At 36.6% G+C, this 254404-nt stretch overlaps 7 protein-coding genes, 1 long non-coding RNA gene and 1 pseudogene across 14 annotated transcripts; 4 read left to right on the top strand and 5 right to left on the bottom strand.

Annotated features, from left to right (window-relative positions):
• Positions 1-14648: 14648 nt before the first annotated feature.
• LOC121430161 (leucine-rich repeat-containing G-protein coupled receptor 5-like) lies at positions 14649-17169 on the bottom strand. The gene is made up of 2 exons (XM_041627442.1): positions 15613-17169; positions 14649-14660 (listed from the first exon to the last, which is right to left on the bottom strand). Exons 1-2 carry the CDS (start codon positions 16537-16539, stop codon positions 14649-14651), a joined length of 939 nt encoding a protein of 312 aa, XP_041483376.1. The 5' UTR covers positions 16540-17169.
• A 23305-nt stretch (positions 17170-40474) lies between these two features.
• On the top strand, positions 40475-50186 carry LOC121430151 (iduronate 2-sulfatase-like). The gene is made up of 6 exons (XM_041627432.1): positions 40475-40657; positions 42901-43078; positions 45776-45864; positions 47294-47770; positions 48424-48550; positions 49107-50186. The coding sequence occupies exons 1-6, from the start codon at positions 40475-40477 to the stop codon at positions 50042-50044; spliced, it is 1992 nt and encodes a 663-aa protein (XP_041483366.1). The 3' UTR covers positions 50045-50186.
• A 16162-nt stretch (positions 50187-66348) lies between these two features.
• LOC121410664 (iduronate 2-sulfatase-like) lies at positions 66349-104372 on the bottom strand. Of its 4 annotated transcripts, XM_041602907.1 has the most exons (8): positions 104270-104372; positions 97950-98063; positions 87216-87349; positions 83288-83465; positions 81583-81671; positions 76838-77278; positions 75572-75698; positions 66349-69115 (listed from the first exon to the last, which is right to left on the bottom strand). In XM_041602907.1, the coding sequence occupies exons 1-8, from the start codon at positions 104322-104324 to the stop codon at positions 68427-68429; spliced, it is 1827 nt and encodes a 608-aa protein (XP_041458841.1). In that variant the 5' UTR covers positions 104325-104372; the 3' UTR covers positions 66349-68426. The 4 variants fall into 4 exon arrangements, with proteins under 4 accessions (XP_041458841.1, XP_041458849.1, XP_041458833.1 ...); XM_041602915.1 differs by lacking the exon at positions 97950-98063; XM_041602899.1 differs by lacking the exon at positions 104270-104372 and having other exon boundaries at positions 97950-98713.
• Positions 66535-67795, top strand: LOC121410703 (annotated as a pseudogene).
• LOC121410686 (zinc finger protein 330 homolog) lies at positions 101958-144888 on the top strand. 2 transcript variants are annotated; one of them, XM_041602945.1, is made up of 11 exons: positions 101958-102243; positions 130470-130606; positions 132182-132201; positions 132961-133031; positions 133999-134078; positions 137567-137693; positions 139455-139559; positions 140256-140302; positions 141536-141653; positions 142640-142765; positions 144272-144888. In XM_041602945.1, exons 2-11 carry the CDS (start codon positions 130487-130489, stop codon positions 144430-144432), a joined length of 975 nt encoding a protein of 324 aa, XP_041458879.1. In that variant the 5' UTR covers positions 101958-102243; positions 130470-130486; the 3' UTR covers positions 144433-144888. The 2 variants fall into 2 exon arrangements, with proteins under 2 accessions (XP_041458879.1, XP_041458871.1); XM_041602937.1 differs by having other exon boundaries at positions 101958-102248.
• On the bottom strand, positions 115201-119640 carry LOC121410655 (uncharacterized protein K02A2.6-like). The gene has a single exon (XM_041602887.1). It carries the CDS (start codon positions 118353-118355, stop codon positions 116190-116192), a length of 2166 nt encoding a protein of 721 aa, XP_041458821.1. The 5' UTR covers positions 118356-119640; the 3' UTR covers positions 115201-116189.
• LOC121410711 lies at positions 144775-146514 on the bottom strand. Its single transcript, XR_005969368.1, has 2 exons — positions 145722-146514; positions 144775-145141 (listed from the first exon to the last, which is right to left on the bottom strand). It is a non-coding gene; the product is annotated as an uncharacterized LOC121410711 (long non-coding RNA).
• A 1047-nt stretch (positions 146515-147561) lies between these two features.
• LOC121410641 lies at positions 147562-168978 on the bottom strand. Its single transcript, XM_041602862.1, has 14 exons — positions 168484-168978; positions 162706-162826; positions 161929-162099; positions 161257-161391; positions 160456-160614; positions 159833-160030; positions 157896-157961; positions 155718-156104; positions 155027-155241; positions 152003-152432; positions 151244-151507; positions 150676-150878; positions 148706-148837; positions 147562-148385 (listed from the first exon to the last, which is right to left on the bottom strand). The coding sequence occupies exons 1-14, from the start codon at positions 168916-168918 to the stop codon at positions 148245-148247; spliced, it is 3057 nt and encodes a 1018-aa protein (XP_041458796.1). The 5' UTR covers positions 168919-168978; the 3' UTR covers positions 147562-148244.
• A 23303-nt stretch (positions 168979-192281) lies between these two features.
• LOC121410620 (major facilitator superfamily domain-containing protein 6-like) lies at positions 192282-220730 on the top strand. 3 transcript variants are annotated; one of them, XR_005969363.1, is made up of 9 exons: positions 193825-194509; positions 205017-205246; positions 208374-209198; positions 210520-210755; positions 212044-212257; positions 213548-213760; positions 216702-216896; positions 219512-219759; positions 220340-220427. XR_005969363.1 is itself a non-coding variant. In XM_041602848.1 (8 exons), the coding sequence occupies exons 2-8, from the start codon at positions 205183-205185 to the stop codon at positions 220468-220470; spliced, it is 1878 nt and encodes a 625-aa protein (XP_041458782.1). In that variant the 5' UTR covers positions 192282-192457; positions 205017-205182; the 3' UTR covers positions 220471-220730. The 3 variants fall into 3 exon arrangements, 2 of the variants coding, with proteins under 2 accessions (XP_041458782.1, XP_041458774.1); XM_041602848.1 differs by lacking the exons at positions 193825-194509; positions 219512-219759 and adding an exon at positions 192282-192457 and having other exon boundaries at positions 220340-220730; XM_041602840.1 differs by lacking the exon at positions 219512-219759 and having other exon boundaries at positions 193826-194509; positions 220340-220730.
• The last annotated feature ends 33674 nt before the right edge of the window (positions 220731-254404 follow it).

Here is a 254404-nt window from a genome sequence, read left to right as displayed (position 1 = left end):
AAAGTGAAATATATTCAAGTTTATAGTTGAAAAATATGAGCACATAATGTTATTTCGTTATCCGAGTGGGACAATTTCTTTCACGGGATGTAAATTTCCCCCTGTAACATACGTTACCATTATCATTAAATCCCAAATGCTTTTAAATCGGTCACTACAGTCAAGAATTGAGAACATAATAAACCAGGAAGGCAGTAACCATCGGCTGCAATATTTGCAAACATTTATGCCAGATTATACCATGGCCAATGACCTACCTGAGATACGAAACATAAGCGTGTCATATTTTGGTAAACACACTTAAGTTTAGGTTTATGAATTTTCTTTCTATTTGACATCTGAATCTACGACAGAAACTATTTTCATCATTTAGGAGTACCAACGTGCCAGACAATTATTGAGTAACATCAAGGACGCAAGTGATACTGTGTACTTAGAATTATATTCAATGGTTTCTATGTAACGTAAGTTACATTAAGTAACGTAAGTTACATGGGTAATATTATTGTATGTGATTTTGTTTTGGTATATATTCATACATTAACTTGTCATGAATTGTAAGTGAACGCATATGAATTGAATTGTATATAACACCCCATGTTCCAATGAATTGCATATAAAATTATCAAACACTACACTTCGAATATCTATAAAACTGTAAAACTTTCTGACTTGTCAGTGATATACTCTACACAAAAACAATAATCCATAACCTGTGAGATGATAAGACAATTTGAGGCACTGTACATTATACCAATAAAATCACGAGAGTTGGGAAAATGCTATTTTATTCAAGGGATGCTTTTTTATTCAAGGGATAAATATGCCATGTTTTGCATTTGATTTCAATTGAGAAATTGGTAACGTAGATTTCACGTTGATTTTATCAGCATGAAAGTATACGTATCAATCTTGTAATTTGTTATCTTTAATGTTCTGAATCCATTAGTACCAGTCGCTTTGATAGGCTGTTTAAACGATTGAATAAAACGACAATAAACTTAATGCAGGAACACTCTAGAGAACAGCGATTGCAATATTGTACAAAGAAGTCAAAATTCAAAACCCTTGCATGGAACAACAAGAAATGACAACAAATGAGATACTCGGTTATATGTGCTCTCAAACATGAACAATAACGCCCTATGCACAATATGATATCTATCATGAACTTGCTGAAGAAGAACTATGCAGGAAAAGGTACACAATAAACAAATTTTGTCACTTTTTAATCAATAACACCTCAGTTGGATGTCAATAGCCTAAGAAATAACATCACATTTCTAAGTTTCACAAAATCTAGTAGGATGGAGGAAATCCTTGCGTGTATATCGAAGTCTTTATTTACATACAAGTAGGCCTAAAACGTTTCTAACATGTATCTTAACCCATATTACATATTGGTGGCAAATATGTCGGGAAAAAATATCAGTCCTTAACGCCACATGAATCTGTCTCCTGGATTAATGTTTTGATTTTGTTATGAATTAAGTGAAAATCGAATTGCTACATTGCAAGTTATACAATGTATTAATAACAATGATAGGGAATGATAACTTCAGTCTTTTAATGCAATAGAATCTAAAACACCAACTATTCGGCGAACTCGTTTCCTGTGCATTTTTACTCTTGCGTTTGTGAATTCCTTGACTTCGCTTCTTTCTTTGTTAATGGCGCTGTCACACCTTGGCGTTTTAGACAGCGTATGCCCGACGTATGAGGAATTTGGCGAATATGCTGGCGTACGTCGAATACGTTACGGGTAAGTTTTGCATACGTTAAGAGTACGCTAAAACACGCTGGTATACGTCGTCATACGGCGAGGTCGTCGAAAAATTGTGTGCTTTTTCGACGTATGCCAGCGTATGACTCATACGTCCCGCATACGCGGGCCATAAGTTGTAGGCAAGTTACGCGATCGTTGATACACATTGACACACGGTTACTCGTAAGTTACTCATAAGTCGATGTACGTCGAGATAATGTCCAGCGTACCCTAAAACCTACTTCTAACCTATGAGTAACGTGCTTTGAACGTATGTGTAACTTAACTCCAACGTATATTGACGTATGAAGACGTGCTCCGGACGACCACAAAACTTACTGAACGTGTTTATAACTTACAGCTACCGTATAATGGCGTATTGACAACGTTTATAGGAATTGGTATATAAAGGTGGGGTTCACAGGAGGAACTCATGTCTTTTTGATGTCCCAGATTGGACGGTGTCGTTAGAAAGGACGGGATCATGCGGTAACCTGTAAGATACGATAGTCTTTATGATAATAATAATAATAATAAAAAAGAAAAGAAAAAAAAAGAAGGAGAGGAACGATTTTTTTAAAGACACGTCGAAAAAAAGAAAAGAAATAATAGTTGGCCTAACGAGTTGGCGATAATAGTCAAATATGACTGGTCGCCATTAATTTTCAACAAACAACAACATCAAGGCGTTTTCTCGAAGGAATTCGCACATGAGCTGCTTCTCTTGGACATCAAGACAAAACTGTGTCTTTTTATAGGCCACGACACGTGTTCGCCAGCGATACGCTGCCGCGCGCTATGCGTAAGTTAGGCTATCGTAGGGCATAAGTTGTGTACGCCAGCAATACGCTAAGCATTCGTTGGAATACGTTACTTATAAGTTAACGAAGCGTTCGATATAAGTTACTAATACGTTATGCATACGTCCAACTCGTTATGAATACGCTAAGTATACGCCCAGAGTTTAAAAAAATTCAAAGTTCAGCGTATGCCGACCGTTTTAGAGAAATTTTGATACGTCGGGCATACGCTGTCTAAAATGCCAAGGTGTGACACCACCATTACCAAAACATGAAACTTACGTTACCACATCATTACAGATGCCCGATCCAATAATGTTTAAAGAAAAACTTGATAATCTCAATAATTTTCTTTTTATAATGTACATTTTCTCTTTATACTTGAAGTATGATAATATTTAATAATAATAATAACATTTGTAGGGCGCTTTATACTGGTGTTTCAAAGCGCACAGGTTGGCAGATTATAATAATATACAGTCAATCGATCAAAAAAAAAAATATGAGAAAAGGTGAGCTTTAAGTGACGATTTGAAAATTTCTACGGAGGGAGCATTTTGGATATGAATTGGGAGTTTATTCCAGAGGGTGGGAGCAATTACAGAAAATGCACGATCACCATAGCGGGTCTTAGTGCGAGGGCCATGAACTAAATTATTGGAATATGATGAACGTAAGGATCTGACAGAAGAGGAAGAACGAAGGGAAATAAGGTCTTGGAGATATTTGGGTGACTGGATAATAATGAGTAGAATTTTGAACGTTATGCGAGAGAGAACCGGAAGCCAATGAAGTGATCGGAGAATAGGGGTGATGTGTTCGTGTTTCTTGCTCAAGGTTACCATTCTTGCTGCAGTGTTGAGGATTCGCTGGAGGGGAGAGATGGAAGAAATTGGGAGGCCGGCAAAGAGGGAGTTACAGTAGTCTAGATGGGATGAGACAAAGGCATGAATGAGTTTTTCAGTAGAGGCTTGGTCGAGTAGTCGCCTGACCTTACCAATCCTAAATAAACCCCGATGCTGATTTGCAGATGTTCCTGATATTATGTGGCTGGAGGGTAAGGTGCTTGTCTAAAGTGACACCAAGGTCTTTGACAGAGTCAGACATCTTAAGTATGCCAGGTTCAACAACAAAACTTACAAATCAAATTATTGAACAGACAATAATGTTTATTTACCTTCCACTGAACCCCCTAACAATTAATATAAAATAACACAATTTAACATGGTTTGACACAGAAACTCTTCTACATCTTAGCTACAACAATAAAATTGCTTCAAAGTGACATATTTTTCTGTTGATTATCTATTTTTAATATGGCTACATTTTGAAACTTACGTTATCAAAATGTGAAACTTACGTTACCTGATAATTGAGTGATTTATTTGGAAATAATATACCTGCAGATCAAAGTAATGATTATGTTTTACATTGGGAGCTATATACCAAATAAACCCACAACAATTACATAATAAACGTGATTATATAACAAAAACAATGTATATTTTCCACTTGAATTACTCGCCCAACTTTTTTAACACGTCTTGTTTGCAGGTTCAATTGTATTTTGTACAGTCAATACTCCTGGGAAGCTGCTGCTAAGCTTTCTATGACCACTCGCGGATGGCGCATACCTCAACTATGTTTATTTTTATTGAATTAATGATTAATACAGATATTTCCGATTGTGTGGTAACGTATGTTACATCACGTATGTTACAGTTGTGGATTAAATTTGTTAAGGTGGCAAAATAATAATGAATCCTAAGACCCCCATGGGAAGGAAGATTCTACTCCGTTAGTCTCAACTCATGAGCAATGATTCAGAGCTCTGTACCTTCATACTTTTTACAAAAATGGTAACGTATGTTAGACCTCTTAAAACTACCTATTTCTAATCTCTCTTCTTCATGTTACAAGTCGCACTACGTTTGAATTGGAATGATAAAGCATTGTTTAGCATATATATATACCCCATGTGGTTAGAAAAACAATGTAGTGTGTAGTTCTTACTGTAATATCATAGCCGAATATGGAGTATAAAAGTGGTAACGTAGGCTTCAGTAGATCCGGAGACACATTTTCAAGCGGTGTATTTTTTTAAACAACGGTTAGTTTAAAAAAAATTGGTATATTTCATGGAACATTTAGCTGCCTTTATAAAGCTATGATTAAGTTTCTTCTCTGCTTATATATTCAAATAAAGTTGAAAAAACATGAAAAATTATTACTGGCGACATGCACTTTTTAGCCTGATGTACCCCAAATTCAACCCTCCCCCAACGCTTTATTGCTTAAATTTTGCCTTTGAAATTAAATTAACTTTTGTTTACAGGTCATGTCCCTTGGCATCACATTAAAACAAAAGAGTATTCAGAAAAAGCTTTGTTTCTCAAAAAAATGTGCAAGAACACTAGAGACATGATTTTTGACCAATCGTGCCGAAATATATGCTCTGCTATAGCATTGAGGCTTGAGCACTTTGCACAATCATCGGTATCGACACATCCAAGGATATGAGAAAGAAATTAATGCAAGTGCCTACAGCGAGCGGAAATTTCTTAATATTCTGACATATAAGCTTGATATTCTAAGCATTTTCAATGATTAAGATGGGTATCTAAAAACAACAAATGCAAGCAGTGAAAATTTTGATATTTCGATCTGGAAGAAATTGGCCGTTTTTAATGGACGTTTTTGATAAAGAACAAGATATATATATCCAATAAACGATTATTGCAAATTGAAGCGGGAAATCTGTTGAGGTTTAGAACTGAAAACGGGACATTCTCTTTACCTATTTAATCATGAAAAGTATGGGTTTTTTCTAAAGAGCCAAAAATTGTTATATTCCAATATGAAAAGCGGACATCTTGAGCACGATTTCGACAAAAGAGCGAGTTGTTTATCTCAATCTCGCTTTCCGATTCCTGTGTTGCATTACAATCTTATATTATTTTTGCACAATCCGGAATTATTGGGGGGGATACATACCCCACCCAATATTTTCATTGGTGGGGCGTCTGGGGAAAAGTCCCGGTAGCTTATTTTACATAAAATATAGCAAGCTTATAGCACATTGTTGTATGCAGTCTATCTTTCATCCCGCTCTTTAATTTCAATCATCGGCAGCCCGGTCATGTTATTATTTTTTTTCTTGTCACTTTTCTTTATTTTCCAATTTGACTTATTACATTCTACCTTCGTTTCCCTCTATTGTTTGCCATTTTGTCATTTTTTAATTTATTTCTCATCTTGCTATTGGATTGCGTAGGCCTATTTCAGAATGATATGTTCTTTTTCAAATGTTCCTTTTTTCGTAAATTTTCCCGCTTTCCTTCCTTTTCTCGTCGTTTTCTTTTAACCGTTCCTTTTTTTCCTTATCCCTTTCCTTCCCATTTCTTTCTCCCTCCTCTTTTTCTTTTCCCCGTTTTCTTTTATTTTCCGAAGAAATCCGCCAGGGGGCAGCCGCGTGCCCACCCCGCCTGTTACGGCACTGCCGCTTACATGAAGACTAAAGCCATAAAGTCAGAAGTGTTAACATTAAATCCAAAAGTTACTTTACTGCCTGCAAAGAGGTTTAAAATACAAATCGCGAGCCGATTTTTTTGATAAACTGTCATGAAAAAGGAATTTTATGTAGTTTGTCAGAAAATCAGCATGCCATATAGAGGTTTATTACACACCAATCAAAATGCAAGTGCACAGCGCTAGCTGATATATTTTGACAATCAAACCCGAAAAGGGATTTTGTGAGAACTTTTTGGAATACAAGAAAAGAATAGGTAGTGAAATGAAATGATTATAATAATAATCAAATAATGCGAGTGCAGCGCGGGCTGTAAATGATAATATATCAATAAAATGGACATTTTCACATAGCACTTTTTGAAAATAAACTTGCAAAGCAAACAAAATAATGAAAGCTCGATCTCCGAGCTGAAATGCGTTTAGCACATTAATTTCAAAACTTGATATTTTCAAGCTTTATCAGCCTACCTATTAAACAAGATATGTATCTCATCGAACATGCAGTGTGTGCGCGAAGGCGGAAGCGCGAGCGGAACTTTTATGTTGTGACATGAAAGATTTAAAAAATGTTTTTTTAAGTGTTCCCCTCACCCGTCTTCCTCTTTTCTTTTTGCTCTTCTCATGTTTCCTCTCTTTTTCTTGTTTTATTCCTTTCTCTGCGAGGGGGGGGGGCAGTCAAATCTATTGCTGTACACGTATGTGCCCCCCCCCCCAAAAAAAAAAACGCGTTTAAAGGGTCGTTTTTAAGTTTTGGAAGCGGTCCGCGCGTGGACTCGTTAAGGGTATCAAAAACACCGATTTTCAAGAAAAAAGGTGGTTTTGAAAGACTGGTCAATCGCGATGTCAAACGTATAGGGTATCTTTTTTCCCCAAGTTTTTTTTTTTAGATAAGCCAAACATGTTGAGGGTATTTTTTCAACAATCTTTTTTCCCCCGAGGTCATATTTTGGCGACAACTTGTTTAGGGGCCAAAATATGTAAATAAAGCTTGCGGAAAACTTGTTTAGGGGACCATTTTGCACACAGAGAAAAACTCGTTGAGGGGGTGTTTGAAAATTCCTTGGTCACGCGTGTACAGCCATATACGTATTTGACTGCCCCCGTGCTTTCTCTCCCCTTTTTTTCTGCTCTGACAATAGGGGGGGGGCATGTCCCTGGATCCGCCTATGCCCATGGCCTGAAACTGAAAGAAGATACGGTATTCATTTGGTATGCGTTAACGCCTGCACGTTTATATTTACTGTGATGTATAAGTTCGATTTGCGCCAAAATAAAGCGCTGCTGCATTGAATGAATCAAGACGCCGATGCTCTCATAATAGTTAAATGTCGAGTCCACCCCCAGGAAAATGTTGATTTCAATAGAAAGAGAAAAATCAACCTAGCATAATGCTGAAAATCCCCCCTAAATCGGATGTAAAAGAAGAAAGTTGATTTGTTTTAAAGTTTCGCTTATTTTTCACATAAGAGTTGTATGCACAGCTCAGTGACATGGAAATGAGACAGTCGATGATCTCCTTCACTCACTTCGTTTGTTTTTATTGTTTGAGTTATTTAATATTTCATTTTGACAGATTTGGCAATATTGAGACTCTTTGGAGTGCCCAAGGCGCATAAAGAGCTAAGAGTTAAATAGCAAAGTTTTAGAAGATTTTTGAAAGTTTCGACAGAGGTACACTTTTTTATGTCTTCCGGAAGGCTATTCCACATGTTCAGGGAGGAATAAAATCTTTGTTTCATTGATTTTGACAATGAGGAAAAAATTGTAATATTTCATCGTGAGTGGATGACGTCATCAGTCTCCTCATTTGCATATCAACAAGGATGTGGATAACTGTTTTGTGAAAATAAGCGAGAATTTAAAATGTCATAACTTTCTTATTCTACATCCGATTTAGATGAAATTTTCAGTGTTATGCTCATTAGATTTTTCCCTTATTCATTTCAACTTTTGTTGGGGTGGATTTGTCCTTTAACATAATTATTTGCAAATCCATTTTCAATGAAATTAACTTGTTAATTGACACTTGTTTATCAATCAATTCCAATGCGATTGAAAATTTGTTTTGCAATGGATTTTAATGCAAGTATGCAACCCTATGTCATCGACACCTGCATGGCCATTCACGCCTTACTTTGGCGCAAATCAAAAGCTTCATCACTATAAAAGAATAACTACCATGACTACTGACTGAGTACTGATATCAAAGCGTGAAGACAAACCACATAGGTATCAAATTATTTGGGAGATTCTCTTACTCGCCATCCTTACATTTTGAATTTGAATGTTAGGTGTCATTATTTTTCTAGTCACACAGTCTAAGATTAAAAGAAAATATTCGCGTAGTTGCACATTTCGTGAGAAAAGCGTGTAGAAAATGACTGAGAAGGTTACACTTGGACATTATGTAATGAAAGTATAAAAGTAGTTCATCAACAACTTCAAATCTAGGCTTATTTTGGAAAAAATGGCCCATCGAGAGATGAATTTCTATACATTGTAGTTGTTAAGTATAGGTTTTCCCGTCCAATTTCGCACTTAGTGCATGCAAAAGTAAAGATAGGTCATTCAATTTCGCACATAGTGCATGAAAAAGTATAAATAGGTCATTTAATTTATTAGATAGGGCAGCCAAAATCACCAGTCGGCATTCAAATTCGCTATAGTGCAACCAAAATGGCCATTTGGCATTCATAATCGCTTTAGAGCAACTAAATCCGCCACTCGGCATACGAATTTGTACATAGTGCAACCAAGTTCGCCCGTGAATCCCCCTTGAGCTATGTTAGAGCATTCATTTTCGCCATTGTGCATCCAATTATACAATTTGTGCATGCAATTTAGCACACGTAATTTTTTTCTATTTGTTTTATAACTTTCTCATGTTTATATTTTCTTCCATTTTATGGGCTTACTATGTCCATATTAAGTCACCGAAAAAAAATAAATATTGGATGGCTAAAGGCATATGAATCAACAGAGGGAAAATTTCCTGACATTTCCCTGTGTTAATTCATAGTCTTTTTTATCTTTGTAATGTTTTTGTTCTTAATGTATATTTTCTTGTCATTTGCACCATCTCTTCGATATATATGCATTGACTAGAGACAAAGTCATAGCATGTATACACTATCATGATTTTCTTCTTTCATATTTACGTTTAAAGTTCTTTTTATCTTACATCTGTTTTCACATGGCTTTAATCATTTAAAACAATAATCTTTTCATCAAAACTTAAGACATTGACTACGGTTTTCTTCCCTTCTATAATTCTTTATGAGCCTTTTATATTCTTTTAATAACATAACTAAATGTATATACTTAATATGATATCGTAATTGCAGATGGTATATAAATTCATAAATAAGCAGGCCACTGCTTCTATGTAATTTACATGATTTTTTACAAGCATCTGTAAAGAATAATTTAAATTGTCCAGTGCAGTTTTATGAATGGTCACTGGTGGCACACATACTGTAGGTTTGGAACAACAAGCGAAGAATGTTTGAATATGTATTACAAGACATGTAAATACAGTGCTAAATTGAATGCACTGGTTATGAACATGGATACCCAATAGCGAAATTGAACGCTCTGTCTTCAGTCACGTGACCCCCGGTGTTAACTTGAGTGCGAATCTGAATGATGTTTTTACAATTTTGATTGCTCTATAGCCAAACTGAATGCCCATTATGAATTTTTGGCGGCCCTATGGCGATTTTGAATGACTAGTTTGAATTTTTGGTTGCTTTTTAGCGAAAATGAATGAACTATTTATACTCTTGCATCATGCACTAAGTGCGAAATTTTGCGGGAAAACCTATATTAGTTTTATTCTTGTGAATTCAGGATCGAATCTCGAGATGACGAAAATTTTTAACTTTAATTTATCGTTAATTAATCTTCAGAATACCGATTTATAACAATCGCAGTCACATCTCTAAGAAAATTGACAAAAAAAAGGTTCAACCTCGGGCGACAACAGCTTTCCTGTGTTATGCGACGGCCTCAGGCCCGTTGCATAAAACTTTTTACCTGAGAAAACTCTGGTAAAAAACTGAAAACTAAGGTTAGTCTTTTGCATGCACTTGACTTTAACACAGGGCAAAAACTCCGGTAAAAACAACCTGGGTTTTCTCAGGTAAAAATTTTTATGCAACGGGCCCTAACTGGTTGTCCAATTTCCACTTGGTCAACTGATTACGGTACATTAATGCACTACGGCAAAGGAAGAAAGAAAAATAGTCATAAAGAAATGCCACCGCGCTGTAAAAGGCTGCGGGGCTAAAGCCAGGGTAATAATATCCAATGAAGCGCATAGGGACGCATTTGGCAGTGATATGCGCTATATAAGAATGTTGGTATTATTATTATTATTATTAAAGACCTTCCGGTGTTACACCTCTAGAGTGGATATTAGGCAAAATGAGTGTTGCCATGCTTGCCAACTAATAATATGGGTCGTGTTGTCCAGTGGTAGGGCATTGGGTTCAGTGGCGTAACTACAGGGGGGCATGGGGGGCACGTGCCCCCCCAATCGGCTGACCAAAAAAAAACGGGGAAAAGGAGAAAAAGAGGGAGAAAGGAAGAGGAACGTAGTGGGAAAGAAGAAATTATTATTCATTATAATGGTATATTACATTATAATCATGTTATGTTATATTACATAGGAAACATTTTTATCATAACTTTATGAAACATAATTTGCTCAGGGCCTATGTTGTCATTATTCCGGGTGCTCGCATTGTCAGTTTAAAGAGATATATAAACCTGTTGTACGAAAAACTCCCGTTTCAAGTCAATATATACCAAATATATTATTGTTTTATGTAGTGACATACGCTTCTTTTTTCATGACTACTTAAAATGATTGCCCCATGTTAAGGTCTTAATATGAAACATTTCCTGTCCGTAATTACGTTCGCATCAGTGGAGTGGTGAGATAATTCCTAAAATCAGTCCTTAAAATGTCCCTTTTTCTGATCTGAATATCTAATATTTTCAGCTCGCGCTTCGCGCTCGCATCATTTGGTTAGGGAAATAGTATGGTCTTAGTGAATTCCTACTAGTAAGCCTTAGAATGCCCGCTTCAGGTCTGAATTATCTAAATTTTCAGCTCGCGCTTCGCACTCGCAATATTTGATTAGTGAGATGCGTATAGTAATCATGATTAAAATGACTTCAAAAAGTGCTTCATGTCTTCAGATGTAATTCTAACAAAATCAGCAAGCGCTTGGCACTTTTGGTGAGATATGTATACTATTAAGGGATTCCTAAAATATAGTCCTTAAGAGCTCCCTGTTTGGGGTCAATATATACAAAAATTTCGGCTGGCATTGTTTCAGTAGCGAGACAAGTACGTATCATGATTACAAAATCGATTATAATGTCCCTTTTTAGATCTGAATATCAAAAATTTTCAGCTCGCGCTTCGCGCTCGCATTATTTGATTGCTGAGATGCGTATTTTCATTCGTGATTACAATGACTATAAGTGCTTCCTTAAAATGTCTCCTTTAGGTCAGTATACCTGACAACTGAGCGCGCTTCGCGCGCTCACTAAGTGACTCAAAATTTTTGCTGGTGCCCCCAATGCCGTGACCCACGGTACGCCACTGATTGGGTTCATAATCGCAATGCTGTGAGTTCGAATCCCCATTCGATCTGCCATTGTCTCCATGCACTTTGATAAAAAAAAAACGCTAAATACCGCCCTTTCACGCGGTACCAAAATCGTGAATGATAATTCCAGTGAAAAATAATTCTATTGACGAATTTTGAAAACGTGTGAAACCAAACTAGAACATGATTAGAATCACGAACGCTAATTATAATCAAGAATTCATTTTTCTTCGGAGGTGAATTCCAGTTAACTTTCACTCAAATTACGGTACGAATTTTAAGTCTAAAGGTATCACAGGCCTAATTAATTTCCCATAGACTCATGTGTTAGAGTGGCACTTTGAAAAAAATTATAAAAAATAAGGAGGAAATTCGAGGGTTGATTGTTTACTACCAGTGGATAGGATATATGTCTGACATTCCATATATGACCAGAAAAGGGTACCTCGTCCGGCTCATCTTAAAGATAAATTGACATAATTATGAAGACTACACATGACAGAATCAAATTCATCACTTGAGAGAGTAAAATGGCCCTAATTTTTCTGCCAGTAAAAAAATATTTCCAAAGTGGTGATATATCTTTCCAATTTGGAAAAAGGAAGTTCAGTAGGTAGTACCCTCCCCAGAATCAATGTTAGATTGTCAGTCATATTCATTCATTTTTGTCAATCAGCAATATCAAATTTAAAGATTGAGAAAAATAAAAATATATAAATCGGCATTTATGAAGACTACACCTGACATGATCAAACCAGCTATTCGAGGAGCAGTTTAAAATTGAGCTTTTTATCAAAACCACACCATGCCAGCAGGGGGAATTCTCAGGGGAAATTTCAAAGTTAAAAAACACTGCAGACAACGAATGTGTTATGACTATTGAATTAGCTTGTTATTTTTCTGATTAATATACATTACAAATGATCGCATGCATATGCATCATATTTTGAATATCCATGAGTAGTGATCTTTTGGAGTGAATGATTTTACAAGCAGGACTATTTCATGAAATATCATTGAACTAATAAGACAAGTTGGACATTTTATTTACCCTTTGTCATATCATTGTACATGTATGTATTCACAAACTGTATATTTATGCTCATATTTTGTAATAAATACCTCCATACATGATCTCACATGAAGATGATTGCCAGTTCAGAATTTTATTTCCTGTCCATCCCGTTTTGATGAAACAGAACAGAAAGCCCCAGAAAAAATATGATTCACTGCTATGTTGAAACTTATTCAATGTTACAGAATTTGTCATAGGTTGCACAAAGTAGCCCCCGAAAAATTATTATTTCATGCCTGGTACATGTAGGTTTAAAGTAAACATTTTCTCAGCTTCATTATCATGTGTATAAAGACCACTCATAATATCTTTATGAATATCAGTGATAAAGAAAGATAAAGCAGTATGTACAGATCACACTTAATGTAAAATCAACAAACTGATATAGTACATTTTATACTGTATATGTTGACTCCTTGAACCCAGTTATCCAAGTACAATGCCTGTGGTAAAATTGCAGAAATCACTAAATACAAATTTCATATTTCACTAATATGTGTGTAAAATACAGTGAGTGAATGCCAACATCGATATAAACAATACATAACATGACTTACTGCTAACATTACATGCTTTTGAAGATGAAGTATTAGTAGTACCACATTGAACTGTGTCTATCCATTCTTTGGCTAATATTGTAGTACTCGTATTAGAACTATCATCGACATTCTTCTCTTCCATTTTCTCTACAAGTAGATCTATAGTAAATTTTGTTTGCCCACCTTCATTCCAACTCCAACAGGTGTAAATACCAACCATCTCCTCAGTAACATCACTGATAAGTGCATTATGTGGAAGTATAGAAAATGCTTGTGGTAGGGTGTCTCTTACAGTGTTACGTTGTTCCCCTTGAACAGACCAGTAAATGTCATTTGATGTTATTATAGGGCAAGGTAACTCGACCATTTTGTCACCAACAAATGAAAGAAGAGTTTGGTAGGGCCGAGAGCACAGGGGTGGTCTGCAGGTGAGGTTGTTCTTGGCAGCAAGGTCGACCACTGAATAGTTGGCATAAGCTAAAGGTTTGTCACATTTTATGGGGGTGTGTGTGTGTTTTAGAGCCAAAATAGATTTGATGAGGTCACAATCACATGACCAAGGATTATTTTCTAATTCAATTTGGATGCTTTTCAAAGGGAAGGTCAGTAAGCCGAAATCAAACTGTGTAAGTTGGTTGCCTTGGAGGCGAAGATCAGTCAAGTATGTCTGATGCCGTAATGAGCCAAATTCGAAGAACAGAATATGGTTGTAACTTAAATCTAGAAACCAGAATTGATGATGCTTGTCAAATGAATCATTTAAGATCTTTTTTAGTTTATTTTGAGACAGATAGAGACTGTATGCCTTGATGCTTCTTGGCAGACAATGTTTTGGGATGGTAGTCATGGCATTGTTGGACAAATCAAGAATATTCACTGTGTTTATTAACACATTTTGGCAACTGTCTCCAAGGTTAATAGAAGAGAGATTTAAAAACCATAGATCTGAGAATTGCAAAATGATTTGTATACTTGTGTTTCTCACAAAGTGCGCACGAAAAGCCAAATTTTCATTAAGTTCCAAGTAGCGTAAATTTTTAATATCTTGGAAGATGCTCAAGGATGTGTCTGAAAATGGTACAGAAGGAAAAGATATGCCCTCTATATCCTGATTTGCTGGAAACAGGTGATTTGAAATGCGTGTTACAGGATTTTCACCTAAATATATAAATTTTAATTCCAGAATGTTTGAGAAAAGACCAGAACGAAGGTGCGTTATACGATTCCTTTCCAGCTTCAATGACGCAATTTTTCTTAAACCAAAAAATGCCGTAGGATATATATCAGCTATGTCATTATCATTTAATTCAAGAAATATCAGTGACGATGCTGATGTGAAAGTGAAATTGGGTATTGAGACATAACGATTCTTATTCAGGTAAAGTCCCACCAAATTGGGAGAAATTCTAATGTGTTTGAAATCAGTCAAACCGTTGTTGCATGCAAATATATTGGTTCCCGATAGCTCACTTGAATTTGAACCCCCAAATGCATTATTGTTGACGTTTATATGAAGGGCTGAAATAGAAATAATCTCAGTGATTCTGTTGCCCCCTGCATTGACATAAATGAGTGTTCTGTCACCAAAGAGGTGATTCAAGTTTAAATGATATAAAAGGTTGTGACTGATATCAAGACTTTGGAGGGAGTGCAAGTTGGGTGTATTAATCTCCATTAATAAATTAAATGATAAGTCCAAGGATCTGAGATCGGTTAGAGTCAAGAAGTCCTGGGAGTTGATGGCTCTGAGCTCGTTATGGCTTATATTCAGCTCATTAAGTGAATAAATCGAACGAAAGAATCTAAGATCTGAGATTTCATTTTTCTCTGATAATTGGAGATATATAAGTTCAGGAAAAGCTGTTAAGTTCGATAATACTGATATTCTGTTATCGAGAATGAGCCCAAGAAGTTGAGGAAGGCGAATCAAGGTTTTGTCATCCAAACATGTAATATAGTTTGAAGACAGTTCCAGCCATTCTAGGTTTGGCAAATTTACAAACTTTTTCATGTTCTGAATTCGATTAGAAACCAAATTAATGTATTGTAAATGATGATGACCATCAGTGCCAAAGTCAACATTCTTTATTTTATTGAAAGCAGCATACAGAACTTCAAGGTTAGGAAATGATATGTAAATATCTTGCAGGTCATTCATATCAACATTAAGAATTTCTAACTTTGTATAATTCCCTCCTTCAAATAATTCAAATCTCGACAGGCTGTTTTTTGGAAGAATAAGACTTCGTGGTGTACTGAAGAAAGATTTTGATAATTGAACAATCTCATTGCCCTTTAAATTGATTGTTTTTATGTTCGGAATGTTAGTAAAGGCAGGTCTTTTCACAACTTTTATATTGTTTTCTTCCAAATATATATGCTTGATGTACATCATATTACAGAAGGAAGAGACATCTACAATGTTATTGCGGCGGAGTTTAATTATTTCTAGAAAAGGAACACTAAAAAACACATCGTCACGGATGTGTCTTATATAGTTGTATTCAAGCATAAGTATCTTCAGGTTTTTCATCGTTTGTAATCTATCCACGTATTCAATATTGTTGTTGTTAATGTTCAGGTGTGATATGGCATTCGGATATGCCAACATCGTTGTGTGAAGGTCATTGATAGCATTTCCCTTCAAATTCAAAATGGATAATTTGAACATAATTTTTGGTAGGTTTGTGAGTTTATTGTATGCCAGTTCAACTTCTGTAAGGTGTGATGTATTCTGAAGTGTTTGATTATTCCACTCTGCCAATGAGTTCCGCATGACAGATATTTGTAGAATGATGGGTAATGAACCAAGGTATGGAATGCTCTGAAGGAAGTTAGAGTGAAGTTCTATGAGCATAAGTTCTCCTGCATCATCCAAGACTCGCTTCTCGATGTAGTGTAGCTGGTTATTGGACAGAAGAAGTTCCCTCAACCTGTATTGACATGGGAATGACTCTCTGTATAGAGCGGCGATAAAGTTTCTGCGCAAGTTAAGTACACCAACATGACACGGGAGATCCTTTGGAACATCTTCTAGATAACGATCTGTACATGTCATTCTAAAATTCACACCCTGCTGCTCACAATGACATGGATCCTGACATTGTGAATTACAACCCCTTCCATAAAGAGTAAGTAGGAATATGAAGATATACATTGTTGTTCTGAACTTTTGAGAGAAGTGATATCCAGGTGGAAAAATAAACATGTCAATGATGTCAAGATTGGCAATGACAGAAATCGTCTATTTTCTACTGTGGAACACTGATATCAACAAATGATAATCAACAAATGATAATCAAACAGTCTTCATTTTCTTTAAGTAATGTATCACTCTCTTTTCCCATGAAGAGCACTGCTTTTGAGCAAGAAATGACTACAAGTCAGAATTAAATTTATCGTCAAGAGAGTACCAGTTACAGAATCCTGAGACTAATAATAATGAAAAATGATACATGTGACTTTTAAAGTGCCGAGAGCTCGAAGTGTACAAAGAATACCAGGTGAACAGAAAGGTTGAAAGAACATTTAGATTCAATTTTCATGTAGAACAAGCAAAAGTTAGACAAAACAGAGCTTTGTGGGAAATCAACCACTTAGCCTTGCACACCAAACAAGAAAAATAATAAAATCTGAAAAAAAAGATCATTTTAAAAAAGAAGAAGCGATATTAAGGTTGTAATTAGCTCTGGGAGAGAGTAATAATGCTTCCAGCATTTTCATAGTATTAAATTTGTAATTGCAGAAGGTGAATGCATGTACTTCCGCAAAAATGCAGCGTAAAAACTAATTATAATAATTGACACTTATATAGCGCTTTTTCAATCTACGACTGCTTAGTTTGTTTGCACGACAAATATTCCTCAGGATATGATGCAAAAATTACATTAGTCCAGGATAGGCCCAATAGAAACTTGACCAAACCTTGTTTTTTGTTATATATATACAATATTTTTTGATGGTTTCTTGTCAATTCGAGGGTGCTGATTCCGAATCTGGATGATGCCACTCGTGTAACCTTGAGCATTTTCCGCAAATTGGCAAAATCCAATATGGCCGCCAAAATATGCAAATTACCCATGAAAATCCTAAAATTGTCCGCACATTGGCTATGACATGCATGAAATCGTGTGGCAGGGGTGAAATACTCTCTGAGAAAAATAATTTTTGACAAAATATTTATTTTCCTGATATTCAAAATGGCCGCCATAGGCCATTGTATACACTATTATGTACAATATGAATAGGGAAAACTAATTTTCACAAAAATTAGCACTAAACCGCAAAAAAATCGCGATGTATGAACGAAGTAATATATGCAAATCATCATTACTAACGAGATATATCACTTATTATCTCATATATGGGGATATTGCTGTATTTTGATATCTAAAATAGCCGCCACTCACTGGCCCAAAGAGATGTAAAATGGCAATGGCCGGGGCCAAAAAATGACAAGAGTGAGCACTAAAATGCATGTTATTAAGATAAACAAGTGGAATGCTGACTTAAATCATCATTGCCATTAATATGCCATTTATGTGATAAATGCTGTATTTTGACATTCAAAATGGCCGCCACCCATAGGCCCTATATTTATCATGTACAATGCGAATGGACGAACTAATTTTCACAAGAGTAAGAATCATAAAATGCATATAACTGTGATATACAAGTAAAAATATTGTTTAAAAAAAATTATTTCTAACTAAATACATCACATATTGGTCGTGGAGGTAATAAATGCTGTACTTTGAAATCCAAAATGGCTGCCATAGGTCCTAAAAGTATTGTGTACATTGTAACATGGGACATATTTTGACAGAATTTGGCTTTTCTTGACTCTAAATATTATATATAATTGTGAATTGTGAAAGGGTGACATATTGTCTAAAACTATGTTTTCTACCGAGATATATTATATCATGTGTAATTAAGTTGATAAACGCTGCATTTTTAAATTGAAAATAGCCACCATAGGCCCTTATCGTAGAATATACAATTTGAGTGGAGATAAACAATGTTCACAAAATTAGCATATGGCAGCCATTTTGAATGCTGAAATACAGTTTTTATCACCTGAATTACTAAAGATATGATATATTCTGTAAATCATGTTTTCAGACAATATTCCACTCATACATCACCATTTGGCCAAGCAAAGCCAAATTACGTTGATATAATTTGTTCCCATTCACATTGTGCATAATACCATAAGGGCCTGTAGCGGCCATTTTGACTCTCCAATAACAGTATTTATCACCTAACTGGCAGAATAAATGATATATCTTTATAGAAATTTTGCTTTCAGACAATATTTTTACTCATACATCACCATTTATGGTGCTCACTCCTGTATATATTGGTTTCCCACTTCATTATACATAATACTGTTAATGTCTATGGCGGCCATTTTGAAAGTCAAAATACAGTATTTAACACAAACTTGAAACCTGAATGATGTATTTCGTTAGAAAATATGTTTTAGACAGTATCCCATTAATTTATCACATTTATATGCATTTCAGTGCTCTCTCTTGTTATTTCTTTGCTACTCTTTCTCATTGTGCATAATTCTTTTAGGGCCTTTGGCAGCCATTTTGAATATCAAAATAAAACATTCATCACATACATGGCATATTTATAATATATTTCGTTAACAATTATGTTTTTAGTCAGTATTCCACTCGTTTAATCTTAATAATATGCATTTTATTGATCACTCTTGTGACTTTTTTGTCCCCCATTGCCATTGTACGCAATATTGTTTGGGCCAGTGGCGGCCATTTTAGATATCAAAAAACAGAAATGTTCCCAAATATGACATAATAAATAATATATCTCGTAAGTAATGATGATTTGCATATATTACTTCGTTCATATACATCGCGATTTTTTGCACTTTAGTGCTAATTTTTGTGAAAATTAGTTTTCCCTATTCATATTGTACATAATAGAGTATACAAGGGCCTTTGGCGGCCATTTTTGAATATCAGAGAAATAAATGTTTTGTCAAAAGTTATTTTTTTCAGAGAGTATTTCACTCCTGCCACACAAATTTATGCATTTCATAGCCAATGTGTGGACAATTTTAGGATTTCCATGGGTAATTTGCATATTTTGGCGGCCATATTGGATTTTGTCAATTTGCAGAAAATGCTCAAGGTTACACGAGTGGCATCATTCAGATTCGGAATCAGCACCCTCGAATTGACAATAAACCATCAAAAAATATTGTATATATAAAAAAACAAGGTTATGCCTCTTCGATCCTGGACTACATTGGCGGATAATTAATTGAAGTAAATTTCTTTTGCTCGCATCATGTGCCTGGAGGCGATTCTGATTATATTAGAGCGTGGTCGGTTAATCACGGACGGACATTTGGTAGATTTTCATATTTTGAAGGCTCGTAACAAATTAGGGATAAGATGAGCTAGGTTCCTCTCAGGGCCGTAGCTAGAGGGGGGGGGGGGTGTGACACCCCCCAACATTCATGGCAGTCGGCAAAATCATGCACCAGTCGGCAAAATGGAGGATAGGGGAGAAAAGGAAAGAGGAAAAGAAAGGAAGAGAAAAAAGAAAGAAGGAGAGAGGGGAGTGAAAGAAAGAAAGAAAGAAAGAAAGAAAGAAAAAGGAAAGAAAAATAGGGGTACTAACTTCGAAGAAGGTTACGACTTATAGAGTAAAGACAACCAGTTGGCAAATCCAAGTCCCGGGCCAAGTCCATGTAGCCAGGATTAGAGCCCTACTAGTCAGCCAAACTATACAAAGGACAAAATCAGATGGAGCTATAATAACACACAAAGTAAGCCCCCGGTCCTCGCCCAATATAAACAAGCTTTTAAGTTTGCAAATTATACCACAATTATTGACGATTTAACGAACCCATTAGTTTTGTAAAATTAGAGGCAAGACTAGGTAAAGAATTATGGGATGGGATGAATTTTCAAGGTTTCATTTGAATAATCAAAGCCAAAGTACAGTTGGCAAATTATAAAGGGGGCCTATTAAAGTGACAGAACACTTTGCAAACTACCAGTCAGCAAAGTGATGTACAAATACTGCCCCGTTTCAGATCTGGAAAAGAACCGAAAACAAGACTTAAAAATCTAGTAACTCTGCAGTTGGAAATTCATGAAGACAAGTCTACAACTTGTAGACTTGTCTACTTCTCCCCCCCCAAAAAAAAATAAATAAAAAAAGAGGGAGAAGAAAGAAACGTAGTGGGAAAGAAGAAATTATTGTACATTATAATGTTATATTATGTTATGTTATATTACATTATTTTTTTCATAATTTGACCCTAACCTTATAACTTCATGAATTACTAAAATCAGTCCTTAAAATGTCTCTTTTTCTAATATAAATATAAAAAAATTTCAGCTCACGCTTCGCGCTCGCATCATTTGATTAGTGGAAAACGTATAGTCTTAGTAGATTCCCTCAAACAAGCCTAAGAATGCCCCTCTTCAGATCTGAATTTCTTATAACTCCAGCTCGCACTTTGCGCTAGTGAGATGCGTATGATAATCATGATTAGTAATAATAATGATAAACAGTACTTGTATAGCGCATATCACAATTATGAATAATGTCTCTATATGCACTTCCAAAGGACTTGGATACTATTTTGATACTATGACTATGACTACAAAAACTCTTCATGTGTTTGGATGTGATTCTAACAAAATCAGCAATCGCTTAGCACTCGCATTCATTAGATAGGTGAGATATGTATACTCTTTAATGGATTCTAAAAAAAAAGAAATAGTTCTTAAAATGTCCCTGTTTAGGGTCAATATATACATAATTTTCAGCTCTCACTTGGCCCTCGCATCATTTTGTTATCGAAATAGATAAGGTCTTCGTAAATTCCTACAAAAAAGACTTAAAATGCTTCTCTTCAGGTCTGAATTACCTAAATTTTCAGCTCGCACTTCGCGCTCGCAATATTTGGTTAGTCAGATGCGTATTTTAATCATGATTACAATGACTACAAAAAGTGTTTTATGTTTTCTGACAAAATCTGCAAGCGCTCGGTACTCAAATTAGATGAGTATGGTGAGATTAGTATTCTTTTATTTGATTCCAAAAAACAGTCTTTAAACTTTCTCTGTTTGGGGTCAATAAATACAAAAGTTTCATCTCGCACTTCGCACTTGCATTGTTTGTTTAGCGAGATCGACAGATAAGTATTTTTATTTTTTAAGAATTGCTATTATGTCCCTATTTAGGTCTGAATATCAAAAATTTTCAGCTCGCGCCTCGCGCTCGCATCATTTGCTCAGTGAGGTACATTACATATCCGTTTAATGGCACAGTCCTTAAAATGTCTCTATAAGGTCAACAAGCCTATACGTGGTAATTGAGCACGCTTTGCGCGCTCACCGAGTGACTCAAAAATTTTGCCAGTGCCCCCCCCCCCCATGCCGTGGCCCACGGTAGCCACATTAGGGTAAATCATTATACTGCGAGTTAGCAACTACAGCACACTAGCCTTTCCATTTTGATCCAAAATGTTAATTTTTACAGTGCAAATATCTTTGTATATCTTTGTATAATTTACCTTAAAGTATTCACCAAATGCCACTAATTCAATTCTAAAAATTAAAAATCTTTTTACATGTGATTATTGTAGGGGGGCACATCCCCCATCAGACTTTCCCCTGTGCTCACGTTGGCGCTGTCACACCAAATTCAGTTGGCAAATTTTAGCTGGTACACCCCCCAACAAAATGCTTCTGGCTACGGCCCTGGTTCCTCTGTCTGTTTGTGTTTTATAGTGAAAGGTCGGACAAAGTATACTGCATCATCGGCGGATCAAGGGGGATGGCGCAGGGGGCGCCCCCCCAATATTTAAAGAAAAGTAAAAGAAAGAAAAGGCGCCGCTTGAAAATAATAATAAATTAAAGAAAAGAAAGGGCACTGCTTTAAAAAAAATATACTCTGATATAACATTAGCAACAGTAAAGGAAAGACTATCCCCCAGCGAAGCACAATCAACTAAATCGGCGCCAGTCAAGAAAAATCGGCACGGCCAGAGTTCTTAACCGGCCCCAATCAAGGATAATCAGCTCCACCTATATCTGAATCGGGGCTGGTCAAGAATAATCAGCGCCATCTGGTTATAGATCGGCACTGCCTGAGTCTTAACCGGCGCCGGACAAGAATAATCAGCTCCACCTAAATCTAAATCGACGCCAGACAAGAATAATCGGCGCCGGTAAAGAAAAATCGGCGCTGCCTAAGTTCTTAACCGGCGCCGATCAAGAATAATCAGCGCCATCTGGTTATAAATTGGCGCTGCCCGAGTCTTACGTGACGTCGGTAAAAATAATCAGCACTACTTATTTAAATCGGCGCCGGTCAAGAATGATCAGCGTCCCCTGATTCCAATAAATAGGAGCCGGTAGAATAATGAAGAAGGGTCCATTGCTAACCAAATCTAGATCGGCGCCCGTCAAGAATGATCAGCGACACCTGGTTATACATTTTATTGTTGAATGGTCATAACGAATAACAAAGCTTATCGCATGCCCTTACAGAAGAGTGGACTGGGGCGGGACAGTTGCCAACAGATGTCATGAAATCTTTAATAAATTTGTTATTTTAAAAATCCCAGAATCATACAAAAGTGTAGAGCAAATCCTTTAATTTTGATGTTATTTTCCAATGCTTCAGTAAGAAAAGGTCAGTCACCTTTCTTCTTAACACCCGGGGGGGGGGGGCACTCAATATGTAATGCATAGTGGGTATGTGCCGCGGAGGGGACCCCCATTTGCACACTCAAATTTCCGTTCCAAGCCATAGCATTTTTTTCTTATTGAGAAAAGGAATAAAGAAAGCCGCTCCAAGGTATGGCATTTTCTTCTTATCGAGAAAAAAAAACAAGAAAGAAATCCGCTCCAAAGCTTCGCATTTTTCGTTACGCCGTTCCGATCGCATTGATCTGCTTTATAATGAGCTGCAATTTTGGTGAAAAGCGGCCGTAGAGCGCTTTTCGACCATCGCCTCAGCGCGAGCGCACCCGGCGGAGGCCGCGCTAGCTGCTTCATGCACTATTGCCCGTTCCATAGGGATGCATATAAGCACTCACACGCTGGATATCTGTTCCAAGGAACCCCGTTTTCACAAACATTTATAGTTCCGAAGCCCGTTCCGAGGACCCTCCTTTTTACAGTAAGCCCGCTCCAAGGCCCCCGTTTTTTGCCTCGCCCGCGGCACACCCCTACCACTTTTTTGGTCGAGTGCCCCCCCCGGCTTAACACATTCCACATTGTGCCACCTCCGTGTGTCTAAAAAAAAACGTAACACTTTTGAAATAGTTGCCAAATTGAGCATATATTATTTCATGAAAAAATGTCAATATGTATGGAAAGCTCAGTAAAGGACCAACCTTTCATATGAAATGAAAAAATTGAAGAAAAAAAATCATGCTTCGATGAACAGGGTTCACTTAAGTTAGAGGTATGGAAATGGGCCTGCGCAGGATTTTTCCTTCCAATTTTGGACAGGTATAGCATGCAAAATAAATTTGATATGAGATATTCATGATCGATGGATTAAGAGTACTTTGAAAGCCGTGATATTCAGTCAAGAAGAAAAGATAGCCATGTGGACTATGAACTGATTACTTTTGTCAGATCTTTCATTTTAAGATGAACAAAGCAGTTGTAAATAAGAAAAAAAAATAAAAATAAAAGAAACATGAACATCTTAAAAAAAAAAATTTAACTTGTTTTTGTCATGTCTGCCCTAATGTGTGTGTGTGTGTATGTATGTGCGCGCGCGCGCGTGTATGCCCGTGAGCAAGGCATTTAATCTACAATGCTCTTTTATCCTGTTTTCAAATAAATGTAAATGCTATATGCATTATTGATAACTAGGTGTGAACTTGTTTTTTTTTTTTTAAAGTGTATGTGGGTGTACGTGCGTGTGTGTGTGGTTTGTGTGCGTGTGATAATTGGTTTGAGCAATTGCTTGATGGAATTAATGTTTCAGTGATTTATCGATTGATTTCATTGATCAAAATGAGTGACTGGTTAATAATTTGATTATTAATGGAAAAAAAATGGTCCACCAAACTTCCAGAAGAAAAGTGATAAAAAAGGAAGGAGTAGGTGAGAGGATAGGAAGAAGGTTGTATGTGTGTGTGTGTGTGTGTGGGAGGGGGGGACAGTGGGTTGCGTAATGTTAATTATGATTTGGAATATTTCAATTTAGCCAATTCCCATTCATCCTTAATCCCGTTCACATCTACCAGATCAATGATACAATAAGATGGGAGTGGAAGTGTGTTGTGCGTGTATGTGTGTGTGTGGGGGGTGGGCGGTGGTGTTACGGGATTGATAAATAACAGAGAAAAAGGAATGGTATTCAAGGTATTAAAAATATCCTGTTGATCCATCGATCATGAATATCTCATATCGACCTTATTTTGTAAGCTACAAGTAACTTACCTGTCCAAAATTGGAAGGAAAAATCCTGCGCAGGCACATTTTCATACCTCTAACTTAAGTGAAAACTGTTCATCGAAGCATGATTTTTTTTCAAATTTTTCATATCATATGAAAGGTTGGTCCTTCAGCTTTCTATACATATCGACATTTCTTCATGAAATTACATATGCTCAATTTGGCAACCATTTCAAAAGTGTTACTTTTTTTGAGACACACGGTATAGTGTTTTATGAAGATGATTCGATATTTTAGTCCAAAACTTTGCTAAAACCCGGTGCTTATACCGGGAGTGTATAATTACGCAACCAGCCGTATATTCGTTTGACATAAAACCACTAAATTTAATTTTCAATGTATGAATGCAGTATAAAGAATCTTCGTGGAAGCAGTAGATTTGTGACAATGTGACGCAAGGAAGGTGTCAAATTAAAGTTGATGAGATGCCCGGGGGGGGGCACTTCCATTCACGAGTGGATACAATGCGCGACCATGGGGTCTCGAAAAGCACCCTAAACACGTAATTTCCATATTCTGAAAATGCACCCCTTAACAAGTATTTGCGTGTGAAACCCTACCCTTAACAAGTATTGGAAACAAAACGATACTCTTGGCAAATATTCCCTGAAATGAACCCCTAAACAAGTACAGGAATGTTTTATTGTTACGGGTCCTTCGGCCGTCGGCTTTACCTTATTTGGTTTAGTACGACCCCACCTTCTACACCTCGCGCAAATCGGACTCTAGACACGAAGTGTTGGAGCAAAAAGGACATCCTTTATAAAACATTTTGATTTTGTTTTATCATCCCCGCAAATTCGACCCTAAACACGTAATTTTCCTAGCGAAATAGATACCTTTTTTTCATTATTTTTGTGTTTTTGACACCCTTATCACGTTACGTACGTAACGTGCCCTATCGTGAAAAGGACATCCTTTTTACGTGTTTTTTTGGTCGCGCATGGTATCCACTCGTCAATGTAAGTTGCCCCTGTAAGTTGCCCCTGTAAAACCCTTGCTACGGGGATCGGTGTCCACAATTTTAAAAATTTCATGTCAATATAGGCCTAATTGCTATTATCTCCACTGCTCGGATTGGATTTAATTTGCTGGCTCCACTCTTTTTGCCGCGTGTGGGATAAAGCGAAGCCGCCGATTATGTCTTTTGGCATTGTGTGGTTTTTAAGGTCTAATGTGTTATCTAACCTTCGTCGGCTTCAGCTCGATCTGGTTCAGGTTTTCATATAACAAAAGAGATGATTTTGTATTGAAAAAAATAGTATAGATGGCTTGATGGTGTGGAAGAAAAAGTTCTTTTTGGGCGAGAATATGCAGTGCGTATCAAAATAAGTTTACACTTTGAAAAGGCCCTGGTAATTAAAAAATATACAAAATGTGGGTATTTTTCACATATAATCTTGGGTTTGGGTCTCATCCATCCAAAGATAGTAAAAGTTTTGACAGAATGTTACACTTGAGTGAGCACTGTCCATTGTTTTAAAGCTCGCAGAAATCTGTTTGCGCAGCGAGGGGAAAGGGCGAAATCAAACTCACCCTGCGAAACATTTCTCATACATTTCCCTTAGTCAATTGAAATAAAAATGGATACATTCAAGCATTTTTAAAACAATTTTAGCACCCAAATTGAAATGTCAACACTTGGTAAACACAACCTTTACCCTTATTGTGCCGGCTGGATCTGAGGACATAACTGAATCTGAACAAAAGTTTAAATCAGACATCTCCAGCATTTTTTCACCACGTTTTCCTCATTAAAAGTGGGTTTACATTTTATTTTTCATTTAATACTTGTTTCTCCACACTTTTCCAAAGCTTGACAATGATTAACGAAATGAAAATCAAGCCTAAGCCATTTCATTTAAATCACAGCAGGCTCAGTTTAAAGCAAATATCGTCACGATGGCCTTGGTGTGTGGGGGAGTGCTGGGCGCAATGCTCTCTTCAAAATGTTTTGGGCAAGAAAACATGTTTAAAAATGTAAAAGATATCTTTATATAAATTTTGCTAGCTAATATCCTTGTGTTCTTCATTATTAAGGTCTACTTTCATTCGCATAACTAGTTCTGCGCAAATCATTTTTCACTAACTTTTCAAAAGTAAGTCGTGCTCACTCAAGCGGAAATATTTTTCGACATTTATATCGTTATTTGCTTAAATGGATCTGCACCAATGTTAAAATGTGGAAAATCTTCAGGATATCACAAATGTGTAATTTTACAGGATTTTTTCCAAGTGTAAACTTTATACGCATGCACTGTATAGTGAGTATTCAAGAAAAGTTTTCACTCAAATAATGTAATCCTGTAAAATTAAATATTTCGTAGTATCATGAAGCCTTTTCCACATTTAAAAAGTGATACAGATCTCAGTAAGCAAATGAAAATTATAACTGTCAAAAAATCTTTCAATTCATGTACTTTTCATGAAGCCAGATTTATCATGATAGGAAATAAAACTACAGTGAATTACGGTTTCGTTTTTTTTTCTGGGACGCACTGTACGGGTATGTTACCAGAATATTATTTAGTTTATCAGGGATAGTGCATTGTACGAAAGACCATTAGTGCCACGAAGAAAAAAAACACTACTTCTACTAATCTGTATATACAGATTACGGTATTTCTGCTAATCTGTATATACAGATTACGGTGTTTTTGCTAATCTGTATTTACAGATTACGGTATTTCTGCTTCTGCTATAGGCGCGAATTTAAACTCTCCAGTCGGCAACTCATGGCGCCCAGGCGACCACGCCCAACTACAAAGTTCTCAAGTACCATGGCCAGCAAATGTTGGCAAGATTTCGATGTTAATTCATTGACCCAGGCGGCCAGGCCTGCATTGACCCTAAATTACATAGGCGGATCCAGATCCCGAGGGGCCCAAGACCCCCCCCCCCCCCTATTGCGGAGCAAGCAAAAAGGGGAAATAAAAAAAGGAGGAAAAGAATAGAGAAAAAGAATAGGAGGAAGATGAGTGAATAAAATAAGATGAGAGGAAGACTTGGAAAGACTTTATCAAGTGCGATTTATATCCACCTTAAGCATGTTAAGTGTTTGAAATATAAAGCTGAAATTGACCCCCTTTTTCAGATCGAAATATCAAATATTTTATGCTCGCGCTTCGCACTCGCTTTTAATTTCATAATAAAAAATGTATTTAGAATGCCTAGATATAGGTCCAAATCTGAAACGCGCGCATGTTTATTATCCAGTTTCAGATCACAATATCAACATTTTTCTGCTCACCCTTTGTGCTCGAATTATCATGGGCGGAAATCCCAGGGGGGACGTGTCCCCCCTACTCAAAATAGTAGGGGGACACAATATCAAATGTCCCCCTACTATTTTTTGTCATTTATGATGATAAAAAATACATCATTCTAAATCGAAATAAAACATGTATTTTGGGACGAGATGACCGAATTTTTTTTTGCTCGTCAAATTTTCCTGCCCCTTGTCCCCATAGGCGGATCCAGGGGGCCAACCCCCCCCCCCCCCTTATCGGCGGAGCAAAACAAAGAAAAAAGGGAAAGAAAGAAGGAAAAGGGGAAAAGAGAGGAGAAAAAGAAGAGGACGACGAAAAATCTTTCGTGCCACTAAATAAAATTTTCGCTCGTGCTTCGCGCCCGCATTGCCTGTTAGGTGATTTACATATCTTGTTCCATATGGAGCTAAAATATCAAGTTTGGAAGTCAATATACAGAACATATTTCACCTCGGAAATCGAACTTTCGTTATTTTGTGTGATTTACAAATTGATTAATAAAAGTGCACTGTAAAAACGCGCTCGCAAATTTTGATTTATCAGGTATACCTATTATTTTCGTGTATTCCATAAAGTTTTCAAAATACACCTATTCAGGTCTAATTGTCTGCACGCTGGCATTTGATTGGCGAGTTATATAGGTTTCAATATTCATTATACAACAAACTACTTAAAATCCCCTTTTCATGACAGTTTATCAAAAATTTTAGCTCACGATTTGCGCTCGCGTTAATGGTTGAAAATATATTAATTGATGCATCCTATTCACAATTACAAAAGTGAAATGTCCAGTTTTTATGCCATAATATCATCAGATTTCGCGCCCCCATTAGACATTGATAAATATGATATCAATTTAATAATCAAATTGTCCCTTTTGGTTCATCTCGCGCTTAGCAAGAGGAATAGAAAGATAGTCATCATTTTCATGCAATGTCGTAAAGATGATGTCCCGGTCCTATGTCAAAACTCAAAGTAATAATAATGGAAATTTTTGCTCTTTTTTTTAAGTGCGATCAATATCCACCTCACAATTTTCCTAAAAAGTACTTCAAATATAATGCTGTAATTGACTCTTTTCAGATTTGAATATTGAATATTTTAAGAGTGCGCTTCGCGATCGCTTTGATTTTCATCAGGATGTATTTAGAATGCCCAGATTCTACATCTAAGTTTGAAACGCGCCCGCATGTTCATTCAGATGCGCAACTTGTTCTCTATTCAAATCAATATCCAGTTTCAGATCACAATATCGATTTTTTTCTGCTCGCGCTTTGTGCTCGCATTAGTATTGTAGGAAGACTCCCAATTACTCATCCTTTTCATGATTTACAAAACATGAACAGAGTGGCCCATTTTTAGTTCTTAATCTTGATTTTTTTTTCTGCTCGCGCTTCGCGCTCGCATTATTTGATTTAAATGCTAACTGCGCGCAGTCTTTAAGAGGTATCTTTTCCATCAGTTTATTTCTGGGGTGGTATTCTGAGGTCATTTTATCTTTAAAATATTTTATTTTATCTCTTAAAATGAAATTGGTATTCTGAGATGAGATTTTATCTCTCAGATAAAATTTTAGATTTTATCTTGCGTATCTACAGATGATACGCAACAGAACAATGCCTGCGTACACCTACCCATCGCGTATCTGGCCGTTGCAACGCAGATGATGTGCTTGCGCCCATGTTACTTTGAAGAAAAAATAAAATAAACTTAAAAGAGGGTAGAGGCTATTTTATCTCTGCGACGTTTATTTCACCAATATTTCTAGGTGAATTAACACCAAATGGTGACATAAAAATGAAGAAAAATTATATTTTTATTGAGAATAACACCTTAACGTTGTTCCTGTACAATCAGAGAGTATTTCATAAAACTTTTCTTGACTAATATTGTCTTTGAAATGATGCTTGAAAAGATGCGATAAAGACTTTGTTAAAATGAAATCTCGGTAAAGACGCGTAAGCGTATAGTGCAAGCGTATTTGAAGTCAATAAATTGACGCAATCTCACCCCTTTGCCACACCTCCTGGCGGAATGGATTTTAATTGGTTGAGTGATATGAGAGAGCTATAAAAGCGTGTTTCTAATTGGATATTGATTAAAAAATAGGTGTGTCTTACAGAGATAAAATGAAGATAAAATGGTTCTCAGAATACCAATTCGGAGAGATTTTAAGGGTATTTTATCTTACTGATTTTAACAGAGATAAAATATTTGCGTTTGTAGTATTTATTAAGTTGCATACACATTTTTTTTTCAGGATAAACATTGCCCAGAATTTTCACATTTTAGGAAAAAATACATAAAATTTCCAAAAAATTAGCTCGCGCTTCGAGCTCGCATCATAAGGATTATGATATTATGTATTAATTTATGAGTATAAAGCTAAGAAGTGACTAATGAGGACTACCCCTTCAAAGAAACAAACACAAATCATCTTCGAGCTGCCGATCGGGGAAAAGATGGCTGAAACAAATTTCCGCCCCCTATTGGGGAAAGGCTGGATCCGCCCCTGTGTCCCCCTACCTTTTGAGAGAGATTTCCGCCCCTGCGAATTATTAATGTCGGAAGATTCCCCCCTTCTCATCCCTTTCATGATTTACAAAACATGAATAAAATGTCCCGTTCTAGGTGCAAATCTCGCGTTAATTGATTGTTGAAATGTGTAATATCTTCAGGGCTAAATGCAAGCAGTCCTTGAAAGGCACTTTTCGATTGGTTCAAAACGTATACAAACATTTTTGCTCGTATTATTAATGTAGGAAGATCCCCTCTTACTCTTATTTACAAAACATGAACAGAGTGTCCCGTTCTAGGTCTAAAACTACAATTTTTCCGATCGCGCTTCGCACTCGCATCAATCGTTTAGTTATATAGCTATCCTGTTCATGATTACAAAAATTGATTAAAGTTTTCCATTCTTTATGTAGAAATGTCAATTTTTTTTCAGCTCGCGCTCGCATTATTTGATTGTTGAAATATGTAACGTCTTCATGGCTAACTGCAAGCAGTCTTTAACAGGAAGGCTATACCTTTCCAATCAATTCAAAACGTGTATCAAAAATTTATGCTCGCGCCAATTATTGTCTCGCTCTGCTATGTAGGCGAGACAAAAATTATGTTCTGTCCTAGCGGCTTTTGTAACATGTTTTAGTAGGGGCACGTAGGCAATTCGTCAATATTTTAATGAGTAATTCGTGAGCTTCACGAGCTGAGCATTCCATAACTCTATTCCTAACAAAAGTCGCTCTTGTTTGAGTAAAAACTCGGTCTAGTAGTATAATAGTCACTAGTTACTAGTAAACGTTTTCAATGTTCGAGGTGGGTAGACCGTTCATACCACAACCATCATACCATGACAACGCATATCATATTCTGAAATAGGATGTGCAGTATATCACAATGTGAACTTAATTGTGTATGGATATATTAATGTATATAATTTACAGAAATGTTGAAGTTTCCTTGCAATATGTAAGGGAATAAATGAAACTTTAATTGTAATGGTGATAGTTTCGGATGCGTTTTTTTTTTGACGAATCGTCAAATACTCGAATAACTGAAATAACTCTATGGTTTACATCGTTCCTATATTTTGCGTAAAAGACAGCTAGATATGATACGACACCTTTCGTTTCCAATCTACAGTGGGAAGTCACGTTGTAATTTTTTAAACGAATTCCACTGAAACTATTACGTGGATTTACTCAGGCCTAAACTGCATTGCTATCATTTACATTTATTGTTACATCTTGAAATAGTTGATGAATACAAGATACATGGGAACTTTCGAATTCATGTTTCACTTGTATTGTATGAAAGAGAGAGATAAGAACTTATCGTCCAAAATGAGGCGAACTTAACAGTACTGTTTTCACATTTATATAGACATTACCAATAAAGTATATTTTTACAGCATATTTATCTTTAGTATCTTATATTTGTTTTATTTACACCGTTTACACGCGTTCTGTTTCTTTTGAAAATCTATTTGGAGTATATACAATTTGAGCAAGATAATAAGATACATAACCCTTTGATATGATTGTTGCAAGAGCGGAAGAGCCAATGTTTGTTGAATAGGATTGACAAGACAACTCACTGTTTTGAATGGATTTCAAGCGAATAACAAAAGATTATATAATATATCCAAACACTGGGGCGTGGCTATCCAATATTGAACAAGATGCACTTACCATGCCTACATGTGTCTCAGTTTCGTTTTATGATCGAAAAAACGCATGCGCCCTTGCTAGAAAGGGTGTGGCTACACATGCGTGAACAAACCTCCATCTATCATGTCTATTCAACTAACGTGTTCAATACTACAGGCATGTGTTAATTTCCATATGCCTTACTGATAACATTGGTTTGTTAAATATGTTAATGTTGTGTATCTCCAGATATCTTGCACATGCGTTGTCTGATCAGAGAAGGCGGGCTTTTTCATGCTTGATTAACGCACACCTATTTTTGCTTTTAACTCACCCCAAAACGCCCAACGGATCAGGTGTTTAAATACTGATCGATGTGGGCTTTGTACTCTGCTTTAATACATCTCATTATTTCTAAATCAACACGATATTCATGTGTATTAACTCCACATGTTCAGCCCCGTATCTGGTCAGAGAAGGTGTGACAACTCAGACATGCATGGATGAAATGCATCTTCATTGATCACCTTCTCAACTATTTTTAATCGATGTAATCCAATTTCTTTGACAAGCAATAAATGAAGGTGTTTATTATCTCTATTATTGATCTTGATACCAGCTATGTTAAACAATTTGTAATTCAATTGTATAACGATCAATGAATTCTTGTGGTTTATTACATTGTTCATGCATGGTATGACATTAACACCAGTCGCGTGCTTGAGAATCAACGCATATATGTAGTTAATTTCGTGTTCATCCATGGTATGTCATTGATAACCTCAACTATTTTAAACGATGTAATCCAATTTCTTTGACAAGCAATAGATAAAGGTTCATTATCTCTGTTATTGGTGTTGATACCAGCTATGTTAAACGATTTGTAATTCAATTGTATAACGATCAATGAATTCTTGTGGTTTATTACATTGTTCATGCATGGTATGACATTAACACCAGTCGCGTGCTTGCATGCCTCATGTACGTACACTGTTTGATTATAGGGGGCGTGGCTATCCAGTATTGAACATGAAGATACACCTACCATGCCTACGTGTGTCTCAGATTCGCTTTATGATTGAAAACACGCTTGCGACCTTGCCAGAGAAGGTGTGGCTATACATGCATGAACAAACGTCCATCCATTATGTTCGCTATTATACGCATGGGTTAATTTCAATCTACCCTACCAATAACATTGACTTGTTAAATATGTTAATTTTAACTTGTGTGTCTCCCGACACCCTCGCACATGCGTTGTTTGATCAGAGAAAGCAGGCTATTTTATGCATGATTAATGCACACATATTTTTGCTTTTAAATCACTAAAACACCCAACGGGTCAGGTATTTAAATACTGATTGATGTAGGCATTACACCCGGCTTTAATACATTTCATCACATGTTTTTTTCCAAAAACAGCCCGACATTTATGTTGATTATTAACTCGCGCATGTTCAACCCTGCCCGTGTCTGATCAGAGAAGGCGTGGCAACTCCGTCATGCATGGCTATCAAAATATCGGTCAGAACAGGAATAAAGTGACTGTTTATAGGCCTACACCTACACTGTAAGGGCATCAATCTGCTACTTAAAATTGATTGATACAATCTGATTTTTTTTAATCGTTCGCTAGACTTGTACCTAACTTTTATTTCTGGGTATACTCTTAATTCATTTTCAACTGACCGTTTATTTATATATTTTTTTAAAGTGTAATGATTTCAAATTTTATATGTACTTGGGTGGTTGAGCTCTGCTCTAATGCTTCCAATGATATGTTCTTGCTGACCAAGATGGGTCTTGTTCTTTTTGTACATGTAATTTATATTGATATTGACTGCACATTTGCACCACAGACATACATGAACACCCGTTCAATCACTAGCAAACGCACCTACACCACAAGCACCCTTGCAGTTGACCCCTTTCTTAGTTTATGGTACTTTACATTTTATCAATTTTGATGAAGTCCCTCTCTTTTATTCTTGATAATTACATAGACAATTCACATGACAGCAAATACTATACACCTCAAGAATTTAATAATATGTTTGATAGTAATTCCGATTATATACATGCAAATTTAAGAAGTCTCAATAGAAACTTCGAATATTTTGAAAATCTCTTACACACATTAAATAATTTCAAATTTTCTGTTATAGGTATTAGCGAGACATACTTGCATGATAATTTCCCAAATTTGTTTAATTTACCAAATTATAAGTTGATAAGGGCAGACCGCAAAGGAAAAAGAGGCGGAGGCGTGGCCTTCTATATTATTGATAAACTAAAATTTAAGATCCGTTCCGATGTGAAACTCTTGCATGCAGAGTCTTTGTTCATTGAAATTGAAAACACAGGATTTAAAAATATCATCATAGGTTTGATTTATAGACCACCAGGCTCTAATCTTGATTTGTTTTATGAGGAGCTAGAGCAATATTTATATGCAATAGGTAATGAAAATAAACATACTTTTATTTTTGGTGATTTTTATATCAATTTCCTACCCTCGGTCGACAGTAATCATTCAATCAATTTTATGAAACTAATGTTTTCATTCGGCTTCCATTCATTCATCAATAAATCCACTAGAATCAACCCAAATTCATCTACTCAAATTGACAATATTTTTTCCAACGTACATAGCAAAATGAATAATAAAATGATAGGAGGAATTCTATGCTCTGAAGTTTCAGACCACCTACCAATATTTTTAACTTGTGAAATGAAATTACCGTGCCCCAAATCAATTAACCAACGCTCATATCGAAAAGAATCTAAACGTAATATTGAATTAATGAAGCAAGACTTATTACTTGAGGGGTGGGAGGATGTCTATAATGAAACTGACGCAAACACATCGTAAAATCTCTTAAATAATAAATTACAACATTATTATGAAAAGAATATTCCCATAGGAAAAGTAAAAAATAATCGAAAAACACCCAAACAACCATGGATAACAAAAGGTCTATTAAAATCAATACAGACACGTAATTGCCTTTACAAGTCACATTTACGCAATCCTACTGAAGCCAATTTAAAAAATTACAAAGTATATCGCAACAAGTTAACAAAATTAATTCGTTTATCACGTAAAATGTATTATACTAATAGAATAAAAGATGCCAGTTCAAACACTTGTACTACCTGGAAAATCATCAAAGAACTAATGGGAACAAGTGCAGATCCCCCACCTACTGATGACATGACTTTAAATGGTTCCAAAGTTGACTCTTCCCTTCATGCAAACTCATTCAATTCATTTTTCATAAATTTCGGACCCGTACTTGCAAGCAAGATCAATAGCCAAAATGCGCATTTCACAGATTACCTCCCCGAACCTAATCCACATTCATTTTTCCTGAACCCTGCGAACCCCACAGAAATTCTCAACATTACACGGTCTCTTAATAGCTCCAAATCTCATGGGCATGATAAAATTAGTATGTCTCTTTTAAAGGAAATAATTCACCCGCTTGCAAACCCTCTTAGTCATGTTTTTAATAAATCTCTATCACAAGGTATATTTCCTGACTTATTCAAAATCGCCAAAGTCAATCCAATTTTCAAAAAAGACAATCCTCATGAAATAAGCAATTATCGTCCTATATCTCTTCTCCCTAGTATATCCAAAATCCTCGAGAAAATAGTTTATAATAGACTTTATGAATTTATCAACAAACACGATTTATTAATTTCTAATCAATATGGCTTTAGAAAAAATTATTCCACAAACTTGGCTTTAATCCAAATTTACGATAAAATAACAATCGCCATAGCCAACAAAGAGCATGTCATTGGTATATTTTGTGACCTCAGTAAGGCGTTCGATACACTGAATCATACTATTTTACTTTCAAAACTTAATTATTATGGTATTCGCGGTCAGTCACTCCTTTGGTTTAAAAATTATTTGATAAACCGAAAACAATATGTCACTTTTAATGGCAACGATTCTAGTTTACTTCCAGTTCAATGTGATGTCTCTCAAGGTTCAATTCTAGGCCCCCTTTTATTTTTATTATATGTCAATGATATTATTAATACATCTTCCATTTTATCATTTGTATTATTTGCTGACGACACAAATATATTTTTTTCTCATAAAAATATAACTTCCTTAAACAACATCTTAAATATTGAATTAATTAAAGTCTCACAGTGGTTTAAAGCTAATGAACTATCCTTGAACTCGAAAAAGACCCACTTCATCTATTTTAAACATTCTCATATTACAGATTCTCCAATTCACTTACAGATTGACGGCACACCATTAGAGCGGAAGACTCAATCTAGATTCTTAGGCGTCATCATAGATCAAGCTTTGTCTTGGAATGAACATCTGCACCATATCATTATATGTATCTCGAGAAATATTGGAATAATTTCCAAGTTGAAATTTATTTTACCACACAAAACTTTATTTCTATTGTATAATTCGTTAATACTCCCGTATATTGTAACGTTGTTTGGGCTAATTGTGGTTCCACAAAACTTACTTCTATTTCTAAATTACAAAAAAGAGCAATTCGCATTTGTAGAGGATCACATTATTTGGCTCACACCGATCCTTTATTTTTAAAACTGAAAACATTAAAAATTGCCGACGTATATACTATTCAAATAACTATAATTATTTTTAAATATATTAACAATCTGCTCCCTTCGTCCTTTGATAACATGTTCAAATTTAATAGTTCTGTCCATACTTACCCAACGCGCATATCCGGAAACTTTCATCTCTCTAACCCCAGACTGTTAATTGCCTCTAAATCAATACGACAGCATGGTCCTGACATTTGGAATGGTCTTCCAAACAATATTAAAACGTGTTCAACCATATACTCATTAAAAGCCACTCTAAAGAAAACTATCATTCAATCTTATCAACCCCACCCTCCAAATTAAAACATTCACTCAAATATTCACATTCGCTTTTTAATATTCTGATTTTACTCAACTGCTATACACAGCACCAGCACCTGCACTGCAATGCACCCACTTGGTCAGTAAATATCAATCTTAGTCACGAATCTTTTATGAGGCCGCCATCAATTCAAGCCTAACCGCTCACGATGGCGGTCTCCTGCGTTCATTTATTACATTATATGTATATGTTTACATTTATAAAAGATTAATTTATACTCACATCCTTATATTGTATTTATTATGTAATATGACCACATTGTTTATATTATGAATTATTTTGTATTTTGTAATTATAAATAATTTTGTATTGTGTTTTTGAACGCAGAAATAAATGCAAACAAACAAAACAAACAAAAAACTTACAGATCTAAGTAGGCAGAGCACTCCCAATTAGTAAATGCTGAGTGCTGACTACTGAGTCTACATCAACTCTTTAATAAAAAGCATGTATATCTTTTCAAGAATATATTACCCAAAATAAAACATTAATTTTCTTTCATGCAGAATATGCAATTTAGTTGTTGCACAACCAGTATTCATACGCGGCGATACAGGGGCGTCATCCCCGTAAGATTTTTCAAGCCCTGAAACAAAAAGTAGAAAAGAGAAGTTAAACGAGATTGAAAGCATCAAATGGTTAAAATAGAAATCGCTCGCGCTTCGCGCTCGCATTGATTCTTTTTTAAAAGTGATATTACATTTATTCATGAACACATCATTATAAAACCATTATTCAATTGCCTCTTCTTTATGTGCCTATGAAATAAGATAATTTAACATGCATTTAAGACACTTATTGCCTGGGGGGGGGGGCCGGCCAATTTTCCGAAAAGTAAACAGGGGCGCCAAAATCAGGTCGAATTTGGGCCCCCTCCCTACGAAATCCTGGATCCGCGCCTGGTAATCTGTATATACAGATTAGCAGAAATATCGTAATCTGTGTATACAGATTATAATCTGTATAATTACAGAAATACCGTAATCTGTATATACAGATTAGCAGAAATATCGTAATCTGTATATACAGATTAGCAGAAATACTGTAATCTGTATATACAGATTAGCAGAAATACCGTAATCTGTATATACAGATTAGCAGAAATACCGTAATCTGTATATACAGATAAGCAGAAACATGGGTGACGATCACGGGGGGATGGGGGGATATATCCCCCCAATATTTCAAGTGGGGGGGGGGGTGGCCTGTATTATCATCCCCCCAATAATTTAGGGTAGAAAAATTATAATAATGATGATGAAAAAATGAAAAGTTTGATCATGATGATTATAGTGATGATTACAGTATGCCATCAATCACTTTGTTTCCCTCGCAATTTGTGTATATTGTTATTAAATAAAAACATTCTTTTTCAGGACTATCAAACAGATGGGTGGAGGTTCAAGATGAAAAAGAATGAAATGTAAATGATATTTTTTAACACATGGCATAAAATGACCCCAACGAAAAACAACTTTTGTTGATAGGGTGTTCCATCCCACCAGTGGTGAATAAATTAATTTGAATAAATCAATTCAAAAGGGTGGAAAAATAAACAGGAGTAAAAGGGTGGCAAGATAAATCGGCTAAGGAATGACCATATAGCTAAATAGGTCTATGGAATGACGGTAAGCCCAATGGCGCACGAGAAGCCACACAGTTTGTAATTTGTGCTAGTCTTAATTGGTCCGAATCTGCATTTTGTCATCATGCATTAAGAAAAAAGATATTGCCAGTCGGGTTAGATTTAAGAGAGAAGTTGTATACACAGAGGCGTCGCCGGGGGGGGGCGATCGCCCCACCAATGAAAATATTGGGGGGACATATCGTTTTGCCCCCTTCCCAATAATTCCGCATGAGCAACTAAAAAATAAAATAAGATTGTAATGCTACACTGAAACCAGCAAGCGAGATTGAGATACCAACTCGATTTTGATTTAAAATGTCTTCTTTTCAGATTGGAATATAAAAATTTTCAGCTCGCACTTCGCGATCGCATCATTTCTGATTAAATAGGTGAAAAGAATGTCCCGTTTTCAGTTGTAAACCTCAAAAGAACTCCCGCTTCGATTTGCAATAATCTTTTGTTGGATATATATCTTGTTCTTTATTAAAAGCGTCCATTAAACTGTCTTTTTTCTGCTCGATATATCAAAATTTTCAGCTGCCGCTTTGCGCTCGCATCTATTGTTCTTCTAGATACCCATCTTAATCATTGGTACCAAAAATGTTTAGAATATCAAGCTTTCACGTCAGAATATAAATGGCGCTCTCTAGTGAGATACATGTATCTATCCTCCTCATGAGTTACTATATACAAACAAACCTAAACAGGTACATTTTTCATGTCATACTAAAAAATTTCAGCTCGCGCTTCGCACTCGCATTGTTGGTGAGGGTGAGATATGTGTTTCTTATGAGTCACATATATATATATATATATATATATATATATATATATATATATATATATATGCATATATATATTTATTATATAGGCCTATGTGTGTAGGGGTGTGTAGGTGAGCTTGTTCGTTTTGTGTGATCGAGCGCCTTTGGAACGTTGATGCATGATTTTGCCCCCCCCCCATCTGAAAAATGGATCGACGCCCCTGTGTATACATCATGCTCAATAAACAGATCACTATGTACATGGTCCAGACAATTTTTGTCATTTTTTTCTTTCATATGAGTTTAGAGTAGGCTTACTTGTAACACAAATTGAATTTTCAAAAAAATTATATAAGTACAGTACACTACAACAATGAGGGAATTTCCAAGAACACCATGCATATCAATCACTCCCAAATGTCCTAACTTGTGATTTTAGTGGGGGTAATGTTGAAAGATCCCCATCCACAAGAACATTTGTGTCAATCATCCCCCAACCAAGAATACCGATCGACACCCATGAGCAGAAATACCGTAATCTGTATATACAGATTAGTAGAAATAGTGGGTTTTTTGTTCGTGGCACTAATGGTCTTTCGTAGGGCATTGCGACATTGTAAATCAAAGTGGGTAGAATTAATGACTACATGCTTTGATAACATGTGAGGCAGATTGATGAGAAGTTGGTTAAAGAGGAGTAAAGCTGATATACGGTTGAATGAATGTAGTCACGAGGAAAATTGTAATCTGACCGATATCAAAAGAAATAATTATTGAATGCTTCAGCAACAGATGCTGTACCCAAGATTTTAGTTTGATTGTTAGCACAAGAAAGATGGTCGTAACTCGTAACTAGACAAAATAATGAAAAGCTCGAATCTTATTATTAGCCCTTTCCCCTTTGTTAATTTCATTCATGCCGCAATACATATTTTCGATTATTGATCTCGTAGGCCTAACTTCGAGAAGACCCAACGTGTTATTTATCGTCATAGATGATCTACAGCCATCACTTGGATGCTATGGGGGTCCGATCATATCACCAAATATCGATCAACTAGCAGCTCAGTCAGCCGTCTTTACTAACGCTATGGTACAGGTAAGTATATTTTTTTCTTTGACGCACTGTATCGCGGTAAAGTAAGCGACCATTATCATAACAGGGATTCATAAGTTATCGCCAACTGCCGTCGCGGTTCCTACTACTAATCATAATGATTAAAATCATTATAAACCATAGATGCACACTTGCACAGACACAGGGCCCTATAAGGCACTAGGTAGGCCTATGCTATTCTAATTAAATTGAAGCAAAAACGAGAACAATAATGGAAGAAGACCAGGGGCGGATCCAGCTTTCGCCAATAGGGGGGGGGGAATATATTCATCAACTTTTTTCTCGATTGGCCGCTATAATTTGATTTTTTTTTTAAGGGGGTAGTCCTAACTAAAGACTGAAGTTTTAAGTATATGTTAGTTTTTATTGTTATAAACAAGATAAGGTATCTGTTATGTTTCTGTTTGTGGTAACTCCCGTAGGACCTCGGCAGGACAGCATTTTGCTGGTAAACACCAAGCTGGTATATAACCAATTACCTAGGAAACATTTTACGTCTAGGTTAATCAGTCATAGTGGCTGACTTTATACATGTTATAGACGACAGATTTTATTCTTGGACCTTCTTATCAAAGTGGAGACAATGGCAGAATAGGGATTCGAACTCACAACATTGCGATTATCTCATGTGGTCTTAATATATCATGCGAGCTAAAATTCTTTGATATTTTATGTATTAGAAATGAAGATTCTGAGCAGTTTTTATAATCATGAACAAAGATAAGTATCCAACTAAACAATGCTAGCCTAAATTTTATTATAATACCGTGAAAAAGAACTCAATTAGCTAGGACTGTTGTTAGTGATTAATGAAGAGGATACAAGTATCACCGATAAATAATGAGAGTGCGAAGCGCGAGCTCAAAGTGTGATATTCCGACCTGAAAACTGGACAGTCTAAGCGAGTTTTTATTTAAATAAAGAACAAGCTGTGTGTCTCAAACAATTAAATGCGAGCCTGGAGCACGAGCTTAATTTTTTGAATTACTGACATGATAAAAGAGCATTTTGACAAATTTTGGAAAGAATTTCCAAAGAGGATAGGTATCTCACAAATCAAACAATTCGAGCGCGCAGCGCGAGCTGAAAATTTTAATATAAAAATTTGTGTAAATCAAACAAAATAATGAAAGCTTGATGTGCGAGCTAAAATATTGTGTGCAAATTGATTTCAGAACTGGATAAATGAAGTGTCATTTAATCCTCATGAAATCTATTTTCCAATTCTTCCCCTCACCTTTCTCTTGTTTCCTTTCGGGGTCGGGCCGGCCGCTACGAGGCTGTAAATTACACATCATGGGTATAATACCTCTTTTTTTACTTTTCATTCTGTTTTTCGTAGTTTCTATCAAGATAAAGAGTACACTTTTTTCTGCTGGTTGTCAAAAAAATAGGGGGGGGGGGGGGGGGGGCCGGCTCGGCTCCCTCCTGGATCCGCGCCTGAAGACGGAAATGACGAGGAATTATCTAATTTTTTTTTTTACATTTCATAATTTTATCTCTGCTTGAGACGTCATTTATTTTGGTTTACCCTATATCTATGATAAATCAAATAAAAGGCTACTCGCCGTAGTTTCCGATGATGATGGGCGTTATCCTTTGTTCATGTGCGATGGGGGGGGGGGCTATTATTGTTGCGCCCCCAAACACAAAAGATAACCCTCCGCTCTGACTTCCATGGAGATGTTGATATGGTGATGATGATTGTGGTGATGATGGTGGTAATGATGATGGTGATGGTGATGATGGTGGTGATGATCATGATGATCGATGGTGATGATGATGGTGGTGATGATGGTGATGATGGTGATGATGATGGTGATGATGATAGTGGTGGTGATGATGGTGATGATGATGGTGGTGATGATGGTGGTGATGATAGTGGTGATGATGATGGTGATTATGATGGTGATAGTGATGGCGGTGGTGGTGATGATGATGGTGATGTCGATGCTGGTTGTGACGATGGTGGTGGTGATGATGATGATGGTGATGGTGAAGATGATGTTGATGATAGTGATTATGATAGTGAAGAGCTTCCTAATTCGATGGATAGGATAACCATTATAGAATGGTATGACCAATCTTACGCTGGGACGGGTGAATAGTGGCAAAAGCATTTTGCCGAAAAGTAGCTATAGGTAGGGAGTTTCTGACAGTGCTATTTCTATAGAGACTCACACGAAGAAGTAATCAAGGATTTTTTAAAATATTTTGTTATGAAGCAAGCGGTGTGTGCCCCCAGCCGGACATCTTTTCTGACAGGACGACGTCCCGACACAACTCGCCTGTATGACTTCGGTTCTTACTGGAGAACGCACGCCGGAAACTACACAACCATACCGCAGCACTTCAAAGACAACGGCTACATCACACTTTCAGTTGGAAAAGTTTTCCATCCAGGTACAGCCACCCAGAAAAGAAATACATTAATATATCAGTGTGAGACGGGTGTGTGGGTGTGGGGGGGGGGGGGGGGGGGGGGGGTGAGTGGGTAAGGGTGTCGTGCAAAGAGAGGGAAGATGGGCCAGTACACGGGGAAGGCAAATTTAGAGTCAGCCCGGGAGTCAGTCATAAAGTAAAAATTTCACATTCATACTCCGCACTGTCAAGGTATACTGCCATCATTGTGAATGGATCACGGAATGGGGGGGGGGGGGGGGGCACTTCCATTGACGAGTGAATACCATGTGCGACCATGGCGTCTCGAAAAACTCAAACAAGTATTTTCCATATTCTGAAAATGCACAAGTATTGACGTGTGAAACCCTAACCTTAAAGGACAAGTCCACCCCAACAAAAATTTGATTTAAATAAAAAGAGAAAAATTCAACAAGCATAACACTGAAAATTTCATCAAAATCGGATGTAAAATAAGAAAGTTATGACATTTTAAAGTTTCGCTTCATTTCACAAAACAGTGATATGCACATCTCGGTCGGTATGCAAATGAGGGAACTAATGACATCACTCACTCACTATTTCTTTTGTATTTTATTATATGAAATATTTGGATTTTCTCGTCATTGTCATGTGAAATTAAGTTTCATTTATCCCTGAACACTTGGAATTCCATTATTTTAATATTTTGTACACCAGGCAAGGTGGTCCTCATCATCAAATTCGTAAAAATTGAAATATTGTATAATTCAAACAATAAAAAACAAAAGAAATAGTGAGTGAGTGACGTCATCAACTCTCTCATTTGGATGTAACAGGCTCGTTCATATAACTATTTTGTTAAAAATAAGCGAAACTTTGAAATGTCATAACTTATTTTACATCCGATTTTGATGAAATTTTCAGCAATGTGCTTGTCTGATTTTTCTCTATTGATTCAAATCAACATTTTTCTGAGGCGGACTTGACCTTTTACAAGTATTGGAAAGAAAACGATACCTTTGGCAAGTATTCCATTAATTGAACTCCAACGATTAAGTGAAATGATATTTTATTCATGTCACGGACTTCGGTCGTTGGTTTTAACATCACCTACATCATGGGGTATATAGTACGGCCCAACTAAGGTCTTTGGGCCCAACCGGGCCCAACCTTTAAAACCTCGCGCAAATAGGACTCTTAACACGTAGTGTTGACGGGGCAAACAGTACATCCCTTATGCAACATTTTAGTGTGTTTTATACCCTCGCAAATTTGAAAGCATCTTTCCTAGCGTAATAACTTTTTTCATTATTTTAGTGTTTTTGATACCCTTATTACGTTATGTACGAAACATGCCCTATCATAAAAAAGACATCCTTTTTACGCGTTTTGGGGGTCGCGCATGGTATCCACTAGTCAATGTAATTCCCCCCCCCCCCCGCCGGGGGCGAATATTTTTTCTGTACATGGGAACGCTATGGCGCATGAATTATTCATAAGTTGAGCTAAAAAAGTGAAGTGCGCAGGCGCATGGACTATACCGATAGTTCTGTGGCTTCATCAATTTGCACACCACTCTCTCTGTTTCTTTATGAAGCATGAATTGACTCGCGTAATGTCCTCGCCACCCCCCTCCCCATCCATCCAAATCTCGGTGTTTCTTTCTCTATTATGGCAAAGTTCTCTTTCTCTTTGCCCCCCCCCCCTCCTCTAGCGCATAAAATCTCTCTCCACCCCCTCCATCTCAATCTCTGTTCCTTTCTTTAGTTTCTCTTTCTCCCCCACTCTTTATTACACTTTCTGTTTATTTATGAAACATGAATGAACGGACTCGCATAATGTCCTCGTCACCCTCCATCCAAATCTGTTTCTTTCTCTGTGATGGCCAAGTTCTTTGCCCCCCCCCCCCATCTAGCATAGAATCTCTCTCCCCCTACCCAGTCTCTCTTGCAACCTCTCTGTTTCTTTATGAAACTTAAATGAATGGACTCGCATATTGTCTTTGCCACCCCCCTCCGTCTCAATCTCCGTTCCTTTGTTTAGTTTCTCATCTTCACCCCCTCACTCTCTCTTGCTCTCTCTCTGTTTATTTATGAACATGAATGAACGGACTCGTATAATGCCCTCACTACCCCCCCCCCTCTCCATCTCAATCTCTGTTCTTTTCTCTCTAGTTTCACTCTCTCTCCCCCTCTCACTCTTATTTCTCTCCCTCTCCCTCTCGCAATCTCTCCCCTTCTATCCCATCAGATTCTCGCCTTTTTCCCTCCATCCAACCTCGCTCCCCGCTTAAATTTGTCGATCTAAATATCCGCACAGCTGAAGTTTTCCTCAACTCTCAAGAAAACTACGGATTTCTAATGTAAATTCCTTTTTCTGAATATTATTTAACTCGCTATATAGATGGGGTTACTTCAGAGAAAACCAAAAATCCCTGATAGTAAAGTACATGACCTATGGAAAAGTTGTCCTTGCCCCTTGTCGTAATTTACTTACCCAGTTGCCAATTTGAAGTATACATACTGTTAGTGATCTCATTTTCAAAGCAGCTATGGCTTTCTTATTGCTTGTCCGATTTTTTGGCTTTCACTATTCTGTTAATTCATTTTTCTCCTTCCCAACACATCATTTATGGCCAAGGCAGCATTCCCCTTCAATACTCTGTACCCCAATGTCTAACTGATATCCATATACTCATCCATTTTGATCATGATATAGGTGCACCTAGTGGAATGACTGACGACTATCCATATAGCTGGACCCTTCCAGCATACCAACCTTCCACACAAAGCTACTCGGATGCAAAGGTATATTTTACAAACTTTTAGATCGACCTTATCTAGTAATCACTATGTAGGCCCTTGAATACTTTATCCAGTGTCAGTCAGTGTTTGCTGTTAAAATAATTATTATGACATGGAGAGACATTAGGCAGATAAAAATTGCCCATTTCGTTCATCCATGAAATCATTATACTGCCTTTAAAGGTTTGTAAAAAAAAATGAAAAAGGAAATGTTAAACTCAGTCATAAAAACAAGTGGTCCCACAACCCATTCTGCCTCCCCCCCCCTCCAAAGAAAAAAAAGGAAGAAAGAAAAATGTAAGAGTTTACGAAATTTAGGTCGCCGGGTAGTTTCTCGAAAGTCAGAGGAATTCGTAAATTTTAAATGGTAGAAAGTCATGTGAAATAATTCATTCCAGATTTTGTCAATGTTGTGCCGCCCTGAATGTTCGGCACTGAGTTTTCATAGTGAGCATGCTAGACAGCCATAATCATAATTAAAAGTGATAATAAAAGCATATCCGGGGGCGGATCCAGGATTTCAAAAAAAGGGGGATTGTATACAAGAATATTAGCTCCCCGCCCCTCCAAAAAAGGTCTTCACTATCAAATCGAGTTGATTGGTTCCAAGTAAAATTTGACAAGCAAAAAAAAGGTCTTCACTACCAAATCGATGTCATTTTGTTCCATGAACAGTTCGACAAGCAAAAATGAAAAAGTTGTCCGTGCATGACCTGTTCCACTAAAAATATTGTTGATGTCTCTCAAAGGGGTGGGGGCCAATGTCGGTTGTGCCCACTCTCTCCCTGCATCCGCCCCCGGGGGGGGGGCCACTTCCATTCACGAGTGGATACCATTCACGAGGGCCACTTCCATTCACGAGTGGATACCATGCGCGACCATGGGGTCTCAAAAAGCACCCTAAACACGTAATTTCCATATTCTGAAAATGCACCCCTTAAAAAGTATTGGCGTATGAAACCCTACCCTTAACAAGTATTGGAAACAATACTCTTGGCAAATATTCCCTAAAATGAACCCCTAATCAAGTACAGGAATGTTTTATTGTTACGGGTCCATCGGTCGTCGGCTTTACCTTATTTGGTTAAGTACGACCCCACCTTGTACACCTCGCGCAAATCGGACTCTAAACACGAAGTGTTGGGGCAAAAAGGACATCCTTTATAAAACATTTTAATTTATTTTTTATCATCCCCGCAAATTCGACCCTAAACACGTAATTTTCCTCGCGAAATAGATACCCTTTTCCCACTATTTTTGTGCTTTTGACACCCTTAACACGTTACGTACGTAACGTGCCCTATCGTGAAAAAGACATCCTTTTTACGTGTTTTTTTGGTCGCGCATGGTATCCACTCGTCAATGTAAGTGGCCCCCCCCGGGCATCCGCCACTGAGTGTATCAATCTATTTTTCATTTTTGTGCAAACTAGGTGTGTCCCGGTCTAGACGGCAACCTATACGACAATGCGATGTGCCCGGTTGATGTGGATAAGATGCCAGAGAAGACTCTACCAGACCTACAGACACTTGAAATCACTGAAAATCTCATCAAGATACTCTCTCCAAAACCTAAACGTATCAAAAGGCAGGATGCTGCCCTTTATTCTAAGCTTGAAGCGGCTTTGCATCCACATGGATCGACATCAAGACGAAGCAAGAGAGCCCCGGTGGTGAAACTACCCTTCTTTCTGGCCGTCGGATTCAGGAAGCCGCACTTACCGTGGAAGTATCCCAAGGATTTCCAAAATTTGTATCCGCTCGAATCGGTAATGATCGCTCCCGACCCGAACATTCCCGAAAACCTACCGACCGTGGCATGGGAAACTTTCAAACAACTCAGAGAAAGAGATGACATTAAAGCATTAAATCTTAGCTTTCCATTCGGGACCATTCCTTTGGAATACCATGTAAGTTTGTTCGGCTCTTTCTCTTTCTTTGTAATTCATATTTCTCTTCCTAGTTCCTACTATTACTTTTTGTCGCCTTTATCTTGTTTTTCAGTAGGGAATGAGAAGCAAGGCAATCACCAGTCATTGATTTAGACGATCGACGTGATGGTACTGATGACTATTTGTCTCGTTGATTACCAACCTGCATGTCAGAAAACAAAACCTAAAAAAGATCACAGATTTTTTTTTTTTATATGAGTGCTCTCATTCCCATTAACCCATCTCCTTGAGAGATTTTTTTTTAATGTTACTTTATTGAAATATTTAAAATCATAGCTTGATTATAAGCCAAGGACATGAACTGACAAATTACATGCTGTGAAACGGAGGCTAAACCACATGGGAAGAAATGAAGGTTGAACAAGATTGTAAAAACAACAATAGTAATTACAAAAGATTTGTCATGGTTTTAAACAGTCAGTAAATGTAACGGAACGTGAGGCCCCGGCGTGAGGCTCTGACAGTGACAACAGAAGTGGAGGGACCGTGGACCATGCTGACGGAGGTCTCTTGTCTGTTCACCAATGTCCGCCTCTCACTCCTCAGGTTGTTCCTAGACCGACATATGTAACATGTATATTTTTTTTAATATATAATTTCACCTTTCATAGGCCTCGATGCGGCAGAATTATTACGCAGCTACAAGTTTTACCGACTATCTAGTTGGGAGGCTCCTACAGGCGCTCGAAGACTGGGGACATGAGAAAAATACAATTATCTCTATCGTAGGGGATCATGGTAAATACGAAATTATTATTATTTTTAATATAAATTGTGTTCTGAAAGAAAGAATGGGATTCATGGATAAGTTAGTATGGCAAATGCAATGGAGAAGGAGATGTAGGTTTGAGTAGTAAATTGGATATTGATCATATAGATATTTTCTTCATCAAAGTGTTCAACACAATAACAAATCTTGGGTGCTTTCAGGAAGCGCTACTATTATGGTGACCATAGGTAGCACTTTCTGAAAACTCGGTTGGTATGATAAAACATAGAAATTGAATCTAAATATGTCATCACTTTGAAATGGAAACCTTATTTCCCCCCTGACCATTTAGAAGTAACCCGTCCATTTTCTTGTCAAATTTTCCTTTCGATTCAGCAAAGCCCTGCCCTATTTACACCCCTGTCTCATAATGAACTTCCATAATGCTCCTGCCATCCAAACCACTATATCACATTATCCATGCTCATTTATTCTTTAAGAGACTAAATCGTTTCTGTTTCTTACTTTTACGTAGTAATTAGAAAGAGTCAACGATGCTCATGTTTACTCTCTATTTTGTTGCAGGTTACCAGCTAGGAGATCACGGGGAATGGTGCAAGACCTCTAATTACCATCTAGCCACAAGGGCACCACTAATACTTCATGTGCCAGGGGTAACAGATAGGGATTCTTTTGCTTCAAGGAAGTTTCCCCTCATCGACCCACTGTCACCTTCTTTCCAAAGTAATCTTTATGGAAACAGAATAAAAGAAGCCACTTTGGGAACTGGTAAAAGCTCTTCCATAGAACATCACCAGACTATTACCAAAATTGATTCTCGTTTCGATGGCAACAATTTGAAAGTTCCAAAGAACATTGAGAACCAGACAAGAAATGAAGAGTTCAAATCGGCGAAATCTTTCCGACTTGATACAGGAAGGCGGAAATTACTATCGCAGAACAAAATTGATGAGTTAGTAGAGTTCGTTGATTTGTTTCCTACTTTTGCCAACCTGGCAGGCCTTCCAGTGCCGCCTCTTTGCCCTCCAAACCCTTTCAACGTGACATTCTGTTCTGAAGGATACAGCTTCGCACCACTTCTCCAAAAAGTGGCATACCTGAATAACAGAGATATTGATCATGAGCGCCACGAACGCTGTCAAGACGTTACCTCTATGAATTTCTCTAGATGGAAAAACGCAACTTTCAGTCAATACCCTCGGCCTAGTATTTACCCTACTAAGAAGACCGACTTGCCACCTCTGGACTTAATCAAGATTATGGGATACTCGATGAGGACAGAGAGATACCACTACACGGAATGGATCGGTTTTGATCATATCACCTTTCAAGGGAACTGGTCCGATGTGAAAGCAAGAGAATTGTACCTGAACGATGGAGATCCACGTCAAGATAATAACGTTGCTAATGAGAAATGTTATCATGATTTGATTGAAAACTTGAGTCTTCAGTTGAGGAGAGGATGGAGAGATAGTCTTCCAGTTTTTAGGACCGGAAGCTGACATGATTTAAATGCAGTTTGTGGCTCTTAAGATCACTGTATGTTATCTGGTTATTGTGAGTTGAAAACTAATACATCTAGCTCTTTCTTCTAATCAACAGTGCTCTAACTGTATGGGATATTTTGATGAACTTAAGTTTATTTTCATTACTAATGTTACAACCATTCAGGAAAATATGTGGGACCCAAATGGGATTTATCTGGGCAACGATCTGGCCCCACATGTGCCACTCATATGGGAATGTACGGGCCCAATTATGATCCATATGGGTCAAGTGAGATTACGTAGGTAAACTCTGGGCATGCCATCTTAAATCCTACATGGCCAATCTGGACCCCCCCCCCGGCGACACAGAACTGTGTTTCTATATGGGTCCCATTTGATCCATATGGGTTAATAATTATGGGGACTTCGTGGTCAATCTGAAGGACGTGGGTTCGATTCAAAGCCATGGCGTGTTTTCTTAATTCAGCAAGAAATTGACCCACATTAAGCTGCACTTAACCCAGGTGAGGTAAATGGGTACCGGCAGGAAGTAATTCCTCAAAAAGCTTTGCGCGCCGGAATCGGTAGACTAGCTTAGCCGGGGTAATATAGGAGCACCTAGCAAGGTGGATATACGTGCGCTATGGGTATATCATGCATGTTATGAAAGATATCTCGTGATATTTTTGTCTTCTTCTTCCTGTTCTTTCTATGATTACACCAATGACGATGTGAGCCAATACATTAAGGAACTCGTCATATGGCCAAATTCAGTAAAACGAAGGAAAATTAAATGTGATGTATTTCACTTTGTCCCTTTCTCCATTTTGTATGGGTGGCATTTTTTTTTTTTTTTTTTTTTTGGGGGGGGGGGTCCAGTGCCATGACAGTTGGAATAGAGGAAGTGTCACACATCCTCTATTCCAAAGTGGTGACTTTGTGGTATAAAGGATGTTATATAGGCCTACATGCAGATTATCCAAGACGGATCTATCATCATATTGACATTTCATTCTAATCGCTATATTTTGGCGATGGATATATCATTTTGCCTTCGCCTCCTCTGCCAGGCCTGGAATCTCACCAGCTGGTGCGTTTAATATGAAAGGATTCTTTTCTTGTGTTCATTGAAAACAAATGTGTTATGCACTGGTATACTGGAGGGACGGGGTGGGGCCATGAACACCCCCCCCCCCAATAAAAAAAGCAAGAAAAAAGAGAGAAATAAAGAAGAAAGGGAAAAAACACTTTTTTATATCGTGCCAAAATCTATCAAAAAATAAATGTTTGTAAAAATGGGGGGGGGGGGGTCATTAAAAATGAAAAAAAAGTCATTGTGTTTGTGAATGTTGTATTCCAGTGACTAGTGGAGTTGGGGTGTCAAAATACGCTTAAAATCTGATTTACCCTGAAAAATGGTGCTGATGATTATTATTTTTCAAAACATATATCGTGATGGTGTGTTTTAATTTTTGAATGGTTCATGACCAGCATTATGCAAAAGAAAATGTGATAAACTTTGGCTCCTTAAAACCCTTGTGGGCCCCCTAAAAAGTGCTTGAGGAGCCCGGCTGGCTCCCTAAGAAAAAAACAAAGGTAAGGCCCTGCATTTTTTTTTTTAATTATGACATGTCTTCATTGTCATGTTGCGAAGACAACATATTATGAAATATCTTGTCTTAAAACAGAATCGTGTTTTTTCTTTGTAATTCCTTTATTCTTATGATTGAATATTGATAACTGTTTCTTTGTATGATTTGGCGTGTTTACGTCTGATATTAGGGTAATAATATCTAGAGTTTCTCTGACAAGCTTATGACATCAATCGGTCGCAAAAGGAGTGACGGGATTTAACCAAAAGCACTATACCCAATGATCTTGGTGTCTTGTAGATAAAAAAATAACGTCATTTATAGGTCCGCCTTCTTGAAGGACTAGTCCACCCCAACAAAAACTTGATTTGAATAAAAAGAGAAAAATTCAACAAACATAACATTGAAAATTTCATCAAAATTGGATGTAAAATAAGAAAGTTATGGCATTTTAAAGTTTCGCTTATTTTCAACAAAATAGTCATATGAACGAGCCAGTTACATGCAAATGAGAGAGTTGATGACATCACTTTCTCACTATTTCTTATGTATTTTACTATATGAAATCTGAAATATTGTTATTTTCTCGTCCTTGTCATGTAAAATGAAGTTTAATTCCTCCCTGAACACGTGGAATTGCATTATTTTTATCATTTTGTGCTTCAGGCAAGAGGTCCTAATCGTCAAATTCGTAAAAATTGAAATATTGTATAATTCAAACAATAAAAAACAAAAGAACTAGTGAGTGAGTGACATCATCGACTCTCTTATTTGGATGTAACTGACTCGGGGGGGGGGGGGGGCACTTCCATCGACGAGTGGATACCATGCGCGACCATGGAGTCTCGAAAAGCACCCAAAACACGTATTTCCCATATTCTGAAAATGCACCCCATCACAAGTATCGGTGTGTGATGAAACCCTACCCTAAACATGTATTGGAAACAAAACGAAACTTTTGGCAATTCCCCTGAATTGAACCCCTAAACAAGTACCTACAGCAATACTTCAATTATGTCGCGGACGTCGGTCGTCGGCCCCTATACATCGTTGGGTTTAGTACAGCCCGTATAGCCCCACCTCGCGCAAATCGTACTCTGTATAAACACATAGTGTTGACTATTGGGGTAAAAAGTAAAACCTGTATAAAACAATTCGGTCTTAATTTTTATACCGTCGCAAATTTGACCCTAAACACGTAGCTTCTTAGCGAAAATAGATATCCCTTTTTCATTATTTTAGTGTTTTTTACACCCTTGATACGTTACGTACGTAACGTGCCCTATCTTGAAAAAGCCTTTTTTTTGATCCTGCATGGTATCCACTTGTCAATGTAAGTGGCCACCTGGGCACTCACTCCCCGTATTTCATAAACATTCTTTTTCTTCAAAGCTTACTCTTTTTTGTCTCTTTCTCCGTTTTCTCCTTAAAGGGGAATGAAACCTTTGGAACAAATAGGCTTGTGTAGAAACAGAAAAATCAAAGAATAAGAATAAAGAAAGTTTGAGAAAAATCGGACAAATAGTGAGAAAGTTATGAGCAATTGAATATTGCAATCACTAATGCTATGGAGATCTTCACATTGGCAATGCGACAAGGATGAGTGATGTCACTGATGAACAACTTTCCCTTTGGTGGACTATAAAATACCCGCAAAATGTCTCTTTTTGCTTTTTCTTATGATGATACAAACTCTTTGTCCATGATGTATCCTTAAAAAATATGTATTACATGCCCTCATGTAGACAGAACACATGATTTATGGATAGATGTGATAAAAGAGGCAATTCTAGTGAAATATATACTAAAGTAATGGGGAGAGTTGTTCACAAGTGACATCACGCATCTTTGTCGCATTGCCAATTTGCTATCTCCATAGCATTAGTGATCGCAATATTCAAATGCTCATAACTTTCTCATTATTTGTCCGATTTTTCTCAAACTTTCGTTGATCTGTTTCTTTGATTTTTCTGTTTTCACACAAGCTATCTTGTTCCAATGGTTTCATTCTCCTTTAATATCTTGTATACGCGAAGCCTGCGGCGGGTGGAATCTATAGGGAGCAAATCCCCCGGCAGCTCCAGAATCCTGAAATTCCCAGAGGGCAATGTAAAAAAAATATTTATATGTAATTAACATCCTAATTAAAATCTCACTAGAATAATTTTTGATGAAAGACATAAGACCAGGCAACATGAGGGGAAAGTTTTTTTTATGTAGATATATAAATGGGAAATGGAGAGATTTAGAAAAAATAAAAATAAGGAAATGTGAGCTAGCAGAGGTATATAGTGAGGTTAAAAAGTTACGTGCATTTTTCAGAACTTGGCATTATCATTATCACACATGTGATATCATGTAGCAAGTGTAAACACAAGTGATGCAGAAGTAAAGAAATTAAAGCAAATTAAAAAAAAACCCATCTTCGACCCCTATAGAGGATGCGCCCGTTTCGTAAAGGACTTGTAACTGTTGTAACTTTGCCATTTTGACACCTACCGAGGTAAAAGGGCTAAGCAGCCGATCAGAATCAAGGTTTCCAAGGTAAACGGGCCCCTGAACAACATGTGGTGTTACCCAAGGATCATTCGAACCAAGTGTGAACATCAGTTATATCTGATGCAGAAATAAAGAAATGAGACCTAGTTGGATGAAACTTTATAAAAAATGGACATGACTTTCAGATTATTTGACCTCTGACCCCTATACGACCACTGACCCCATCGCGTTCTCATGCGGTTTCACATGTGGTATTACCCAAGGATTATAATGTATCAAGTATGAACATAGTTCATGCAGAAAAAGACAAGAGAGCGAGTAGAACAAAAACTTAAAGAGGAATGAAACCTTTGGAACAAATAGGCTTGTGTAGAAACAGAAAAATCAAAGAATAAGAATAAAGAAAGTTTGAGAAAAATTGGACAAATAGTGAGAAAGTTATGAGCATTTGAATATTTCAATCACTAATGCTATGGAGATCCTCCCACTGGCAATGCGACAAGGATGTGTGATGTCACTAAGGAACAATTTTTCCTTTGGTGGACTATAAAATACCCTCAAAATGTCTCTTTTTGCTTTTTCTGATGATGATACAAACTCTTTATCCATGATGTATTCTTAAAAAATATGTATTATATGCCCTCATGTAGAAAGAACACATGATTTATGGATAGATGTGATAAGAGACAAATCAAGTGAAATATATACTAAAGTAATGGGGAGAGTTGTTCACAAGTGACATCACACATCTTTGTCGCATTGCCAATTTGCTATCTCAATAGCATTAGTGATCGCAATATTCAAATGCTCATAAGTTTCTCATTATTTGTTAGATTTTCTCAAACTTTTGTTGATCTGTTTCTTTGATTTTTCTGTTTTCACACAAGCTATCTGTTTCTCATGGTTTCATTCTCCTTTAAACATTTTGGAACATGCATGTAAAAGAAACAGACCAACGCCAACGGGAAAAATGATTACTAAGTCTCTTCCGAACTTGGTTCAGGCGAGACAAAAATTACCAATTATCAGTTTGCGTTTTAGAAAAAAAATAAAAAATGAAGTAAGAAAATATCCAAAATGAAAATAATATCAATTGAAAGGCAATAATAAGGCAAAAGCGATTTTGTGTCTCGCCCACTTATGGAAAAAACCAGAAATATTGTGATTTGCAAGGGCACGCAACAGAGTTGTATCGAAACTTCATTGTGAGATGGCTAGGATGGAATAACACTTGTCATAAGAGCCTTGCACGTAAACTTTAACATTGACCCGAAAATGACATTTGACTTAACCATGTGACCTCCGTCTGCAGCATCACATGCAGGTCCCCCAAGTCCTTCGGCTTATTATAATCACTCGGGTTTTGGATTTTTGGCGATTTTTTTTTATTTGCTTAACATAACAAACAAGCAAATCAGCCATGTGGCTCAACTATCCTAGAATAGATCCAGACTTCTACTGTTTTTATACGAGGACTCCGAGTCGGAACTTGCCATATCTGCCACGTCGATATTACATCGTCATTCCCATGTGCGGACATGCATGCAATTGCCCCAAGGCGGGACCCAGCCACGGTCGGACAAGGCATGCACCGGTAACGTGAGTCGAGCCGAGTTAGATCCCACGTTACAGTGCCAGTCAGTCCGCCGATATTTTATATCTGATTTTTCCTTCAAGGCATGATGGAAGATTGGCAGGTGATCGCCGATTGTGGTAAAATCGGGAGCCGATTTTAAAATCGGTTAATTAGAACAGGTACAATTACAATTTTAAAATTAATTTAAAATCGATTTCCAAAATCAATGGCCATTGGGTCCCTGTACAGATCGAGCTAGAACTTCGGTCTCTGTATTGGTGAGTGGAGCTAACGGAGTTCAGCGGAACAACGAACATTACAGAGACCGAAGCTTTTGGTCTAATTACGTATATATGCATTAAACCATGGATGGCTGGCTATGCATACCGCTGAAGACTGACTGGCACTGTAACGTGGGATCTAACTCGGCTCGACTCACGTTACCTTGCTCCATGCTACCGATGCACGCCGTGTCCGACCGTGGCCGGGTCCTGCCTTGGGGCAATTGCATGCAGGCATGCATGTCCGCACATGGGGATGACGATGTAATATCGATGTGGCAGATATGGCAAGTTCCGACTCGGAGTCCTCGTATAAAAACAGCAGAAGTCTGGATGTATTCTAGGATAATTGAGCCACATGGCTGATTTGCTTGTTTGTTTTGTTAAGCAGTAGGCGAGTGCATTTAATTTGAGGCACTTGCCGGCTTAAAACGAAAATAGAATTTCAATTTCATTTCATTTTCCCAGCGTGTTTGTCCCATTGAAGACAACTTTAGAAAAAAAATTGCATCCAAGTAAAAAAAAAAATCGCCAAAAATCCAAAACCCGAGTGTTTTCGAACGCGAACGCGACCCGAGTGATTATAATAAGCCAGTCCTTCTACCATCCAAGTATGGTTGAAAAGTGAATTATGGTTGTGGAATTAAGTGTAAAAAAAGAGCCTTGCATGTAAACTTTAACGTTGACCTGGAAATGACTTTTGACCTTATCATGTGACTTCCGACTGCAGCATAACATGCAGGTCTCTCAGGTCCATCTACCATCCAAGTTTGGTTGAAAAGCGACTTACGGTTGCGGAGTTAGGTGTCATAAGAGTCTTGCATGTAAACTTTATCGTTGACCAGGAAATGACCTTTGACCTCATCATGTGACCTCCGACTGCAGCATAACATGCAGGTCCCTCAGGTCCATCTACCATCCAAGTTTGGTTGAAAAGTGACTTACGGTTGCGGATCAAGTTAGGTGTCATATAGAGTCTTGCATGTAAACTTTAACGTTGACCTGAAAATGACCTTTGACCTTACCATGTGACCTCCAACTGCAGCATAACATGCAGGTCCATCAAGTCCATCTACCATCCAAGTTTGCTTGAAAAGCGACTCTCAGTTGTGGAGTGATGTGTCATTAGATTTGTGACGGAAGGACGACCGCCTTCACCTCTGGTGGGCGAGACAAAAAGGTTCAATTATTATCAACAACCAACATCAACACCACAAACGTAACTAATACAGTGCGTATAAAAAACGGGACTGTTTTGAAAAGTCTATAGAAAAAATTGTTTCAAAATATTATATCTATATATCTGCGATCTTATCCTTGAAATGCCATTTAGGAAATTGAAATTTGTTCATGCTTGAGCGAACACGGGACGTTTTAGTCGGGATTTCAAAATGGCAGAAATGAAAAATTTGATGATTAGACTTTTGGCTAACCAGCAGACTTTCTCTTTTCATTATCTTTGCCATAATTTTCGAATAATGCTGTCAAATTTCATTTATAAATTTATGTATACCTGAATTATTTTGGTTTTTTCATTCAAACTTCTTTTACCTTTGTATTTTCCTTCATAAGTAAGAAAAGGACTTTTTGTCAACCCAAGCAAAAAGATTTGCATTATTAACTGGGAAAACTTATTCAAATTGTATTTTATTATGTGAATCAAATATGTTATGGTACCTATAACAGACATGAATCCTATTTTCAAGGGGTTATTAAATTCTTCACCAAGTTTAATTATGTGCTTGACAGGACAAACAGGAAAGGATTCATGTCTTTCAATAGCAATGGTGTATTGAGTCAATTTGAAGGAGCAAGATTTGGCAGATCGGGTAAAATGTATCAAAAAGTTGTGAAGCGACTTTTTCATTAAAATATACAATTTTGTGATTTTGACATATTTCACTTTCTACGTTTTCTGTTATTTTTCTTTCCACCTTCTTTTTCTTGGTCATGATTTTTTTTAATGGGGGTGGGGGAGCAACCTAAGCCCCCAGCCATCAGTATGCCACTGTTCAAAGGCACCATAACCTTTGTAGCGCATAATGAATGGATTTGAAGAAAAAACATGCTCTCCCTAACTTCGGTTTAAAAAAATTGTTCTTGCCTAATGAAGGAATATTCAAACCTAAAAGAGAGAACATATTAGCAAGGAACAACAACAGAAATATTCAAGCAAATGAGTAGATCTAGAAATGAATTTTGACCGCAAAATTCGAAAACAATGGCAAAGATAATGAAAAGGTGAAGAGGAAGTCTGCTCATTAGCAAGAAGTCCGACCATCATATCATTTGATGCCATTTTGGCACAAGCCTCCTTTTTAACCCCAGACAAAAACATTCCATGTTTGCTCAAGCATGGACGAAACTAATGTTTTTAAATAACATTTGAAGGATAAGAACCAAGAGCACCTATTGACATCAAAATATAAAGATCATAATTTGAAACAAAAATTTTATAGAATTCAAATCTGTCCCGTTTTTTTTTTAGACGCACTGTAGAGATGTCAACCATCATCATCACTATCACCGCCACCAACCACCATTATGCATTACTGCCATCACCATTATCATCATTGTCATCACAATCAGTATCACACCATCGTCATCCATCACCACCACCATCATCACTGTCACCATCACATTCCCAATGATCATCCCCTTCATCAATGACCTCAAATCAACAACCACTAACTCTTGCTTTAATTCTGCTTTCATCATTTTTGCATCTCCCTCGTTTAAAATTTCTTCCCAGAAAGGTCACTTCTCATCATTTTCTTACATGTTTCATACACATCTCCCTGAATTTCACAACCCATGTACAAATCTGATTCATCTAACAGCTATAAATAAGACATGGCTATACACCAGTGAGTACATATATATATATATATATATACTGTATATACATGATTAAAAAATGAAACAAAGCAAAATGGATTAGCAAGCTATATAACGTTTTATTTCAAATATAAAATGTAAACATTATTATTGCAAAGTGTGATAAGATCTGTAACTCACAGGTCTTCATGGTACATTATTTTGACGACTGTTATTTACAGAATATATTCCAGTCAAGATTAATCAAAATAAAAAATGATTATTCTAGTATTGCAAAATTATGTTAAAATCTGTGACTCAAAATTTATTTCTATTATTCATATTATTGTAGACAATAGAATAAGCATCTGTTCAGTTACAATTTATCATAGCTCATGGTAGTTTAGAAGGATTCAGTAATATTACATACACATTCGTTAAGAGATTATTCCAATCAATTATCAAATTTAAGTGCAAAAAATATTTACTATATTTTTCTTGGTTCCTTTTTAAGCATTTACAAAAATCATTTCTTCTCAACCTGTTCAGCTAATCAGCTTCATCATATTTCTTTTCTTCCCCAGAGTCAATCATTAGTGATTGTTTATCACCAAATTACAAACAGTACATTGACAGGGGCTAGTTTTCACATCATACCTTCCACAACATTTAATAAGCTTTAACATTGCAATGAATGGGGATTTTCTGGGCTTTTTGTATTCCAGGGCAGTTCCCAAGCTCCAATAACATTCTTTCCGTGTCAGGATTGCCGTATAGCATACCAATAATTTCAGTAATAATACAATATAATATCACTAATGATGATGATGATGATATAATAAAGATGATAATAATCCAGCACCTGGTACATTCATCTTGAAGTCACTCTATGAAAGTACAAAAGCCCTGAATCCCTTTATATGATTACTTATTCAGGAAAACAATTGGTTCTTAAATTTCAACATTTTCATATTTTTAATATAACAGGATTCTTTTGTAATGGGCAGTAAATATACTTTGATAACAGAGGCATCACAAACCAAGATACAGTCAACGCACTCAAGTGAATTCAAACAACGAATAACCAAAATATTACATCTATTGTAATTAAACCATTCAATTCAAAAATCATAAAAAACAAGCGTTTTCATAATGTCAGTTATGCACAATTTTAGGCAATAATGTAACTTGTTCTTGGATGCTGAATGAGATTTTCATATTGATTCCAATCAGCTAACATTGGTATTTAACCTTCATAAATGTTAATAATCATTAAGATAAATGCTTTAAACAAGGGAAATTTCAAACATCTCAAACACAGAACAGGCCACCGGTTATTGGAATGTCATGGGTAATCTATCTATTTACAAGCAGTTTTCTATCAAAAATAGCACCCAGTTCATGATTAAAAAAGAATTCTAACAATAACAAAGGGAAGGAAACAAGAGAAGTGTCACTTCCTGTAAAGTAGCAGAACTGACCACTGAGTATCACTGATGTATAATCTATGCTCAATGGAACTCTTACCATCACTAGTATACCCAACAGTGGCAGAGCCCCCCCCCCCTCCCCCGAGATAAGTTTGACAACTTTTTTTTACATTGTCAGAAAATTTCTGCCCCATCAGATGAGATTTTCAAAGTTTGTTCATAATTACAAACTTTTGGCACCAAAATAATGACAAAGTACCTCAAACATGTTTGAGGTAGACATGAGATACAATATAGGAAATGATTTAAAACAATGTTTACCTTATAATTCAATTCAATGAAAATAATAATAGCTGGCTCTTTTTTATTGATTGATTGGATAATATGTCCATTAATTGCATCCAAGATAAAATCATACATTTAACTTGATAAAACAATATTAAAAAATATTATTAAGAGGCAAGGGATAATAAAGCAAAATACAGTTTCAGAGATAACAATAACAACAAATGAAAGCACAACATACATGTACTGGATGTGGGGACCAGCAAAGGCCAATGGCCTATCAAGGCTAGTTCCTAAAACATCATACAAAGAAATGAAGTGTACACCAATACAAAAAAGGTCAAACAGGCAACTGAAAATCTATTGAATGAATTATTGATTAATAAGACATGATTTGTATTGTCTATTAAAAAGAGACAATGACTGGCAAGATTTCCGCTCTGATTTCAAATTATTCCAATTCATAGATCCTCTGTGATTAATAATTGAACAAGAAAAATATCAGTACTTTGGCAAGTAGAGATCATTAAAATGTCTTGTTGCATATCTATTGGCTGCAATTTGAAAAATAAATGAAATCATTAAACCATTCAGGCCAAGCACTGTTAAAATACTGATACATAAATATGGCAACGCAGTAAACATTCAGGCCAAATATTGAGGTTAAAAAAAAATTGTAAGGGAAAGGCATGGTGACTTTGTTATTATTATAATAGCACGTTTCTGCAACAAGTATAACCCAATAAGTATTTTGGACAATTTCCCTTTTATATAGCACTTTTGCCTGAGGATACAAAGTGGTACTAAACTTACCTCGGTTTTAGCTAGAGCTACCATCACCGGAGCTCAGTGCATTCAAGGAATTAATCCTATCAGGTACCTCACCTGGATCATGTGCGGCACATTCAAAATCTCAACCCTCTGTTTGAATCCAGGGGGGGGTGGGCAGTACACATTGCTGTACACATGAATGACCAAATTATTTTCAAACATCTCCTAAACAAGTTTTTTTTCTGTGTGAAAAATAACCCCCTAAACAAGTTTTTCGCGGGCTTTATTTGGACAATTTGGCCCCAAAAGTTGTCGCCTGAATATTATGATCTCAGGGAAAAGGCTTGGGTAAAAACATATCCTAAACACGTTTGGCTGGTCTTTAAAAAAAAGCTTTGGAAAAAATATACCATAAATACAAATGACCCTGCGATTGACCACTGACCAGTCTTTCAAAACCACCCTTTTCTTGAATATCGTTGTTTTGATACCCTTAACAAGTGCACGTGCGACCCGTGTCCTTAACATACTGAAAAAACACCCCTTTAAACACTTTTTTTTGGTCACACAATAAATATGCTAAAGTAAAAATAAAGGCACAGTTAATATCAACGGTCAATTACAAGCATCAACATTCTGAAAACAATGAAAAATTTTGTAAGTTCCGGAATGTTGAACTTTATATCAAATCCTGTCAGTAAGTAATTGATCAGTAATTTCCTTTCTGTCTTCATCATAAAACAAGGCAACTTAAAAAAAAGACTTTTCTGTCCATATATTGGTCTGGATTTCCATGTGACCTCGCATTGTCTTGACTAGGAATACATTTTATAGACCATTTACAAACAAGCTTGTGATAACTCAGGTTAAAAACTCAACCAAATGAATTAAACATACATCAAAGTCAATTCAATCGGTTGCCCAAGTATGGAATGGGCTGAAAATTTCAGGATATGAACGTCATCAGTAACTTTCCAATAATCATATAATAAAAATGTTCAAACAGTTATTTTTCATAGAAAATATTAACATTACCAAGAGAGGGCGCTTGATTTAGAATTAGAAAATATACAACATATTGTTTGAAATATGAAATATTATGATTTTCTCGTCATTGTCATGTGAAATGAAGTTTCATTCCTCCCTGAACACGTGGAATTCCATTATTTTAACATTTTGTGCTTCTGGCAAGGAGGTCCTAATCATCAAATTCGTAAAAATTGAAATATTTTGTAATTCAAACAATAAAAAACAAAAGAAATAGTGAGTGAGTGACATCATCGACTCATTTGGATGTAACTGGCTCGTTAATATAACTATTTTGTTAAAAGTAAGCGAAACTTTGAAATGTCATAACTTTCTTATTTTACATCCGATTTTGATGAAATCTTCAGCATTGTGCTTGTCTGATTTTTCTCTAATGATTCAAATCAACATTTTTCTGAAGTGGGCTTGACCTTTAACTTCTATTCTGCCGAGGCTTATAGGCACGTTCGGAAGACATTTGATTTGCAACTACCCCATCCTTCAGATGGCCTGCCAGGATTTACCGATGAGGCTTTTCACCCTGAAAGTGAATGAGGCCAAAGATGCTTTAACGACCGGTGAGGTAATGGAGTGTAGCTTGCTGGAGAAGAATCGGGGTGGACTTGTCAGAGCATCATGTGATGTCATCAAAGTTTGCGAGGCAACAGAGCGCTGCATCCAGCGGCTGCTTGTGACCACATCGGGAAAGCTACCACAAGGCAATGGCTTAAACCAAGCTGTTTGTTCTGCAGTACTTAGTGATGTTGGTCATCTCTGTTTATTTGCCACCTTATCTAGCATATCGTCGCACGCACCATGAACCGTCCTCTCTGTGCACTTTGATGCGAAATTTATTTTGGCAGAAAACCCATTTACGGAAAAGCTTTTTTTAAATCAGGCAATAAGTGTAACTACAAGGAAAGCAAATTATTAACCGGTGTCTTTGTTGAAAAGTTCAGGTTCCAAAGTTTCATCCAGTATCTTTATATTTTCTTGAAGTGAATTATTTATGCTAAAGTGGGCATTGTAACAGAGAGGACGGATCGTGGTGAAATCGCAAGGCGCGATAGCACACTGTATCTATTCAATATGCATGTAACTGACACTTTTTTCACCAATAAATAAGAACTGTGTATTTTACAAATTTGAGGAAATGTGAAGAATCTTAGTTTGGTTGTTAAGTGTATGCAATCAGTATTTATATAAGACGATCTTCAAATGTATGTATCTTTCACAATGACTTCTGCATGGGTGTGATAAGATAGCAGAAATTTCTTGCACTGTAATTCTGTAGTCAACCAGGTTGAATTTTTTTTGAAGGAATAAACTAAATGAAGGAATTCTTGCCTAAAGGTATTTTAGGACTTTATAGCCTTATTTATTGAATAACTTGAGAAAACTATCTTATTTCATTACATACACATATTTTTACGGAGCCCCTCAGGTGATATGTCAATTTTTTCCATAAATCGTTCCCTCCACATACTAACTCGTTCCCTCGACTTGAATGCGCAGCAGTCATTTTTTTTCAGCTCAGCTTGAGTATGAGTACGTACATGTGAAAATCTGCATGGATGAATTGGGGGTAGATGCACAGGGTGTATCCAGAGATGCTTCTTCGCTAGTATTTGCACCCAATTACCCCCATTGGACTTGTCAAAATTACCTGCATATCTTCCCGCGATGTTCCCCCCACCTTTGATAAAGGTGCATGAAGTTTATGCTCGTCTCAAACGCCTCAATGCTTCAAAGGCAACGCACCCTAATGACATCCCTATTAGACTGATTAAGGAATTTGCATTGGAACTTTCTTCACCCCTCACCAAAATCTACAACGATTGTCTACGTTCTGGTTATTTTCCCTTGATTTGGAAGAATGCTTCAGATTGTCCCGTCCCGAAAGTTCCCAATGTGAGAGATTTCTCTCAACTAAGGCCGATCTCAGTAACGCTAGCTTTCGCAAGGATCTTTGAAAATTTCCTGGCTGAATGGCTTACTTCAGACCTTGGACATCGCATGGATTGTTCACAGTTTGGCAACTTGAAAGGTAGTTTCATCAATCATTACCTTGTGAGCTTTTTAGATGTCATCCAGCGCAATCTTGATAAGCAAGGACACTATGCAAATCTATGTGCTGTTGATTTTAAGAAGGCCTTCGATCTCATTAATCACACATTAGCTATCCAGAAGCTGATTGGTTCTGATGTGGATACCTCTATTCTTCCAACCATCTGCAGCTTCCTGACTCATCGCTCTCAAGCAGTGCGTTATCAAAGACTTCAAGTGCTCTGAACCTCACGTGCGGAGTCCCCCAAGGGACAAAGTTGGGTCCTGTCATTTTTTCTTGCCATGATCAACGATGCCGCCTTAACCACTAATAATCGTTGGAAATACGTGGATGACCTGAGTCTTCTTGAAGTTGTTCGGAAGAACCAAATAGGTGTCATGCAGAGCCATATTGATGCCCTGAGCGATTGGTGTGTTGAAAACGATATGAAATTGAAACCTGAGAAATGTAAAGCTATGCAGTTCAGCTTCATGAAATCTCCTCCTCCTAAAGAGCCTCTTCATATCAATGATTGCCGTTTGGATGGGTGGAATCCTTGGTGTAACTTGGAATCACGATCCAGTCAAATCTTAAGTTTGATTGTCTGGTTGAGCTCATGATCTCTCGTACAGCGCGGCGTTTCTATATTCTTAATGTTCTTAAGAAGCATGGAGCAAGTGTAGATGATTTGGTGACCATCTTCAAAGTCTACATTCGCCCACTTTTAGAATTTGGATCACCAGTTTGGAGTTCGAGTCTTACTGCGGCCCAGTTGGAAGAACTAGAACGTGTTCAAAAGCGAGCTCTACGTTGCATTGCATTTCCGAATGTTCTACCTTATTTCGATCAGCTAACGTTGTATGGACTAAAAACTCTCAAAGAACGTAGAGATGACCTCTTGCTTTGTTTTGGACTTGGGTTACTAAAATCTGAGCGTCATCGAGATATGCTCCCCCCTACCAGAAGATCCCAGTCGGGCTCGAATGTCCAGCTCCGGAACTCTGAACGCTTGGACATACCATTTTGCAGAACTCGAAGATACAAACAATCCGCGATACCACATATTGTATCTATACTGAATTCATAATGATTTTGTTGTATTTTTTAATATTATCACAAACCTTGCTCAATCCTTTTTTTTCACTTTCCTTTTTGTTTTCCCTTTTCTGATCTTTTTTCCACTTTTTTCTCCTTTCTTATCCCATTCTTTCTTCACCTTCCTCTTTTACTTTATCTCAAGCGTGTAAATGAGCTTACTGTGATTTTGATTTTGTACAATATTGAAAGCTTGTTACTGCCATATTTTACGTGTTAATATTTGAAATTGTAATGTTTTCTGAACCGGTTTTTATTCCCCGGCGATTCGCACAATTTTTATTTTTTAGATCAAATGAATGTAACAGTTAACTCTAATGTATGTATATACCAAATTTTAATTCGTGCCAATGCCCATCTTTCTTGCCATTTTCTCATCAACCACACGTTTCACCTTTTTTTCTCTTCATTGACGCATTCTTGGCATTTTTTTATCACTTACTGATTTTTTTACAAGGTTAAAACCAGCTTTGCGTCTATTTTTTCCTACTATCTTTCCCCCATCTGTTGGTCTTCTTTTCCATTTTTTGCCTTCATCTGCCCCTCCTTTACCTTTTTTCATTTCTGTTTTTTTTCCACCCACTCTATTCCCTTGTCACTCTTTTTTCATCATTCGTCCTATCTCATCCTTTATTTTTCTTTCTCTTCCTTTTCTCATTTGTTTTTTATATTTATGATTCCCGTAATATTGGTTCCCTCTCACGATCTCTCTCCCTTTCTCTTTTCCCCCTTTATTTTTGTCCCCGTATTACATGGTTATACATGTAATATATCATTTTATGCCCTAGTTGCGTTCTGTTCGAATTACACTTTCACACTTCTTGACATTTGTACATGCTTCATTGATCAATATGTTACTTTTTAAAGTTTCTTTTTTTTTCTTCTTTTGGTATATATCTTTTATGATTGTGTAATATGATTATCGGTTGGTTGTAATTTTTTGCTTTTATTTCATCTTTATAATATTGTACTTTGCCTTTGTTTATACTGTGCACTAGATTTGTCAGTCTTAGGACTGTTTTGCCAGTTTTCTTATTGAATAAATACCATACTACATGTTTTGGGGAAATGTTTTTCAGCACTTAATCTGATGGGGAAGATGTCAGAATTCCAGCATTATGCCCCGAGTTAGGCAGTGAGGAGTGGAATGCAGTTGGGCAAATATTAGTAAAGGGTTACCTGGAACACAAAGTGTTTCCTATGAAGCTAGCACCTGCTTTTTTGTAGCTTTGTTGTTCGGAGAAGAGCAAGTCACACAAGATGTTTTGTTTAAGCTCCTTCATGCTGTACGTATGCGATGCAGACAGATCAGCTGTACAATAAGCACTTGATGGCAGCTTGACAGAAGATGAGAAAGAGGCTATGGTAGATTTGCTGTCCAGATAAGGGGCCAACATTCCACAAGAGGAAGAAGCTGCAGGCACAATCCACCAATTGGCACACAAGTGCATGATCCAAAATGGAAATTATGCATTGCAGTGCATGAGGGATGTTGTTCGATTTGGACTTCAGTCAAAGTTTGAAAATCCTCCTGCAGCTCTTGATTTGTACAAGGAGCTGGCTCCTACAGCAAAGGGAATCAATTTATTCAGTGCAGTTACAACAACAAGGGAGGAAAGCCAGTCACTAAGATACCTTACCCACTATGTCCGAGCTCTGGATCGCAAAACACTTGAGAAGCTTCTGCACTTTATCACTGGTTCACAAGTCACGAGCGTATTGAAAATAACCATTCAATTAACAGCAATAGAGGGCTTGGCCAGAAGGCCAGTAGCTCACATCTGTGGGCCTACACTGGAAGTTCCCTCCACTTACCCAAGCTATAGTGAATTCGACAAGAATGGGATAGTGTTAAGCTGTGGGTCTCTAAAATGGACTTTGGCTGAATGATGCTGTTCTTTTTGGTGTTTTTGATGTATTTGCCTAACCAAGAATCTTAATAATTGAACTTCTTAGGATTTTTAAATATATCCACCATAACAAATCAGTGATAATAATGATTCAATGAACAGTAGAAGCTTGATAATTACAGCAATATTCTTGTGCCCAGGTATTTTTGTTTGTCAGAAGAGATAATTGTTAAGCATGTGCACTCATGTACTACAGAAAAATAAGACAGAAGTAGCTCACTTTTTATGGTACAGAAAAAAGACGCACTTGGCAATTTGAAACTGCGCTTACCATAAATTGAAAGTTACTTGATTTTGGGTATTCAGATATTTAGATTATATGTATGATGGCTTCACTGCTCATTCACGAAAGCGCAATTACCTGGAAAATATTTGTGCCCAGGTATTTTTGTTTGTCAGAAGAGATAATTGTTAAGCATGTGCACTCATGTACTACACGAGAGAATTTCTTGAATGCTCAAGAGTCCGATCAGGGCAGCCGTGCTAAAGCCAGGGTAATAGTATGCACTATAAATGAAGTGCTTAAAAACATTTGTATTCAACGCTTTACATATGTTGCATATTATTATTGCCAAACCCTGGTAGGTGTTTCATAAAGCTGTTTGTAAGATACGAATGACTTTACGCACGACTGGTAACCCTTTCTCATGCCAAGTGATATCCCTATGTAATTGAGTTAAGACCCAAGATCATGTTCCAGTAGTGTGTAAAGTTGTGCGTAACTTTACAAATAGCTTTATGAAACAACCACTTGAACTGAACCAATACTGTGATATTACACTGAGCATGCTCAGTTCAGTGCTATATAGGGAGCAAGCTTCAGTTTATGATTTAGCCCACGCACCAATGCAAATAAGCATGCTGGGGCTAAAAGATGTTAAATGCTCTGTGGGTGAAATTAACACTCAGGATTTGTTGGCCCATCATTGCTGGCCCCTGGGTCAAATACATGTACAACCCCTGGCAAAGTTAGCCCACCTTTGAGAATTAAGGCCTGTATGGTTGTCTATTGTACTCTTTTTAATTCTTTCCAAACATGCTTTCATCATAGAAGATGAGGTTAAGTGGTCAAACAGGTAAGGAATCCCTCCATCCACGTTTGAGCCTCATGTGTAAATCTTGGACTAAGTCAGAAAAGTCTGAATTGTCTGCAACATTGTCGTTTTCAAGTGGATCTGTTGCCAACACATAAAGCTCCCTGGCGTGAACATCCTCCCAATCCCCCTGAAAAGTTGAATGGTTAAATCCGATCCACTCTGTGAAATGATAGTCCACAGTGCGCATGGAATAACCCATTATGGTGATGTTGACTAGATGGGGTAGGTCAGACTGGTATGTTGGCACATCCCCTGGTCTTGGGTATTGACTGAAGGTAGCATTCTTCCATCGGGTGTAAGAACTCCCTTTCCTAGACAAATCTCCCACTATGAGGGGTGCAAAGCTTACCCCTTCTGTGCAAAAATCAACCTTGAATGGATTTGGAGGGCAAGTATTTGGCACTGGAAGTCCGGCTAATTCTGCAAGAGAGGGGAACATATCTACCAACTCAACAAATTCTTTCACAACTTTACCCCCTTTCAGACCATGAGAATACCTTGTTTCGCGTAACGTTTTGTTATCGAGTAGATTTCTCAGAGGAAACTTCTTCGTCATTTGTTTATCTCCAACTCCTGGTACATGAACCATAAGCGGGACCCGTGTGGCCAATTCAAAGTTTGAGAACTTACACCATTCTGAATGCTCACCCAGCTGCCATCCTGATAGAAGAAAAGCAAAATAGTTATATGTTAATTTCTTTCAACATTTCAACATTTTGTGCAATCGCTACATGGCTTCATAACTTTTGAGGCCAAATTTTGGATGGTCTAATACCACTTGGTCTACTTATTAGTTCGTCCAACGACACATAGTCTAAACTCATTTCGTCTACAACCACTTTGTCTAATATCCAATTCGTCTAATACCCACTTGGTCTAATATCACTCTGTCTGATTTCCATTTGGGCTAATAACCAGTTGGCCTAATTCCCACTTGGTCTTATATCTACTTTGTCTAATGAGCAGATGTTATCAAACCATTTAGACTAATTTCTAGTTGGTCTAACACCACTTGGTCTAATTGTCACATGGACTAATAATCGTTTGGTATAATTTCCACTACATGTAGGTATAATTTCCATATAGCCTTATTTCCACTTGGTCTAATATCCAGTTAGTCTAATGACTACTTGGTCTAATAGCCAAATGACCACTTGGTCTAGTATTTGTTTTCTAATGACCACTTGGTCAAATAGCCAAATGGTCTAATGACCACTTGGTCTAATCGCCAATTGGTCTAATGACCACTTGGTCTTATCGCCAATTGGTCTAATGCCAAGATGGGCTAATCGTCACTTGGTCTAATTTTCATGGGTCTAATGTCCATTTATTTGAATATAACATCATTCATTAGTATTTATTTCATCTAGAATTAACAAATATGGTACGTAATGGATAAATACCATGTATTACTTAATTCATGTCGCCAGGATCCGGAGGGGTAGAGCCCGGGGGGGGGGGGCCACTTCCATTCACGAGTGGATACCATGCGCGACCATGAGGTCTCGAAAAGCACCCTAAACACGTAATTTCCATATTCTGAAAATGCACCCCTTAACAAGTATTGGCGTGTGAAACCCTACCCTTAACAAGTATTGGAAAGAAAATCGTTCTTGGCAAATATTCCTTGAAATGAACCCCTAAACAAGTACAGGAATGTTTTATTGTTACGTGTCCTTCGGTCGTCGGCTTTACCTTATTTGGTTTAGTAGGACCCCATCTTGGACCTCGTGAAAATCAGACTCTAAGAAGTGTTTGGGCAAAAAGGACATCCTTTATAAAACATTTTAATTTTGTTTTATCATCCCCGCAAATTTGACCCTAAACACATAATTTTCCTCGTGAAATAGATACCCTTTTTTCATTATTTTTGTGTTTTTGACGCTCTTATCATGTTACGTACGTAACGTGCCCTATCGTGAAAAAGACATCCTTTTTACGTGTTTTTTTGGTCGCGCATGGTATCCACTCGTCAATGTAAGTGGCCCCCCCCCCCCCCGGGGGTAGAGCTTTACAACCAAAAGTAAATAGGGTGTGAAAAATATAAGTGCTTTTTACATGCACTAATAAAAATATAATACAGACATAAGAACAACATTGTTAGGCCATGTATGGATCTTCATTCTTGTCATAGTATTTTACATAATGGATACAGAAGAAATGTGTAGATGTGAAATTATTGCATTAAGTTAGGACTGGGGTAGGTTGAGCCAACCAACATGGGGCAAGTTGAGCCATCGATATGCAGGCAGGAAGGAGCAAATTTACATGACTGTTCTTTTCCTTTCAGAGGATGTTGCTATTTATAGAGAATTAGCAAGTGAAAAGATTTTAAATAAAAAAAAAAAGACATGCTGATTCTTACCCATGCATTTTGTACATAGTTTTTTGTGGCTTAACTTACCATAATGATTGGGCAAGTCGAGCCATTTGACATCTCTTTTTTTCAAAGGTAGAAAAAAGGAGGTAGAAAGTTATATATTAGGTGAAAAATATGTCCCAAGAATAAAATTTTAAGGCAAGATACTTGTGTCTACAAAATCATTAATCATATCAATTCTATCATGCAAAATGCAAAAAGTGTCTCAACTTACCCCGCCTTCCCCTACTAATAATCATTACATCACAGCATGCACATTACAGAATAATAAGTTGGGGACCTTGTAACTTATAATGGTCGAATGTCGGGGTTTCATCTGAGTAACATTTTTATGAAGAAAGGAACAAAAATACAATATAATTCTGTGGATATGTATCTGGTTTACATGATTATGCCTGTATTAAATCACTGTTATGCACCATTATGGATGATACTTGAACTTGGTGGAAAATATTCAGTTATACAGATTTGGGATTCCAAAAGTCACAAAGCCATTAGATCATGTAATTTTGTTATGAATATTTTGTTTAGTTATTTCAATAATCTGAGGGCAAATAAAAGACCAATTAGAAATAGTTTGATAACACTATACAGGTTTATTGGGTTAGTTGCGACATCAAGGCGACCAACTTGGTAGCAGCAATGACTCATTCTGACGTGTAATAACATAGTATATATATCTACGCTTGCAGAACTTTATCATTCATCACTACAGTTGTCAGTCATCTTATATCTTCTCATCCTGTCTTTTGTTCTACTTCTTCTCCTCTTCCTTAAAATGGATTGGCAGGGTTCCCAGCCCATCACGGAAATCAAGGAAATCAGGGATTTTTTAAACATTTTTTCCAGTCAAGGAAAAATCAGGGAATTACCTTAAATCACAGGAAAATGCCTCAATGAGGGCAAAATTAGAGAATTTTGATCGGCATAAAAGTTGAAAGCACGATAGCCAGTCAGACTCTGATATATTTTGTTGTATATTAAAACAACATTCATTGAATGACATGTTATGGTAATTTTTTTGTAGTGTAGCCTCTTTTACTACAGTACAAGTAGGCCTACAGGTAAAAAATTGAAAATAGAAAACATGAGAAATTGGAATGGGTTAAAATAATAATCTGGGAATTTTAAAACTTGGCAGAGAAAAATCAGGGATTTTTGCTTTCTTGAAAAACTGGGCACCCTGATTGGGTTAAGCCAGCCATTAACTATCTACAGTTGATCGTATAGGCCTAAATAAAATAAAAATCTTACTTTTTCACCTCTGTGATCATTTATCAGCATTATTTAACAGAAAAATAGCAAATTTCAAAATTTTGTTTTTCACCAAAACCTTAAAAAATCCCCTTAAATAGGCAAAATACCCCCAAATTGTGTTAAATCCTCAAATATATTTTTTCATGCCCCAAAGGCTTTTGAAAATCCCCAAATTTTCAAAATTTGGGGATGGAAATACGTCACTCTAACTGACTCCAATATCGAGGGGAGCGCGTGTGAAGATTCGAAGTCAGCACGTGGAAAGTAAATTAACGAATTTCACTAGAAAATTGAAAACAAGTCAACAAACTTTACAAATTAGACCAAGTGGCAGGTAGAAGAAAATGAATATTAGACTACTGTATCTGGAAATTAGACGAGGTGGAAATTAGCCGAAATGGAAATTAAACCAACTGCACATTAGACCAAATGAATAATGGACCAAGTGAGGATTAGATCAACTGGTATTAGACCAATCGACTATTAGACGAACTGGTATAAGACCAAATGCAATTAGACCGAGTGACAATAAAATACATTAGACAAAATGGCAATTACACCAAAGGAAAATTAGACCAAGTCACAATAAGCCCAACTGGGCATTTCGACCAATTGGCTATTAGACCAAGTGATCATTAGACCAATTGGCTATAAGACCATGTGGTCATTAAACCAAAAGAGAATTGGACTAAGTAGGTTGAGCCTGAATGGTGTTAGACCATCTGCTAATTAGACCATGTGATATTAGAGCAACTGTCAGAAAACCATTTCTGACACCCATGAATGAGGGTTTAGAAGTTAGTAGGAATAGGAGTGGGCTACAAATGGGTGAATTTTTTTGTCTTACTGTGGTAACAATTTTTCTGTCTCCTTTTACCTTATCTTATCATGAAATGACTAAATTTTTTTTGTCGCACGTCCAAGAAAAAAAAAGAGTGCCAGGTCAAAATCCAGAATGGCTGCCAAAACACCTCCCAAATCACAGTTTTGGCCACAACTTCTTTACTTGGTGGTCTTTTCTCTTGTTTTGGTGTATATTCATATGTTTTAGGGGGCAGGCAATTTGTTTCTCATAAAAATAGTTCTCCTAAACCATTTGTACAGTTTAAACGTAAATTTATTTAAATTTCACAATCTTTAGTTCCTTTTTCAGCCTTTTTAATAAAGAAGAGTTAATCATCTTTAAGTTCTTGGATATTAGATGATACCAGTTGAACAGTAGCAAGCAGCTTCATATTACTTTGATTCCTCTAAATTTGGATTTATGGATATTTGTGATATATATGCCTATCTTGGTGCATTGACCACCATGACATATAACACGGCCTGTAACGCAAAAACAGGATGTAAATTCAATGCCCCGTCGCCCCTCGTCGCACCAAAGTGTCATAGAAATGAACGCCTGAGATTTAAAATTAGACTGTGAATTTGATTTCTTTTCAGCTGATGTTCATGATATAATCCGATGTAACACAAATTGCACTTTAACCTCAGATGTATCCTGTATGCATATCACATTTTAGATATATCGTCATCATTTGGAGGAATTTTTACCTGGTTGAGAGGTCTAACCCTACTTTGTAAGGTTAGTTAACTACCATCAAAACACTAATCATCGGCCAGTCAAAATCAAGGATTTAATGCAAGTGAAGTTACCACTGTATGGCAAAGTTACCTTTGTGGTATTTTTTATTGAACAGGACACAGATTTGCTAGGCCTACAGTGTAAATGCCATAATGTGGGGTTGACTATCATCCATATAATATTAATTATACTTATCTGTCTCCACCCCGTGAATTGGCATATTTGACGAAACATGTCTTCAAATTCTGAGACGAAACATATCTTCAATTCCTGAGGCAACTTATTCTAAACCTAAGAGCTCATTTCTATGACACTATAGTTTTCATACAGACCTTGTCATGGTGGTCAATGCATGGACATACATACATACATGCAGTGCAGTATGTATAATACATTGTTTACCCACTGTAGCCCCTATGAATAAATGATCTTTTTTTAATTTACCAAGATATATTGCGCAAATATCCATAAAACCAAAAGTAAAGGAATAAAAGCAATATAGCCACATGAAGCTGCTTGTTATTGTTGAATTCACATCATCTAATATCCAAGAACCACAAGACGAAAAACCTACTTTTTGACTGCAAAAAGGCTATCAAAATTGATAAATTTAGGTAACATCACCTTTTAACTGAACAAATAATGGTTTAAAGGTATTAATTTTAGGAAAAATAAAATGCCTGCCCCCAAAACATATGGATATACACCAAAACCAGAGAAAAAGACCACCAAATAAATAATGGGTGCCCAAGAAGTTGTTGGGCTCTGTTGGAGGGCCCACTTTGTTTTCCATTCATTTGACAAGGCTTCAAGAAATTCTAAACATTACTCTGTTCTGTTCACTAACATTTATATGCAAATGATATTCAGATTTTTGTATCGATTTTACCCAATCAAACTAGTGCCACATAAGCCCTGTGTAATCTTGAATAATGCATAATGGATATTGACACTTAGTTGAAGTCAAACTTGTTACTTTTGAGCCAAAAATGTTAGTTTTTAGCTTTGGGCTCGAAGTTTCAACATACGATTCTATTTCTATCTCAGACAATGACAATATCAAAACCATGTCGCATCTTGGAGTTATTTTTTATTCTCACATGTCCAACCAGATTACAAGCATTGCAGAACAGTTCATTATCAATTGCGCAATATTGGCTTCATAAGAAAATATCTCACTTGCTCAGCAATAGAGAAACTGGTACATTTACTTATTTCTTCCAAGATTCAATTTTGGTTTTAGTCTCCTTTACACTTTACCAGATTCTCAACTCAGGAAATTACAAAGGTAACAAAATTCAACTGCACCTATTGTAACTCTATCTAGCAAGCGCAGCCACATCACCCATATTATGAAATCTCTTCACTGGTTGCCCCTGAAGGAACGCATAGTCTTTAAATTCCTTCTTTTGATTTTTCACATAGTCAATGGAACTTCCCCCAGTTTCAATAAGTCTTTGATGCAAAATAACCAACAAAAAAATCGGATTTTGGCCTGGCACATTTTTTTCTGACACCTGAGACAAAAATATTGTCATTTTACGACGAGACACAGAAGAAGGAAAAAAAAACTGTTGCCATATTAAAATGACAAAAAGTATTTTTGACCCATGTATAGCCCACTCCTAGTAAAAATTACAGAAGTGTATGTCAGACCTGAACTTGGTCCAAAATTTCAAATACAAATTCAATGCGAAACGCATTTTTGAAAATAAAAATCGATCCCCATTTGTCCTTTTATTGAATAAAGGAATTGATTTAAAGTTGTTTATGATTGAAAAAGTGTCATTGATATCCATTGTAAAAAATAACAAAACAAAAATATGAAGTCAAACAATGGAATTACATAATAAAAAATACACTTGTAAATGTAATCTAAGTGAATATTACATACCATGATCTCCAACAAATACGATTATTGTATTATTTGCAAAGCCATTTTCTTCTAAGCCATGAAGTAACCTTCCTATCTGGAAATCTGTGTAGGTGGCAGCTGCGTAGTAACTCTGTCGCAGTAGGTACTATAGAATGAAAAGCGTACAAAACAGAATAAAATAAATATAAATGACAAAATTTGAATACAAATCCAACTTTGCATGCAAGCAGAAATTCGGAATGAAAATGAGAATTTGAAATATCTGGACAAAGAATATGACAATTCACACGCTTTCTCATAAATGAAATCTCTGCCTGAATGCACCAGAATGCATCTCATACTGGCAATTTGATAATTATATTGTGCAGTTAGTACATTGTATGCAGGGGCGTCTATCCATTTTTCAGATTGGGGGGGCAAAATCTCCAAAGGCGCTCGATAGTACAAAACACCCCCCCACACACACACATACATATGACTCATGAGACACACATATCTCACCAACAAATTAATGCGAGCGCGAGCTGTGATTTATTTTTAGTATACAGACAGGAAAAGCGTGCCTGTTTAGGACTGTTTGTAGTAACTCATCAGGAGGATACATATCTCACTACACAGATAGTACGAGTGCCGAGAGTGAGCTGAAATTTCTTTATATTCTGACCTGAAAACTTGATATTCTAAGCATTTTTGGTATCAATGATTAAGATTTGTATCCAAAAGAAGAATAGCTGCGAGCGCGAAGCGCGAGCTGAAAATTTTGATATTTCGATCTGAAAAAATGACAGTTTAATGTACGTTTTTGATAAAGAACAAGATAAATATCCAAGAAAAGATGATTGCAAATCGAAGCAGGAGTTTGTTTGAGGCTTAGAACTGAAAACGGGACATTTACATTCACCTATTTAATCATGAAAAGTATGGGTTTTTGCTACAGAAATGATGCGAGCGCGAAGCGCGAGCTGAAAATTTTTATATTCCATTCTGAAAAGCTGACATTTTGAGCACAATTTTAAGTACAAAACGAGTTGTGTATCTCAATCTCGCTTGCTGAACATTACAATCTTGTTTTTTTATGCATATCCGGAATTATTGGGGGGGCAAAATGATATGTTTGCCCCCCAATATTTTCATTGGTGGGGTGATCGCCCCCACTACCCCCAGGATCGACGCCTCTGATTGTATGTCAATCAGTGTCCTACTGTAAATCTATAAAAAGACAATGGGAATACCTAAAGTCAGCATGAAAATGGAGTATTGTCTGTCCTTTACTTTAATACTTACATGATAAGGTCTAGGTATAGGACCGTAGGGAAAACTGATATTGAGGGCAGCAATGTCTTCCCGTTCCATCAGGCTTAAGTAAGGCTCAAATGCCACGGGTGGTAGCTTAGGAGGTAGGTCAGGGTTAGAGGCAATCTCTACCTCTTCCAGAGGGTACAAAGCCTGGTACTCCTGAGGATACTTGAAAGGTATGTGAGGTTTATGGTACCCAACACCTAAAAAGAATGGCTGGGAAGGGTCCTTAGAGATACGGAAACCACTCTCTTTCATGGTAGACTTGCGAGACGGTGGTGAAGCTCGTGACCTTGAGGCAAACTGTTTGAGAAGGTCAATGGCGTAGTCGGTGCTTTGCATATCAGGAAGGCTCTTCAAGGGCATTTCAGTGACATTGACAGGGCATATGATGTTCTCATGTAGTGTGCCATCCAAGTTCTTGCACACCTGTAGAGAAATAGTCATGTTAACTATTTTAAGGAACTCAACACTACGGCAGTTAATCATAAATGGAAAAGGCAATTAAGTGGGGCAGCAACATCTCAAATATTTGTTGAATAAACACAATTGCCTTTTTTTCTTTTAAATCATACAATATGTAACAAAGAAATAAGACTTCTCCCAAACTTTAAAATGAGGTTCTGTAACCGCAGGATACCAATAAATGATTGGGGATAATAACTAATTAATAAAACATTTATGATTTCCCTTCTTTGCAAAGTGTATTAGAACTTTAGGGTTGACAATGTCAATGATGCTGCCTGCTAGAATAAAGCGCAAGCTACCCTTAGTCAAAATTGTCTAAAATCCAAGGTTGTCAGAATCTAATGTAAAAGAAGTTTTTTCAAGCTCATTAATTCATATAATTACTTTAGTATATTAATTCCATATTGTATATCATCATCATCATAACTATTTGTCATCACTGTCATTATCATCATATCATTGAGAATGATTTGATGATGAAAATAAGTCATTATCATAATTTTCATTGTGCAATAACAAAACCATTAGTTTCATGCAAATATGTAAAATATTCAAGATATATATGGGTTCATAGGGTTGGGCATCTAGATGAGAATGGAATAATTTTGAATAAATATATCTCATAACTTTGATGAAATGGAATTATGCTTAATGTAAACTAATGTCACCTAATGGATAATAGCACCTATCAACAAAGAGGGTATTCATGTGTTTAGAAGAAAAACAAGTGGAACGCCTCTGACAGTCTCCACTGCATTACATAAATATAGCAGGGCAGGTCCAAGCTATTTGACTTGTGACGTACAGGACATTTAGAGACTTTAAAGTTGTGTAACATAAGAAATGAATGCACAACAGAGAATCTTTTATGGATTTTGGAAGGTCATTCGTGCCCTCTTTATTCATAAAAAAATTAGTGATCTACAATTCCATTAACGATGTAATATTTTAATCAATATGCACTGTGAGGTACGGGACCAGACATAAGCTGATTTTTTTGAAAAAAAGTTTGTGATTAAAACTCTGTGAAATGGAATTAGCTGGAAATCTCTAATTATCATGTTTTCATCTTGTATCTTATCAAGTTTCAATAGTCATGAATGAAATTATAGAACTGATTGGTGTTATTATGTAATAGGTCAAAATATAAACAACCGCGCTGTGACGTACGGGACATGTGACGTACATGTACGGGACATTTGTCCATGTGTAAGACGAATGGGGAAAGTGAAATTTCATCAAAATTTGTAATTAAATTGATGCAAACCAAAGTAAGTTAAGTTTTACATGGATTATCATGATTGATATATATTTCTTTAATAGCATACACTGAAACAAAACAAAGCAAACACTTTACGACCTTATAAATATTATGAAAGAGGTCTTGCAAATAATCCCATGTGTTAAACGAATGGGGAAAGTGGAATTTCATCAAAATTTATAATTCACTAGATGTAAACCAAAGTAAGTTTTACATGGATTATCATGATTTATATATATTTCTATTATAGTATATGATTAAACGAAACACAAAAATACTTTATGACCTTATTATTATGAAAGATTCAATTAATGAATTAACTAATTGATAATAATTAATGTTATTTATTACAAATAGTAACTTTATTATCAGCCTTTTACCAATATTCAACCACTGATATAATATCATTTATTTCAATTTACATTATCTTTGCTCCTTATTAAAAAATAACCCTAATTAGAATTACATAGAAATCCTATGTATAATGTATGGTGTGTCCCGTACGTCACACATTTGTCCCGTACGTCACAAAGATTCATTAGCTGATATAATTAAACAGGAAATTAATTCAGTAAATTCACTTTAATTTTTGGATGTATTGTAATATAAATTAGAACTCTCCAAAGTGTGAAGAAAACTGTTCAACTTTTTCTTAATTAGAACCTAAAAAAACATATGCTAAATTGTGACGTACGGGACACTGCCTGTTGGACACCACATAATTAACTTAATAATTAATTTTCAAAATTATTATTTTTTCTCAAATGTTTGTATGAACTTAGTACTACAAGTTCCCACAGAAATATTTTCAAATATATAATTTGCATTATCTGCAGATAAAAAATGTGATGTCCCGTACGTCACGCTAATTAATGATTTCTTGGAATCGTGACCTTGGCATTCATTAACTTAATGTTTCCAGAAGAAAAAAAATATAGGGCAAAAAACTTCAGAGTATAAGCTTCAAAAGGACATACAATGTGTTAGATTTAAGCAAAGATTTAATTTTGGCTTCAGAGTGGACAATAGCTTGGACCTGCCCAGCAGCAGTGCTGACTTTGAAAACAGCTATTGAATTATTATTCAAAAAAGAAAACATTCATAATAAAATTAAATACTATGTCCATTGACCCAAAATGACCTTGGACCATGATCATGTGATCAAGATGTGTGCAAAACAATCATTTATACTTGATTACCCTTATGTGTACATGTCTAAGTTTCATTAACTAGATCCTTAAACTTTCCTTGCACAGGATGTTCAGTGATACTTGATTACTCTTTAATATGTCCTAGTTTTATGAACTGGCTCCATAAAAATTAAAGTTACGAAGGAAATTCGACAAATACCCTCAACTTGGCCAAGTTCATTGACCCTAAATGACCTTGGTCATGTGACTTGAAACTCAGGCAGGGTATTAGTAAACAAGATCTTGGAAGACTTCAATGCCTTCAGAACAAATGTGCACATTTAATCTGTCAAAACCAAGATGGTGTCATGCTACTCCTCTTTTAAATGAACTACATTGGCTACCTGTTTCTGATAGAATATACTATCGAATACTTGTTCAAACCTATAAATCTCTGTCAACCACACTACCTTCTTACAATTCTTCATTATTTCAGCAACAAAGATCTACATACTCTCTTCGTTCTGCAGCTGCTCCTTCCTATGTCATTCCAAAATCCAGAAAACAGGCAAGTTTCAACTCCTTTCAATCTCTTGCCTGCTGTCTTTGGAACAAACTCCTTCGATCTCTTCAAAAACTCTCTTCTCTTGACCTCTTCAAAAAACATCTTAAATCACACTTATATAATGGTACCATAAACCTTAACTTATTTTATGCTATCAAGGGCGCTTTGTAACCTCTGGGAAAAGAGCTACATAAATCCAATTATTATGATTATCATTATGTTTCATGAACTAGGTCCATATACTTACGAAGTTATAACATTTCAAAAACTTAACCCTAAGGTTAAGATTTTGATGTTGATTCCCCCATTATGGTCTAAGTTCATTGACCCTAAATGACCTTTGACCTTGGTCATGTGACCTTAAACTCAGGCAGGATTTTCAGTTTAATTAACTAGGTCCATTTACTTTCTTAGTTATGCTGTCATTAAAAAACTTAACCTCCAGTTAAGATTTGATATTGACGATGCCGCCGCCGTCGGCAAAGCGGCGCCTATAGTCTCACTCTGCTATGCAGGTGAGACAAAAATTTTAAATCTAATCATCAGTGTTTTTATCATCATCATTGTTATCATCAGTGACCACTTATCATTGTTATCATTACCATGATTATCACCAGCATGATTAGTATCATCACTATTAGCATCATCATCACCACCATCCCTGGTCAGTCAAGTGACAATGTATAATACATAATTTATTTAAAGGTCAAGTCCACCTCAGAAAAATGCTAATTTGTATCAATAGAGAAAAATCAGACAAGCACAATGCTGAAAATTTCATCAAAATCGGATGTAAACTAAGATAGTTATGACATTTCAAAGTTTCGCTTATTTTTAACAAAATAGTTATATGATCCAGCCAGTTACATCCAAATGAGAGAGTCGATGATGTCACTCACTCACTATTTCTTTTTTTTATTGTTTGAATTATACAATATTTCAATTTTTACGAATTTGACGATTAGGACCTCCTTGCCTGAAGCACAAAATGTTAAAATAATGGAATTCCATGTGTTTAGGGAGGAATGAAAGTTCATTTCACATGACAATAATGATAAAATAAAAATATTTCATATTTCATATAATACAATACAAAAGAAATAGTGAGTGATGTCATCACTTCCTCATTTGCATACCGACCGAGATGTGCATATAACTGTTTTGTGAAATGAAGCAAAACTTTAAAATGCTATAACTTTCTTATTTTACATCCGATTTTGATGAAATTTTCAGTGTTATGCTTGTTGAATTTTTCTCTTTTTATTCAAAACAAGTTTTTGTTGGGGTGGACTTGTCCTTAAAACAGTACCTTTGCTCTCTTATATTTTTGTGTTGGAGGATGCCATGGTTCTACTGACCAGCTGTATGGGTAATCATCAGTTCCATTTGAAGCTTTACCTGTATAAATTCATAAAAAGAATATGTTGATCTAAATGCCAGCTTAAAAATTCTATTTCATATATTTTATACTTATGTAATGTGTCACTATACAATGAAAAATCTGGTACTAATGTACTCTTTTTTTTTTAATATTTCAATTCTTAACTGAACTCATAGCCATCTAAAATGATAACTTTTTTAAATTCAAGCTCAAGTTTGTCTTTATTTATCTATATCAGAAGTTTGTTTTGTTCACATCTTCAAGCCAATAAACTTTAAAAATAACATATTAAACATATAAAGCCATGATTACATAAATATTATATACAGTGAATGTGAAATACCATACAGACATGTAAAGGCTACAAACAATGCAAAGCTTATTTTTATACATTAATCCAACAATCTCAAATTTTAAAGGAGAACATATTTTGTGGTTTGGATATTGGCTGAATATATTTTCAACACGGGGGGCCCCTTACATCATTTAGAAAATAATACTGAAAAAGAGTGAAAGTTTTACATTATAATTTACACTCAACTATGCCCAGTTTTATTTCAATATATTTCCTTGCATGCTTAAAGATAAATTCCAGTTTTGGTAACGATCTCTAAATGAATTTTTACAGAATCTGATATCATGACCACCCAAGTGTCTGTTTGTATGAATATAAAATATGTGCCAAAGGATTCTGGAAGAAATTGTGTAATTGCTGAGAAATATTTATAAGCGCGGATTCGGTCACTTCCGTCGGGTCTTCATTCCAGCAATAATAATACACTGTCCCACGTGTGCCTATCTGTGTTAGTTAATTTCAGTGTGAACATTTTTCAGCCTAGATTTCAAGATTTCACAAAGTTCAGTTTATGTAACTGTACCAGATCTAGATCCTCGATGATATACTGACAATTAAGCCTGGTTTTAAAGACTTTAGTGTTTACTGCAACTACTGGCATTTCTCTTTAAAAGTAATTCAAAGAAAAGGTCAGAAAACATTTAAATTGGTATCCCTGTATGTCCCTTATCCATGCAAATAGGCAAATATTCATTCATTTGAACTGAAATATTGTTTATTTCTATTAATTTTTTTATTTATCATAAAAAAATTAGGTAACAATAAAAGCTTTTTCATGCTACCAAATGGAATAACAGCTGGGGCCAGTGCAGAGAGAGTTGTATTTAAAAGCAACCCATAGGCTAGGAAAAAAGTCAGGTTTACCTGGTAAATGAGACCACAGTCTATCTCTGCCAAAATCATGGAGAGCAATAGATTAAAAAAAAAAAACGTTTATATCGAATGTTTACTATTTTGCTTCCCTTTGCTTTTACATTAAAGAAAAGTTCTTCAAAATACTTCAGTGATCATTCCCAGACAATGTGGGTGTTGTAATACTATGGATGTGTAAAATTAGGGATTTGTGCCCCAATTGGCTAACCATAGTTAAACCAAAACTTTAAATCAGAGTTTGATTTAAACCTGAGTTCAGAATACTGGCCATAAACTCAAGCACAAGTCCATATGATTCTGATTCTAAGGTGAGAATCATGTTGTGTTTGAATGCTATTCTTTGTGCAACAGGCACAAGATCAGATACAGTACAATGGTTTCAAATGTTCTGCAAGGGTTGTATACCATTATGAAAGACTTTCCCAATGGAAGCAGTAAAGTATCCATGTTCTTTGAAGTGTTGTGGTAAAGTAGTGTAGTTTCCTGCTGCATCCCTCCAATAAGAGTAGAAATCATAGAGCTTGGTTGTATCAGGTCTCCTACTGGTTAGGAAGGATGTTCGGCTTGGTCCACACACTGCTTGCTGTAAGACAACAATCATACGATAAAATTACAGCCCTTCTCCCTTGTTCCATGACATTTGCTCTGGTGACAATTGCTCCCCTGTAAGTTCAACACACTAAAGGAATGACCAACTTCAACCCTGGATGTAACACTATAAAACCTATCGTAACCTATCCTAAACCTATTACCAAACCTAACATAAACCCTATTGCAACCCTAACCCTATATCTTTGATGAAATAAAACCTGGAGCAATTGTCACTGTTGTGTCACCGTTTCCGTAAGAAGGTGTCCAATAGATCTACACCCCTATCTCGGCTACAGCATGAATTTTTACAGAGCTCAAAGCAAGTACAAGGATTTTTGTTCAGCAAGTAGTACCCATAATTCACAGGTAGGAGGTGGATAGTGGCAGTCTAAGTGTCTTGTCATGGGTTCCAAATCTTTCATGGTTCAAAGTCTGGATTTGTTATTTAGGCATCTCATAATGTAGACTTTTTTTAAGTGAGCTTAATATAAAAAAAAAATTAAGTGTCAGGAGACAGATTATGTATTAATTAATGATGATTAGGACTAAAACCAGTAACGGAATTCATCAAATTCTCTGCATAAAGTAACTGAAAAATGACACTTGCAACTTGAAAAATGACAGCTTTTGCATTTGATATGTGACCATACCATAACTTGATGAGTCAATCAAAACTTCACGTGGAAGTAAATCATTCAATGTAGATTTCTGCCAAATAATTTAGGGTAAAACAGGATTTGCCTCTAAAGAGTTATTTCGGGGGGAGGGGGGGGGGTGATTCCATTACAACCAACTTTGAACTATATGCTTCTTTTCCTCTTATAATTGATGCCTCAGGCATGGGTTAACAAAGTTCAGCAACGGTTGACCGAAGACACTGTGGTTGACTTTGAAATATTGCGCTATGTATGTACAGTGTTTGACATTTGCACAGTATAGAATGAACACCAGTTGTAGCACATACTATAGCTGCGTAATGTAATTCATCGTCAATCTTCATGTTAAAGGACAATGAAACCATTGGAACAAGATAGCTTGTGTGAAAACAGAAAAATCAAAGAAACAGATCACCAAAAGTTAGAGAAAAATCAGACAAATAATGAGAAAGTTATGAGCATTTGAATATTGCGATCACTAATGCTATGGAGATAGCAAATTGGCAATGCGACAAAGATGTGTGATGTCACTTTTGAACAACTCTCCCCATTACTTTAGTATATATATTTCACTTGAATTGCCTCTTTTATCACATCTATCCATAGATCATGTGTTCTTTCTACATGAGGGCATGTATTACATATTTTTTAAGAATACATCACGGATAAAGAGTTTGTATCATCATTAGAAAAAGCAAAAAGAGACATTTTGAGGGTATTTTATAGTCCACCAAAGGGAAAGTTGTTCATCAGTGACATCACACATCCTTGTTGCATTGCCAATGGGAGGATCTCCATAGCATTAGTGATTGCAATATTCAAATGCTCATAACTTTCTCATTATTTGTCCGATTTTTCTCAAACTTTCTTTATTCTTCTTCTTTGATTTTTCTGTTTCTACACAAGTCTGTTTGTTCTTCATTCCCCTTTAAGTACTTGCTTGATCAACCATGACCTCAATCATGACCTCGATCATGACCTCAATCATAATTGAAAAAATAATCAAATTCTAATTACTTTTAATTCTAGCCTTTATAATTCAAGCATTTGGTACTGCTTAAACAGAGCAAGCCTTGACTTAGACCGTAAGCTTCCACTCTCCGTACAGTAAGCCTACGTCGCAAAATTAAATATCAATTTTCAAAAGTAAAATAACTTCTTCATCAAAATATAGGTCTTGGTACACAATTCTGTTTGATTTCTTACCCTTCATATGGGAAACATGTATTTTCTGCTGTAGTCATCTACATGTAGTTACCAACTATACTGTGCTATATATGTGTATATTTTTATATCTACAACTCACTTCTAGTTTCTTCATTCATCTGATCTACTGTACGTACATCGCTTGTACAGTACTATTTTATGGGAATTCTGACGCGTTTCATTGAGGCCTTCAGGGAGAGGTCAATTTCTTCAAGCACTACTACCTGGGTAATGCAAAAGATCATTATTCAGATTAAATTATGAACATTGTACCCATGCATATATACTCTGAATGTGGTTGGATTTTTGTTATGTAATGAACAAGTGGAATGCCTCTGGCAGTCTCACCTGCATCACGCGATTCAACATAGCAGCAGTGCTGACTTTGAAAACTACTTTAACTCGCACAAGATGTTCAGTGATACTTGGTTACTCTGATTTCCATGTTTCATGAACTAGACCAAAACACAATACGGAGATAGGATTGGTAATTCAACAAATACCCCCAATGTGGCCAAAGTTCATTGACCTCACATGACCTTTGACCTTGATCATGTGACCTGAAACTTGCACAGGATATGCGGTGATACTTGATTACTCTTATGTCCAAGTTTCAAAAGTAAGATCAATAAACTTGCGAAGTTATTATGGTAATTCAACAGATATCCCCATTATGGCCAAAGTTCATTGACCTTTGACCTTGGTCATGTGACCTAAAATGCGCACAGGATGTTCAGTGATACTTGATTACTCTTATGTCCAAGTTTTATGAACTAGACCAGCATACTTTTAAAGTTATGATGGTAATTCAACAAATACCCCCAATTCGGCCAAAATGACCTCTGACCTTAATAATGTGACCTGAAACTTGCACAGGATGTTCAGTGATACTTGATTATTATTATGTCCAAGTTTCATGAATCAGATCCAAAAACTTTTAAAGTTTTGATTGTAATTCAACAGATACCCCCAAATCGGCCAAAGTTCATTGACCCTAAATGACCTTTGACCTTGGTCATGTGACGTGAAACTCATGCACGATGTTTGGTGATACTTGTTTAACCTTATGTCCAAGTTTAATGAACTAGGTCCATATATTTTCTAAGTTATGATGACATTTAAAAAACTTGTTCCTCAGGTTAAGATTTTGATGTTGATTCCCCCAACATGGTCTAAGTTCTTTGACCCTAAATGAATTTTGACCTTGGTCATGTGACATAAAACTCTGATAGGATGTTCAGTAATACTTGATTAACCTTATGGATAAGTTTCATGAACTAGGTCCATATACGTTCTAAGTTATGATGTCATTTCAAAAACTTAACCTCAGGTTAAGATTTTGATGTTGATTCCCCCAACATGGTCTAAGTTCTTTGACCCTAAATGAATTTTGACCTTGGTCATGTGACATAAAACTCTGATAGGATGTTCAGTAATACTTGATTACCCTTATGGCCAAGTTTCATGAACTAGGTCCATATACTTTCTAAGTTATGATGTCATTTCAAAAACTTAACCTCAGGTTAAGATTTGATGTTGACGCCGTCGTCGTCGAAAAAGCGGCGCCTAGTCTCACTCTGCTATGCAGGTGAGACAAAAATGAGGAATCCATGAGCAGAATTGCTTGTCAAACAACCAAGCAATGTTGAGAATTCGATGTTAGATAACACTGCAATAAACAACAATATTAATATCAAAGCAAGTAAAATCATCTTGGCATAATTACTACACACAACCTATGGGTACTAGGTCCCTCACACTGTGTGCATGTTTGCTAGTTGTCTGTGAAGGAGAAAGTAAAGAAAACCAACAAAAATGTTTGAAATTCCTCAGATGGATTTCAGCTTTCTACTATTCTAGCCTTGATTAAAATGTCTTACCTGAGCCATTGCATGTTGGAATACAGCAGATTGTGATGCAAGGCCATCAATATTAGGAGAAAGAATAGGACCACCATAGCTATTGAGAGAGGGTCGGAGATCATCAACCACAATGAACAGGACATTGGGTCTGCCTGTAAGGTGAAGAAAACATGAAGAATGCCTTATTCAAATTTCCAACAAATAGAGATAAATAGGACTACATACACAAGCTGCAGAATGCAAATTCCATATTCAAGAATTCATCTTTACATGTATTTCGATATTTTGTATTTCAAAAGAAAAGGGCACAAGTTCCATATGTTCCTTGACCTTGAGAATTTGACAAATTAGAAAGTGACATTGGTTTAATTTAATCAGAATAGGATCAGAATAGGATGTGACAATGGCAATCCCCCCTAATTCAAGGAGGGATCAAAGTCATCAAACCTTGCTTGTTTATTCTTACAAGGGGAAAAAATCTATATATTTCACACAGCCCACTTCCCCAATTTGAAGGCTCAGATGAAGAGCCGTTAAAGGGACAAGTCTACCCAAACAGAAACTTGATTTGAATAAAAAGAGAAAAATCCAACATGCATTACACTGCAAATTTAATCAAAATTGGATTTAGAATAAGAAAGTTAAGAATATTTTAGAATTTTACTTAATTTCACAAAACAGTTTTATGCACATCCTGGTCAGAATGCAAATGAGGAGGCTGATGACATCATCCACTCACTATTTTTTTGTATTTATTATATGAAATATTCTCATTTTTACCTCATGGTCAAGTGAAACAACTATTAATTCCTCTCAGAACATGTGGAATAAGCACTGTTTAATACTACAGTATAAGGCTCAGTCAAGTTGGTCCTTATTGTCAAATCTGTAAAAAATGAAATATTGTAGAATTCAAACAATAAAAAACAAAAGATAGTGAGGGACATCATCGACTGTCTCATAATTTGCTTGTCACCGAGTTGAGTAAATCACTGTTTGTTTAAAATACGTGAAAGTTTAAAACGTTATAACTTTCTTATTTTACATAATCCAATTTGGTGAAATTTTCAGCACTGTGCTAGTTTTTTTTTTCTATTATTCAAATCATCATTTTGCTGGGATGGGCTTGACCTTTAATATTAAACATTAGATGCTACCTCTGCTGTGCTGACTTTGAAAACTACTATAAAATAACTATTTACAAAAAACACCATTCATATATACAATACTACATTCATGGACATTAAATGACATTTGACATTGATCATGTGACCTTAGACTTGTCAGTGATACTCGATTACCCCTAAGGCTTAACCCCTATATCCACATTTTATGAATTATATCCACTTTTTATAAACTATGAAAGTTATGACAGCAATATTATAATTAACTCCAAAATACCCAAAGTTTAATAACCGTTAACAACCTTTGACTTTGGTCAAGTGACCTGAAACTCAAATGAGACGTCAATGATACTTGATTACTCTTATGTCCAAGTTTCATAAATCAGATCCATAAACTTTCAAAGTTATGATGGTAATTCAACAGATACCCCCAACTTGGCCAAAGTTCATAGACCTTAAAAAAAGGTCAACTTCAGTGACACTTAATTATTCTTATGTCCAAATTTCACGAATCAGATCCATAAACTTTCAAAGTTATGATGGTAATTCAACAGATATCCCCAACATGGCCTAAGTTCATTGACCCTACATGACCTTTGACCTTGGTCATGTGACCTTAAACTCATTCAAGATGTTCAGTAATACTTGATTAATCTTATGGCCAAGTTTCATGAACTAGGTCTAAGTTATGTTGTCATTTCCAAAACTTGACCGTCGACAAAGATTTGGTGTTGACGCCGCCGTTGGAAAAGTGGCGCCTATAGTCTCACGCCCCTTGCTGATAAGCTCACTCGGCATGTGCATGCAGAATTAGAACGAATGAAAAGAAAATTGTAAACATTGCTTCTTTCCGATTACAAAGAGGTGTTAAAAAATATATTACATTACAGTGTTGTAGTCAAGGCTCAAAATCCTCAAGGCCAAGGCCAATGCGCTAGCTAGCAACTCAAAGCCAAGGCCGAGCGTCAAGGAACTACAACACTGTTACATTAACATATTCTAAAAATATTAGAAGCAAAACAAAAAAAATCAAAGTATTTTGATAAATATTTCAAGCGCATTTTCAGCATGTAAACTAGCGCTTTTATAATAGATATTGTTAGTGAACAAAAAAATTGTATGTTCAAGGGTGGCTAAATGTTGAAGGCCACGCTTTATGAGCGATTCAATTATTCCATAGAGATTTAACACAGCGTGGCCTTCAACATTTAGCCACAGAAATAATAGCGCGCAGAATCTCATTTCAAGGAGAAAAAAAGACTTCTGACGTCATTAAAGAGGAGAAGTTCTCCGGTCACCTTTAATACTGGATGTTTCACTGGCGAACTTCACCGGGGAAACAGTTTCTCCGGTGAAGTTCTCTAGAGGTGGATACATGTAAGTCCGCCGGCAAAGTTCTCTTGTGTACCTTTCATACTGGGCACTTTCCCCTTCGCTGGCGAAGTTCACCGCGGAAAAGCCCACTATGAAAGGGGTATCACTCTGCTTCACAAGTGAGACAAAAATGATATCTTCATTTAAGAGAAGATATGAGTTCATGACATAATTTTTTTTCTTGAAGTCAAGTTTTTTTTTATTAGTAGAGGTGCTGGTCTAAATTTGAATTGTCCCAGAAAACAAAGATATCCTCATAAACCAAGACAAATCCTGTCTTGATAAATTGAGACTTTCCTTGTTTATGGTTATGGGGACAGTTTTTCTTTTCCACTTTAAGTTACCCTGTGGGACATAAGCAGCAATTTCAGGGATTGCGAAAATAGATTCAGTAACCCCAATACCTTCCACTAGTCCACCATCTAATTTTCACAACTTGCCGTCTTCCATAATCTTGTAATGAAACCTGATACATTGATAGGCTAGGCAATGGTACTAGATTTGTGCTGTACATAGGTTATGTGCCAAAAAAGCCAACAGGGGAGTTGGCCTCATATTTTCTTGCTATATTTTGAGTGAACAATGTACATGTAGTTAAACTTAGCAACATCTTCACAATTTCTGGCAGCCAAGTTGAATATCTAGTATGGATGTGGCATGTTTCCAAGGCTACTCTCAGAGGCTCAAACAGTCCTAGGTCAGCATAAAGACTTTAAAACGCCTATTTTAGCCACTATCCCACACATGGATAGACCATACGCTTCGCCGTTTCGGTTATAGGTTGTTCCACTGAACTCTGTTGGCTCCACTCACCAATTACAGAGACCAAAGTTGTAACTTGATCTGTGGCCCTACAGGGCAGGGTGACCAGACTTCACAAAATGAAATACGGGACAATCGACCAAGCACACTGCACGAGCGAATCGACCATCCCAGGTCTTAGTATTAATCAACAAAGAAGGCTACACAATATGTGTTTATAGACTTGTGAAAAACAAAAGTCAAGAACAGGGAGGGAGGGTGAATGAAAGCATGAAGGAAAGACAGAAATGAAAGAAAAAATATGATTTGAGAGGAAAGGAAAAACATGAAGGGGAAAATATAAAGTTAGAATAATTAAACGGATGAAAGAATTAAAAATAAAAGATAAAAAACGTTTCCGTCATTCTTTGAAATGAATACAGAAGGAAAGAAAGGAAGGGAAGATGAAAGACAGAACAAAAGAGAGAAAGGAAAAAAGGGAAAGAAAAAGGAAGAAAAAAAAGAATGAATTAAGGAAATAAAAATGTTTCCTTAATTCTTTGAAAGAAAGTAAGAAGGAAAACAGGAGAGAATGAAAAAGAAACAAAATAATGGAAGAAGAGAAAAAACAAACAGAAAAAGGAGATGAAGGGAGGTCAAAGAAAAGTTTCAGACTAGACCAATTCTGGGAAAAGAGGCCTATACAGTGCGTATCAAAAAAAAGTTTACACTTTGAAAAATCCTGTAATATCCTGAAGTTTTTTTCCACTTTTTAACATTGGTACAGATCCATTCGAGCAAATGACAATATAACCGTCGAAAAATATTTCCGCTTGAATGAGCACCACTTACTTTTTAAAAAGTTCGTGAAAAATGATTTTCGCAGAACTTTGAAATACTTATGCGAATTAAAGTAGACCTTAATCATGAAGAACACGTAGACTTTAGTTAGTAAAATTGATTTGAAGATATCTTTTACCTTTTTTGACTTGTTTCCTTGCCCAAAACACTTCAAAGACTACATTTGGCCCCACCCCATTTCCCCACACACTGAGGCCACCTTGACGATATTTGCTTTACACCGAGCTGTGATTTACATGGACCGGCTTAAGCTTGATTTTTATTGTTTAGTCATTGCTAAGCTTGGGAAAAGTGTGGAGAAACAATTATTAAATGAAAAATGAAATGTACACCCAATGTCAATGATAAAAACTTAGTGAAAAAATGCTGGAGAGGTCTGATATAAACTTTGTTCACATTTAGTTATGTCCTCAGATCCAGCTGGCACAAAAAGGGTAAACATTGTGCTTACTAAGTGTTGAAATTTCAATTTGGGTGGTAAATTGTTACAAAATGCTTGAATGTATCCGTTTTATTTCAATTGACTAAAAGTGCATGGGAAGTGTATGAGAAATGTTTCGTATGGTGAGTTTGATTACGCCCATTCCCCCTTGACACAGCGTAAAACAGGCATTTCTGCGAGCTTTACAAAAATGGACAGTGCTCACTCAAGTGTAATATTCTGACAAAACTTTTACTTTCAATGGATAGATGAGACCCAAACCCAAGATTACATGTGAAAAAATTGACCCTCATGTTGTATATAATTTTTAATTCCCAGGGCTTTTTCAAAGTGTACACTTTTTTTGATACGCACTGTATAAATTTTAAGAAGCATTTTGGGGTAAAAGTTGGAAACTGGACTATTTCACACAATTGAAATATGCTGAATCTGATAAGATCGGTTCCCAAGCTAATTTCTCATGTTTTGACCACCTAATTTGCATAAACAAAATGGCTGCCAAATTGACAATTCAGAATATTAATTTAACAATGTTCTTTAATTATATTTGCTTTCACAGACATACATGTAAATACTGCAAAATCCTGCATACATACATGTACGTGTACCTTTCTGGAAAATTTATTTTTGCTTGTGGCTAATTAATTATGCAAATTTATGCATATTTTGGATCATTATTCTACAATTTGATAATTTAAGCTCAAATGTGAATATTTTTGGTACAAATAGCATTTGCATCATTACAAATAATTGTACGACCCTAAGAATATAATATCACAATGAATAATGATGTATTTCATTGTTTTTTTTATTTCTCATGTATTTCGTACCTTTTTTGTACATGTTTGTTAAGGGATCTGTCAAGGTATTGATTATCACTGGAAGAAAATAATCAGCTTCAATGATTTAATTATGTAATCACTTTTTTACATTTTTTATTTGTATATATCCATGGGCATAAACAGATGCACCCACTCCCACACCCACATCTGCATAAGGTAAATTTATGCAGGGAGTGCCTTCCCGTTTAAAAGCACACTGGTGGAGATCCAACGAATTTCAAGAACCGATTAGTATTCAAGCAAGTGTCACTATTAATTGCTTATTTTTTTAATTATAAAATGGTATCTTGAATTATGATATAAATCAATTTCATAATTCATCATCTAAAATGGTAAATTTACCATTTCAGATGATGAATTATTAAATTTGGATCATAACAGTACTGTAATTCTCAACTCCTAATAGTCAATCAGTTGCATTTAATATCCTTTGGAGTAGTTATGTTCCCCTACTGACAGAATCTGATCACACATACATGTATATGTATTTAATGTGTTTTTCTTTAGCAAAATGAAGTGAAATCAGTCTGCTGAAATGAGATGTCCTGTGTGTTTCTCCATTATGCTTGTCAAATAGTCCCAATTAAAAAAATAATCTCAGAACTGAATCCGCATATAAACCATCTATTATCTCATTTTACCTATCAATTAGACCGTTTTCCATGTTTTAAAAGCCAGACTGTGATGTCCTTAAGTTCCACAACTAATAAGTCTCTGCATATCCTTTCAATAACAGATTTTGATCATTGGACTTCATTAACAGATTACTTGTGCATCTCCATAATATATCTTTTCCAATGCAGTACTGCACCTGTCCTATCAAGGTTTGTCGCTTCATCCAACTTAGAGGCATCCAGCTTCCCCCAGCTTGATATACACCTTTATCTTTGTGGTGTTGAATGATCAATGTCAGCTCGATTTGTTGTTCCATATTTCATTCATAGGGCAGCCTCATATTATAAAAGTCATCTCTTATTGTTGAAATCAAATCAATTTAGTACAAGTATTCTGTGGAGGCAGTTCGTATCGAAGTCATCGTGTTTGTGTTCTTGAGATATGTCTGATTCTCATGTCACAGATCCACAGAGAAACATAAACTTTTGTCTTGAGAGAGAATCTGCTGTCTGACCAGATCTTGTTTCAGGTGTTAAAATGCTCGGAGTGCACCTTTTTAATACCGCAGTGAATCGTGTAATGTCCCTGGCTTTGGACATTCATCAAACTTCTAATATTCACACATCTCCATATCTTCATAAGATAGACTATTTATAATTGATAAGGAAGATATCTTTCAGAGGATGGTGGGTACCTGACATGTTTTGCGTTCCTGTAGGTGATTATTAATCCACTTCTTTTGATCGGTATTAAACTAGACAGCATGCAATAGCTTACAAAGCTCTGATAGGCATGCGAGTCTGATATATCACCATGAAAGTCTAGGTCGAGAATTTTCTTCTATTGTAGAGCCAGGATATCTCTTTCGATGAGGAAAACAGTTGCCTAAGTTATGTTTGACTTGTCAACCGGTTTTGATACCACTGAACATGTGATTCTTTTTGGAAGACTGACAGTCTGTTTTGGAACTGATGATTCTGCACTCCAATGGCTTTCCTCTTACCTTGCCAACAGAGCTGTATGAAGCTGTATTCATCACTGGTGTGCAGTATCCTGTGACTACCCTTTGCTATGGAGTTCTTTGAGAGTCTGTCCTTGGTCCCTTACGCTTCAAACTGTACATCACTCCTCTTGGCTCTATAATGTGGCTTCATGCTCTTGGTATATGCTTCTATGCTGATGTCATCCAGCTGTACACCTCAATTTTGATCCAAAAGTTAAAGATACAGAGGTTCGTGCAGCTGCTGTTGTTGGTGCTGCCATTGAGGATTCGATTTTGGATGAAGGTCAACTTCCTGGAGCTTAACGATAAAAAGCGAAGTATCTTGTTCTGTCATCTCCATATGTATACGCGTAATTATTATGACTACAACTCCAGTCTTAATAGTTGAGGAAGCTATATATCTCCAGTATGCAAGGCTAGAACTCTTGGCGTAGTCTTTGATAGAACAATGAGCATGAAAAATGCACATCAGATGTCTGCCAATCTGCATATTACCAGCTCCACAATATTGCTGAGATCAGACCTTGTCTTACATGAGGTGGTGCAGAAAATATCATCCATGACCGGATAACGTCTAGAGTGGACTTTTGCAACTGTCTACATGCTGGTTTACCCCGTGGTTTACCTTCATCAGGCATCCCTAGCACTTTTTAACCATAGGACGCAGTGTAAAAATTTGTTCTGCATTGGGCAGTGACTGGGCTGGAAGCCTCCTCATTTCGCCCATGTTTTTACCATGGAGCTAATCTGTGTTTAGCCCCATGTTTTTATCATTTCCTCTTCTGTATTCAGTATTGTTTGTCAAAGAATCTTCCAAGGCAAGGATTGGATAGACGCTGTGGTTTTCAGTTATCACTTTGACGGTTGACTTGGGGAAAATGTATCGTTGCCAAATAAATTAATAAATCGGTAATGACCAAAAAATTAGTAAGTGATCCAGTAATACAGACCCTTTGCATTAATAACAAATTGTTCTTTGGTTAACTGCCATGATTGTAATTCTGACGGAGCTGAATCAAATGATATAATTTTGCTATACAAGGATGTTAACAATGTACTGATACTTATATCAGATTGATAAACTACACTGCTTAAGTCGTACATTTATTTGATTATTAGATCTGTTATAAAACATCATATTTCTTTTTCAAGAAATTTAATTTCAGCATGATTACAGGTTTTCCAACTCCTAAACTGTTCTTTTCGTACGGTTCATTGAATTTGGTAATTGGCATGATTATAGGATAGGCATCAAAGTGTTTTTATATTGGGCATATCTACTATACCTTGTAAGTATATTACTTTCTATATACAGGTATGTGTGGGAGCATACATGTGTGTGTATTTGTTCCTGAGTACAATTAACATTTGTGGCAAAAGAAAATTATCAAATGATTCAATCATTGAAGCTTAATATTTGTCTGCCATTGATATTAGTTTTTTAAAGATCTCATGTCAAAGCAAATGGCAAAAAATACAGAAACATAAAGAAATATCAAAGAAGGATAAAATACATATAAAAATTGACTTAAATATTATATTTAAGGGCCAAACAATTATCATAATGATACAAATGCTATTTGCACCCCAAATAATAAACTTTTTAGGTGTAATTATCAAAATATAGCATAATATATCAAAATATGCATAAATTTGCATAATTAATGAGCCAAAAAGAGAAATAACAAATTTTCCCGAATGGTACAAATTTTCCCGAATGGTATGCAGGATTTTGCAGTATCCATGTCGATGAAAGCGACTATTATAAAAGAACATTGTAGAAATAGGTTTTAAATGGTCAATTTGGCAGCCATTTTGTTTATGCAAATTAGGTGGTCAAGACATGGAAAATTCTCCAAAAGTTACATTGGTTGCCAATCCAAAAGTGTATAGAATTTAAAATACTTCTTCTCACTTGGAAAGTGTTTAATGGTTTGGCACCAAAATATCTACAAGACCTTGTCACGCCTTATGCACCAGCTAGAAGCCTGAGATCATCACACCAGCAACTTCTTAAGACTCCCAAGACACGTGTAGCATATGGTGCATGAGCTTTCTCTGCCTCAGCACTTTCTCTCTGGAATAATTTGCCATTAAATTTAAGAATTATACAATCACTGGAGACCTTTAAATCCAAACTGAAATCTTATCTTTTCTAACAGTATTAGTTATTGGCACTTTGACACTCATCCAAACTTTCTCATTCTTTCTTTTCTTGTGCGCCTCGGAATAGAATATTTCTAGATAGATGGCGCTATATAAATGCCTATTATTATTATTATTATTAAAATTGGCTTGGGAACCGGTCTTATCAGATTCAGCACATTCAAATTAGGTGAAATAGACCGGTTCCCAACTTTTACCCCCAAATGCTCCTTGAATTCAAATTCTCCCAATATTGGTCTTGTCTATTTAAGGAAAGAAAGAATGATGGAAATGAAAAAAAATTAAAATGAAATTGAAATAAGAGAAAGAAGGAAATACAGGATGTCTGGTCACCTGCTACAGGGACTCAATGGCTATATGCTCGGATAAACTCACCAATCAAAATCATTTAAAAAATAAACTATGACATTCCAATGCCATCTTGCCCCCCCCCCCCATCAGGGTTTGGCTGCCGGACAAATGTAGTGACGTATTTGTATCTGAGACTGGGCATCTGTATCTGTGTGTCTCATGCATTTATTAAAATACTCTCTCTATTTATACCTTCGGCCTTCCTCGGCCCACATTAAAATTGCTGCTACAGTACAGTAAACATTATTTAAAACATCTTAAAGCTAACCAATGAAATTAAAGAAAATAGAAGAACCCGACTGAAATGTAGTAATCCAATTCATATTATATAAATCAATGAGGAATAAGATGAAGGTGATAAAAGATGTTATTATGTAATATAATGGCATCAGAAACTAAGGAGTCAGGTCACTCAGGTGAGGAATGAAATAAGTGGAACACTTGAATAGAGAAGGAATGAAGATGAAAAAAGAGAACCAGAGGAAAAGAAACGAATCTGGAGAAACTAGAACTAGGATGAATAAAAAGTGAATATAATCAAACTCAAATAACCTAAGTTCAGACTGCAAGGGCAGTGCAGAGATGCCAAGTTCAAAGACCAGCTATGCGTGAGATTTTCTGAGAATATGAGTGAGATCACAGACATTGTGTACAATGTATATGGAGATAGGCTGTGATAGTTGCGTGAGACAGAGATTTGAGGGGATGAACAAGAGTCCATAATGCGTGAGACTTGGTAGCTCTGGCAGTGCTGAAAAGAAATGCAAATGAACTCAAGTTTAGACGGAACAAAAATATACAACAGCTGAAGAAAACACAAGTTAAAGAAAATGAACAAAGCAGGAAAATGACAAAAACACCCATCCTACATTATCTAGATTTCTTGTGTGCCATGCCGCAGGATTGCTCAGGGGCCGATTGCACGAAAGGGTCTTTCCAAGGACCGTCTTTCATGTCGCCCATCTTTTATCATACGCTATAAGCGGGGTGTTTCTGAAATTCATGATAAAGAATAAGATTCGTTAGCTGGCTTTTAGATGAAATTTTATACAATTTCATGATATATCACATCATTTTTTAAACAAATATTTTGTTTATTTTGACGGACGAATGAAATATGTTTGCAGATGATTTATTTAAAATGCGTTTCACATGGCGCATCATAAAAGATGGGCGACACGAAAGACGGTCCTTGCAAAGACCCTTTCGTGCAATCGGCCCCAGATAACTTGCCTTGAAACTGACGTGAGCTGTGTCCCGCGGATGTGTGAGTGTGAGACTTCGCCAGGCCTTTGATCTTGGATCGAGACTGAGACTCAGTGGATGCCTTGGAATTTGATGCCGAAACTAGCGATAGAGAGAGCATGATGAAAAGGCAAAACTTCAGCCACATTCTGTCTCTGAGCTTCAAAACCGCGTAACAAGTAGTAGTATCATTCATTGCTACAGTATCCTTGGTTTAATTAACTAGGCCTCAGAGTATTAAGATGTAGGGCCTATCCCTGAAGTTCTGAACTCAAGTACAAAGTGCGGTCAACAGTTACACCGCCCATCTGACTAGACCATGTAAATAAAAAGTATGGTATGCCAAATAGGGATATCAGCAAAGAATAATTGATACGGTATATCAGCTACCAGACGATAAACCAGAAATTTTTACCATACTTTTTGAAAATCAACTTGTAAATCAAACAAAATACTGAAAGTTTTTTAACAGAATTGTCTGCATTTATTGGAATAATATACAAAACAAAATGACAATGCTTGATACATAATCATAATATAGCATAAAGTACATAACCAAGTGACAATCATATATGTAGTGACTGCAGAGAATGACATACGTAAATACAATGAGTAAAATGCAGAGGTAAACTATATAAGCAAATATATGCTTGAAGCATAGAAGCATAGCGATTTCCAAGCTGAAATATGTTTTGAAAATTGACTTCAAAATATGATGATTTAAGCTCCATATTGAGCAAGATATGTAAACCACCCAACCACCTAAAAGGCAAATAGCAGCGCGAAGCGCGAGCGAAATTTTCTTATTATGACATCGATACATTTTTTTCCAAGTCGTTCCCTCATCTTATTTTATTCACTCGTCTTCCTCCTAATATATTTCCCCTTCTTTTTTTCTCCTCTCTTTTTCCTTCTTTTTCTTTCCCTGCCTCTCTTTTTTTTTTTAATTTGGCTCCGGCCGCCACTGTATGGGTTCGGGCCCCTCCGCCCCCTGGGTCCGCCTATGATAGCCATCCCCCAGTGATAAATTGATATTTCTGACAAGTTAGCTATTTACAAACTGTGAAATTACTCAAGATAGTCTAGCTTGGATAATCAAAGTATATTGGCATGCATGCATCTTTTACTTTAATCCGATTTGGATGGATAACAATATGTTGAACAAAAATAGTAGCAATGGCGGAATCAGGGAGGGGGCGCATTCAACCCTAGACAGCTGAGCTGTATGCTTCGAGGAGTTTTAGAACATTTTTTTAATTTTCATTTTTTTAAACTTTTCCATCTCCTCAATTGATGAGTGGAGCCAACGGAGTTCAGCGGAACAACCAAACTTACAGCGACCGAAGCTTTTAGTCTAATCTAGCCCGTACCCTCCCCCCCTTATGAGAGACACAAAAAATCTTTTAATGGAATATCCCGAATAGGCCAGTGATGACGTGTTTTTTTTGCTTGTCAATATTTTCCCGGGACTTATGGCCCCCCGGGGGGGGGGGGCACTCGACCAAAAAAGTGGTGGGGTGTGCCGCGGGCGAGACAAAAAAAGGGGGCCTTGGAGCGGGCTTATCGTAAGAAGGAGGGTCCTCGGAACGGTCTTCGGAACGACAAATGTTTGTGAAAACGGGGGTCCTTGGAACGGATCGCCAGCGTGTGAGCGCGTATGCATCCCTACGGAACGGTCATGCGTGCATGATGCAGCTAGCGCGGCCTCCGCCGGGGAGCTCTGCGGCCGCGCTTTTCACCAAAATTGCAGCTCGATCATTCAACGCGATCGGAGCGGCGTAACGAAAAATATGCGACGCTTTGGAGCGGATTTCTCTCTTCTTTTTTCTCGATAAGAAGAAAATGCTATGCCTTGGAGCGGCTTTCATTGTTCTTTTTCTCAAAAAGGCAAAAATGTTATGCCTTGGAACGGAAATTTGAGTGTAAAAATGGGGGTCCCCTCCGCGGCACATACCCACTATGCATTATATACTGAGTGCCCCCCCCCCCGGGCTTATGGCCTAGATTTGGTAATGAAGACATGGTCCTGGGAAGCGGGGTGCAAGGCGTATTATTTTCCAGGAGCATCCCCAGGAATTAAGGACGATGTGACAATGTGGAGTACTGATGTAACATGCAAAATGACTGAATTCTGAATTTCTTTACAGAACCCCTTTTTCGGTATTTCTCGGGACGAAAATTACCTTCATATTGGAGTGAAACCTTTTTTTCCTTTTTGCCTTTTTTGTTGCTTGTCGAATTGACATCATGCAGGCCCCCAGTCAAAAAATCAGGGATGGTTGGATATCTTTGGAAAGATTTAGCCCCCCCCCGGGGGGGGGGCACTCAGTATATAATAGAGGGTATGTGCCGCGGAGGGGACCCCCATTTTCACACCCAAATTTCCGTTCCAATGCATAGTTTTTCTCTTTTTGAAAAAATAACAAAGAAAGCCGCTCCAATAAGGCATAGCATTTTGTTCTTATCTAGAAAAAAGAAGAAAGAAATCCGCTCCAAAGCTTCGCATATTTTTCGTTACGCCGAAGTTCCGGTCGCATTGATCTGCTGCAATTTTGGTGAAAAGCGGCTACCGAGCGCTGTCCGACCATCGTCTCTGCGCGAGCGCACCCGGCGGAGGACGCGCTATAGCTGCATCATGCACGCATGCCCGTTCCATCGGGGTGCATACGCACGTACTCACACGCTGGCGATCCGTTCCAAGGAACCCCGTTTTCACAAAATTGTAGTTCCGAAGCCCGTTCCGAAGACCGTCCTTTTTACAATAATCGCGCTCCAAGGCCCCCGTTTTTTGCCTCACCCGCGGCACATATGCACCCCTACCACTTTTTTGGTCGAAGTGCCCCCCGGATTTAGCCCACTATTTATAATCATTCCAGCTTTGGACTATCTGATTTGCGTCTGTTACAGTCCCAGTGTGTATTGTTTTCCTGAGTAAAAGTAACTTGGGTATTTTTATTCAGTGCACGATTGATTACTTTCATGATTTTCAACTTGGTTATCGAGAAATAATTTTCTTAAGCTCGTCTTAGAGTACATGTACTGGAAAGGCTATTCTTATATTGTTTGTATTTGTGTTCGTTAAAGGCCAATTCCACCTCAGAAAAATGTTGATTTGAATCAATAGAGAAAAATCAGACAAGCACAATGCTGATAATTTCATCAAAATCTGGTGTAAAATAAGAAAGTTATGACATTTCAAAGTTTCGCTAATTAACAAAATACATGTAGTTATATATAAACGAGCCAGTTCGACGATGTCACTCACTCACGACTTCTTTTGTATTTTTGTAATAAATTATAATTTATTATTAAATACATGCATAATATTTTATTGTATTTTGTTTGAATTATACAATATTTCAATTTTTTAAGAATTTGACGATTAACGACCTCGATCTTTAATTGCCTGAAGCACAAAATGTTAAAATAATGGAATTCTACGTGTTCAGGGAGGAATGAAACTTCATTTCACATGACAATGACGAGAAAATAAAAATATTTCATATTTCATATAATAAAATACAAAAGAAATAGTGAGTGAGTGATGTCATCAGTTCCTCATTTGCATACCGACCGAGATGTGCATATATGAAATGAAGCAAAACTTTAAAATGTCATAACTCTCAGTCTTATTTTACATCCGATTTTGATGAAATTTTCAGCATTTTGCTAGTGATTTTTTTCTATTGATTCAAATCAAACTTTTGTTGGGGTGGACTTGTCCTTTAATTAGGGATGTATTTGCCTTGTACTCATATAATAATCTGGTTTTCCTGCTGATATGCTACGTGTTATGATTGTTGAGGTCATCCTTTTATATTGTTTGGTGTGGTTAGGGGTGGTTATTTAGTCGGTGTGTTTAATTCGTAGGCATATGTCTGTGTTATGAAATATAAACATGAACAACTCAAACGCCTCTTTAAAAAAAAAAATCAAAATTTCCATGGGCACCTGCCCATGCCCCCACTGTGTACGGCCATACAATGAATAGTCCACCAATTAGGCCTATAGATGTCCACCGATAATTTTTTTTCCAAAAATATCAGCACTGGCCGATCACGGTAGCGTGCCATATATCACATCACATGCCACAGATCAGACCACAGAAATACAATTCGTTGGATCAGACTAGACTGCATGCATGCGGCGCATGTGCACGTGCATGGATGGATTACAGCTGCACGCACGGCATACGATCTCATGTCAGATTCATGCGTGAATCCCGTTGTCCTCCATATTTTGCTCAAAATTTTGAGAAGACGCTATCATATTGGCATTTGAGGTGAGGTAAGGGGACAATTAAATGAAGTGTGGGTATTCAGAAGTGTGTGTGTATCAGTTGGGAATCTGTATTACTAGTATTTATCTTCTGCTCGCCACAATTACAGTTCTTGTAGTTGTAGTACCGTACCGGTACCGTATAGACGTAGTTGTACCGCCTAGACCGAATCAAGTAGTATTACACTTGTTCACTGCTACCATCTGGCCTGTGGAGAATCTACAGGTAGGACTATGGTATGCCAATGCTGTATAGAGCACACACTTTAAAAAATCATTAAAATATCACTTTTGTGACCAAAATTACTAATTTCCATACAGTTTTATTTATTTATCATTAGTAATGTGGGAATAATTTTTGTATTCACCAGAGCGCTCAAAAACTTGAATTTTGGGCATATTTTTGTGTACGCCCTCTATTGGTGGAAAGTAATATGGCAAGAAAATTTTCATTTTTTGATCTCTATTTTTAATCAAGAAAAAATGATACAAAGAATCAAATTTAAATAAGAGCCAAGCAGTATGAATAAACAGGTCTAATGGAAACTGTCAGTGTAAAAAAATCAAGCATTTGCCCCAAAGAAAAAGAGAAAATAAGCCAAACATTGCCACCCTTATTTTGTCACACATGGAGATATAACTGAGAACAAGGTTATATTATAACCTTGTTCATTGAATGAGTGTAGTATTAGGAGCTCCGCCGCCCCGAATGCGGGGGCTCACTTCACCGTGAAAACTAGCGGGGCCGCCTCGGGCTGCCGACCTGAGTCAGTGTCTAGGCGCACGGCCAATTCAGCCTTTCAAGGGAACTCTCTCTCCCATAATGTAGACAGGGTGACTAGCCAGGAGGCTTCTAGAGAGTTAAAATCATTTACTAACGTAAGGTTACACTCAATGAAGCCAGGTTTTCCTTCTCATTGACCTATGGTAGTACGACTACGGGTACAGGCTACACGAACTGACGAAGCCGAAGGACCCCAAAACCTGAAAGTTTTTTTCACCCCCAAGTTTTATACTTTCCTTCTAAAAGATCCTAACGTTAGCCCTAAACACTCATTCAATGAACAAGGTTATAATATAACCTTGTTCTCAGTTATATCTCCATGTGTGACAAAATAAAGGTGGCAATGTTTGGCTTATTTTCTCTTTTTCTTTGGGGCAAATGCATGATTTTTTTACACTGACAGTTTCCATTGGCATTAGACCTGATTTGATTCTTTATATCATTTTTTTCTTAAATAAAAATAGAGATAAAAAAATGAAAATTTTCTTGCCATATTACTTTCCACCAATAGAGGGCGTACAAAAAAATATTCCCAAAATTCAAGTTTTTGAGCGCTCTGGTGAATACAAAAATGATATCCACATTATTAATGATAAATAAATTAAAACTATATGGAAATTAGTAATTTTGGTCACAAAAGTGATATTTTAATGATTTTTTAAAGTGTGTGCTCTATACGGCATTGGCATACCATAGTCCTACCTGGAGATTCTCCACAGGCCAGATGGTAGCAGTGAACAAGTGGCCCTAAATCATGTACATCATGGGATAAAACTTCATTTCTGACATTTCTACGCTCTCGTTATTTTTAAACAAGAATTCATCAAAAAAATGAGAAAAATATTGTGAAAAGACGGAAGAGACTTGCCTGATGTTTACGCCGCCCACTCATTCAATGAACAAGGTTATGATTGTTCTCGGTTACATCTCCATGTGTGGCAAAAAAAGGGTGGCAATGTTTGGCTTATTTTCTCTTTTTCTATGGGACAAATGCTTGATTTTCTTACACTGTCAGTTTTCATTACAGCTATTTATCATATAGACCAAAAGCTTCAGTCTCTGTATTTTGGTTGTTCCGCTGAACTACGTTGGCTCCACTCACCATACATAGACTGAAGAGGTTGGGGGTCCGTGGCTACAGACAACGTGAACTAGCGTTTTATAGATCGTGATTTAAAACTTTTTTTTGAGCGAAATTTAATGATATACATTCAGGGAAATACAAATAATTTAAGTAATTGCATACCTTGTACCGGAGTTAGTAAAAAAGAAATCCACTGGATGATTGAGAAATCTGTCATCTAAGCCATTTTCTCCTGACCTGACGGTTTTTCTTGCAAGTTGCCATCTTTAATGACTTCATTATCGTTAATGTCTCGATATATGGCGATTATAACTATTATTGGTTAGAACTTGGGTTATATAAATCAAAAGTCCAGTAGGCAGTTCTTTAAACGTATATACAACAGACATTTATTAGTTGAGATGCAACAACGATGATCACTACTGCGTCATCTTGACAGCAGCCATAACTTTCTCCATGCAAGTAGTCACGTGTAATAACAAAGTATAGTCTACGCTTGCAGACCTTTATCAGTTATCACCACACCTCCCTTTCTTTAAGAGGTTTATATACACATATATAATACTTCTTAAACTACAGAGTGACAGGGTGGACTACCTGTACACTTACAACAGTACTAGGGGATTATTCTGCCCCTTATAGCTGAAGTACTGTCGCTGTTAAATATTTTAACATGCAACATTACAGTTCATATATATTTCATTATTTGCCGTTTGTATGATGCGACAATTCGTTAACCGGTAGAGACATCTGTTGAGTTGAGTTTTGTGATAGCGATAAATTCAATCCCGTATTGCTGATTAACTTTAACATGCAAATTTATATCATGCACATGCAATCATGCAGTTATCATGGGGTGGTATTAGAGTTCAAACCATTTACAGTTTCAAAGTTATTTTTGAACTCATGTGGCTATTTACAAAACGAAACGCGAAAGTTTTTTCTGTTTAGTTCGCTTTCCTCTATTTACAAGTTTAAACGATCTGGCGGTTTAACGACTCGTCCGCTTCTGGTTGTTCGGGATGGTGACGAAGATGCGCGAACATCAGATGCTGGTTCCGCTTCTGCGCTGTCATCTAGCTCGAAGTCATCCTGTGTTGGTAATGGAATAGACTCGGCTTGGTGTCTGGGATCTGGCCTGAGATGACGTCTGTTTCTGCGACGTATCTCTGTCACAATGTGACTGTAAGTCTATTTAGTGTTAACCCCTAGTAACCATTCAGCTTGTATATAATAAAAGGAATTTGGGTGGTTGACTCTTGTCAAAGTCCCAGAGTCAATCAACTGTATCTTTAAGTAAGTGATCAAACCCGCTGAGGTGTAAGGATTAGAATTTTACTTTGACTTGACAATCTTAGGTCATGAGCATTGGGTCATTTAACTTGATATATTTAGTTAAGTTCAATGGGGCTCTAAAATTCTATAGATGTTTGTTTTTATGTATGAGAGGAAAAGATTGTTGAGAATGTTTGAGATGGGAGTTTTGAATAGGTGAAATTAAAGCTTGGATAGTTAAGTAGTTTTAATTGGATATGTTCAGCGTGGAAGAGTAAAGCAGAGGAATATTGAGAATGTTAATGACTTTGTCTTTGTGAGAGTCATGATGGAGTGGTGTTTGAGTAAAAGCAAATCAGAAATCGTTTGATTCTCGGGAGAGGAAGACCCTTCCACATTTGGTCTTAACTCGGAGTGTGAGGGTGTGGTTCTCGTAGGCCATTACTTTGGGTGTATGTTGCAGGCTGTGTAGTGCAGGCACAGCGGAGTCTTAATCCCCATCGTTGGCAGGCTGGATCCAGGCAGCACAGGCCAGGTAAAGCCACCACATCTGCCCTCATCTCACCAGGCACGACTGTTCCAAAGAACTGTAAGTTCACTATTCTATTGGTATAATTAATTATTGTAATTAAAAGCAAAACTTAGTGTTTTCAAAGAAAACAGAAATTCAGTAATTATTTTGCTTATGATTAATGTTGGAGTATTGAACACTAAAGTGCAAAGAATATTAAATGCTTTGTTGTATTGTATAGTAAATCATATTTCATAAATGAAAACTTTGTGAAATCAAACCAAGGAGAAACCAACTCAACATGAAGTAATGATATAAAGATGAAGTAATTAAATGTTATTAAAGTAGACATTTTATTATGGAAGAATTGTTGGTTTATACGCTCAATGACAATGACGATTCCCATATATTTTAAACTGATAGTTATGTGATATATGGCTTGTGAACTGAACAAGAGTAATAGCCAGGATCAGTGTATTGATGTTGTATATGATATAGTTGATGTAAATATTCATTGAACTGAGAAGTTATACTTCTATGAGAAGAGAGATTTCCTTTTGCTATTTAGGGATAAAAGATACCGTAGTTTGTTTTTACATTATTTTCCGTAAGTAGCTCAGTGAATTCAAGCTAGTATATCTTAACTGACTTGTGAACATTTATAGTGTTATTACTGGACCTTGTCTATTAGGAGATGGTTATTTATTTACTCTCTTTAGGGACGAGCTGGGCTCGTACTTCATCCTTGAACTCAGAGTTCGTGACTTGTGATTCATCGTAGCAATCTTCGTACTGTGGCTCTCAGCCCTCATCATTTCGTCCGCGAATCTGGACTGGCTTTTCGTCGAGAGTTCGCTCGCTTTACTTCGCGTCGTCGAAGCCACCGCAGTTCGCTCTTAGACGACTATATTCATCGGACCAACGATAGTCATTGACGATGTCGAAGGGGTCCTTATTCTGAACTATATAAATTATAACCAGATTAGATATACTACGGTCCAGTGTAGGTATTCATCCAAGTATAAACCCTCTTTTGATGAAACTTAATTGGTGGAATTAATAACCAAAAATATTGTCACGTTTGGATGCCAAATTATTAGGCCTTGATTAAATATAAATAAATCACTCTCATTAGATACATATTGCAACATATTCAGTATAGGTTAATTCATGCTGATGTTAACTGCTGAATACAGTTTGATGTTATGTTGATATGCATGTGATTCATGATTTAATTCTGATTATTCAATTTCTTTAACTATATGTACATTTATAGAGCTGGTCGCTCTGAATTAAATTTATGTTACTTATAGATATTGAATGATTGTGTGATTATTGCAAGTGGTAACTACGTTCATTTCAAACAGAACCAAATCTATTACCAGACTGGGAATTTCAGTCCCAAGATCTGACATTTTGGCGACCACGAAGGGACTCTCTTGTCCATTTGATAGGTTAGGTTAATAATGAAATGATTGTTATCATTGATTGTAATTATACTTGTATGTAGATCTGATAATGATATTTTGATCTCTTTTCCATTTGGTTGTTCTTACAAAGTTGTTGTAGGTCCAAGGTTGTAGAAGACAGTGGTGCATGTGGAGGTCAGGGCAAGGAGGCTTTACTGCGTGTACGCCTGTACGTGCCAGTGCTGTGTGCATCGAGACTTCATTGCGCTGCGTAAACTGTCTGCATATGGTAAGTTTGTAACTAAACCTGTGGAGTGGCCTACAGTATGGAGAGAGACAAGTTCATTGCACAAGGAGAGAAGTTTGGTTTAGAGGGTGATAAATTGAGAGCATATGTTGATGAATGTGTGCGAGAAGCTAGAGATGAAAGAGCAGCAGCAAGGAGTGCTGAGGTTGCAGCTAGGAATGCCGAGGATGAAGCTAGGAAAAAAGAATCAGAGTTATTAGATAAACAGATTAAACTTGAAGAGTTAAGGAAAAATAATGGGACAGAAAATGTTTCACGTGCAGGGCATTCACATAAGCCTAGTATTCCGCCCCTCCCTGTTTTTCAAGAAGGAAAGGATGACTTAGATAGTTATTTGTCTAGATTTGAGAAACACGCCATAATTGTGGGTTGGGATAGGTCAGTATGGGCACCTGCATTGTGTGCGTTGATGTCAGGTAAGGCTCTTGATATAATTTCAAGACTTACAGTGTCCCAGGCTCAAGAGTATGAAACAGTAAAATCCTCACTTCTTAAAGGGTATGATCTTACAGAAGAAGGGTATAGGACTAAGTTCAGGTACGCTAAACCCAATAATGGTGAGACCTATGTGCAGTACGCTTGCAGGATTGAGAAGTATCTCAATCATTGGATTGAGCTAAGCTCTTATGATGACAATATGGAAGGTCTGAAGAGTTTGCTCATCCAGGAGCAAGTATATAATTCATGTGGAAAAGAATTATTGATGTTCATTAAGGAACGTCACCCCTGTAATCTGTCGGAAGTTCTAAATCTAGCTGATCAATTCAATGAAGCCCATGCAGATATGAGAATAAGGAGAATGAATAAAGCCCATCAGTCCAGTTCTAAAAATGGAAATCCTAATGTGAATAAGAGTAATAACAATGCAATTAATCACACTAAGGTTGAAAAACCAGGTAAGTCCAAATTTGATGACAAGAAGTGTTTCAATTGTAATAAATTTGGACATATCTCTTTTAATTGTCCAAACAAGAAAGGTCGTCGAGAGATGGGAGCCAGTGTTGTCGCAGGCAGGTCAGCAGAAGACACACCAGCTGGAGATGATGCTGCAGCAGGACCTACCGACACTAGAGAGATGGCCGGACACTTCAACCACAAGAGTTTGAGTCTAATCGTGCAGGAGAATCTCACAGAAGATGGAAGCGGAGTGAAGTTGGCATCTGGTGACACTCTACCGGTACTATCGGCAGTGGCGAGTGGATCAGAAGTGGAGATGCCAGTCGTCGATGGATTGGTGAATGGGAAGCCCGTGGATGTTCTTCGCGACAGTGGTTGCACAACAGTCATCGTCCGATATGAGTTGGTGCGTGAAGAGCAGTTCTTTGGAGATAGGCTGACGTGTTTGCTCGTCGACCGGACGCTGAGAAACTTCCGACGTGCCAAAATCGACATAGATACTCCATACTTCAAGGGTAAGGTAGAAGCTCTATGTGTACCAACCCCTGTTTATGATCTTGTATTAGGTAATATTCCTGGAGCGAGGCAACCAGCTGATCCAGACGGAGACTGGACGCCAGGAGATCATCAAGGCAGTGCAGTGGAGACAAGAGGGCAGAAGCGGCAGGCGGGACGGACAAGGCCTCCTCTTCCTGTACCCAAGCCACTAGAAGACATTGTGTCAGTGGATAATCTCATCCAGGCCCAGAAGGAAGACAGCTCGTTGGATGCCTCTAGGAAAGCCGCTGAGAAAGGAGAAAAGAAGATAAGTAAGGGTGGAAATTCATCTTGCTTTTTCTTTAAGAAGGATGTACTCTATAGGGAATACATGGATGCAACCCCAGGGTCAGATGTTCTGTTACAAGTTGTCGTGCCCACCAAGTTCAGAAATCAAGTCTTAAAACTGGCTCATGAGTCGATTCTAGGTGGTCATCTAGGGAATAAGAAGACCTGTGAAAAGATCTTGATGCATTTCTTCTGGCCAGGTATGCATGCAGATGTAGTCCGGTATTGTCGGTCATGTGGGCCATGTCAACGTACTTCGCCGAAGGGAAAGGTCACGAAGGTACCTCTGGGATCAACCCCTCTCATCGATGAACCTTTCAGACGTGTGGCGATGGACTTGGTTGGACCGATAGAGCCGGCTAGTAGTAAAGGTAACCGATTCATACTAACTGTTGTAGATTATGCTACTCGTTACCCAGAAGCAGTAGCGCTTCGCCGTATTGACGCACAGACGGTTGCGGAGGCACTGATGGACATCTACTCCAGGGTAGGGATACCACGAGAGGTGTTGATAGACCGTGGCAGCCAATTCACATCAGAGCTGATGAAGGAAGTGAGTCGTCTACTCTCCATCCGGCAGATGACTACTACACCCTATCATCCTGCTTGCAATGGGCTAGTTGAACGCTTCAATGGTACCTTGAAGTCCATGCTCCGCAAAATGTGTGAAGAAAGACCCAAGGATTGGGAAAGGTATCTTAACCCCCTCTTGTTTGCTTACAGAGATTCAGTGCAGGAGAGCACAGGCTTCTCACCCTTTGAACTCCTGTATGGGAGAGCAGTTCGAGGCCCTCTTGCTATTCTTCAAGAGCTCTGGACGGGTGAGGTTGACGAGCCAGATACCAAGACTACTTACCAATACGTACTGGATCTGAAGGAGAGACTGGAGTCGACGTGTCAACTTGCCCAGCAGAATCTCAGCAAATCAGCAGAGACATACAGAAGACAGTACAACAAGAAAGCCAAGGAGCGAAAATTTGAAGTCGACGACGAAGTTCTTCTTCTACTTCCAAGCGACAACAACAAGTTGTTGATGCACTGGAAAGGACCTTTCAAGGTGGTGCAGAAGGTAGGACCTCTCGACTACAAAATCGATTTGGACGGGAAGACGAAGACATTTCACGCAAACCTTCTGAAGAAATATTACAGGAGAGAAGAGGTAAGTGCGGGAGTGTTTGATGTTGTTTGTGTCTCTGTAGTGGACGAGGACGTATCCCAGGATTGTGAAGGAGAGAGTGAAGATGTGGACCCTTCGGTAAGAAAAGACATTCTTCATCTCCCTAATCTTAACCCTACAGAATCACTCAACGATGTGCAAATCAGTCCACAACTGGATGATGACCAGCAAGAGAAAGTCAACTCTCTTTTACATGAGTATGAAGAAGTCTTGACAGATATGCCGGGATCGACAAACCTAGGTAAGCACGACATTAAACTTGTCACTAAGGAGCCCATTAAGAGTCAGTTATTGAATGATTGCTAAGCAGAGACATACAGAAGACAGTACAACAAGAAAGCCAAGGAGCGAAAATTTGAAGTCGACGACGAAGTTCTTCTTCTACTTCCAAGCGACAACAACAAGTTGTTGATGCACTGGAAAGGACCTTTCAAGGTGGTGCAGAAGGTAGGACCTCTCGACTACAAAATCGATTTGGACGGGAAGACGAAGACATTTCACGCAAACCTTCTGAAGAAATATTACAGGAGAGAAGAGGTAAGTGCGGGAGTGTTTGATGTTGTTTGTGTCTCTGTAGTGGACGAGGACGTATCCCAGGATTGTGAAGGAGAGAGTGAAGATGTGGACCCTTCGGTAAGAAAAGACATTCTTCATCTCCCTAATCTTAACCCTACAGAATCACTCAATGATGTGCAAATCAGTCCACAACTGGATGATGACCAGCAAGAGAAAGTCAACTCTCTTTTACATGAGTATGAAGAAGTCTTGACAGATATGCCGGGATCGACAAACCTAGGTAAGCACGACATTAAACTTGTCACTAAGGAGCCCATTAAGAGTAAGCCGTATCCATTGCCACATGCTCTGCGAGGTAAGGTGAACGAAGAGGTTCAAAAGATGATGGATTTAGGGATAGTGGAACCGTCCAATTCCCCTTACGCATCCCCTGTTGTTATGGTAAAAAAGAAAGATGGGTCTATTAGGTTTTGTTGTGATTATCGCAAATTAAACCAAGTCACCATAACTGATGCAGAACCAATTCCCGATCAGGAAGAGATATTTGCTAAATTGTCTAGGGCCAAGTATTTCACTAAAATTGATTTAACCAAAGGTTATTGGCAGGTACCCCTAACAGAAGAAGCCAAGGAGTTGACGGCATTTGTGACACCAGAAGGTTTGTACCAATTTCGAAGCATGCCTTTTGGGCTAGTTAACGCTCCAGCAAGTTTTAGTCGGATTATGAGAGATCTACTCCGTGGATTGAAGTATGTAGACAACTTCATTGATGATATTTTGATTCACACGGTAAGTTTTGAGGAACATTTGGATACCCTCCGGGAGGTATTCGAGAGACTGAAGAAGGCCAACTTGACGGCCAGACCAACGAAGTGTACAATCGGATGTGTAAGTATCGAATTTCTTGGTCATCGAGTAGGTCAAGGAGAGCTTCGGCCAGTGCAAGACAAAGTCGAAGCAGTGCAAGAAGCTCAAAGACCGAAGACCAAAAAGCAACTTCGATCCTTTCTAGGTCTTGTAGGTTATTACAGGCGATTCATTCCGAATTTTGCAGCCATAGCAGTACCCTTGACTGATCGAACGAAGAAGGGGGAACCACTTCTCGTGAAATGGGGAGATGCAGAAGAGGCAGCCTTCAATACCTTGAAGACGAAGCTCGCTAGAGAACCCATCCTCCATCTTCCAGACCTAGATCACCCTTTCATCTTGAGGACCGATGCTTCAGATAATGGCCTCGGGGCAATCTTGCTTCAGGAAACAGAAGGTAAGAAGTTTCCGATCGCCTATGCCAGCAAGAAGCTACTTCCAAGAGAGCAAGGCTACTCAGTCATGGAACGTGAGTGCTTAGCGGTTGTATGGGGAGTTCTGAAGTTTGAACCGTATCTCTATGGCAAGCACTTCCACCTAGAAACGGATCACCAACCTCTGAAATGTATTGCCAAGTCGAAGGTGGCAAACGCAAGGATCCTGAGATGGGCTCTGCTACTACAGCCGTTCCGGTTCACCATCACAGCGATCAAAAGTGTAGAGAACGTCGGTGCAGACTACCTAAGTAGGATACCGGATAATGATTCTACATGAAGCAGAAACCAGGATGAGTGTTTTTGGTTTTCTTGTAAATACATTTATATTTGTATATATATATATTAATTGTTTGATTTTCCTTCCAGGTTCGGAGAAACTCACTCCAAAAATTATAGAAATTTCTTGAAGGAAGGGGAGATATGTCACAATGTGACTGTAAGTCTATTTAGTGTTAACCCCTAGTAACCATTCAGCTTGTATATAATAAAAGGAATTTGGGTGGTTGACTCTTGTCAAAGTCCCAGAGTCAATCAACTGTATCTTTAAGTAAGTGATCAAACCCGCTGAGGTGTAAGGATTAGAATTTTACTTTGACTTGACAATCTTAGGTCATGAGCATTGGGTCATTTAACTTGATATATTTAGTTAAGTTCAATGGGGCTCTAAAATTCTATAGATGTTTGTTTTTATGTATGAGAGGAAAAGATTGTTGAGAATGTTTGAGATGGGAGTTTTGAATAGGTGAAATTAAAGCTTGGATAGTTAAGTAGTTTTAATTGGATATGTTCAGCGTGGAAGAGTAAAGCAGAGGAATATTGAGAATGTTAATGACTTTGTCTTTGTGAGAGTCATGATGGAGTGGTGTTTGAGTAAAAGCAAATCAGAAATCGTTTGATTCTCGGGAGAGGAAGACCCTTCCACATTTGGTCTTAACTCGGAGTGTGAGGGTGTGGTTCTCGTAGGCCATTACTTTGGGTGTATGTTGCAGGCTGTGTAGTGCAGGCACAGCGGAGTCTTAATCCCCATCGTTGGCAGGCTGGATCCAGGCAGCACAGGCCAGGTAAAGCCACCACATCTGCCCTCATCTCACCAGGCACGACTGTTCCAAAGAACTGTAAGTTCACTATTCTATTGGTATAATTAATTATTGTAATTAAAAGCAAAACTTAGTGTTTTCAAAGAAAACAGAAATTCAGTAATTATTTTGCTTATGATTAATGTTGGAGTATTGAACACTAAAGTGCAAAGAATATTAAATGCTTTGTTGTATTGTATAGTAAATCATATTTCATAAATGAAAACTTTGTGAAATCAAACCAAGGAGAAACCAACTCAACATGAAGTAATGATATAAAGATGAAGTAATTAAATGTTATTTGAGACATTTTATTATGGAAGAATTGTTGGTTTATACGCTCAATGACAATGACGATTCCCATATATTTTAAACTGATAGTTATGTGATATATGGCTTGTGAACTGAACAAGAGTAATAGCCAGGATCAGTGTATTGATGTTGTATATGATATAGTTGATGTAAATATTCATTGAACTGAGAAGTTATACTTCTATGAGAAGAGAGATTTCCTTTTGCTATTTAGGGATAAAAGATACCGTAGTTTGTTTTTACATTATTTTCCGTAAGTAGCTCAGTGAATTCAAGCTAGTATATCTTAACTGACTTGTGAACATTTATAGTGTTATTACTGGACCTTGTCTATTAGGAGATGGTTATTTATTTACTCTCTTTAGGGACGAGCTGGGCTCGTACTTCATCCTTGAACTCAGAGTTCGTGACTTGTGATTCATCGTAGCAATCTTTGTACTGTGGCTCTCAGCCCTCATCATTTCGTCCGCGAATCTGGACTGGCTTTTCGTCGAGAGTTCGCTCGCTTTACTTCGCGTCGTCGAAGCCACCGCAGTTCGCTCTTAGACGACTATATTCATCGGACCAACGATAGTCATTGACGATGTCGAAGGGGTCCTTATTCTGAACTATTTAAATTATAAACAGATTCGATATACTACGGTCCAGTGTAGGTATTCATCCAAGTATAAACTCTCTTTTGATGAAACTTAATTGGTGGAATTAATAACCAAAAATATTGTCACGTTTGGATGCCAAATTATTAGGCCTTGATTAAATATAAATAAATCACTCTCATTAGATACATATTGCAACATATTCAGTATAGGTTAATTCATGCTGATGTTAACTGCTGAATACAGTTTGATGTTATGTTGATATGCATGTGATTCATGATTTAATTCTGATTATTCAATTTCTTTAACTATATGTACATTTATAGAGCTGGTTGCTCTGAATTAAATTTATGTTACATATAGATATTGAATGATTGTGTGATTATTGCAAGTGGTAACTACGTTCATTTCAAACAGAACCAAATCTATTACCAGACTGGGAATTTCAGTCCCAAGATCTGACAATCTCGCCTGCAGCTGTTTCAATTTGGTATGATCTGTTATGATTATTGACAGACTTTATGATACCATGTTGTGACCAGGTATTAGTTTTCATGTCTTGGAGTATCACATGATCTCCAGGTTTTAGCTCTGGCAAGTCTTGAGCATGTTTATCGAATCGCTCTTTTTGTTTCACCTTCTGCTCATCCTTTCTTCCCCTCACAGATTTAGTATCAATCTGTTGGTTATTGAGCAAAGTGTCAAGCATGGGAAGGTTTGACCTGATCTGACGATTGTACAGAAGTTCTGCTGGAGATTTTCCGCATGCTATTGGTGAACTTCGATAGACTTTAAAGCTCTGTGGATATCTTGTCCACTGTGTTGTGACTTCAGTATGAGATTTTTGACAATCTTTACAGCATTTTCTGCGAGGCCATTTGATTGTGGATAATGTGGACTCGATGTGGTATGGTGAAAATCCCATTCTTTTGCAAAGCTTTTGAATTCTTGGCTTGCAAATTGAGGACCATTATCCGACATCAGTTCACATGGTGTGCCATGACGAGCAAATATTGCTTTCATGTGATTAATCACGGCCTTGCTTGTAGTTGAAGTCAAAGTACATACTTCAATGAATTGAGAGTAGTAGTCAACGACGACCATATATTCTCTTTTGTTCAAAGTGAATAGATCTACTGCAATTTTTTCCCAAGGACGATTAGGCACGGCATGTGGATTTAGGCTTTCAGCCTGTTGTTTTGGTTTGTACATTAGGCATGAAGTACAATTTTGGACCATTTCAGTGATGTCTGCATTGATTCTTGGCCAATAGATTACTTCCCTAGCAGTACGTTTCTTACATTTCTCAATGCCTAAGTGACCTTCGTGTACTTGGTTTAGTATGTATCGTCTCATGGAAGTTGGAATTACTATTTTAGAACCTTTGAATAAGATTCCATCTGCTTCAGAGAGTTCACTTCGAATGTTCCAGTACTGTTTTATTCTAGCTGGACATTGTTGCTTACTTTCTGGCCAACCATTTCTGATGGTGGCTAGCAACTCTTGAAGCTCTACATCTTTTTTGGTCTCTTCAACAATTTCTTGTCTTTTGTTTGATGTTACTGGCAATGCTTTTACTATCATATCTACATAGACTCTGATATCTTCTTCAGTTTCAACATTCAATTCTGCTTTTGGATCTACTGCTCGTGACAGTGTATCGGCAGTGAACATGTACTTTCCAGGTGTATATGATACGTTGAGATCATATCTCTGTACTCTGATTAGTAATCTTTGAATGCGTAAAGGACAATCTGCCAATGACTTAACAAACAATGGGATAAGTGGCTTGTGATCTGTTTCAACTTCTATCTTTTGACCATAGATATATTGATGAAATTTTTCACATCCGTAAGTGATAGCTAAGAGTTCTTTTTCTATCTGAGCGTACGTGTTTCTGCATCAGTCATAGCTCTTGATGCGTAAGCTATTGGATGCCAATTTTGTTCATGTTGCTGTAGGAGAACTGCTCCTAGTCCATTTTTTGAAGCGTCAGCTGATATCTTTGTGGGTTTTGTGCTTTCATAGAAATGAAGCACTGGTTGACTCATTAGAGCTTCTTTCAACTCGCACCATGCTTTTTCTTGTTCATTTTCCCACATCCACTCTACTTTCTTGTCAAGCAAAATACGTAGAGATGCTGACCTTGTTGATAGGTTTGGAATGAATTTTGCTTGGTAGTTTATCATCCCCAAGAACCTTTGTATGTCCTGTTTACAGGTTGGTCTTGCCATGTTTCTGATGGCAGCCACCTTTTTAGGATCTGGTCTGACTCCATCTTGGCTGATCAAGTCACCAATGAAAGTCATCTGGTTCACATTGAACTCACACTTGTCTCGATTGAGTTTCAGGTTTGATTTTTGTGCGATGTCTAGAACTTTTCTCAGACGATCGTCATGCTCTTCTTGAGTGCTTCCCCATACCACTATGTCATCCATCATGGTATTGACACCAGGTATATCTACGAACAAGTTATGTATTATCTTGTGAAATACTTCAGGAGCACTGCAAATACCAAAAGGTAGTCTCCAGAATCTATATCTTCCGTACGGAGTGATAAATGTACAAAGCTTGGAACTATCTTCATCTAGTTGGATTTGCCAAAAACCACTTGATGCATCTAATTTACTGAAATACTTGGCTCCAGCAAACTGAGAGGTTATTTCAGCTCTAGAAGGCAATTTATAGTGTTCTCTTTTGATTGCACGATTAAGATCACGCGGATCAAGACAGACTCTGAGTTGACCATTCTTTTTCTTGACTACAACAAGAGAAGACACCCAATCTGTCGGTTCATCAACCTGTTTGATTACATTCATATTTTCCATCTTATCTAGTTCCTCTTTTAGTTTCTTTTGAAGTGGAAATGGAACTTTGCGACATGCATGTTGAACTGGTTGTGCATTGTCTTTCAATGTAATGTGATGTTTGCCTGGAAGACATCCTAATCCTACAAATACATTGTCATAATCTTGCACTACAGTTTTGCCTGTTTTTATCTCTGTTTGTTTATCAACATGATAGACGCGTTTTACTAGATACAACTCTTCACTCGTCCTGAGACCTAGCAATGGTTGACGATTTCCAGGAATGATGAAACATTGAACACTGTGTTTAATTCCTTTGTACTCCATTTGGACATAACAACGACCTTTTACTGGAATGTTAGTCTCATAGTAACCTGTTAACTTCACTTTGGCTTTTTGTAGTTTTGGTTTCGGTTTCAATTTGTGGTAGATTGTTTCAGGGAGAGTGTTAGCTTGAGCTCCAGTATCTATCTTGAACTCAACTAGCTCATTATTGACCCTCAAATTGACTTTCCACTCTTCCTTTGATTCATGTTCCTGTGAATCAACTGAACAAATCATGAAACCATCTGAATCTACCTTTAAGTGTTGCAATTCATTGACTTTTGCTACTGGGGTACGACAACACTTAGCAAAATGATTTTGCTTACCGCACTTTTTACATGTTTTACCTTGTGCAGGACATTTTTCTTTGGTATGTCTATGACCACATCTTGTACATGTGTTATTGTTAGTACGATCTTGAGGTTTTGTTTGTCTTGTTTGGTTTGACTTTTTACCAGAAGATTTCTTATTCTTGCCGAGAGAATCAACCGGAATTGAGGCATTTTCTCCGGAGGAACTCAACGCTTGGGCCTGCGTTCGAGTTTGTTCAGCAACCCGACAAACTTGCAACGTTTTATCCAATGTGAGATCATCTAGCCTCAACAAATGCTCTCTTAGACCATCATCTAAGATACCACAGATAATTCTGTCCCGTATAAGACTCTCTTTCAACGAAGAAAACTCACACGACTGTGCACGACTTCGCAATTCAGTTGCATACTGATCAACACTCTCATGCTCTAATTGTGATCTTGTGAAAAATCTATGTCTCTCATACGTTAGATTACGTTTTGGCATGCAATATTCCTCAAATTTGTCCAACACTTTCTCAAGCTTCATGCTCTCATCCTCGGCAAATACAAATGTATTATACAATTCCAAGGCAGCATCACCAATTACGTGTAGAAGCATTGATGTTTGTGACTTGTCATCTTTTTTCTGTCATTCCTGAGGCAACAGTGTATAGAGTGAATTTTTGTTTGAATCTTTTCCAATTCTCGGAAATATTTCCCTTTAAGTCAAGTGGAGGAGGTTGACTTAGATTTGTCATTTTGTCTGTTGTTGTCTTTGTTTCTGTGTATCGTTAATGTTAGTAACTTTGTCTTACTTTTTAGTTTAGTAACTTTAACATACCAATATCACTTGTGCATATACTCATGAACAGTATAATAATTAGCAAGTATTTGTATCTTTCCAACAATTATGTTTGCTCAATTGTTACTACTCTCACTGAGATAGAATGTTCATGTCCCATAAACGTCACGCTAACTGTCCGTCATACTGTAATTTGGCCAGGCACATTCATGCACTCCAAATCCAGACAACGACATAGCCAACTTCTATGGACATAACATCACACATATAGCAATGGTCATTCACTGATACACATGAATACAATAAGCTCTTTGTCTTTCACCATCTCTCTCCTCACGGGGGTTAGGGAGAAAATGGAATGAACTGGCCTGATTTCAATGATTCCTCCATCTCAAAGCTTGGTGGGTTACTCAGCATAATAATGCAGGATCTGACACCATGGTTAGAACTTAGGCTATATAAATCAAAAGTCCAGTAGGCAGTTCTTTAAATGTATATACAACAGACATTTATTAGTTGAGATGCAACAACGATGATCACTACTGCGTCATCTTGACAGCAGCCATAACTCTCTCCATGCAAGTAGTCACGTGTAATAACAAAGTATAGTCTACGCTTGCAGACCTTTATCAGTTATCACCACAATTATCGTTTGTCTTCGTGAGTGTATCGTATCGTATTATTGCCTTGTAGGTGTGCTGGTGGAATGCAATATCGATATCACATTCGTATATTGTTGACGCCCTCTCCGTTCGTTTGTAAATATTTCATAGTTTGGCTGCCTTAATTTGGATCGATTAGCTGTGCATTTCCCAACTAAACATAGGTAAAGTATAATTTTCATGCATTTTCATCTATATCGTTTAAAGTATTTTAAAATTGAATAATTAAATGTTTTTAATTTGTAGTTTACATATCCTTAGATTGTAACCTCAAAGTGTTATATAACCCCAAACTTTGGACTCTGGTCGGACAAAAGTGCTGGTGTTATAACAAATGGGAGCCCACACGGACACTTTACCGTCGGTGAATGGGGATTACAGTAAAATGTCAGAAATTGTTGAATAAATCCCCAGAAACGACAGTTATTCATCATATAACCTGGCTGTTACGTAAATCTAATTCTTTGAATTATTTTTTTCTTAATTGAAAATAGAGAGTGAAAAATGATAATTTTTTTGCCGTATTAGTTTTCCACCAATAGAGGGCGTACACAAAATATGCCCAAAATTCAAGTTTTTGAGCGCTCTGGTGAATACAAAAATTATTCCCAAGTTACTAATGAAAAATAAATTGCAACTGTATGGAAATTAGTAATTTTGGTCACAAAAGTGATGTTTTAATGATTTTTTAAAGTGTGTGCTATATACAGCATTGGCATACCATAGTCCTACCTGTAGATTCCCCACAGGCAGGGTGGTTGCAGTCAACAAGTGACGCCGCCATCTATTCTTGTTTCCTAATATCCTATTGTTCTTCACCAACGTTACGCGACGCACGCTCTATAACATTGGCGAAGAACAATGGAAAACAAGATGGCGGCGTAAACATCGCCATTAATTGTTAGATTTGTGCTAACTTGAGTTGTGAAGCGGAAACAAAACAATAAAACCTGCACTAACAAAATAGCTAATAGAATTCAAGATTAGGCATATAGCTTACGAATCCATCACAATCATTACAAATGAAGATAAGTTCATTAAAGAAAAGATTATGGAAAGTCCATACGAAGAGGTGCATTTTAATCTAAGGGTAGCCCCCATGTTAAAGCTAATCCAATAATGTAGTCTCTACTCCTTTTAGATGTTTAACATACAGAGTTTTTATATTCTTAACCTTATATTCGTATATAAACTTTCATAAACTAAGTGATCGACTTTAATATGATTAACGTTTATGATCATTGTCAATTTTAGTACTATTTCTGTAAATAGTATATTTTCCAATACGGATTGATTCACACTGCTTTTTCTATGTTTTAGTTCTTATTGCAAAGCATGGCTTAATCCACTTGGACATGTTTGCAGCAATATTCATATTTTCCTTGTCTTCAGTTACTCATCATGCAACTGAGGTACTCTAAACACTCACATGTGTATTTCTTGCATTATATCTGACAAAATAAATAAATTAGATTTTTCATGCGCAGCCTCTCATATTTTCCTTTATAGTCTCTTAAAATCAGACACTGTTGATTTTGTTTAATACTCCATTCAAACCCTATTTTACCTCAACAAATAACATATTAACGAATAATTTGCAAAATTATCATTATATATAATGCTATAAAACTACAGAATATTGAACTCAATTAAATGTCGAAATTACTTAGTTAAAGTTGAATTAAGAAGACGATTCAAAATATTGAGATATTTACATTAATAGCAACCTTACAACCCACCAAAAACTAAGAGGTGATTCGACCCCCCATTTTCTTTTTTCAAAATAGTGAATTTGAACGATTTATCCCTACTCATTTTCCCCGAGTTTGCTCCTGCAATGCCTACCGAGACGGGCGTTCTTTGACTGTGACGTCACCGGGGGTATCGTAGTAAACAAATAAGGCAGTGCTGTTTTGTGTACTATGCACGTACGCCGTCATATTTACTTTTGTGTCAAAACTTCATTTTATCGCTATTGATTTTATGTGAACGATGTTGAAAGGAAGTAATAATTGTCATAAGACATATTGTCAATAATATGTCCCTACATTGTTAAAACTGTTCTTCTTTGTAGCAATTTTAGACGATTTTAATGCCTTGTTTTCGTTCCGGACTGTGTCCGTGGCGAAACAATTGAATAAACTGCAGTTGAAGTTATATCTGCGAGCCGGAGAACTTGCAAAAAGGAAATGATTAAAATTATATTTATGGCCATACTATTATTCCAAATATGTAAATTCCCTCATAATGATACCATAGACCCTAAAGGAATAATTTCAAGGCGAATAATATGAAATTTGACCAAGATCTTCTCACCAGTCGATAACGTAGCAGACGTGTTATCATGATATATTTATCCGCGTGTGACGCGGCTTTTGCAAAAAACACAGTTGGTTGCGGAATTGCTTTGTGCGGACCGGCCACCCGCTCCGGCGCAGCTAGCTAGCTGTCGAGCTGCCGGACCGCATACCTTTCATGCTGTCTTCAACTCACTTGCGAATTGCATTTGTATGTGTGACGGTGACCTCTAGCGTAATTAAATATACATGTAGAAAACAACTCGGAAGGCCGAGAAGAATAGTAAGTTGATTTAAGATTGTTCTGTGGAATGAGCCACGAGTGGAAATGATCTACAGGATATAAAAATGGAGTCAAAGACAAAAGGAAAGAAGAAAAAGACGTCAGGGGATTGCTGCATGGTCATGAACTGCGGTTCGACCATAGAGATATATATGGGGATGGTCTGGGGGTCGACATACCAGACCACTACCCCACTACAGTGCAGTACACTCATGTGCCTGGGTGTTGTGTGTATCATATATAGGCATGCAGCGCGCGCAGAGCTGAGCTAGCCGCCGGAATTACTTTCCAGCTACTCACTTGATGGAACATCGTGACAAAATAAATGAGAAATAGTGAAAATATCATTCAATAACTCACTGTTTTCAATCTTTCATCATGATTTAAGAGTTCATGATAGTTATTCATACTGTTCTTTATACAGGTAAAGTAAAGATTTGTACATATGATTCCTACTTGTTTGATTTGAGTTGCTTTGAAAAAAAATTGTAAAATCATCTTTCTCTCTCTGCATAGCATTTCTGTATTACACCCAGGCACCTCTTACACTAAATTCCCTCCGGTGACGTCACACTCAGAGTGATTTTTCTGTACACTCGTCTCGCGGGCTCTGACAGGTGGCTAATTTCATAGACTTTCAAAGCAAAATATCGAGAAGGCAGAAGATTTTTGTGACATGCTATTTGTTTTAACAACTGATAAATACTTTATATTATGTGTGGAACCCATATTTATGGAAACTCACTCCCTTCTTAATTCAACTTAGTTAAATTAATTTTTATGTCGGACAAGGCTTGTTCATTGAAATATCAATGAAAGGTGTCTCTAAAAGGACACTGTTTTAAATAAGGGAAATAATGAAAATTTCAATTTTATCCAGTTATGTTTGTGAATCTTTAAAGTTTTTTTTTCTTTTTTATCTCATAAGGTAAGCTCCATACATCAATTCTACAATCAGTAATAAATAAACATTATTTGATCTAATTTTATTGAAATATAGGATTTTATGAAAAGTCGTCATTCCGAATAAAAGGTTCAGGTGACGATGGAGACTAAATATTTCTCTGATACTATCAATATCAAACGATGTCATGGACTTGGAAGACAAAATTGCCTTCGTGAAACGGAAAGCGCTGATTTGTCGCCAATCTTCCTATCTCGGAAGAATGGTCCTAAGGACGTTCCTACGTATGCTTTGTTTGTTTCTTTCTCTCGTTCAAAGAATGAAGGAAACATTTTTCTTTCTTTCCTTCTTTCTTTCCTCCTTTTTTTCTTTCTTTTTTGATGTTCAGCAATATATATCATATATATATATGTATATTCTTGTTAGTAAAGTGTTTACTTTTATCATCAAATTGTTGAGTATATGCTTATTTAATGCTCCCATAATATATATATATGATATATATTGCTGAACATCAAAATGCATAAACAGATACCTATTCATGAGCATAAATGTTTAATGTTTCATTTGTGAACTGATGAGCTTAATTTCTTATCGTGTGTTTGCATACTGTGACTTAAGATTGGAAGAAATCATGTAACTGGTGAACACTTTACTAACATGAATATCAGTATGTGGGACTAGAGTGAAATTTCATGGTATCTTTGGAAGAGTTTTAAAAGGTGAAGAAATAAAATATTGGTTTTAACATATTTTGTCAATATCATATAAATAATTAACATACACGAAAATCAAGTTAAAAATCATTTGTCCGGGCATCAAATTCAAGGTCAAAGTAAAGTTCAAGGGCCATGACCTTGTAAATCGCTCCAATACAATATTTGATGCATGTTTTGGATTCTTGTCTGAATTTCCTTTTGATTGGTACCAGTTTCGTGAAAATTGGTCAACACGTTACGACGCAATGGCCATTGAAAGTTGAAGGTCACGCCCATTTTTGTCAAAACAAGGAGAAAAGGGCGGGCCATAGCGCGAGAACCGACGGACCGATTCGACCAATTTTTTTGGGTTTTGTGCGTGGGCCATGGTGAATTTTATGTGTACCAATTTACAACGAATTCCGGGAGGGTCAGGTGCAAAACTGCACTTTCATTGGGTGAATTGGCATGGAATGACCCTATAGCCTTCTTTGTTGATCTTTTTGTTGATTTTCCCATATTTAATTTTGTGAAATCTGGTCACCCTGATTGGAGACCATCTCATGTACTGAAGACTTGCATTGCCAAAGAAGAAAAAAAAAAACAAGGGCAAGAGCTCCATGTGCACCCCCCACTGAAATTGAAAAGAAAAACATGGAGAAGGATTAGAATAATGTATCTAGCCCTAACATACATTGTATATGATGGGGGAGTGGAAATACAAACCAAAAATAAAATATGGCTTTTTCTTTATTCCGTCAAATTTCTAGCAGGAGCTAGTGCGTGTAAATTGTCCATAGACATCGGTTTATTTAGTCAGTAAAGGGTCTGTGAGTCTAGACTGGTCAAACTGGCTGATAATCGTTAAAATACCCCTTCCGATATCAGCGCTTCTCGTTAGCATAGGGGGAAGAGGTCTTGACTGCAGATAAAATGAGGTGATTTCGAGTCCCAACTATTAAAGGAAACCAAAACCCAAGAAGAGAAGCAATCTTATTGGAAAGAGTAAAATAAGAGTAACAATTAAAAAAAGTTTCATCAAAATCGGTTATGAAATAAGCAAGATATGGACAATCAAAAAGTCTTGTTGTACTTACAATGTGGATCCTCAAATTGGCAAACGTGCTTCAAAATGGCTGATTTTGTGGACAACTCTCCATTTGTTTTGTACACAAATTTTCAGATTTTCCTCATAATCTTTCAAATTGCATCTTGCCTCCTTCTGAGCACAACATATGTCATGGGAAAATATAATCCACACTATATATGTCAAGGTCAGGAGGAGATAATGTGAAATATGTAAAATAAAGGGGGAAATCTGAAAATAGGTGTACAAAACAAATGGAGAGTTGTCCACAAAATCAGCCATTTTGAAGCACGTTTGCCAATTTGAGGATGCCCGTAGAAAGTACAACAAGAGTTTTCAAACTCCCACAACTTGCTTATTTCATAACCGATTTTGATGAAACTTTTTTTAAATTGTTCCTCTCATTTTACTCTTTCCAATAAGATTACTTCTCTTCTTGGGTTTTGGTTTCCTTTAAAGGTAAGCAAGAGTGGAAAAAATGATAGAAAAATCTGAAGTGAACTAACCTGAAATCTCAATCTTCTGTTATTTTTGGTGGGGGTGCATATGGAACTATTCCTACATACCAATATATGGCTTTATTCCATCAAATTTCAAGCAGGATCTATTGCATGTAATTGTCCATAGACATCAGTTTATTTAGTCAGTAAAGGGTCTGTGAGTCTAGACTAGTCATACTACATGTACATTTGTATCGCCTGATAATCGTTAAAATACCTCTTCCTGTATCGGTGCTTGCATAGCGGGAAGAGGTCTTGACTGCAGATAAACGAGGTGAGTTTCAGTCCCTACTAAGGTAAGCAAGTGTGGAAAAAAATGATAGAAAAATCTGAAGTGAATGAACCTGAACCTCAATAATCTTTGATGGGGGTGCTAGGGAACTCTTTCCGAAACAAGTTAACAACACCAACAAGAATCAAGATTCAAGGACATTTTTTTTTCCACCCAAAACTAAGGCAAAAATTGTATGGGGGTGGTCAAAAATGCTGCATTTCCAGGCACATTTTATGAAATATTTTATGAAATATTTTAGCCTTATTTTTCACTATTTGGAAATTTTGAGGTAAGTTTTGAGCAATGTCTGACAATAATAGTAATAAAGAATATATTAAGGTAATGCTTTTCATTTTTTTCGTTGTCCTACAGCAAGGCTCCACATTAACTTTTTTTGGTGGTGGCCCGTTCGGGCCACCAAAACCTTCAAATAATTTTTTTTGGTGGCCCATTAGTAAAGTTTGGTGGCCCGAAAAATATAAAGAAAAACATTAATTTAAAATGAATAAAACAAATTGAAATATTCTGCAGTCACTAACACGTACCACTATTCTTTGTACATCTTGTATGTAAATCGTGCTTGCTGTTATTTTACTTTGCTTATTTTGTGGTAATATAGGTATAAATTGTTCTATCATTGTAAATATGAAATGATTGAAAGAGAATAAAAGAATTGTATTGTTCCCAGGTTGTGGACTCTTAATCTCCGTATCGACACACACTTATAATGGTATAAATGTAAATAAATAGTGCATATAGCAAACTCAGATAGATTTACAAAACAATTATTTTTCCTTTCTTCCTTTTTGATCATAAAACCTAGATTATGCAGGCCCCAAATCCAGTTTATTTTCTCTTTTCCAGCATATTATTGCAGGAGAAAATCACAGAAAAATATGCTGCAGAATTAGAACAATGTGTAAAAGGGGGAAATAAACAAAAATCATTTTTAGAATAGTATACTGAAAAAAGAAATCAAAAATTAAAAAAAATGAATAAGTGAAATAAAACAAAAGAAAAAATGAAGAAAGAAAAATCAAAGAACGGGAAAAAAACATTTGAGAAAAACAAAAGAAAATGTAAGAAAGATGAATAAGACAAAATTATCAAGAAATGGGGAAAATTATTATTATTATTCAGTAGAAACATGTTCTTTAATCAGGCATATTCAATGGGAAGGGGTATAAATGGTTTAATCACTGTAAAAAATGAAAGAAAAAAAATGAGAAAACGGCAAAAAAAAAAAACAGTGAGAAAATTCCTTCCCTATATTTGACAAAATGATGGAAAAATTCACATTTCATATCAATGAAATCCCTTCCCAAAGTATTTACTTCCTTAAGAGTGGTTGAAGAAGTCATTTGTAAACAAGAAAGAAAGAAGCTGCCTATTTATTTTTGGCTAGAAGAGACACAGCTTCGAAATAAACCAAATATCAACATACATACAAATGCACATATGGGACTCTGATGTACTCACCTATGTGTTTTATGTGTATTAATGCATTTGGAAATCGGTCTTTTTGAGTCAAAAGAGAGGTCATAATTCCTCCTTTTAATGCTTGCAGATAATCAGGTTTCAGTAATACGGACTGTAGAAGGGCATTTCATTGGTGTAAAATGTGACTTTGACGTAGATTTTCAGAGTTCTGGGGAAGGTTTCTTAGCAGTTACATTTCGTATCGCAGCTCCCTGAGTCTTAATAGTCTGCTCGTGCACAGCTAGCTAGCTGCAGTGGTTTCATGCACACAAAGCTCAGCCAGACAGCCGGCGCGGCCGGCTGAATAATAGTTACTGTATGCTAGCGGTAGGCCTACGTACTGTCATGACTATGCAATCTTTGTGTGTGTGTATTTGTGTGTAGATTAACAAAAAAGGCGCATGACGAATTGGCTTGCAATTTGAACTGTAGAAAGTTGATAAACACATGCAAAATCGGGAGAAAAATTGCGCTACTTTGAAAATTCTTGGATGCCCGATTCGGGCCACCAAAACTTAACATTTTTTCAATACTGGTTGCCCGAGATGAATTTTTGGTGGCCCCGGGCCACCGGTAATGTCGAGCCTTGCCTACAGGCTACAGTCAATCGGCAAACCTTCTAAAAGTAGCTTCTTTTATCCAAGTGATTTTCATGACTAGAGGGTTTTTGCATTGTTAATGAGCTAGGTGTGGACGAAAACACCTCTTTTATTCGGCCATTGCTTCTCTCAATATTGACGAAATATCATGTTTTCTGTTATCTTTATAAAGAAGAAAAGTAATTCTTTCAGGCCATGTGTTTGGATTTTTAAAAAGATTGTATAATATCGGTGAAAATTTTGATCTGAAACATGAAAGAAAATAATTATTTCTTTGCAACGAATGTTGTTATTTTTGCATTTAATTTCTGTTCGAGTCCAAGTGATTTTTAGATTATGATAAAGTTTAAGATCTAAACTTTAATATGATATATTTTTTTAAGAAGAGGTATTTAGATGGGTCAGCAGCCAGCTTTTCATAGGCCAAGTACATTAAGCAGCTCGAACATCAAGAATACTGCGCTCTGATTGGTCATAGAGACTACACACCCATGCAAATTCCAATGTTCCCCACACTGGGCCTCTGCAAAGGTCACACTCACCATGTGGTAATCTCTTCAAATTACCCTCGCCTGTTGTTTTGAAAACATTCAGCCAATCAGAAATCTGGATTTTTATGTTACTCAGAAATTTCAGAAATCTCGTCTTGCATCTTGATGGAAAAAGCTGGCTGCTGACCCATCTGAAAGATGCCACATATCAAGAGTCACATTGTAAGAAAGTATAGAGTTTGGGCTTTCTGATGATATGAATTATGTTTGTGCCTAAAACACAAAATTTTGTACAATTTGCAAGTGAAAACAGGAAGAAAATTCTGTTTGAGGCATCTTTTCAGGCTAAGAATTCACTTGTTTATCAAAATATTTCATTCAAAAGAACATAAAAACATAAAAGAGTATAAACATTTACTCTTTCCTATGGTATAAAAATAATCAATTTTACTCAAGGAGAAGGTGGTTAAATTGCGTGAGATAGAAAGTCTCACGAGACGATATACATGCAAATTAAAAAATAAATCATTGTCTTTTGAAAGCTACAATACTTACACTGCCTACAATAATAACCTGGAATATAGTATTGTAAAAAAGGAATGCCCTAAGAAAATGGGAATTTAAAGTATACATGTTCATTAAACTTGGTGTTTGTCATGGTCAGTAGAACAAAGTCATATTATGTTTTTAGCATAGAGAAGTTTACAAGAGTTCAAGATGACTGTCATATTAGGTTTCTAATTTGTGTATGTATATCTTTACATGGATATAAGCTGCTTTTTGTCTCGCCCACCATAGGTGAAGGTGAGACTTGGGGATTCAAATGTCGTCCGTCCGTCATCCATACATCACAAACATGTAATGACACATAACTCCACAACCATAAGTCACTTTTCAACCAAACTTGGATGGTGGATGGACTTGGGGAACGTGCATGTTATGCTGCAGTCTGAGGTCACATGATATGGTCAAAGGTCATTTTCAGGTCAACGTTAAAGTTTACATGCAAGACTCTCTTATGACACCTAACTCCACAACTGTAAGTCGCTTTTCAACCAAATTTGGATGGTAGATGGACTTGGGGGACATGCATGTTATGCTGCAGTCGGATGTCACATGGTAAGGTCAAAGGTCATTTTCAGGTCAACGGTAAAGTTTACATGCAAGACTCTTAACTCCGCAACTGTAAGTCTCTTTTCAACGAAACTTGGATGGTAGATGGACTTGGGGGACCTGCATGTTATGCTGCAGTCTGAGGTCATATGGTAAGGTCAAAGGTCATTTTCAGGTCAACGTTAAAGTTTACATGCAAGACTCTCTTATGACACCTAACTCCGCAACCGTATGACACTTCAACCAAACTTGGATGGTAGATGGACTTAGGGGACGTGCATGTTATGCTGCAGTCGGATGTCACATGGTAAGGTCAAAGGTCATTTTCAGGTCAACGGTAAAGTTTACATGCAAGACTCTTAACTCCGCAACTGTAAGTCTCTTTTCAACGAAACTTGGATGGTAGATGAACTTGGGGGACCTGCATGTTATGCTGCAGTGTGAGGTCATATGGTAAGGTCAAAGGTCATTTTCAGGTCAACGTTAAAGTTTACATGCAAGACTCTCTTATGACACCTAACTCCGCAACCGTATGTTGTTTTTTAACCAAACTTTGATGGTAGATGTACTTAGGCGACCTGCATGTTATGCTGCAGTCGGAGGTCACATGGTAAAGTCAAGGTCATTTTCAGGTCAACATTAAAGTTTACGTGCAAGGCTCTTATGACAAGTGTTATTCCATCCCAGTCATTTCACAATGAAGTTTCGATATAATCCTCTTGCGTGCCCTCACAAATCATGATATTTCTAGTTATTTTCATAAGTGGGCGAGACACAAAATTGCTTTTGCCTTGTTTGTATGCATTGTATTAATGTCAAGTTTTATTTTTGTTATTGTTATTGTTAAAATCATTGGTATTTTCTGTTTTTTTATTATGTTGATTCAATAAAACACATGAAAAAAATTATCGATATTCAGCAATTCGGTGCTCCAAAACCATGCACTCCATTGACTGTACACGTAGCGATAGATTCTGTAAACTCTGACGAACACGATGCGACACTGGCGCTATTCGGTATGATTTTGACGGAAAAGCAAAAGTAACAAAATTATGCCATTCTTTAGCAGTGAGCTAAACACTAACAGGCGACATTATTTACCCAGCTCTCCCCTATACTCGTGTGTAAGCATCGCCGCTCGCTAGCGAAAATCCATTGAAATCCATATTGCAAGCCTATATGGCATCAGTATGCATTGTGTGCTACACTTTGCTGGCTTTACATGGCCACCCACGGAAACTTAAACAATTCTAGCACTATTTATAGCACTCATTGCCGATCCTAATAAAAGCTTATGAAATATTCCAGATTTAGACTGTAAGTTATAAAAAGTAGTCCCCGAAAATAAAAGAATGATTTTTTGCCTGATGCACTCTCAGAGTGAGCTCAACTTGTTGCCCTTTCTTAACCCATCAGGGTTTATGATATTGCTTAGATAAATTTATATATTTGTTTATTGATGTAAGGGATATGCCTGATCCACACCAGAATTTTCAAGATGGATGGTAAAGTTCAAATAGAGACTTATTTCTTATTAATTTCAGCTAGGTATAAAGTAAAGATGCCGAAGAAAAAGACAGGTGCTCGTAAGAAGGCTGAGAGACAGAAGCTTCGTCAAAAGGGAATCAGGTCTGGAATAGAAGCCAGGAGCGTCGTGGAATGGCCTTGTAACTATCTCATGGTAAAACATTACCCATTAACGGACAAGTCCACCCCAACAAAAGTTGATTTGAATAAAAGGATAAAAATCCAACAAGCATAACACTAAAGATTTCATCAAAATTGGATGCGTAATAAGAAAGTTATGACATTTTGAAGTTTTGCTTAATTCACAAAACAATTATTTGCACATCCTAGTCGGGATGCAAATGAGACAACTGATGACATCACTCACTATTTCTTTTGTATTTTGTTTTATGAAATGTGAAATATTCTAATTTTCTCCTCATTGTCCTGTGAAACAAAGTTTTATTTCTCCTGAACATGTTGAATTACCATTGATTAACATTTTATGGTTCAGTCAAGTTGGTCCTTATTGTCAAATCTGTAGAAATGTGAATATTTTATAATTCTGACTATAAAAAACAAAATAAATAGTGACATCATCGATTCTCTCATCAGCATGTGACTAAATTGTGCATATAACTATTTTGTGAAAAATAAGTAAAACTTTAAAATGTCTTAACTTATTTTACATCTGATTTTGATGAAATGTTCAGCATTATGATTGTCTGATTTTTCTGTATTTATTCAAAGCAACATTTTACGGAGATGGACTTGACCTTTAAAGGAGAGGGGGGGGGGGGGGGTAGTGGCTGGGATTGTACCCCTTAAATGAACATCCCATTGGAAGAGTTTATATCATTGGAATTAATCAATACACTTAACTTTCATGCCTTGTTATTTGCCATAATTTCTCTTAAAGATAAATTCCAGTTTTGGTAACGATCTCAAAATGACTTTTTACAGAATCTAACATAATGACCACCCAAGTGTCTGTTTGTATGAATAAAAAATATGTGCCAAAGGATTCTGGGAGAAACTGTGTAATTGCTGAGAAATAAGCAAAATAAGCGCGGATTCGGTCACTTCCGTCGGGTCTTTATTCCAGCAATAATAATACACTGTCCCACGTGTGCTTATCTGTGTTGGTGATCTTCAGTGTGAACGTTTTTTCAGCGAAGATTTCAAGATTTCACAAAGTTCAGTTTATGTAACTGTACCAGATCTTCATCCTCGATGATATACTGACAATTAAGCCTGGTTTTACAGACTTTGTCATGAAATCAGTGTTTACTGCAACTACTGGAATTTCTCTTTAAGCCCTGCCTAACTTATTTCATTGCACTTGGCTCTCTATATATTTGACCTTAGTCAGAATCATTACATGTACATAATAATATATTTTTAGAGTACGGGATGTCTATTTTATAGGCCCCACATGTTTTGCATATAAACACTATCACTGTGCCCTATAATTATTTCAGTGAAGAGGAGGTCCTTGTGCAGTGTATAGTACTGTCACTGTGTGTTGCAATTCACAAAAGAAGTGGAGAAAATTTTGAAGCTGATATATTTTCTCTCTTAGAATTCGTTAATGATAGACAAAATATGACAGACAGACAATTGGTTCATGTTTCCTAGTATAATACTAGGAAGTAATGTACATTAATGGTATTGTTTGTATTGTTAATGCCATAATTAAGCATTGGTTTCTTATTACTGATCAGTTTTCTCTTATTTTATTTCAATACAGGAATGCGACAGCTGTCATAGGTGATTATCATTTGACATTTGTTAATCCAGGCTAATGTGATAATCTAAAGTTTACAACATTACAACATTCTTTTTGGGTTGGTGAAGAGATCTAAGCTATTATGTGCATATGACTATTTTGTGAATAAAGCAAATTGTATCATAACTTAAAATGTATTTTAGTTTAATGGGCTCATTTGATTTCATATTTTGGGGGTAGTTTTGGTCCTTCAAGCTGATAATTTTTGCTAGAGTGTTTTCTCTTATTTACCCGGTACTCTATCTTCACTTTGATAATGGTCAGTATCAATAGCCATCAGTTTGGGGATGCAATGAAATAGTGCTGCAAGTCAGGCGGCATGTTCGGGTTCGGTTCGGTTCGGCTGCAGCACTACAATGAAAATATAATTCACTCACCGGGACTATTCAGGTTTTTTCTTTAAATGGACATCTGTATTCTTGAAAGTGATTTGTGACTACATTCTTTAGCTGACCTCTAATTCCTTTAGATTTTTTTTTCTCTCTTGAGAAGATTTTATCAAGAGCTGTATACACAGTGTTTTTTGTTCATGAAGCATCATTTTAACTTGAGTAAAATAATAATATCATATTAGAGTGTTACACTATCTGCCAATTATCAGGGGAGTTGATGAAGCTTTGTTTGATGCTGGGATTTATTAATTGAAGTCCTTGTTAAGTTAAGAGTATGATTTTTTAATGCCAAAATGCATGCTTCATAACATTAACCCAATCAATTTTCCTGTCTTTGTTTTCCTGTAGAACACAGAAGAACAGAGCCTTCTGTTATTTTTGTGCAACTGTACAAAAGCTTCCTATATGTGCACATTGTGGTAAGTAGTATTGTTTCAAACATTACTTGCACTCATGAGTTTAATATGCCACTTGGATTAGTTGGTCTATTGGCTAACGCCAGGGTAATAGTATGCAGCCCTTAATAGAAACTTTACATTATTACTATCTTTTTGGTCTAATTACCATTAAACTAATTTGGCCAATTGCCATTAGTCCATCAACAGCCTTCTCCCTTATCCCATTTGGCATTACTATATATTCAAACTTGCAACGAAAATAAGTTTGACAAATTTGTTACCAAGTCAACACTCTCGTCCTATGTAAAGTAGGCAAGAATGCCAGGGCGTTCATCTATGTTTGACTTGCATTATAAATTATATGACACCGAGATTGATCCTTGGCATTTGATTGGTTGTTTGATATCAATCATTCGGACCATTTTATAATGATGTCATCGACAGTGCAATTTAGGATCCATTTATCATGCAATTTTGGATCCATACAATTTTGTCCATTGCAAGAGCACACCGAGACTGCTGGCATCACAAGTAAAACCACTCATGTTTACAGCATGCATGTTGTATGTACGCGACAATCAATCAACAGACCAAGCTCGCACTGCATGATCATAATTATTTTGCACCGAAATTGATAAATTTCATATGAAAAATAATCTAGTCTCAAGTGTCATATAAACCAAATAATGAATGTTCCTTCATTCAGGCAATGAACATAATACTTAATTCGGTGAAAGATGAAATGACTGGATCTTTTCATCTTTCACCTCACGAAGTATTCTGTCCATTGCACTCATAAACATTCATTATTTGTATACTATTTAACCTTCTGTTCACTGTTGCTTGCTACTGTGAGAAGTGGAAGTCTAAATGCTCTAAAATGTAATACTCAGAGCTATATTGAGATTTGATGAAACCAAATGTCTCCTCAATTCAATTTGCTCTGACTCCTAGCATTTATTTCTAATTCAAATTTTTATCTTGGCAGGTAAGATGAAGTGTATGATGAAGACAGGTGACTGTGTTATTAAGCATGCAGGTCGATTTACAACAGGCTTAGGTATGGTGGTAAGTAACATATATCCTGATTTCTACACTCATATTTGACTGCCCAATTGGAAATCTGCACTCAATGAGTTGTTAGGAAAGATTTTGTGTTATAAGCCAAAATAATAAAGAAAAAAAAAAGATGCAAAACAGGGTTGGCGGATTTAAATCACGTTGATTTAAATCGCGATTTAAATCACCATGATTTTTTAAAAAAAATCATTGATTTAAATCACTTCCATTGAAACATGTACAAATCATGTACAAAGTATTTGTTCGAAGCAGTTTTAATTCTTCAAGTCAACTGAAAAACTTTGAATTAACTTTATATCAACAAAAGATCAACAAAGTCTTCATATCTACTTAAAACAAATTAAAATCAAATTAATAAAGTCAGGTATTTCCTTAAAAACTACAGATGTATGTTGTCATTAGGTACTCATTTTTTGTAAATTATGTCGAGTTTTTCTTCTGAAATTTTACATTCTTTGTCAGTTATTATTAGTCAATTTCTTTCTTAACATAAAGTTTTCACATAATCCAAAGACTTTTCAGAGAGCAGTTTGTAAAAAAAATATATAATATATAAAAGTCAATGAGAAAAGGTTTGTTGGCAGTTTTCCAATTTTGATCCTTCGCCTACACATAACTACTTCTGTCATGTAAAATAAAAAATGATACCTGCATGTAATCAACATATTTAACATGCCTCTTATTTCGTATTGTTACATTTATCATACATTTGATGTTTTAAATAAAATAATTATAAAAATCACATTAACATAATGTAGTACAGTCATAATTTGACTGTTGAGAAAAGCTTTCTCTTATAAACCTTTTAAGTCACTGCAGCCCATTTTATGTTCAGTGCCTCAAATAATGGAAGATTTGTATCTGCATGTAATAATGGAAAGTTCTCTATAACAACGATTTGCAAAACTCAGAATAAACATTTAACACTGCATTTAAATGTTAAGATGCAGGTACTCCAGTTACAATCATTGGCAGTTGTAAGCTGTGTCTCATTTAAAATAAAATACTTCTTTTTGTAATACATATGTTGTAATTTAAGCAGTTTAGCAGTTTTTATCCTTTAAGTTAAAAGTAAGTAGATTTTTTTTCATACTTCATGGATCAAACAGATTTTTGTCTATGTCCACCTGCGAAGCAGAGTGAGACTATAGGCGCCGCTTTTCCGACGGCGGCGGCGTCAACATCAAATCTTAACTTGAGGTTAAGTTTTTGAAATGACATCATAACTTAGAAAGTATATGGACCTAGTTCATGAAACTTGGCCATAAGGTTAATCAAGTATTACTGAACATCCTATTAAAGTTTCATGTCACATGACCAAGGTCAAAGGTCATTTAGGGTCAATGAACTTAGACCATGTTGGAGGAATCAACATCGAAATCTTAACCTGAGGTTAAGTTTTTGAAATGTCATCATAACTTGGAAAATATATGGACCTAGTTCATGAAACTTGGAAATAAGGTTAATCAAGTATCACTGAATATCCTGCATGAGTTTCACGTCACATGACCAAGGTCAAAGGTCATTTAGGGTCAATGAACTTTGGCCGAATTGGGGATATCTGTTGAATTCCCATCATAACTTTGAAAGTTTATGGATATGATTCATGAAACTTGGACATAATAGTAATCAAGCATCACTGAATATTTTGTGCAAGTTTCAGGTCTCATGATTAAGGTCAAAGGTCATTTAGGGTCAATGAACTTTGGCCGAATCGGGGGTATCTGTTGAATTACCATCATAACTTTGAAAGTTTATTAGTCTAGTTCATTAAACTTGGACATATGAGTAATCAAATATCACTGAACATCCTGTGCACGTTTCAGGTCACATGACCAAGGTCAAAGGTCAATGAACTTTGGCCGAATTGGGTTTATCTGTTGAATTACCATCAAAACTATGAAAGTTAATGGATTTTATTCATGAAAATTGTACATAAGAGTAATCAAGTATCACTGAACATCCTGTGCGAGTTTCAGGTCACATGATCAAGGTCAAAGGTCATGTATGGTCAATGAACTTTGGCCATGTTGGGGTTTTTTGTTGAATAACCATATCTCTGTAAGTTTATTGGTCTCGTTCATAAAAAGTGGACATAAGAGTAACCATGTATCACTGAACATCTTGTGCGAGTTAGAGTAGTATTCAAAGTCAGCACTGCTGCTATATTGAACCGCGTGATGCAGGTGAGACGGCCAGAGGCATTCCACTTGTTTTGTAGAGAATATGGGAATAAAAATTGTAGATTAATGTAAAAAATCACAGTAACATAATGTAGTATAGTCACCCTTTGACTAAGCTATCTCTTATATTGTTCTCCAAAACTGAGAGTTTTGCATCTATATCTGTAGCAAGAGAAGAGCTTTTTACAAACTAAAAAGATCCAAAACATATACAGTTGTAGTCTCTCTTTAGCTATTGTAAAGCTGTGACTTATTTAAAAAAAAAATCATTGATTTGAATTATTTCTCTTACAATATCCATGAATACTAGTAATTGGCAAAGGGTTTGTTGGCAGTTTTGATAAGGGATTTTTTCTCTTGGATTTTTTTAATATTTGAATGAAAAATCCCAGAGGGGAATTTTTTCTACTCACTGGGAATTCCCTATGGAATATTCCTTCATAGGCCTATGTATGATAGAATTAAGTTCAGATACATGATTCCTCAAATTTATTTTTAATTGTCCATTTTTACTGGATTTTAATTACAAAATATGTGGTTAAGAACAATATTAGGGGTGAAATGTATAACATCAATATTGATGTCATTGTAAGAGTAAGGGGGGGGGGGATAATTACCCCTTTTTTTCGAAGAAACTTTTAAAAAATCAAAAATATAAAAAAAATCTGATTTAAATAAAAAAAATCGCCAACCCCGATGCAAAAAGAAAAAGAAGAAAAAAAATTCAACTGAAAGTTCGATGTTTTCTTTAAAATGTCATAGTTTGTTTAACCCTTGTTCGATTTTGATGAAATTTTCTTTGTTTAATTATCTTATTTTACTTTTTTTTTTGAATCGCATTATTTTCCTTCTGGATTTATAAGACTCCCTATGACCTTGCTTTCTTAAGGCAGGTACATTAACCAAATAAACTGGAGAATTACAGTAATTTTCATATACCATTTTCGTTCACCAAATACATGCACTAATAGCCTTTCCTGGAATATCTGGTCAGTTCTATGCTGTATGTGGCATCTATACCAGAACTAATTTCATATATATAGCAAAGTTGCCAAGTCTCCCTAATTGTCAAGGTGACTCCCTGAAAACTGACGTGATATTTGAGCGAAAAAGCCACAGATTTTTTAACATCTCCCTGATTAATGCCTTGATTTCTTTCATTGGATTGTGTATAATTGAGAAATATCTCCCTCTTTTCTCGGTAAATTGTCCTATATAGGTGAATATTAATTTAGCAGCTTTGATATAGATGACTTCACTCTCAACTTTAGTTCTTTTTTTTTCTCAATTCAGGGTGCAATTTGTGATCATTGTGAAGCATTTATTTGTCATGGAAGAAAGTGTTTAGCTGTTCATGGATGTGAATGCCCACTTATTGATTCAGTATGCTTGGAATGTGATCGAGGGGTATGGTCACATGGTGAGTACTTAGACTACAGATCAGTTATGTCCTCAAGCACTAGTAGTTTGACTTTTATATGAATGTTCTTTAACCGAGGTTGTAAATATATGCATAATCATTACTATATATGCAACACCAGTCTATTTTGGGATGATGATTCCATTATTTTTGTCATTACTATAAAAATCATGAATATAGGGTTCCGTTTCACAAAGATTTTAAGGCTAGATTTATGCCTTATTCTCATCTACATCCTTAAACAAGTTTAGTGGAAACTAATTTAACAAGTAATGGGAATTCTCAAAGTGGGTCTTGGAAGCGATCTTATTGTCTTCATATCTTTTTTGGAATACCACCTCTCAATGTGGTTTTCATGACTGCTTTGCCTTGTTAAGCTGGTTTAAGCCTAGGTGGGAACACAACTGTTCTCCAGAAAGCAATCCTTGTCTGGAAGTATGAGTATGTGCATTTTGTGCACTCTACTCAGTACATACTGTGTGTAGAATGTCTCCAAATTTTACATGAATCATGTTACTCGACTGAGAGCGTTCCCATAGCAAACAAGACCCCTTTAATACCTGAAGTGGTTCTAGAACTTAGTTCTGCAGATGGTGATGAGGACGCTAGCAAAGCGATCTTCTACGCTGATTTCCTGAACTGGTTAAAGGGAAACTAGTTCAAGAAAGTATACTGAGAATGGGGCCTTATATTCATTATTTTTATATAACCTTGAAGTATCAATACATACGCATTCAACATCAGTTAAATGAAAAGTCAAGTGAATCTTTAAGTGCAATCTCACACACAAATCTTATGTATGACATTTTGAGTAGTATATGTTTCCTGGGGGGCGTTTCATGAAAGGACTTGTCGGACGTTTTATCCGACAAGTCCCATTTTATCCGACAGTTACCATAGGAACAGTGCCTCTCAGCCAATCAAAATCAAGGAAAGATGTCAGATCTGACAACTTGTCGGATGAAAATATTGATGAAACTCTCCCCAGATCATGATCTGACCATTGTGATGATGTTTCATATGTGGCATGTAACTTGGAATCGAACAGTATTCATTAAATGTGGTTAAAAGATACCATTGGAAAACAAAAATATAAACCAAACTTTGCTATTTCAAGACCCAAGTAAAGCAATATTCCTAACTGGTTCTTTACGTGTAGGTCTGTCAGGTAAGATATTTCACAATTATAACCCGGTTTTGGCATAGCTATCTATAAGGAATGCATCCCATGGTGACACAATCACCATTTTCTGTGGGCCTGTCAGTAAATGGTATATTGTTTATAATTTCAACCAACCTCTCCTAATGAATGGTATATTTAACTTCTGAAGGTTTCCATGGCGAAGAAGAATAGTGTAGTAGGTTTCACGATACACCATGTATCTTTCTTGGGCAAGTGTTGGTCCTGAAAAGGACCACCCAATCTCGACGTTTCAACAAGTGTGTTCTTGTCGTCCTCAGGAGAATGAGCAAAGTTTGTAAAAGCAGGCCTTATATACTCTGTCGAATGGTATATTGTTTATAATTCCAACCAGAGCCTCCTATTGAATGGTATATTTCAATTTCCTTTAGAGCCTCTGATTGAATGGTGTATTGTTTATACATTCTATTTCAGAGAGACTACTACTAATGATGTATTGTTTGTAATGTCAACCAGAGCTTCTCAGTGAATGGTAAATTGCTTAGATCTTCATCCAGGCCCTCCCATTGATTTATTTAACCAAAGTCTCCCATTGAATGGTATATTCATATCTCAACCAGGTGGGCGTGTCTTCCAGTGTGCCTACTGCAGAGGTCATCTTTGTGAGGATGACCAGTTTGAACATCAAGCCAGCTGCCAACAACTCCAATCAGAAAACTACAAATGTGAGTCTGTATATACTACAATGTTTAATATATAGGCTCAGTGAAGAAGGAGTCATAAATTGACGTGATTGGGAGGAAAAAATTACGATTTGGGATATGAATATGAATTTGTTTAAAAACAATATGAAAATGTTGATCTTCATGAAGTGTTGTAAGATACTACTTATTAACTTGACATTCTCATCAGGTGAAAGGTATTTTTGCTCTTCTGAAGTTGATCTTCATTTGAATTTAGGAGCACACTTAAGTAAAACTTAATCACTTGAAAAAAAAATTGTGGCTGATTAATTTTTGTGTACTCCGCTTTGCATGAAAGTCCTGCAAAAAGTTTTAGCATGTATGTGTGTATGGGCGTATTTATGTAAGTATGCAAAATTAGAAGGAAATCATTATGAAAAAAAAAAAATATTGCGTCTCGCAGTTTTTAATGTGATATAATGTCGATTACAAAGAAATATGTGAAGCGACATTCTTTATACACACCTGTGTAAATTTTGCATCGATTGGACTTTTCTTGCGATCTGAAGCGAGGGTTAAATGGACACCCCTGTTTATCTGGTATTTGATTGCTGCTATTGAAAAGATGTTCAATTGATCAGTTGTTTTGTAAACGCCAGACACTATGTGAATCTTCCAGTCATTGTATGTTATTTACTTTTCCTTCGTATTTCAAATCTTTCATTTTTCTGCTAACAGGTGGCTCATGTAATAAACTAGGGCAATATTCTTGCTTGAAATGTAAGGTAAGAAAACTACATGCCTTCAGCTTCTATTAGCAGCATTAGATGCTCTCAACATATGTGACCACATGTGGCATATAATGTTATAAATTTTGTGTTTGGTATGTTTGATGGTTGTTGTTTGCTAATTTTTGTGCAATTATATGTTTGATGAGAGTATGACCTTATATACAGTGTGTCCCACAAAAAAAAGATAAAAGGGGAACTCCAGAAAATAATATGATTTGAACAGATAAAGAAAAATCAGACAAAGAAAGCTCTGAAAATTTGATCAAAATCGGACAAGGAAAAACAAAGTTATGGCATTTGCAATATTCCAGTGAAACAAATATAGTCATGTCTTCATAAATATTCAATGAGCAAACAGATGTTGTCATATCCCCATTTGTTCTTTTGTATTTTATTTTGTGAAATTAGGTTTATTCAAATTTTCACCTCCAAGAACAGAAAAAATGGAATGACAACTGATTTAGTGCATTAGATATTCATTGCTGCAACTTATTTCATTACAAGGGAGTCATAACTTTTTAGATCTAGTTGATAAAACTTTGACATACGAGTAACCATGTATTCCTGAATATCTTGTGCGTGTTTCAGGTCACCTGACCAAGATCTAAGGTCATTTAAGGTCAATGATCTTTGGCCATGTTGAGGGTACTTGTTGAATTGGCATCAGAACTTTGAAAGTTAATTGATCTACACATGTAGTTCATGAAACATAGATATACATGTATAAGGGTATTAAAGTATGAATGATTGTTATGCACATGTCTTAGGTCTTATGGTCATATTCAAAGGTCATGTTGAATCAGTGGACATAGTATTTTATTATCATATGAGTGTTTTTTTTTTATTCAATAGCTATTTTCAAAGTCAGCACTACTGCTATATTGAATCGCGTAATGCGTGTGAGACAGCTAGAGGCATTCCACTTGTTATCCTTATTAATTTATAATAATTTTTATTATTTGTTAGTGACATAATTGTGATTGTATCTTTATGTTTGTGTTTTCAAGGAAGTAATTCTAAAAAAAAATTAGTAAGGCTTTGGTCATTCTAGGTTTTATACACAGTTAAAATATCTTTAATGTGATTAACAGTTAACCAATGCAAATATTTCCCATTCTTGTGTTTCTTGTTGCTCTAAGAGGAATGTCAGTTTACACTTATTTTTAAAAGCAATTGGAAGGTTATTTTTTCATGTATTGAATATTGTTATTTTTGCTTTTTTTATAGATCTGTTTCTGCGAAGATCATGTTAGAAGAAAAGGTATAAAGTATGCTAGGAATCAAGCGATACCTTGCCCTAAGTGTGGCTACGAGACAAAGGAAACTAAGGATCTTGCCATGTCTAGTAAGTCTAACATCTCAGATCAAAGACAAGCTTAAGGACGTTCCACAGTTAAAATAAATTTGTTAACAAATTTTCAGCATTTCATGTCATTTTCACCAAATTTTGCGCATAGTTACTTTAGCACTTGAATATTTCAAATGTATGCAAAAAATAACATGGGTTCATGTGCTTAATTTTTTGCTTTTGAGCTTTGAAGTTGATAAAATTGGAAGTTCTCAAGAATTGCTCATTCAAAAGAATTTGGCATTTTTAGACCCCATGAAGTCACATTCAGCTTAAACATCCATTACTAATTCAAAATTCATGTAAATTTCATTAAATTTTACAGTATAGTTCAAAATTGTATACTGAAAAGGAAATTCATTCATATTGCTATTCCTTTACCCCTTTATTCGAACTCAAGGTCATATTTGTCATACTTTGCAGAGTAAAGTATTCAGAAATTAAAAAAAAATGAGGTATTTAAAAAAAAAAGCATTGGTTCGTGGATTATTTTCAGCTAATTAGCTTTTTAAAATAACACATCAGATCTGCAGTTAAAATGTAGATCATGTGAGAAATCTACTGATGCCTATAGCTGATTAATCACATGTTCATTCATTGTGATGTCAATGCGCATTGTGTAAAATATGTGCAGATCATGCAAAAACGTAACTGTGAAACATCCTTAATCTGTTAATTAACTCTAAAAGCTATTTTGATGTCCAAAATGAGGGGATGGGATGGGGATGAGGGAGGCTTCAGGCCCCAAGGTCTTGGCTCTCCCCCCCCCCCCCCCCCCGCAGTTGCTACGAACATTTGGCATTTCTGTTGCCTGTGAATTAGTCTCCAAACTGAAAGATTATTTTTTTTCTGAATATCTTAATTATTCAAGTTATGCTGATTGTTCTAATTTATTCTTGAAATCTTGTCTTTAGGGCTCAATCACTATCTTAAATTTAAATTCTTTTAATCTGAATACTCTCGACTTTGTATTTGTGTTATAGTTCGTAAAGTAGACTTTGGAAGGCAGCAAGCGAGACATTCAGATGATGATGATGATGATGATGGAGGGGGCGGAGCTTCTGGGTACGCTGCATACTGGGCCAAACTTGAATCAGGAAATGGAGCAGGTAACAATATAGTTTGTATTGATATACTCGGATAAGAACATTTTTTACACTCCGTAAAGAGATTTATCTGATTTGTAGAATTCAATTCAAACAATTTTTCACCTTTTTACAATCGCTTTGGTTTTTACTGCTGAAGTCTTACAGACTTCTGCACTGCCGATACTACGCCATCCACAGCGAGTCAGCGGCTAGTCTGAAGAAGTCTGTAGAAACGAGTAGGCAAAAGCTCAGATGGTAAAAACCAAATTGATAGTGAAAGATGAAAATTTGATTGAATTGAAAAACATTTCTTTACTTTTCTAAGATATATAGGGGAAGGCTGGGTAAGTTGAGCATAGGTTGAGCATATTTGAGCCACCACCTCCAGGCCAATAATGAATGAGTCAGACTTTGTGGTGATGTAATGCATTGATGACCGATTACATAACCCTTAACCCCACCACATTGTTTTCAACTTTGAAACAAAAAGTAATTTTTTTTGGAGGGAAAAATACAAATTTCAGCAAAAAAAAGTAAAAAAGGGTGTGAAATAGATAAGTGCTTTTTACCCGCACATGTCTTTGAACATAATAAAGAAAAAAAAAACCCTTAAAAAGCCATTGATATGCAGGCAGAAAGCCATTTTACATCATTTTTTTCAAAGGTCACCATGACTTTCAGTCACCATGACTTTCAGTGTGGGGGTAGAGAGCTATGTATAGGTGAAAAATATTTCCCAAGAATCAAATCTAAAGGCTAAATACTTATTTCTACAAAATTATTAGTCATATCAATTCTAACATGCAAAATGCAAAAAGTGTCACAACTTACCCCGCCTTCCCCTACTCTCATATCATACATACACTTACCCTTGCATCACATCTATGGAACTTGACTGATAATTGATACTGATACCCTTGACTGATAATTGAAAAGAATGAATGTTTATATGTGCTAAGTAAGGGGCCAATTTATACAAGCAGTTATGCTTCCTTTGACCCCTCCTCGTGTGAAATATTTCTTAATGTCAATGATTTGTATATATGTATATATTTTTATGTGAATTTTCATTTTGAATTTGAAATTTTGATCATCACTATGGTTGCAATAAAAGAAAAAATATCTAATGTCTAATCTCTAAGTCATCCTAACCACCACCCTATGAAGTTTTTATTAGTGAATCAGAAAGGAAGAAAAAAAAAATGAAGAAAAGGGAGGAAAGGAGAAAGGAGAGTACCATAAAGAAAAGTCTGGGTATCTTGCACCCTTATTTCATCTTGCCCCCCTCCCTATCAAAATAACTTAAAGCTGCTCTTGGGTCAAAATGTATCTCTCCAAGAGATATTTGATAATCTAATTTTGACAATATTTTCCCTCAGTGCTCGGGGGAAACAGAGTCACTTGGGGAAAAATATAACTCAGCCAAGGATATGAAATACCGTAGTACTAATCTCACATTTTAAGTACATGTAATATCTGTATCTTTTGCCTCACATATATACCTTTCTCTTTTGTACATGTCTACAGATAATAGTTACCCAGGTGCTAGCTATAATGATGACGATGATTACGACTATGATGATGAGGATGATGAAGAGGAAGATGATGAAGACGAAGAAGATGACGATGAAGATGAAAAGACGCTCACAGATAGTATAGACAGGTTAAAAGTCAGTAATAACTCTTGATAAGAATATTTCTCTTAGGTTTTATTTATAGTTATGAGCATTTGGAAGATACTATTGCCCGGCTTTGCTTATCAAGCAGTTCATAATCAGTCAACCTACCACATGTCCTAGACAGCTTCTCTCTTTTATTATGCTTTGAATTCATTTGTCATTTAGGGATTTTATGAGCATTATTGATAGCCATGAAATTGTTCACAGATAGTCCAGAAATATCCTACAAATGTTGACAGGTTTTGAAATGGTTTCCCATCACATTACTCTTATATCAATAAATGAGGACAAATCATAGTGCAATGGATCAGAGATTGGAGAGGAAGCAACTCCTAATTTTTTTTCAAAATATTGATTTGGGATAATATGCGTATGCTCTACATGATGCCGAAGGAATTAGAATAGCTTAGCCCCAATTTCTGAAATATAGACATTTCAAAACCAAGTAAATCTTCCATAAACTAGGACACATTTTTGTCATTTACTAAGAAACTCATTCCAAAGAGTTGCCATCTTTTGTCATAGGATGGCAGTATTTCTCACACATCACTCACAGAGCTGTTGCTATTGGGCACTATATGTACTTTACTATGCTAGTCCATCTTGAACAAAATGAACTGTAAATTCCAGTCATTCTTGAACAAATGTACTGTACATTGTAATATAAATCATGCTCTTTATGTTAGATTTATACAAGCTGCAGTAGTGTGACTGCTACCTCTTGAAATTAAAGGGATGGTCTGGGCTGAAAATATTTTTACATCTTGATACATAGAGTAGAATTCACTGAGCAAAATGCAGAAAATTTCATCAAAATCGGATAACAAATGATAAAGTTATTGAAGTTTAAAGTGTAGCAATATTTTGTGAAAACAGTCATCATGAATATTCATGAGGTGGGCTGATGATGCCACATCCCCACATTCTGTTGTTATTATAAAATCATAATTTTTCTCATTATTTCATACTTGTGTGAATAATATGTCTCCCTTATAATAAATTAAGTTGCAGCAATAAGTATCTAATGCACTAAATCAGGTTCAGTCCAATTTTTCTAGTTCTTGGAGGAAAAAATTTGAATATACCCAATTTCATATAATAAAATACAAAAGAACAAGTGGGGATGTGACATCATCAGTCCACCTAATGAATATTCATGACGACTGTTTCACAAAATGTTGCTAAACTTTAAAATATAATAACTTTGTTATTTGTTATCCGATTTTAATGAAATTTTCGGCATTTTGCTCAGTGAATTCTACTCTATTTATTAAGCTATACATCCTTTTATCCCAGACCATCCCTTTAAGCTATGCCATTAGAAATGGCAGCAAACTAGTGTTGCAGTATCCGTACATGTAAATGTCTAAGCATAAAAATATAAAGAAATATTAAGTTATGAACTATCTAACTAAATATAAATAGATATGTATATGACATATCTTTTCATGCCATTTGACAGTTATGAGATGAGTTTATGACACTCATGACAGTAACATACACAAATAAATGCATCATTCTAATTTTTAATTATTTGCCTCTTTTCTATTTATTGCATGTGATGACATGATCACTCCTGTCACAAAATATGTACTATAAAACATGTACAAATTTTAAGCATGACACATATATAGATACATACATATATGTTTCTCAAAAATCATGTTTATGAAAGCCTAATCTTCGTGTTCCAATTTTCACCTCTTATTTTATTTTTTGGGTGGAAAAAGCTTCTTAAAACATTTTTTGCAAGCTCACAGTGTTTGATTGCATGGTGAAGGCATGCTTTCATTTATTAATCATTGATAAATATACATACTCTGGTTTAATTTTACACAAGTACATGTAAATGTATGACAATGAATTACACAGAAAATACAAATCAGGGCCACGCAACATAAAGCTTAGCAATTGACTGTGGGTATGTAACCTACAATTGATTTTGTTTCTTGTGTTCGATCAATTATTAAATCTTCCCCACAATCGATCACTTTTATTTATGTTACAGGGCTCTGATCATATACATGTAGTTGAGAATTGTAAATGCAAACTCTGGGGAGCATTTCATGAACATTTTTGTCCGACATCTTGTCTGACGTCTTGTCAGATCTGACAACTTTCCCTGTATTTGATTGGCTGAGATACACTGTTCCCATGGTAACTGTCAGATAAAACAGGACTTGTCAGATACAATGTCTGACATGAAATGCTCCCAGCATTGAAATATAATCTTAATATCAGTATCTTGAATATTATTTGCATTAATATTGTCATTGAAATTAAAGCTAAGCATTCTTATAAACTTGCATTCTGGATAAAGTTTCCTTTGCTGCTTATTTATCCCCAACTTTCCTGACTGTTTTGATGGGACAAATTAATATGAACATATATTTGGCAAAATTATACATTAAAATTTATTGATAAATATACATTTTTTTATACACAATCTGAACATTTGTTAGGCTGTTAATAGTATATACAATGCATCCCAGAAAGAAAGTTAACCTGTTTTCAGGGAACATATCACAATCACCAAAAATGTGATGATTTGTGGATTCAAAACTTAACACCAGATGTAAAAGATTAATCAATATATCTCCTTTGTGCATTTGAGACTATTGAATACTCTGGTAAATGAAATATGAGGCCTGTCAGCAAAGTTTTGAGCAGAAATACATGTGTAAATTTTTATTCAGAGATTTAGTGAACAAAATATCACGCAAATATATTGAGAAGGTATAGTGGAAATATTTTATCCGAGGTTGATACAGCAATTACTATAATTTTTTTCCCTTTTGGCCCCAAGGGAAATAGTAACTTTGCCAGACCAACTAAGGATGAATACTTCCCCTAGACTTTTGAAAGAAACGCCTGGTATATTTGTTTTATATCCCTTCCATATCAAAGTAAAAGAACAAATATTGGTAACCTAGTCCTAATTGACCCATCTCCATGGTCTTGACTAGGATTGGCTTAACATTCTAAGCTAGCCAGTTACCGCCGGCTCCCAAGCATCACCCTGGGTGGTTTGGTGTTGAGCAGCGGTACTGTGATAGATTGATCTTCTAATAATTCCACTTACCATTTGTGAACTAACCTGGCTTAACTTAAATCAAGCAGCCAAAATTTTTGATGATCAAATGATTGATGGCCATCTTTATTTTTCAGATTTTCAGCATACAGATTCATTATAATCAAGCAAGAAATAATTTCACATTGACATTTTGTTATCAGAGAGTTAGTGATTCAGCTAGTATATTGTATTTTTACCTTGGCCGAGTGCGCTGCACTCAGCGGACGCATGATAAAGTGTCTGCGCGGTTGCATCACTATACTTGCCCGGGGAGGCAACCTATTGTGCGCTGTGCCGGAGTGATTGCATGGTATTTAGTCGACGCTAAATAGTAAAAATCTATTCTAGTCTGACGTCATGAACTATTTTTTATCTCCAATGAATTTAATTTTCCTAGTGAAATTATGATTAGTCATGTGAAGGGCTCTCAATCAAACAGCAACAAATTATCAGTAAGGGATGTAAAACAACATAAAGTGATGCTCATGAGCCATATCTCTCTTCTACAAGAAGGTGATATCCTAAAAATTGTTGACCAATAATCCTGTTCAGCTTGACACTGAAATTGAATGTTCGAAGGCTGAAATATGCATCATCCTTTTACGTCATATTAAAGAAAAATGGAACTTGACATTGATCTCTCCAATCTTCTAGACGAAGCAGTTCAAATCTCAGTTTTTCTGGAATGCACTGTAATACTGTATATTGAAATGCATTATATATTTCTCTGAAATGGAATCCTTCTTGACTAGTCTGCACATCCATACACTTCAAGTTTCAATGCTGGGAAGTCTGTGTATGATTTGACGTAGATGTAGATAAATCTGGCCATCAAGAAATCACCAAGATCATGCTCCGTTACTGAACTAAAGTCAGACATTTCAAACACCTGTGTGCAAAATAATGAATCAAGCGTTAAAAACAGGAAGCAATAAAACATTTCCAAGTCAATTAAGTCATCCCCAGTCCTGAAGTTTCCAAGGTATACCAACAATATAGGATGAAAATAATGTTAAGTAAAATACCATGATACCACAGACAGACAAATTATCCACTTAAAACTGATGAGGCTCTCGGTCTAATTAAGTAAGATTTTCACTGGAGATGTAAATTTTTTGTAAACGATGCAAATGTCGGAAAATAGCAAAGCCCAAATTAAGGGAATTTTTTCTCCTATTCCCCAATGACTGATAAAGTATTCAGACTTACCACTGCTTCTGTACTACCAGGCTGTGTGAGGACCTCTAGATCATGATCAGCTCTTAGACGGTATCCAAGGCTAAAAGATGAGACCCCCGTCCAGGTGTCTGATTTGCTCATGTATAGACCCTTGGTTTCCAGCTGGTAATGAGAAGTGATCAGGTCAATCATTGATTAAGTCTTTCAGAAAATGTCTCCTTTTGAGGAACTCAGAGCAAATTTAAATTAGGTTAGGTGTCCAAGATGGTGATTGATTTCACATATTACATAGGTTACGTGTGGATCCTAATCAGTGATATGTCAATACGCCATCATGTGACCATACATGTAGCTGCAAGGATCCCATTTGTTATATTCTATGTTTTTACGTCACCTCGGTGAATATAACTGTGTTTTATTGTAAACTGTCGCATTATATTCACTAAGGTGACATCTCTCGCTGTTTACAAGTTGAGTCGTTTATTTGATGTACGTGCTAGTGTTTACGCATTAATTGCATGAAGAGTGCACATGCTGTATATTTCCAAAATTTGTCTATTAGGATGTGGATGGATCAGAGCTGCAACAAGAATTTTGCTTAAAGATAAATCCCAATTTTGGTAACGATCTTAAAATGACTTTTTACAGAATCTAATATAGTGACCACCTAAGTGTCTGTTTGTATGAATGAAAAATATGTGCCAAAGGATTCTGGGAGAAATTGTGTTATTGCTGAGAAATGAGCAAAATAAGCGCGGATTCAGTCACTTCCGTCGGGTCTTTATTCCAGCAATAATGATATACACTGTCCCATGTGTGCCTATCTGTGTTGATGATCTTCAGTGTGAATGTTTTTCAACCTAGATTTCAAGATTTCACAAAGTTCAGTTTATGTAACTGTACTAGATCTAGATCCTTGATGATATTCTGACAATTACATGTAAGCCTGGTTTTACAGACTTTCTCACGAAATCAGTGTTTACTGCAACTACTGGCATTTCTCTTTGACCATATAGCCAAATGACGATTGCAATCTCTAATTGGGAATCTACACAGACTATATAACAGATATTGCCTTGTCCATCTTTTAATGAATATCATTTCAACTCCCCTCTGAAGCTATATTTTTTCCCCAGCGCTGCACTTCGGGTAAATTATATTCCCTTGGGGAAAATGAAATATTATGTTTAAAGTCTAGGTAGGTAATATCTACTACTATTTGGATGAGCACAATGCAGTTATATTGTATTACATTCTCTTCAATATAGTCGATGCTTTCATTTCCTTACTATCAATTGATTCTAAGTCTTCTGATTGAAGAGATTCTTCTTGTATTGAAACTAATAACTCTGCAGAAACTTTGTTTTTTTTTTATTATTGTGAAGTCAGAATAATACCATTTTCATTACACTGGTCCTCCAATCATTACCCTAGTATGAATATTGATTTCTAGCATTACATTACACAACAGATCTTCCAATCATTACTGTTGTATGAATATTGGTTTCTGGGTCCTGCAGCATAATAGAAACAATTGTCTAGGAATTATTTGCAATGTTATTACATTATTGATTTAATTTGTAAGTCTTCAACATCCATGTGTTAAATTAAAATGTAACTGGGCCCTGGGTCACTGCAATCTTGTATGTTCTGAATTGAGAAATTCTGTGAAATTCATTCCAAAATGAAAGCATGCCTTTTTAATCCCAGACCTGATCATATGTAAAACCATTAACCAAGGTCTTCCATGGAGCAAAAAATGCCATGTGAAGCTTCTATCCAATCTCAAAGAGAAGATGGGTGTGGCAGGCATGTTGTTTCCCTCTGTCACCTGATTATTTTATATTTTTAGAGGTAAGACATTGTGTAACACCAGCAGTGATACTGTTTGATTTAAATCATTAACTACTAAAACATGCAGTTCCTACAGATCTTTGTATAGGCAGTATTAGGCACCACGCATTCCCAGAACTCAACAGATTAATTACACCTTCACATACCTTTGAGATCGTCCTTGGTCTTCCGAGGTCAATGTCAACTTGAAAGTCAAGCTGTTCTCCTTCATTGGTGAAGTTTCCCAAGTCTACGGAAGGCGTATCGCCCAGGGCATAGAACCATAGCCCATAGTCATCGGAATCATCATTGTTATGCATGAGTGTTCCTGTCATCATTGTTGTATTGACTTCAAAGGGTAGCGCACACCCTAGATGTGGAAAGAATCCAAGATTGTACCAAAAACAACTATTTATACTGCCATAGATGAAATCTTGATTTAGTTGATTATGTTATGATATTACAGTAATTATATCTGTGATCTTGTGAACTTGTTTAACTATGTCTGAATATATTGAAAATGATTAAATATATAATAAATAATTTCCCTTTTTCTTTTCATCAGCATTGGGGGAATGGGGCCTCATCTTGTTTACAATGAATTAGTGAAAGAAAAACAGTGATAAAGGACTTTTTATTTTACAGCTACAAGGAGTAGGGAAAAATTTATAGTTGTACAGATCTAAAAAAAGAAATGAAATGCTATTAGTGCAAATCATGCATTGAGTGGCATACCTGAGAAATACACGGCCTGTTTGCTGATACCACCACATGGTTCATTATTCTGACCGCATGTCTGTGCACACTGATCAATTGAGGTCTCCTGATTGGCCATGCTGTTCCCGCAAGCGCACTCTCCGATGTCATTTTGCAGACCCGTGTAGCGGTACCCAGCGTCACGGCAAGAGGCGATACAGGTGGCAAAGTCCAAAGCGAGCGGAGTTGACTTGACCTCGCTAACATCACTGTTGTCATAGCAACCAATTGCCTTGTCTTTCTCTGTAATATAAGCAAATATTAGCACAAACAGTGGGTCCACATTTTGTGCTCTGTGATGAGACAAAATTGTCATAACAATTATTTGAGGATAGAAAAATAACCTGGTACCATTTTAATTGCATCAGTATAGTTTGTTTGATCCTAAAAAATTCAATTTAATAATTGTTTTGCTCCATGCATGTTTGCAACTGTTGATTTTTTATTACCAAAGCTGAAGGCAGACTTTAAATTGCTCTGTTATGGTTATGTGTAGAAAACTCAGTCTACATCTAACTTAGATTGATATAGGGCTTTAGCGCATTTTTCAATCATAGATTCAATTTAAATTAAGTCTAACTATATACAAGTAGTGTATTGATTCCCTAAATAGTGTATAAATAGTCCCTTCTAGTCAAAATCAAAAGATTTTAAAACATGCCTGTTCTGGTGGCTTTATATTCTTTATGCATAGCCAGGATTCTGAGGAAAGAAAGTATAGAAAATCAAGGACTTTACCCTTGGGGCATTTCAGCCTGATCTTGTAATCCTCACAAGCATTTTCTTGCGGTACGAGTTTCCATGACAACACCACTATAGAATCATTCATTGTCTGAGTCTCTACCAAATCTACGGTTGCATTCCCACACTGCACTGTGGTATTGAGGTACAGCGGCATGTTGGCAGTGGTGCTCATAGCCATAGTGAAGGTGCCAGCAGCACCCATTGTGGCAGTACTTGCTAGCCCACCAGTGGTGCCTGGGAAGGGTGTAGTGGTTGGTTCAGATGTAGGTCTCTCTGTGTAAGGCTCGAGATAGACAAGGCTCCCGTTGGCAGCAACGCCGTAAAGCGAGCAGCCATATTGCTGTATCTGGGTGGTGACGTTGATGTCGTAGACATCATAGTTAGTAATGTTGATTGTCACATTGAAATAGATGGTCTGATCCTCCTGATAGAATTAAGATAATAGGACAAGGGAGATGTTTTAATTTCAAAGAAAGTTACTTGGAAAATTCCAGTATAATATAATGTACCTTCCCAATATGGACTATTACCCCAGATACAGTTTCCACATGTATAGACGTTCTCCTAGAATACCTCACTCTTAGAATAGAGCTCTCTGGAGGGTGAGTCAGACTCAGAGAACACATATTGAAGCCTCAGCATCTCCCAATAAATCTTACCAGCTATTGGGGGGGGGGTATTATCCTAAAACTACATAACATTCAGTTCTTGTATGGGCATATTGCATACCATTTCACATCTTTATTTGCTTCCAAAGGAACTTGGATATTTATTATCAATGAATGCTGCTTATTCTTGTCTTTCCCATACTTCTCTTTTCTATATTCTTTTCTTTTCTGTCCCCTATTCTCCTTCCTTCTCCTTCACACAACAACTAAATTCTTAATTTTGTAACTTTTTAAGTAATGTGTCATTTAATTGTGCTGTATTATATTATGATTCAGTTTCTGTATGACATGCTGATTTTATTACTTGTAAAGCAAGCAGTATCAGCCTTGGGGCTGCATGTTTTGTTTTTTAATAAACCAGTTCAATTCAATTCAATTCGATATTATTATCATGGTTTTAGCATGGAAAGCCTTTCAAAGAGCACAAACTTTATGTAGATAGATATAGATCAAGTGCACTCTTCTTCTTTTGGCCAGTATCATGAATACGAAAGTAGAAGAAACATGCGATTCTCGCCAGTACTACCTATTTCTACTTTCTATTTCATCATATTTAATGGGCCCATAATATATAATTTGGACTTTTTGCCTAATCAGTCTTTCCCTTTGAATAAAGCAACCATTCTACAGAAAGCTTGGACAGCATTGCATAGAGCCTGTAACATAGAGCTGAGTTGTTGATTATGAGGCTGATTTTCAACGTTGATCATTCACAATAATCAATGCAATCAATCACAGAAATCAGTCACATGATCAATTGCTAAGCTATTCATTACAGGCCCTGGTATCACTCAAACATTTCTTCCCAAGAGAATGCAAGGTTTTCATCTTACAGTCTCCCAACATCAAACAGATATATTGCCAAGGAACAAAGAGACTACCATATGTCTCCAAATGCTTCTGTTTTCTAATTCGCATGATTGTCATAATATCTACTCAAATTCAAAATATTTTCATTTGCTTTATCAATAGGACTACATTTCGGTCTATCATCTCTTTGAGAATCTACCTATTGTGTATTTTAAACTTCTCTTTAAGAATGTTGAATCCTCTGATTGGTCAAAATTGGGGTCATGTAATCCACCATGCCTGCAATTACAACAAACTTCAGTGGTAACCAAGGGCAACGGGCATAGTTAACAGGATTTCTGCCCCCGATATGCCCCTTAACGACGGCCATTGTTAATTTGGCTGAGATCCCAGTTTAAATTGCATGTAAAATGCTGCTTTCTGCGGTGATTGCGGCTACCATACATGTAAATGTCTGTGATTAAATCAACAATTCTAGGCAACTTGCCAGAGCTACCAAGTCTCACGCATAATGCGTGAGACTCAAGCATTTTGGACTCTTGTTCAGCCCCTCAAATATCTATCTCACGCAACTAGCACAGCCTATCCCCATATACATTGTACACAATGTCTGTGATCTCACTCAGATTCACAGAAAATCTCGCGCATAGCTGGTCTTTGAACTTGGCATCTCTGACTTGCGCATTTACGCGCTTATTGCGCAAGCAGGCACAACGTATATGACATATCGATGGAGCGATACTGGTTTGCGATTCTGGCTTGCTCAAGGATAAAGAGATTATTGGAAAGAATCTAAAGGGAACTAATCATGGACTCTTTAACGGATTGATCAATTCAAGCCTTGTTTTATTAAAGCTAATACTAGATTCTAGCCAAAGCCCAAACTCACCTTTTGCGTGCTAATCTAAATAAACTCGCAAAAGGTGAGTCTGGGCTTTGGCTAGAATCGAGTATTACTAGGGCCTAGATCTAGGCCCAATTAAAGTTATATATAACTTAATGGCCTAACTAACGTTAGAATCAATGTCAGGGGATGCTATTTAATTTAGGCCTAGAGTAGATTTAGATCTATATATAACTTTAGGTTTAAATTGTTTAAGATCTAATGTTTCCCATTTCTAAGGATCTGACGTAGATGAAGATATAGGTGTAGATTTAGATCTAACGATATAGATCTACTAATGTTATTTTGGATAGTTAGACTAATTTTATTTCATGAACTGCTTAATTATTTGACTTGAGACCTAGCTGTTAACTTTTAGATCTATCATCTAGTCTGATTAAGTAGATGTAAATGTCATCTCAGATGTCTAATGTAGATCTAGGTCTAAGTTAGATCTATTTTGGAGAAGTTTGGTAGGCTTATTAATTCTGTTCATAAAATATGGACTACTTTGATATTCGAGACATGGTTGTTTCTTACGGCTCGCGGGTACCGCACCGGCCAGATCATGCCCTCGGGCATAGTCACGCTGCAGTATCCTTGAGCCTCTAGAAACAACCATGCCTCTCATATATATCTGTATCTGAGTCGCAATACCTTTGTACAATTAATCCCTCCTTGTAACGTGCATGGGACAGCCAGAACGTCATCTGTTTCATCATAGCGTAGATCATTAGTGGTCTTACACTGGATATCAACAGGGTTGTCACACACCCATGGTTTCGCTGCTCGAAAATCATCAGGCGTCTCTATATCAGAGCCATCCCCAGAGGGAGAGTCCCCACTGTACCAGTCAGTCCATGTTGTAGTTTCTGGGGGGGGGGGGTTATTGAAATATGAGAAAACAAATATTTGAACAATATATTTTCATTAGTAATAGTTACATCTACTTCCAATAGGGTTTCAGTTCTGTTTTCAATATCATTTACTTTTTTCCCCTTTGAATTGAGAACTGATGCACCTATTAGGGATGGGGAGAGGCTGATTTATTTATTCAGTTTGTTTATTGTTTATTCATTTCCTGTCAAAGCTGGAGGTCATAAATAAACAGTATAATACTTTTAATGGTAAAAACAAGTTCTGAACGAAACTAAGGAGAAAAGTTAATGTCAACACAGTACAATATTTGAGTTTGAATTGATGAGGTGAGAAAGAGAGAGAGAAAGGGACAGAGGGTTAGAGAGTGAGAAGTCCTGATGAAAAAGGGACTGTTATTGGAGGAGTTTATACATCTACAATATGATCAATAATATCCAACATTTATTTCATGGCTTGCATAGTTCCTTACCAAAGAGCTTGTTCTGATAAACTGACACATATCCCTCGCCACCGCACATCAACCCGCCACCGAAGTCATTGCCCCCCTCACACTCGATATCGCAGTTTGCCTCGTCATCGTACTCAACATCAAGTGCAGCCATTGAGTTATGACAGATACAGTGTGTTCCGTTGTAAAGAGAGGCGTACATAAAGCCGAGGACATCGCATTCACCCATGCATTCATTGACGGTTATGCCAGGGTATGGAATGACGGTTGTAACATAGGGTGTGGTTACACTGTCAGTGGTGGTTGGTGCAGCTGTAGTCGTTGGGGCATTTGTAGTTGGTGGTTCTGTGGTACCTGGTTGTTGTGGGCTTCGCGCAATAGTTCCACTTCCTGCAGCTCCTGTCATACATGGAACATGAATACGGCCAATGTCATTATCAATTAATTCTTTATTACATACTCTTTTCCTTTTCCTTTTTTTTTTTTTGGAACGAACACTCTTGTCGTTTTTTTAATGATAACACCTTAAATACCCCAGTTCTTACTACATTTGGAATGATGTATCAAAGAGCTTCACAGATTGGATTTTTGTGCTGACAGTCTTTTTACACATTGTCTACTCCCTGGGGACTGGAGACCCCGGTGGGGTCACTCAATGTGACTTGGGGACCGCATGACCGTTACCAAAATCGCGGGAAAAGGGGTCAATTTCACGGAACGTCCGCGGACAGAACACTCCTCGAAGTAGTGAAAATAGGGGTGCTCACCGTCCTCGATCTGATGGAAATAGGGGTCAGGAAAAAGGGGAGAACGATATAAAATCTGTCGCCGAGTCACCAGCCGCAGAGGGCGCGCACATCATGCTCTGTATCTTTATATGGACAACTCTACATTTATTTTTACAAAGAATTATTCTACCGTTACTTTTCTTATTTTTCAAGAAAAATAAAGTTCTTTTGGATTATTGTATCAGTATGACTTGGCTCTTGGTCATCTTTAAGGACTGAGCACTCTTATAATTAGGGGTGTTTCAAGGTACCATTTTACCGCAATTTTGTCCTTGTTTTGCGTGAAAATAGGGGGGTAAATTTCACAAAATGTCCTTGAAATTGACTGCAATAGGGGGTCACTTGCATTTGTGGTAACGGTCATACGTGTCCCCCTCTGCGGCTGAGTGACCCCACCGGGCTGGAGACTATTCCAACATTCCAAACTTAAATGCTTAGCATAATACATTGGTAATCTCATCCTGCTGGATACCCATTATCATCTGGGTGCAGAGTGACCATTGCATCCAATTCTAATATTTTGGGATACTCTGTATGTGTATTATTTCTCTATCTCCTTGATAGTGCAGATCTTCATTCCAACCCAATCTGTGTTTCTTTTTCAGTGTAAAGAACATAGTCACAAGCTCATTGAGAAAGATATTAAAGGTGAATGCTAGTTTTGGTAACGATATCAAAATGAGTCCGTACAGAATCCAATGAATTGACCACCAAAGTGTCTGTTTGTATAAATAAAACTTATGTGCCAAAGGATTCTGGAAGAAATTGTGTAATTGCTGAGAAATCAGCAAATAAGCACAGGATTCGGGTAGAGCGTCGGGCCTGACATTCGAAGCAATAATTATACACTGTCCCACGTGCGCTTATCTGTGTTGGGGATCATCAGTCTGAACATTATTCAGCGTAGATTTCAAGATTTCACGAAGTTCAGTTTATGTAACTGTACCAGATCTAGATCCTCGATGATATACTGACAATTAAGCCTTGTTTTACAGACTTTTTCATGAAATCAGTGTTTACTGCAACTACTGGAATTTCTCTTGAAAACAATGGTTGGTTGAGTGAGCACACATCAATATAAAGAGCAAGAAATGCTAATATCACTCTTAACTGCACAGTATAGTATTATGTTACATCTTCTTGTAATATTCAAAATGATACTGTCACCTTTAACGTCTATTCACTCATTCATGCATGACTTCACTCATGTTTTTACATAGAACTTATCTGTACGTGAAGGATCACTTTTAATTAGTGAATTTGCTTATATATTATGTAATTATTGATTTAATAATATCAAATAAGCATCTAGTAGCTCATTGTGATCCGTCAGGGAGGCCCCTTTAAGTTTAAAACAGTTCCATCGTACTAGGAAGAAGTTACGCTGTAAATGTGTGAGGTATATAATTACCCGAGGCTGAATTAGTGGTCCCAGCCCCAACTGCTCCGCTGACTGGTCCAATAGTTGTTCCATCCTCTTAAAAAGAGATGAATAAAACAAGTTATAAAAACAAAGTGATGAAGGAAGTTTAAAAGCAATTTAAACTATTAAAAAAATACAAAAATTAAACAATAAATTTTGAAAATGAGAATACTTCCATTCATTATTTGGTTATATTACCTGTGTTCAATTCTATGTAGGGGAAGGCAGGGTAAATTGAGCATAGGGGCAAGTTGAGCCACCAGCCCTAGGCCAATAATGAATGAGTCAGACACTGGTGGTGTCATGTATTGATGACCCATAGCATAACCCCTAACCCCACCACATTGTTTTCCACTTTGAAACAAAAAGTAGTTTTTTAGAGGGAAAAGTATGAATTTCAGCCAAAAAAGCAAAAAAAGAGTGTGAAATAGACAAGTGCTTTATTCACACACACGTCTTTAAATATAGTAAAGACATGATAACAACACTGTTAGTCCAGGTATGGATCTTCATTCTTGTCATAGTCTTTTATATGATATTATATATGATGATTTTATAATAAATGTGTGGATACAAAATTATTGCACTAAGTTCAGACTGGGGTAAGTTGAGCCATGGTAATTCTTATGGTAATGTATATTAAAAAACAAACAAACCATAAAAATCGATTGAAATGCAGGCTGAAAGGAGCAAATTTACATGACTGCTCTTTTCCTTTTAAAGGATGTTAGTATTTATAGAGAATTAGCAAGTGAAAAGACTTTAAACAAAAAATTGACATGCTGGTTCTCCCCCATACATATGGGGCAAGTTGAGCCATTTGACATTGGTTTTTTCAAAGGTCACGATGACTTTCAGTGTGGGGGTAGAAAGTTATATGTAGGTGAAAAACATTTCCCAAGAATCAAATTTAAAGGCAAGGTACTTATTTCTACAATAGTACTAGTAATATCAATTCTAACATGCAAAATGTAAAAAGTGTCACAACTTACCCCGCCTTCCCCTACTTATGTTTTTATATTCTTTCATTAGGTTTTGTATTCATTGATATCCATTAATTTATCTCTTTTTATATTGACATACCTATTATCTATCTATCTAATCTAATCTAATCTATTGATATATCTTTCTTTCTATCTCCCTATCTGTATGTTCATTTGTTTACATAAATTCAATTACATTTCACTTCCATCGACCTAGCCAGGTGTGTATATCTTGTGAATGGGTTCTTATGATTCACATGACCAATATTTTGAAGAAATAGTCATACCACGTTCACTCTATGGGATAGATCAATGTGATGTATCTCAGATAAATGACAATCTACATTCTTTGAATATTGCTAAATTTTCAATGGTAATGTTATAATTATAATGATAAATATTCATATAGCGCTTTACACGAAAGTTTCAAAACGCTGTTATACAAAAACAAATTTCAAATAGAATTATATCACAGTGTATCCCACAGAAAAGAAAACCAGAGTAACTGTTAATATTTTCAAAACACCCAAACGATGTATGGTCTTTCGATTGTATTATAAAATTCAACTTTTCTTCTTCAATTTGATACTAAATATGATATGAATAGTTTACGAACAGAGGAGCAAGAAAATTTTGAAAATTTAATGTCAAAATCAAGTTGCATGGAAAAATGGGTTGAGTCTTGTTCAGGACGTTTTGTTTTTACTCTGCATGGTGTGAACAATTACGGAAATATTTGGCCTCGAATCAAGAAGAGATAACATTCTTACGATTAATGTTAATTTCATAATGAAAACATACTTAATTATTGAGGTATCTTCCTCTAAACTTGGGTTTCCTTTATTTATGAGACACACTGAACATGTGATAGATGAAAGATGGGATGCATTAGTAATCCTATCCCCCCTCAACGATCATGATCGCTGATCATCCAATAGTTACCTCCAGCAGTTGTGATCACATCATTTACAGTGGTTTCCTTGTTCAAAGTTGATCCCTCAGCCGGTTGTGTGGTCATTTCTTCACCAAGTGTGGTGACCTTCATGGTGGTGGTCATTGCCATCGTTGTAGGACCAGCAGGCTCAATGACCACCACACCGTTCTTTGGCCTTCCACGGTAGCATCCACGATAGCTGGATCCTGCAAAATGAAATAATATGAATAACACATCAGTAATATCAATGAATGAAACTGCAAATCAAAATTTGTAGTCTGGAGAATACTGCATTTAAAATCAATCCAATTCTGTTTTTCTTGAACAATGAGCATTCCTTTTCATTTCATTTTCCAAGCTGAAAGATTTGCAATGGTCAATTTCATTGTCTTTCAGAATCAAATTCACAAGTTTCATATGATTGATTACTTTGCTCATTTGAATTTATCATTTTGCAGAAAATCTGCCTGTCATGCCATGTTCAGCACCTAATGTATAATTTATAATGCAATCTAATTCTGTCATTTGGCAATGACAGAATCGATGTCATCAAAGAGCCTTTGTTTGCAACATGAACAAAGGCAACAAAATCTACAAGAATATTAGTAATGTGAACTGAATAACCTCATACCTGTTGCATAGATAGAGACATGTCCTTCACCTCCGCATGTGTGATTAGAGCTTGCCGCTGATCCTGGGCAGGGTGTATCGCATTCCCATGTAGCACTGAAATCATCTGTGTGAGTTGTCATCATATTTCTTGCGCAATGACATTTACTTCCAGATATACCTGAAAGAATGGTGATTATGATAAGTAGGCCTATATGCACTATCATCTCAATTAAAGAAATACTTGCATGACATTATCTGTGCCATGTTAAAATGTCAAAAGAAATCCTATCAACTGTATTCATTTATAAACCCACTCATCTCATCTCTCAATAACAACGCGCCTCGGAATAGAATACTTCTAGATAGATGGCGCTATATAAATGCCTATTATTATTATTATTATTGTTGCAGTCCTACAATTTGGTCCTAATGTATCAAATTTACTATAATGGTGACGTTGGCATCTGTTGCTAACTTGCATGAAATCCTTGATTATTATTGGCTACTGAGCATCGTTACCATGGTAACCACTGGGTGGCAAAGTTACCATAATAGTAACTAATTAGGCAACAAGACCCTGGAGATTAAGTGTAAATTTCATGTTACATAATTGCGATGAATTTGTATTGTACGCATGTGATATGCAAATTTTGGCTATTTTGGAAATTTTAATTTGAATGCAGCTTATCTATGATCATAAAGTTTTCTTATAACTGTCTGAAACTGGAGGATTTAGTTATTGTAGTCATTTTGCATAGCGCCAACCCTCATAAACCATTGTCAAGGCTGTGGAATGTTTGATCTCCTTGGTATTACTTACCAGCAAACCTGTAGCCGAATTCCTGACATGTCGCCATGCAACCTCCCAATGTCATCTGGTTATGATCATCGACCTCCACTGCATTGTAATCATTTTTGAAGTCCGAAGTCGAAATACAATTAATATGTGGGAAAACTGTATAGAAATATAAAATTTATAGAATACAAATCATGATATATCAGGCTATAGGATCTAAACATAGAAAATCAACCCTGTAAACATTTTATTGTGATGAAAATCTAGTTTAATAGAACATGTTGGAATATATTTGATGTGGAGCTCTATATGCCTGGCATTGTCTAGATTATTACGATTGCTATTATTAATATAATTACATATTTACATAATTATATTATAATTATCATTATTGATATTGTCATTTTTATTGTCGTTTTTGTAATCACCACCAATTAATGCTATCATTATTATGTTTACATATTTATCTGTCTATCTAAATAACTTTTCAATCAAGCATCAAGTTATGCTGTTTTTATTATTTATTCTGACACTTTATTTCTTACTTAATTAAAATTGGATCGACAGGTTGAAATTATTTTATTTCAAGATGATGGACACAGTGCACCCTTTATCTCTGAAGTCTTAATAAGATATACCCATGTACTATGAATATCCAATTAGATTTAAAACAAGAAATAACAGACACATCATTACCTGTACATGGGACACCACAATCTCTGACTCCGGTGTTGGGACCCTCACAGTCCTTTCCTCTAGCCACAACTCTTGGGTTGGTACAGTTTCTGTATCTAGTCTGATGACACGTGTCAGAACACTCGGAGTAATCACCCCATGGTGTAAACCCGCCATTTACAGGAGCCAGAGCTGCATTAAATAAGTTGCAAGTTTCATTCACTGGCCCTTATTATTGTTCATTTTTAATTTATTCCCACTCATCATATACAATAAATTTATGTGGAGCACTTTAAAGACTAGCTTTATTGAAAGAAAAAAAAACAAAGACAAATAATGAACTTTGAGAATATAATCAATCAAAACAAAGATATGAGTGATTTGATGAGCTTATATGATATTCGATAAAAGCTGGAAGTTAATTTCAATAAACAGTATTTAAATATGTTGATATTGCTCTATCATTCTATGTTAAAAAGAAGGTGAATTGGCGATTAAAAAGACAATTTCATGCTGATTTAATATATTCTTGAGATTTTGATGTGTTGACGAGTAATAATTACTTAATTTGTTTTAGCTTAATGCTAGTAAAAGAGGCTACATATTTGTAGGTCCATGCTATAAAATTGCTAATCGAATGGGGGGGGGGTGCCAATGAGAAGGAAAATTATATCCTTGTAGAAGGATTGTAAAAACAGCATTATAATTGTTTCTTTTTATGAGTGTGATATCAACTGCATATCTTTTTTGTAATTATTTTTTTCTTTAAAAAAGGGGGGAGAATAACGATGCACTCACCATCACAATAAGTGCCCATTAATCCTTCTGGGCACTCACAAGTAAATCCATTGGGTACACATTCCTCAATACATAGGTTTCCTTCGTTACATGGATCAGCAGCACATGGATGTTGTTCACCCTGGGGGGGGGGGGTCAATTCGATTAAGTCTCATTATTATGTCACAAATACCTTAACAGACTGCTATTTTTAAAATTACATACATGTAGCGATTGCAGATTCCAGATATTTATCTTTCATTTTGCTTGCCTGATGTTTTTAGACATTCACAATTTTGTTTATCTCATTTTCTCCTCTTCCATTTAACTTTGAGTTATTCAGGTAATCCAATATCTGTGATTGCGTGTGAAGTTATGATTAACGTGCATGTTACCATGGCAATGATATGATAAAAGATTGGCTCGATCTTTATATAGCTGTATTGAAAAGGTGTAATTAACCGATTAGTGTTGCTTACAATCGGGCAATCCGTCTTGCATGCAGGAGATTTTATTTTCAATGATATTGTCAAACTATGTTTGTTATATTTGTGTCACCATAGTGTATTGTTATGCAGAAAAAATAAATATAATATTAGTATGGATAGCATAATAGGTCGTCGCTAAAACGTTTAGAGGAATAACCCTTTCTGTCAGAGGCCTATAATACAAAAATACAAACATTATTACTCATTCCCTCTCTCCAATTCGTTCTGATGGTTTGGGGGATTCAGTTCAATAAATTAACATTCTCAATAAAAATGAAAACTAGAATAAACATACATAAGATAAAGAAATAAAACTTGGTCACAACATACAAAAAAGGATATATTTATGAGAATAATTAGGGGCCAACAAAAAGAGCAAATAGCCTTTTAAAACGTTGACCCAGCATCTAAGACACACATAATATACTATAGTACACTCAAGAATCACTGAGTAAAATTTTACCCAATTAATATTGGGTAGAAAAGGAACATGCAGGTTTGTATTCCCAAAACTGACAACATAGATGGAAATTAAATAAACACGTATACTTTACGTTGAACATATCATTTCATGAAAATTATCAAAATTAGGATGTAATACATAAAAACGTTTAAAAGATTCCAGAGGTCAACAGATTATAAAAGAATGCTGATTATTATTCCAAAGACTAGGTCCAAGAAAGGAGAAGAAACTGATCGTTTACACGCGTAAATGACAGTCAAACAAATTGCGGGTGTTCAATGGATCGAAATATTAGGCAAAACCTATACGCATAATGGAATCTAGAAATGAGTGATTTAGAACAAAGAAACATGAATATTGCAATGTTGAATGTATTTATCAAGTAAGTTAAAGATCGTGTTGGAGACGCCCCCCTAAAAAAATAATGAATCAATGAACAGATGAACATTTGTATTACATGTCGGCATTAATTGCAAATGTATGAAAGAATATTGAAATGTTTGAAAAACGGGGAGTTTCCGGAAACACTTTATTACAAGTACCTGAAGTCGACCATCTTAAAGCTATTACTGGCTATATGGGGGACGTATTCCAATTGCAATCGATTTCCAAATCACAACTTATTTTTTGTGTAAATCAATATTAATATAATATAAAGTTCGATTCTGATTGAGAAATGAAGAAGCATGCACAATTAAAGCACCGTATTTATGCTAAATGACATGAAAGAAGAGCTGGTCATGAGACCACGATTATGCGATTCCATGCTAATACAGGCGTGTAGCCAGGGGAAGGGCGGTAGGGGCTGTCGCCACCCCCCCCCCCAAAAAAAAGTACCCAAAAAGGAAAAAAAGAGAAATTGGAAAGAGAGAAAACGGAAAAGCGAAAGAAAAAAGGGGAAGGGTGAAACTTTGTTTTTTTCCTTATTTTTTGTCAAATAAATGAAATTTAAACCAGACGTTCTCTCTCTCTACATATTCCGCGCTCGGCGCGTGATAAATATCGAAACTGCCTTTCCCTTTTGTTTCCCACACTCTTTTTCTACTCTGTTTTTTCCCTCCCCGGTTATTTCTTACCAGCAATTATAAAGTATTTAAAATATGAAAAGTATTTCTAAAGTGCATTGACACCATGGCCGTGCGCATATTTTTTTCCTGTTGGGGGGGGCAGGAAGCTTAAACTTAAAAAAAAATCAAAAGCGATGGAGCGAAGCGACTTAGCTTGCCATTATAGGTTGCTTTTAGGTAGTTTTTGCATATAGTGGACGTGGTATCTCGGCATTATGATTAAATTCGGGTACTAGAGACGCAAGAGACGTCTTCTTTTGATTTACTTTTGATGACACATAAAAAAAAGTAGTTTGGCTTGTTAGTGTGTGAGGAATGGAGGCATGTCATTATGGTAGTAGATCATAAAGGGCCCCTTGTTCTATTTTCATAACTGAGAGGGCTATATCCCTCTTGAATAAAATGACAAATAATAAAAATGAATCACCTCACTTTTTTTAATGCTTTTTAAAACATTAGAATTACAACTGTTATTATTCTCACTTAATATACCATTTTCCCCCTTTAGCGCCCACCTCCAAAAAAGTAGTCCAACTATCTACTCCCAGAATCTGAAAATATAGGATGCAGTAACTGATACATGTGTTAAAAAAGGTGAAATAATATTTCATATAGATCTCCGTGTATAAATATAATCAATCTTTTATCTTCTCTAAACGAGAATTTCAAAAGAATGGGGCGTGATAAACAGCTAAACCATTTGGTTATCATTGAATAATGAGAAATATTCAAGTTCAATAGCATAGTTATTTGCCATTCGATTCTGATGAAATGTTCTTTTTTTTCTTGCTTGTGCTTAATAAATTTTACTACATGTATGTACAAAAAAAATTATTTCAGGCAATCACTGTAAAACTGTCTTAAAAATGTATTATACAACGCCAGCTGTTTACTATGATTATTATGAACTTTATAGTAGTTGTTAAATCAAGTGAATTTTAAGCGACATACTTTTCAATGAGTTTTAATCTTCAATAAATTTAAATCATGGTTGTTTAACACTTCAAACTAAACGGTTTAACAACTTCTATAAAGTTCATATGAGTTTTACTGCACCCCTTCGAAACCTATACGAATAAATATAACACTTTTTAGCGATGGGCCGAAGAGCAGATCTACCAAATTATTATTATCATTATCATTTATTTTTTTTTTTGGGGGGGATGTATTCGTAATATTCCGGGTCGGAGCCGTCACCCCCTCCCAACTAGTGCAATATTTGTCAATGCAATCGATCCAAAGAATAAAAGATTTTTTTGCTGATATTGATTTGCGCGCTATTCATAATAGAGTCTGTCCTTTATTGATTTTGTAGCCAGTGTGGAGAATGGCTCAGGGAAAGTATGAGGTGTCTTTCTTGATAAATATATAGCCAACCTCTACTCAAAATGATGTATCATAATTTTTGAAAGAGGAATATCTTAAGAGTTGTCACTTCATTCAGAGTTTTTCCATTTCTGGTACTGGTGTCAGATACACAGTATTCAAACAATACGGTTTTTTTGCGTTATTATATTTGAATTCAGCTATAGTGTCTAAACAATGGAAATCGATTTAAAGACACATAAATAGAAAAGTAATTAAAATAAAGATATTCTCTCATTCTTATGCACAGCAGTATTAATCAGTTTTCTGATCGATTTCTGACCCATAATATTTATGTCTTAGTATGATTTCACTATAAGCTGGGTCTTGTTTGAGGTTTTTGGGGTCTGGGCAGTGGCGTAGCTAGGATTTTTTTTCCCCGGGGGGCACTGGGGGGTCCTTGCTTTTTCAGGGGGGGGGGCACCGGCCATTTTTCCGGTGTGTGTGTATGTGTCACAAGGGCGGATCCGACTTTCGCCAATAGGGGACGGGGCCCGAAATTATCTTCACCTATATTTTCCCCGATCAGTCACTTCTTAATTTTCTTATAAAACAACATAAACATGAAATAATCTCATAAGCCTTATGAAAAGTGCGAGTGCGAAGTGCGAGCGATTTTTTATTTTTTTACTTACATGTATTTTTCCTTAAAATTTAATTTTTTTGGGCAATGTTATGTGTGATCCTGAACAAGATTTGTATGTAACTAGATGGTTACTGCAAACGCCAATATATTTCAATAATGCGAGAGCGAAGCGCGAGCAAATATTTTTGACATTCCGACCTAAACATTGGTCATTCTAATTTTTGTATTAATAAATGGGGTAGGTATGTAAATTAGACCTAGAATCTGGGCATTCATTTGTTTAATGGAACATTATGGAATACACGTAGACAATATATGAACTTGGCAAATGAAACAATGTGACCACGCAGCGTGAGCTTAAAATGCTGATATGTAGACCATAAAACGAACATTTTACAGACCACTTAAATTTGTAAATGAAAAAAAAAACAATGAAAACTCGATGTCCGAGCTAAAATATGTTTTGTATATTGACTTCAAAACTTGCTCCATATCAGCCTATTGAGCAAGATATGAATCTCATCGAACAGGCAATTTTGGTGCGAAGCGCAAGCAAGAATTTTATAAAGTAACATGAAAGATTTGTTTTTAATTGCAAGTCGTCCCCTCACATTATTTCATTCACTCGTCTTCCTTCTCTTATATTTTCCTCTTCTTTTTTCTTCTGTCTTTCTTCTTTTTTTTCTTCTGTCTTTCTTCTTTTCCTTTATTCTTTTCTTCTTCTTTCTCCCTTTTTCTTTTCTTTTTTTGCTCTGCCAATTTTTTTCTTGGGGGGGGGGGGTACACCAAATCTTAGGGGGAAACGTGCCCCCCAGCCCCCCCCCCATAGCTACGCCACTGGGTCTGGGGGATTTGTTTAACTTGGTCACAAACATATTAATAAGATCACAGAAAAAAATAAGACAACACAGCTAATAGAATCATAAATAATAATGTATTTTTAATCATTGTCATTTTCATTATTTGCGTATTATCATAATGAACATTGTTGTTTCTGATACATTTTGGAACAAATACGCTGCCTGTAAGTCCCGGGGGGGGGGGCACTTCCATTCACGAGTGGATACCATGCGCGACCAAGGGGTCTCGAAAAGCACCCTAAACACGTAATTTCCATATTCTGATAATGAACCCCTTAACAAGTATTGGCGTGTGAAACCCTACCCTTAACAAGTATTGGAAACAAAAACGATACTCTTGGCAAATATTCCCTGAAATTAACCCCTAAACAAGTACAGGAATGTTTTATTGTTACGGTTCCTTCGGTCGTCGGCTTTACCTTATTTGGTTTAGTATACGACCCCACTTCTACACCTCGCGCAAATCGCGACTCTAAACACGAAGTGTTGGGGCAAAAATGACATCCTTTATAAAACATTTTAATTTTGTCTTATCATCCCCCCAAAGTAGACCCTAAACACGTAATTTTCCTAGCGAAATAGATACCCTTTTTTCATTATTTTTGTGTTTTTGGCACCCTTATCACGTTACGTATGTAACGTGCCTTATCGTGAAAAGACATCCTTCTTGTTTTTTTTGGTCGCGCATGGTATCCACTCGTCAATGTAAGTGGCCCCTCCGGGCTGTAAGTAGTACATATAGGCTTAAAATAGGGCGACATAATCTGAAAAAGTGTCATCTTCAAGCGCTTGTTTTATTCATGGTATAGTCACTTTAATGATCACAACATTATCAATAGGCTACAGTAATTCTTTTTTTTTTCAATGAAGAACCCCTTCCTTGATTATGGAGCAAAATTTGATATCCAATGAAAAGGTATAGGCATTGTTATTTTTACTTATTTGAAAATAAAGAAAAACCAAATCTTACCACATTAGGATTGACACCATCTGCGTATGTGTATCCATACTTGGCTTCAAGATTTAATAAAGCTGATACTTCGTGAAGATTACAAGTTGTGTTTACCTCATTGAATTCATAGCTCACGCAATCATTGTTTTCTAAACAGCGCATCGCACATCCCAAGCGCGTTGTCGCATACAGTTCGGCGATTGGTGTCGCCGATATCCCACAGTTCTCGAAACGAGCCAATTCCATGAATGCGGATCGCCTGGTGGGACCTCGCTCGAACTGGCCCTCGACCACCGATCCATGGATCATGAATACTAAAACGGTCACGACAATGGTTGTCATAACTGATACGACGAAGCGATGATTAATGGCGACGCGCGTCATTGGACGCGCATTCGCTTTGGAAGAGCCAAACTTGATTCGAGAACGGGTCTTGTCCTCATCCACCGCCATGTTGAATTTCCTGTTGTTAAATGGTGGGCCGCTATATACAAGTCGACAGCTCACCCCTTCTTTTGTTTCCTTTCTCTTAAAAAGAATTTGTATTGATTAAACGTAACTTCTTGGTCGACGTTGTACAACTCAAACAGCAAAGTATCGATTTCCCCGAAGGCTTCGTTCGTACGTACACCTTCAGAAAGTTTACTCGTATAAACCTGATTTCTGGATATTGCTTACAGCAGAAGAACAGTTTCCTTTTAATATATGCTTACTGTTCCACATTTCTTGCAAATTATTTTGTTGCAGTGTCATTTAGAGAGCAGATACAATGCTTAAACAGAATATTATTTAAGAGATGTGTTGGTGGCATGGGCGGAAATCCCAGGGGGTAGAATGTCCCCCTTACTATTTTTGGTCTTTTCAGGTGGAAAGAAATACATCCTTCAAAATCGAAATAAAACGTGTATTTTGGTCGAAATTACCTATATAACCTTTTGGGTGATAACCTTTATTTTTCTTTTAATTCATTTTGGTCGAAATAACCTTACATTTCGGGTGATATACCCTTTGTTTTGCTTGTCAAAATTTCCAGCCCCATGCAGGTCCCCCTACCTTTGGGGAGAAATTTCCGCTCTTGGTTGGTGGGGGCTGGTGGAGCCGATTCGCAAGAGACAAGGAGTGAAAATACAAAAAAAAAATCATGGGATCGAAAAATAGAATTTGGAGAGAGAGAGAGAAAGGGGGAGTTGGATGAGAATGGAGATATAAAGTCTGAGAGAGGTAAAAAGCTGGGAGAAAAGGAGGGATGAGGAGAGGGGAGGGTGGGGAAAGGATGATCTGGCTCGATGGGTCAAGAAACGTACAAATCATCGTGGGGAAGTGACAGTTTCTCCATGACGTCATTTCAACGTCATTGAGATCATCTGGGCCACCAGTTCTTAAAATACTTTCGCAAAATAACCACCCGCGTGGCATTAACCCCATTTTAGTGTTTTTATTTCAGGCTTGTTCTTTCCATTTCTCATATCCTTTTCATTTAATTCTTCTTTCTCCTTCCTTGTCCATTTCTTCTCTTCTCCCCCTCCCCCTCTTCTTCTAGCTTCGTCTTCTTTTTCCTCCTCCTCCTTTAAGGTAATTTCTTTAATCCCCTATAAATTGTTTAACCTTTATTCTAATTTCTCATTCTCTCTTAAGTTATATTATAAAGACATTTAGAAGTTTAATAATTTAGATCCCCTGTCATTACTCGGTGTTTTTAGTCGGTAACTCAAGAATGCACTCAATCAAAAAAGAGGGGGCGATAACTATAAAATATGATATTACAGTCTTTGGACAGTGTTTGTCTATTTGTTTCATTTCAATGAACCATAATTATTATATCTAACATGTTTTCAAACTACACTATTAAGAATAATCGCTTACATTATATGTTATTCTTTGAGAAACATTTAATACTTTTATTGCTATTGATTGGTCCTAGACAGAATACAATGTAGGCAGTGGCGTACAGATTCCCCCTCCAAAAAAAAAATCACGATCAAGAAAAAAAAGGAAAGAGAAAACTATTTATATTTTTTTATTATTATCTCAAAATCTATCATAAAATTTTATTTTTGTAATTAGAATGTCGATTCTTTTTTTAATATAAATTTTATGCGATACATCATATCTAGCCCCCTCAAATTTTTTTTGGCTCATTACGCCACTGAATGTAGGCCCAGGAGGGACGAAAATACGAATAATAATAAGGTATACCAAAGCTTACCAGGCCCCATATAGGTAAAATTACTGCGGGAATTACTGTCGTATTGTATGGCTGTTGATGAGAAGAAAACGATAATCATTAATTTATGCAGCGGATTTGCGTATCACGAAAGAATGAAAATAGAAAGACATGAATAAAGAAGCAAAGAAACATGGATAGACAGAAAAACAAGAAGAAAAATTTATCAATGAAAAGTTGAAATTCCTATCAAAAAGTGAACAAAGGAAAATTCCATTTACATGCAAAAGAAGTTAGATCCACTTTTTTGTTTGCAAAGAGGGGTTAAATCACATTTAGACCATTCTGAGAGAGTCATTTTTTCTATTCCTTACAAATCAAAGTTTTCTAGATACCCTACCATGAGAGTGAATAAGAACCTACTCTTAATCAAATCTGCGTAGTCACATTTTGATATGATCCGTAAAAAAAATATTATTTTTACTTTATTTATCTTGTCCCCTTTGCAGACGAAATATTGAACAATTGAGCGTTGACAATACCTGAGACTGGCCACTTTTGTTTCCTTTTGGGGGTTGAAAATTTATTCAGCATGAAACGAAACATTTATGATTCACGAATACACACTCATGCTCATATTAGGTGACTGGGGATATCCCACACCTCTCAAATCCGAATTTGTTTGCAAAAGAGCTTTGATCCAATATTCTTTGAAAAATAAAATATGAAGACGGGTATTCACATGATCTTGATGGTAGAGGGGGGGGGGGGGAGGGTCGGAACAAATTTGGTTAGCATTAACATATTGCATTCAGTGGAAGAAATGAAAATACTTTCTTGGAATGGTCTAAGGTGTATTATCCAACCCTTATAATGACAAACCAACTTTTCATAAATATTATTATCGTTTATCGTGCAACTCTAAAGACTGACGTACGTGTTACGTCGAAATTTGGATTTCATTTGAACAAATTACCTATATGACATGTATGATGTCCTCTTTTAGAGAGAGAGGGGGGGGGGGGAGAGGGGGATGGGGGAATGGGATATAATGTCAAGTCTTGTCTGGGAAAAGCATGCGAATAAGAATAAGTGCTCTTCAAACTGCTGTTTCGTGCATAAATCTTTTTTTTCTGCATCTCTTGGGTAAAAGGCAGGTGTCGCGGATGATTTAAAAGAGGGGGATTGCAAGACGGATATAATATTTTTTCTCAACTGAATAATTGAATTACACGACCAATACGTCTCTTCTGGTTTGATGTTCTTCCTTCATCTCTCTTCGCCTTTCTCCCATTTCCTCCTTCATTTCTCCCTTTTTCACTACTTGAAATATTAGAGGGGCGATCAACCCTTGTCATCCATAGCGCCACCCGTGTTCGGCAATCGTCATGCCATCAAATAATAAATTTATAGTTGTACTTGACCTGATTCTCATAACCCCCAGGTTAGCATTCCAAACTGTCATCTCAGGGGACTTAAAAAAAAACAACTTCAAATTCAGCTCAGCAGGCAGGTTTTTATGCCCGATATATTTATTTGTTTAGGACGATCGTTTATCTGAGATGAAGATTTCTGTGAAATAAAGGAACTTTTTAGGACAAGAAAAATAATGCACATAAGAATAGTAAATTCTTCCTCCTAAAAAATAGGTCTTCTCATGGGCGGAAACAGGGGAGGGGGCGGGTCACGTGCCCTTTTATTAGCTAAATTTGTTCACAAATATTGGGACCTACCGTATGGTGGGTTTTGCTCACCGTCACCATTCATCCCTTTCAGAGGTGAGGCCTCTTTTGAAGTGAGGACCTCCTTTTTTCGTTATTGTTTTTAGAGAGAGAAAATTAGTGATCGAATTGGGAATGATTCAATTCAAAGTCAGGATCCCTTTGACCTTTGAGTTTTTTCTTGATGGAGACAACAGTCATGTACATGTATTTAGGAGTATCATGAATTGACGACCTTCAAATAAACTTCATTCCACCCCGCGCGTCAACCCGTACGTGTATATGGTTAAAGCGCACCATGACCATAATATAGAGCCTGAAATTAATTGCTGCTTAATTAAGAGCAGGAAAATGTCTGTATAGGCCTACTTATTCATCATGACATGCTGGGCTTCAAACAAACTTGATTACAGATCAAGCCCACCCCAGCCAAACGGAGAGTTTACTCAGAAGAGAAAGTCAAACAAGAAAAGCAATAAAGATTTCATCAATAGGCCCTATTGGATGTAAATCATTATAGGTTTTCAAGTTTCGCTCATTTTCACAAAAGCAGAGCATAAATGATAAGCGCATTTTGGTAGTATTTCAGGGAGCCGATGCATGGTGCCACATGCACGCTCAACTTATATTTTGTATTCTACTACTAGTATTTGAAATATGAAATATTGTCAATTTTCTTCCAACAATGTAAAACTTTTCTGATTCATCAAAAACATACACATATCAAAGTCAGCGAATTCCTTCTTTGTAGCCCAGACTGTTATTTCACATTAAGTAAAGTACAAAAGAAAAATAATTTAACATCGTTGGCTCGCACATTTTGCAAAAGGCCAGGGTAATTGTAAATGTAAAATATGCTGTCAAAATTTTCTCGTTACTTGTCTTGGTAACGGATTAAATTTGTATAACGCAATAATTTGTCGTTCGATTGAAAAAAATAAAAATATGAGTCATTAAATTATTGGCGATGATTAAAATGAAATTGAAATGCACAACACAAATGTTGAGCTTTATTTAATGAGTAACAAAGCATTAATCCCATTACTGAAAGGCTATCGATGCGTGCCAACCTTGAATAGTGAAAACCATAACCCTAGGAGGTTAGTGGCATAATGAAACAAACATTTAAAGAAGACTAGATATGGCATATCGGGCAAACGATATAAAAAGTTGCGAGCAAGTGAAGAAGCCGAACAAAAAGTCAACATTTTTATTACAAAAATCAAATTTTGTGATAATATTCAGAAAACAGTATAATTATTTAACCCTCTTTCTTTCATTTTCTTTCCCCGTCTCTTTCTTTTTTTGGTCATGATTTTTTTCGGGGGTTGATGGGGGGGACAATTACCCCCAAGCATTTACCCCATCTCTACGCCACTTCATGAAGTCATGGGAGGCAATTTTTGGCGAAATTTGAAAATTAGGCACAGCAAAAACTGTGGTGTTAACCGATGTACATAGAGGACCACACCAGTCATTTTATACCGGTGTTGAATTGACAGTGCTAGTTTAACACCTACAGATATTAATACAACACCTTTGGTTTTTACATTTACACTATTTGGTGTTATGTTTCATCTCTAGGGTGTGATTTTAACACCTCAGGGTGTGGTCCTCTATATTAACACCAATTGGTGTCAGTTTTAACACCACGGTTTTTACAGTGCGCAGTTGGAAAGTGAATGCATCTATTTCAATAACATGAGTATCATATTTTCAGTCGAATAGATACCTAGCTAGCCAACAATAATGTAGAATAGAATCCAAGTTTTTGAACCATATGCTCAGTGATTTGTTAAAACTCACTACTGCCCCCCCCCCTCCCCTGGGATACCCAATGTATTGGCAGGCGTACACGTGCAAACAGAATAGAAACGATGAACTGACGAAGAATGATAAATTATGTCATGATGTCAAAGAACAGAATTGTATATTTCATTAGATACGGAAGCCGCTGTCATCAGTCTCGCCCCCCCTTCCACCGCCCTTCCGACTCCCCTTCTCAACCTGCCCCTCTCCCTTACATTTGGATACCCTAATGGATGCACCAATGCACCTGTTTTGTATCTTGCTTTGAAAGTTTAGAGTTGAATGTCAAAACGGGTCAGACAAAACAATGGTTTCCCATTGGGTTTAATATAAGGGAAGGGTTTACGGGCAGGGGTGTCTTTAATCATGTCAGTGCCTGCTATAAAAGGAATCCGTGGAGACTTTGATGCCGTGCTGGTTGGATGAATTGGGAAATTCTTCTAAAACGTTATAGCAACTATAAATGATGATGATCAAAATAAGAAGCGTGCACCTTTTTGAGAATCCACGTTGACATTCAAGTTGTGAATTCTTCTTACGGTCTAATATGATAATTGCTCGCATGAAACTCGGAATGAATTAGAATACAGTCGTCATTTGCATCTTAACCTCGATTATTCTCAGATAAAATGCGACCTCGCAATAAAGTCAAACCATTCTACTGATTTTGACTGCGCATTCATTTTTTTAATGATAATTTTTCGCTCTCTTGTTCGTGCGATAGTCGTATCCATTTTCTGTTTAACATCGTACGTGTACCACTATTTAATACAGGCTTATAGAAGTATAACTTGTATTGAACTTCTCAAAAAACTACGACCCAGCTTCTTTAGCACCGGTTTTCGGTTATTGAAGGGGGGGGGGGGAATGAATCCGAGGGCAGTCGTAACCCATGATACCGCTCATCTTGAGATCGACTGCATGCGACTTCTCCAATACTTCCGTCTTATTGGCTGAAAGTTGGATTATGGAGCCATACATGTAAACCTTTTTTTTCTGAACTTTCGTACCGGGGGGGGGGGGGGAATGGTGATCACTATGATTTTTCAAGTTATAAAAAAAATGAGAATAAAAGAAGAGAAATTTCTATATATAGAGAGAGAGAGAGAGTGGTGACCATTAAGTTCATTCTCCCCCCCCCTCCATCACAGCCCTGTTTGGCAATGATTACATTTATTCATTCATCGATAGTTACCATTATTTTGATAGCCAGTTATCAACTTATTCACCAATTAAAATCAGTATTATCCTGCTGTAAAAGAAAAGTTGCTAAAATCATAAAGAAGTAAAAAATGGGAAGAATATGAGAATACCATAATGTAAGAGTTTGCGATGAATTATTTAGTACATATAATGATTTTCACGAATATGGAAGAAGTATTATGAAGCCAGCGTTCCAAATTTAGACTGGGGTTAAACCTAGGTTTAATTATCGAAAACATACCCACTATTTTTCAGTAAATCAAAATTATTCTGGTGAAACAGTTCTAGGTATGTCTTCATGAATATTCATTAGGTTGGCTGATGATATCATACACCTACTTGTTCTTCTGTATTTTATTATATGAAATTACACTGTAAGAAAAAAACAGAAGATTTTACAGAAGAAAAAAAATTAAAAAACAGATTTTACAGAAAGAAGTAACCAAATCATTCTTTAAATTGTTAAAACAGGAAAGATTTTATACATTTTTTTTCAAAGAATTTTACCAAACAGGTCTGTTTTAAAAGTGGGGAAAAAAGTTTTATTACAATAAATTTGTAAGGTTACATACACCAAATATCTATTTTCTGTAATATTACACAGTGCAGTAAGATTACAGTTGTTCTCGAAACTCTGCTGCAGTACTGGTGTAGGACTGGTTTATTCAATATTTGTCTACCAAGAACTATAACAATTGGATTGACAACTGATTAAGTGCATTAGTTTTTTATTGCCGCAACTTATTTCATCATAATGGAGGCACATCATTTGCACATGTGTGAGAAAATGAAACAATAATGATTTCATGTAATAACATAAGAAAAAGGAATGTGGGGATGTGACATCATCGGCCCACCTAATGAATATTCATGACAACTTGCAAATTACTGTTTTCACAAAATATTGCTAAATTTCAAAATTCAATAACTTGTTGTTTATTATCCGATTTTGATATGATTTTCAGCATTTTGCTATCCGAATTTTACTATATTTATTTAGATATAAATATTCTCAGTCAGGAGCATCACTTAAAAGGGAATGAAACCTTTGGAACAAATAGGCTTGTGTAGAAACAGAAAAATCAAAGAATAAGAATAAAGAAAGTTTGAGAAAAATCGGACAAATAATGAGAAAGTTATGAGCATTTGAATATTGCAATCACTAATGCTATGGAGATCCTCCCATTGGCTTTGCGACAAGAATGTGTGATGTCACTGATGAACAACTTTCCCCTTGGTGGACTATAAAATACCCTCAAAATTTCTCTTTTTGCTTTTTCTTATGATGATACAAACTCTTTATCCATGATGTATTCTTAAAAAATATGTATTACATGCCCTCATGTAGAAAGAACACATGATCTATGGATAGATATGATAAAAGAGGCAATTCAAATGAAAATATATACTCAAGTAATGGGGAGAGTTGTTCACAAGTGACATCACACATCTTTGTCATATTGCCAATTTGCTATCTCCATAGCATTAGTGATCCCAATATTCAAATGCTCATAACTTTCTCATTATTTGTCTTATTTTTCTCAAACTTTCGTTGATCTGTTTCTTAGATTTTTCTATTTTCACACAAGCTATCTTGTTCCAATGGTTTCATTCTCCTTTAAAGGATATCGGTGAAACCGTCAGTTAGTGACATCTGTCAATATATTCGATGCAATTTTAATGATTGGCCCATTTTACATCAAATCGACAAGCAAATTCACATGAATTTAGGGAAAGATAAGTGTGGGGTTGATAATTTTTTTGTTATTAAATGATATTTGTACTACTTATCTTCATGGTATACGTGCCAACAGATTCTCTTTGGATAAGACACATGGACTTTTTTTCATTGTAACATCTGTTTCTTGTGTGCATGTATCACACCATTTAAGGTTGTATTTATTTATTTTTTAATTTTTTATCGCAGACTCTCATGTAAACAAGCTATATGATTGGATCAGTTAGTATGAGACCAAACGGGAGAGCATTTTTAATCGAAGGACTTGTTAGATATTTTTATCCGACAGTTACCATAGCATTTAAGCAAATCAAAATCAAGTAAAGCTCTCCGATCTGAGAACCTTTCAGACAACATGATGAAACGCTCCCCAGAAGATTTGACAATTTGACACCTTTCGCTAACCTCAGGAACGGTAACGTTAGAGTCCCCTAACATATAGGTTAACGATTCATCATACACTTGATTTATAAGATTGAATTAACATTATAGTGAATAGAATCAAACGTAGAAAACTGCTCTACAATCATTGCTAAGCTTTGTGTTAAAGGCCCTTATAGATTTGCTTTTCGTGTGCAAAATTCTTTCACGCGACACCTGCACCATACGAGAATGGCGACTGATGGTCATCATCGTATGCCCCCCCCCGCCCAGAGCCGGTGGCGAGCTAGTCTACAACTGTAGACCCACATCTGCAGTGTGTGTATCACTGATTCAAGGAGTCTGCATAGCAGACTAGGTCTACTGCAGCTGCAGATCTGAAATGGCTCGCTCCGCTCGCCCTTTCAGGCTGGTTTGCTTCGCAAACCAGCTGCAGATCCACTTCACGAGCCATTCAGAGTCTGAATAGCAGACTAGTGGCGAGCCTCTACTATGACAGCTGGCTGGAGATATTCGAAATTCAGGGCCCCACAATAGATTATGACATTGATAAGAAAGTGGTTTTTCAAACAAATCGAGGAAAAACTTATTGAATTAAGGCTTAGATATAGATCAATTCAGTCCATCGAATCGATTTTGTATTTATATCTAAATAAATAGAGTACACACTAAGAAATAAAGGTTCAAAATTGAACCCCCGAAAGGTCGATGCAAAATCAGCACCCTTTGGGTTCTAAAAATTGAACCCCCGATTTGGGGTTCAAAAATTGAACCCTGCGCTTGGGGTTCATTTTTGCACCCTGCGGGTTCAAAACTGCACCCCTAGTAGGTGAGCGGCCAGAAGCCCAAAAGTGCCTTATTTCTTGACTTTAACCCCCCCGGCTGGATCAAAGCAAAATCATACATCAAATTAAAGGAAATTTCCTGAATTTTTCGGTATTGGGCATTAAAAATGCCGTAATGTGTAGCATCACTATGGAAACCAGCCTTGAACAAGCCACGCCCATTTTATATACTTATTGAATATTTATCACTAATATTGATTTTTTACATATTAATTTAGATTATCAGATATTTTCTCTTATTTTCAAAGGATAGATCTACTATATATATTGTAGGAAGAATTACTGAAAAACAACTTAGCATGAATTTTATAAACATTTTCTCAGAAATTGTTGCCTAGCAACATAACTTTCCTTAGCAACCATTTATCTCCTTAAGTTAACCACTTATTTTTCCATTTCAAACCTAACTTTTAACTTTTTAACTAGGTTGAATTAAACTAAATAAGTTTCACCAATTAAATTATGTAAAATATTATTTAGAAATAATAAAAAGAACTGAAAACCCCCATTTAAGCTATTGAGAACCTCAAATTAATTTGCTATGCTCTCCCGGACACACCCCTTCACATCGTACAAATCGCCATTTTATTGTTCATTTTGACTACATTGATACACATACATGTACGTATAAGTCACATACTTTATACTATTTTGTGGTGAAAAAGTTGATTGAGTGAATAATTCCTGATCAATTATCTAGTCTTCAATAGAACAACAACAAAATGACCATTTCACATTATCCATGGATACCAATTGTTGCCTAGCAACGACTATTTTCCATAGTAACGACTATATTAACACTCTTTTCCCTGGACAAATCTGTGGAAAATTGTCCATTATGAGCAATAATACTGACACAATTATCATTATAGATGTCTACAAACTCGTTTTCAGTAATCATTCAACAAACTGACTATTTTATAGCTTCCATGGAGTCAAATGTGTTGCCCAGAAACAATATTCCCTAGCAACGGTTATGTTACCACTCTTCATCTGGGCTAAATGTGTTGACGAAGTTGTGCCTTAGAGTAAGAATATTGAGAGGATTAACATATCATAGCTTGTTATCGATAGGCAAACAATTCTCCGGAGTTTACCATTATGTACTGACACAATTTCAATGCCTAGCAACACTATTTACCTTAGCAACGATATGTTTTCCCCCTAACCAATTTGGGGAAAAATAATCCACTTTTAAGTTTGTACATGTACAGTACCATTTGTACAATAATATACATACATGCATACTGGCAATGGTAAATTGGAGGACACCGCTTCATTTCTCTTATTTCTAAGAAAAAATCATCTATCCTTGTATGTATATTGCTTGTCTACCTATTCTAAACATGAGCATGCTATTTAAACTTTATCATTTAGAAAAGAGCAGCTTCAAAGAGGAATTTTAATGTTTTTTGCAGATAAAAGTAGAATAATATGGTTTGGATAATTCATAAACTGAAACGGAAATAGCTGCTGGGTACATAGCGTTTTTTTTTTCTTTTTTAGTTTGCTACAGTAGGTATAGCATTGATGATATGATAAAATGGACAACACTACTATTTAGGCACAGTCCCTGATTAAAACTTTGATCATAAAGTGGGCCTTCACCTAAGGCTTGTACAGATATTTTTTTTCAATTTCAGGGCCCTCCTATACTAGTACTCAATTAGGTCATTGGCAAAGGCTTTTGGCTGCATATTTACATGTAAATCACTTTTTTCGAGTGAATATGGAATGGTTAACAAATGGATGTCTCTTGTCAAATAATACCTAATCACCCATGCGTGTCCATCTTCCAAGGTTGTGTCTGTGTTGAGGTTGTAGCCCAAAGATGCCAAAGCTGTGAGTTCGACAAGTTTCTGTTGAAACTTTAATACTATTAATAGGTGTCAGAAGTTTAATCACAGGGAATTTATGATGTCACTTTCAATCTGATAACTGTCAAGAAATCAAAAGGATGAAAGTATGAAAACTTGGGATCTTAAGCCTTAATATGGTGTTTTTTACCCGATTGCTAAGAAAGCATGAATGCTTGTACGCAAACAACCAGAGGACCGACGGCTCAATGTCCTCTCCAAGACCTGGTAATGAGGATATAATGAGGATGCGCCTTAAAAAAGAGCACTAATGCACCAAGTGGGAATCAAATTCAGGTCACCGGAATCCGAAACCCCCGCTCTATCGACTGAGCTATCATTCCTGATCAGGCCAAGAAAAGGACAAGAAAATCATTAAGGATAGAAGGGCTTACTAAAGTGGGAGATGTTTTCTATACATAAGTGTTATTATGTAATATGTCATCAGGTTTGCACACATCTGCTGAATTTTCTGCTACAGCGATAGTGTCAGTGACTCCGATGGTAAAAATCTGATGCCTTAAATACTCAGTTTAAAAAAAGATGTCTGAAAGAAAAGACAAGGATTCCTATCAACATGCATACATATCTAAAGGACTTTGACATGGGTAAAGCTTCAGAAAACAAGTACACATGCCTCTATTGTCATGATTGTTGGGCTTAAACTAACGCTACTGTTTGTTCCATGGAGATTTAGATCAATGTAAATCTTCAAACACATCCATGGTATAAGAAATATTTCTGAGAAAATATCTGAAACTGATGTAATTGGGATGATACCCCTACAGTATTGGTAAAACATGCTGATACTAATAATACAAATGTATTTGCATTTGTAATGATGATTTGTTCAAATAATAAGGCTGGAACATTTAAATTACAGCCATAATTTTGTATCACTACTTGAATGGAGTAGAAAACATTGAATTGAAGAATAATCTCTAAAGTAATAATCACTCTTCAGTGTGCCAAAACGGACTCAGTGATGATCTGGCAAGTTTAACTCCTTACTGTACTATAAATCATCTCTGTTCCGATCCAGAAAGACTTAAACTTAGTGTATTCCACCTGAAGAACAGAGAGCACATCAAAAACTGAGGGTCAGGTGGTAACAAGCCAACCTACCTTGGCGTCATTGTAGATCGTTCTTTTTTTCATACAAAGAACATGCTGACAAATCAAATGCAAAATTTGGAGCAAAGGAATATCATTCTGAAGAAGCAGGGATACATATGGGGAATTGTTAGATGCCAAAACTCTCTGTACCACAGCTCTGACTTTATGCTTCTGCACTGCTGAGTACACAGCCCTTGGTGCTAAATATTGACCCCAAATCTTGAATGGAGCTTGCAGAGCCATCACTGACTGCCTGTGACTAAAAGAAGTGAGTAATCTTTACCTACGATGTATTATTGCCCCCACCGTACGTCGGAAGAGAAGTCATCAGCACAGATGAAAGAAAAAAAACAATCAAGAACATAGTATTCCACTGGTCAATCATGACCCTGCAACGAGACTCAAATCTAGACACAGTTTTCTCTGCTCAATAAAATCCCTTAATGACTCTGCTCGCATAAAAGCATCACCCACTGGTCTAACAATCTCCAGTCTGTGATGCACAATCTAACCTATGGACTTAGTACATCACTCTCCAGGTCCAAGTGAAGAATGGCCTACCTGATCTTGTTTGAACCGCCTATGGGGCTACAATAGGAATGAAGAAACTTCCTGCAACTGTAAGGATGATCATAGGATACAACAATTTTTTGGCATACCCCTCCTACCAGAGCTTTGAACTGCCACTGCCTTTGCCACTGCACTCGATTCTTTTCACAGAAAGCTACATGTAGATATTGTACCATCATCAGGACATGACATCTTTAATGAGCTAAGAATATAATAATGAATTATATGACTGGTAGAAGACACCTATTTATGGTAATCTGACATTTGGGGAAAAAAATTATTATTTGGTCATGGGTTGTTGGATGGGGGAGGGGACAGGGAATTAATTGGTTCCTGATGGGGTTGTCGGTTAGGCCATGGACCTAGGTCCATGGTGAGGCTAAAACTTTGCTGAAAACGGTGCCTATATTCTGATTGTTAGTGTTTTAAGGTCAAATTTACAATTTGGAGAGACAAACTCCTGCACACCTAAGCTCCCATTTGGTCATAGTATACTGAATGATTTTAAAGGGCTTTTCAAAGTCCTTTTTAGTAGAGGGTTAAAGCATGATCTGGCTTTTGGGTTGAGTGATTCCAGATCTTTGGCAGCGCACGGCTCTGGTAGGGGGGGGGGGCAGACCAAAAGGTGATGCACTGTCTGATCCTCAGTCGTAGATAGTGTCTGCATCCCTGCTGTAGCCCCGAACTGCATATTAAGGACTTTGCATCTTTTTGTTCCAGACCATAGGTGAATACATGTAAGACATAGCCAGGATGGCCAATCGTCATTTGAACCTGGGGCGTGATTCGCTAGGTCACATGGAAAGCTTTTGCGTCACAGACTGGAGATGGTTTGTCCATAGGGCGATTCTTTGACTGTGTGCATAGCTATCAAGGGATTCGGTCAAGTGAAGGAAATTGTCTTGATTCTAGTCTCTTTTTGTCAGGTTCATAGCTAAAGAGTGGAAGGACATATTTTCTGCTCTTTTTTCCTCCCTTGCTGATACCACAATATCTGGGGGACAGTGCAACACAATAGGTAAAGATCATCTACTCTTTATGGTAGCAGACAGACGGATTACTTGGTCGTCTGTGTAGATGTTAAAGAGGAGTTGGGCAAGGACACTTCTTTGTGGGGGACCATTTTTCTGCCTCCACCATTTGCTGCTCGAACCACTGAGATTCACAACCGCTTTCAGCATTTTTTTAATTAGCCTTGTCAACTTGACTTCCTTTGTCACCACAATGACTTTCCTCGTAAGTAGGCCTACCCCATGATTAACTATTTCATAAGCTGCAGTTAAGTTATCAAAGGCTGCTCTAGTTTTCAGACCTTCCTCAAACCATCTGATGTACCGAGTCAGATTCAGTACTTGATAAGTAAAGGACTTTCCTGGCCTGAATCTTGCCTACTGGAATGAAGAACTCAGTCACAAAGGGAACAATGCAGTTAAGCAAGAGCTTTTCAAAGGGCTTGTAATGTGTGACAGAGTAGAGAGATTTTTCTGTAACTCTGATTGGGTCTTTGCCTAGCTCGACTTTGGCAACTACCCTAAATTTCCTCTTGCCATTGTTTTTTTTTCTTCATGCAAACAGTAGTTTAACATGTCAGCAGCCATTGGTCCAAGAAGGGTGATCTGCTCACAGAGGACATCATCTAATCCAGGTTCCTTGTTGCTCTTAATTATTCCCTTTGATAGCCTAGCACAAGCAGACAAGACGTTCAGGCTGAATTGTCTTGTGTATTTAAATGGTTGGCCCTTCGTGGGCAATAAATAGGGTTACCTTGGCTGTACACAAGAAGATAGTGGGCCACTTGGTCGGTGGTCACTAGTGGTATAGTTTGAATCGTTTTTCAAGGATCCGAATCGTTTTCCCCAGCTTTTCTGCTGTTGTGAGTCATGTCCATTGATTTATTAAATTACTGTCACTTTCTTTTTTATTATCCATAATGGCAGTTGTCAATTTCCCCCACATTCAAGTGTATCGGCACCAAAGGGGTCATTCTCAAAGCTGCTGAAATATTTACTGTACAGCAGCTGCATCATTCGTCAAGCCCGGAGAATAGTTTGAACAGCATCCTCATGGAATATTCTTCTGTGAGGATTTCTTCAACAGCTTTCCAAATGTGTCGTAATGAGTAGGAAGTGCTGGAAGATCCTGTGGATGATATTGTGTCCATATCTAACTGCTCCCAGATTGCTTTCTTCAGGGTGAATCATCTGTGAAAGGGAACTGTGCGTAGAGTGATGGCTTCATTCACCTTCATCCCAATAGGTTGATATTGAGTGTGCGGGAGAGGGTCAAGCACAACCTTGTCACATTTTGTTGGGTGATGCAATCTGATTGGCATCTGACCAGTTCTCCACAAGTTCTCCATCTCGTTGGTTTCTCCATACCCCCAGATAGTGCTGTGACTGTTGAAATCCCCAATAATTACATTTTCTCGATCGGAGGTGGCTTCTCAAGGAAGGGAGAGAGATTGGTTCGGAGGTTTATAGAAAGAACGTAAATGGGAATACTCATAAGTTCAATGGTTAGGACTTTGCCATTTTAATTCTACTTAAACAGATATTTGACCCGCTAATTAACTGCTGGAATCAGTAATTTAATGCCCACTAATGTACAGAGACTAATCGATTCTAGTGAGCAACAGGCACAGATTAGAGTAATTTTTGTTGTCTAGTTAATATACGACATACTGAGGGTCTCTTGATCTGTGTTTAAATCGTGGCAGGTGATCATTGAAAAGGTTTTTTCATCAAGTTGTGCAGATAAACCAGCAATCCTGTTTGAAGGTCTGCAAGTATACTACTGTTTTAACTGCCCTATTGCCCATCCATTGGCATAATAACAACAACAAAAGAAAAAAAACCTCCCAACAACACAGGAGAATTGCCAGAATTGCAGATAGAAACTTTGATAGTTCATTGTGATTTACATATTTTAGTAGGAACCTCATAAAGTAATTAGTTTTTTAGTTCACAATGTACAGAGTTGCCAGAATTGCAGAAAGAAACTTTGATAGATCATTGTGATTTACATATTTTAGTAGGAACCTCACATAGTACTTAGCTTTAGAGTTCACAATCACTACAGTATAGGAATTATATTTTCCATAAGATAAATAATTCCGTTTTCCCATGGCAGGCACTCTAAGACTTATTGGCTGGTCTTGGATACACTTTGAGACTTATTGGTTGGTCTTGGATATATATTACTTTTCCTAAAATGTATAATAAAATGTTCCACATAACAAACTAAATGATCTTGTTAATAATACACATTTCCAGCGACAAGATCCATTTTTAAACTAAAAAAATTTCACAAAATTTACAAAAAGTGTGCATTATATCCTTCCATTTACTATGAATAAGCGTCCATTGCCAAACTCGGTCACTTTATGACAGACTTTTAGTCGGCTGTATACACCCATGCCCTCTCTCGATATGCCGACTGCCTGGCCAGATGGCTGAAATTAATTGTCATCACCACAATAAATGCTAAGAATAATATAAGATGCATTTTGAGGACCAAAAAAGGGAATTTTGGGAGGTTGCAGGCTTGAAATATCGCCAAAAAGTGATGGTTGCTAGGTAAAATGCTGTTGCTAGGCAACGTAATGGTTTCCATAGGTAACAAACAATTCTATGAATACTGAATTATTTAGATTAGAACAGATAACTTGACACAGGGTATCTAACTAAAAATTTTCACAAAATTCACCAAAGTGTGCATGATATCCTTCCATTTACTATGAAAAAGCATCCCTTGCCAAACTCAGTCACTTTGCTTCCTCGCTTCGTTTCTTGGAGACTTTCTTGCCACCCCCAAGGAAAAGTTTTCTGTATACAGCCATGCCCTCTCTCAATATGCTGATTGCTTGGCTAGATGGCTGAAATTTATTGTCATCACCACAATAAATGCTTAGAATAGTATAAGATGCATTTTGAGGACCAAAAACAGGAATTTTGGGGAGGTTACAGGCTTGAAATATCGCCAAAAAGTGATGGTTGCTAGGGAAAATACTGTTGCTAGGCAACATAAAATGGTTTCCATAGGTAACAGAAAAATCTGTGAATACTCAAATATTCAGATTAGAACAGATAACATGACATAGGATGGTATCTATTTGATTTATAACAATATTACAATATCCATTAAATGATGCATATAGTCGTAAATACACACAAACATATTATATCGAGTGAAATCCGTCACATGCAGGGGTTAATCAAACACGGCAATAATGTAACTTTTCATGATCATATATGCATTATACATCCTAGTCTTCCTTTTTTATCACTTTTTCATCAAAATTTACCTTTTTCATTAGTTTTTACAAATTAAAAACTTAAAAAAATTATAAAATGCATTAATCTGGTAAAAAAATTAAAGAATATTGAAAAGTGAATATGGTTGCTAGGGAAAATAATGTTGCTAGGCAACGATTTTGAAATCAAATATGTATGAAATATATATATGGTTGCTAGGCATTATCATATCATTCAATCTGTAGTGATTTTATCCTTGAAAATTCTATATTTATATATAAATTAGTATAATTAATTAACAGATCTAAATATTAAGTTGTTGCTTTGCATTTATCACAAAAATGGGCGTGGCCTATTCAATGATGGTTTATATGGTGAACACTCTGCGACACTTTTAACTCTCAGTTCTGAAAAATTCAGAAAATTTCCTTCAAAATTATGCATGTTTTTGCTTTGATCCAGTCGGGGGGATTAAAGTCCGAAATTTTGGCCTCTCGCCGCTCGCCTATAGGGTATAATTCAAAATTTAGGGGTGCAATTTTGAACCCGCAGGGTGCAAAAATAAACCCCAAATCAGGGGTTCCATATTATTTTTGAACCCATATAGGGTGCTGATTTTGCATCAACCTTTCAGGGTTCAATTTTGAACCTTTCTTTATTAGTGTGTAAAATTCACAGAGCAAAATTCCAAAAAAAAATCTGAAGACAAATGGCAAAGTTATGGCATTTTAAAGATTTTAGGCATGTCTTCATGAATAGTCAATGAGCAAACTGATGATGTCATATCCCCACTTGTTCTTTCGTATTTTATTATATTTTTTATTCATTTTTTCCTTCAAGAACCAAAAATATTGAAATAACCACTGGTTAGATTAGATATTCATTGCTGCAACCTGTTTCATTACAAGAGAGACAAATCATTCACACAATCACACATGCACAAAAAACCCCGAAGTATTAATGATTTCATGTAATAACATAAGAAAAAGAAAGTGGGAATGTGGCATCATAAGCCCACCTAATGAACATTCATGACAACGTGCATATACTGTTTTCACAATATAATATTTTGCTAAACTTTAAAGTTCAATAACTTCGCTATTTGTCATCAGATTTTGATGGAAATTTTCAGCATTTTGCACTGTGAATTTTACTCTATTTATCTAGAAATATAAACATTTTCAGCCCGGAGCATCACTTTAAGATCAGCATGGTGTTGCGGATATTTTAACATCAACCGCAGCATCGAACTTTAAACGAAATTGGCGCATTGACCGACCTCACTATACAAACTGGTATTATTTTTTGTTAACCCACATTTGGTGTTTGTGCTATTAGCTAGTCTATACTTTACTTTCTTTTGCCGACACCAATAAGATCATACTTGAGATCACTCGATTCCAGTTAAGTCGAAGGAGGTGGTGGGGAGAGATAGGGATAGAGTGAAAGCCCGGGGGCCACTTCCATTCACGAGTGGATACCATGCGCGACCATGGGGTCTCGAAAAGCACCCTAAACACGTAATTTCCATATTCTTAGAATGCACCCCTTAACAAGTATTGCCGTGTGAAAGCCTACCCTTAACAAGTATTGGAAACAAAACGATACTCTTTTCAAATATTCCCTGAAATGAACCCCTAAACAAGTACAGGAATGTTTTATTGTTACGGGTCCTTCGGTCGTCGGCTTTATACCTTATTTGGTTTAGTACGACCCCACCTTCTACACCTCGCGCAAATCGGACTCTAAACACGAAGTGTTGGGCCAAAAAGGACATGCTTTATAAAACATTTTAATTTTGTTTTATAATCCCCGCAAATTCGACCCTAAACACGTAATTTTCCTAGCGAAATAGATACCCTTTTTTCATTATTTTTGTGTTTTTGACACCCTTATCACGTTACGTACGTAACGTGCCCTATCGTGAAAAAGACATCCTTTTTACGTGTTTTTTTGGTCGCGCATGGTATCCACTCGTCAATGTAAGTGCCCCCCCCCCCGGGTGTGGACTATTGGTGGATCACGGGCAATTGATTCCGTTTGTCAGATCACCACAAACGATATGCCTCTAGCACAAAATAAATGGGCATTATGTTTTACTTTCCCCAGAAATGGGGGATTAGATTCGAATTCGGGGGGGGGGACCACTTCCATTGATGAGTGGATACCAGGCACGACCATGGGGTTTCGAAAAGCGCCCTGAACAAGTGAAGCAAGTCTTTTCCAGATTATGAAAAAGTGCATCTTTTAACAAGTATTTGGCTTGTAAAACCCTACAAGTATTGGAAATATATCAATTTTTTTCCAGTATTTTAAACATCGTTTTTGACACCCTTATAACGTTACATAGGCCTAAACGTATTACTTGCCCTCTCTGTCTCCTTTTAAGCGTGGTTGCGCCCGGTATCCACTCGTCAATGTAAGTACCCCACCCCCGGGAACGATGTACTTGCAATAACTTTCGACAATGACCTCCAATCTGTCCATTGTGAATTGACTTGCGTTTTCAGAGGAATTTGCGCTTTGTAGAGAGCGTATGCGGAATGGCCTACGCTATTGTCGACACCCCGCGCTGTTGTCGATACCCCGCATGTCGCTCTAAATCACATAAGACTTACCCCCAAATTGTATGATGCATTGAAATCCAATTTGTTCGGCTGTAGAAACAAAAATGCAACAAAACACAGTTATTTCACTCGTCACAACGTTTTCCCCTATTTCAAGCCCACCCACCACACAGAACACACCAGAGAACGATGATGTTATAAGGTCACCATCTTATCGGAATCGGAACGTCGAATCATTGATTGATGCATTTATGGTTCTCGACAATGATTAAGTCTATTGGTATTTCTTTTTTTTCAGCGTTTCATGCATGTTTGCGTTTTGACCGACACAAATGAACGGAGTGATGGTTTATTCCCTTGAAGACGGTTTCTAGAGATGGTTTGGGGGTAGATAGGACAGCCATAATGATAACCTTATGAAGCTAAACATGACTTGTGAAAGGGAGGGAGAGAGAGTGTGAGATGTGGAATCGTGGAGGGGATGAGATATATTTAGAGAGAGAGAGAATGTGTGTGTGTGAGGGTGTGTGTGAGGTTGAGGGTATGTGTGTGCGTGTGTGTGAGGTTGAAGGAGTTTGTGTGCAGGTGTTTGTGTGTGAGGGTGAGAGAAAAAGAGAAATATAATGTACCAGGATTACCCACAAGGAGGTTTAAAAATGATGAATTTTAAGTTGTTTTTGTCTGAATGTTTGATGAGGCTATGGACCTATAGGTCCATGATGAGGCTTAGGCGATTACTTTATGGAGAACGGGATGCAGGATGGAAGTTGTATATTGATCTTTGTTTTCGATCAGCTGGAGGAGATTTCTGTTTCTGTGTGACTTTGACACTTCAAAATTAAATGTGAAAATACCCCAAATTTTACTCACAAATGATGAAGGCTTGGCAAGACTTGAAGAAATATCGATACTCTGAAGGGGAGGTTAATCCTTTTATATTTAATAATCAAAATATTTGTAAAAGAGGTAAAACGATTTCGACATTAATCTTTTTGGTAAAGGAATATTTAGGGTGGATCCATTTTTTTAAATGGACAAAATGAAGCCTGTGACTTTTTTTCCTTAAAAATCTCGGTATTACTGAAAATCAATTTTTCCTATATTGTTCACGCTATCAACAAGTTGGAAAAAAAAGAATCTGGTTAAAAATTTTTTAAATGAATTGATTTGGACCCGTAAGGTTTGCCCTTCAATATATTTCTGAACTTGATTCTCCTTACACCCCCTCAAGGACACCAATTCAACAAATCCAGTACCTAGTCTAAGTACTAAGACGCATGACGAAAGGTTCTTCTCTTATAGTGCCCTATACCCTTTGGAATTCCCTCCCCAGTACTCTCTGATCACGAAATAATCCCGGACTTTTCAAATCCCAATTTAATGAAGCTTTCAAATAGACCATTCCAGAGGCGTCGAACCAAAGGGGGAGGGGAGCAGGGGGGGGGATGGGCGATCGCCCCACCCATGAAAATATGGGGGGGCAAACATATCGTTTTGCCCCCCTCCCAATAATTCCGCATGTGCAAAAATGAAATAAGATTGTAAGGTTACGCAGATATCAGCAAGCGAGATTTAGATACAAAACTCGTTCTTTATTTAAAATTGTGCTCAAAATGTCTGCTTTTCAGATTGGAATATAATAAATTTCAGCTCGCGCTTTGCGCTCGCATCATTTCGAAAACCCATACTTTTAATGATTAAATAGGTGAATGGAATGTCCCGCTTTCAGTTCTAAACCTCAAAAGAACTCCTGCTTCGATTTGCAATTATCTTTTGTTGGATATATATCTTGTTCTTCAATGAAAACGTCCAGTAAACTGTCAATTTTTTCAGATCGAAATATCAAATTTTTCAGCTCGCGCTCGCATCTATGTTGTTTTGGATACCCATCTCAATCATTGGTACCAAAATACTTAGAATATCAAGCTTTCGGGTCAGAGCATAAAGAAATTTCAGCTCGTTCTCGGCACTTGCATTATCTGTGTAGTGAGATGTGTATATCCTCATGAGTTACTACAGTCCTAAACAGGTACCTTTTCCAGCTTTCAGGTCAGTATACAAAAAACTTCAGCTCGCATTAATCTGTTGATTAATTTGTTGGTGAAATGATTATTTTTATGTGTCACTTTCTCATGAGTCTCTCTCTCGCCCTCTCTCTACAAGACCACCCCCCTCTCTCTCTATACATATAGGCCTATGAGGGTGTATGTGTGGGTGTGTGTGTGTGTGTGTGGGAGGGGGTTGTTTGCTTTGTGTGATCGCCCTCTCTTTGTTCAAATTTGGTTCAAATTTGGTTTTAAAGATACTAATATCTGTTCATTCTGTAAACATAACCCGGAATCTTATGAACATTTATTCTGGCTTTGTAATGATGTTAAAGTTTTATGGCAGAGGGTCATTGAAAAACTTAGTTTGATAAAGCTTCAAAATGCAGAGTGGAAAGATATACATGTGGGAATTAATGGATCCGATCTTGAAGTGAAATTTTGTAACACGGTTAGAAGGTAGAGTTCCTACTCAAGAAGAGAGTATTCAGAAAGTCGTAGAATATCGAAATGAAGAAAAAGCAATAGCTATTAAAAGGAATAAGTTAGACAAGCATTTATTAAAATGGGAGAGAATGTACCGAAATGGCAGGACTGAGGGCGATATCCAGGTGTGATTTGGGAGAAAGTGACTGTGTAGGTGTGTGTGAGGGTGTATGTGAGGGTGTGTGTATGTGTGTTTTGGGGGAGAGGGATAATGAAGTTTTCCTTTGGGATGGGTGATTCTTTGGGATGTTTTTTTTTTTTTTTTTTTACTTGTCGATTTCTTTTTTTGATTTGCTTTGTTTTTGATGAGTGCAAGCCAAGTAATCTCATATAGTTTTAAATCATTGTTGAATATTTGATAAAGGAAAAGTGTGAGGCATATTATATGTATTTTTTTAAGGGGATCCTAGTGTCAGTATATCTATTTGTTAATTGGTTTGTTTTGGATTTGGGTCTACTTTGTTTTGTTCTTTCTTTGTATTCCATGTATAAATAGCCCTCCACAAATGTGCAAGGGAAGACTTTTGATTGGGGCGGGGGGGGGGGGAGGAGTGGTGTTTCAACCATTTTTATAACTGATTTCATTGTTTCTCCTTTAAGTTATATATGATTTATGCTGGTATTAAGTTAGTGAAAAAAGTCCAAATATGAAATGTAAAATATTATGTGTTTTGAAATGTTAATTTGAAATGTTATATATTTTTGTTCATGGAATGAGAATAAAACAATATGAAAAAAAGTGATCGAGCTCCTTTGGGACGTTGATTCATGATTTTGCCCCCCCCCCCCCATCTGAAAAATGGATCGACGCCCCTGAACCATTCCCTATGCTTATGCAATATGTAATTGATAAATGTTGATGTTGTTTAAGTGTTAGGCCTATATTCTTAGCAAGGGGTGATATCATTGTAAACAATTGGAATGAAATCCTTAATAAAACATGTTAAAACAGTGTGTGAGATCGGGAGAGGGGGTGGGGGATAGGGGGAGGGGCGTATGACAGCCGGCTGGGGAATTGTAAACCCGCTCAGAATGGCGCGACATCCACTCGCCGCAACTTCTCTTACTAAAGTTCATGGTCATATCATTATCAAGGGCCGCAGAGTAAGGATTGCCATCGCATCTCTCTCATAAAATATCTGGATGCTGTGTATCTGAATGCCCAGATTCCAACGAATCGAATTACTGGAACTCCGCAGGAAATAATTGTGTGTCACTGCAAGATTCGATTATTTGAGGTGAGCATTTAATGTATATGCCATATAATCTGTATGGGATATTCTACCTTGCGTGCATGTACTTTGGTATTGCATTTTTTAAACACCGTTTGCCTACATAACATATGTTATTCACTTTTGTGAAAGATAAGAGCGGTCGCGTAAATATTGTTCTATGGTACATGCTAAGATTAAGCGCGACTGCGCGATTGATAATTAATACACGCAACCATTATCATAACTGATTATAACTATTATGCTTTGCTGTATTATCATACATTTACATCTGCTAAAAATTTATAAGCAATTTCGACTGCTTAAGTCTTGGTTATATAAACATTGATTTCTGGCTTTTACATTAATTTGATCATAAAATTTTGGGCGGCACTGAGTGGCACTGGCGTACAGATAGATGGGGAGGGGCTCGGGGTACTTAATTTTCCCCTCAAAAATAAATAACGACCATGGAAAAAAGGAAATATCATGTGATTTTCTGAATACATATTGTCAAACTCTGTCACAAAAATTGATTTTTGTAATCAAAATGTTTACGTTTGCTCGCTCGCGATAACTTTATATTTTTTTCCCCGACACGCCATATCTTTCCCCCTCTAATTCTTTGGGCTCATTACCCCGTGCACTGGGGAGAGGCGATTATACCTTTTTCATGTTAGCCTATATGATTTTGAATAAATAGAGAAAATAATCAAAATAAAGTAAATAACTTGAGAAGAGGGTTATTTTTCTGCATTCTTAATAATGATAATGATAATGGTTTTATTAGGCATCAAAACATTCAATGGCTGAATTAGAAATGTTTGTACACGTATATATATATATATATATATATATATATATACGGGCGCGTCGTGGTCTAGTGGTTCTGACTCTTGCCTTTCAAACAGAGAGTTCGAATCCTAGCCATGCAGGGTGTGTTTTCCTTCAGCAAGAAATAATTCCACACTGTGCTGCACTCGACCCAGGCGAGGTAAATTGGTAATTCCTCAAAAAGCTGTGCACACCAGAATCGGTAGACTAGCTTAGCCGTGGTAATATAGGAGCACCTTGAGCACCTAGCAAGGTGGATACGTGCGCTATTATACAAATCATATGTTATTATCATTATGATTATATATATTATATACCGGTATCTATGAAATATGATTAATAAATATATACAATAAAAGGCAAACTCCATCCAACCTTGCAAAGATAACCAGAAAAAGGGAAACATTTGGTTGCAGGTGGTACGGCGTGAGGTTGATTAAGCAGTTTGAAAAACATTGATATTAAACTGACAGAAAAAAGAGAGACAAAGGAGAACGAAAGCGTAACCATGGGCACAGTTGAGTGGGATCGTTGGTAGTTGGATTAAATGGGGGTAAATAAAACAGTATAAAGATACAAAAGGCGCTTTGCAAAGCTGAATGGAGCACTGAACAATGATAAGTATGAGACATGGTTCGAAACTTTAAACAAAACTCAAAAGGTAATCGAAAAGTCCCAGTCGACCTCGGCAACAGGATGATCGGAATGAAAAGAGAAACAACTATTGCCCCTCTCTGGTGGATAATCTTCCTATCCCTATGCCATTATGATCTCAGGTGTCGACCATCATAGAAAACGTATCAAACCTTTATAATAATATTCGGTTTACTGATGATACTCTTTCCGCTCAGAGGTTTTTAAAGACACCCTTTATCGCGCCAAATAGTCGGTTTATCATACAGGCCCTAGCTACTTCAACACAATTGCCTAGGTCATATTTGTGACCATTAGTTTCCTCCTTTACCATAATTATGCAACTGTATTTCGTAATAAATCTGATATGCTGTCCCCGTATGCTGCATAGGAAAAACAACATTGTGTGAGTAATGATAATTCGTGTATAGCCATAATCCGCATGCATGACATGATCAATAATACATTCAATGGTACCGTTTGAGGTCAGAACCTTTATTGTTATGATCTGTATGGATGAGGAAATCAATGAATGGCTTCAACAAAATTAAGAATGCATTGGCGTTCCGTTGACTGGAGTATTATGAGGCGCCATGCATATTTGACGAAAAGGTGAGATATATGTCCATTCATCTTTATATATGTACTATCATCTCGAATTATTTACTAAGTAAATTGCCAAATCGACTTCTAAAGTGTGATATGGCAATCACAGAATATAAACACGCAGATGGCATGCATACTGAGAGTCTGGGCAATTCATTCTGAATACCATTAAACGGTTTGGAGTAGGCTTCATATCTTGTTTGACTGTGATACCTTTGCAAAATACTATATCTTTAAAATACTTAGTAAAAATGGTTTTACCATGAGTATGATTGATCTATCTCATGATGGATGTATCTTGCAGTAAAGATCGAGACGGTAAAATCATATATGGCGATATGCCGTTTTGTTAATTTTTATCGAGCAAAATGACACAAATTGATAAGCATATAAGCTCTAATACATGAATACAGCTTATACTCCGCTTTCAAATGACACCAATTTCATATTAATACGTCTCCATTCGGCCGAAAAATCACGCCATAATTATTGTTCGTATGCAATAATTTTTTTAAGTGTGTTTTGCATAGAATTTCAGGGTTTCTCTTAACTGTCGCTAATTAAAGTTAGTTAATTGAAATAGATTGTAAAGAGTGCTGGATTATTATACTACTCACTTCAAGCTTAAAAATAAGACTAAAATTAAGTCTCTCGTCCCCTCTATACCAAAGTTATTCATGTTTAAAATATGAAACGTGACCTTCCCATAGACTTTGTGTGTATACCGCTTCCCCCTCCTCGACCAAGCACCCTCGCCATTTTTTTCTATCAATCGCGGTGTCGCGAATTTGAATGCCATTGCGCTCATTCTTTTTTTTTTTTTTTAAACATGATAGAGTTTATATTCAGTTTTAAAATGATACCAATTTTATAACAATACATTTCCGTTCAACCGAGATATCGTATGTTAAACAGAATGAAAATTGAAAAAGCGTAAACCACCTTTTTGTGGGGCGAGTTCAAGACACATGGCCGTATGGTAATATTACAATGACGTTACCATGGTTATTCCATGTTTTCTTTTATTATTACTATTATTATTCTCCATTCCCAGGAGAGCATTCCATTAGGAATTTTCAAAGTGCCGGGTACCCGACCATTCACTTTGGTGGAGAATGGCTAAGTATGGATTATAAATTAAGCCTTGGAAATTAAAAGACGCGAGGCCACCGTGATATATAGATATGATTACAAAGTGAGAGTCAAAGCTCTGTTCACCGGGATAATGGGATGTTTAAATTTCAAATCATGGAAGAATTATGAATTTTCAATCCTTCAATATTTTCAAAAACGTTCAAAATCTCTTTTTAAGATTATTTTGTTCAAAATAAGTGATCGCAATTTCAAAGCTGAATTATTTAACAGATGTTTCTGAATTAAAACAAAATCCAAATGAAATTAACAATCAAACAATATAACAAAATAATCATAAAATTGCAATAACAAATACAATATAAACTCAAACTAGAATTTAATTCGTCATGCGGACGAATTAGGTGGTCTGTCATGATTTTTCATTCAGAGTCGGCTAATGTATAAAATGAATAATTTAGATATGATTGATAATCTTGATTCTAGACATCCTAAGAATAAATTTTGACCATTGCTCAATGTGATTATTAATGTTTACCATAGACTTTACACGTAAGCAATTTTGAGAATTACAATTCCAATATTGCAAGTGAAAAACGGGCATGATCCCGGCATCTGATCAAAAAGTGAAGGGCACATTACCGAAAGCCCAGAATCTGAGCTATAACATATTAAAAGCTCCGGCAAAACTGACAAGAAGAAATGGAGATATGGCTCACGAAATAGAGGAATGTCAAATCTAGTTTTGAGAAAAAGTCATGTCCCATAGAGATTACACACAAAATACATGTGATATGAAAAAAACAATTATAATCTGTTTTATCTTGCTAAATTTTAACTTTCATACCTTTTAATTATCATAAAGGATCATGTAAGAGGTGGCAAAAAGAAAAAAAAATGAAAAAAAAATCATCTTTTCTACCCCAGGAATCGAACCTCTGCCCTCGAGAAAGCAAGTCAAATGCGTTATCCATTGAGCCACGATATTCCCCATAGAGATTACACGTAAGCAATTTTGAGAATTACAATTCCAATTTTGCAAGTGAAATACGGGCATGATCCCGGCATCTGATCAAAAAATGAAGGGCACACTTCCGATAGCCCAGAATCTCAGCTACAACATGTTAAAAGCTCAAGGAAAGCTGACAAGAAAAAATGGAGATATGGCTCACGAAATAGAGGAATGTCGAATCTAGTTTTGGGAAAAAGTCATGTCCCATAGAGATTACACGCAAAATGAGGAAAAATGACATGCCTCTTTTCATCGCTGTTTTACGCAATGATGCGTTTCTCAAAACGAATATTCATGTTTATTGAGGAGAAAGAGTACATTATAAACTACGACATATTGAAATCTGGGCGGAAAATGATCTATATTCGAGAAGTTACAGCCAAATTTGCATAAATTTGATGACGTCATTTTTGAAAAAAATGAAATTTTTAGTTTGGGCGCCTATTTGATGACGTCACGATATAATTTAGGGACAATGGTGACATGAAATCAAATCTACAACTAAAACTCTATCGATATATGAAAAAAAAATTGGGGGTCAACGGACTTTTTAAAGAGCTACAGTGAATTTACAATAGGCATGTTTTTGCCCATATATGGCCTATAGTGAGAGCTCGCGCGCACACGTGCTGCAAAGTTTAACGGGTGTTAATTTCGTTATTAATGGTTGTAGAAGGTTGATCAAGGTATCAAATTGCTCAGAATTTTATTAGCAATGCAATGATATTAAAAGAAACGGTTTTTCTGCGTTGCGTTAAGGTGTAACGCGCGGAAACGCGCGCGCATATGTGCGCGCGCGCAAATTTTTGAAATGCTTAAAATGACCTGAAACGTACCCAAAAAATTTTATAGGTCATTTGTACGATGTTTTTACCTTTGACGCGCGCGTACGCGCGCGTCATGACCTCTACATGACCTTTGATGACATTGACATTTGACCCTTGACATGAAGTTAATGTCATGTAAATATTGTTAATTTTTGATAATTGATAATGAAGATATGATCAAATGAAGAATTTTACAAAATGGCGCGTAGATGACGTCATCATAACCATATGACCTTCAAAAGCTTAGTATGCCGTCTCTATGATAGATTCTATGTATGACGAAAAAATCAGCAAAATTGATTCAGCCAATTCCGAGAAAAGTTGGCGACAAACATAGGTGCTAAAAATAAATAATAAAGAAAGAAAATTCTGACGAAATCAATAGGTGATCTGTCATAGACAGACCACCTAACTAGAATTTAATTCGTCATGCGGACGAATTAGGTGGTCTGTCATGATTTGTCATTCAGTGTCGGCTGATGTATGAAATAAATCATATAGATATCATTGATAATCTTGATCGTAGACATCCTAAGAATAAGTTTTGACCATTACTAAATGTGATTATTGATGTGGTGATGACAATCGTCAGACATACATCTTCAAACAGATACATACAAGATAGATGATTATACCTCACGGATCAACACGGCAATGCCGGCATGATCCGGGGAGGTCCGGGATAGTTTTGCCCCAGATGACTGTGAACACGGCAGCTTCACACGGATCTACACGGATCATGCCGGCAGAGCACGTCGTCAACACGGACCAATACGTCAGCAACACGGACCTACACGTCAGCTACACGGACCACCACGTCAGCAACACGGACCTACACGTCAGCAATACGGACGAACACGTCAAATGCGTTATCCATTGAGCTAGCATATTCCCCATAGAGATTACACGTAAGCAAATTTGAGAATTACAATTCCAATTTTGCAAGCGAAATACGGGCATGATCCCGGCATCTGATCAAAAAATGGAGGGCATATTTTCGAAAGCTTAGAATCTCGGCTACAACATACTAAAAATTCAGGGAAAACTGACAAGAAACAATGGAGATATAGCTCACGAAATAGAGGAATGTCGAATCTAGTTTTGAGAAAAGGTCATTTCCCATAGAGATTACACGCAAAATACATGTGATATGAAAAAAGTAATTATAATCTGTTTTATCTTGCTAAATTTAAACTTTTATACCTTTAAATTATCATAAAGGATCATGTAAGAAGCGGCAAAAAGAAAAAAAAGTGAAAAAAAAAATTCATCTTGTTCACCCCAGGACTCGAACCCGCGCCCTTTAGAAAGCAGTCAAAGCCACGATATTCCCCATAGAGAATACACGTAAGCAAGTTTGAGAATTACAATTCCAATTTTGCAAGCGAAATACGGGCATGATCCCGGCATCTGATCAAAAAATGGAGGGGACAGTCCGAAAGCTTAGAATCTCAGCTACAACATACTAAAAGCTCAGGGAAAACTGACAAGAAACAATAGAGATATGGCTCACGAAATAGAGGAATGTCGAATCTAGTTTTGAGAAAAAGTCATGTCCCATAGAGATTACACGCAAAATACATGTGATATGAAAAAAGCAATTATAATCTGTTTTATCTTGCTAAATTTAAACTTTTATACCTTTTAATTATCATAAAGGATCATGTAAGAAGTGGCAAAAAGAAAAAAAAAAGGGAAAAAAAAAATTCATCTTGTTCACCCCAGGACTCGAACCCGCGCCCTTTAGAAAGCAGTCAAAGCCACGATATTCCCCATAGAGAATACACGTAAGCAATTTTGAGAATTACAAGTCCAATTTTGCAAGTGAAATACGGGCATGATCCCGGCATCTGATCAAAAAATGAAGGGCACACTTCCGAAAGCTTAGAATCTCAGCTACAACATACTAAAAGCTTAAAGAAAACTGACAAGAAAAAATGGAGATATGGCTCACGAAATAGAGGAATGTCGAATCTGGTTTTGAGAAAAAGTCATGTCCCATAGAGATTACACGCAAAATGAGGAAAAATGACATGCCTCTTTTCATCGCTGTTTTACGCAATGATGCGTTTCTCAAAACGAATATTTATGTTAACTAAGGAGAAAGAGTACATTCTAAACTACAACATATCGAAATCTGGGCGAAAAACGATCTATATTCGAGAAGTTACAACCAAATTTGCATAAATTTGATGACGACATTTTTGAAAAAATGAAAGTTTTAGTTTAGGCGCCATTTTGATGACGTCACGATATAATTTAGGGACATTGATGACATGAAATCAAATCTACAACTCATATTCTATCGATATATGAAAAAAAAATTGGGGGTCAACGGACTATTTAAAGAGCTACAGTGAATTTACAATAGGCATGTTTTTGCCCATATATGGCCTATAGTGAGAGCTCGCGCGCACACGTGCTGCAGACTTTAACGGGTGTTAATTTCGTTATTAATGGTCGTAGAAGGTTGATCAAGGTATCAAATTGTTCAGAATTTTATTATCAATGAAATGATGTAAAAAAACGGTGATTTTGTGTAGCGTTAAGGCATTACGCGCGGAAACGCGCGCGCACACGTGTGCGCGCGCAAATTTTTGAAATGCTTAGAATGACCTAAAACGTACTCTCGTTTGGTCAAAAAGTGATTTTGAGCATTTTAAAATTTTGACGCGCGCGTACGCGCGCGTCGTGACCTGCAGGTGACCTCTGATGACATGACCTAATGACCCTTGACCTGAAGTTGATGTGATGTAAATTTGATTGATTTTTGATAATTGATAATGGAGATGTGATTGATAATGTGATTTTACAAAATGGCGCCTAGATGACGTCATCATGACCTGATGACCTTGAAAAGCTTATTTTGACGTGTCCATGACAGATCCTATAGATGACATGAAATTCAATGAAATTGACCAAGTCCATTTTGAGATAACTTGGCGACAAGAAAATCCGTAAAAATAAATAAATAATAATAAAAAAATTCTGACGAAATTAAGAGGTGATCTGTCAAAGACAGACCACCTAAATATTACAGTGTACTCAAGATAATAGTGGTAAGTGCGAGATAAGATTTAAAAGCTATGAGGCGATGTATTTTACTAACAATTTGAAAGACCGTCCGAGAAGGTAGAGCGGTATGCTTGATATGAAATTATAACAAAGGCATATCATTAAAAAGAACAAATGAATAAAAGGAAAATTGTTTAACCAGTCAAGGTAAACTGAGTAAATCTACTACTACTTCTTCTACTACTACTTCTTCTTCTTCTACTACTACTACTACTACTACTACTACTACTACTACTACTACTACTACTATACTTCTCATACTCCTACTACTACTCCTCCTCCACCTCCTACTACTACTCCTCCACCTCCTACTACTACTACCAATTCTACTACTACAACAACTACTACTACTATATACTACTACTACTACTACTACTACTACTACTACTACTACTACTACTACTACTACTATACTACTACTACTACTACTAATAATACTCTACTACTACTACTACTATAATACTACTATACTACTACTACTACTACTACTATATACTACTACTACTACTATACTACTACTCCCCCTCCTCCTTCTACTGCTACTATTACTACTACTTCTACTACTACTACTACTGCTATACTACTACTACTGCTATACTACTACTACTGCTACTACTACTACTATACTACTACTACCACTACTACTACTACTCCTACTAACTCCTACTATAATATAGGGTTGTTGAGGCGACCAATCCCTTCTATGTTATGATTTAAAAGGGAAAAGAAGATGAAGAGGGGGGAAAATAAAGGGTGAAATAAAGACAAGATGCTTAAAGACAGAAAATCTCAACTTGTTCATCACATTCGACTTTGGGGTCATTTTGTTCCTATATACCTTGTTTCTCATGCTGCTCCCCGTTCTGCTCGCTGTTTGCATAGGTGATTTTTGTAACAGGTATTCTCTTGATTATTCTTTTCAATTCTTCTGCTTTATATTCACACAATGCCATCCGGGATTGATTTAAAAAGAAAATTCCCTCCTAAGGGTATTTTTTTCATTGACATGATCCGATGAATGAGCATTACAACAAGAACTTTGAACGGATATCCCGACGGTTATATTCCGTAGATGCTAGTGCTCGGACATACGACTAACGAGAGAAAAAAAACGTTTATCGACCCCTCTAACTTTATCATTTTCGAACCCTTCTTGACTTGTCCAGGGTGACCAGATTTCACAAAATGAAATACGGGACAATCGACAAACAAAGATCAACAAAGATTTCCACGCACAGTGTTAGACTTGTGAAAAAAATAAAGAATTGAAGTGAGGGTGAACGAAAGAATGAAGGAGAGAAAGAAAAGAGATGAATTGAGAAAGATCGAAGAAAATGAAGGGAAAAAACCCAGAAAGTTAGAATAAATGAAGGATGAAAGAAAAAATAAAAGAGATAAAAAAAAGGTTTCCATATCATTGGCTTTGAAATGATATAGAAAGAAAGAAAGAAAGAAAGATAAAAGAAGGGAAGATGAATAAATGTGTGAAAGACAAAATAAAGGAGAGAATTAAAGGGGAAAAAGTAAGAAAAAGGAGGAGGAATAAAAGAATGAAGTAAAGAAATATGTTTCCTTCATTCTTTGAAAGAAAGAAGAATAACAGGAATGGAAGGAAGGAAGGGAAAGAAAGAATAAGGGAAAAGAATTAGAGGGAAAAATAAAAAAAAAAAAGAAAGAGGGGGAGGGAAGAATGAAGGGAGGAGAGAACGAAAAAAGAGAAAATAGTGGCAACCGCGTAGCCAGGATTTCATTTTGGAGGGGGCGGTAAATGCACGCGAAGCATGCCAACACTTACAGAGCGCGAAGCGCAAAGCTTTTGGTGATTCATAAATTAAAATGAAAAGGAGCTATCTCTCTTGTCTCTAGTACCTATATCAGCTCCAAATCAGTTGACGATTTTGAACCTTGTTTTCAAAGTGATTGTGAACGCACAAAAAAGGAATACAATGGAGGAAATTAAAATACTAATAACCCCGCGCGAAGCGCGGAAGCTAAACTTTTTTAAATAATTTTTTCCATGGAAAAGGTCCCGAGAAAAGGGTATTCTCTAAGATATATTGAATACTTCTCTTGGAAAGATCAGAATTGATTACAAACAATTTAGCGACAGCGCATATCTTTAACTCGCAAAACAGAAGAGAAGAAATGTATTTGTCGGGAGGAAGATATTCCTTCCCGCGCAGAGCAATGAAACTCTGAAATTTCAAAGGGCGGACGTTTCATCAAATGCAGGTATCTTGTACCCCATCGGCTCTATTTCAATTGATTTTCTACGATTACTGAACTTCATTACAAGGAAAATAGTGCGCAAAAAATTGAAACTTCTGTGAATTATTGAAGGATGCCTAATTTCTTTGACTTATCCTGAAGCTCTTCATTTTGAATCAAAGAAACGTAAGTGTCATTCAAAATTCAAAACTGAGGGCGCAAAACAGGACAGGAAACGAATGTGCAGGGAAATGACATGAAATTTAATAGAATTTGATAAAAAAAAATATTGTACTTTTTTATTCAAAACAACACGAATTTTATACCTTCCTCTTTTTAAATTAGGAACCTGTTTGCCCCAAAATTATGGTTGTTTAGTAATGAGCTGAAAAGCAGGAGAAGTTGACTTTATGGAGGTGACGGCAGAAACTGATATAAAGATTTTACCCGCCCGGAGTCGACCCGACCAGAAGTTGCGTGATCAATAAAAAAAGGATAACTTCATATACTTCGGCCTAACCTTACTTTAAAGGGGAAGTTCACCCTGACATAGCAGAAAAAATAATAAAAAATATTGCCGAAGGTTTGAGAAAAATTCATCAAATAATTGAAGAGTTATTAGAATTTCAATTATTTGATTTGTGACGTCATATGCGAGCAGCATTCCTACATAGCGAATGGTAAAAAATCAATGAAATGTCATTTTCTCAGAAAATTGAAAATGGTTTTCACTGTAACTTTTGTATATCAATGGACAAATCATTCACACCCGATCATGAAAAGAAAACAAAATTAAGTCATCAGGAACCATACAAAATTTGAAATTCATACATTTTATATTACATAACACATGGGGCAGCTGCTCGTTTATGACGTCACAAATCCCAAATTTTGAACTCTAATGACTTTCTTACTCTTTAACAGATTTTCCTCAAACCTTCACCAATATTTTTTACTATTTTTTCTGCTATTTTTACAACAAAGTTTTCTTCAGGGTGAACTTCCCCTTTAAATCCATGCACTATATACATTTGAGCTTTATCTGGCAAGAAACACATATAGCTGAGCTGGAAAATAGGGTTAGAAAAAGGTGGGGGAAACAATGGAGAACTTCAATATTGTCATTTAACCGCGCGCAGCGCGGAAGCAAAATTCATATAAAGATACAGAGCGAGAATGAAGGAGTTTCTCTTTTGAAAAAAAAATGAATAAAAAGGAAAAAAACACAAAGCTACCTTTCTTCCCTTTTCCTTTTCTCCTCTCTTTTTCCCTTCTTTTTTTTCTTTTTTGGGACGTTTGGGGGGGGGCGACCGCCCCCACCGCCCCCCTGGCTACGCGCCTGCATAGTGGTAGGAGAGAAAGAACGAAAAGAAACAGGAGAGGAAGAGAGGAGGAAGCCAAATACATTTCAAGGAAAGAAAGAATGAAGGAAATAAAAAAGGAAATTTGATAAGAACGAAATTCAAATAAAGAAGGAAGGAAAGAAAAATGAACAGAGAGAGAAAAAAAATGTTCAGGAAAGAAAGATAGGAAATAAAGATAGATGGAACAAAAAAGGACAAGCAGGAAGGATAGGGTAGAAAAGAAACAAAGAGGAAAAAAGTTCAAACTTCAAGCAAACAAAAAATCCAATCATTTAACAAAAATCATAATGTTATTTGGTGTTTTTTTAGATGTGTTGAAAAAAAAATTAAAGGTAAGATGTTGTAGAAATGAATAAAATTTCAAAGTGAAACATATTGTCAAATTAAAAAAAAATAGATGCAACATTACGGCATCATCCACACCAAAGCTCAAAACGAAAGCTGGAACAATAACTTGTTCCTCCGATTGCATTAATCTCAGAATCCATAATATAATTTTAAGAATTTCCCGCAGATTTTGTGATCATTTTGGATGAAAAACTGTTTATCATGTGAGATTGTTTGCACCTATCGATCCTACATGCCTATAGCTAGTCTAGTAGCCTGCCACACACGGGCAGGAGGCCAGTTCGTTTACAATGAACTGTATTGGGTTAGCAAGAAAATCACCGCAGAACTTGCAAAAGTTTACAGTTATCGATTTAATTGTTGTCTCTGCTTCGTCATCTGTTGGTTATTACATGAAAATTCGTCACTTTTAAATGTATTCACTACATTTTGTTCAATATTCTGAAATACGGGACAAATAGGCGTCCCGGGAAGGGTTTGTCGGGACGCCGGGACAAAGGGGCAAAATACGGGACAATCCCGGGAAATACGGGACGTCTGGTCACCCTTGAATTTTGTTAACCCTTGCTATTTCTATTTATCTGCAGATTCAGAGGGAAACTAGTTCTGACGTATTTTACAAAGCCTGGGGAAAATAAGATCATCGATTTGACTGCGCTCCACCAAGATCTTTAGATCTTGCATTAAGGTACGATAATACGCCAGTGGCGGACTGTACCAGCCTGGAAGAAGAAGAAAGGAATCAGTTTCAAGATGGCGTGTAACATCAATAAAGACTTCCTGCACATCAAGCTGATTTACTTCACGTATCTGGGAGGTAAGTGAAGAACACATCTTTGAATACATGGAAGAAGTTTTCAAAGAAATTTAAAACAAAATGAGTGAGTGAGAGATAAAGAGAGAGGGAGGGTTAGAGAAAGGGAGAGAGGGAATGGCAGGGGGTTGAATAAAAAAAGGTAAGTATATGGAATGGTAGAACGAATGAGCAAAAAATTCTGATGAAAATGAAAATCCACATTTTTTTGTTCCAATATTCAGACTTCATGCCATGACGATGAAAGCACTTTTTCTGACTTCTTAACCTTCATTCACCTGGGCTATTTCAGACCATTTTTTCCCAAATTGATCCTACCTCCCATTTTCACATCTTGGTCGCTGATCGCCACAAAAATTACACACGCTTATAGCTGGGTGTAAACTACACTGTGAAAAAATTGGGCAATATTTTACCCAATATTTTGCCCAACGTTGGGCCGATAGTCAACCCTACCAACTACTGGGCAATATTTTACCCAACGTTGTTGGGGCATTAATGTGCCCAACTGTTGGGTAATATTTTTAACTACATTTTGGGGGACATTAATTTGCCCAACTTTTTAATAAAGTTATTAACCCAACATCTGGGCAAGGCCTACACTCACTTCGTGTACCTGGTCCGTGTCGATCCGGAGACCTTATCCGAAAGTGCTTTGCATGCACAATAACGCTGCATACAAGTGCAAGTGCATATCTCAAGTGAGTGAAGCAAAAACAAAACAGCGTCAGATATATGTCATGTATGTAGGCCTATTCTGACAAATTCCTTACAAATTATGCTTAACGTAAAGTCCAAAATAAAAAATTAAAAAAACGTTTAAGCAACTCATCTATGAAAGATTCAGCGAGGCTCCCCAGCCCCCAGTCATCTAGAAGCTCCTCCATATCTTATCGACCGTGTGTAGCATGCTGCAAGCGCAACTCGTGATCGTAAAGTTTCGCAACATTTACCACTCAGCAGGGCAATTACTAGCCCAACAATTGGACATCTGTATTTTGGCAGCGGCAGAGTAAAAATTTGCCTAAGTATTGGGCACATAATGCCCAACAAAACAATAACCAACGTATATATTACCCAACAAAAAAATGACCAACGTAAATTTACTCTTTTTTTTCACAGTGTACAAGACTGTAGAGAAAGATTTATAAAAAAAAAATCAAAATGTTTTTAAAGTAATTATGAAAATAAGTGTATGAAATTATGCTTTTGCCCTTGACTCGGTTTTAATACATAGTAGAATGCTAATTTTAATGAAAACATTCATTTTGACATTTCTTACAAATATCTACACAAAATAATTTGTCCACAAATTAAATTCCTTTGTTTTTGTTGTTTTTGTGAATGTTTAAAGGTATTTTCGAACTGTAATTTTGTTTCGATAAACTTTGTCGGGGCCCTTCTTGGGGTCATAAATACTATGCAATGTATTTTCAGTTTCCTGCAGCGCCTAACATCCAAGACTATATGTTCTCTCTAAAAAAGAATGTATCGTATTCTGGATTTATCAGTGATGTAGGATGAATGTAATATTCATGAAAATCTCATCGGCGTAATGCAAGCGCGAATCGTGAGATGATTTTTCTTTTATATCCTCACCTAAAAAGTGAAACAGTGTTTGCAAAAATAATGAAGGGGATTTGTATCTCCCTTATCAAATTAGCGCGTGATGAAAAGGTTTGACATTTAAACCAGAAAAAAATGTATTTCAGAACTGTTCGTAACTGAGTATTAATGAAGATTAACTAAGCAACATCCTAACCCGCAGCTAGAGATGAAAACCTATGATATTTGCATTTGAAAAAGGATTATTTCGGATTTTTTAAGGACTGTTTGTTAGAATTCTTGAAGAAAATAAGTCACTAATTAAAAGTTGACATGAATATTCATCTCTGGGTATAGACATACAAGATTCATTTTCTAAAAGTGTTTTATTTTATGTTTTCCTTTTCTGCATTTAAGCCCCTTTCCCTTTTTGCGCCTCCTTGAAAGTGACACCCGGGGTACGTGCTCCCCTTCCACTCCTTATATACATGTATGCCACTAGGTCGTATACAAATAGAGGATTGATTGTGTGGGTGAGAGATGTGTCAATTATAGGTGATGACTTTCAGGCAGCATCGATAAAGGAAGGCAGTGGAGGAGGAAATATTCGGTTATGCTCAAATTGGTGGAAACTCGATTGTTTCCATGGCAACCATGGTGATCATCGTCATCATCATAGAAAGCAAGAGAGTGAGGTAACCACTAGCTCAGATTGTTGACTGAGCCTGAGGAGATGACTATTATCGTGTTCAATACCCAGAAAAGGAGAAAGGAAGATGGAGGGAGAGAGAGAGAGAGAGAGACGGGAGGGGGGGGGGAAGACGGGAATGGATGGGGTCCGTGAAATAGGCAAATATACCAGAAATGAGATTTTCCGAACTTAATGATGATAAATATTGATGATGATGATAATGCTCATAAGAATAGGCCCATACTGATGCTGATAACCATATAGTAATGGTAATATCAGTTACGAAGGTATCAATAAAGAAAATGTAAAACAGTTACGAATTTATATTTTTAAGAGAATTAACCTTTTCAATTCGACCCCGATAAAACAAAGTGAAATATTGAGTCTGTATATAATACCGAGTACATCTTTTGGATGATGTCAGTTATCCTAATGACAGGTCGGGCTGCTCTGTAGTACAAAAAATGTAAGCCTGTATTTAATTTACATGAAGAAAATATGTTTATAAGCCGGTTCCGGGGAGGATCCAGGAATTTCCGAAGGGGGGGGGGCATTTTTGTACCGAAAAATATCTGACAAGCAAAAACAAAAAAAGTTTTCAATACCAAATCGAGGTCATTTGTTCCTTAAGGAGAAAACAAGCAAAAGAAAAAATCACGAACGTATGCATGACGTATTTTCATTAAAAAATCGGCCTTTTAAGGGGGGTGTACGTGCGGGATGTGCCCCTACCAGGATCCGCCAGTGATCAGGTGATTATTGTAATGTTTCAATTGGACTAAAACGCCTATCTACAAAGGAAGCGGGCTAGTTATTGACCGGTAATTCTTACCAATTAAATTAAATTAAATTTTGATCGTTTTATTTTCTTTCTTTTTTTCATGTTCCATGCAGCCTTCGCCTGTATGCTCCCGTACATCTCTGTGTATCTCATCCACATTGGTCTTTCCGTTTGGCAAGTGGGAATCATTCGTTCCTTGGAACCTGTTCTAACCTTCTTCTTTAGTCCACTTTGGGGAGGAGTAGCAGATAGATACAGCAAACATAGACTAGCCACAAGTATAGCCATAATCGGGGCTGCTGTAGCATACTTCATTTTCATTTTTGTACCTCTGATGACCGGGGTTTCCCCGGACTCCTTACTACAGGACGCGGCTGAGAACTGCTCTGCTGATACAACAGAGTGGAACATCTCCGATGGCCATGATGGCATGTGCGATGATGCTGTCATTGTAGACGGACAAGGGGTGGGATATGATGAAAGTAAGATTGATGTACTGATGGGTTGTACAGAAATGTGTGCAGGTATGCCATCCAGTAACCATGGAAACCACGCAGGTATGGTTGGTTATTGTTTGAGACGTGATGACGGATGGGACTGTAGCCCGTGTCCTGAAACTGAGAATCGCCACACTGAGGACATCGCAGAAGACAGTATGACCTTGTACGGAATATCATGCGCATCATCACAAATGGTCGACTTGGTTACTACAGGATCAGGAAACAAGACTGTACTCCTTCCTTCTTCTGTTCGACATACTGAAAACAATGTTAGTATGTGCCAGCGATCTGCCTGTTGCCAATGTGAGACAAAGAGAATTCCAACACCTCGTCAGGGGGTGACCTTTGCTATATGCACTGTCTTTGCAATTTTGGGAGTGGTATTCAACTGCAACATCCTTATGTTCTTTGATTCTCTCACCATGGAACTCATCAAGGGTAAGAAAGAAAATAAATTGTAATTATATGGACAAAGTTAGCAAAAAACGCGTCACATTCTCTCATTGAATGTCTCATTATTGTAACTATATTCCCTCTGACTCTTATCGTTCTTTCATTAAAAGTCTCTTTCACTCTATCCCTATCTATCCCCACCACCTCCTTCGACTTAACTGGAATTAAGTGATCTTAAGTTCGATCTTATTGGTGTCGGTGTAAAGAAAGTAAAGTATAGACTAGCTAATAGCACAAACACCAAATGTGGGTTAACACAAAATAATACCAGTTTGTATAGTGAGGTCGGTCAATGCGCCAATTTCATTTAAAGTTCGATGCTGCGGCTGACATGTTAAAATATCCGCGACACCATGCTGCTCTTAAAGTGATGCTCCGGCCTGAAAATATTTATATTTCTAGATAAATAGAGTAAAATTCTCAGTGCAAAATGCTGAAAATTTCCATCAAAATCTGATGACAAATAGCGAAGTTATTGAACTTTAAAGTTTAGCAATATATTGTGAAAACTGTATATGCACGTTGTCATGAATGTTCATTAGGTGGGCTTATGATGCCACATCCCCACTTTCTTTTTCTTGTTATTACATGAAATCATTACTATTTCATTTTTTTGTACATGTGTGAATGATTTGTCTCTCTTGTAATGAAACGGGTTGCAGCAATGAATATCTAATCTAACCAGTTGTTATTCCAATATTTTTGGTTCTTGAAGGAAAAAATGAATAAAAAATATAATAAAATACGAAAGAACAAGTGGGGATATGACGTCATCAGTTTGCTCATTGAATATTCATGAAGACATGCCTAAAATCTTTAAAATGCCATAACTTTGCCATTTGTCTTCAGATTTTTTTTTGGAATTTTGCTCTGTGAATTTTACACACTAATAAAGAAAGGTTCAAAATTGAACCCTGAAAGGTTGATGCAAAATCAGCACCCTATATGGGTTCAAAAATAATATGGAACCCCTGATTTGGGGTTTATTTTTGCACCCTGCGGGTTCAAAATTGCACCCCTAAATTTTATATTATACCCTAGGGGTGCAGTTTTGAACCCGCAGGGTGCAAAAATGAACCCCAAGCGCAGGGTTCAATTTTTGAACCCCAAATCGGGGGTTCAATTTTTAGAACCCAAAGGGTGCTGATTTTGCATCGACCTTTCGGGGTTCAATTTTGAACCTTTATTTCTTAGTGTGTACTCTATTTATTTAGATATAAATATTTTTAGCCTGGGGCATCCCTTTAACACCAAACTTAAAATCACCCATTCACACTCAGCTTTCTTTTTCTCCAAACTGAACTAGGAAAGAAAGCAGACTACGGCAAGAATCGAGTATGGGGAGCGATAAGCTGGGGGCTCTTTGCCTTTTTGAGCGGGGCAGCCATCGATTTGTACACAGACCTGGTCAAGACGAAGACGGATCGTTTGGAGCCAGCATTTATTATGTATCTCTTCGGAATGTTAGCCTGTCTCGCCATATTTCTTCATATGAAACTTCCAAATCACAAGAAGCCCGAGGCTATGAAGAAAAATTTGAAGGTGTGTATAAAGATGGTAAACATGTATTCATAATAGGTTTCTTTGAATTGGAGGGGGTGTGCGATCGAGACGTAAGGAGAGCGTTTGATGAAAGGACTAGTCGGAAATTATTCCCGACAAGTCTTGTAAATTTCTCATCTGACAGTTATTGTAGTAGTGATGATTCTCAGCCAATCAAAATCAAAGAATCCGTCAATCAACTTGTCGGAAAATACATACTCTCAAGGACCAACGTTGTGTCACAGCGGGATAGCAATAAAGGGCAAAGGAGCGATGCACTTGTAATCAAATCGATCAATTCCTGATATTCTTAAAGTTTTTTTTCCAAAATGCAACATTCTAAAGTCAACCTATATGATACAAGCTGATGGATGGATGCCCATGGTCAAGACGATTCGCTTTATCCCTCTCTTTCTCTCCCTCTCTTTGGTGTAACGCATTGTCATAATGTATCAGCAACTACCCCCCTCCCCTTTCACCATCTATACGATAATTCTTATAAAAACAAGCTACACTTTGTGATTCATATGATCCTCTTCATTAACATTCACGATGATCAGCGGGCCGAGAATTCGCGCTGGTACCTGGCCCTGCCCCGATCTTTGTCCCCCAAATTTTGTAGATTATCATGGTGACGAAAAAAAATCCAAGATCGATTGAGCTTATAAACATCACATAAACATAAGCGATGATGACGGAAGAGTCCTGTTATTTTGCTACTTTTCATACGCCGTGACTTTGACTGTTCAAAGCAGTATCCCCTTTTCGTTTTCTATTACTCTCTTTACATATCTTTCTTTTATACCATCAGGGGCGGATCCAGCTATCGAGGGGAGGGGTGAAAATCACCCACATTTTCCCAGATCAGTACGAGCAGAACTTTTTAATAAACGTTCTGGCCTGATCGGAAAGGGGCTTGCTAAGGACTGTTTGCTGTTCGCCATCAAGACGATACATATTTCAACGATTAGATAAGGCCTGCAGGCTGCGTCTTACAAAGAGCTGCGATTGATCCGATCAATCGCAACTATGGAAAGCCAGCAAAGTCAACACATAATAAAGAGCATGTTTGTTCGAAATTTGTTCTAGATATAAATGTATATTCATTGATTTCCTGACAATTTAATTGGTGTGTTCTCCATTTACAAAGGACATTATTTTTACATATTTCTTGTCGAAAAATATGACACTGATGGCTTTCTATAGTGTGAAACTTAAATTGATTAATTCTTTATACTTTCATTATATTATGTTGAATTGATTAATTTAACTGAATATTCTATTGCAGACAGTATTGTGCGACGGGGAGGTGATCCTGTTCCTCATCGTGGTCGTTGTGACCGGTATCTCCTTCATTTTAAGCTTCACTTATGTGGTCATCTTCATGAAAGAACTGGGCAGTCCCTACTTGCTTCTTGGTCTGGCTGTCACCTTGACCGCCATCGCTGAAATCCCTTTCATGTATTTCTCAGGAGCTATAATCAAGCGTGTTGGTTACGCAGGTAAGAAAGTTTTGGCATCAAAGGACTATGAAGACATGCCATGTGAGCTCTAACATTACCTATATCGTAAATTAAGAGGCTTTTATATAGGAGGAGATTATAATTTGTTTAACAAATTACCTATATCATTGGTTTAATTGTCTCCCTGTTTTTTTTCTAGCTGTCGCCATTATTTAGACATGAAAGTAGGCCTAAACAAATAATTTATGTAACTGCCGGCCTAGCTAGCCCATATTGCAAAGACGATATCAATTTTAATTCTTCACGTGCTTCTTTGCTCCACATCCAAATAAGACGTTAAAATAATTTCAATCGATCGCATTTCCACCATTGAATGTGGAAAGCAAGATCATAGCGGATATTGGATATGGCTGTGAAATTAAAGGGAAAGTATTCACTTTTTCTAAAATGTATCAGGCTTAGATTATACACTAAGAAATAGGGGATCAAATTTGAACCCTCCGGGTTGGTACAAAAGCTGCGCCGAAAGGGGTGCTAATGAGTGTAATTATGCTCATTTAAGGGTGCATTTAGCTATGTTAAGTACCTTATATAGGGTTCGAAATTGAACAATGTAATAAAGGTTCAAATTTGAACCCTTCCTAATGTCAAGTACTATGCACCTTAACAGGTTCATATTTGGTTGTTTGAAGGATTGCATGGTGGCATGTACAATCGCTGATGTGATTTACGGTACACCATGTGGAGTGTTATAGAAACAGTGGATAGAAGAAGAGAAGAAATGGATAGGCAAGAAAGTGGAGATTTGAGAGTAGAGTATTCTTTCTTGAAAGTAGTCCTGAAAAGGACTGTAAACCAGAAGAGATTGATGAGTTGAGAACAGCTTGAGTAGTAGAGCTGATGAGGAGATGCTGGCTTGAGTAGGCGAGTAGAGATGACGAGTAGTAGAGAGACTCGACGTTTCGGACAGGTTGACTCTCCTGAAGACACTTCACATGGTGTACCGTAAACCACATCAGCGAGGTTATTTGCAACTAAAAGGGTACGATCGAGCATTTCTTAGTGCATTTCATGATAAAAAGGTGCATTTTTTCACCTTTTGCCACTTAGGGTGCAAGATTACACCCCTAAAGGTTGGTACAAGTGCTTCATTAGGGTTCAAACATTTCTTAGTGTGTAGTGCTCAGAAAAAACGGTAGGTTCATTAGTTATGTCAAATTGTAATTTTATCTTAGAGTCTAATGGTAGGCTCTTTTATCGAATTTTATCTTCTCTTAAGGAAGATAATTATGTTCACTAACTCACCATGCAATCTCATTTCTTTTACAGGTGTGATGTATATGACTTTAATAGCATATGCTATCAGATACTTTGGTTACTCATTTGTTTACAACCCTTGGTTTATCCTTCCCGTTCAACTTCTTCATGGTATAACTTATGGTCTCTCGTGGCCCATGTTTACAGCATTCGCCAATAAAACAGCACCTAAAGGGATGGCCAGCACCCTTCAATCAATAGTTGCCTGTTGCTTCATGGGTTTTGGTAAGTCCAATCAGGGAATCGTTACTAAGACAGTTCACTGGTCCAATTAAAATTTCAAATTCAAATTGTTTTATTCTCTCAGTATACCTTTCATTAAAAAACAAATGATACATAGTTGAAATACATGTATTACAGCTCGATGTTCAAGTCTAAAATTGCATTATTGTTGAGAATCGTGCTTAGGTAGCAGCAAAAGGGAAAACAATCATTATAATCAGGCCGACCCATTTACACATGAAAAGGTGACATAGAAAATGCAATAATAATATACAAGGATATAGCAAATAATGTTTAAAAACAAACAAATAACTTAAAAATACACATAAACAATGAACCAAGACAAACAAAAAATGAAATTCCCTAACGCATTTACAATCATTAAAACAATTCAAGCGTATGCATAACTTATACATCATTCAGCCATTGTATTTCGCAAGAATGAATCCTTTGAATGTTGTTTTCAATAAATTACAGTAAGTGTTTTTGCATTACGTATTTCATCTTTCAGTGAATTCCAAACTACAGGACGCTGATAAATGATGGATTGTTGTAACAGTGACGTTCTTATTTTAGGAGATGAAAATCATTTGCATTTCTAGTAGGATAAGTTGCAATTCAGGTTAAAGTAATTTCATTTTTTTTCAATTCATTTCCTTATTCATTCAAATAGGTAAAAAATCATATGTACAATGCAAACAAATTAAAAATGCATACAAAAATACAAAGTAATTCATTTCATAAATAAACAAAACATTGCCTTGATTAAATATCATTATGTAAAATAAAATGAAATAAAATTCCGAGCTGGTATTAATATATGTCATAAATGTTAAAAGTTTCAAATTATAAAATATGGGTCAAACTTAAGTATGGGCTGATGAATGATTGAATATTCTTATTGCACGTTTTTATAATTCTAAACGTCTATCAAGATAAATGTTGGCTGCACCTCCCCATACATAAAAATACCATAATCAAGAAAAGGAGCAATAATAGCATTGTAAATCATTTTAAAAATCACAAATGGTAACATTTTTATTCTGAATAGTATTTTTAAATTCTTTGATATTTTATTACAAATGATGTTAAGATGGGGTTTCCATGTCAACTTGTTATCAATTGTCACGACAAGAAATTTCAAAGGTGGGACATGTTTAATATCCAGCAAGGTTTATGGTTATTTGATCGATATCAACATCATGAAATTAGTTTTCTTTACATTAACTGAGTTTGTTCACATACAACCAATTTGAAATGTAATTCAGATCATTATTAAAATACTTTGTAATTCAAATGGATTGTATGTGACAGAAAGGTGCTAGTGTCGTCTGCAAATAAAACGTACTTTAAAACCTCAGAAAAAGGAAAGTGGGGGATGTGACATCATCAGCCCACCTTGATGATACGGTGCATAATTGTTTTCACGAAATATTAATAAACATTTAAAACTTGTCCGATTCTGATAAAATTGTCAGCATTTTTCGCTGTGAATTTTTCTCTCAAAGATAGAAATATTTTAAGCCTGGACAATCCCTTTACGGGGACACTAACCGGACAAATTATACTTTGTTGATTAAAAAAATTGCTACAAGTAGTTTTTACTTTGTTTTCAAATTATAATTATAATAACTTGTAGTAGTAATATTAGTAGTCGCCGCATCGTCGTCGTAGTAGTAATAATAGTGGTGAATTTAGTAGTTAATGTAGTTATACATTTATTATTGTAATATTATAAATTATTTTTATTATTATCATTTTTTCATCATGATTTATAACAGTAGTAGTAGTAGTAGAAGAAGAAGTAGAAGTATAGTATACTTTATTTTCATTAGCATCATTTTGAAACTGTTATTATAAATTACATAGTTTGTCGTCAATGTTATCATCATTATTATCACTATTATTATTATCATCATTATTATATTTATTATTGTTAGCGTCATTGTTATGAACAGTAGCCTATTAGTAGTTATACTATTATTAATTATTTAAGTATTACCGTTAGTCTTGTTCTTGTTCTAGCTTCTCCTCCGGCCTTCTTATGAGTCTTCTTCTCAGTCTTCTTCTTCGTCTTCTAAAATTCTCAGTCTTCTTCTTCTCCTTCTAAAATTCTCAGTCTTCTTCTCCTTCCAAAATTCTTAGTCTTCTTCACGGTTTCATTCTTCTTCTTCTCAGTCTTCTTCTTCTTCCCAGTCTTCTCCTACTCATTATTCTTCTTCTCAGTCTCTTCTTTTTCTTCTCAGTCTTCTTCTTCTTCTTGTAACGTTTTCTTCTTTTTCCTCTGCTTTTTTTCTTATCATCATCATCATCACTATTATTATGTATTATTACTATTTTATTATTATTATTATGTATTATTATAATTATTATTACCATCATTAGTAGTAGTAGTATATTATCATTGTTAGAATTAGTCGTCGTCGTTGTCGTCGTAGTAGTAGTAGTATAGTAGCAGCAGCAGTAGTAGTAGCAGCAGCAGGAGTAGTACTCAGTAGTAGTAGTATCGGTGGTAACTAATTCATCGTAACTTAGAATCATTTTGAAACAATGATAAGTCGAAACAACTGAACTTCTTTCTACATGATTCTCTTTCGTTTGGTACTATTGTTGATATTCTTGTCTTATCATTATTCTGCTTATTTATACTAAATTAATTTTGGCTATTGCCCGAATTCTAAGTTTCTCACCTCCCTGAGTACACAAAGGGCACTGCAAGACATGTTAGGACTATTCATATGAAAGCTTAGTCCAGATTGGGGAGGGAAAATGAGTGGATTGGCGCTGATTAGAGATTGGGAGACATGTGCCCTCTATGTTAGCTTTGGGAAAAGGGCACTTCCAAACAACAAGGTCCAATCTGGACTAATGAAAGCTCTGTGTGCATATGACATAGTGGAACATTACTTATCCATTCTGCTTTATTTCTTGCTTCCTTCTGTAGGTGCTGGAGTTGGTAATGCTGTGGGTGGTATCATCTATGAAAACTATGGTGCGAGACTACTGTTCAGGTGTACTGGGTCTCTCTGTCTTCTGACACTTGTCATCTTTTTCTTCATCACCGTTTTTGTCCTGAGACGAAAAAAGAAAGAAGAGGAGGCAAACGTGGACGAAGAACCGGAGAAATGCAAAATGAAGGGTATAAAATTCATTTATTATTTCCGACTTGTACTTAACATGTAGGCCTACGTACAATAAAACTTATGGAAACTTTGAAAAGATGAAATTATGGAGGAGCCAAAAGGAACAGGAAATGGTGTATTTTAGTGAGGGTGTATTTTAGTGAGGGACTTTTATTGTATGTTCTCAGTTACGTTTGGTTAAAAATTGAATTTTTCTTGAATATCTTCTGTTAATGTATCAGATGTGTGTTTCGTTCAATTTTTGAAGTAATCGACGTGCAATGTCATTAATGGCTGAGGTTAATATTGCAGAAGAGATTTAGATTATATTCAAAATTCTTGCTATAATACTTGACCACAATCTTATTACTCTTTTACAACTTGATGACTGTCAATTCAGCTAGATGCCTATATTTTATTGAACCTATACAAAAACAATGTTCACTAAGTCTGTTTATATCTATACAAAACTCTAAATCAATTAGCACCTGAACATCTTAATAATACCGTCACATTATACACACCCTCTCGTAATCTTCGTTCAATCACTGACACATGCAGACTTTGCATTCCCTTGTCAAAACTCTCCTCTGCCGAAAAACGGTTTGCTGCCAAGACTTGGAACGCTATCCCTCTTTCAATAAGAAATGCTTCCAGTGTTCTTGGCTTCAAAACTTCCTTTAGGACGTACTTTTTTCCTCAATAATTAATTTGCCTTTTTATCATGAATATTGTAGTATTTATTGCAAATGTTAAATTGTTATTACAACATTGTACACGCTATGGTACTTTTTGTTTTTAGCGCCTCTAAATACCCATTCTTCTTCTTCTTATTATTATTATTAGTTCTGATCTGGGTTATTTGTGCTTTAATAACGACTGTACCTTTGCAACAGAACACACCATCTGGTTCAAAGGTATAATCTTTTATACAGGATCGATGCATCAGGTTGGGCAGGATGCACAACGCATCTAACTCTTTTTTTTTAATACAAGCAGACTTATATACAAGAAGGAAAGACGGAAAACTTGCCAAGAGGCAATATGAACTGAATGTCTTGCACGGGCAAGGCGAGAGACTTATGGCGTAAAGAGGACAAGACAAAAGAATTACACTGAGTGGACATGACGAAAGACTTACAAGAGGACAAGACAAAATACTTACATGAGGACAAGACAAAATACTTAAATGAGGGAACGACGAAAGACTTACAATAAGGCAAGACGAGTACTTACAAGAGGGGAAAACGAAAGACTTAGAAGAGGGCAAGACGAAAGACTCACAAGAGGACACATAGGCGGAAGACTTACAAGAGGACAAGACAGATGACTTACAAGATGACAAGACGGAAGGCTTAAAAGAGGATAAGACGGGGTGACTTACAAGAGGATAAGACGAAAGACTTACAAGAGGATAAGACGGGAAGGCTTACAAAAGGACAAGACGGGGAGACTTACAAGAGGATAAGACGGGGAGACTTACAAGAGGATAAGACGAAAGACTTACAAAAGGACAAGAAGGATGACTTACAAGAGGACAAGACGGGGAGACTTACAAGAGGATAAGACGGAACGTTCAAGTTCAAGTTTATTGATTTCCTTTCTTCACATATATACATTGGTACAAGCAGGACATAAAGTGAGTAACATGGTAAATTTTAACAAAGGAAATAATAACAAAATAACATAATTATTAAAGAAACAAAATAAGTCAGTATAGATGACACATCTTGTCATTAACAAATTAAGTGTTACAAAGAAAAGTTCATAACCTGTTACTAATATTAAAGTCATGAAAGAAAGGAGGAGACCTTAAAGAAGCTGGGCTTGTTAACGCAAGGTCCCCAAAGAGAAAATAATATATACTTGAATGAATACTTACTTTAAGACATCTAAACAAAATAAGCTAACGTATATTTACATTAGGGTTAAAATAAAAATATCTACAAAAGGGATAGAGTTGAAAGCTGGAAAGAGGAAATATATACAAGATGGAGAAGGAAACAGTAAGTGTGGGGGGGGGGGCAAAAAGAAAACATGTGAAAGAAGAGGGTTTCAAGGATAGGGAAAGAATGTTGGAGAAAAAGAAACACAAAAGAAGAAACAAATCAAAACAAAAGTGCAAGTTGGTTCAGAAATTATTGTTAAGGGCCAGCCTGTGAAAGAAAGAGGGGAATATAGGCATGATTAAATATTTTCAGTATAGTTACTCAATAAATGTAATTTAAGTTTGCTTTTAAAAACAGAGATACTGACAGAAGAAGTTACATTAATAGGAAGTGAATTCCAATACTTGTTGAATTTTTCTCTTTTTATTTAAATCAAGTTTTTGTTGGGGTGGACTTGTCCTTTAATTTATAGATTACACCAGTATTTTTAGATATAGTTTTACAAATATTACTACAATGGGTTGCCCAACTCAACTTCTCATCAATATGTAGTCCAAGAAACTTGGTGGAGCTTACTTTCACAATATTGACATCATCAAAAATTACACCTCCAGGTAAGTCTCTTACAGAATTACTGAAAAACATATAGTTGGTCTTTTGGAGGTTCAATGACAGCTTATTTGCATGGATCCACAAAATAATTTTCTTCAATTCACTATTAACTGTATCTAATAAAATTTCAGGGTTTCATGCGAAAAAAATACACGGTTTACAAGATGACAAGACGGAAGGCTTACAAGAGGATAAGACGGGGTGACTTACAAGAAGATAAGACGAAAGACTTACAAGAGGATAAGACGAGAGGCTTACAAGATGTCAAGACGGAAGACTTACAAGAGGATAAGACGGAATGCTTACAAAACGGCAAGACGGAAGACTTACAAGATTACAAGAAGACTTACAAGAGGACAGGACGGAAGACTTACAAGAGGTCAAGATGAAAATAGTATACAAGACAGAATTAGACTTACGAGGGTGTAGATTACTTCAGGGGCAAGATGAAGAAAAATTACAAAAGTTTACAGTAGGAGATAAGTGAGACTAATGAGAGGGTATGATACTGGTAGTGGAACATTCTGATCAGACAAGAGGCCCTGTGGTCGAACAGTAATTTTGCTATTCTCAACTTTCGTCTTATCTGAATGTACTGGCGCCACTGGGTCGAGATAAAAGCCTTCAAGAGCAAGCATTGCAAAAGTACACGACGAATTAAAAAAAAAAAAGGTAAGAAAGGAGAGGAGACGAGGCAAGATGAAATGCTGGCGAAATGTAGTTTATAAAAGGGATTGATTAGAACTGAGAGAAAGAACGACAAAAAGGGTACACGGTAGAGCAGAAAATTGACAAGAAGAATGAAGATAATGTTTTTTGCAAGTCGAGGACTTAAGACACTCGAGGCGAAAGAGATGAAATGTTTAAACAGAACAAAAGTATGAAACAGTCTGCCTACATTGTCATTATTAAAGTAGTTTATCTATCGCCTTTTTCTCTGTGTCTTTTCCTTTATTCAGACGCCCCCTGTGACGCCCCAAATTGGGAAGATATCGAGAGAAGTGAAAAGGAATGTAGTACGGATGAGGATCAAGATGATGTTCGACAAAATAACATTAATCCTGATATTCATTCAGTGAACATGATATAGGAAGAATGCTATCGTTCTTCGCAGGCATTTTACGCCCGGGGGTGGGGCACTCGACCAAAAAAGTGGTGGGGTGTGCCGCGGGCGAGACAAAAAACGGGGGCCTTGCAATGGAGCGCGGGCTAATTGTAATAAGGAGGGTCCTCGGAACGGGCTTCGGAACTACAAATGTTTGTGAAAACGGGGGTCCTTGCACAGATCACCAGCGTGTGTGTGCGTATGCATCCCTATGGAACGGGTATGCGTGTATGATGCAGCTAGCGCGGTGGGCGCGTTTCCGTTTTACACCCTGGCGAAGGCATTTTCCGGAAAAGTAGCCAAAAAGCGACTAGTGAAGAGTCTACACACGTCGCTGGTTGCATGCAGCGTGCGACACAGGCGAGTCCACCACCGCATGCAATTTGCACAGTTACTGATCAGAGCACAGAGTTCCTCGGCACTTCATGTACAGAGAGAGCGGCAGTCAGGAGTGAAATCCGAACATGCTTTTGCAGTCGCGTTGTTTATGATAGTTTTTTTTATAAAAATAAATTATTAACTAAATGAATAGAATGACAGACAAAATAAAAATAAACAGATACTTATAATGGAAAGACAAATTGAAGTTTGATGGATTGATACACTTAGAAGCTGCCGAAAGATAGATATAGAAGACTGATAAATAGAGACAAGATAGACAGATAGATAGAAATAGAGAGAGAGAGGGAGAGAGAGGTGGATAGATAGATAGAAAGAGAGAGAGAGAGAGATGTTGTAGATAGAAATATGGACGGACAAAGAGAAAGAGAGAAAATGCTAGAGAGGGAGAGAGATAGAGAATTTGAGAGACAGATAGATAGATGTTAGATAGATAGAAAGATAAATGAGAGAGACAGAGAAGATAGACAAATTAACAGATAGATAGATACATAGATAGATAGATAGATAGAAAGAGAGAAGTAGAGAAAGACAGACAGATGGATAGATAGATAGAGATAGATAGAGAGATAGATGTTAGATAGATAAAGATCGAGGGAGAGACAAAGAATATTAACAAATTAACAGATAGATAAGTTAAAGAAATAGATAGATAAATAGATAGAGAGAATAAGAGAAAGACAGACAGATGGATAGATAGAGAGAGAGAGAGAGAGATAGATAGATGTTAGATAGATAAAGAGGGAGAGAGACAAAGAATATTAACAAATTAACAGATAGATAAGTTAAAAAATAGATAGATAAATAGATAGAGAGAATAAGAGAAAGACAGACAGATGGATAGATAGATAGATAGAGAGAGAGAGATATTAAATAGATAATTAAAGAATGAGAGAGACAGAGATTATTAACAAATTAACAGATATAGATAGATACTCTAGTTAAAAATAGATAAATAGATAGAGAGAAATAGAGAAAGACAGACAGATGGATAGAGAGACAGATAGAGAATTTGAGAGGTAGATAGATGTCAGATAGATCAAGAATGAGAGAGAAGAGCGACAAATTAACAGATAGATACTGTATAGTTAGGTAGAGAGAGAGAAATAGAGAAAGACAGACAGATGGATGGATAGAGAGATTTGAGATAGATAGATGTTAGATAAAGAATGAGAGAGACAGAGAAGATTATTAGATAGATAGATACTGCACTTACATAGATAGAGATAGAATTTGAGAGATAGATATATAGACAGATAGAGAGAAAGACAGACATCAGCAAGTCGGCAAGGCAAATGATCAAAGCTGGAAAGTATAAGCTCATGCAGCTGCATTTTGCAAGACAGTACGGTATGTTCTGCGGATTCGGTGCGGACTTTGGATCGCGCGCCCAGCTGATAATGTAAACAAACGTAGACGTAGACTCTTTACTAGTCGCTTTTTAGCTTCTTTTCCGGAAAATGCCTTCGCCAGGGTGTAAAACGGAAACGCGCGCCCGGCGGCACGGCCGCCGGGTGCGCTCGCGCATAGGCGCGTCGGATAGTGCTCTGCGGCCGCTTTTCACCAAAATTGCAGCTCATTTTAGCGGCGACCGAAACGGCGTAACGAAGCGGATTTTTCTCTTGATAAGAAGAAAATGTTATGCCCTGGAGTGGCTTTCTTTGTTCTTTTTCTCAATAAGACATAAATGCTATGCCTTGGAACGGAAATTTGAGTGTAAAAATTGGAGTCCCCTCCGCGGCACATACCCACTATGCATTATATACTGAGTGCCCCCCCCCCGGATTTTGCGATAGCTAACAAGGATTTGGAACGATGTATTGAGAAATTAATCTACAGTAAGATGTCATCGTTAATCGTTGACATACAGGCCTCATGTTAATTGACCGGAAATGACGCCTATACACTCCCCACGACGTTGGACGGACATCATTGCTGATAGCTGTTTTGTTCCAATAATATTTATCATCAGATCGTACATTGTTGAAATGCACTTCCCGCGGTAAATTGCTTAAAATGGAAATGAAAAGTTCTTCTAACATAACTACTGATCGAAAAGAGATGTTTTAAAGACTTATTCTGTCAAATACTGCATCTCGTGAGTACTCATTTACACGAATCGTGAACTTAATCTAGCATACGTGGTCAGCGTGGTGCAATAACTAGGGGGGGGGGCCGGCCGGGGCATTGCACATATTTGGCAAGGTCCAGTAGAGACCAAAATTAATGATAAAATGTCATTATTATAATTATAGAAGTAGTAGCCTTACATATTTTATTGTTCGAAATCGAAATCTTCCGAAAATTCATTTTGCCCAAATGGTGGTTGGCCCGGCAGCCACTATGTATTTCTATCATGATACTAACCAGGCTGCACTTTCTTGGGGTGTTATTTGACCAGGGAGGGGTGTTGAATTAACCACCTTGAGATTTCGGCCGCAGATCCGCGTGAATGCCATGAAAACTGGCATGATAGGTGTGGGATGTGATCTGCAAGGCTGTATGGTTAATTTTCCGAAATAATAAGATTTTTTTTATATGAATTACTACTTTTTCCTCTATTCACTGAGAAAGCTCCTAGAATGCTTATTTTTTGGTGTTGATATTTTTGTGACTTTTCTAACAATTACAAATGAAAAAAAATCTGGTCGGAAAATAATTAAATTTCTTTGTTTTTTCGCCAAATTTATAGCAGAAACTGTTTGAAGCATAATTATGATAAAATTATTTAATTTCAGCTGATGAAAGTCAAATAATATCTATATGAATACGATTAAAAAAAAACTAATCTACATTAACTTTGTACACAAAATCACGTTTTTGGACCAATTCGGGGTCAGACGCACCCGGCTTGAGCTCCCGATCTCGGTTGTAAGGTGGACGCTCTGTACTAATTGTGCCAACACACCGGCATGCCGCTGGAGTAGTTTGGATTATTAACATTATTTACTGCTACTACTAATAATAATGATAGCAAATTAATCATTGGAGCTCATATTGCGTCACCAGCTCACGATGTACTTTTAGTTGAATTTGACGAAATAGAATTCATTTGAAGACGAACATTCCCAATGTGAAAATTGTAATGTGTGCTACCAAGTGTATAAATGTATTGCATTAAAATTGTTTTTGGAAGCATTGATCGTGAAAAATAACTTGAATTTTGTGCAAATTTCTGGGTGTTTCGATATGTTTTGTTGGATCGTTTGCATAGGCAGATCCAGCCTTCGCCAATAAGGAGGGGGGGGGGGGGGGGGGGGGAATTTTTAGCCACATTTTCCCAGATCGGCCGCTTGAAGTTGATTTTGTTCATTTCTTTGAAGGGTAGTCCTATTAGTCACTTTCAAGCTTTATTCTTATAAATCAATACAAATATATAATAATTTCATAAGTGTGAGCGCGAAGCGCAAGGTACTTTTTTTCTTTTTATGTATTTTGTCTTAAAATCTAAAAATTCTGGGCAATGTTTGTTATCCTAAAAGAGATGTGTATCCAGCTAAACAATTACTGCAAACGCGAAAACGCGAGCATAAATTTGTAATACATGTATACGTTTCGATCTGATCAAAAAGGATCAGTTAACGGCTAAATGCAGTTGGCAGGGCCGTAGCTAGAGGGGGGGGGGGGGGGGTGACACCCCCAACATTCACAGCAGTCGGCAAATTCATGTACCAGATGGAAAAATGGTGGTAGGGGAGAAAAAAGAAAAAGAAAGAAACGAAGAGAGAAAAAAGAAAGATTTTTTTTACTTTTCTAATGAAAAGTTTATTTACAAAATAATCACACATGTCATGTATCCAAAAAAAAAACATGTTTGACATGAATATTCAAAGGAAATCACGTAGCACAGTTTTTCAACTATTGATTATAAACACAGAAGTAAAACCAAATGTTATATGAGGCATGCAATACTGCCCTCGCTAATGGTAAAAAGAAGTTAATTCACTGATCCACTAATATTGTTTGGCTACATCGTCTAAAAAACAGAATTCTGTTTATTAGACGATGTAGCCAAACAAGTAGCAGATCAGTGAGAGTTGAGGTCCGATACATAGAATAAATAGTATATTTTTAGACTGATGATAAGAAAATTTGCAAGGCGGATAACCTTTCTGTCACGTCCTCTGGCTTGCGGAATGAGAGCCCAGTATAAGAGAGGGGAGGAGATTGTTCAACTTGTTCAAAAGTCTATGAAGAAGATCGAGAGGGGGTTGGATTACTTTACATTCAATAAATAGATGTTGAATGGTTCCTGATTCTCCGCACCATCCGCAAAAAGACGAAATGTCTGTATTAAGATGATAATATATAGTTAGCGACGGTAATATATTAATATATCGTGCAGGAGTATGTATTGAATATCAACCTCTTTTAAGGTGTTGATAAAGGATAAATAGACAGCCAGTCCACTTTTGTAGATGAATCGAGAAAACCAGTATCGTGCCAGTGTGAGCTTAATGATGTCGTCACATTATCAAGTTCTTTCCTGTAGTCCTGTAGATAGCTTTAGATGAAGCAATGCGGCAATTTCCGGAAGAAGCCAGAGTGAAAGTTGATCGGAATATCTGGAGCTGATAGTAGCAGGAGCGGATCCAGCCTTCGCCAATGGGGTGGGGGCGGAATTTTTTTCAGGCATATTTTCACCGATCAGCCGCTCGAACTTGATTTTTTAGTCCAGGATAGAAGAGGCATAACCTTGTTTTTTATATATGCAATATTTTTTTTATTGTTTCTTGCCAGTTCGAGGGTGCTGATTACGAATCTGAATGATGGCACTCGTGTAACCTTGAGCATTTTCCGCAAATTGGCAAAATCCAATTGTGCCGCCAAAATATGCAAATTACCCATGAAAATCCTAAAATTGTCCGCACATTGGCTATGAAATACATGAAATTGTGGCAGGAGTGAAATACTCTCTGAAAAAAATATTTTTAAAAAAATATTTATATTCCTGATATTAAAAATGGCCGCCATAGGCCCTTGTATACTCTATTATGTACAATATGAATTGAGAAAACTAATTTTCACAAAAATATGCACTAAACTGCAAAAAATCGCGATGTATGAACGAAGTAATATATGCAAATCATCATTACTAGCGAGATATATCATTTATTATGTCATATATGGGAACATTTCTGTATTTTGATATCTAAAATGGCCGCCACTTGCCCAAACAGTATTGCGTACAATGAAATTGGGGGACAAAAAAATTCACAAGAGTGATCACTAAAACGCATATAATTAAGATTAAACGAGTGGAATACTGACTAAAAACAATTGTTAACGAAATATATTATCAATATGCCATGTATGTGATGAATGTTGTATTTTGATATTCAAAATGACTGCCAAAGGACCTAAAAGTATTTTGCACAATGAGTGAGCACTAAAATGCATATATATGCGATAAAATAATGGGATACTGTCTAAAAACATATTTTCTAACGAAATATATCATTCAGGTTTCAAGTTTGTGTTAAATACTGTATTTTGACTTTCAAAATGGCCGCCATAGACATAACTGTATTATGCACAAAGCAAAGTGGAAACCAATATTCACGGGAGTGAGCACCATAAATGCACGTAATAGTGATCTATGAGTAAAATGTCTGAAAGCATAATTTCTATTAAGATATATCATTTATTCTGCCAGTTAGGTGATAAATACTGTTATTGGAAAGTCAAAATGGCCGCTAAGGTCCTTGCGGTATTATGCACAACGTGAATGGGAACAAATGATTTCAACAGAATTTGGCTTTGCTTGGCCAAATGGTGATGTATGAGTGAAATATTGTCTGAAAACATGATTTATAACAAAATATATCATACCTTATGTAATTTAGGTGATAAATACTGTATTTCAACATTCAATTTGGCTGCCATATGCCCTTTTTGTGAACATTATTTGTCTCCACTCAAATTGTATATTATACGATAAAGGGCCTATGGTGGCCATTTTCAATTTAAAAATGCAGCGTTTATCACCTTAAATACACAACATTATGATATATCTCATTTGAAACCATGGTCTTAGACAATATATTTCACCCTTACATCACAATATCACAATATTCAGAGTCAAGGAAAGCCAAATTCTGTCAAAATTATATGTCCCATGTTACAATCAAATCCCGGTGACCCCCCCTTATTTTTCCTTAAAGGTCAAGTCCACCTCAAAAAAATGTTGATTTGAATCAATTGAGAAAAATCAGACAAGCACAATGCTGAAGATTTCATCAAAATCGGATGTAAAATAAGAAAGTTATGACATTTCAAAGTTTCGCTTATTTTTAAGAAAAATAGTTATATGAACGAGCCAGTTACAATCAAATGAGAGAGTTGATGATGTCACTCACTCACTCTTTCTTTTGTTTTTTATTGTTTGAATTATATAATATTTCAGTTTTTACGAATTTGACAATTAGGACCTCCTTGCTGAAGCACAAAATGTTGAAATAATGGAATTCCACATGTTCATGGAGGAATGAAACTTCATTTCACCCGACAATGATGAGAAAATCAAAATATTTCATATTTCAAACAATAAAAAAAAGAAATAGTGAGTGAATGACATCGACTCTCTCATTTGGATGTAGCTGGCTCGTTCATATAACTGTTTTTGTGAGATGAAGCGAAACTTTGAAATGTCATAACTTTCTTATTTTACATCCGATTTTGATGAAATTTTCAGTGTTATGCTTGTTGAATTTTTCTCTTTTTATTCAAATCAAGTTTTTGTTGGGGTGGACTTGTCCTTTAAACCCCGGAGTCTGTTCGTCACATGTACGCGCTCATGATCGGACACACTCTTCTTATGGCGCTGTCACACCTTGGCGCCAAGTTTAGACAGCGTATGCCCGACGTATCAAAATTTCTCTAAAACGTCGGCATACGCTGAACTTTGATTTTTTTCAACTCTGGGCGTATACTTAGCGTATTCATAACGAGTTGGACGTATACATAACGTATTAGTCACTTATATCGAACGCTTCGTTAACTTATAAGTAACGTATTCCAACGAATGCTTAGCGTATTGCTGGCGTACACAACTTATGCCCTACAATAGCCTAACTTACGCATAGCGCGCGGCAGCGTATCGCTGACGAACACGTGTCGTAACCTATAAAAAGGCTGCCGCTCGACTATGGTGGCGTGCGCCTGTAATCCAAGCTGTGAGGAAGTTACAAATTGATGCAGAGGTTCGAGGTTCGAGCCCTGATCACGTCTTTCGGATGGTGACGTTAAAGGTCGGTCCCAGACGTAAATAATCATACCTGATTGATACACGTCTGACAAAACTCAAATACACACACACACACATATTCAAATCATAACCGCACGATACATCACCGTATCAACACCACCGCCATGCCGAAGAAAACTCCTGTGAACCCCGGCCACCTAGGGTACGCTGGACATTATCTCGACGTACATCGACTTATGAGTAACTTACGAGTAATGTGTGTCAACGTGTATCAACGATCGCGTAACTTGCCTACAACTTATGGCCCGCGTATGCGGGACGTATGAGCCATACGCTGGCATACGTCGATAAATGTTGTGCTTGCACAAAATTTTTCGACTACCTCGCCGTGTGACGACGTATACCAGCGTGTTTTAGCGTACTCTTAACGTATGCAAAACTTACCCGTAACGTATTCGACGTACGTACGCCAGCGTATTCGCCAAATTCCTCATACGTCGGGCATACGCTGTCTAAAACGCCAAGGTGTGACAGCGCCATTACATCATGTACATGCACCCTCACTTGCACTTGCACACACCTTTCACTCCAAGCTTTCAACACCGTATTGCAAACCCAAGTTACCCTTCATGAACCTGGATCACGTATTGGATAATGCAGTATTTACACCCCAGTGTAGATACTATATACTGCCAACGAATTTAATTCAGTTTTTAATACTACCCAAATTAACAAACCAATTCACCTTAGCGTTATGCATATAAACATTAGAAGCTTGCAAAAGAACTTTGATACTTTCAGTGAGTTTTTTTCTATATTGAATACTTTTCCCTTTTTCTACACCTCGCGCAAATAGGACTCTAAACACGTAGTGTTGGGGCAAAAAGGACATCCTTTATAAAACATTTTAATTTTGTTTTATCATCCCCGCAAATTCGACCCTAAACACGTAATTTTCCTAGCGAAATAGATACCCTTTTTTCATCATTTTTGTGTTTTTGACACCCTTATCACGTTACGTACGTAACGTGCCCTATCGCGAAAATATGGTTGGCCGTTCCCGCCAAAACGCATGCCAAAACCATACGCGTGCAAGTCAGAACGTACGCATGGTTCCTTCATAACGTACGCGTGGATCTGTCATAACGTACGTATGGTCTTGACAGAACGTACGTATGGACATTTTCTATTATACTTCTATGACATTCTTAACGTACGTATGGTTTTGGCATAACGTACGCGTGGTTCTGTCATTACATACGCGTGGTTATGTCATTGCATACGCGTGGTTCCCGGAAAAATTATTAAATCATAGACCAAACCACGCGTACGTAATGGCAGAACCACGCGTACGTTATGCCAAAACAACGCGTATGTAATGACAGAACCACACGTACGTTATGCCATAACCATGCGTGCGTAATGACAAGACCACGCGTGCGTAATGACAAGACCACGCGTACGTAATTCAGTACAATTCAGTACAACAGTCGTACAACCAATGAGAAAGCTTGTTGTATAATTGAACGTATGAAGCTGCAACCTGCTGAGCATGGTTGCCCGTTTGCAACGGAGATTCAACAAAGCTGTTAGCACGATGCCTTCGACATCGACTGAGGTCGGTATCGGTGATCAAATGGGGAAGGGGGGGGTCATGCGAGCGCGAAGCGTGAGAGGATAAAAAAATAATATAGTGATTTGGAAACCAAGGCATTCGGAGCCCTTTTTGTGATATTTCTATTCTTATATAATCTCCGGCGAAATAATGAGTTTAACCCCTTCTCCTTCCTTCATAACTTAAACATGAGAGCGCGAAGCGCGAGCCTAATTATATTCGATTTACTAACATGAAAACAAAGTTTTTGATTCCCTTTATTTGTTTAAAATAATTTTCTTATAATCACCTGATATAATGATCTCCCCCCCCTTAAAACATAATCTATTGATGCAAGCGCGAAGCACGAGCGGAAGATTTTTTGTTCAATATAATCTGACCTGAAACAGGGGCGGATCCAGCCTTTGCCAATAGAGGGGACCCAAAAAATTTTCTGGCCCATATTTTTCCCGATCGGTCGCTCAAAGTTGATTTTTGTTTGTTTCTTTGAAGGGGTTGTCCCATCGGCGTAATGAGCCAAAAAATTGAGGGGGCTCGATATGGCATATCACGTAAAATTATTAAGAAGTTATGATCGAGCCAAGCAAGCGAGCCATTTTTTAAAAACTTTTATCACAAAAATAGATTTTGACATATTTGGAAAATAATATTTAATTCCACCCTTACTCCTTTCCCTTTCTCTTTTTTGATCCTGTTTGTTTTTTTGAGGGGGGGGGGGCAAAACATTTTCTGAGTAATTTCTGAGCTTTATTATTATCAACAACATAAATGTGTAATAATTTCATAACCCCTATTTAGATAGTGTGAGAGCGAAGTGCGAGCTAAACAATTTCGAAATTTCATGTATTTTGTCCTGAAAATTGAACATTCTGGGCAATGTTTGTGAACCTAAACAAGATGCGTATATAACTAGATAATTACTGCGAGCGCGAAGCGCGAGCATAAATTTTTATAATGCGTTCTGGCCTTGTCGAAAAGGGACCTGTTAACGACGTTTTGTAGTTAGCCCCCAAGACGATGCATATTTCAATGATTAAATAATGCGAGCGCGAAGCGCGAGCTGAATTTTTTTTGACGTTCTGGCCTAAAAAATTAACGTTCTATGCACTTTATGTAATCATGAAAGCAACAATTGATGCGAGCGCGAAGTGCGAGCAAAAAAAAAAATTTCAAACCTAAAAATGGGACACTCTATTCAAGTTTTGTAAATCATTAAAAAAATTGGGTATAAAAAACAAATGGTATCTTCCTACATTAATAATGCGAGCGCAAAGTGTGAGCAGAAAATTTTTGATATTCTGATCTGAAACTGGATATATAGGCTCATAATAATTTAAATATAGAACAATTCGAAGCTGCGTATCTGAATAAACATGCGTGTGCATGTTTCAGATTTTGACCTAGAATCTGGGCATTCTGAATACCTTTTTCATCATGAAAATCAATGAAGCGAGCGCGAAGCGCGAGCTTAAAATATTTGATATTCCGATCTGAATAAAGGGTAAATGTAAGCTCTGTATTTGAAGCACTTTGTAGGAAAATTGTGAGGCGGATATAAATCACAGTTGAAAAAAGGATCTGATATGTTTCATCATTATTACTTTGAGTTTTAACATAGGACAGGCAGTGGCGTACCGAGGGTCACGGCTTTGGGAAGGGGCACCAGCAAAAATTTTGATTCACTTGGTGAGCGCGCGAATCGCGCTCAGTTGTCAGGTATACTGACCTAATAGAGACATTTTAAGAAAGCACTTGTAGTCATTGTAATCATGAATAAAAATACGCATCTCAGCAATCGAATACTGCGAGCGCGAAGCGAGAGCTGAAAATTTTTGATATACTTAAAAAGGGACATTATAATCGATTTTGTAATCATGATACATACCTGTCTCGCTAATCAGTGCGAGCGCGAAGCGCGAGCCAAAATTTTGGTATATATATGTATATTGACCCCAAAGAGTGAGATCTTAAGGACTATGTATAGGAATCACTTAATAGTATACATATCTCACCATAGTCATCTAATGCGAGTGCCAAGCACTGATTTTGTTAGAATTACATGTAAGCATTTGTAGTCATTGTAATCATGAATAACATACGCATCTCACTAATCAAATATTGCGAGCGCGAAGCGCGAGCTGAAAATTTAGGAAATTCAGATCTGAAGAGGAACATTTTAAGGCTTTTTTGTAGGAATTCACAAAACCATACATATTTTACTAACCAAATGATGCGAGCGCGAAGCACGAACTGAAATTATATATTGACCCCAAACAGGATTTTTTAAAGAAATCCAATAAGATTATATATATATATCTCACCATAGTCATATAATGCGAGTGCCAAGCGCTTGCTGATTTTGTTAGAATTACATCTGAACACATGAAGCACTTTTTGTAGTCATTTTAATCATTATTACCATACGTAACTCACTAATCAAATATTGCGAGCGCGGAGCGCGAGCTGAAAATTTAGATAATTCAGACCTGAAGTGAGGCTTCTAAGGCATGTTTGAGGAATTCACTAAGACCATACGTATTTTACTAATCAAATGATGCGAGCGCGAAGCGCGATCTGAAAATTTGTGATATTTAGATCACAAAAAGTGACATTTAAGGACTGATTTTAGGAATGCACGGAGAGCAGACGTATCTCACTATTCAACTGATGCGAACGTAATCACGAACAGGAAATGTTTTCTATTAAGACCTTAACATGGGGCAATCACTTTAAGTAGTCATGAAAAAGAAGCGTAGGTCACTTATTGACCTACGCTTCTTTTTCATGACTACTTAAAGTGATTACATAAAACAATAATATATTTGGTGTATATTGACTTAAAACGGGAGTTTCGTACAACATTTTTATATATCTCTTTAAACAGACAATGCGAGCACCAGGAACAATGACAACATAGGCCCTGAGCAAATTGTGTTTCATAAAGTTATGATAAAAATGTTTCCTGTGTAATATAACATAACATGATTATAATATAATATACCATTATAATGAATAATAATTTCTTCTTTCCCACTACGTTCTTCTTTCTTTCTCCCTCTTTTTCTCCTTTTCCCAGTTTTTTTCTTTGGTCAGCCGATTGGGGGGGGCACGTGCGCCCCATGCCCCCCGTAGTTACGCCACTGAGGACGGATATTCTAAGAACATCATGTCACCATATGAAAATGATGACTACCTTCTTGTTTCTCTTCCGAAGCGGGAGATGAAACTTGTCGATATTCCATTCTGAAAAGGGGTAAATTTGATTATTAAATTAATATCATTAATTATCATTATTAATCTAATAAGCCTAATGAGAGCGAGAAATCTGTTAATTTATTATGGCTTGAAAACTGGACTTTAAAGCACTTTTGTAATTATGAATAAGATGAATGAATTAATATACTTTCAACAATCAATGCGAGCGCAAATCGCGAGCCGAAATTTTTACAGAACACCCTTTTAAAAATCAATTAAATGTAAATCTAATAAAATAATGAAAGTTCGATTTCCGAACTAAAACATGTTTTATATATTGACTTGATTGACTTGATATTTAAGCTCCTTATTGAGCAAGATATTCAAATCACCTAAAAGGCACTGCGAGCTCGAGCGAAAAATTTATACTGTTTAGTGACATGAAGTATTTTGAATATTATTTTCCAAGTCTACCCCTCATCTTACTTTATTTACTCTTTTCCTCCTCTTTTGTTTCCCTTCTTTTTTTCTCCCCTCTTTTCCATTTTTTCTTTCTTTCCCCTTTTTTCTTTTTTCTTGCTCCGCCAATAGGGGGGGGCGGGCCCCTCGGTCCCCTGGATCCGCCTATATGAAAGCAAGGCATTGCTTCCCTCAACCAAAATTTATAAATGCGAACGCGAAGGGCGAGCGTAACTTTGAAAGATACATATTTTGACCTGAAAACAAGACATTTACGGTAAGGGCTTCTTCTCAAAATCCTCCCCTCAAACTTAATTCATAATTTTGCGAGTGTGAAAGCGTGAGCGGAGCTTCTTCGATATAAGATTTATATTGACCTGGAACCAAGGCATTTCAAGCAGCCCCTCGAACAATATATTTTTAAATGCGAGCCCAAAGCGCGAGCTAACGAGAGATTTTTTTTCTTCAGTATAATCTGCCCTGAAAGCAAGGCATTGCAAGCCTCCCCTCAACCAAAATTTATAAATGCGAGCGGGAAGGGCGAGCGTAACTTTGTAAGATATATATTCTTACCTGTGAAAGCAAGACATTTATTTATTCATTTATTTATTTATCAGAACATATTTAATCAGGTACAAAAGATCAGTATAAAACTGTTTTTCATCAATGACCTGATGAAAACATAAAGAATAACATAAATCATCACATCATACATGAAAATATAGTCAAAATCTAAATCAAAGATAACAATACTTAGTAACATAAATAAACAAATATTGTTACTTAAATGGTAATATTAATCAAACTAAAATATTTCAAATTATTAAAAGGAACAGTAACTAATTTTAATACTACTAATTGTATAATTTATTCGCTGATAAAAACAATGAACAATGAAATAATCCTGGCACAATAGAAAATCGAGTGAAAAATTAAAAAAATGGCAATCAGTTATAAATAAACATTTAAGGCCTCCTTCTCAAAAACCTCCCCTCTAACTTAATTCATAATTATGCGAGCGCGAAGCGCGAGCAGCACTTTTTCGATAAAAGATTTATATTGACCACTGGCGTAAATCCGTGTTGATGGGTGGGGGCATGACTGAAATATTTTGGCATTTTTTTTGCAATCATGTTTTAGATATGCAAGGAATTGTCATTGATATGTCCATAGTGGCTTACCGTGGGGGGGCACCAGCAAATCTTTTGAATCACTGAGTGAGCGCGGCCAGTTATTCTGACCTAATAGAGACATTTTAAGGACAATGTCATTAAACGGCGAAGCGCGAGCTGATTTTTTTTAAATATTCACACCTAAAAGGGACATTATAATCGAATTTGTGTAATAATGACAGGTACCTATCCCGGTAAACAATGCGAGCGCGAGCTGAAGTGTTCGTTTATTTTGACCCCAAACAGCGAGATTATAAGGAATATATTTTAGGAATCCATTAAGAGTATGCATATCTCACCATAGTCATCTAATGCGAGTGCCAAGCGCTTGCTGATTTTATAAGAATTACATCTGAACACATAAAAAAAACTTTTTGTAGTCATTGCAATCATGATTATCATACGCATCTCACTAATCAAATATTGCGAGCGCGAAACGCGAGCTGAAAATTTAGATAATTCAGACCTGAAGTGGTGCATTCTAAGGCTTCTTCGTAGAAAATAATTAGGACCATATGTATTTCATTAGCCAAATGATGCGAGCGCGAAGCGCGATCTGAAAATTTTTGATATTCAGATGAAAATAAGGGACATTTTACGTATACTGATTTGAGGAATTCATGAAGAGCAGACATCTCACCAATACAGTAATGCGAACGTAATCACGGACAGGAAATGTTTCTTATATACGAAAACCTTAACATGGGGCAATCACTTTTTGAGTATGTCATTACGTAAAACAATGATAACTCAAGTGCTAGGAAATATATGTGGTTTATATTGTTTTAGTACAACAGGATTATATATCCCGTTAAACAGACAATGCGAGCACCAGGAACAATGAAGATAAAATGTTTCTTACGTAATGTTAACATAACATTATGTATAAATTATAATATAATATAACATTATGATAAATGATAATTTCTTCTTTCCCACTACGTTTCTCTTCCTTTCTCCCTCTTATCTCCTTTTTCCCTTTTCCCCGTTTTTTTAATCAGCCGATGGGGGGGGGACACTAGCCCCCCCCCAATGCCTCCCATTAGTTACGCCACTGTATGTCCATACGGAAAATACCCCACCAATATTATCATCTTTTTTACCCCATGATGGTTTAGTGGTTTTATTAGAGATTACATTCAATTTTTTTGACATTCCATCTTAATCCCTTCCCAAAGACCCCAACATTGATGAATTGCAAGAAACGGGGGTTTCTCTTCAATGTTATAATAAGGACATAAGTATTTCGTTTGGAAATGCTGAACTGGCTCTTTATTTGCACTGTATGATTCAATAATATTGTTTTATTTGTTAAGCGGTATTTCAGAAAGAATTTTCACAAACAAAACAATTATCTCTTGTGATTTTTTTTCTTCATTTCTTTCATAAAAAGTGGGGGATGTTTGTACAGGCCACCCTCCCCCCCCCCTCCTCGAAAAGTGGGGGAAGTGACCTATTACAATTAACCTCCCCTCAAACAAAATTTATAAATACAAGAGAGGAGCGCTAGCAAAAGTTTTTCAATGTACTGACCTGAAAGCAAGGCATTAAAGGCCTACCTTCAAACAAAATTCATCAGTGCGAGTGCGAAGCGCGAGCGAAAAACAAACCATTTCAAGCTCTTTATATCTTTAATAATAATAATAATTGGCATTTATATAGCGCTTTATCAATCTACGACTGTTCAAAGCGCTTTACAATTATTATTACCCGGTCACTGGATTCATATAGCATTCCAAGCAGCCTGTTAGGCGGCATGCTAAACCAACCACAATGACGGTTGTGTCCTACCGGTACCCAATTAGCACCTGGGTGAGAGTGGCAAAGTGTGGATTGACGCCTTGCCAAAGGGCGCTAGGCCATGGTGGGATTCGAACACACGACCCTCTGATTACAAGGCGAGAGTCAGAACCGCTACACCACGGCGCTTCCACGGCGCATCTTTAAATACCTTTAAAAACATTTCGAAGTAATCAATATCCCCTACATTAAAATATGCAACTAATTTGTTTCTACATCGTGACCTGAAACAAATTATTAGCCACCTTTTTGTATCTGCATCCTCATATCAGTGATAAAAAATATATAGGCCTATAGTCATGAGAGCATGAAGCATGAGCTGATTTTTCCCTCTACAATGACAGGAACTGGGCTTTTGAAGCTCTTCAAAATTTCTGTCGGCAAATTCGTCACTCTATTCCTCCTTTCCTTTCTCTTCTTTCCTTTTTGGGGTTGTTCTTTCTTTATCTTTTCTTTCTCTTCTTTCCTTTCTTTTCCTTTTTCTTTTTTCTTCTTTTCTTTTCTTCGGGGGGGGGGGGGGGGGGGGGGGAGGGGGGGCAGCAGTCTGCCCCCCATAGGTACGCTAGTGATTATGGGCAATTCTACGATAACACCGTGGCACTTGCAGTAGACTCTACTGAAGTGTCACCCTACTGAATTGCCCAGTGTTATGGTGGAATTGCCCTTGTATAAAAAGAGAAACAAATATTGAAATTGGCCCTATATTAATATAATCAAAAAGTTGCGTACATGCACACACCAATTTTAAAGATGGTATATTTTTCGCTTCCAGGTTACCCGTTGTATTGTTATGTGATGATAAGATATATCTCACATATTCAATAATATATCAATACATAATCAATACTTCAATAACAGGAAATCATGTGTTTACCAACTCCAACTTTCTTAAGAAAATATTACTCATTCTTCTTCCAGCTAAAATTCCGACGCACACACATTTTATGGGTTTCTTATTCACTACATTTCATGTTCTCCCTAAACATGCTAAAAGGTCAACTCCCCCAATTCAGAGTAAAGTTATGACGTACAGATTGTTTTGGTCAAGCGTGCACAATACATGCACAATCACAAAATTTTATCAATCTTATACGGCCAGTTGCTTTTTTTTTATTCTACAGTATTTGAAAGCAGATTGTAAATTAAATGTCAATTTAACATCAAATGCTAATGAAATGATATTAAAACTTATTAAGTTCACAATGTACCACTAACAAATTTGAACTTAAAATACCTTCAAATATTTTATAATATTCTCTTTTGACAAGTGGAGCAGCAATTACACAATGCGTAATACATGTCCCTGCAGAAAGATTAGCTCTGAGGGATGGGAGTGAATTAGTTTCTTTTTCAATGTGTACATTGTACTTTAATGAGCACATATTTCAATGTCAAACCTATAAAACTCAAACCAATGGCGGCAGCACCACCAAAATTATTTTCCCAAATTATATCTACCAAATTTGAGCTAAATCAATTGAAAATCACAGTCTACACTAAAGCAGGGGCGGATCCAGCCTTCACCAATAGGGGGGGGGGCGGGATTTTTCAGCCATATTTTCCCTGATCGGCCGTTCGAACATGATTTTTGTTTGTTTCTTTGAAGGGGTAGTCCTAATTATTTCTTAGCTTTATTCTTATAAATCAACATAAATATATAATATCATTATCTTTATTTATATAATGCGAGCGCGAAGCGCGAGCAATTTTTTTTTTTTAATTTATGGAATTTTTTCCTAAAATTTGAACATTCTAGGCAATATGTTTGATATCCTGAAAAAAGATGTGTATGCAACTAAATAATCACTACGAACGCGAAGCGCGAGCAGAAATCTTTGGTACACGTTTTGAACTGATCAAACAGGTAGGCCTACCTACTGCTTGCAGTTAGCCATGAAGACGTGACATATTTCAACAATCAAATACATGTAATGCGAGTGCCAGGCGCGAGCTGAATTTTGTTGACATTTTTACCTAAAGAATGGAAATTTTAAGCACTTTTTGTAACTTTAACAGACTAGGTATATAACTTAACAACTAATGCGAGCGCGAAGGGCGAACGGAAAATTTAGAGATTTAGACCTAGAAACGAAACACTCTATTCGTGTTTTGTAAATCATGAAAAGGATGAGTAATTGGGGAGCTTCCTTACATTAACAATGCGAGCGCAAAGCGCGAGCAGAAAATTTTTATATGTGTTTTGAACTGATCGAAAAGGTAGGCCCTGCCTGTCACGGACTGCTTGCACTCAGCCATGGAGGCGTGAAATTTTCAACAATCAAATAATCGTGAGCTGAAAATTTTTGACATTTCTACATTTAATCAATTTGTAATCGTGAACAGGATAGCTATATAACTAAATATTTGATCCGAGCGCGAAGCGCGAGCGGAAAAATTATAAATTTTGACCTAAAAACGGGACACTCTATTCATGATTTATAAATCATGAAAAGAAGGAGTAATAGGGGATCCCGGGGGGGGCACTCGACCAAAAAAGTGGTGGGGGTGTGCCGCGGGCGAGACAAAAAACGGGGGCCTTGGAGCGGGCTTATTGTAAAAAGGAGGGTCCTCGGAACGGGCTTCGGAACGACAAATGTTTGTAAAAACGGGGGTCCTTGGAACGGATCGCCAGCGTGTGAGCGCGTATGCATCCCTACGGAACGGTCATGCGTGCATGATGCAGCTAGCGCGGCCTCCGCCGGGGAGCTCTGCGGCCGCTTTTCACCAAAATTGCAGCTCATTCAACGCGATCGGAGCGGCGTAACGAAAAATATGCGAAGCTTTGGAGCGGATTTCTCTCTTCTTTTTTCTCGATAAGAAGAAAATGCTATGCCTTGGAGCGGCTTTCTTTGTTCTTTTTCTCAACAAGGCAAAAATGCTATGCCTTGGAACGGAAATTTGAGTGTAAAAATGGGGGTCCCCTCCGCGGCACATACCCACTATGCATTATATACTGAGTGCCCCCCCCCCCCCGGGTAGGGGATATTCTTGCATCAATAATGTGAGCACAAAGCGCGAGCATATGCGCGCGCCTATTTCAGATTTCATCCTAGAATCTAGACATTCTAAATACATCTTTTATCATGAAAATCAAAGCGAGCGCGACGAGCGAGCTTAAAGTATTTGATATTTCGATCTAAAAAGGGGTCAATTTCAGCTATTTATTTCAATCACTTTGTAGGAAATTGTTAGGTGGATATGGATCACACTTAATAAAGAGCTAATATTTTTTATCATTATTAGTTTGAGTGGACCGGAACATCCTTAGGACATGTCATCAAATGAAAATGGTGGCTATCTTTCTAGGTTACACTTCGTAATTCCGAAGGTTCGTAATTCCGAAACACGTAAATTGCCTTTACCTCGATGTTCGTTAATCCGAAAACGTAAAATGGTTCGTTAATCCGAACATTTGTGGCGTTATTCCGAAGGTTCGATAATCCGAAAACGAAATGAGGTTCGATGTTCCGAAGGTTCGTTAATCCGAAAACGAAATAAGACGGTTGTTCCGAAGGTTCGTTAGTCCGAAAACGAAATAAGGTTCGTTAATCATTCCGTTTTCAGACTGACGAACCTTCGGAATTACGAACATCATTTCGTTTTCGGATTAACGAACCTTCGGAATTACGAACCTCATTTCGTTTTCGAACTAACGAACCTTCGGAATAACGAAACTTCGGAATTACGAATGTATGCGATCTTTGATCATCTTTCTATTCCTCTTGCTAATTAGGCGCGAGATGAAACAAAAAGGACAATTAAATTATTAAATTGATATCTTATTTAATGCGAGTGCAAATCGCGAGCCGAAATTTTTGTTTAACTGTCATGAAAAGGGGATTTTAAGTAGTTTGTTGTGTACTCAATAATGGCACATACATAACTCATCAATCGAGCGTGCAGCGCTAGCTGATTCGTTTTGACAATCAGGCCTGAAAAGGGATATTTCGAAAACTTTATGGAATACACGAAAATAATAAGAACCTGGTAAATCAAATCATTTCCGAGGTGAAATATGTTTTGTATATTGACTTCCAAACTTGATATTGATAAGCTCCATGTTGAGCAAGTTATGTTAAACACCTAACAGGCAATGCGAGCGCGAAGCGCGAGCAAAAATTTTATAGAGTGACATGAAAAATTCTTTTTATTTTCCAAGTCTTCCCCTCATTTTGATTTTTTTATTCAAACGTCTTACTCCTCTTACTTTTCTCTTCTCTTTTCCTTTTTTTTTCTTATTTTTGTTTCTTTTTTTTGCGCAGCCAATAGGGGGGGGGGGGGGGGGCTGGATCCGCCTATGCTAAAGTAATGGAAAGTATTGTAGTCCTATTTTGCCTTTGATCCTATAAAGTCTAATGAATGGTGGCAGCACCATTGCAATAAGCCAGTTCGTAATTCCTTTCTGAGCATGATCAAAAAATTGTACACATGATCAGAGGAAGGTCATTCGTACTAAAGTGACATGGTGGTTTAAAATCTAATGAGATAAGCACCAAGTTTGATGTCTTAATTATTCATATATTCTTTTGAATAGTGGTTTTCATTTACACCCACAAAAAACAACAATGCGTCCACGAACGACTGGTATTCCACTTTTTGCCAAGTACATTGTGCAACATGCTATGATATGCATTCAAAATAGGAATGCACCAAATACCTTCATAAAGTGTTCATTGGTGTGCTATTCTTGTCACCTGGACTATTCAATTTCTTCATCCTGCTATGTAAGGCAAGCTTACGTAATATCTTGCTTTGAAATCTGCCTATCATAATGAAAGAAATGAAAGGTCATTTGACCAAAATTGTCCATAAAGTAACTACGAACTGGTCTATTAATCTGGTGCCAGAGACTCCAATGTCCGAAAAGTGCACCATATTTGAACTAAATTATTCAAAGATTCTGTATCCAGTTGGGGCACGAAAAATCCAATCATTTCACTTGTTATAGAATCATTCTTCAGATATCAACGTACATGTAATGCAAAAAGGTTACAGTAAATTACAGCGTTTATTGCATGACAAAGTTGGGAAGGTATTTTGAAAACTCTCTCGGGTCATCTTATCTTGGGCTTGAGACCAAGTTGTTATGTTGCAAAATCAACTTTCCTCTTATCTAAGAAAGTTTCTTCATCCTGAAAACCTGATGCTGTGCTTAGGTATTGGGCCAAAAAATGGTATTCTTAAAACTCTGTTAAATTTCCTCGAATCCTAATATTGATATAATTTCCCAAAGATAAAATATTAAACACGAACGCATTTTCCTTATCATTACAGAGCAATCTTGATTTGATATCATTAGTAAACAGACACTAATATTCTGAATGGAAAGCTTTTAACTTGCAATGAAAATTTCTAGTGAATTTTGTGAATGTGTGATATCTCAAAATGCCAAGTTTTATGAATAAACGAACTATATTGAATCACTGATTATTTATTCCCATCCCCATGCAATGATAAGCATAGCTGGCCAGTGATGCATGTTCATAATAATAATCATGCGATGCAAACATGTATTACACTGCTTGGATCTGTTGAGAGATTAAACGTAGACTTCGTATAAACGACACTTTATTATTGCATAGGCGGATCCAGGGGGCGAGGGGCCCGGCCCCCCTATTGGCGGAGAAAAAAAGAGGGGAAAGAAAGGGGGAAAAAGGAAAAGAACCGGAAAGAAAGGAGGAAAAACGAAGAGGAAAAATAAGAGGAGGGTGACGAGTGAATAAAATAAGGTCAGAGGAAGACTTGGAAAATTATTTGAAAATATATATTTCATGTCACTTCAATAAATTTTCGCTCGCGCTTCGCGCTCGCATAGCCTGTTCGATGAGATACACATCTTGATCAATAGGCTGATATGTAGCTTAAAATATCAAGTTTTGAAGTCAATACATATTTCAGTTCGGACATCGAGCTTTTATTTTGTTGTTTCATTTACAAATTGATTTTTTAAAAGTGCTCTGTAACTCCCGTTTTATGGTGTGAATATCATTTGCAGCTTTTTTTGCTTTGGCTCACATTATTTGCTTTGCCAAGTAGGCCTAAATATTGCCTTTGTTCATTCCATGAGATTCTTTATAGTTAAACATATATCAACTCATAAATCCTATTCATGATTATAAAAGTGCTTAGAATATCCAGTTTTCGGGCCTCAAATGTCAACAAATTTCACTCACCCATCAGGCTTATTACATTAATAAATATGATAAAATAAATATGATAATAAAATTTTCATGAATTCCTAATAACTAAATTGTCCCTTTTTCAGAAAGGAAGTTCGATAAGTTTCATATCGCGCTTAGGAAGAGGAATAGGAATATAGTCATCATTATCATGTGATGACAAATTTCCTTATAGGCCTAAAATGTCCAGGCCCTAGGTCAAAATAATAACAACTATGCAACTTTTATATAGGGCTTAATACAAATGTTTCAAAGCGCTGCATACTATTACCCCGGCACTAGCACGGTTACCCTGATCGGGCGCATCGAGCATTCAAGGAATTCCTTCCTACCTGGTACCCATTTATTACGCCTGGGTCGGATTTGGCAAATGTAGATAAACGCCTTTCCAAAGGACGCTAGTGCTGTGGTGGGATTTGAACCCCGGACCTTGTGGTTTACAGTCCGGAGACTTATCCACTGAGCCACACCTCTAATAATAAAAATATCAGCTCGCTCTTCGTACTCGCATCATTTATTAAGTGCTATCCACATACACTTCACAGTTTCCCTACACAGTGCTTTAGATTGTGCATAAATTCACCTTTTTCATATACCGGAATTGCGCTTCGCGCTCGCATTATTGATTTTCATGATAAAAAATGAAATGTATATTGCCCAGATTCTGTCTAACTCTAAAACACGCACATACATGTTTATTGAGATACGCAGCTTGATCTTTATTCAAAACGTGCTAAACTTATCAAGTTTGCGCTCACATTATTAATATAGGAACTTCCTTTTTCATGATTTAAAACATAAATAGAGTGTCCCATTTTTAGGTCTGAAATCTCATTTTCTTTCCGCTTGCGCTTTGTGCTCGCATCAATTGTTGAGTGTTATACCTATACCGTTTATTTCAAAACGTGCTTAGAATGTGAATTATTTAGGCCGGAATGTCAAAAAAAAAAATTCAGCTCGCGCTTCGCGCTCGCATTATCTAAAAGTTTAAATATTTGTCGTCTTAATGGCTAACTGCAAATTGTCCTTAACAGGTCCCTTTTCGATCAAGCCAGAACTCATATTAAAAATATCTGCTCGCGCTTTGCGCTCGCAGTAATTATCTAGTTATCTACACATAATGTTCAGGTTCACAAACATTGCCCAGAATAAAATTTGGAGGATAAAATACATGAAATTCCAAAATTATTACATTTTTTTAAAGTTGGTTTACAAGGATAAGCCTAAGAAATTACTGTTAGGACATTGGCGTTTTGCCCCACTCCCCCCCCCCCCATTTTTAACGACCAAGAAAATGGGGAGAAAAGGAAAGTGATGAGAAATATACGTCTATAATTTTTCAAATGTTATGTCAAAATCTATCATAAACAACAATTGAGCAACAACAACAATTGAGTTTTCAGAAAGCCACCCCTAATTTATTCGTATTCAAGCGGAGTAGGGCAGCGTGGCAGGGCAGGCTCCATGTGGTTATAATGTGCATGCATATAATTATATATGCATGCACATATGCAAGCGCACACTCGATCGGGCCGTATGGCTATACCCCGCATATATAACGAGAAATTTGATTGGCCATTCCAACATCTGTGTTAAAAGTACGAACCGTTGCGTACGTTATGACACAGCCACGCGTACGTTATGACACAACCACGCGTACGTTATGACACAACCACGCGTACGTTATGACAGAACCACGCGTATGTTATGACAGAACCACGCGTATGTTATGACAGAACCACGCGTACGTTATGACTATAATTAACATGTGTAATGACAGAACCACGCGTACGCAATGACAGAACCACGCGTATGTAATGACAGAACCACGCGTACGTTATGCCAAAACCATACGTACGTTAAGAATGTCATAGAAGTATAATAGAAAATGTCCATACGTACGTTCTGTCAAGACCATACGTACGTTATGACAGATCCACGCGTACGTTATGAAAGAACCATGCGTACGTTCTGACTTGCACGCGTATGGTTTTGGCATGCGTTTTGGCGGGAACGGCCAACGATACGAAAAGGACATCCTTTTTACGTGTTTTTTTGGTCGCGCATGGTATCCACTCGTCAATGTAAGTGGCCCCCCCCCCGGGCTGTAATCGCAATGATGATGTCAGAAACTTGGTTACACTCAACCACCCCATCCATTTTCAACATTGACAATTATACATTTAAACATAGTGATCGTAATCGTGGAACTGGAGGAGGTGTCGCTTTTTATATTCACAATGATCTAAATTTTAAAATAAGACATGATATTCAACTCCAAGGTATAGAATCATTATTCATAGAAATTATTGATGAAAAAAATAAAAACAAGATAGTCGGCGTAATCTACAGACCACCAAATGATATCGCCAACATATTTATGGATGAATTGGAATCTTGTCTCGAATGTATATCACACGAAAACAAGGAAACTTATCTCATGGGCGATTTCAATATAGATATATCTATGCCTCATACTCCACAGGGCCAACAGTTTATTAACTGCTTTCATTATTTTCATTTAAATCTCTCATTAACAGACCAACACGGATAACAAGTACAACACACACAATCATTGATAATATATTTTCCAATGTAGGTCTATTCAATAATGATAATAACAATGGAATAATTTACTACGACATTTCAGACCATTTACCCATATTCACAATTTGTAAAGATAATAGACATTTACAAAAACAACAAAATATAGAAAATATTACCCGACGAAAAGAGACTAAACGTAACATAGAAACTTTAAAAACTGATTTGAGTGCAGAGAGTTGGGAAGATGTCTATAGAGAAGACAATGTTAATAAATCATATGATGTATTTTTAAATAAACTTATTCATTACTATGAAAAAAAATGTACCTCTGATAAAAATTAAACAAAGTAAAAAGAAGAATAAAAAACCATGGATCACAAAGGCATAGTTAAATCAATACTGACTCGTAATAGATTATATAGAATATCACTTAAATCACCTACTCAAGAACATAAAAAGAAATACAAAAAATATCGTAATAAATTAACGTCAATAATCCGGCCGTTTGGCACGCAAATCGTACTTTTCGAACAAAATAGAAAACAATAAAGATAATAATCAAACATTATGGCACACAGTAAACGAAATGTTAGGTAAGAAAACGCATGATCTTAATGTTGATTTCCTTCTAAACGGACACACAGAAACCCTTTCGAAATTGCTGAAGCATTTAATTCTTTTTTCGCCAGTGTTGGTCCTAAAGGCGCTGTCACACCTTGGCGTTTTAGACAGCGTATGCCCGACGTATGAGGAATTTGGCGAATTCGCTGGCGTACGTCAAATACGCTACGGGTAAGTTTTGCATTCGTTAAGAGTACGCTAAAACACGCTGGTATACGTCGTCATACGGCGAGGTCGTCGAAAAATTTTGTGCAAGCACAAAATTTTTCGACGTATGCCAGCGTATGGCTCATACGTCCCGCATACGCGGGCCATAAGTTGTAGGCAAGTTACGCGATCGTTGATACACGTTGACACACGTTACTCGTAAGTTATTCGATAAGTCGATATACGTCGAGATAATGTCCAGCGTACCCTAAATCTTACTTCTAACCTATGAGTAACGTGCTTTGAACGTATGTGTAACTTAACTCCAACGTATATTGACGTATGAAGACGTGCTCCGGACGACCACAAAACTTACTGAACGTGTTTATAACTTACAGCTACCGTATAATGGCGTATTGACAACGTTTATCATGTTTATAGGAATTGGTATATAAAGGTGGGGTTCACAGGAGTTTTCTTCGGCATGGCGGTGGTGTTGATAGGTGATGTATTGTGCGGTTATGATTTGAACAGTCGAGCGGCAGCCTTTTTATAGGCTACGACACGTGTTCGTCAGCAATACGCTGCAGCGCGCTATGCGTAAGTTAGGCTATCGTAGGGCATAAGTTGTGTACGCCAGCAATACGCTAATCATTCGTTGGAATACGTTACTTATAAGTTAACGAAGCGTTCGATGTAAGTTACTAATACGTTATGTATACGTCCAACTCGTTATGAATACGCTAAGTATACGCCCAGAGTTGAAAAAAAAAATAAAAGTTCAGCGTATGCCGACGTTTTAGAGAAATTTTTATACGTCGGGCATACGCTGTCTAAAACGCCAAGGTGTGACACCACCTTCACCTTGCATCTAGCATTGTGACTAATACCAACAACTTTTCTACATATTTACATAACAATGCCGAACATTCTTTATTTTTTAATCCTACTAATCTTCATGAAATTTTAGAAATCGTTCGATCCTTGAAATCTACTAAATCGTGTGGCCATGATGGTATCAGTGTATATTTACTAAAACAAATAATTCATTTTGTGGCTTCTCCCCTTGTACATATTTTCTATTTATCTCTCTTAAAGGGAATTTTCCGGATCAACTTAAACTTGCAAAAATAATCCCCATATACAAAAAAGAAGACCCTTGCCAAATTGCTAACTACCGCCCTATTTCATTACTACCAAGCATATCCAAAATACTTTAAAAAAATTGTTTATAAACGACTATATTCTTTTCTGGACACAAATCAGTTATTAATTCATAACCAATACGGCTTTAGGAAAAAATCACTAAACTGACTATGCAATCTTACAATTATATGATAAAATAACAGCTTCACTTTCCAAAAAAGAGCACACCATATGGTTTTCATGGATCTATCGAAAGCATTCGATACCATGAATCATCATATTTTGTTGTGTAAATTAAAGAAATATGGAATTAGAGGTAGTGTACATTCTTGGTTTAAAGATTATTTAAATAATAGACGTCAATTTGTTAATTTTAAATTCAAATCATCCCATACATGCCCCGTTAAATGTGGAGTACCTCAGGGTTCAATTCTAGGCCCCTTATTATTTTTAATCTATATGAATGATATTGTTAATGCATCACCTTTACTTACATACGTTTTATTTGCAGACGACACTAACATATTTTATTCACATCAGAACTTAAACATTCTAGTCGCAACTCTAAATCAAGAATTAAAAAAATTATCATTATGGTTTAAATCAAATAGACTCTCCCTTAACATAAATAAAACAAACTTCATGTACTTTAAACATATTAATTCGAAACAAGTATTTCGCGATATCATTTATATCAATGATATGCCCATTAACGAAAAACAGGAAACAAAATTTTTAGGTGTATTGATCGATTCTAACGTAACATGGAGTAGTCATATTCGTAATATAAGCATGATGATTGCAATTGGCCATAGGCATCTTGTACAAATTGAAATATATATCTCAAAGATCATTAATAATGCTTTACAACTCCTTTATTTTGTCACACATTTCTTACTGTAACATAGCATTGGGAAATAGTAACAAAATAAAAATAGACTCAATATTACGTCTTCAAAAGAAAGTTCTTCGTATTTGTTATCACTCTCATTATCTCGCCCATACTGATCCAATATTTCATTATTTTAAGACATTGAAAACTTACGATATTCACACTTTTAAACTGCCATTTTCATGTATAAATTTTCCAACAACACTATTCCAGCATCCTTCCGTAATATTTTTGTTTACAACAGAAACATACATTCATACCCTACACGATATTCATCTGACTTTCACCTAACAAATAAAAAAAAATAATAATTGCTCACAAAACAATACGTCATCATGGTCCTGAAGTTTGGAACACTTTGCCGAATAACATCAAACAAGCTACATCCCTTTTTTCCTTTAAAGCTTTATTAAAGAAGTTTCTTTATCAAAGTACGTGTAAAAATCTCACCTGCACGTGCACCCACATCTGCACCACTTCACATGACCCCTTTACCCTCTCCCCCCCCCTTTTTCTTAACATTTCAAATAATTATGTGACATCATTATTATAAACCCGTGTTTTTTTTTTTCTACAATAGTTTTCATGTAGCTGCCTTCCTTTGGCTGCTATTCTCTCAAGCATTTTGCTTATGATAGCTGGCCACTGCATTTTATTTTATATACTTATTATTACTTACATGTACATGTATATCTATGTAAATTATTCTATTATATAATCGTCACAATTTGTAATTATTTCATTAAATTTTGTATTTCTTTATATTCATTATGATTACTGTGTTTGATATATTGAATTTTCAATAAATGCAGAAACACCTGCAAAAAAAATGTACACATTGCTTTATGATATGGCAGCCATTTTGGATTTCAAAGTACAGCATTTATTATCTTCGCGACCAATATGTGATGCATTAGTTAGAAATCATGTATAAGACAATATTTTTACTCGTATTTTTTATGATTCTCATTTGAAAATTAGTTTCTCCATTCGCATTGTACATTATAAATATAGGGCTTATGGTGGCCATTTTGAATGTCAAAATACAGCATTTATCAGATAAATGGCATATTAATGATGTTCTTAGTCAGTATTCCACTCGTTTATCTTAATAATATGCATTTTAGTACTCACTCTTGTCACTTCTTTGGCCACAGCCATTGCCATACTCTTTGGACCATTGGTGGCTATTTTAGATATCAAAATACATCAATATCCCCATATATGACATAATAAATGATATATCTCGTTAGTAATGATGATTTGCATATATAACTTCGTTCATACATCGCTATTTTTGGGGTTTAGTGCTCATTTTTGTGAAAATGAGTTTTTCCTATTCATATTGTACATAATAGATTATACAATGGACTATGGCGGCCATTAAATATTTTGTCAAAAATTATTTTTTTCAGAGAGTATTTTACTCCTGCCACACGATTTCATGCATTTCATAGCCAATCTGCAGACAATTTTAAGATATTAATGAGTAATTTGCATATTTCGGCCGCCATATTGGATTTTGCCAATTTGCGGAAAATGCTTAAGGTTACACGAGTGGCATCATCCAGATTCGTAATCAATATCCTCGAATGGACAAGAAACCATCAAAAAATATAATTGTATATATAAACAAGTGGAATGCCTCTGGCCGTCTCACCTGCATGCATCACGCGATTCAACATTGCAGCAGTGCTGACTTTGAAAACTACTATAACTCGCACAAGATGTTCAGTGATACTTGGTTACTCTTATTTCCACGTTTTGTGGACTAGACCAATACACTTTACAGAGATAGGATGGTAATTCAACAAAAAACCCCGATGTGGCCAAAGTTCATTGACCTCACATGACCTTTGACCTTGATCATGTGACCTGAAACTTGCGCAGGATATTCAGTGATACTTGATTACTCTTATGTACAAGTTTCAAATATCAGATCAATAAACTTTCAAAGTAATGATGGTAATTCAACAGATATGCCTACCCCCATTATTTCCAAAGTTCATTGACCTTTGACCTTGGCCATGTGACCTAAAATGCGCAAAGGATGTTCAGTGATACTTGATTACTCTTATGTCCAAGTTTTATGAACTAGACCAACATACTTTTAAAGTTATGATGGTAATTCAACAAATACCCCCAATTCGGCCAAAGTTCATTGACCCTAAATGACCTTTGACCTTGATCATGTGATCTGAAACTTGCACAGGATGTTCAGTGATACTTGATTACTATTATGTCCAAGTTTCATGAATCAGATCCAAAAACTCTTAAAGTTTTGATTGTAATTCAACAGATACCCCCAAATCGGCCAAAGTTCATTGACCCTAAATGACCTTTGACCTTGGTCATTTGACGTGAAACTCATGCAGGATGTTTGGTGATACTTGATTAACCTTATGTCCAAGTTTAATGAACTAGGTCCATATATTTTCTAAGTTATGATGACATTTCAAAAACTTAACCTCAGGTTAAGATTTTGATGTTGATTCCCCCAACATGGTCTAAGTTCATTGACCCTAAATGACCTTTGACCTTGGTCATGTGACATGAAACTCTAATAGGATGTTTAGTAATACTTGATTAACCTTATGGCCAAGTTTCATGAACTAGGTCCATATACTTTCTAAGTTATGATGTCATTTCAGAAACTTAACCTTAGGTTAAGATTTGATGTTGACGCCGCCGCCGTCGGAAAAGCGGCGCCTATAGTCTCACTCTGCTATGCAGGTGAGACAAAAACAAGGTTTGGTCAAATTTGCATGGGGCCTATCCTGGACTTTTTGGCTTATTTGAAAGGGTAGTACTAATAGTCACTTCTTGGCTTTTTTCTTATGAATAAACAATATGTAGTATCATAATATCTTTTTTTTATATAATGCGAGCGCGAAGTGTGAGCTAAATTTTTTTGGAAATATTGTGTATTTTTCCTAAAATTTTGAACATTCTGGGCAATGTTTATTATCCTGAAAAAGATGTGTATGCAAATGAATAACTACTATGAACGTGAAGCGCGAGCAGAAATAAACTGATGGAAAAGGTACAAAGACTGCTTGCAGTCAGCCGTGAAGACCTAAAAACGGGACACTATTCATGTTTTGTAAATCATAATAAAGATGAGTAATTGGAAATCTTCCGACATTAAGATTGCGAGCGCAAAGCGTGAGCAGAAATTCTTAATATAAGTTTTGATCTATTAAAAATGATCTGTTAATTTTTCAATTTCTACCTAAAGAATGGAAACTCTAAGCACTTTTTGTAATCGTGAAAAGGAATATGCAACAAAACAATTGATGCGAGCGCGAAATTGAGATTTACACCTAAAAATGGGACACTCTATTCATGCTTTGTAAATCATGAAAAGGATGAGTAATTGGAAATCTTCAAACGTTAATATTGCGAGCGCAAAATGCGAGCAGAAAATTTTTGATATTGTGAAATGAAACTGGATATGAATTATACAGAGAACAAGCTGCATGTCTTAATAAACATGAGCGCACATGTTTCAGATTTAGACCTCAATCTGAGTGGGCATTCTAAATACCCTTTTCTATCATGAAAATCGATAAAGTGAGCGCGAAGCCCGAGCTTAAAATATTTGATATTCCGATCAGAAAAGGGTCAATTTAAGCTCTGTATTTAAAGCACTTTGTAGGAAAATTGTGACGTGGATATGGATCACATTAAATTATTTATCATTATTTACTTTGAGTTTTGACATATAGGACCAGGACATTCCAAGTACATTATGTCATCTAATGAAAATGATGACTATATCTTCTTTTTTTTCTCTACCTAAGCACGAGATGAATCTTGTCGATATTCCATTCTGAAAAAAGGGACAATTTTGATTCTTAAATCAATATTTTATTAAATTATCTAATAAGCCTAATGTGAGAGCGCGAAATCTGTTAATATTATGGCATGAAAACTGGACATTTAAAGCACTTTTGAATTTATGAATAAGATGCATGAGTTGATATATTTTAAACAATCAATATTCAGACCATAAAACCGAAAGTTTTACAGAACACTTTTTAGAAATCAATTTGTAAATCAAACAAAAATAATGAAAGTTCGATTTCCAAGCTGAAATATGTTTTCTATGTTGACTTTGATATTTCACGCTCCATATTGATATGTAAATCACCTATCAGGAAATGATTTGAAAATCATTTCCTAGTCTTCCCCTCATTTTATTTCATTCACTCATCTTCCACTTCTTGACATTCCCCTTCTTTTTTTCTCCATTTTCCCTTCCTTTTCTTCTTTTTCTTTCCCCCCTCTTCTTTTTTTTGCTCCGCCATATAGGGGGGGGGGGGGGTGGGCGGGCCCCTCTGCCCCCCTGGATCCGCCTATAAGTAGGGTTCGTAGATCAGAGTTTTTGTGTTGACAGCCTGAGTCGTTAAAAATGTAGGGAAAACTTAGGAGTGCAGCTCGTATGGGTGATGTTTCACGTTCGATGATGGTTGTCGAAGTCCTCGAATGTTCTTTTGGAGACAGTTACTCTCAGTCCAAATACCAGAAGAGGGGTTATATCAAATGGCGAACTAGTTTCACTCCACATTCTATCAGGCGCATAGGGAAAAATTATCGACATCAATTGCATCAATAATATGAATACTATTTATGGGCTAAGCGAGAGTGATCGTCCCGGGGATTGTGTCATAAATCACATGTCAACCAAGCTCGCAAAACTTCACTATAGTAAACTGGAAGACTTGTGTAAAATTTAGGATCGATCCTGGTAAAGAACAATTGATAATCATAACTTAGTTTACGATGTTGTCCAAGAAATGAGCCATGCAGTCGTTTACTGGATGAGAATTTAAAGAAAGAAAACGTTAAATGATTGAAAGTTAGAACACAAGCTTGGAGACAAGCTAAACCCAGCCCTCCTTCGTCAGGTTTTTCAATATTCGAAAATTATGCAAATGAGAAGAAAGCCTTGGCCCCACTCTATGCAGTGTTGAATGGTTATTTTGATGAGCGCACCTTTTGGATAGTGTTACTCTGAAGCAATGTGCGAAGTTTCATGAAATAACTGTTTGCAGAAGTAGCAAAAACCGTCCATGAAACAAACCCTCATTTCATATTTGTGAAAATTTTGACTTCTTCTCTCATAGACTTGTGTACATTATGGGTGCATATGTTTAAGAATAAGTAACCCCTCATTCAATATGGTGGAACTTTTTTTCAAGGCTGTCTTTAGCAATGCCATTTGGCAGTAATGTTTATCAACCTATGGGCAGAATTTTGTGCAAAAATGAAATCGATATGTTTATTCATGGATGAGTGAGCACGCATCAAAGTGGGAAAATTGGTATTTTCAATGTCACAGACTCGTTTTAAAGGGTAATAAAGTGAATATTGAGGGCAAATTCGGTTTCGAATGTTTTTGTTGTATCATCCATTATTTCTATCACCACACACTTTCCGAACTTAAAACATTTTCATGGTTGAGCGAGCACATTCGAAAACTTAGGAATGAATACTCTTTATACGGCATAAATGTATTCTTTTCGTAACAATTTCTCATGATCAGTTTAATCTATGGGCAAATTAGTGGTGGACCTAGAAGTTTAAAATGGGGGAGGGGCCTATAATTGGGGGAGCCACCAACATTTTCAAATTTTAACATGATCTAGCAAGTTGTAAAGGATACTACCATAACCCCCTATGATGATACGTCACAATACAGGGGCCGCGGAACGGTTTTCAAATTGGGGGGGGGGGGGCTGACCATGCCAAAAATCACAATCGTATGGTCATTTTTACATTTTTGTACATGCTTTTTAAAAAAAGTGGGGGGGGGGGCTGAACCCCCTCCCCCCGCTTCCGCGGCCCCTGCAATACAATGTGCTCACTCAACCATGAACATACGATATCAAAATTGTGTGTGGAGTGGAATAATGATGGATAGTAAACCAGTATAACACCATAAAATTCACCTAAAAACAACTTTTGTCCAACATTGTATTTGCACAATCTGAAACACGACTCTTGTGACTTTCAAAAATGGTCATTTTTAATTCAATCTTTGATTACTCATGCATGAATCAACCGATCAATCTCATATTTCCCCAGTAGTTGCCTAATGAGTGTAGAAAACCACCTACGAAATATCATATCTTGAAATAATTCCGTTCAAAAGTTACAGCAATTTGATTTAGGGGGGACTTACTTTTTTTGTTGTGTATAGATACATTTAAAAAAAACTAAATGGTTAGTGGTGCATCCAAGACTTCAGAAAATGGGCAATTTGTCTTGTGATATCCCCAGTTTTTCATATGATTAGAATTTCATAACTTTCTTTTAGTTATCCAATTTTCCTCAAACGTTTTTTTGTTTTGTTCATCTGATTTTTCTGTCATATCAATTTGTTTGCGCTCCTTTTTTGCAGTGCGTAGCGTGTTAAATTATTTCCCTATGGAGAATAATAGAAAATACGCCGTTTTTTGAGGGATTTGCTAAGATATCTCCCAAACGCGTCAACAAGGTGATCTATCAAAACAGAATAGAATAGAGCAGATTCTC

The sequence above is a fragment of the Lytechinus variegatus genome, chromosome 1 (assembly GCF_018143015.1).
Source record: "Lytechinus variegatus isolate NC3 chromosome 1, Lvar_3.0, whole genome shotgun sequence".
NCBI lineage: Eukaryota > Metazoa > Echinodermata > Echinoidea > Temnopleuroida > Toxopneustidae > Lytechinus > Lytechinus variegatus.
This window is presented reverse-complemented; position numbering and strand designations above follow the sequence as displayed.

Coding starts and splice junctions, on each gene's coding strand:
- LOC121430161 (XM_041627442.1), bottom strand. CDS start 16,539: ATGTTTATTTTTCCACCTGGATATCACTTCTCTCAAAAGTTCAGAACA.
- LOC121430151 (XM_041627432.1), top strand. CDS start 40,475: ATGCCGCAATACATATTTTCGATTATTGATCTCGTAGGCCTAACTTCG. Junction 40,658..42,900: donor TTACTAACGCTATGGTACAG/GTAAGTATATTT, acceptor TTTGTTATGAAG/CAAGCGGTGTGTGCCCCCAG. Junction 43,079..45,775: donor TGGAAAAGTTTTCCATCCAG/GTACAGCCACCC, acceptor ATCATGATATAG/GTGCACCTAGTGGAATGACT.
- LOC121410664 (XM_041602899.1), bottom strand. CDS start 98,157: ATGAATGATACTACTACTTGTTACGCGGTTTTGAAGCTCAGAGACAGA. Junction 87,350..97,949: donor CAGCTCACGTCAGTTTCAAG/GCAAGTTATCTG, acceptor TTCACCTTACAG/GCAGACCCAATGTCCTGTTC. Junction 81,672..83,287: donor TGGGAAAGTCTTTCATAATG/GTATACAACCCT, acceptor GAATTTATACAG/GTAAAGCTTCAAATGGAACT.
- LOC121410655 (XM_041602887.1), bottom strand. CDS start 118,355: ATGCTTCTACACGTAATTGGTGATGCTGCCTTGGAATTGTATAATACA.
- LOC121410686 (XM_041602945.1), top strand. CDS start 130,487: ATGCCGAAGAAAAAGACAGGTGCTCGTAAGAAGGCTGAGAGACAGAAG. Junction 139,560..140,255: donor CCAATCAGAAAACTACAAAT/GTGAGTCTGTAT, acceptor TTCTGCTAACAG/GTGGCTCATGTAATAAACTA. Junction 140,303..141,535: donor ATTCTTGCTTGAAATGTAAG/GTAAGAAAACTA, acceptor CTTTTTTTATAG/ATCTGTTTCTGCGAAGATCA.
- LOC121410641 (XM_041602862.1), bottom strand. CDS start 168,918: ATGGCGGTGGATGAGGACAAGACCCGTTCTCGAATCAAGTTTGGCTCT. Junction 160,031..160,455: donor TGTCTCTATCTATGCAACAG/GTATGAGGTTAT, acceptor TTCATTTTGCAG/GATCCAGCTATCGTGGATGC. Junction 155,242..155,717: donor TTATCAGAACAAGCTCTTTG/GTAAGGAACTAT, acceptor CCCCCCCCCCAG/AAACTACAACATGGACTGAC.
- LOC121410620 (XM_041602848.1), top strand. CDS start 205,183: ATGGCGTGTAACATCAATAAAGACTTCCTGCACATCAAGCTGATTTAC. Junction 210,756..212,043: donor CTATGAAGAAAAATTTGAAG/GTGTGTATAAAG, acceptor ATTCTATTGCAG/ACAGTATTGTGCGACGGGGA. Junction 216,897..220,339: donor GGAGAAATGCAAAATGAAGG/GTATAAAATTCA, acceptor TCCTTTATTCAG/ACGCCCCCTGTGACGCCCCA.